The following is a 288,358-nucleotide window of genomic DNA, read 5'->3' on the forward strand; positions in this document are numbered from 1 at the left end:
ATAGTTCCTCTCACGTTTACTTAGGTATCTGCCCAGAAATGAAAACCCTTAATCAAGTCTATTTATGGAAGAACAAGGTGCAATAATCATCAACATATTTTGTAGCTCATATAAACTAGAAATGAATGCTTACTGCAGGCAAAAAAGGCACAAAAGGTTCTCTCTGTATGCAGCTGCAATAGTGCTGTTAACGACTTAATTTGAAACAACATTCTCATTACATTATATTTAATGTTTCTTTTATATAAGAAAAAAATACAAAATCTTTCCCCTTCATGATTAAATGTACGATATAATCATATGGCAATTTGCTGCCCACGGCATTTTGGGGCAAAGTTGGAAATTTTAGTCTTTATACCAAATAGGAAATAGTTTTCCTTGTTTTGTGAATGCTTAAAAGAATTATTCAAAATGATAACAAAATGAATTAACTTTGGCTCTGAGAGCTACTGGTAGTTTCAAATTATATAGTCTGGGCATGGTTATGAAAATTGCTTATTACGTAATTACGTGTCTACAATGATGGATATCTACATAAGAGAATACCAACATTCCAAACTAAAGACGTCTGTGAGCTGAACAACACTATGTAAAAATGTAGTCCGGGTTGTCAGCTATGTTACTCAATAAACTATTACCAATATTTAAAGAATATTTTCCCAATAAAGTAACTCTTTTAAAAATATCCTCTAAGAGATTCCCATTAATAAATCTTGCATCATGACAGAATTAATTTGTAAGCGCATTAATGTCAGAAATGTACAATATTCATTTTAGCAATGCATTTCAGCCCTTGAGATTATCTGTATAATCACTACTGAAAGAAATCTAATTTAGTTAATAAGTTGTCACTACCAAAATAAATTTAATAAATTTCACTAAAATATAATACTGTTAACAGTAAATATTGAATTCTAGTTCAAATACAAAAAGAGGCCACACTTATTTTTAAATAAATTCAGGCATATCTTATAGTCAATGCTTATGCTTTTTTTTTTTTTAATTAGTGGCCACTGAAAATACAACCAAAGTCATCCTGTTTTTCTGATGTCAAATGAAAAAGACAGCTCTTATGCCTCTGATTCAGTGAATTTTATCTGCACAGGTACTTTGGATCTTTCATTCAGACTATTATTGCTGTATCCCTGCTGTAATGTGAGGCAAAATAAGCTTGATTTTAAAACCCAAAGACCAATAATTAATATTAATACTGCACGAGATGCTTCCTAAAAGGACAAGCATTTCCTTCACAACATCATAATTAAAAAGAGGGTTCATTATCTAAGGAAATTTTCCAATAGAAATTCTTCAAAATTTAGGATAATTTTAATTTCAGGAATATATTGCTGCTGTAACTTCCATAAATATCCCAGTTCAAACTGGGGCAAGACATTGTAGTGTTGATACTTGCCCAACTTAGTTGGCCCAACAGTAAAATCTCTCTTTTCATTGTGATACTAGTATTATTACCGTTGTAACACAGGAAGGTATCTTGGGAAAAAGGAATTTTCAGAAAAACAACCCAAACTTAAATACTGACGAGTTACAATATCACTAGTTTGATTTCTCCCCAAAATTTTCTCTAAGGCTACCTACTCAAGATCCCTTTACAAACTCCAGATTGCAACAGATTCAATTTTGTAGTTCAAGGTTATACTTAAACTATCACATCTTAACGCTCCCTTTTATGGGGAATACACATTTTGGAAATGGAAATGCATCAGCAGTAGTTTGATGATTTCCTACTAAGTTAAAAATTGTTTTACCACAAGATATGTGAACTAAGTTAAATTCTCTAAGTTTCAGAATACTAACTAGAACAAAAAAAATTATTTTATCCCAACTAAACCAGAAAACAAAAACATATTTATAGTAGATTAAAGCAAACAACCAAAAAACAATAATCACCATAAAATCCAAAACACATACTAGAACAAAAAAAATTATTTTATCCCAACTAAACCAGAAAACAAAAACATATTTATAGTAGATTAAAGCAAACAACCAAAAAACAATAATCACCATAAAATCCAAAACACATACTAAAAATCTAGGATATATTTAGCCACCTACTGACCCACATCAGTGACTACTTGCCAGTTAGTTCTATTATTTTAGGGTGCTGTATTTCCAAACTCACCAGGAAAAGATTCTATTCAAAGAGAATGTAAAAATGTTTGTTGCACTTGTGGCTGATTTATTTTGGATGTTATTATCTAATCTACTATAAAGGATCATTTCACAGATACTAATTTTTGCAAGGCATAATTCTTTGCATCATATTTTTGGTACATATTTACTACTCCCTGATTGTCTTCAAATCACTAACATTAAAAAAATAAATGAACCATTAGAAATCCAGGTTCTTACCAGTGACTAAGACCCTCCTTAGGTTAGTGGCCTTGAGATGCTGAATCACTACAATGCACTTATTTCTTTGTGCCCAGATCCTATGAAGTCAGAAGAGCAGAGTACTCTGATACCACATGAAAGGGAAATCTGATGTCTTTACAATATATTGTGACTGACTATTGATATACAACTATAAAACAATTTATTGAGAGTTGTATATAAGCCAAAATTCTGAACAGAGTATCTTCTTGGGTAGTCTTCTTGAAGGCCTTGTCTCATGTTTTTACTAAAAAAATCTTTAAGAAAAAAGTTTCTTCCTTTTCTAGGAAGCCTTTTTACCATGCTATAAGGCTGGCAAGAAACCACACATGAGACCTGCTCTGACCGAATTGGTATTGTACTGCTTGAGTCACAGCCTTTATCTTTCCACCTCTTATTTAGTCTTGACCTAAATGAGACTTGGATGCATCAAGAAATCAAACCATCTTTTATAAAGGCGAGGGTTTTGCCACAACTAAATATATTCAAAGGAGATAACAAATGCTCTGAAAGAAAGAAAATACATAGTCCTTTCAAAATACCAACTAAAACATGGGCAACACTCATTGGAAATTTAAATGATTATATGTCTATTTAAAAAACATTTGCATTTCATAGTAATAACCTGTACTTCAGATGAATAACTAACCTCACCAAGTTCATATTCCCATGAAAAACTGTTGTTAATGTACTGTGCCTAATGAAAGGAATCTACCTTTAGATTTTGTTTTACACTAGTGTTAATTCAGATATAAAGAATATGTGTTGGCTTTATCTTAAAGTAGTTTCAAATTTAAAAGGGATATAAAACTGTTAAAATGTAAACGTTGAGATTTAGATAAATAAGTTACTATTCCAGAGTCACATTGTTAGTCTTTCTTTTACAGTCATGATCTGAAGTCTTAGAAGATCTGTGTTGGTTATATAATGCTTTGTTTACATTGATATACATCAAATATAAATTAAAAATTATAAATAGGGAACATTTTAAAATTAGTTCAAATTATGTTAAACTTCCCTGTAATACATCAATTAAAATGCTAGCAAAAAAGATCAGCACATCAAAATTTTACCCCTCTAAGGAAAATTTTACCGCTCTCAACTTCTCTGGAGAAACAGCTGACCTATCTATAGTACTACGTACTAAAACCAGCCCAAGCCCACAACCTCATCATCTCAGCACAGTGTCCAAAACAGAAATGGTTTTGCCTGCTCTACTACTATTAGAATACTGGTTTGCTGTTTAAACTCTTGGTTAGCCAGCCTTTGAAAGCCCCAAATTACAACACAAGCTTCTTATGAAAGAAGTATAAGAATAAGCAGTGTGTGCCTTTCTCAGAAACTTGGCTTTGACCCTAGAAACCCATATATTTTAATTTTGTGAACAAAGCACACATACATGCACACACAAACACACAACACTATAGCATTAACAGAAATTCTACCCCTTATCCGAAGGGCATTCTTCACAGCTTGGTCCTTTAATCAGTAGTTTGAGAACACAGATATTTTTTTCTTATAGACTTTATCATATTTTTCAAAGGTAATTTGCTTTTTTTTTTTTTTTGCCTGATAAGCCTTTTTAAAACCTCCTCATATTCATTTTTCCCTTCAATAAAACAAATTCACAGAAAAAACAACCTATGAGCAAGCCATATGTCACTTGCTACTTTCCATTATGGCTCCTACAGAGAAATACGAAGAACCGTCACACAGCAGCATTTAACACTAGGTCATTATTGCTGTGGGGCCTACACTCCATCACTGGGTCACGCAGTTGTCTCCCATGTCCTGAGCATAGCGGTCTGATATGGTAGTCCTTAACTCGTCAATGTCCTTCCGTAACTGGCACACCTCCGACAATTTTTTACTGAGTGTTTCTTGGCTATGATCATTCTCGGTCTCCTCAGCTGAACAGTTCATTGCTGTGTAAATAAACAAGAGAAGGTCTCACATTGTTTTGAACACAGATATTTATGATTTTCACCTTAATCATCATGGAAATATAATGCTACACTCTGAATACCAGCGAGGCTCAGGTTTAACTTATGTATCATTTAATATGAAATTGATCTTATTTGGTTCTTCTAAAGTTTTGCTAAAGTGAATTAAATTCATACAGTCATATGAACAAACTCAACATGTTTAATGTATAACAATATTCCAAAAGTACAAAAGACCAGCTCTAATGTCTCTATACAAGCTCTAGAGCGCTCAGTTTTTTCCATTTGACAAAATCTGAAAATCATTTGGGTAGTGAGAGATCTTAAATTTTTGATTGCAAAGTGGGTTTATTGGCATGAAAATACTAACTTTCACAATATATAGTATGTGTGTGTGTATATATATACAGAGAGGGTGTATGTGTGCATATAAACATATACAGAATGTGTATGTGTGTATATATACATATACAGAGAGGGTGTGTGTATATATATACAGAGAGTGTGTGTGTGTGTGTATGTATACATAGAGTCTGGGTGTGTATATAAATAGTGTATGTGTGTATACATACATATACAGAAAGTGTGTATGTGTGTATATATATACAGTGTACATGTGTATATATGCATATACAGAAAATATGTGTATATATATACTTATACAGTGTGCGTGTGTGTATATATACAGAGTGTATGTGTGTATATATACATATACAGAGAGTATGTGTGTATATAGTCTGTATGTGTGTATATATATATAGTGTGTATGGTGTATGTGTGTATATATACAGTGTTTGTGTGTATATATACAGAGAGTCTGTGTGTGTGTATATATAGTGTATGTATATATATACATATACAGAGTGTGTGTATATATATACACAGAGTGTCTGTGTTTATAGTGTATGTGTGTATATAGTCTGTATGTGCATATATATAGTGTGTATGTGTGTATATATACATATACAGAGTGTATGTGTGTATACATAGTGTGTATGTGTGTATATATACATATACAGAGTGTGTGTATACAGTGTGTATGTGTGTATATATAGAATGTGTGCATATATACATATACAGAGTGTGTGTATATATACATATAGAGTGCGTGTGTGTATATATACATATATAGTGTATGTGTGCATATATACATATACAGAGAGTATGTGTGTGTATATATATATACAGTGTATGTGTGTATATATATAGAGTCCGTGTGTATATATATAGTATGTGTGTATATATACAGATACAGAGTGTGTGTATATATAGTGTATGTGTGTGTATATATATATAGTGTATGTGTGTATATATATATAGAGTCCATATGTGTGTGTATATATATAGTATGTGTGTATATATACAGATACAGAGTGTGTGTATATATAGTGTATGTGTGTGTATATATATAGAGTGTATGTGTGTATATATATATATATATATATATAGTGTGTATGTGTGCATATATACATACACAGAGTGTGTGTATATATGTATATATACAGAGTGTGTATGTGTATATAATATACATATACAGAATGTGTATGTGTGTGTATAGTCTGTGTGTGTGTATATATATACAGAGTGTGTACATGTGTATATATACATATACAGAGTATGTGTGTATATATATAAAGTGTGTATGTGTGTACATATACACAGAGTGTGTATATATATATATAGTGTATGTGTATATATACATACACAGAGTGTGTGTGTGTATATATATACAGAGTGTGTATGTGTGTATATATACATACACAGAGAGTGTGTGTATATATACATATAGAGTGTGTACATGTATATATACATATACAGAGAGTATGTATGTGTATATATATAGTCTGTATGTGTATATATACATATACAGAGTGTGTGTGTATATATATATACATATACAGAGTGTATGTGTGTGTATATATATATACAGAGTGTATGTGTATATATACATATACAGAGAGTGTGTGTGTATATATAGAGTGTATGTGTGTATATATACATATACAGAGAGTGTGTGTGTGTGTATATATATATAGTGTGTGTATGTGTGTGTATATAGAGTGTATGTGTGTACATATACATAGTGTATATATACATATAGTGTGTATGTGTGTATAATGCATATACAGAGAGTGCGTATGTGTGTATATATACATATACAGAGTGTGTGTATATACATATACACATATATATGCAGAGAGACAGAGGGAGGTGGAGAAAGAGAACAAAGGGGATAGGGGAGAGAGAGAAAAAGGAATGGAGGGAAAAGGAGGGAGGGAAAAGAAGAGAAAGAGGAAAAAGAGAGGGTCAGAAAGAGAGGGAGAAATAAAGGGAGAGGGAGACAGAAGGGGAGAAGGAAAGAGAGTTGGAATCCTATAATCACAACTGAACCAGGCTGATAGCTAACTGCCCAATGGCTGAATAACTGAAGGTCCTGATGATTCACCTAGTTTTTAATTAATATTTACTGCAGTTCTTCTCTTGGGAAGCATATCACAACATAAAAGCAGGCAGAGCCAATGATTGTGAAATAAACCTTTGCTTATGTCTGGCCCTGATAGTTTATTGGAGGCATAAGAGTTAGATAATGTTATTTTAACAAACAGTAATTGAACACCTGTCATAATCCAGGGACTATGCCCGATGTTGAGGTCAGCAAATAATACATGGTGGCTGGTTCTCAATGCTTTACATACAATTTCATGAACAGATAAATGGGTGAGGTGTCGTAGGTGGCCCATCAATGCAGACAAGCTGCAGCGGCACAAAAGGAAGAGAACAACAACTGGGCCTAACGGGACGGGCAACGGTTACTCTTTCATTAGACAGGCCAAGGAAGCAGACTGAACAAATGTGTGAAGACTGGAAATAAAATAGTCTGATAGAGTTTGAGAAATCAGTACATAGCTCTAAAGTGGTACAGAATAAATTATCAGAAGGGAGAGTACCAAGAAATAAGGCTGCATAGGTAGGTAAGAACTACCTATCTCTATCACAGAGTAGGGTTCAATATTAGGAAATCAGATTCACGGTTTAGACGGATCACTCTGACAACAGTGTAAGATGGACTAGGAGAGGGGTGAACATAGTGATTCACAGATCAGTCCAGGTAAAGGGCTATGAAAAGAACTAAGATGACAGGCAATGGGGACATAATGGAAGGAATGAATGTTAAGCACAGTAGATGGGTGACAGAATGGATAGAGATTAATCACCGCCAATTTGGGTGAGGGTCAGGATTCGACATGGGTCTCTGACAAAGGACAAACAGGGCAGAGTGACAAAATCTGGGTTGAGTGACAGATGAATGGTGGTGCTACTCACCAAGAGAAGGAGGTTTAGGGAAGGAAGAAAAGTAGGTTCTATTTTGCATGTGGTGAGTCTGATGCCTATGAAACAGCCAGTTCTAACATAGAGGGGAATACAATCAGGAGCCCAGAACAGACATTGTAGGAAGGGTAAGAAGTCCATGTCTATTTGAGTGAAAGGGATAGCAGTAATAGAGAACAACAGAATGCAGAGAAGATCACATGATAAGGACAAGCAAAGGCCAGCAGCAAAAGGTTCCTGGGGATAATAATTAGTGGCAGAGAAGTCCACAGAAGACTGAAGCTAAGCAGTCATAAAGGCAGAGGTAAAACCTAGACAAGGACGTCATGGAAACCAGGTAGCAGAGAGTTTCAGAGGAGTGTGGGGCGAATAGACGGAGTCATGACATAAGGATTCAAAAGAATTCGTTCGTATTTAACCAATTAGCTGGTTGGTCAAATTTTCATGACGCCAAATATAAGGATTCTGGTGTTGAACTCTAAAGACCAAAAGGAATATACTTGGGAGGTAAAAGTGGTAAGATTCTTGATCTTCCTTTTATTCATATTAGGATAGCTCTATTACACTATTACAGGAAAAGTTAATACATGGGCTGGGTACGGTGGCTCATGCCTGTAATCCTAGCACTTGGGAGACCAAAGTGGGTGGATTGCCTGACCCCACAGGTTCAAGAGTAGCCTGAGCCAGAGCGAGACCTCATCTCTAAAAATATCTGGGCGTTGTGGTGGGTGCTTGTAATCCCAGCTACTGGGGAGGTTGAGGCAAGATGATCGCTTAAGCCCAGGAGTCTGAGGTTGCTGTGAGCTGTGACACCACAGCATTCTACCCAGGGTGACACAGTGAAACTCTGTCTCAAAAAAAAAGTTAAGAAATCCTAACTAGATAGTGAAATATAGAAGATTACAAAATAAGTGAAGGAATGAACAGCTCTGAGTGGAGAAAATACTCTGTGTGTGAGCTTTTGCTTCTTGCTCCCAATGAATCAGATTTAAAAAAAAAAAAAAAGATGGGGGCGGCACCTGTGGCTCAAGGAGTAGGGCGCCGGTCCCATATGCCGGAGGTGGTGGGTTCAAACCCAGCCCCGGCCAAAAACCAAAAAAAAAAAAAAAGATGGGATCTTGCTCTGTTGCTTATGCTGGAGTGGAGTGATAGGATCTTAGCCCACTGTCGCCTCAAACTTCTGGGCTGAGGCAAGCCTCCCAAGCAGTTGGGAATACAAGTGTGTACCACCTTGCTCAGATAATTTTCTTTTCATGTTTTTAGAGATAGTGTGTCACCATGTTGCCCAAGCTGGTCTTAAACTCCTAGCCTTAGGCAAACCTCTCACCTCAACTTCCCAAGTAGCTGGGATCATAAGAGTGAGCCACTGTGCCCATTAAGAGATTGTTTCTAAATCACCACCATCTTTATCTGGCAAAGTTCTCTTTTTCTTCCTCTAAGACCTGCACTGAACACCAGCTACTCTGGAGCCTTCACAGCTCTTCCCACGTACATTCAGTTGGATTTTTTCCTTTTGTGCTCCCACTGTCCTTTGTCTGCGTCTCAGTTACAACAGCCATCATGATTCTCCAATAATCTGGCAAATGGGTAGCCAGATTATTAGAGAAATGTGTTCAATTTATCTGTATTATCAGCACCTAACTCTGTGTCTGTGCCATAGAAGACATGTGATAAACATTTACAGATACATGCAAATGTTAAATATTTTTTACACATCCAAACTCATATATATGTACGCACATCTATGAAATAAAAAAAAAAAATCTGTTAATATTGTTGAGCACAGATAACAAGTTTCATGTAACCAGTAATATACTTGGATCAAGAGCATTTTCTGATTTGCAAAAATAATTATTATGGGGTGGCGCCTGTGGCTCAGTGGGTAGGACACTGGCCCCGTATACCAAGGGTGGTGGGTTCGAACCCAGCCCGGGCCAAACTGCAATAAAAAATAGCCAGGCATTGTGGTGGGGGCTTGTAGTCCCAGCTACTCTAGAGGCTGAGGCAAGAGAATCGCCTCAGCCAGTGGTTCTCAACCTTCCTAATACCATGACCCTTTAATACAGTTCCTGTGGGTTGTGAGCCACAGGTTGAGAACCGCTGGCCTAAGCCCAGGAGTTAGAGGTTGCTGTGAGCTATAACGCCATGGCCCTCTAGCGAGGGTGATAAAGTGAGACTCTGCCTCTAAAAATAGTAATAATAATAATAATAATAATTGTTACGATGCTAAATGGTGGAATCTTTGATAAAACTAGCAACAAAACCAGTCCCTTTTCTAGTCACATATTAACCATATTATTAGGCAGCTACTCAATATAAATGTTGGTTAATAAACACATGTGGGCCTACTCTATATTTCTCCTTATTGAAGTCCATTTCTTTTCTATTAAAAAGAGACCAACAAGTCCATATTATCTAACTTGGAACAATATGCAGCAAATATAGTTTGCTGCAAAAGTAGCACAGAAGAGAAGGGACACTAAGATATCACAGTGCACTCAAAATTACGTACTGAGGAAGATAGGACTGAGGCAGAGAGTGAGTAGGTGCCACACTGAAAAGTGCAAAACCAGCAGCATGCATGACAAGGGCAAGAGGTCTGCAGACCGTGAAGCCTGGGTCATGTGACAGCATTGGCACCAACATTAAGTTAAGAAACTGCCATAGGACGTACACTACTTTGGAAAGCAAGTATTTTCTTGCAAGTATTTTCCCCATGGACATATTGCTGGGTCACTAATCTATATAACCACCACATGAAAACAAACAGAAATATTGCTTTGGAAAAAATAGTCAGGAAGTCACAACTACCACTCTGGTCACTCATCTACAGATTTAGTCTAGGAAACATATCCAGGCATTCTGCCAAGTGGGAGTCCATATCAAGTCTGACCCTCCTCACTGCTGTAAGTATAATAAGGTCAGTTCTAGCAATGAAGTAATAACAGGTATGTGTAAACCCACAGATTGATGCAGAGATCTAAGGAAATCAGATAAAAATAAACACGAAGATAAATGTCAAGCCACAAAGTAAGTACAAGTCATCAGCCACTTACATCTGATTCCCAGTAATAATGAAAGATTAGGCTCCTTGCCCTGAGCACGCTGATTAAGAATACTACACAATGCTTTCAAGTCAAACAAACAATAGGACATTTCCTTGAACAGTTGATCAATCACAGCCAAATCAAACAGAGGCCGTTTGGAAAGAAGTGTCTGCTGCCTAGATGGGTCTGCTTCCTGGCCCTGATCCATTAAAGAGCATATCTCTTCTGTTTGTCTTTGGTTCTGAAATGGATAAAGAAAACAAAAATCAGGTTTTAGAACATACAGAAGGTATTCAGAGCCATACAGGTTAACATTTTCCCACAAGTCTATAACTAAAACAGGGGAGTCATATGCACATTAACCAAATTCAACTATATACATACAGTTGGGGGAAAAAAACAACATACAAAAATAATTTAAATAGTGGGAATGATTCCTCCATGCCATCTGATGCACTGAGGTAAACCCAAGAAAGGAAATATAAATCTAAACAGTTTCAGTTTCTAGGGCTTTCTCACATGAGCATCTTCACTATGTATGTATTTTTCTATAACGAGATTAATTCCAAGGATAAAAAAGAACTACAAAGAAACTTGAAACCTCATTCTGTAGTTTCATTATTAGTAACAATAGTAATTTAGTTACTTTGAAATTATTTCTTGTATACTGAGAAAAAAGCACACATATTATATTAATGTTGATAGAAACCAAATATTTCAGTATAAGAGACAAAGAATACAAGTATAAAATCAAAGAAGGAAAAAACTCCCAACAACTATGAATTATTAAATTTGACTTGTAAATATCAACATAACTCATGGTTTATTGCCCTCAGAAAAAGCTACTCTCACCTCACCTTCAGAACTGTTACCTCCTTATCCTGAAAATTGCTAATTAAAGGTAAGTTCAATTAGCTTTCCAATTGGAACTGAATTTTAGAATAACCAAATAGCCTGGGGTGATGAAGAAAAGATCTTTTATAGATGAATGCTAGATGATAAGTAAGAAAGGAATAATATAATTTTTAAAATTATCATTTTTCAATCACCTAATGATTTAGGCAATGATCATCAGTGAATGTTAAAGCCATCAAAGAGAAAAAGTGCTGGCAAACTGCATATTCACAGTGCCACCTAAGTGCCACCTACGGATTACCTACTGTTTGCAGGGGTATAACTTTACCAGGGAAAGAATCAGGCTGTTACCACTCCATCCTAGTGAGTTATTATTTGTGTGTTACTTATAGTGGAATAACCAAACATTATATAAATTCTGAGGATGTGAAAACACCTACAAAGTATTCACGCCAAAAAAAGGATCTGACTTGAATCTAATGATATTGTTAGCTCTAACTTGCAGCTTACAAGAAACATTGGGAGTAAAGAACAAGATAAATGACACCTTGAGAAAGTAATCCAATCTAGGTGTGACAACCCACAGGTGTATGAGACAAGAGATGCAGTTTCAAGTCCCTAACATGGAGGGAAAAAAAAGAACCTTAGATTTATAAGACATCAATGAAATATAACTTATGTCACTGGTTGAATGCTTGTTTCAATAGCTGCTATATAAAATATTTGGTAAAGCAGGGAAATCTGAATATAAACTAAGTATTATTGAATATCAGTAAATTATTACTTTTATTGGTTATGATAAAGGTATTATGATTATAAAGAAAAATGTCCTTAATTTTTGGAGCTGCATTCTTAAGTATTTAGGGGCAAAATGTCATGATGATAGTTTAAAAAAACCCAAAGATATGTATTTTTTCATACAATGTGTCCTTAAACACAAGCCAAGTACATCTCATATTTAAATGAGAAAGTATAGCCTGTTTCAATGGTGAAGTACCAACACTGCACCGACTTTAAGGATTTTCAAGGGCAATTTTGTTTATATTCAATTTATGCCTTATCTGCTCAGTTTAGAACCTAATATCTATACTGTGAAATATTTGACTGTGCTACAGTTAATCCTGTGAAATTGCATTATAGACATAAGAAAAATAAAGTTTTGTCTTTTTATTATAATATTGGTAATAAATCTAATGGATTTAATTAACTGACACATCAAAATCAAGTCGTCAATTGAAAAACGTTCGATTAATATGTACGAAATAAGTATTTGCTTAAACTTAAACATGTAGTGAATCATCCTTTCAAAGCAATTCAGATTTCTTCTACTCACTTCAAGCAATGCTTTCGTTAATCTCTGTAGGCTTCTTTCTTTCTTTTCCAGGTCCTCCATCATATTTTGAGCGGTCAATTTCTCTTTAGAAAGTTTCCCTTGCATAGACTAGAATTAAAAAAAATTAGAAAGGAAAGCATATTACACATAAAGGAAAATGTCAATCTGACATAAGTAACCAAGAGTGTTAGCTCTGAATACTTCTTGGAAGATGAAGTCTTCACGTTAAATCAACCTTAGTTATGGACTGGCTGACTCAAAAAAAAAAAAGAAAAGAAAGGGTAAAAAACAAAACATCTTTACCTAGAAACTTTTTAATCTGGACAAAACATGTCAAATACCAAGTTGTTATTTAATACTGTATTAAAAACAGTTCCTATTTTATTGATTTTTTTATACATTTTGGGAGTGTATTAACAACAGATGTATACCTTTGTTTTGCTTTTACATTTTTCTTATGGTTAATAAAGTGCACAAGATAAGATCATAATAACATTTCTACTTTCTATCATTTGAAACATAGCTAAGCTCCATTCTTTCAGTAGTACTCCAAGCTATGATTACAATGTTGAACTCAGGACAAAGGTCTACTATGAGATGTTGACAAGCTGATCTCCTTTCTACTTAATTAGAAAATTTCAAATTAGCCAGACATGACAGTATTTTAGAAAACCCTGAGTACACCAAAGAAGCACACAGGACATTTTAAGAATAATTGGGTCATTTCAGCTGATTAGTCTGCTTTTCAGCAATAAACATACACACAAAAACCTTGCCCATAAACTGGTAACCATTAGTGAATTATAGGTATTTCTATTAACTCTTGTCCTTCTGTTACACCACAAAAATAAATTCATGACCACTGGAGGGATATCATTTTTTTCAGGTCTGCATTTAGTTTTAGCTTTGAAAGTATTTCAGTATGCTGACCACCTAAATAGCAGTCCACGCGGAGGGTTTTTTCCTCACATGATCTCTGGATGGAATAAGAAGAGGATAAGGGTGTGGCATAAATATGCATAAATAAACATACATGGGCCGCACCCTTATCTTACCATGGGTTGAGATAAGACTCATAAATATAAAGCAGCTTTTTCAGTAGCAAATATTCAGACTTATTGGTTGTAAATTTTATTTGTCTGCTAATCCTCTGAAAAAATATCACATTTAATAACACAAAAGTTGTATACAAATGAATCAAACTCTTAACAACTATATTTCTTTCCAGGGAAAACTTCTTTTAAAGTCTACAAAAATGAATCTCACAGCACAAAGTCAATATGGGGCTCTCTAAAGAGACATTTTATGGGACATTTTATGGGACATTTTTGAACACAAATTCCTTTGTAATGTCATTAGATTGAATAAAAATCTATTTGCTGTGCAATAAATGGAGATTTATTTACCTAGCTAAAGATCTATACTTTATGGCCTGACAAGACCATTTGGCTGATAATTCTGGATTTAGGTTAATCCAGAATTAACCTAAATTTTCTTAAGATTTTTGACTGTTAGAATTATGGAAGAAAGGCGTCACTGATAAATTACTCTAAAATTCACATTTTTACAATGAAAACTGAACCTAAGAGAGGGGTTTTCACCATAAAATACAACTGAATATGAAATAATATATGACATATAACACAAGAGAATTAATATAATTCTAATATAATTCTTTAAAAGATTACAGTGTTTTATGTTTATACCTATTTGGAATTATGCTGGATGTAACTAATAATTATCTAGTAAACCTAATATGTTCTTATATAAGACTGAATTTATATCAGTGAAGAAACAGGCAATCTTCTCCATCAGAATAAACTGGAAATGTTTGGCCAGTAGTGCCTTTTACCATAAGAAGAAAATTCAGATTTGAGAAAAAAACCTTCAAACTTAACATGTCATATGTTTGTTAGGTTCAAGGACAGTTATCAAGAAGCTCTTTGACACTGATACGAGCTCACAGACAGACTTACTCTAAAAGGACCAAGAGCTCTACAATTTCTAGGATAATTCTAAGTATAAGCATCATAGTTCTCTGACATTATCTCACCTTAAACATTAATCACTTCTAAAACATTAATTACTTCTCTTTTAACTTGTATGAAAAAGTCTATGTGTAAGATTAAGGGGAAAAAAAGAAAGTTTCTACTAAGCTTATAAAAGTCTCATCAGATTCGGATTAAAACAAAATAGAACAAAACCTGACCATTAAGCTAGTCTCCAAAATGAAGCATAGTTCAGGCAATGTAACAATGCCATTTCTTATTTTAAATCATTTCAACCTTTAACATAAAGAAGTTTTGATAAGTAGTTCCTCTTTGGGATTTTATCTAAAATTCATATAAGCTTCGGAAATACGTATTAGCATTTATAAATGCAAATGCATAATGTATATTTTGCCATATTAATCAGTTAACACCAAATTACTAGTTATTTTCTACAAATATGATCTAGAAAACTTGATCAAAGTTTCAGTTTTCAATTTGTTTCAAGAATAGTACATGTTTTTTCACAAAGAATTTTACTAAGTATTTTTTTTAATACTAAATACTTAAAAACATAATCACTCAAACTGATAGTACTATATTACGCATAAATGAAATGCAACATATTCTTTTTAAAATAAGTGTTTGGCTCTAGTTATTATTGTTACAATAACAATCTGTTCATGATTTGCTAAACACATCAGAGATTACTAAAATTAAAAATTTGAATTAATTTTCAAATGCCTATATTTCCTAAATTACCAGTTCCATAATAATATATTTTAAAAATCTGCTAAGTTACTAATCTACAGGTTTTTATCATGATCATTTCTTAAGTTGAAAAGTGGTTTTAAGTACATTTATTATTTTCATGTAAATGTCTAGAAATACCCTATATACAAATAAGTCAAATAAAGGACACCCAGATGTGCCTTAGTTAACAAATCCCATACAATATACAAACCCAAGTTGAGAAAATATTCTGAAAGAAAAGTTATGTTAGCAGTTTCACTGCATATATACATATACACACATAAATATAAATGGGGTATTTCTTGCCACACAAGAGTTTCACATATACATTCTATTCTATAATCATTCATTTGGCAAAAGTTGCCACCAAACACTGTTCTGTGCATTGGTTGACAGATTTAGTGAACAAAATAGTCAAAACCCTTAGCTCTAGTAGAATTTTTACTAAGAATAGGCAAAGACCAAAGGAAATAAACAACATGTATAAACTACATAGTACCATATATTAGAATCTGACTAGAGCTACAGAGAACAAACAGACCATGGCAAGGGTCAGGAATTTGAAATCTCAAGTTGGGGAGAGCAAGTGCTCAACAAGGAGGCAGCAAAGGCTTCACGGAAGGGAGAGATTGTATCCCACAGAGAATACAGAGAAAGTGTTCCAGTCATTGCAAAGGTTCTGGGACAGATGGTTCCTCTGTTTGGGGAAAGGCCAGAGAGTCAGGGTGGCTGAGAATAGTAGGAAATATAAGAACTTTGATTTTCACTCTGGAAGAAATGAACTATTGAAGAATTATAAGCAGACACATATTATATAATCTGACTTTTGTTCAACAGGATCACTTGAAAATATATTGTGGGTAGTCAAGGGTGAAAGTAGGAAGAGATAATCTAGAGGAAAAAAGAAGATGGCGCAGACGCGGTGCAACAGAGGAGGTGGGTAAAGGGGCCAGATTCTAGATTTATTTCAAAGGTAACAGAAGTTTGCTGACGAAGCATAAATCCTATGTACTCAATTTTGGTATGAGGACAATTAATGACAATTATGGTTATGGGGGGGGGAAACAGAAAGAGGGAAGGAGGGAGGTGGGTGGGGCCTTGGTGTGTGTCACACTTTATGGGGGCAAGACATGATTGCAAGAGGGACTTTACCTAACAATTGCAATCAGTGTAACCTGGCTTATTGTACCCTCAATGAATCCCCAACAATAAAAAAAAAAAAAAAAAAAAGGTGAGATATGTGAGGAACTGAGGGTAAGTCTAAAATTTTTGGACTAAGCAAATGGAAAGGAATATTTACCATTAATGGGAAATCTGGAAGGTATATCCAATTTATTTTTTAGTGGTGTTGGGGATAGGACATTTACTTGGGGACAGATTGTGTCTGATAAAACAAGTGTGATATTGAGTAGACAATGGATACATAGTTGGGAGCTCAGGGAAGAATTTTGAGCTGAAGACAAAAATTAAGGAGTGATGAGCACAACGTATTTAAAGCCACAAGACTGGGTAAAAAAGATCAACAAGAGAGTAAATGTAAAGAATTCTAGGAACAAAACCAAATCTCTTTGGTGAAATATGATACAATATTATTAAAAATAATTTATGTCTTTAAAATAAACTTTATTACTACCCCTGTTTCCCTGAAAATAAGACATCCTCCGAAAATAAGACCTACTTACAGACGTCCCCTGAAAATAAGACCTAGCGCATCTTTGGGAGCACACCTTAAAATAAGACACTGTCTTATTTTCGGGGAAACAGGGTAATATCACAAATGAAACTTTATTCCTGATTATAAAATGGAAAAGTTTCTACTCAATAAAATATTGTCCAATTTGTATATACTAGTATATTAACCCGGCTATTATCTTTATTATAAGATGACTTACACAAGTCTTAAGTTTATTGTGCCTACTTAAATCAAATAATGAAACCTCAAAGCCAAGTTCTTCTGAGATTTTTGTTGACATTGTATTATACATATTTCAATTATCTAGAAAGAAAGCACAAAATCATTTTAAGTTTATTACTGAGAACAGTTGAACAGTCTCATACTAATTGTTATGATTCTATTAACACAGCACACTATTTTTGTAATAGCCTATGTAACTATATATAAAAGATAATAATGCTAGTATGAAAAGAAATAGCAATTAATAAGAAGCATACACAGTTAACAAGATATTGCCATCTAAGAAGCATTAAAAGAGGAACGCATTCTTTGAATGAAATTTAATAATATTTTCTCTCAATATATTTTAAAAAATACTTTAAAGAGTATGGAGTAATGGTAATGGCATGATTTTGGAGTCAGACAAAACAAGGTTCTGAGTCTAGAGCTTACGTGCTATGTAGCCATGAGTAAGTTATGACTGCACAGTTCCAAATTCATCATAATGAATTACCAACCTTGAAGGTACAGTAAAATTATTCAATGTGTATGCAGACAACAGGGTGTTTGCCTATTCACAAATTCCAGGAGTTGCGAGTAGTCGTGTTTGTGCTGAGATTCTTTACTCTCAGGTCATGGCTCACTGGATCAACCTGAGTGAACACTTGATCAAGTCTCAGGAATTGGGATCTAGAGTCTAAAAGTCTCCACAGGTGTTTGGAAATAAACTATATAAATGATAGTTCTGTAAGTCGTGTGGGGCATCCATATTCAGTCATGTAAATTAAAAAAGAGAGTAAGTCAGCCTGCTGAGAAAGAATGAAATGGTGCAATGGAAGAAGCAACAAGGCTCAATCCGTCAAGCCCAGCTTTCATTCCCTCTTAGCGCCCACAGAAATCTCTGCATTTCTATAACACAGTAGATTCTATTATTTTTGGTTAAGCTAAATTGAGTTGGTTCTGTTGCTTACAACCGAAAAGCTTAAATGACTTTTACCTGGCACACTAATTCCTTACTCCTTATATTAAATAATTTTAAAAGCACATTCCGAATTGAGCATAGTCAGTGAAATGCCTTATGGGCAAGGCATTTCTTTGTTTTGCTCACTGGTTATTCTTTAGATATGCTTGACTCATGGTAGAAACTTTAGTAAACAATTATTGAATTGAGATTAATATCCTTGAGAACATTAATACTGTTTAATCTTATGGACATGATTGGGAACCACCAATCTCAAAACTGTGACAATGTGTCTGACTCATAACGTCTCAAGAGAAGATGTTCCTACAGTCTCAGAAGATTCTATTCCATTTTTTAGCAAATCTCTTATAAAGCCTTCATCCAGCAGGTTTTCTCAGTAAAAAAAAAATATATATATATGAGAAAATGGATCAGAAGTCAAAACAATGTCTTATAAGTGGAACATATGTACATAAATGTCAATTGCTTTAATGTTTTCTCATTATTATGTAATATTTATTTATTACTTCTTTATTTCGTGATATATCTTATCATGAGGTTCTTCCTTCCTTGAGTTTAGTTTTTAAAATATTTACCCACGTAAAATTGCTTTCTAATGCACAAAAAACTAAAATTATCAGAAATGAATATAAAATTTGAAAAATCTACCAAATAATACCTTTTATTAAAAGAAAAGTAGCTTTTTAAAAATAAGCTTCCTTCCCTGTCTTTACACTTGTAAAGAGAACAATCTTTACTGTTCATGTAGATTTGTTGTATGCATGTTAAACATTCAGAAAAAATGTTTAAAAAGTGGACTTAACTTTTGAAAATCAGTTTTCAGGGCAGCGCCTGTGGCTCAAGGAGTAGGGCGCCGGTCCCATATGCTGGAGGTGGTGGGTTCAAACCCAGCCCCGGCCAAAAAAAAAAAAAAAAAAGAAAGAAAGAAAATCAGTTTTTATGTCAGGGTTGGAGAGGACATGCAAGCAGGAGGCACCTGACGAGAATCATGAAAGAATACTCTTAAGGCCTGCTTGTGCATTGAAAGGTCACAAAATCTGTATGGATATTCAAATATCTGTCATGTTTGTGATGTTTTTTAAAATATATCACTTCTGGGCCTCATTTCAAACCTGAGGAATCAGTATTTCTGGGGTGAAGTTTGAATTCTGTATTATTAATAAAACTTCCAGGCAATCCCTCCACAGAGTCTGGCCGTAGTGCTAGAGCCTTTGAGCAGTATTGGTATAATCTTTAGGGGGCTGATTGGACTACAGTGGGAACTACATGGAAAGGCTGAGGTTTAAATGAAAAACAAACATGTTTAGTTTCTGAGACACCTGGGTGTGTCAAACACACTTAAGCTGTTTTGGTAGATCTCACTTATAAACTAGAAAATAGATCAAAGCTGGAATGAAAGAACCCAGATAGATCGTTTTGTCCTTAACGTTGTGCTAATTTTTAGTACCAGTTTTACATATAATACTTATTTCAAGTGGACAATTCAATAGTTTTTAATATAACCACAGATCTGTGGTATCAAGACCACATTCCATTTTAAAACATTTTTGTCATCTCAAATAGAAGACTCATTCCTTTTACGTGCCACTCCCTTAAGCTCCATCAGCTTCCGGAGCTAAACAATACAAATCTACTACTTGTCTCTAGAGATTTGTCTATTCTGGACTTGTCATATAAACGTATATGTGGTCTTTGTGACTCTATGACCCCATCCAGTTAAGCCCCATTAATCGCCAGCAATCATTCTGTTGTTTTCATCAGAGTGCCCTGTGAATAAATTGCTTCATAGACTGACTCAATCATGCTCCTCCAGTTCATTAGAGATTAGTATTTGAGATTTCTTCTGACCCTAGGAATGCTCTTCCCATCCTGTTCCTCTCTGGGAAGGTAATCAGCCTACAGTTTAGCCTACCTCTAGCATTCACGGATCTCACAGTATCCTGCCAACTGCCTTCTACGACAACCTCCAAAGGTTTTGAGAGTCTCCTTAGGCTTGAACTTCTCCAAGCTCTGTTAAAAACGAAGTGGGTGGCTCAGTGCCTGTAGCTCAGCAGTTAGGATGCCCTCCACATACCCAGGGGCTGGCATGTTCAAACTTGGCCTGGGCCTGCTAAACAACAATGACAACTACAACAACAACAAAAATAGCCAGGAATTGTGGTGGGCACCTATAGGCCCAGCTACTTGGGAGGCTGAGGCAAGAAAATCACGTTAGCCCAAGAGTTTGAGGTTGCTGTGAGCTGTGATGCCATGGCACTCTACCAAGGGCGACATGGTAAGATTCTGTCTCAAAAAAAAAAAAGAAACGAAGTCAGTTCTTTATAGAGAGATATTTGGAGCTTCCTGTTCTATTGTTTATTTTCCCTCCAACTCTTTAAGTTAGGTCAGTGGGAATGGAGACAATGACAAGCTTCTGAGTGACACCCCTACCCCAGGAATGAAGGACTCAGTGGGGTGTGGGGCGGTTCTCCATCTCCTTGGCTAGCCTCTCCCAGCGGCGAACCTCTGTCTCTCACAAACCAGGGCAAGGGCAACCAGGGTTCCGGCCTTCTCAGTGGTGCAGCACTGAAGGTAAAGCCTCCATCCATCTCATGAGAGGAAGGAGGTGGAAAAGGAAGCCCCCACCTCTTGGCTGCACATGCATGAAACTTAGCCTGGTTGTAGGTTGGTAGGGGCAGTAGGAAAAATGCTGATGCTCTGTCCCTTCTGGGAGCTCATGAGAGAGGGGAGCCCTCTGTTATTGGCTATATTAGCAAAACTGATTTCATGAATATAAAGAAAAGGCAACATTTCTGAAGGATCAATGAGTAAACAAGGTATTTGTGCCAATAAAAATCATCTTAACAAGGGACCAAAATTATAGATAAGTCTGTATTTCTATATATAGCACTCAACTCAGTTTAAAAATTAGCGTATACTTTTACATGAAGTACTACTTTTTCTATATTAACAACAAATACAGTGCAACTAGTATAAGACTTATTTTTCCTCAAATTCTAAATCTGTTGATCAATAAACTTGCCAGTGACCTAAAGCAGATAAGTGATTTCTGATGCAGTGTGTTTTTTCACACAGCTTTGTTACTCTGAAACGATGCCTATTCTTATCGTCTATAAATTGGACATAAAATGTACATGGCATGAGATTTTGTTTTTCTTTTGATTAAATTTAAGTTAAAGGAATAATTTGCTTGTTCCCAAGGCAATGTAGTATTCCAAATCAGCCAAATAAATTTCAAACAAATCGGTCTTCTCAATAGTTTGCAGGAACATATAGAAGCAGCAAAACATGAAATACTAATAACTCTAAGTTATCTTTGTCTACTAAATACTTTAAAATGGAATAATATCCTAGCACTATGGAGGCACAAAGAATACTCAAACTGTACTAATAGCAGTGAAATTTTATAAATTTAATACTATAGTGATAGTCAAAATTTCTAATTTACGTGAAAAATAATTGGGAGGCTTTCTGCTATCCTTAATTATGTAGTACTTAGTGTTATTTTGGCTATGTTAAGGAATTTGAAGAAATTAAAAAATAGAGATACAGCATATGGGGAAAACAACATAATCCATATAGGTATATTAGCCACAGCCTTTATGTGAGCAGAGAAGGAAATATCTAAAAAGAATAAAGAATAGTACTTAAAAAGATAAAGAATTAGTACTTGAGGCTCGGCACCCGTGGCTCAGTGAGTAGGGTGCCGACCACATACACTGAAGCTGGGTTCGAGCCTGGCCCAGGCCTGCTAAACAACAATGACAACTGCAACCAAAAAACAGCCAGGCATTGTGGCAGGTGCCTGTGGTCCCAGGAACTTGGGAGGCTGAAGCAAAAGAATGGCTTAAGCCCAAGAGTTTGAGGTTGCTGTGAGCTGTGACGCCATAGCACTCTACCTAGAGCGGTATAGTGAGACAATCTTTTAAAAAAAAAAAAAAAAGTTAGTACTTGAAAGGAAATGCTCTATGAGGTATAGCAACTTGATAATATGCACATTAATTATGCCCGTTAATTGCAGAGCAAAGCAATAAGAATACTTTCCTAACCCGAAGTGTTCTTTTTAGGCTTTCCAATACGAGGGAAATAATTAAGTGTTCTTTACGGGGTGGGGTGGGGGGAACAGGCAAAATTTTCAGGTTTAAAGAGAAAATTATAGCCCCCAAATGACCTGAGTTTTAAAAAAAAGTAGTTAAGTAAAGAATTTTCTCATTCTGTGAATCATATTTATCTCCATCTATAATTCATCATTCAAATAACATCTTCAGGCTGGGTGTGGTGGCTCACGCCTATAATCCTAGCACTCTGGGAGGCTGAGACAGGTGGATTGCCCGAGCGCACAGGTTTGAGACCAGCTTGAGCCAGAGCAAGACCTCGTCTCTGAAAATAGCCAGGCGTTGTGGCAGGTGCCTGTAGTCCCAGCTACTTGGGAGGCTGAGGCAAGAGAATCGCTTGAGCCCAGGAGTTTGAGGTTGCTGTGAGCTACATTGCCACGGCACTCTACCGAAGGCAACAAAGTGAGACTATGTCTCAAAAAAAGCAAAAAACAGTATTTTGATAAATACAGCTAAATCAAACAGGTACCAATCTGTCTCTGTGGTCTATACCTGCAGATCTTTGGACGATTTAGGTCTATAGATCTAGAGACGCCAGAGATACTAAGATTAAAAAGAGAAAAAAAAGATAGCCATTGGTTCAAATGTTAAGACAACAAAATTAGAGAGTATACTGTCTGGGACCAAATATTTGAAAATAAACGCACCTCATTAATTTTATTTATTTATATTCTCTAAGTTGTTTCAGAAATAAAAGAATCATGTTTGCTTAAATATTTTAAGATTGAGGAACACAATGGTATAACTATATATATTCTTCTACATACTCATTTCTATATGGTCATGATATATTTGTGGGTGACTAAAGACTTGGTTAATGTGTTTACCAGTAAATTAATACACAGACACAAATGGGAAAGATGCATATTTCAACTAATAAAAATATATACTGAACACCTATATAGGCAGTTTCCAAGTTACAAACCTCCGACTTACGTACAACTTGCTTTTATGAATGGGGGGCTATTATAATCAGCCCCCAAGTTACAAACATCTGACTTGTGTAGGCCCTACACTTACAAACAGAGGTTATTACAGGTAATAGGTAAATGTTCCTCTTCCAACTTATATACAAATTCAATTTAAGAACAAACCTACAGAACCCAGGGATTGCCTGTAATGTGAGAGACAGTATGTGATAAAATCTTACTAATCTTATCAACAAAGTTTTAATGCCAAAGTTCATGCAATGGTTTTTCTTCTTAATTTAGATTAAAATAACTTTTATTAGATTTACTTCTTGTAAAATGCTACCAAGTACAATAGAAATTCCTTTCATTATGGTCTGTGATAGGAGGTCAGAGGACAGAAGGCAGAAGGAACCTAACAATCTTGGGAATCTAATGGCTTATTGGAATGACTGACGTTGTACCTGTAAGGAACATAAAATAAAGATTAAAAACTCAGTGAATCAATCCTTCAGGTTCATACATCTGTTGAATAAGACTGGTGTTTACTTAAATTGATAAATCACTTAATACAGCCAAAAACAATCAAAGCAGACTGTACCTAATTCTGACACACAAATCACTTACCATTTCTACTTCCATTTCAAGAAGTAATGTTAGAGGTAGGATGCATAAAACTAAAAATGTTTCAGCCATCACACTAAGAATAAAATATACCCCTTTGTGATCTGGTCCCAGACTACTTTCCACCATCACTCTCCCCTCTCTGCCTCCCAGTTCCTGCACTCTGGACTAAAGCAGACTTTTTGCAGGAGAGCATGCGCCAGGTGCATTTAGGGCACTTGTTGCTCCCTTCGCCTGGAATGCTATTCCCCTAAATATTTTCATTCAAAATTCTATTCAAATATTACCCCCTCATGACTACTCTATCAAATGCAGCACTCTCTGTCATTGTACTCTATCCCACTCAATTTTTTAACAGTATCTTTAATAGCATTTTTTTCATAACTCCTGGCATCATATTGGTTTTCCATTTTCTCTAACTCATTCTATTAGAAAAACCAGGGGCTTTTTTTGTTCACTGATGCATCCTCAGTGTCAAGTACAGTGCCTGGCACCTAGCCAGAGGCTCAGTAATTATCTGACAAATGAGTAGAAGAATGAAAAATCCATTTAATTCCCACATTTTGGAATTTGTTTTGTGTCAGGCATTCTACTAAGATCTAGTAGATGAGATACCACAGTTTCTACTCTTAAGAAAGTCAGTAGAAGGTAAAGACATTAAGTATAAAAACAAAGTGTTATAGTTTGATAGTACAGAAAGTAATATAAATATAGCTATTAGGAGGCAGAGTAAAGTTAATAGGGGTGTGGTCAACTCTTCCTAAGAGGTAGAGAAGATATTTCCAGGTGTTATAGTAAAGTTTTCTGCAGAATATTAAAAGCTGCAGTACCTGTCAGATGAGCATTCCAAGAACAATATAGGTATTTTTTTGGTAAAATGCAAGCCCTGAAATGCAATGAGGCACCACACACACATGCATATTAGCAGCACGTACCTGTCTGCATAAGCACGGCACATATGTCTTGAGGGCAGGGAGGTAAAAAGGAACTGTAACAGCACTTGTGGGAATGCCATGCTTAGAATTTAGGATTTACTCCCACAGACAATACGGCGGCACCACATTATTTCTACATTTGAGAAGAACCAGCTAAACAGCATTATAGAACCGAGCAATGGGGTGGGTGGAAGCATAATAAGAAGATAGAGAAAACAGGAGAAAAGAGAGTTGTAATAGGGATCTAAAGGTTAGGTAGCTATCAACCAGGATAAATCTGAAAGGACAGAGATATGCCTGCGGGATATCAATATTTAAGGGGTGGGGCAGAGAAAAACTGAAGAGAACTCAATGGATGGAAGGGATCTCATGATGAACAGAGTGGGGCTGTGGATAAGTTTCCAGATGAGAACTGTATAAAGATCCAACAATGTGGATTAAAACAGTCCGTTTTCTCTTTTTACTAGATCACTTAGGACCATAGTGGAGACAGGCTATATCCAACAAAAAAGAGAGGGAGAGGCGAGGGATAGAGAAGAGCAATTTTTAGCACTTTCTTTATAAAAACTAAAGAAGTAATATTGAAGAATTTTCAGCTTTACCTTAAGTGCTTTTATCTTTCATACAAATGTACATATGTTAATATTTTAGCTTATGTAAGCATTAAATCAGCAGATAGCTAACTTAAAATAAGTACAAAATATTCCGTACCTGAATTTCTAAAGTCATTCTGTCAATCTCCCCTTGTTGACTGTCTATTATCTGCAGCACAAGAAATAAATCAGTCTGAATCAAATAATTTTTCCATTGCTTTTTAAAAGTACCAACATTCCAAGAAAACAACAGTACAGAGAACTATAAATTCATTTATAAAAAGTTATTTGTTTAAACAAAAGGATTCACACCAAGTATCTTTATGATTTAGGTGGCACACATATAAACCTGTTCTTGGTAAAACTTTTCTCTATGCAATTTATAAGAATAACTTTGAGATAGACTTTGAATAAATTAGAAAGGAAAAAGATATCCTTTTGTTTTGCCTTTTATTTAAATTTAAATTATTTAAATTTTTTAAAATTGCTATTTTCACTCTAAATAAAAATTCAAAAATTTTATGAGCTATTAAATATTAACAAAAATATAAATCACATACACACATATCTACACACTATAGAATTCACATTTGTTATTGAAGGTATGAGAGGTATCTACTGACCTTACAAGCAGTCTCGTTTTGTTCTCTGAGATTATCATTTTCATTCTGAAGCTGTTTTGCATCTAATATGGGGAGGCGAATTCCATCTTCAAGACATCTTTCTACTTTTTGTTGCAAACTTTTCAAAAGACATAATCATATAAAGAAAATAAGCTCTGTGTGCTGATTTTGATAGAAGACTTCAACATAAATAATGTCCCTTTTTAGGGTCTATAATATTTTTTAATCAAGCAATAATCAAAAGCCACAGAGAGCATATAAATAAGTGTATCTATATTTTATACAATTAAGGAGGGTCCATAATGGCTAGAAGCTGATCATCTTTCAAAATGGCAAATTTGAAGCCAGAGTCCAGAGTGCTTAGGATGCAACATCCTTAAGCCCCAGTGAAGTTTTCCATAGGAGGACTTCAAATCTGAGCTCTGCAATCTCATTCTTTTCCTTCCCTTTCCCCAGAAAGCACAGTTCCTTGATTAAGATAATTGTATTATAGTAAGAAGCCTAAAAATATGGATACACATCTTTTGTCCATTATTCTAAGCTCAGCAAGTTTGCTGGTAAGAATAGCTGTTTCCAAAACAAGCTTAACTACATTCCTCATTCATTAATAAGAGCAACAATCTATTATGTTTATCACTTGACTGAACAATTTCTCATGCTATGCATGGAACAGAGTTGCATTTTATAAGAGGAAACAACAAAAGGAAGCTTTTCTGGCAGATTTTAAAAACAAAAGGACAAAGAGGCTTTAGGAAAGGAAGAAAGTATGTTGTGTTAAAAGGCAATGAACATATAGTTAACAATATTGACCAAACAAAACCAAAAGAACAGTAACAAGATGTAAGAATGGTTCTACTTTAGCTTGTAATCATACATAAAAGTTGTAGAGTACTGAAAGACTTATCAGAATACGGGTTTTGGTATTTTCATTATTTTTTGTCTTTCAAGTATTATGGCTATCCTATCACTTTTCCATCTTCCATTAAAACAGAAGAAATGCCAAATCTAGCGGTGGACAGAGAACTGACAGGCCTAGATGGTACAAATAAGGACCTCAGATGTGTTCATAAATGGCATCAGAGACATTTTTATGTTTACCAATGTACTGCACTGTTCTGTAATACACTATTTGTCATAAAAGTATTTGCTTTTTTAATCTACAGAGAATAATTTCTATTTAAGAAATAGTAATTATTTAGAAATAGAAATTATTTCAGTTTCAGAGTAAGTTTTTTTATCAATTCAGTGTCAAGATACTACCATGCATTTATAACATTTTAGGAGAAATAAAAAAACTAAAAATCATCTTTTGACTAAAAAGAAGAGCCAGCTATGAAGAGGGCAGAATGTACTCTGGCATGGCAAAATACTGAATAATTTTTCTGTCATGTATACATTTTCAGGTATGTAGTATGCTCACCTCAAAGAGTAGCAACTCTCTTGATAAACAGAGGTTACCTATATGGCATTTTTATGGATCCCACCCACTTATTTAAGTTTCATTTCTAATGGAATGCTTTTCTTACTATATTTATAAAAGTTAAATATTCCAATGAATCCCCAACAATAAAAAAAAAAAAAATTCACAGGATGGAAAACTATACAGAGAGTCCTCCAAAATAAATAAATAAACTAGTATAAAAAAAATTAAAAAAAAAAGTTAAATATTCATAAAGCAGGAAGCTTAGAAATATTACATAAAAACAGATAAATATAATTACATAATTCATAGTCACACATATTAATACATCTGAAGTTCTTTTGGAACTCATATTATAGTTCTATAATTCTATAGTTCTATATTCCAATATTACAGAATATTACAGTATAACCTCCATAGTTGACCACCTCCCCACATTAACCACCGCCCTGACTTGACCTAATTTTCATAGACCAGATATGCATCACATGTATCAGTATAGTAGGCCTACTTCCTTATGTTGACCACCTCTGTATGTTGATCAATTTGTTACATTCTCTTATAGAGGTCCTACTGCATATTATAAAGCTGAGAAAACTGAGATACCATCCCCACCCCTACCCAAAGTCAAGTGACACCATAGCTATGCAAGTATGAAAGAATTACAGAATTCTTCTATTTGAAATCAAGAGAAATTTTCTGGGATGATACCATCCCAGATAGTATCAAGATAAACTTTAAAAATGGAAAATGTTTTCTAAAATGCACTGCCCTAAATCTTTCAAAATCAAGATACTACCCCGTTTCCCCGGAAATAAGACAGTGTCTTATTTTAAGGTATGCTCCCAAAGATGCGCTAGGTCTTATTTTCAGGGGACGTCTTATCTTTCCTGTAAGTAGGTCTTATTTTCAGAGGATGTCTTATTTTCGGGGAAACAGGGTAGGTGTTCCCCAAAAATCTAATCAATGGAAAAGTCTAAAGAAAAGTCACATGGATATATATATGCATATGTAAAAGCACACAATGAAATAAAACAATATTCAGGTTATTTTTAGGTGTTACCAATTCTGTTCTAAAATAACACAGCTTAAGTTTATGATTATAATGCTCTGTAAGACACAACAGATACCTTGTCTCTAAAGATGAAGAAAAGGTTGTATGGTTGAGTTAGTGGAGATATGGAGACCATTTTCAAGTTATGAAAAGGGAAATTCAAGAGCAACAAGACAGAAAATAGGAGAAAAATAAAGAATAAAAAATGTATGATTTTTTTTTGGAGCTGATATCAACAACACTGCAGATAGAATTGTCCCAGAAATCAGACATTTTCTGCATTGAAATCCAAGGAAAATAAGTGGCATATTTAAGACCTTGAAAGTAGTAGTAAAGCAATCTTAATATGGAATTTTGATTTAAAAGCTAAGAATACATGTTGTTGTATAATTGATATAAGCATGAAATACATTTCTTATGTTTAGTTTTTTGTTGCTTTCTTGTCTTATTCTTCAGGATAGTTTTATCTGTTTATATAATAGTGATAATATTAAGGTTTTTTTTACAAAAGAGGAAATCCAAGTCAATGCATGTAAAATAATTTTCTAGGTTTTTTAGAAATCCATTTCTAAGCTTAAATACAGACACAACCGAATATAAAAAATGACATTCACTCTAATCCTAGAAGAGTCCCATGAGGCAAGACATGTGAGTAAATCTAGAAGGTCTGTGACAAAACTGCCATGCCTGTCACTCACACTTAGGTGAGCGGGAGCCAGCTCACTTCATACACCCCATTCAGAGTGCAATTCGAGTATGATGTTAGCCTGTTTTTATTACTTAGAACTTTTACTTATTTTGACAAAATCATCAAATAAAGGGTTTGTGTTAATGTTTTCAGTCTCCTTTTGTGTGTGTGTGTTTTTTCTGTTCTCATCTAAAATCTTTGGCAAAATGTTGGTATGTTGCTTTGAAATGTTAAATTACAACTGAGATGAGATAAACTGTTTCAATGAAATTACAGCTCTGATGGTTAATACAAAATCTGAAATGCCCCACAATTCAAAATTTTTTAGCATGGACATGATGTTTTAAAATAATGATATTAATCTGAAATAAAACAAAAAAAGAAATGATTGTTGGAGCATTTTGGATTGTCTGACTAGGGATGGTCAACAGGTAAGTATTCTGCAAATATTCCACAATACAAAAAAATATATAAAATATAGAACACTTCTCATAAGCATTTAAATATGGGATACTCAACCTATAATACATCTTTAAGGGAACAATAAAGTAATAATTATAAATGTATTTTAAGTAAAACACTCTATGAAAAACATGAGTAACTTTAAAATAACAAAAGGATTCTGAAAGTTTTCTTACCTCTGAACAGTAGTTACTAACTCTTTTTCTCTCTTTTTCTGGCATATTAACTGTGCCTCTTTATCTTGACATTGTTTTTTGATCTCTTCAAGCTTTTTTTCTGTAGTGATCAAAGTCTCTTGCAAATTCTTATTTTTTTCTTCTAGAACCTGCAACTAAGAAAAAATTTTTTTACAGTTTATAACACATGGAATATTAGACTTTACCTCTTTCATGTTTATGTGGATGGAGCCGGAACATATTCTTCTTAGCAAAGTATCTCAGGAATGGAAGAAAAAGTATCCAATGTACTCAGCTCTACTATGAAGCTAAATTATAGCTTTCACATGAAGACTATAACCCAACTATAGCACAAGACTATGGGGAAAGGGGAAAGGGCCAAGGAAGGGGAAGGGAGGGGGGAGGTTTTGGTGGAGGGAGGGTAATGGGTGGGGCCACATCTATGGTGCATCTTAGAATGGGTACAGGCGATTACACTAATGTACACAGTTATGATTTAACAATAAAAAAAAAAGAAATTGTTACTATGTTCTCAAGGATTAATAAACTTAGAGCTAAACATTGCACTATCTTCATTTTATCTAAAATACTTAAAACTATCTCTCTCCTTTGTGCAGAAGACAGGAGAATGGAACTATGACAAAGAGGATGGAGTTAGAAATTTCTAGAAAACAGAAAAGTTCATCTTATTTATTTCTTTAAAATTTATAATTTTGTTGTGTATATGCACATATAGCATAAAATTTACCATTTTAGTCATTTTCAAGTGTCTAGTTCAGTAATATTAAGTACATCCAAACTGTTGTGCAACTAATTTCCAGAATTCTTCATCTTGCATAATTGAAACTCTAAGACATTAAATAACTCCCCATCCACCTCTCCCTTCATCCCTTGGCAACCACCCTTCCATTTTCTGACTCTATGATTTGACTACTAGTACCTTATGTAAGTGGAATCAGAATAATTTTTCTTTTTGAGGCAGGCTTATTTCACTTAGCAAAATGTCCTCTAGCTTAATCCATATTGTAGCATGTGTCAGAATTTCCCTCCTTTTTAAGGCTGAATAATATTCCTTTGTATGTACATATCTTTTGTTTATCCATTCATTCATCTATGAACACTTAGACTATTTCCCTGTTTTGGTTATTGTGAGTAACACTGTTACAAATGTGAGAGCACAAACATCTGTTTGAGACCCTTAACAGCCATCCTTAGGGGTGCAAGGTGGTATGACCTCTTGCTTTTTAATCTATACTGCTCTATGTTACTGTTTATGTAACCTCCTCTGGTCCTGAAGTTACTTCCCAGCTAACAACTCTTGGTTTTACAACTTTAAGTTAATAAAGTATTATTCTGTACAATAAAGTATTATTCTGTACAATAAACAGAAATGTGTGTTGGTATGCAGAATTATGATACTCCATGGATCAGACTAACGATTCTAAATTAGGGGTGATTTTACCCTGAAAGGACATTTTTGGTTTGGGAGACTGTGAAAAAAGTAGCACTACTGGCATCTCGTTGGCAGAGGCCAGAAATGCTGGTGCAGACAGGTGCATTCCTTCAATGCACAGGGCAGACCCCTGAAACAAAAAATTATCTGTCCTCTAATGTCAGCCATGCTGAGGTTGAGAATCCCTGGATTAGAAAGACTTTGGGAAGAGACCAAAGAATACATTTAACATATTTATAAATAAGGTTTCAAGAGGTAGACTTCACCATAGTTAGCAGAAAGACTCTGGATGAGGTATTGAAAAAGAAAACTAGTCAGAAGAAAAGTAAAGAGTGAACAGGAATTTACAGATGAAGGTACAGGAAAGAATTTATGGAAAAAAAGTTAAGAAGAATGAAGAAATCAAGTATCTAGAAAGACAGTCAACAAGGTCTTGTTTATCCTTTGTAAATCCTAGAGAATATTGAAAAGCCAGAAGTAGGTTGCATGCTTGTGGTGGAGATTATCAGGCTCGTTTAGACACTATCTTCTATAGTATTAATAGAATGTTAAGCTAGAAAGTTACAGGAGATCATTGGGAAGGTAATTACATACTTTTTTGTTGTTGTTGTTTGTTTTGTTTTTGAGATAGAGTATCCCTTTGTCACCCTTGGTAGAGTGGCATGGCTTCCTAGCTCATAGCAACCTCAAACTCTTGGGCTAAAGTGATAATTTTACCTTAGCCTCCAGAGTAGCCGGGACTACAGGTGCCCTCCACACTGCCTGGCTATTTTTAGAGATGAGGTCTCACTCTGGCTCAAGCTGGTCTTGAACCTGTGAGCTCAGGCAATCCACCAGCCTCGGCCTCCCAGAGTGCTAGGATTACAGGTGTGAGCCACTGGAATTAAATATTAACTGACAAGAAGAAATATCTATTTATTCATGCTTAAAGTTTCTGATTAAAGTTAGGTCTTGAACTGGGCACAGTGAGTCTGGGGAGATAAGACTCCAGGCATCTCTGGCTGGTGGGATCTGCCTATAATCATGCCTTTGAGGATACAGGGAGTCAGCAAGGGACCTCTGGACCCCAAGAGGACAAAAACAGTGGAAAACTGGCAAGTGGTTGCGTGTGTTCGATCAACCTAATCCCGCCGGCAACCGTAAGTACAAGCAGCAGTGAGACTGCAAACCGGAAAGGCCTTACCTGTGAACTGTTTCGATGTTTTTGGACTTGACACTCAGTTGAACTGCCTTGGGGAGAGCTTGAGCAGGAGTGCAGAGAACTTTGGGCATTGTCTAGGGCCCCAGACTGAGCCACTGAGCTGGATGGAACTAATAGTGCTTGGCTGTGGGCCACAGGAAGCCATTGTGAGAGAACTGCCCGGGTAAGCTCTGCCCTTAGGGTCGCAGAGCAAGGATTGGGCGGGAGCTAGTAACCTAGTGACTGAGCAGCCTAAAGGCAGGGACTGAGCTGCCTTACAGCCTTAACCCTCAGGGGCAGAGTGAGACCGGTTTGGGCACACTGGTGCCTCGGGCTGTTGCCCTGGTGCCATGGTGTTACAGCTCATAGCAACCTCAAACTCCTGGGCTTGGCGCCACCCAGAACTCCATAAGAGCTGCACGGCGACCCTGACTGGTGACCTGTGCCGAGCCTCCGCATGCCCTGACCAGGAACTGCGGGAGCTGCGCAACCCTGTGTCCTCCCTCCTGTACCCTCCCTGCCTCCACACCGGCCTGCTCATCTGGCCAAGGACTCTGGTAGCTGCATGCCCTCCAGAGCCCTCTCTGCCTCTGCAAAGAGCCCTTCTCCTGGCCAGAGACTGCTGGAGGCTTGGGCTCTCTGTGCCAAAGTCACTGGGTGCCAGGCACTCCCAGAACAGTGAGCACCACATCCCACCCTGTTGCTGGATCCAGGTGTGTCACACTCCAGAGCTGCTTCCACAACAAGTACTTCCTGGCTGGCGCAGTACCGGAGGAACTACACAGGATCACTCCCTACAAAGATCCAGCAACAACAGAGTGATCCTGCTGGGGTCTAATCTTGGAGAGACACCTCCCCAACTCTAAGGACGGCCAGAGGCAATGGTGAAAAATAATCATGAGGCGAAATCAACAGAAAAACTCTGGCAATATGAATAATCAGAGTAGATCAACTCCCCCCAAGGATCAATGGGGAGACACAGCACAAGATCCCATGCACAAACAAATAGCTGAGATGTCAGAAATCGAATTCAGAATCTGGATAGCAAATAAGATTGAATTAGAATTCCAAGCAGTAACCCAAAAGATATCTCAAGAATTCAATGAATTCAAAGACCAGATGACCAAAGATTTTGACACATTAAGAAAAGAAGTTGCAGCCCTCAAAGATCTGAGAAACACAGTAGAATCCCTCAGTAACAGAATGGAGCAAGCAGAAGAAAGGATTTCTGACACTGAAGACAAAGCTTTCGAATGCTCCCAAACTCCCAAAGAGAAAGAGAAATGGAGGGCAAAAACAGATCACTGTCTCAGAGAGCTCTGGAATAATTCAAAGAAAACTAATATTTGTCTTATAGGGATCCCTGAAAGCGACAAAGTGACTTCACAAGGCACAGAGTCTCTTCTCCATGAGATTATGAAGGAGAACTTTCGACACATGCCAAGATGTCCTGAAATTCAGATAGCAGACAGTTTCAGAACTCCAGCACGATTCAACGTGAATAAGACATCTCCCAGATACATCATAATCAACATCACTAAAGTTAATATGAAGGAAAAAATTCTGAAAGCAGCCAGACGAAAGAAAACCATCACCTACAAGGGCAAGAATATTAGAATAACTGCAGATCTCTCAGCTGAAACCTTTCAAGCTAGAAGAGGATGGTCATCGATTTTTAATCTCCTAAAACAAAACAACTTTCAACCCAGGATCCTGTACCCAGCTAAACTGAATTTCATTTATTATGGAGAAATTAAATACTTCAATGACATTCACATATTGAAGAAATTTGCCAGAAATAAACCAGCTCTCCAGGATATTCTCAGACCTATCCTCCATAAAGACCAGCATAATCCTCCACCACAAAAGTAAACCCACCCAGAAAATTTTGATCAAATTCCAACTTCCACAGTCACAAAAGGATTAAAAATGTCCACTGGACTCTCGAAAGGCTTATCAATATTCTCAATTAATGTGAATGGTTTAATTGTCCTCTAAAGAGGCACAGGTTGGCTGACTGGATACAAAAACTCAAGCCAGATATCTGCTGCATACAAGAATCGCATCTTACATTAGAAGACAAACATAGACTCAAGGTGAAGGGATGGTCATCTATACTCCAGGCAAATGGAAAGCAGAAAAAAGCAGGCATTGTAATCCTATTCGCAGACGCAACAGGCTTTAAACTAACCAAAATAAGGAAGGATAAAGATGGACACTTCATATTTGTTAAAGGTAATACCCAATATGATGAGATTTCAATTATTAATATTTATGCACCCAACCAGAACGCACCTCAATTTTATAAGAGAAACTCTAACAGATATGAGCAACTTGATTTCCTCCAGTTCCATAGTAGTTGGAGATTTTAACACCCCTTTAGCAGTGCTGAATAGATCCTCCAAAAAGAAGCTAAGCGAAGAAATTTTAGATTTAAACTTAACCATTCAACATCGGGACTTAACAAGACATCTACAGAACATTTCATCCCCCCAAAACTGAATACACATTCTTCTCATCAGCCCACGGAACATACCCCAAGATCGACCACATCCTAGGTAACAAATCTAACCTCAGCAAATTTAAAAAAATAGAAATTATTCCTTGCATCTTCTCAGACCATCATGGAATAAAAGTTGAACTAAATAACAACAGGAACCTGCATACCCATACAAAAACATGGAAGCTAAACAACCTTATGCTGAAGGATACATGGGTTATAGACGAGACTAAGAAGGAAATCACCATATTTTTGGAACAAAACAACAATCAAGACACGAATTACCAGAACCTCTGGGATACTGCAAAGGCAGTCCTAAGAGGGAAATTTATAGCACTGCAAGCTTCCCTCAAGAAAACAGAAAGAGAGGAAGTTAATAACTTAATGGGACATCTCAAGCAACTGGACAAGGAAGAGCACTCCAACCCCAAACTCAGCAGAAGAAAAGAAATAATCAAAATCAGAGCAGAATTAAATGAAATTGAAAACAAAAGAATTATACAACAGAGAAATAAATCCAAAAGTTGGTTTCTTGAAAAGATTAATAAAATAGATAAACCTTTGGCCAACCTAACCAGGAAAGAAAGAGTATAATCTCTGATTTCATCCATCAGAAATGGTAACGATGAAATAACAGACCTTTAAGAAATTAAAAAAATCCTTCATGAATACTACAAGAAACTCTACTCTCAGAAATATGAAAATCTGAAAGAAATCGACCAATACCTGGAAGTACGCCACCTACCAAGACTTAGCCAGAATGAAATGGAAATGGTGAACAGGCCTACATCAAGATCTGAAATAGCATCAACTATACAAAATCTCCCTAAAAAGAAAAGCCCAGGACAGGATGGCTTTACGTCAGAATTCTACCAAACCTTTAAAAAGAACTAGTACCTACATTACTAAACCTCTTCCAAAATACAGAAAAAGAAGAAATATTACCCAACACATTCAACGAAGCAAACATCACCTTGATCCCCAAACCAGGGAAAGACCCAACAAGAAAAGAAAATTATAGACCAATATCACTAATGAATATTGATGCTAAAATACTCAATAAGATCCTAACAAACAGAATCCAACAACACATCAAAAAAATTATACACCACGACCAAGTGAGATTTATCCCAGGGTCTTAAGGCTGGTTCAATATACATAAATCTATAAATGTAATTCAGCACATAAACTAAAAAATAAGGACCATATGATTCTTTCAAATGATGCAGAAAAAGCTTTTGATAATATCCAGCATCCCTTCATGATCAGAACACATAAGAAAATTGGTATAGAAGGGACATTTCTTAAACTAATAGAGGCCATCTATAACAAACCCACAGCCGATATTGTATTGAATGGAGTTAAATTGAAATCATTTCCACTTAGATCAGGAACCAGGCAAGGTTGCCCATTGTCTCCACTGCTCTTTAACATTATAATGGAAGTTTTAGCCATTGCAATTAGGGAAGAAAAGGCAATCAAGGGTATATCAAGGGTATAGGGTCAGAAGAGATCAAACTTTCACTCTTCGCAGATATATATCGTATATTTGGAAAACACTAGGGATTCTACTACAAAACTTTTAGAAGTGATCAAGGAATACAGCAATGTCTCAGGCTACAAAATCAACACCCATAAATCTGTAGCCTTTATATATACCAACAACAAACAAGCCAAAAAAACAGTCAAGGACTCTATTCCTTTCACAGTAGTGCCAAAGAAGATGAAATATTTGGGAGTATACCTAACAAAGGACGTGAAAGGTCTCTACAAAGAGAACTATGAAACTTTAAGAAAAGAAATAGCTGAAGATGTTAACAGATGGAAAAACATACCATGCTCATGGCTGGGAAGAATCAACATTGTTAAAATGTCTATACTACCCAAAGCAATATATAATTTTAATGCGATTCCTATTAAAGCTCCATTGTCATATTTTAAGATCTGGAAAAAATAATACTTCGTTTTATATGGAATCAAAAAAACCTCGAATAGCTAAAACATTACTCAGCAATAAAAACACAGCAGGAGGAATCACACTACCAGTCCTGAGACTGTACTATAAAGTGATAATGATCAAAACAGCATGGTACTGGCACAAAAATAGAGAAGTAGATGTCTAGAACAGAATAGAGAACCAAGAGATGAATCCAGCTACCTACCGATATTTGATCTTTGATAATCCAATTAAAAACATCCAGAGGAGAAAAGATTCCCTATTTAACAAATGGTGCTGGGTGAACTGGCTGGCAACCTGTAGAAGATTGAAACTGGACCCACACCTTTCACCATTAACTAAGACAGACTTTCTGTACTACATGTTTAGATACATAAATATCATGGTGGTCAACCTTAATAAAGTGGAGACGTATTGGAAAAAAAAAAAAAGATTTAAACTTAAGACATAAAACTATAAAAATACTTGAAAAAAGTGCAGGGAAAACTCTTGAAGGAATCGGCCTAGGTGAATGTTTTATGAGGAGGACTCCCCAGGCAATTGAAGCAGTATCAAAAATATACTACTGGGACCTGATCAAACTAAAAAGCTTCTGCACAGCCAAGAACATAGTAAGTAAAGTAAGCAGACAGCCTCAGAATAGGAGAAAATATTTGCAGCTTATACCTCCAATAAAGGTCTAAGAACCAGAATCCACAGAGAACTCAAACATATTAGCAGAAAAAGAACACGTGATCCCATCTCAGGGCGGGCAAGGGACTTGAAGAGAAACTTCTCTACAAAAGACAGGCACATGATCTACAAACACATGAAAAAAAGCTCATTATCCTTAATCATCAGAGAAATGCAAATCAAAACTTCTTTGAGATATCACCTAACCCCAGTAAGAGTAGTCCACATAACAAAATCCCAAAACCAGAGATGTTGGCGTGGATGTGGAAGAAAGGGCACACTTCTACACTGCTGGTAGGAATACACACTGATACGTTCCCTGTGGAAGGACGTTTGGAGAATACTCTTAGAGACCTAAAAATAGACCTGCCATTTGATCCTATAATTCCTTTACTAGGTTTATACCCAGAAGACCAAAAATCACAATATGACAAAGACATCTGTACCAGAATGTTTACTGCAGCCCAATTCATAATTGCTAAGTTATGGAAGAAGCTCAAGTGCCCATCGACCCACGAATGGACTAGCAAATTGTGGTACATGTGTACCATGGAATATTATGCAGCCTTAAAGAAAGATGGAGACTTTACCTCTTTCATGTTTACATGGATGGAGCTGGAACATATTCTTCTTAGCAAAGTATCTCAGGAATGGAAGAAAATGTATCCAATGTACTCAGCCCTACTATGAAGCTAAATTATAGCTTTCACATGAAGGCTATAACCCAACTATAGCACAAGACTATGAGGAAAGGGTCAAGGAAGGGGAAGGGAGGGGGGAGGGTAGGATAGAGGAAGGGTAATGGGTGGGGCCACACCTATTGTGCATCTTAGAATGGGTACAGGCGAAACTTACTAAAGGCAGAATACAAATGTCTACATACAATAACTAAGAAATGCCATGAAGGCAAACGTTGAACAGTTTGATGAGAATATTTCAGATTGTATATGAAACCAGCACATTGTACCTCTTGATTGCACTAACGTACACAGCTATTATTTTACAATAAAAAAAATAAATAAATAAAGTTAGGTCCTGAAAACTTCAAACACATAGATTTAATTCAGAATTAGCCACACTTCTAAAGAGCCAACTTAAAATAACAAATTTTCATTTCATTTCACTTTATTTCATGTTACCTGTAGACTCTGATTCTGTACATCATCTAGAGTTGGAAGATCAGCCAGATACTTTTCCAAGGTCTCAATTCTTCTCTGCTTTTCTTTATTTTGTTCAGATTCCTTCTGGCATTTCTTTTTCAGGCTATTGATGTATCTATCTCTGGTTTTAAGCTAAAGAAAGCAATTATGAATCTTTAGTAGTTTTGTCTCATTAAACAAAATAAGAAAACCAACATTCCAATTACAGGCAACACTGAATTTACCAACACTTCCAGGTTATAGTGAGGACCACCAAATTTTCATTGTCATTAAAATTAAGAGTTTTGGAAGTATTTGTTAGCTTTTACCACTGATGGTATCCTAAAAATTGCAATCAGCTGTCAGGTAGTAATAATGCCGTTTTTCTTGCTTGTGCATATGCAAATTTGGTCAAAGTTGCCCATATCTTCATTTCAACATTGTTATGTACATGCTGAAACCATGGGTTAAGTTTAAATGACATTTAAAATTCTTCAAAAATGTTAACATTATAACTTGGTACTGAAAAAAGTTATTGGGTACCTATAAAGGCACAGAAACAAAGCTTCAGGGTATAATTTTGAAATCAGTGAAGCAGTATTCATCTCTGAAGGCATGACTCCAATAACTTATTTTTTGTATAGCTGTATTATCACTTTTCATTTCATATATTCATTTTGTCAATGACATTAGGATCTATTTACTACCTTGAATAAGGAATAACACTAAGAAGATAAACAAATCTTGTTGTATGTATTTATTGGGTCTTTCTTAGGATCAAAAGTGAGTATATTAGTGTTACAGTTTAACCCATGATCAGAAAGGAAAAACACACAGACCACTGGCAACTATACAATACAATTCTATTTTAAAATTGAAGGCCCAGAGATCTTTCGTTACTTAATGACAAGTAAGAGAGTCAAAGTTGAAATTTAAATCTAGAGAATCTGAATGAAAGCCAGTGTTCTTTCACTTTTTCCATACAACTCATTAGCGGGTTCTTGTATGTTTTCTAGCAACCATTTTCGCTTGGATTGCCTGCATCAACCAAGTCTGCTCTTTCTTTAGTAAGTGACTCTGTAAGTTATAAAAGTAAACAGGATTAACTAGCTTATTTTTACTAAACACTCTGTAATTCACACTCCATTATTTAACTGTTTTAAATGTGGCACAATGATGACCACAAAAAGCAGTGACTGGAATAGGTTGGCCATGCTGTCTGCATACAAAGATGTGCTAGTTTTCCTCACGTCTTTTGCTTGGCCAACTGTCTTCTTCAATGTCATGTCAACCTTGCTGCCCTTAATCACAAATTGCTGTCAACATTCTCTTCCTAGACACAATCACTGTTATTTGTTGAACACACATAATTATTCGGATTTGGTTTTTCAGTCCTGCTCCCTGATGAGAAAGTCTTTGTTTTTTTGTGTTTTTCTTTTCTTTCTTTCTTTTTTTTTTAAACTGTCAAGCTTTGTGTTCTTTCAGACTAACAGGGGTTACTAAACTCTAAACTGCACGAATTTCATTCAGGTAAATGAGGCATGACTGACAAATACTCACTATTCTATGTAACAAAGATTAAGTTTTCTTTTTCAAAGAGCTATGATGTGATACTGATACTACTCCCTCCTAGAAGGTAATTAGGTGGGCTGTGTTTCAGAATAAGTTTACAAAGTTATTTTTCTTTATTTTAAATATACTGATTAAAATAAAATAGGTTAGTGAGGAAATGTTTTCCTTTAATTTTTTTCATAATTCATTATTATTAGAACCAAAGTATGAAGTGTAGAGTTAAATTATCTTGAATTTTACTTTGGTCTTTTTTACTTCTCCCATTTTTTAAGTGAGGGTACTGTACATACTCACAGGGTCTTTGTGAAAATTAGTATTAAATGAGATAATGCACTTAATGTACATTAACACGTCTAGCTCATAAAAGAAAGAGCTCATCAAAGGGTAATTTCCACTATTATTATCACATTAAAAGTTTTTCTGTCATAGAATCAGTCTCACTCAGGAATAGAGAAGCTATGCCTCTTTTCCAAGAGTAACTCTGCCACTGGCATCTGTTATCAACTCTTCCCTACGTCTCTTAGAGGAAGACATGCATGCTCCACCATGTACCCACCCTGACATTTTTTATCTCTCTTTCTTTCTTTAATTGCTTTTTCCTTAGCCCTTTACGTAGGGCTATCTCACTGCTATTCCCCTCTATACACAAATTACTCGAAAGAATGTATTCATTTATTCAATATGTCAGGCACCATGGATGGTGCTCCATATGCCACAGTGACACACCAGACATAGTCCATGCCCTCAAAGAGCTTAAAAAGACATATGAAAAATAATTACAAATTGGGTTGAGCCTGGGAGGAAAAAAAAAGAATAAAATTTTATATATATATATGAAAAGAGGAAGGGGAAATATTGAGACTCAAAAAAATAAAAAAAATGAACAGGTGACTAGAAAGTGGGAGAAAAAGAAAGCCAAGTCATAGTAAGGGGAAAAGGCTACTTCCTGTAAAGATCTTGACACCAGAAACAAAGCCTGACCTATTTGAACAACTGTAAGCCAATATACCAAGATATATATAATTTATCAGAGGAAGACTGTCAGAGCCTAAACATACATAATTAGCCAATGACTTTCAGACCAGGGGAAGAATTTGATTCTTCTTTTAAAGACTCAGGGAATCATGGTGAGCGGCGCCTGTGGCTCAAAGGAGTAGGGCGCTGGCACCATATGCTGGAGGTGGCGGGTTCAAACCCAGCTCCAGCCAAAAACAGCAAAAAAAAAAAAAAAAAAAAAAAAAAAGACTCAGGGAATGGTGTCAACAAAATGGCAGAATAGGGAACCCCGGACTTTCCTTCCCCACACCAACATATTGATTAAATTTTTTTAAATGGGGAAAATTCCCTAGATAAGAAACACATAAATTAGTTGAAAGGCTTCTGTACCTTGGATTAACAAAAAATTCTAGCCACACTGAAACCAGTAGGGAAATGTGAGACTCTCACACTGTAATCGTATCCTTAGAACAGCATAATATGATCAGAAGGAAATCTGCTAGAAAAGGAAACAGTTGGATTGCATGTCTAACACCCCAACTTTCCTGGAGGCTGTTCAGACCTGATTTCTGTCTTGCTTGTCTTGGAACATTAACAGGACTATGATACTGCAGCTGTGATACATCAGTAAGATCAGATCTGTGAGATCAGGGATAGTGGTTTAGGCTGGCAGTTTCCATAGCCCATATCCCAAACTCAGCACAGAGCAAATGGGAGAGAAAAAAAACAAAACAAAACAAAAAAACCCAAAGAACTCCAGATCCAAGCTTCTCCCAGGAAACGGACAGAGTATCTAAAAATCCAGTTTTTCAGAAGGCTTCCCAAGGGACATGCTTTAATCTCATTTCTCTCAGAGTACTAATGGGAACTGGCATGCTTTTAAAGCCTGGGGATGTTAAGAACAAAGACAGTGAGTTAGATTAGCACAACAGTATGAAAAGCATCTATATCTTTGGCCAAACTGTTTAGTGATGTTCTTCTTCTGTACAAGGTCAGTCCATGAAGAGTAAGAGAGGTATCTGTTTTACCTGATACGCGGATACCAATTTAAAAGAGTGAGAGAAAACGAACAAGCAAGGAATTGTGTCCAAAACAAAGATACAAAATATATCTCCTGAAACCAAACCTAATGAACCCAAGATATACGATTTACCTAAATAAGAGAATTCAAAGTAACCAACATAAAGATGCTCAATGAAGTCAAAAGAACAGTAAATCTACAAAATAAAAATTACAACAAAGAGAAAATATTTTAAAATACCAAACAGAAACCTTGGAGCTGAAAGTTATAGTAAATGAACTAAATAATTCACTAGAGGCATATAGCAGCAAATTAGACCAAGCAGAAGAAGAGCTAAGCAAATTCAAAGACATGTCTTTTGAACTGATCCAGTTAAAGAAACAAAAAGAAAAAAAAATTGAGAAAGTAAAGAAAGCTTAAAGGACTTATGGAACACCATTAAGCAGGCCAATATACATATTATGTGATTTCCAGAAAAATAAGCAAGAAAGGGAAGAAAGCTTATTAAAAGAAATAATAGTCCCAAACTTTTCAAATCTGAGTAAGAATGGAAGACTCCTGGATCTGGAAGAATCCAAATCCACAAGGCCCAAATAAGATGAATCCAAAGACAACCACATTGAGAAACATCATCATCAAAGTCAAAGAGAAAGCATCAAAAGAAAAATGACTTGTGACATACAAAATAATTCTAAGGCGACTAACAGCAGATATCTTAGCAGGAAACTTGCAAAACAGTAGAAAGTGGGATGAAATATTCAAAGTGCTGAAAGAAATTAATTGGCAACTAAGAATCCTATGCCTAGCAAAAATGTCCTTACAAATGAAGGAGAAAAAGATTTTCCCAGATAAAAGCTAAGAGAATTAATTACCACATTGCCTTGCAAGAAATGTTAGAGAGAATTCTTCAATTTGAAATAAATAGATGCTAAACAGTAATACAAAAGTGAAAGAAAGTACCATCGTCCCATGGTAAGTGGAGAATTGTTTCCAGGACCCCTGTGTGAACCCAAATCCATGCAAACTCATGTCCCACAGTCAACACTGTAGAATCTGCACATAGCAAAAGGCCTTCCATATAAACAGATTTTGCATCCCGCAAACACTATTTTGTTGGAAAAAATCCACATGTAATTGGACTCAACAAAGCTAAATCCCATCTTACTCAAGAGTCAACTATATAAAACTTGCTAGTAAAGAAAAATATTCACCTAAATGCAGATTACTATAATGTTTTAACAGCAGTGGAGAAAAACCACTTTTAATCCTAATACTTAAGTTAAAAGACAGAATTATTAAAAATAACTATAAGTATAAAATCTTCCAATACAAACAATATAAAAGATATAAATTGTAATATCAGTAACACAAAACATGTGGGGGAAGAAGTATAAAATTTTTTTTATGTGACTGAAGTTATCATCTTAAAATAGGCTATTACAAATATATTTTTTGTAAGTCCCTTGTAAGCATAAAGAAAATACCTACACAAGATACATGAAGGAAACAAAAAGAATTAAGGCATGTCAATACCAAAATAATAGTAGTAGTAATAATAAAAACACAAGGGATAGAGCGTGACAGGAAAAGAGAGACAAAACTACGAGATGACAGAAAATGAACAAAAGAACAACACTAAGTTCTTACCTATGAATAATTACTTTAAATATAAATGGGTTAAGTTCCATAATCAAAAGATACAGAGTGGCTAAATGGATAAAAAACAAAGTGCTGGCCAGACGTGGTGGCACACGTCTGTAATTCTAGTACTCTGGGAGGCTGAAGTGGGTGGATTGCTTACGTTCATGATTGAGACCAGTCCGAGCAAAAAGTGAGACCCTGCCTCTACTGAAAACAGAAAAAGCAGAGGCAAGAGGATCACTTGAGCCCAAGAGTTGGAGATTACTGTGAGCTATGACATCACAGCACTCTACCTAGGGCAACAGCTTGAGACTGTCTCCAAAAATTAAAAAAAAAAAAAATGCAACTATATGCTGTCTAAAAAAGACAAAGTATTCTCTAAAGTATCTTTTAGATGGGACACACTTAGAATGAAAGTAAAAGGATGGGAAAAGTCATTCCATGCAAATAGTAGCCCAAAGAGAATGAAGTAGCTATACTTAACAGACAAAATAGACTTTAGCTAAAAATTGCTGCACGTACAGTTAAGGTTACTGTACAAAAATTATAGGGCCAATTCAACAGTAAGATATGCGTATAACAATTATAAATAGATATACACACTCACATTAAAACATCTAAACAAATAAAACAAACTTTGACAGATTTAACAGACAGCAATGCAATTATAGGACACTTCAATAACTCACTCTCAATAATGGAGACATAATCTAGATAAAAAATGAATAAGGAAACAGTAGAAATGAACAAATTAATAGATCAAATGGACCCAACAGCAGCAGAAGACTCATTCTTTTCAAATATACTCAGAACATCCTCCAGTACAGATCACATGACAGGTCACAAAACAAGTCTTAAAAAATTTAAGATGACTGAAATCATTCCAAGTATATTTTCTAATCACAATGGGATGAAACTAAAATTCAGTAATAGAAAGAAAATGAGAAAATTCATAAATATGTAGAAATTAAACAAATACTCTTAAACAATCATTAGGACAAAGAAGAAATCAAAAAATATCAAAAATACTTCCTGACAAACAAAAATGAAAGCATAGTATAGCAAAACTTACAGGATGCAGTAAAAGCAGTACTAAAGTTTATAGGATAAATGCCTACATTAAGAAAGATTTAAAATAAATAACCTACCTTTACACCTCAAGGAAATAGAAAAAAAATTAGCAAAGAAAGGAAATTATAATAAAGATCAGAACAAAAATAAATAAAATAGAGAATATAAAAATGGGGAAAAATTGACAAAACTAAGAGTTTCTTGAGATGTTAGAACTTAGAAGAAACAGATAATTCCTAGAATAATACAATATGCTAAGACTAAATCAAGAAGAAAGAGAATGCCTGAACAGACCAATTAGACACAAGATTAAAATAGTGATCAAAATATTCCCAAGAAAGTAAGTCCAGGACCAAATAGACTTTAAAAAAAATTTAATACCACTCCTTAAACTCTTCCAAAAAACAAAACAAAATAAACAAAAAAAAAAATGTACACATGCATAAGAAAAAGAAGTATGTCCAAATTCATTCTATGAGGCCAGAATAACCCTACTAGCAAAGCCAGATAAAGACACTACAAGAAAACAAAACTATAAGCTAATATCCTTGATGAACATAGATGTAAAAATACTCAACAAAATACTGGCAACACTCAATTCAAAAGTATATTAAAAGAACCACATCCCATGACTAAGTAGAATTTGTTCCAGGGATGTAAGGATGGTTCAACATATGCAAATTAATCAACATGACACACCACATTAACAGAATGAAGGTTTAATATGATGTGGTCATCTCAACAGATGCAGAAAAAGCCCCTGACAAAATTCAAGACCCTTTCATGATAAAAACTCTCCACAAATTAGGGACAGAACGAACTTAGTTCAACACAGAAAAGGTCATTAATTAATAAAGACCATAGCTAACATTATACTCAATGGTAGAAAACTGAAAGCTTTCCCTCTAAGATCTAGACCAAGGCAAGAAAGCCCACTCTGGCCTCTCCTATTAAACATAGTACGAGAAGTCCTAGCCAGAGAAATTAGGCAAGAGAAAGAAAATAAAAGCCATCCAAACTGGAAAGAAGTAAAACTGCCTCTGTTACAAATGACATGACCTATAAATCATTTATATCAATCTACATGTAGACAGGATTCAGAGAAAAACCCTAAAGACGCTGCAAAAAACTGCCAGAATAAAAACTCTCTTCAATGCATATCAAGTTTCAGTTATAGAAGATGAGTAAATGCTATAAATCTGCTGTATAACACCATGCCTATAGTTAACAATACTCTTTTGTACCCTTAAAACTTTGTTACAATGGTAGATCTTGTATTTAATGCTCTAATTACAATAAAAAGAAAGAAGACAAGGTGATTGCATTAATAGGTTCTAACTAAGTAAGGAGAGTGACTGTATCTTTGTTTTAAAAATTTAATCCTCTGGAGGCAGAGCAAGATGGCAGCCGAGTAACAGCTTCCTTGCATCTGGGCACCGTGAGTCTGGGGAGATAGGACTCCAGGCATCTCTGGCTGGTGGGATCTGCCTATCATCACCCCTGAGAGGACACAGGGAGTCAGCTAGAGACTTCTGGACCCCAAGAGGAGGACTAAAACAGTGGAAAACCGGCAAGTGGTCGCATGTGTTCAATCCGACTAAACCCGCCCGCAACTTCCACAGGCACGAGAACTTAAAGAGCAAGAGGAAGTGAAAGGAAAATTAGGGCAAGGAAACAGATAAAGAAATCACTCATGAGGAAGAATCAGCAGAAAACTCCAGGCAACATGAAGAACCAGTCCAGAACAACCCCGCCAAGGAACCATGAGGTAGCTACTGCAGAGGATTCCACCTATACAGAAATGTTAGGAATGACAGAAAGGGAATTTAGAATACACATGTTGAAAACAATGAAAGAAATGATGGAAACAATGAAGGAAACTGCTAATAAAGTGGAAATTAACCAAAAGGAAATTCAAAAACAGAATCAAATAAGAGATGAACGATATGAAGAATATAAAAAGGATATAGCAGAGCTGAAGGAAATGAAACAGTCAATCAGGGAACTTAAAGATGCAATGGAAAGTATCAGCAACAGGTTAGACCATGCAGAAGAAAGAATTTCAGAGGTAGAAGACAAAGTTCTTGAGATAACTCAGATAGTAAAAGAGGCAGAAAAGAAGAGAGAGAAAGCAGAACGTTCACTGTCAGAATTATGGGACTTTATGAAGCGTTCCAACATACGAGTTATAGGAATTCCAGAAGGGGAAGAAGAATGCCCCAGAGGAATGGAAGCCATACTAGAGAATATTATAAAAGAAAATTTCCCAAATATCACCAAAGATTCTGACACACTGCTTTCAGAGGGCTATCGGACCCCAGGTCGCCTCAACTCTAACCGAGCTTCTCCAAGACACATTGTGATGAACCTGTCCAAAGTCAAGACAAAAGAAAAGATTCTGCAAGCTGCCAGGAGTAAGCGCCAAGTTGACCTACAGGGGCAAATCCATCAGATTGACTGCAGACTTCTCTAATGAAACTTTCCAAGCAAGAAGACAATGGTCATCTACCTTTAATCTACTTAAACAGAACAATTTCCAGCCCAGAATTCTGTACCCTGCTAAGCTAAGCTTCAAAATTGACGGAGAAATCAAATCATTTACGGATATACAAACATTGAGGAAATTGGCCACACAAGACCAGCTCTACAGGAAATACTTCAACCTGTTCTGCACACTGACCACCACAATGGATCAGCAGCAAAGTAAGAACTCAGAAATTAAAGGACAGAACCTAACCTCCACACGGTTGCAAAAGATAAAACTAAGCAATGGACTTTCACAAAATAAGACGAATAGAATACTACCACACTTATCAATTATCTCAATAAATGTTAATGGCTTGAATTCCCCACTGAAGAGACATAGATTGGTTGACTGGATTAAAAAACACAAGCCATCCATTTGCTATCTGCAAGAAACACACCTGGCTTCAAAAGACAAATTAAACATCGAGTCAAGGGTTGGAAGACAATTTTTCAGGCAAATGGAATTCAGAAGAAAAGAGGAGTTGCAATCTTATTTTCACATACATGTGGATTTAAAGCAACTAAAGGCAAAAAAGACAAAGATGGTCACTTTATATTGGTCAAGGGAAAAATACAACAAGAAGACATTTCAATTCTAAATATCTATGCACCCAATTTAAATGCTCCCAGATTCTTGAAACAGACCTTACTCAGTCTGACCAATATGATATCTGACGATACCATCATAACAGTGGACCTTAACACTCCTCTTACAGAGCTGGACAGATCCTCTAAACAGAAATTAAACAAGGATATAAGAGATTTAAATGAGACCCTAGAACAACTGTGCTTGATAGACGCATATAAAACACTCCATCCCAAAGATAAAGAATATACATTCTTCTCATCACCCCATGGAACATTCTCAAAAATGGATCATATCCTGGGACACAAAACAAATATCAACAGAATCAAAAGAATTGAAATTTTACCTTGTATCTTCTCAGACCATAAGGCACTAAAGGTGGAACTCAACTCTAACAAAAATGCTCGACCCCACCCAAAGGCATGGAAATTAAACAATCTTCTGTTGAATAACAGATGGGTGCAGGAAGAAATAAAAGAGGAAATCATTAACTTCCTTGAGCATAACAACAATGAAGACACAAGCTACCAAAACCTGTGGGATACTGCAAAAGCAGTTTGGAGAGGAAAATTCATCGCTTTAGATGCCTACATTCGAAAAACAGAAAGAGAGCACATCAACAATCTCACAAGAGATCTTATGGAATTGGAAAAAGAAGAACAATCTAAGCCTAAACTCAGTAGAAGAAAAGAAATATCCAAAATCAAATCAGAGATCAATGAAATTGAAAACAAAAGAATCGTTCAGAAAATTAATGAAACAAGGAGTTGGTTTTTTGAAAAAATAAATAAAATAGATAAACCATTGGCCAGACTAACGAGGAATAGAAAAGTAAAATCTCTAGTAACCTCAATCAGAAAATATAAAGGGGAAATAACAACTGATCCCACAGAGATACAAGAGATCATCTCTGAATACTACCAGAAACTCTATGCCCAGAAATTTGACAATGTGAAAGAAATGGATCAATATTTGGAATCACACCCTCTCCCTAGACTCAGCCAGGAAGAAATAGAGCTCCTAAACAGACCAATTTCAAGCACTGAGATCAAAGAAACAATAAAAAAGCTTCCAACCAAAAAATGCCCTGGTCCAGATGGCTTCACTCCAGAATTCTATCAAACCTTCAAGGAAGAGCTTATTCCTGTACTGCAGAAATTATTCCAAAAAATTGAGGAAGAAGGACTCTTCCCCAACACATTCTATGAAGCAAACATCACCCTGATACCAAAACCAGGAAAAGACCCAAACAAAAAGGAGAATTTCAGACCAATCTCACTCATGAATATAGACGCAAAAATTCTCAACAAAATCCTAGCCAATAGATTACAGCTTATCATCAAAAAAGTCATTCATCATGATCAGGTAGGCTTCATCCCAGGGATGCAAGGCCGGTTTAACATACGCAAGTCTATAAACGTTATCCACCATATTAACAGAGGCAAAAATAAAGATCACATGATCCTCTCAATAGATGCAGAAAAAGCATTTGATAAAATCCAGCATCCTTTTCTAATTAGAACACTGAAGAGTATAGGCATAGGTGGCACATTTCTAAAACTGATTGAAGCTATCTATGACAAACCCACAGCCAATATTTTACTGAATGGAGTAAAACTGAAAGCTTTTCCTCTTAGAACTGGAACCAGACAAGGTTGTCCTCTGTCACCTTTACTATTCAACGTAGTGCTGGAAGTTCTAGCCAAACAATCAGGCAAGACAAGGAAATAAAGGGAATCCAAATGGGAGCAGAGGAGGGCAAACTCTCCCTCTTTGCTGATGACATGATCTTATACTTAGAGAACCCCAAAGACTCAACCACAAGACTCCTAGAAGTCATCAAAAAATACAGTAATGTTTCAGGATATAAAATCAATGTCCACAAGTCAGTAGCCTTTGTGTACACCAATAACAGTCAAGATGAGAAGCTAATTAAGGACACAACTCCCTTCACCATAGTTTCAAAGAAAATGAAATACCTAGGAATATACCGAACAAAGGAGGTGAAGGACCTCTATAAAGAAAACTATGAAATCCTCAGAAAGGAAATAGCAGAGGATATTAACAAATGGAAGAACATACCATGCTCATGGATGGGAAGAATCAACATTGTTAAAATGTCTATACTTCCCAAAGCAATCTACCTATTCAATGCCATTCCTATCAAAATACCAACATTGTACTTTCAAGATTTGGAAAAAATGATTCCGTGTTTGTATGGAACCGGAAAAAACCCCGTATAGCTAAGGCAGTTCTCTGTCACGAAAATAAAGCTGGGGGCATCAGCATACCAGATTTAGTCTGTACTGCAAAGCCATAGTGCTCAAGACAGCATGGTACTGGCACAAAAACAGAGACATAGACACTTGGAATCAAATTGAAAACCAAGAAATGAAACTAACATTTTATAACCACCTAATCTTTGATAAACCGAACAAGAACATACCTTGGGGGAAAGACTCCCTATTCAATAAATGGTATTGGGAGAACTGGATGTCTACATGTAAAAGACTGAAACTGGACTCACACCTTTCCCCACTCACAAAAATTGATTCAAGATGGATAAAGGACTTAAATTTAAGGCATGAAACAATAAAAATCCTCCAAGAGAGCATAGGAAAAACACTGGAAGATATTGGCCTGGGGAAAGACTTCATGAAGAAGGCTGCCATGGCAATTGCAACAGCAACAAAAATAAACAAATGGGACTTCATTAAACTGAAAAGCTTCTGTACAGCTAAGGAGACAATAACCAAAGCAAAGAGACAACCTACACAATGGGAAAGGATATTTGCATATTTTCAATCATACAAAAGCTTGATTACTAGGATCTATAAAGAACTCAAATTAGTCCACATGAAAAAAGCCAACAATCCCTTGTATCAATGGGCAAGAGAAATGAATAGAACTTTCTCTAAAGACGACAGACGAATGGCTAACAAACACATGAAAAAATGTTCATCATCTCTATATATTAGAGAAATGCAAATCAAAACAACCCTGAGGTATCATCTAACCCCAGTGAGAATGGCCCACATCACAAAATCTCAAAACTGCAGATGCTGGCGTGGATGTGGAGAGAAGGGAACACTTTTACACTGCTGGTGGGACTGCAAACTCCTACAACCTTTCTGGAAGGAAGTATGGAGAAACTTCAAAGCACTCAAGCTAGACCTCCCATTTGATCCTGCAATCCCATTACTGGGCATCTACCCAGAAGGAAAGAAATCCTTTTATCATAAGGACACTTGTACTAGACTGTTTATTGCAGCTCAATTTACAATCGCCAAAATGTGGAAACAGCCTAAATGCCCACCAACCCAGGAATGGATTAACAAGCTGTGGTATATGTATACCATGGAATACTATTCAGCCATTAAAAAAAAATGGAGACTTTACATCCTTCGTATTAACCTGGATGGATATGGAAGACATTATTCTTAGTAAAGCATCACAAGAATGGAGAAGCATGAATCCTATGTACTCAATTTTGATATGAGGACAATTAATGACAATTATGGTTATGGGGGGGGAAACAGAAAGAGGGAAGGAAGGAGGTGGGTGGGGCCTTGGTGTGTGTCAGACTTTATGGGGGCAAGACATGATTGCAAGAGGGACTTTACCTAACAATTGCAATCAGTGTAACCTGGCTTATTGTACCCTCAATGAATCCCCTTTTTTTTTTATTGAAGAGGTTATTACAAAAGGTGTGCTAAGTAATGATGACTTGAACCAAATATGTGATATTGGACAGGTTCCGTATGTGTGTGTGTGTGTGTGTGTGTATTTAAGAGGTAGGCTTGATTTAAGTTTCTGGTATGAATAAATGCATATAATAGAAATGAACAATGAAGACAATTTTGTTTGAGAAAAGTAGGGCATTCGGAAGACAAACTAAGAATTGTGTTTTGAACATGAAGTTTGAGGTACCTATGAGATCTTTGAGTATGAATGTCAAATAAATAGTAGGTACATAAATTGATTTTACTAACTGAAGACCAAGAGTAATAAAAGATGAAAAAAAATCTAGACAAAACATAAAAGTGTATTTTGAAATTTTTATTCCCTGGATCATAATTTTCATCACAATCTTTTATTCCTCCCACATGTATATGACCAACGAGTATGTAATTCCTTGTTCCCTGAGACTGTGCTATTGTATGAAGCCCCCAAAATAAAGAAAAGAAATAGGAAAGTACTTACAAACTGTCAAATTAACTAAGTTAAAAGACACAGCATGCTGAAATCATGTAAAATTCTTGCCAGTTTTTAGAAGATAAAAATTTCAACTCATGTGCATATATGTACACACACAAGGATGTCATGTTGTCTATTAATAGTGCCAAATCTGCCTGAAGAAATCATAGTCACCTGCTCCAAGACCACCTGAATCGAAGGCTCACTTTACAGAATAAGCTGGGTATATGAACATCAATAAAGAAGTCTAAAACTAGTTCTGCCACTAAGTAGCATCTCACAGATCTGTGCCTCTTCAATAAATTGGAGCTAGTACAAGTTTTACTTGATCTTTAATGATACTATAATGGAGTGAGATGAAGTGTGTCAAAATACTTTTAATAAAGGGGCATAAAGATCAATTTTTACATATACATGGGCACGTATGTATATGTGTGTTATGTATATGGTGTGTGCTACTTATTCTGAATCAGGGGCTTCAGATTAATAACCTGAAGTCACATCATCATGAAAGATAGACCAGCTTCATTTCATTTATTAACCTTTATGTACAACATGAGAAAAAGAATGGAGAACAGTTATTGGTATAGGCAAATGACTTTGTAACTCACTATTAGTTAGGAAGATATAATACATAGGAGTATTTTTGTCCCCCAAGGAAATTTTGGATTTTTGCAGATAGTGTAGTATTTCTTAAAAGTCCCTAAAAGTGGGCAGGTCCTGTGGCTCAAGGAGTAGGGTGCTGGCTCCACATACCAGAGGTGGTGGGTTCAAACCCAGCCCCAGCAAAAAAAAAAAAAAAAAAAAAAAAGTCCCTAAAAGCTTAACTACTTCTATGTGCGTGTAATATTAACTTGGTATGACTCCTGGCACAGTGTAAACCACAGACAAATAATATGCTGAAGAAATATTGTTGACTTAATGCAACTTTATTATTAATAAAAACACTCACCTTTTCCTCCAATTTCTTCTTCTCTTCAGTAAATTGGCTTATTTTTTGTTTGAGAAACTCATTGAGCTGTAAAACTTCTTTCTCAGTAGATGCAAGCTTTTGCTCAAGTTCTTCTTGCTGAGAATGAGATGCTGATTCCTCTGAAAATGGAGACTGGAGTGGGGTGTTCTCATATTGTGGCTATTGGAAAAGGACATAAAGAAGGTGCAACTTTAAAAGGTTACTAAACTTAAACAAATGGAAAGAAACTAGAAATGTGACACAGTACATGTACAAAAAGTACGTATCAGTTTTAGCACAAAAGCCCAGCTCTTCTGCTTCCTAATTAAGTACCATGATTAAAGCTAATTATTTACCATGGCTAAGCTTTGTTTTTCTCATCAATAAAATAGAACTACTAGAAACATTTTTCTAACTGAAGTATCATAAGAATGGAAAATTAAGCATGACAAGTACACTGAGTACTAAGTACTACTAAATTGGCAACTATATGATCACATTAGAGAACTCCACGAATCTAAGTAGGAGGGAAGGGAAAGGGTTGGGTAAATTCCCACCCCACAGGTACACTGCATGGGTGTACTGCATGCTTTCTGGATGAAAGACATAATTATAACTCAGACTTTAATCTTACAAAAGAAAATTATATAACCTAATTCTATGTACCCACATATTAATCTTAAATAAATAAATAAATCATAAATAATAAAGCCTACTTTGCAGGGCATTTTAAAGAATATAGTATAACTTTAAGGTTCCTAGCACACAGCAGAAGCTTAAGAGAGGCCGCTATTAAGGCTTAAAAGTATACCTAGAAATGTAAACAGTACATTACATACATTCATTATCAGCAGTGTAAGTTCTACCAAAATAAATTCCTTCACAGGTAACATTTCCAGCTAATATTAAATTCAATAAGCATTAATAGAATGCTTCCTAAGGTTCATAAAATCAGGGATTTTTTTTTGCATCTTAAAGTATTTTGTATTCCTATTGCCAAGAGAAATGTCTCCCACAAAATAGATGCTCAAAAAATAATGGTTCAATGAATAAACGTATTATTGCTTCTATGAGCAAGGTTTTGAAGAAAATTTTTTTTGAAGAGGAAGCTCTCCTTCTTCCCCTTCCCCTTGCAGGATTAAAATCTAGAGGGGAGTACAGGAAATATAAAAATTTCTTCAAACAAATACAGAACATGATAATGCTATATATGATATCAATAAAGTACTGCAGGGGGAAAAAGAAAAGATACTGTTTTTCCATTTTTTTTTCCAACAGATTATTTACTACATACATATGTTAGGCATTGTGCTAAGTGCTGGAGATTCTCATTTAATAAAACAAAATCCCACCTTAGATCTGGGAAGTGTCACATGAAGAAAGACAAAAAAAAAAAAAAGAACAAAAGAAAGAAAAGAATAGTAAAACTAAGTGCTGAGCTAGTTGTATGTGTAGTAGCTTTAGGACAGTGTTACAGAAGTGAACTTAAACTAAATCTTAAAGAACTGATACTTTTCCAGAAGGTGAGCATGCAATTCTATAATTACATAAATAGCCTTTATCACAAGCAAGGTGTTTCAAAGATGCAGACTCAGGCACTGCCCTATATGAACTCAAATTTAATCAGAGGCCACAGAGAATCCCCTAGACAAGTAAAGCATAGGAAACAATATAATACGGTAGCCAAATAAAAGCCAGCTTAAATATAAAGTATTAGAAGGGTGGAATAAATTAAGACATTCAAGAGAATTGAAGTGATGGCTTTTGAGATAAATTTTGAAAAATAGGAGGATTCTAACAAGAATGAAGAAAGGAAGAAATAAAGACAGTCTAAAAAGAACATTCAATAAATATAAAAGAGTATATGCAGGAAGTATTCATCTTTGCTTATGCAGAGAGTATCAGGGCAGTGAATCTACACATAAACCTTACATCCTTTACAAAAATTAATTCAAAATGGATCACAGACCTAAACGTAAAACACTTAACTATAAAACTCCTAAAAAATAACAGAATACAACCTAGATGACCTTAGCTATGGTGATGACTTTTTAGATATAACACCACCACCAGTAAAACTACTCTGCATACTATACTGGAACATGATACTACATGGTGGATACATGTCATAAACTTGTCAAAGCCCACAGAATGTACAATACCAGGAATCAACTCTAATATATACAATGGGCTTTCAGGGATAATTACGTATCAATATAAGTTCACTGATTGTAAGAAATGTACTCTTGAGATACGGGATGTTGACAGAGGGGAAGGATGTGGGTATATGGGCATGTGGGGGGTGTGAGAAATCTCTACACTTTCCACTCAATTTTACTATGAATTAAAACTACTTTAAAAATGTATATTAATTTTAAAAAGTTAACACAGGTGTTTCAACTATAACGCAACATACACATTTCTGGAAAACCACTGGAAAATCATGCACTGAAAGTAATAGGGAGGATTAGGGATAGTCCATTCAAACTGGTGCAACTACAAACTCGAGTACTAATGAAAAAAGGGGAAGATAACACAGACACCCTGGGCAGGCAGTCACAGCTGTTGATATTTACAAACCACAGACATACACAGGCATAACACTGGTATCATTTTAATTAGAGCGGCTCTGATGAGTATTGAAACGAAAAGAGGTAGAACTCCATAAGATGCCACACAAGTAGGCAGGAAGCAAGGTAACCTGCTGTGCAGTGAACTCCCTAAAGTAGGGAGTAAACCTCTCAAGGAAGGGTGCCCACGCGGAGGTGTTCTGTTACAATTTTCTTATAATGAAGCTTGACAGGGCTACTGCTGCCAATGCGGCAGGTGATGCTAAGATTTCTTCCTTGCTGGCCAAAGGTTCTAATTCTACTCACATTCTTCTTCTAACATCCTTTGCTCTTACAGGAAAAAAAAAGCAAAAGTAAAGTACATATGAACCAGCGAGACTGGAGAACTATACTGACCTCATTCTTCCATCGATCAGTGTATGTAAGCAAATTTACACCACAGAAATATGTTTTGTAGAAAGACAAGCTGCAGCTGAAGCTCTATGTGAAATTTAGCATATACAAAAAGTCTAAGGCCATAATGTTTCAATGTCTACATTTAATAACATATTTTCAACCTTTGTCTGCTTTCTGAGTTCAGTACACCTAATCCCTTTCTTCCCTTCATTTCTATTACCACTCCTCCATGCTCCTTCACAAGCTGTGCCTTCTGCCACCTTATAGAATACTGCTGCTCCCTGTCTTCAGTCCTGGATCCCATTTTCCTCTGATTACACTAACCCCCTCTAGAACACCGAAGCTTCAACATCCACACACTGAACACCTAAATTTCTTATCCCAGGCACCCAGAGCTGCATCATTCTTCACCTCAACCTCAAATTTACAATGTATAAGCTTAATTCATTATTTTTCCCCTCTATATCTATTCCTAATGCACTTTCTAGTGCAGTCATTGACACTATAAGCCAATCAATTGTCCCATCGATAGCTGAATGAAACTAGGCAATCATTCAACTTGTCACATTAAATAAGTCACTAAATATGGCCCTTAGTTGAACAGATGTTTAACAGCCTCTCTCCCGCTCATCCTGACCACAGTTTTAAAATTAAAGGTTTAAATAAAGATGTTTATTTTGGACCAGATAGCTTCCTGACTATTTTCCTGTCTCCAATACCACTTATCTTAAATCCAATCTCTATCATACTATTGGAGTAATCAAACTAGGATACTTTGGAAAGTGACAGAAGGTGCTATTAATAATTATTTTATAATAATTAGTTTGTACAGCAGGCACAACCTAAGGCAACCCTCAGCAAACTTGGAACAGATGGACCCCTTACCTCTCGTGGCCCCTTTTTACTTCTTCACCTACATCTTTCATGACTACCCTACTCCCATATTATGCTTTATCCATACAGAATAATTTGTAGTTTTCCAAATGCATTATTTTCCCTCATTCCTTTGGGCTCCTTCATAAGTTAAACCCTATGTCTCAGATGCTACTCATACCTCTTCACCTGACTAAACTCATTTAGCTCATCAGGTTCTCAAATTAGATATCCCTTCTTACAAGAAACCTAATCTTACCTTTGGAAGACTAATTTATGTGTTTGTAGTAAGGATTTCCAAAACACTTCATAACACAACAGCTTGGGCACCTCTAATATTCTGTAAATATCTGTTGTTTATCTGTGTTCCCCCTTAGACTACATATTTCTTGAGGGCAAAACTAACTTTATTCATATTTACATTACTAGATCTAATCCATAGTGAAGATAAATTGATTTTTAGAAAAACGGGTATTTTTAAGGAATTTTTAAGAAAATTGATATAGTCTCCCTCTGTAAACTTTAAGATCCATGATAGGCAGAAACTGTTCTTCATTTTTGTGGCCCCAGTATTTAACACACTAGATGTCTAATGTTTTGTTGAGCAGGCTCATTTGTAAAGGTGAGACTCAGTTATTAAATGTTCATCAGAACCAAGGACTTGGTGGTAGAAAAAAATGAGCTGAAAGAAAAAGTAGAAAAAATGATATAAATGTAGGGAAAAGGATAGAATGTACAGAAAACAAATGATGCATCAATGAAGCTTATCAATTTACCCAACATAACTTGGTTGGTCTTTCCAACGTACGCATGTACATAGTAAGAGAAGACCTCTTTCTTCACTTTACAAAATGAAAACAAGTCCTTCATGTTTTGTTTTTTTCTATGAAGACCTATTAACTATAGATGAACATTTTGTTATAATGTAAACAAACTACTCTTTGGTCCTACCAATTGTACCACTAAAACTATTTAGAAAGTTTTAGATTTTAGGATAAAGTCATGGTTCTTATAATCTACCCATGAGACCGAGTGATGTCTACCTCTAAGGTCACCTAAACTACCAGGTCAGTGCAAGTTTTTAAAAGGCAAATGAAAGTTCCTTCTCAAGAATATGCTTTCCATATATAAATTCATAAAATATTATTTTTATTTTACTAATTGACTTTATTTACTCTAAAATATACAGAATATTAAAAGCACAATTTTCTGTGTTATGGAATAGGAATGAACAAGTTATTGACCAGGAAAGTATGCATATACAAAATGCTGGGCATAAAAAATAAAGTTGTCCATAGAATCAAGGTAAAAAGTCCTTTGCTAAATAAATATTTTACAACTGTATCTGTTGTTTTTTTCTAACCTGACATTGCATCAGCTCTCTATCTATCTGCTGGTAAATGTTTATTTTATATTAATATATCTATCATACTCATGAAGTATTAGGATTTTCCTTATATTTCCTTTTATGAATTTCTCTTATCAAAATCAGAACTTCTCAATGATAATTGGTCACATAATTCAGAACTCTTCTAATATTTTTAATGCTTTTCCCATATCCTTTCAGATCTAGATCTTTTTATCTGCCCTTTCAGACTAACTTGGAGAGCCCTCTACTGGCCTATGCTGTGTCAAAAAACTTATACTTCATCATCCAGATAATCTATTTTTACATGCTTTCAGTAATACAGTAATAATTGTATAACAAAAGTAAAACTTTATTCAGAATGACAAAAATGTAAAGAGAAAATTAATGTTTCTACTAAAACAAAGTTATCAAAGAAAATTATACTATTTATATAGCATAGAAAACACAGTTTTAAGTAACTGTACACTATTAATCATGCCATCACATAACAGAAGTCGTGAGACCACATTATAACATATTTTGATACATTGGTAACTAAAGTAAGAAAGGCAAGTTGGAATCTCTGTTACATGCCTCTGTCTCAGGTAAATCTGACAGTTATTTGGTCTTCAATATTTTAAGACTTTAATATACCAATGCCTTTACTATTTATAAACATGTTTGAAGATATAAAAAAGGGGAAACATTCACTTAAAATAATATTTTTTAAAATCTAGGAATAAAGATCTTAATGAAGAAGACCAAAAAAAATTTATAAATGTAAGTATATACCACCGTGAAGGTATTAGGCCTCACTTCTTTTTATTTTGCAGTTTTTGGCCGGGGCTGGGTTTGAACCCGCCACCTTTGGCATACGGGGCTGGCACCCTACTCCTTTGAGCCCCAGGCGCTGCCCCAGGCCTCACTTCTAATGCCAATAAAAATGCTAATAGATTTTGTCTTTTGGAAATAAGCCAATTATAAAGTTTACATAGAAAAACAAATGAACAATTTTAAGAAAAACTCTTAGAAGAGTAATACTTAGGGAAAGTAGCTCTTCCAGTCATATAAATGTTATAAAGCCTCACAAACTCTGTGTCCTCCTTAGACTGTAATCTCCTTATAGGCAAACTAACCTCATTAACACTTCTTTTCCTAGGGCCTAGACACTATCATACCCATAGTGAACACAAATAAAAATTTAGAACAAAATAAAGATAATAGGTAACTTGTTTTCCTAAATAGTCTCTCCACCTGTTAGTTTTGAGATTGATGAAGGCAGGAACTATTTTTTACTTTTATGGCATCAGAATTTAGCACAGTTGATATCTAATTATCACTTTGTTAAATGGACTCATTTGTAAAGGTAAGACTCATTTATAAAATGCTCATTAGAATTAGAGAGATTCACTGCAGAAAAAATTACACAGAGGAAAAAGGAATAGCAAAATGAATAGAAAATATTACGATAAATTTGAAAAAAGTATATTCAAATCAAGTTACAGTTAAAAAACTAATTTATTTTACATATAAAGTGCTCTTAAAACAATGAGCAAAAACCTAAAACCTAACATAAAAAATGAGCAAAGTATAAGAAGAAAAGAAAATTCACAGAAAAAGAAAAGCAGTTTCTTTTAAAAGCAGTTCAACATCACTCTTAAGAGAAATATATGTTAAAACCATATGGAGCTAACTCTCCCTTGCTTTTTATGTAAACCTACTATAAAGGCACAAACCCCCAAATTTGATAACATATTGTTAGCAAGACTGGCTGGCCACTTCACAAGAGCAATAAAAACCACAAACTCATACAATACCTAGAAATTTCACTTCTGAGAATTTAGCTTGCAAAAATATTTACACATGAGCAAAATAATATTTATAAAAGGCAATGTTTCACGGTATCATTTATCATGACCTCAAACTGGAAACAACCTAAATTTTGATGCTTAGGGGATGAATTGAATAAACTGTGCTAACTTCACAAAATGGAAAATCATGTAGCTGTTAAAAAAAAAAAACAAAGCAAAGAAAAGAGCTGTTAAAAACTACGCAATGTCATGGAAGTAATCACTGTATTTTAGATAATTTTATGTAATACAAAGGAAAAGGCAAGGTTCCAGATAACATATATATTCTAATACTTTTTGTAATTGTAGAGGGATAAAATACATTTATATCTGCTAATGATATACCTCAGCTCCAGAAGATTACACTAGAAAGTGATCACAGTAATTGCTATGTGTAGAGTAGGTGTGAAATGGACAGATGGAACACAGTATCTTCTATCACACATCAATATGAACCAGGTTGGGTGGTGCCTATGGCTCAGTTGGTAAGGCACTGGCCCCATATACCGAGGGTGATGGGTTCAAACCCGGCCCCAGCCAAACTGTAACCAAAAAATAGCTGGGCGTTGTGGCGGGCACCTGTAGTCCCAGCTACTTGGGAGGCTGAGGCAAGAGAATCGCTTAAGCCCATGAGTTGGAGGTTGCTGTGAGCTGTGTGAGGCCACGGCACTCTACCGAGGGCCATAAAGTGAGACTCTGTCTCTACAAAAAAAAAAAAATATGAACCAGGTTAAATTTAAAAAATTAACTTAAAATACCCTAATATCACGAGGTAAGTACATTAGTAACACAAGATTTACACTAAAGCAACTACAAAATCTTCTGCAGTCTTACCTGCAAACTAGCCACGTAAGAATCATCACAATTTACATAGTGTCCTAACATGGCATGTTGTGCCCGTAATTCATTATCCCGTATCCTCTCATGTAGGTGGGTAATTTGTTGCTTCTGCCTAGAAGACATAAATTGAGGTCACATTATAAAAAAGATATTTTTCTAAAATGTAGTTTTATAATCAGAACCTTTTTAGTATTCTAATAATCTTATGAAAGAGTTTAAAAGTATTATCAATTTTAAAAATCACAAGAAATCATTATAAACCACAGTACCATGTGTGGAATTAGAGTAAAAGTTTATTTATTGTAGAATACTACCAGCATTCTACATAAGATAATATTTTGTAGAATACTTCTTTTAGATTCTAACAAAGTCATGCTTTGCTTTCTTTCTTCTTGTTATCTAACTTAATAAATGTTATATCCTTAGTCTAGAATGCCATTACCTTAAAAATAATTATTTTCATTCATAAAAATATTTATTTTCATTCATAAAAATTTCATTCATATCAATTGAAGCTTTTGAGAATCTCATTGTCAGGGGTGAAAGTGTAATAGTTTTATAAAGATCTTCTATCCCAATTGCTGTTCTAGGCCGGCATCTTCTCCTAAAACATGGTTTACATAAAAACATCCACAATGATAATGAACTAGCTCAGTGACAGGTGTCCATCTTTGGATAGCTCTGACATTTCATTTAATATATAATATAACCTCACGTTGGAACAGACATGTTGAAGTTCAAGTTATTCTTCAGCATCTCACAGCTTACTTTAAGAATGTTATTTAACTTGTATGAATATGTATCCTTATAAACTTTAAAACTGATATGTGCCAGGCATGATACTGAGTCCTTTGTATGCAGTATCTCTTATCTTCAAAAACTTAACAAGTCACATAATGAACTTATGAGAGAGTGAGCATAACCTTTTGAGAAATCATATAGTATGAATTAACAAACAGCTTTATGTTTTTTAAAATAACTAAATTTTGGATCATGCTAGGTTGTATGTTTCAGACTGTATCAACAACCTTTTTGTATCCAGAGTCATTTTTATTTTTAAAAAAATGGAGTATTCTTTAAGAAAATCCATATAGAAAACATTAAATAGGAAATAGCTAACTTAGGTGAGATTAGTCATATAATACTTCTCAAATAATTTAAAGCTTTACAAAAAAATAAAAACAAACAAAAAAAAAACCCCTTCCTATGTCAGCCAAGATGGAGTAGCAGGAACTGGTTTGGGCCTCTTGCCTGAAACAAATTTTTTTAAAGTCAAAATACAGAAAACAAAGATTCTCAAAATACTGGCAATCAGGCAATTATAAACAGTGATCTCTCAGAGACTGGTACTGTCCCAGCTTACTGCTGAGAGTGTTCAAGCCCCAGAACAAGACAGTGGTCACTCTGAGATAGAGCAAGAAAAATGACACAAGGCTAGGTAATCTGGAGAAACCTAGTTCATAGTGCTGAGTGACCACTGAGAATTCAGCTGAATACTATTAACACTAATTAATACATGAGGAAGCCAGTAAGGTATGTGTGGAGGGAGAGGGGCAACCAAATAGATCAGAGGCAACAGTGCTTGAGGCTTACACAGAGCCTGAGAAATACTGCCTATTCCCAATTCTCAACGTGAAAAACTTCATAATTCACAGAGCATCATCAGTTAGAAGCAATTCTTAACTTGGGCAATTTTAACCACAGGGGACGTTTAGCAACATCTGAAGGCATTTCTGATAATCACAACTGGGGCAGAATGCTACCAGCATCTGTGAGTAAAAACCAGGGATGCTAGCCAATGTCTGTAATGACCAGGATAGCCACCCACAACTAAGAATTATCTGCCCCCCCCCAAAAAAAAAATCAATAGTGCTGAGGCTAAGAAACTCTAAGTTTCTAAGATAGGCCTTGTCTCAGTAGTGGGGGAAAAATAACCCTGGACAAAACAGCTCTAGTGTCATCTAACAAAACTTAGAAATAAGAACAAAAATTGCTTCCCAGAAGAAAGCTCATGAATACAAAAATATGTGACATCCGAAACAAGTTAAAAGTCATAACGGCTAACATCAAATCAAAACAGTTATCAGGGGACGGCGCTCATAGCTCAGTGGGTAGGGCGCCAGCCACATACACTTAGGCTGGCAGATTCGAATCTAGCCCAGGCTAGCTAAAAACAACAATGACAACTACAACAACAACAACAACAAAAAATAGCCAGGTGTTGTGGCGGGCGCCTGTAGTTCCAGCTACTTGGGAAGCTGAGGCAAGAAAATCGCTTAAGCCCAAGAGTTGGAAGTTGCTGTGAGCTGTGATGCCAGAATGACAGCTTGAGACTCTGTCTCAAAATAAATAAATAAATAAATAAAAATACCCATTACCAGGAATACAAAAAGACAGGATAACACAAGCCAGGTTAAAAATAAAAACCAATCAATCAACTGGAACTCTGTCAGATCTGATATGAGTGATAGAATTAAGAGGTAAGGACACAAAGTCAGTTATTATTACTGGAATCATATGCTTAAAAAAAAATAAGGATGTTAAGCAGAGATATACAAGACAAATAATATACTGAATGGAGATTAAGGGTAGATTAGACATTACAGAAGAAAAGAAAAGTAAATTTGAAAACAAAGCAATATAAACTATCCAAAAAGAAAAATGCAGAGAAAACAAACAAATTAAAAAAGAAAAACAAAACTTAGAACATCAATGAGGTAAAAGACTCTCACATAAGAGGTCAAATATATGTATAATTGGAAATCCTAAAGGGGAGCTGCAGCAGGGGAAGGCAGAAAAATATTCATAAAAAAACAGGGTGGTGGTCAGAGCAATATGGAGGACCAGAAGGATCTTTCAGTTGAGGTCTTCTAGAATGTGGAAAAAAGAGAGAACCCAGCCATATCTGGCACAGGGACCTTACAAGTCATAGCTCAGGGAGCACAGCAAGGAGGTCGTAAGCTGGATACAGCATATAATCCAATGCAGTAGAAATCTGATGAATTAGGCAAGGGATTGCCACGGACTGGGATGGGCTGGCCACCCATAGAGACCGGGGACAGAAGGAAGCCTTTCCGGAGTTTTTGGTAGTTGTGGGAAGCTATGCACTGAGTGGAAAACTTGGAAGAGTGGGCAGACTTGAATAGTACACAGCATCAAAACTGGTGTAGTGAATTTGCCATAGGTTTGGTGCCTGGCAAGGCAGCCATACTGAGACAGTCTCAGTGGCCAGGGGGCTGCCATTGTGGGAAGGTCATGAGAAGGTCTTAGCAGGGGCCTAACATATGGCATGGGCATCTTAATTCTGTTTGCTGGGATCAGATCTCCACTCATGGGCTAGGCTAAGGGACTCCCACAATCCACAGGAACTAGAGTCAGGGGGCACTGTGAGACCTGCCCCTGAAGAATTCTTGTGAACTTTAAGATCCCAACCTGGCAGGATCTGAATGCTAAGGAAACAATCAGGTGAACACCAAAGGCAACTAAGTTTGGAATAAGGACCACAGAGGTTGCTGGCTGTGCTGTCTCCTAAAAAAATCCATAGCACCACCTGGTGTCCTAGCAACATATTGCACCATACTGTCATCGATAGCAAGGACTTCTGTTTAAAACAAAGGAGGCAATGAGAAGTAAAGGAGGACAAGGAGATGAACAAGATGAAAGCAAACACATGAGAAGGAAACAACAGAAAAATTTAGACAACATGAAAAAGAAAAAAGAGGAACCACAAGGCAGCTACTGCAGAAGACTCCACCTAAAGAATTAATGGACTTGACAGAAAGGGAATTTAAAATATGAATAAAGACAATAAAAGGAATGGACAGGAAAATGGAAAGACAGAATGAAAAGCAGGACAAGAGATATGTAGAATATAGAAAGGATATGGTGGAGCTTAAGGAAATGAAGGAGACAATCAGGGAATGTAAAGATGTGGTAGAAAGTATCAAAAATGGGTCAGACAATTGGAGAAGAAAAAACCTCAGAGCTAGAAGATAATGTTTTTAGTTAACCTAAGTAGTTAAAGAGGCAGAAAAGAAGAGAGAGAAAGGAGAACAGGAACTTAGAGAACTACAAGACTCCACGAAGTGTTCAAACATACAAATAACATGAATTCCAGAAGGGGAAGAAGATTGTTCCAAAGGAATGAAAGCCTCACTGATATTATGAAAGACTATCATAAAAGAAAACTTCCCAAGTTTTACTAAAGACCCTGACACACTCCTTTCAGATGGATATCAAACCCCAGGTCATCTCAACTCAAAGAGAGCCCCCCCCCCCCAAGACACATTGTAATGAACCTGTCCAAAGTCAAGAAGAAAGAAAAAATTCTGCAAGCAGCCAAGAGTAAGTGCCAACTGACCTACAATGGCAGCGCCATTAGGATGACAGCAGACATTTCTACTGAAACCTTTTAAGCCAGAAAAGCATGGGCATCCACCTTCAAAATCCTTTAACAAAACAATTTTCAGCCCAGAATTCTGTATCCTGCTAAAATAAGCTTCAAAATTGAGGGAGAAATCAAATCTTTTGAGGATGTACAAGCACTGAGGAAATGTGCCACAAGACCAGCTCTACAGGAAATACTTAGACCTATTCTCAACACTGACCATCACAATGGAACACTACCAAACTAAACACCCAGAAGCTAAAGGCTTAAAACTTAGGCTTCCACAATGGTGCAAAGCATAAAACTACACAACAGACTTTCACAAAATAAGATAAATAGAACTCCAGCACACTTCTCAATTCTCTCATAAATGACAATGGACTGAATTCATCACTGAAGAGGCACAGGCTGCCTGACTGGATAAAAAAGCACAAGCCATCGATATGCTGTCTCCAGGAGACATACCTAGCCTTGAAGGACAAATTAAGACTCAGAGTTAAGGGATGGAAAATGGCATTTCAAACAAATGGAAATCAGAAGAAAGGAGGGGTTACAATCTTATTTTCAGATACGAGCAGATTTAAAGTAACTAAAGTTAAAAAAAGCAAAGATGGACACTTTATACTGGTCAAAGGAACAATACAATAAGAAGACATTTCAATTTTAAATATTTATTAACCCAACTTAAACACTCCCAGATTTATAAAACAGACCTTGATGGGTCTCAGCAATATAATATCCCATAATGTCCTAATAGTTGGGAACTTTAACACCCCTTTGATTGATAAACTAGACAGATCCTCTAAACAGAAACTTAAAAAAGATACAAAGGACTCAAATGTGATCCTAGAACAAATGGCATTAACAGACATATACAGAACATACCATCCCAAAGCTAAGGAACATACTTTTCTCATCAGCCCATGAAATGTACTCCAAAATTGACCATGTTCTAGAATATAATCAAACCTCAGCAAAATTAAAATAGAAACTACACCTTGTATTTTCTCAGACCAAAAGGCAATAAAGGTGGAATTCAACTCTAACCAAATGTTCATCCCCACACAAAGACTTAGAAATTAAACAATCTTATGCTGAATGATAGTTGGGTTCAGGAAAACATTAAAGAGGAAATCGTTAAATTCCTCAAACATAACAACAATGAAGACACAAGTTAATAAAATCTATGGGATATAGCAAAAGCAGTCTTAAGAGGGAAATTTCACTTTTTCTCTATAAAGATCATAGAGATAAGTCAAATCACTGATTACGCGTTCTTTACTCATTGACCCTTTTTTTTCTTTTTGGGGGGGATTCAGTGAGGGTACAAGATGTGTCACACACAAAATGTTACAATAAAATATGCTAAGAGCTATATTTAAAGCATGCATAAAGGTAGGTTGTAGATGCAGAAGAAAAGGAACTGTAAAATTGTCTAAGAAATTGAAAAATATTTCATAGATGTACATTTAAAAAAAGAGAGAAAAATTTATTGCATTCAATGCCTACATTCGAAAAACAGAAAGGGAGCACATCAACAAACTCATGAACCATCTTATGGAATTTGAAAAAGAAGAACAATCTAATCCCAAACCCAGCACAAGAAAAGAACCAAAATTAAATCAGAGATTAATGAAATTGGAAACAAAAGAATCATTGAGGTAATTAACAAAAGGTTTTAGAAAAATAAATAAAATTGATAAACCTTTGGCCAAATTAAAGAGAAAACTAGATGAAATCTCTAATATCCTCAATCAGAAATGATAAAGGAGAAGTAACAGATACCCAGAGATACAATAGATCATTTCTGAGTACCACAAGAACTCTATGCCCAGAAATTTGACAATGTAGAGGAAATGGATCAATACCTGGAATCATACCCTCTCCCTAGCCTTAACCAAGAAGAAATAGATCTCTTGGGGCAGCACCTGTGGCTCAAAGGAGTAGGGCACTGGCCCCATATGCCAGAGGTGGTGCTCATGGCTGAGAAGAATCAACATTGTTAAAATGTCTATACTTCCCCAACCCATCTACAGATTCAATGCAATCCCCATTTAAATACCATCATCATACTTTCAAGATTTTGAAAAAATAATTCTTAATTTTGTATGGAATCAGAAGAAACTCTGTATAGCCAAGGCAATTCTTGGTAATAAAAATAAAGCCGGGGATATCACCGTACTAGACTTTCGGCTATACTACAAGGCCATAGTGATCACAACAGCATGGTATTGGCACAAAAATAGAGACACTGACATTTGGAACCAAATAGAAAAGCATGAGATAAAACTAACATCTTACAGCCACCTGATCTTTGATAAATCAAACAAGAACATACAATGGGGAAAAGAATCTCTATTCAATAAATGGTGCTGGGGAAACTGGATAACCACATGTAAAAGACTGAACTGGACCTGGACCTCGCAACACTTACAAAAGTTGATTCAAGATGGATAAAAGATTTAAACTTAAGGCATGAAACAAAAAAATCCTTGAAGTGTGGGGAAAACACTTGAAAATATTGACCTTGGGAAAGACTTTATGAAGAAGACTTCCATGGCAATCGCAACAACAAAAATAAACAAATAGGACTTAATGAAACTGAAAAGCTTCTGTATAGCTAAGGAAAACAACAACCAAAGCCAACAGACAACCTTCAGAATGAGAAAAGATATTAGCATATTATGAATCAGACAAAACCTTGATAATTAGAATCTATAGAACTCAAATTAATCAACAAAAAGACCCAACAATCCCATATATCACTGGGCAAGAGAGACGAATAGAACCTTCTCTAAAGAAGACAGACAAATGGCTAACAAACATATGAAAAAATATGCAAATCAAAACTACCCTGAGACATCACATAACACCAGTGAGAATGGCCCACATCACACAGTCTCAAAGTTGCAGATGCTGGGTGGTGCCTGTGGCTCAAAGGAGTAGGGCACTGGCCCCATATGCCGGAGGTGGTGGGTTCAAACCCAGCCCTGGCCAAAAACTGCAAAAAAAAAAAAAGTTATAGATGCTGGCATGGATGTGGAAAGAAGGGAACACTTTTACACTGCTGGTGGGACTGCAAACAATACAACCTTTTTGTAAGGAAGTATGGAGAATCCTCAAAGAACTCAAATTAGACCTCCCATTTGATCCTGAAATCTGATTACTAGGCATCTACCCAGAAGAAAAAAAATTCTTTTGTCATAAGGACATTTGCACTAGATTGTTTACTGCAGTTCAAATTACCATCACTAAAATGTGGAAATAGCCTAAATGCTCACCAACCCAAGAATGGATTAACAAGCTGGGGTATATGTATATTGTGGAATATTATCAGCCACTTAAACAGATGGAGATTTTACATCTTTAGTATTAACAAGGATGGAGGTAAAACACATTCTTATTAGTAAAGCATCACAAGAACAGAGAAGCAAGAATCCAATGTACTCTATTCTAATATGAAGGCAGTGGATGAGCTAATACAAGGGGAGGTGGCAGGGGAATGAGCAAATGGGGAGAGGAGTAGAGAGGAGGGTTGGGAGATCAGAGGGACTTTAACAAATGCAATTAGTGTAACCTAATTCTTTGTACCCTCAATGAATCCAAAACAATAAAAAAAAAAACAATACTAGGGCAGAAATTTTCAAATTTGAGAACTATATATCCACAGATTTGAGACGCCCAATGAACCTCAAGCACAAGTAACATGAGAAAAAAATTAAGCCAAGGTATGCCTTACTCAAATGGCTTATTTATAATCAGTGATAAAAGCTTAAAAGCAGCCAGAAGGGAAAAAAGATAAATCATTCAGGGAGACAAAGGTGAAGAGAACAGCAAATTTCTCATTTGAGAGCTACAAGCATAAAGACAATGAAGTACTTTAAAGTATTAAAAGTAAAAAGCTCCCAATCTAAAATTTCTCACACATGAAAATTTTCAGAAACAACACAAAATGGAAAAAAAAAACAAACCTGCCAACCTAGAATACTTAGCCCAAGAAACACATAAAAAAGAGGCAAAATAAGACATTTTACACAGACTTAAAAGCTGAAAAAATTCCATGACCTGCAGGTTTAAACTCTGCAAAATAATAAAAGGGTACCTTTATTATTGACATCAAATGAAAACCTGGATCTACACAAAAAGGAAGCCTACCAGAAATGATAACTACACGGGCAAATACAAAAGATATTTTTCTTATTACTTAAATCTCATCAAAAGATAATACACTGTGTAAAGCAAAAATAATGACGTATTTCAGAATATATAACCTTTGTAAATGTGACAAAATAGCTCAAAGGCTAGGAGAGGAAAAATGAAAGTATACTTTATAAGTTTCTTACATTTACTTAAATATTTTTATTACTTGAAGATAGACTGCGATACTTTAAAGAAACATATTATGAACTCTAATGCAATCATTATAATAACACAACTAAGAATTGTAGCTGATAAGCCAACAAAAGAGATAAAAGAAATTATATAAAAAAAAAATTGCTCCAAGAACAGATGGGACAATTAGAAAACAAACAGCAAGACGGCAGATTTAAACTCGACCATACCAATAAACACAAATTGTAAATGATCTAAATACTTTCAAATAAGATGCAGACAATATCAGAATAGATAAAGGCTAAGACCAAACTACACATAAGAAAACCATTCTAAACATAAGGTCACAAATAATAATAGATTAAAAAGAAAAAGAAAACTCATGATACAAAATAATAAAAAAAAACTAGACAGGCTATATTAATGTTAGTCAAACATATTTTTAGAGCAAAGAATAGGACCAGCAACAAAAAGTGAAATTTTGCAATAATAAAAGGGTGAATTCCTTCAGAAGTAATAACATTTTAGGGCCTACAAGCATTAAGTCTAGCTAAATGAAGCAAAAACTGCTACAACAAAGAGAAACATACAATCCACAATTACAAATGGATATTTCAACACCTAGGTTTCAATCACTGGTAGAATGTTCCATACAAAAGCAGCAAAACACACATTCTTGTCAAACTTACATGGAACATTATTAACATACCTAATATCCTGGCCATAAAATAAGCACTGACAAAATTAAAAGAATTTAAGTCATATTGAATGTCACAACCCACAGGTTGAGAACTGCTGATATAGAGTATGTTCCCTGACCACAATGAAATTAAAATAGAAATGAATAACAAAGATTTCTGGAAAGCCCCCATAATATTTGGAAACTATGTAGTATAATTCTAAATGACTTAGAAGTCAAAGAAGAAATCAAAACTAAAAGTATTTTGAACTGAATAAAGATGAAAATCAAATTAAAATTTGTCAGATATTATTAAAAGAAGAACTTAGGAAATTTATGGTATTAAATGCCTATACTAGAAAAGAAGAAAGCTCTTAAATAAATAAGAAAGCTCTTAAATAAATAGCCTTCATCTTATGAAATCAGAAAAAAGAACAAAAGAAACCCAAAGTAGAGCAGAAAAAATTATTAGACCATAGACACTTGGACTTCATTGTTCTCCACTAAGCTCCCAACATTTTGAAGAGAGTCTGGAACACACTATATCCTTAAAACTTGATACTTCCCTATTAGATAAATGAAGATTGTAGAAGATAGTTTTGATTTTAGAAAAAAGTTGCTTAAAAATATTAGCTGTTTCTAATACAAATTTCAAAGCAGAAATCATTGAAATAGAAAGCAAACAAACAAAAAAATAACAACAGATAAACAAAGGAATGAAACAAAAGCTGGTTCTTGAGCAGACTGACAAAATTGATAACCTCTAGTCAGACCAATCAGGGAAAAGAAGAAGACCTATCCATATCAGGAATAAGAGAAGTGACATCATTACAAATTACACAGATTTTAAAAGAATAAGAATGGAAGAAATTTCCAAAACCCAAAAAGGGCAACTACAAAAAACTTATAGCTAACAACATACCTAATGGTGAAACACTAAAGGCTTTCCCTGAATAAAAATCAGGAACAAGACAAGGAGAAGGCTGTCTATTCTCACCACTTCTTTCCCTGCACCAGATACAGGATCACTGCATTCTAGCTGGATTCGATATTTCCTTTGGTAACACAGTTGTTGCAGCAAATCCCTGAAGTGTGGGTGGCCCGGTAATCCCACTGTGGCCAGCACCTGAAATGGGATAGTCTTGTTGGGGACTGTGAATCTAATGCTAACTCTGGGTATTCAGTGTCAGAACTGAATTGCAGTCCACTGGAGCTGGGACTGAAACAAAACAGACTCAAAAACTAATTCTGTAATTGATTATATAGTACTGTAGGCTTAGGTATAAGCAACCAAAATAACTATCAGAAGTACATTTAAATGTTCAAACTACTGATAAATATAATCCAATCTCATTTCAACACCTGTGATGGAAAATAATTATGATTCCTTCATGATGAGGTGCATCTCAAAGTAAAACATTATGTGCTATAAATTTCCATGAGTAAAATCTCTTTATGTAATAATTATGACAAGTATGTGGACTTTGGAATACTTTTAATAATCATGATATGTACAGGAAAGCCTTCCTTCAAGTAATGTGATCATAAATCTTCACTCCTTTATCAAATAGGAAAACATCAAGAATACACTGCATGTCAGGCTTGCTTCAAAATGTCAGAAACATAGTGGAGAATAATAAAGTCCAATGTCCATGATCCAGTTCATATAACAGTAGATCTTCCTTTAATACTGCTAAATTTATGAGCAAAACCTTTTGAAATTTCAACTACTAAATGCATTTAACATTTGAATAAGAATTTTAAAGATAAAATATGTACTATTTTATGCCCTGCAAACAGAAAAAATTGGCAATAATTAGCATTAAGAAAAAAAGCCTCCTAAAACTATTTCCCAATTACTATGATACACATTTAATTATCCAAAAGGCATACATAAATGATGTAGAACCAATATACATCAAAGATAATATGAATAAGTAACAAAATTTTATTTCTCAGAATAATCAGGGGGGGCTATATCAAGCACAAATAAATTACTTTTTCAGACCATGAAGTACTCAAACATTCGAAAACTTTGGAATGTCCCACAAAATTCCCATAATTCTTAACTATAACTGTCATCATTTTCATAGTTTCTGTGGCTTCAGACCTAACATACTTAAAGGAAACTACTACTTTAAAGAAGTTTTCCAATTTGATAGTTCCTGAGTGTAAAGCACAAAGACATTCTCTTGTAGCTGTGCTGGTCCACTAGCATCACAGCGAATCTGCTCCAAATACAGAAAAGACAGAGAGGAGCTTCTAAATAATGAAATGACTCACTGAAGTGAAGAAGGAGGGTGACAGAAATCAGACATCCAAACCCGCAGTTCACACAGTAGTCCTTGAAAAGACTGGGAGCGGAAAACATGCGGCATCAGTATTTGCAAGGTTCTAGTTCTTAAAACTCTTAAGTAGAGGATATGAAGGTAATTGTTTCATTAATCTACATTTTTGTATGCCTAAAATATTTAGTAATTTAAAAAAATAGACTCACCGATCAATTACAATTTCTTTCTGCCTTAGAAGTCCTTCTTTTATTTTCAACATTGATTCCCACTTACTGAAATCCTGATAGCCAGAAGGTGAATAACTTTGACGAGACGATCCAGTCAAAACCTGCACAAACAAGTTTATACTATTAGTATACTAAAAGTATCCAAAGGAATATTTACATACTATCTAATATTTTCCCAATGATTTTCATTAAAAACTAGAGAAATCTCTACAACTTTTTAAAAGCTATCTGAAATTACACCTGTGAATACAAAATAACTTGAAGAATTCAAGGAAGTTCCAAAGTAAATGTACAAGTCTAACAAAGAATTGATGACAACAGAACATTTAACCTGGCTAATTGTAATCCTATATATATATAAGATGATATTCTCATTACCATGTTGAGTAGAAACTTTCTGGAAATAAAAGATTTATCACAGCCCAAGGAAGGAGTACAATAAAGGAATGTACCATAGCCTAACTGAACATTACCAGGAGGATTTCTACAAGACTTCAAATTGTTGTGTACCATATTATCATTTAATTACACTAAAATTTCAAAGTGACAAATGTTTTCACCAAATAGTAAATATATCCATAGAGAATATGATTATTTTAAACTGATAATTTTTTCAAAAACTGTGATATCCTCAAATTTCTACCACTAAAATAACAACAAACATGTTTTTTTTTTGTAGAGACAAGAGTCTCACTGTACCGCCCTCAGGTAGAGTGCCGTGGCGTCACACTGCTCATAACAACCTCTAACTCTTGGGCTTACACGATTCTCTTGCCTCAGCCTCCCGAGTAGCTGGGACTACAGGCGCCCGCCACAACGCCCAGCTATTTTTTTGTTGCAGTTTTGACCGGGGCTGGGTTTGAACCCGCCACCCTCGGCATATGGGGCCGGCGCCCTACTCACTGAGCCACAGGCGCCGCCCAACAAACATGTTTTTTTAATAGTAGTGTCATGGGTTCAATTGTGTCCTCTCAAAAAAAAGTTGATGTTCCAACTCCTAGTACATCAGAAAGGAATCTTCTCTGGAAATAGGGTCTTTGCAGATGCAGCCCTGTTAAGATGAGGTCCACAGGGTGAGCCCGAATCCAGCACGACTTGGGGTCCTTACAGAAATAGGAAAATCTGACCCCCCACACAGGAAGACCACATGAAAGGCACGAGAAAGGATGCCACATGAATATGAATGAAGAGATTGGGGTGATGCAGCTGCAAGCCAGTAAAGGTACAGGTTGCCAGTAAAACATCAGAAGCGAGGAGGCAGGCACGGGGCAGCTGCTCCTACACATCCCTCAGAAGGAACCCACTCTGCTGACACCTTGATTCCCAACCTTTAGCTTTCAGAACTGTGAGACTATAAGATTTTGTTATTCAAGTTGCCCAGTTTGTGGTATTTTGTTAAGACAGGTCTAGGAACCTGATCTCAAATGGAAATTAAGTTCCATGGCAAGCCAAAAGATGCTGTATGAACACCCCAAAGCGACAGTAGGATGATTCAAACGTACAGTAATACTTTTATCCTTTATTTTCCAAAGATGCTACTAACAAGGTCTACTTCTGAGTAAACTATTAAATACTAATTTTGTGACTATCAACCAGTCCTAAATTAACTCTTCAAATAACTTGTATGGATAACAGTATGGGGGAGTTCTCAAAGAACTAAAAATAGAACTAACATTCCATCCAGCAATTTCACTATTGGGAAAAGAAAAATGTGTAGTGTGTGTGTATATATACATAGTAGAACCTCTATAGTTGACAACCTCCCTACATTGACCTCCTCCTTAAGTTGACCTCATTTTCAGAGACCAGACATGCACCAAATGTAGGTATCAGTATAGCAGGCCTACTTCCTTACATCAACCACTTCCTTACATCAACTACATCAACCAGCTTGTTACAGTCCCTTGGGCAGTCAACTTATAGGGGTTCTACTGTGTTTATAAATACGTACACATGCACACACCTGCCCACACACACATATACACACCATGGAATACTACTCAGCCATAAAAAGGAGTAAAGTTGTATCAACATGGATGGAACTAAAGGAAAGTATCTTCATTGAAACAACTCAGAAATAGAAAGTCAAATGCCACATGTTCTCACTTATAAGTGAGAGCTAAATAACCTGTAGACATGGACATAGAAAGTGGAATAATAGACATTGGAGACTCAAAAGGGCAAGAAGAGGTGTGGGATGAAAAATTATCTAATATATATATATAAATTATCTAAATACATTAGAGTGATGGTTTACACAAAAAAATCAGACTTCACCATGATGCAATAAATCCATGTATCAAAACTGCACTTGTATCAAAACTGTCACTGCACTCCAACCTGAGCAACAGAGTGAGATCCTGTCGCAAATAAACAATAAATAAAACAAATTAAGGTGACTGCCAAGTATTATATTAGGATTGATTGTTTCATAAAGGAGATAGGATAAAATGAGTAGACTAAAGATAGAAATCAGTTGTTAACAAGTACATATCGTCTCAGATAAAAAGATATTTTGAGTGTAAATGACATATGGTGTTATAGTGGCAGGTTACCCAGAGCTTGCTCTTGCCTCTGAATTTCATTCTTTCCCTTGCCTAATATTCAACAAAGGCTAATTAAATCAGCCAGCATGCACCAGCCCAGATGTACGTTGTTACAATACTGAGGTATTTTCATTGTGGTTGGTGACTGATTGCTGTTCAGACCCTCTGACTGTCCTTTCCCCTGCCCAGGAAACTCCTCAGAATGCACCATGATCCAACAAAGAGCTACTTCCATGGGTCTGGGAGGGTGTTGAGGGGTGGCTGGCTAGAAACATTGGTTGCCAGACTGTCCCAAACAGAAGAAAAGGTTGCAGGTGAGAAGGCACAGTACAGGTGAAATGCTGAAGGAAAGATACCAGAATCTACCCTTACCAGAGATCCCACAGGAAGAAGGTGTGGAGCAGAATAAAAAAGGAATAAAATTTTGGTACACACTGACCCCTGAGGGATTTGGAGCCCAGCAGAAAGGGAAGGTGGGAGTATTTGCTTTTCCTCCCCTTAATCCCGTGGCAGTCTGTCAGCTCCCAACATGGTGAAGAACCCTTCCACAGTGACAAACTCAAGCACTGCTGCCATCCACTAACTGAGAGCCTCTTGGGAGCAGAGTTCCAGGCTGTGGCCCACATGGGGTCACTTCCCCTTGGCACAGACCTGCACTGTGACAGCAGATACCAACTGCCTGTGCACACATCAGGTGCCTCTGTCCAGCCAGGAAAGTCACAGTCCCTTAGTCTGCCTATCACTGGATCCCACCTGCACATTCCCCAGACCCTGATGGACTGTGACGACCGCAAAGGCAGAGGAAGACACAGGAGGAGCAGCAGTGTTCCCAGAGTTCTGACGCACAGGGCAGGATGATGTGAGGGGACTGGGAAGTACTGAAAATTATTTCTGGGACAGAGGAAGCCTCAACTCTTCTGTACCAGACAGCCCCTGGCTCCTCGTGGAAAGTTGCCTGTGCCCCTCCTCGTGGAGACGCCTGCCGCCATTCAGGGACTTCTTCCTCCTTCCCTTTCTCACCCAATGCTGCAGCAGCCGTGGCTGGAACCTCTAGCCACTGGTCCTTGCCAGTTCCACAGGGAATGATTAAGCCAGGACACTAAGAGTGGCTCCCACAGGTCTGACACAGCACTAACACACCCAGGCTGATTGTTTCTCCTTAGAAGCAGATAGGGTTCCACAGGAGACGATTAAGTCAGGAAGCACCTAATATGCCCTGGCTTCTATGGAACCTGGGGCTCATTCCTTTCCCTTTAAAAAGACTCAGCAAGTGCTTTTGTGTCCCCAAGGACAAACGCTATTATATCAACTGAGGGACAGCAGTTTTATCAGTCCTCTCCCAGGCTGTCTTTTCTGTGAGGAGCCTACCTTCCCTGGAGGCAAGTCCCTGACACAACCACACCTTCCATATGGCAGCACGTCAGCCACAGCCAGTCAGGCAGCCCCACACCCAGCAGGCCGGGCTGCCTCCACCACCTCTGGGTATCTGAGCCAGGGTGGGAGCTGGGAATCTAGGCTCTACTATGTCCCTGAAGGACAGAGATCACTAACATTGCTCAGGGAGGGAGGTGTGAGTGACTTGTGTGTCCCACGGTTGCCTGTCACTGCTAATCTTGTCAAGAGGAGCCCACCCCTCCTTTCACAGGCTCATTTGCCCTTAGCCTGCTAGCAAACTTCTGATGTAGGAGCACACTGCCTACCCCCACCACACACATACACACACACACACACACACACACACACTACCAAGCCAACACCTGAACCCAGGAAGGCATAAAAGCAAGTTTGCCAGCTCAGTCTCGGTCTGGTCCCCACAAAACTCAAGTATGTCATCCAGGGGCCTAGGAACTGGGGATTACCTAATCTATTCTACTGCCATTGCCATCCAGGGGCTTCGTAACTGGGGATTATCTAAACTACTCTACCACCATTGCCATTCAGGGGCCTCAGAACTGGGGATTACCTAACCTATTCTACCACCATTGGCATCCAGGGGCCTCGGAACTGGGGACTGCCTAACCTATTCTACCACCATCAGCACTTGAACACTCTTCCAGGAATCTGAGGTCCAAACGACCCAAACTGCTGGCAGTATCACAGTGGGAACCTACCTGCATGAGCCAGAGGCAGAGTAACCTCTTTGTCTCTACACTGAGCAGTGGAGTTTATTGCAGAGGAAAATAGGTGAACCACAAAACTATATATACATATTTTTTTTATTACAGTTCTTTTTTTTTTTTTTTTATTGTTGGGGATTCATTGAGGGTACAATAAGCCAGTTACACTGATTGCAATTGTTAGGTAAAGTCCCTCTTGCAATCATGTCTTGCCACAGTAAAGTGTGACACACACCAAGGCCCCACCCACCTCCCTCCTTCCCTCTTTCTGTTTCCCCCCCCATAACCATAATTGTCATTAATTGTCCTCATATCAAAATTGAGTACATAGGATTCATGCTTCTCCATTCTTGTGATGCTTTACTAAGAATAATGTCTTCCACGTCCATCCAGGTTAATACGAAGGATGTAAAGTCTCCATTTTTTTTAATAGCTGAATAGTATTCCATGGTATACATATACCACAGCTTGTTAATCCATTCCTGGGTTGGTGGGCATTTAGCCTGTTTCTACATTTTGGCGATTGTAAATTGAGCTGCAATAAACAGTCTAGTACAAGTGTCCTTATGATAAAAGGATTTCTTTTCTTCTGGGTAGATGCCCAGTAATGGGATTGCAGGATCGAATGGGAGGTCTAGGTTGAGTGCTTTGAGGTTTCTCCATACTTCCTTCCAGAAAGGTTGTACTAGTTTTGCAGTCCCACCAGCAGTGTAAAAGTATTCCCTTCTCTCCACATCCACGCCAGCATCTGCAGTTTTGAGATTTTGTGATGTGGGCCATTCTCACTGGGGTTAGATGATATCTCAGGGTTGTTTTGATTTGCATTTCTCTAATATATAGAGATGATGAACATTTTTTCATGTGTTTGTTAGCCATTCGTCTGTCGTCTTCAGAGAAAGTTCTATTCATGTCTCTTGCCCATTGATATATAGGATTGTTGGCTTTCTTCATGTGGATTAATTTGAGTTCTCTATAGATCCTAGTTATCAAGCTTTTGTCTGATTGAAAATATGCAAATATCCTTTCCCATTGTGTAGGTTGTCTCTTTGCTTTGGTTATTGTCTCCTTAGCTGTACAGAAGCTTTTCAGTTTAATGAAGTCCCATTTGTTTATTTTTGTTGTTGTTGCAATTGCCATGGCAGTCTTCTTCATGAAGTCTTTCCCCAGGCCAATATCTTCCAGTGTTTTTCCTATGCTTTCTTGGAGGATTTTTATTGTTTCATGCCTTAAGTTTAAGTCCTTTATCCATCTTGAAGCAATTTTTGTGAGTGGGGAAAGGTGTGAGTCCAGTTTCAGTCTTTTACATGTAGACATCCAGTTCTACCAACACCATTTATTGAATAGGGAGTCTTTCCCCCAAGGTATGTTCTTGTTTGGTTTATCAAAGATTAGGTGGTTGTAAAATGTTAGTTTCATTTCTTGGTTTTCAATTCGATTCCAAGTGTCTATGTCTCTGTTTTTGTGCCAGTACCATGCTGTCTTGAGCACTATGGCTTTGTAGTACAGACTAAAATCTGGTATGCTGATGCCCCCAGCTTTATTTTTGTTACAGAGAACTGCCTTAGCTATACGGGTTTTTTTCCGGTTCCATACAAAACGCAGAATCATTTTTTCCAAATCTTGAAAGTACGATGTTGGTATTTTGATAGGAATGGCATTGAATAGGTAGATTGCTTTGGGAAGTATAGACATTTTAACAATGTTGATTCTTCCCATCCATGAGCATGGTATGTTCTTCCATTTGTTAATATCCTCTGCTATTTCCTTTCTGAGGATTTCATAGTTTTCTTTATATAGGTCCTTCACCTCCTTCGTTAGGTATATTCCTAGGTATTTCATTTTCTCTGAGACTATGGTGAAGGGAGTTGTGTCCTTAATTAGCTTCTCATCTTGACTGTTATTGGTGTACACAAAGGCTACTGACTTGTGGACATTGATTTTATATCCTGAAACATTACTGTATTTTTTGATGACTTCTAGGAGTCTTGTGGTTGAGTCTTTGGGGTTCTCTAAGTATAAGATCATGTCGTCAGCAAAGAGGGAGAGTTTGACCTCCTCTGCTCCCATTTGGATTCCCTTTATTTCCTTGTCTTGCCTAATTGTATTGGCTAGAACTTCCAGCACTACGTTGAATAGTAAAGGTGACAGAGGACAACCTTGTCTGGTTCCAGTTCTAAGAGGAAAAGCTTTCAGTTTTACTCCATTCAGTAAAATGTTGGCTGTGGGTTTGTCATAGATAGCTTCAATCAGTTATAGAAATGTGCCACCCATGCCCATACTCTTCAGGGTTCTAATTAGAAAAGGATGCTGGATTTTATCAAATGCTTTTTCTGCATCTATTGAGAGGATCATGCGATCTTTATTTTTGCCTCTGTTAATATGATGGATAACGTTTACAGACTTGCGTATGTTAAACCAGCCTTGCATCCCTGGGATGAAGCCTACTTGATCATGATGAATGACTTTTTTGATGATAAGCTGTAATCTATTGGCTAGGATTTTGTTGAGAATTTTTGCATCTATGTTCATGAGTGAGATTGGTCTGAAATTCTCCTTTTTGTTTGGGTCTTTTCCTGGTTTTGGTATCAGGGTGATGTTTGCTTCATAGAATGTGTTGGGGAAGATTCCTTCTTTCTCAATTTTTTGGAATAATTTCTGCAGTACAGGAATAAGCTCTTCCTTGAAGGTTTGATAGAATTCTGCAGTGAAGCCATCTGGACCAGGGCATTTTTTGGTTGGAAGCTTTTTTATTGTTTCTTTGATCTCAGTGCTTGAAATTGGTCTGTTCAGGAGCTCTATTTCTTCCTGGCTGAGTCTAAGGAGAGGGTGTGATTCCAAATATTGATCCATTTCTTTCACGTTATCAAATTTCTGGGCATAGAGTTTCTGGTAGTATTCAGAGATGATCTCTTGTATCTCTGTGGGATCAGTTGTTATTTCCCCTTTATCATTTCGGATTGAGGTTACTAGAGATTTTACTTTTCTATTCCTCGTTAGTCTGGCCAATGGTTTATCTATTTTATTTATTTTTTCAAAAAACCAACTCCTTGTTTCATTAATTTTCTGAATGATTCTTTTGTTTTCAATTTCATTGATCTCTGATTTGATTTTGGATATTTCTTTTCTTCTACTGAGTTTAGGCTTAAATTGTTCTTCTTTTTCCAATTCCATAAGATCTCTTGTGAGATTGTTGATGCGCTCTCTTTCTGTTTTTTGAATGTAGGCATCTAAAGCGATGAATTTTCCTCTCCAAACTGCTTTTGCAGTATCCCACAGGTTTTGGTAGCTTGTGTCTTCATTGTTGTTATGCTCAAGGAAGTTAATGATTTCCTGTTTTATTTCTTCCTTCACCCATCTGTTATTCAACAGAAGATTGTTTAGTTTCCATGCCTTTGGGTGGGGTCGAGCATTTTTGTTAAGAGTTGAGTTCCACCTTTAGTGCCTTATGGTCTGAGAAGATACAAGGTAAAATTTCAATTCTTTTGATTCTGTTGATAATTGTTTTGTGTCCCATGATATGATCAATTTTGGAGAATGTTTCATGGGGTGATGAGAAGATGTATATTCTTTATCTTTGGGATGGAGTGTTCTATATGCGTCTATCAAGCACAGTTGTTCTAGGGTCTCATTTAAGTCTCTTATATCCCTGTTTAATTTCTGTTTAGAGGATCTGTCCAGCTCTGTAAGAGGAGTGTTAAGGTCCCCTGTTATTATAGTATTATCAGATATCATATCATAAGGTGATATCATATCACCTTATCAGATTGAGTAAGGTCTATTTCAAGCATCTGGGAGCATTTAAATTGGGTGCATAGATATTTAGAATTGAAATGTCTTCTTGTCGTATTTTTCCCTTGACCAATATAAAGTGACCATCTTTGTCTTTTTTGACTTTAGTTGCTTTAAATCCACATGTATCTGAAAATAAGATTGCAACTCCTCTTTTCTTCTGAATTCCATTTGCCTGAAAAATTGTCTTCCAACCCTTGACTCGGAGCTTTAATTTGTCTTTTGAAGCCAGGTGTGTTTCTTGCAGACAGCAAATGGATGGCTTGTGTTTTTTAATCCAGTCAACCAAGCTATGTCTCTTCAGTGGGGAATTCAAGCCATTAACATTTATTGAGATAATTGATAAGTGTGATAGTATTCTATTCGTATTATTTTGTGAGAGTCCATTGCTTAGTTTTATCTTTTGCATCAGTGTGGAGGTTTGGTTCTGTCCTCTAATTTCTGAGTTCTTACTTTGCTGCTGATCCATTGTGGTGGTCAGTGTGCAGAACAGGTTGAATTATTTCCTGTAGAGCTGGTCTTGTTGTGGCGAATTTTCTCAACGTTTGTATATCCGTAAATGATTTGATTTCTCCGTCAATTTTGAAGCTTAGCTTAGCAGGGTACAGAATTCTGGGCTGGAAATTGTTCTGTTTAAGTAGATTAAAGGTAGATGACCATTGTCTTCTTGCTTGGAAAGTTTCATTAGAGAAGTCTGCGGTCAATCTGATGGATTTGCCCCTGTAGGTCAACTGGCGCTTACTCCTGGCAGCTTGCAGAACCTTTTCTTTTGTCTTGACTTTGGACAGGTTCATCACAATGTGTCTTGGAGAAGCTCGGTTAGAGTTGAGGCGACCTGGGGTCCGATAGCCCTCTGAAAGCAATGTCTCAGAATTTTTGGTGATATTTGGGAAATTTTCTTTTATAATATTCTCTAGTATGGCTTCCATTCCTCTGGAGCATTCTTCTTCCCCTTCTGGAATTCCTATAACTCGTATGTTGGAACGCTTCATAAAGTCCCATAATTCTGACAGTGAACGTTCTGCTTTCTCTCTCTTCTTTTCTGCCTCTTTTACTATCTGAGTTATCTCAAGAACTTTGTCTTCTACCTCTGAAATTCTTTCTTCTGCATGGTCTAACTTGTTGCTGATACTTTCCATCGCGTCTTTAAGTTCCCTGATTGACTATTTCATTTCCTTCAGCTGTGCTATATCCTTTTTATATTCTTCATATCGTTCATCTCTTATTTGATTCTGTTTTTGGATTTCCTTTTGGTTATTTTCCACTTTATTAGCAGTTTCCTTCATAGTTTCCATCATTAATTCATTGTTTTCAACATGTGTATTCTAAATTCCCTTTCTGTCATTCCTAACATTTCTGTATAGGTGGAATCCTCTGCAGTAGCTACCTCATGGTCCCTTGGCGGGGTTGTTGTGGACTGGTTCTTCATGTTGCCTGGAGTTTTCTGCTGATTCTTCCTCATGGGTGATTTCTTTTATCTGTTTCCTTGCCCTAATTTTCTTTTCACTTCCTCTTGCTCTTTAAGTTCTTGTACATTTTAGAACCTGCGTTTCAACTCCACCACACAAAACAAATTCCTCCTGCACCAGAATGTCTTCTTTGAGTTTTGAGTTCATTTCTGTCCGCCTAGAAGGCGGCCGGCTTTCCCTCGCATGTACAGTTCTTAAAACAATGTTTTTTTCTTATCTTGTTTCTTTTGATCCTCCCAGTCCTGAGCTAGAAAGTTCAACTGAGGCTGGTCGTAATCCAAAGCAAAAGTGACTGGAAAGTGAAAATAAAACTGGAGCGGCACAGCCAGTGTGGACAGAGAGCAAAAGTCACCTGCAGTAGTTTCAGAGCAACAAAACTTTATTTAAGAACAAAGAGAATGTTTAGAGCACTTACAAAGAGTGTTGGAAGTGAGAAGAGAAAAGGTGACAGACCCACAAAACTATATTTTAAATTAAGAGAATAGGTTCCTGATGAGACAAAACCAGCATGGGATATCTGGCAATATGAAGAGCAGGCTCTTTTGATACCCTCAAAGGATCATACCAGTTTTCCAGAAATCAACTACAACCAAAATGAAATTTTTGAAATTTCAGATGTGGTATTTGAAATACAGATTACAAATAAGCTAAATGGGATTCAATAAGAATGCTGAAAACCAACAGAAAGAAACAACAACAACAAAAAAAATTAGGACCTGAATGAAAAATTCATTGAAGTGATAGTTAACATATTGACTTTCCTTGAGGCCAGAGTGTTTTTATTAGGTCAAGTGTTCAACTGGCATGTGATCCATATTTAACACATGGTAGTTTTGAGACAGGGGCCACAGGAAGCATATATAACTCACCTGTCTCTTCACCTCTCTTGAAGTAATAAAACATAGTGCCCCCAAGGAAAAAAAGCAAACCATAATCAGATAAATAACTTCTGTACATGTCTTTTTGAAATAGAAACATTGAGTAGAGCAGGGATTCAAAAGTCCAGTTCACTGTTTTTGCATGGTATGAAAACTATTAATAGAAATGACTTTAATATTTTTAAATAGTTGAAAACAATTGAAAGAAAAATATTTTATAATACATAAGGTTTTATTTTCGTCTGACTGCTTTTACAACAAAGTTGAATAGCTGCAAGACACTATACGTGTCCCTGTGTACAGACATATATTTAAGAGACTGTATATTTAAAACTAATTATTCAAAGAAAACTTTAAAATTATAAAGTAATGTATAGCATATCAATAAATCAAAATATTTAGATAAAATGGGCAATTTTCTAGGAAAACATCAATTACCAAAATTCACTTCTGAAATACATCATCTGAATAATCATAGGAAGGATGGGGATAGGGAAGAAATAAGTCTACCCTTAAAATGAAGTATTGATTTTATAGGTAGTTTCTTCCTAAATTTAGAGAAAAAAATAAAAAAAAATTTTGAGAAAGCACATCAGGTAGAACTTGAATTAAATAATGAAACATGTACCCTCAATGAATCCCCAACAACAACAACAAAAATAAATAAAATTGTGACACAGTATTATAGTACAAGTATAATACTGCCAGTGGCAATAGAATCAGCAAAAGTATATGGTAGATAAAATTGGGGGCATTATCCTTTAATTGACCAAGAAGCCAAGTGGCACTTCTTTTCATTAATACCCACTTATCGACCAAACAGTGTGGTCTCAACTACCTCTGTTAACTATAGATGATGGTACATATATTGCTATAATATGGGTAAGAGATTATCAAGAGTGATACCAAGTGAAACACTGGTAGCATTCTCCTGTATGGAGACCCCAGGAAGCATCTGATTCCCAGAGAAACCAGCTTGTGGAGATGAGGCTCCTTTCAAGGTATAATTAAACCTCAGGGTATAAGTTTTTCCATTTTTAGAGGTAGCATGTTTAAATATTACATACATCTCTAAGGCCTAGAAATAATGCAGTTAAGGGGAAAAGCATTTTCAGCAGAGGTTAACATGGTTGATCTAAATCCTAATCACTGCATATTTAACAGTACATAATCATTGTGTTTTAGAGTCCTGTACTGTGTATCATCTAAAGTCTATTTACTTCATTTTAATAATTTAAGAAAGTTCTTTGTATTTATAAAAATTTAAGAAAGTTATTTGTATTTAGCCAAGAAAAGTAGATTTTATGATTCTTTGAATTTTCTCTGTCTTATTGCTAACAGGAAGTCATTAAAATTATTTTTGCAAGTTAAAAAAAATAATGAAACATGTTATACAGTGACCATATTTAAAACATTGCATCTTATAGCAGATACAGAAATTTAAATTAAAACAATAACACTATTTCTTTTGTATCATTAAAATTAAACAACACACTTCTAAATAATACATCAGTTGAACTGAATGAAAATGAAAACATAAAAATTTGTGGGTACAGGTAAAGCTATAATAAGAGGAAAATTTATAGCACTAAGTAATTAAATTAGAAAAAGGGAATGGTGTCAATCCAAGCTCCCATCTTTAACAGCTAGAACATACATCCAAAACAAGCAAATGGAAGACAGTAAGGATAAAAACAGAAATCTATTGAGTTTAAAACAGAGAAAGAATAGAGAAAAATCAATGTGGAAAAAGAAGTTAGGTCGTTTAGATCAATAAAATGGACAAAGTACTAGCTAGACTCAAAGAAAAAGTGGAACATGCAAATTTTCAATGTCTGATTGAAACAGAGGAGATCACTATAGATTATAAGATATTAAAAGGATAATAATTACTAGAACAACCCTAGTTGTGTGTATTTATTTATACACATAAATTCTATAACCTGGAATGAAATGAACCAACTTCTCAAAAAATATATACTATCAAAACTCATCTAACAGATAATCTGAATAGTCCCATAACTTCTAGACCAGTGGTTCTCAACCTGTGGGTCATGACCCCTTTGTAACAATGAAAATACATTGCACATTAGGAAGGTTGAGAACCACTGTTCTGGACTAATTAGATTTGTAGTTAATAAAACAAATTCCAGTAAAGAAATCTCTAGGCTAAAATTGTTTTATGACAGAATTCTACCAAATGTTTAAAGAATTAAACAATGCTCCACAAAGTCAGAAAGTGAACAATCCCCAACTCATTTTATGAGATCAGCACTACTCCAATGCCAAAATCAGATAACGCAGTAGGAAAAAGGAAAACTACAGACATTTATACAAAAACCCTTTAAAAATCAAATCAAATCAAAACCAGGCATAGAGATAGAAATGGGATAATATGAAATGAGGTTTATTTCAGGAATGCAAGTTCACTTAGCATTTGAAAATCAATGTAATTCATCACACGAGTAGATTAATAAAAATTCTGCTAGGATAAGTGACTTTAGCAAGATTATACAATTCAAGATCAATGTTTTTGAAAAATGAATAGCTCTATCAACAAAAAATTGGTAATTAAAATTTTTAATATCATTTACATAAAAATTTAATTCTGAGGAATAAAAATTTGATAAATTATAAGATGTATACACAAAATTATTTAACATCACTAAGAAATCATAGAAAACCTTTTTACAAGGAGAGATGCTCTTCACTATTGTAAGATATCAATTAATTATAATCCGAATTGAAATCCCTGCAGTTTTTTTTTTTTTTTTTTTTTGAGACAGTTTCACTATGTCGTCCTTGGTAGAGTGCCATGGTGTCACAGCTCACAGCAACCTCAAACTCTTGGCTCAAGAGATTCTCTTGCCTCAACCTCCCAAGTAGCTGGGACTACAGGCGCCCACCATAATGCCTGGCTATTTTTTTTGTTGCAGATGTCATTGTTGTTTAGCTGGCCTGGGCAGGGTTCGAAACCGCCACCCTCGGTGTATGTGGCTGGTGCCATAACCATTGTGCTACAGGCGCTGAGCCCCAGCAGACAGTTTTTATTAAATAGAAATTGACAAGCCAATCCTAAAGTTCCTATGGAAATGTAAAAAACATATCCTGATTTCAAGATTTATTATACTACATTATGCTCATTACACTACAGTATTCATGATACTGTGGTATTGACGTGAGATAGATATACCAGTGGAACAGAATAAAGATGCATACTTCTAATAATGGATATATGGTCAACTGAGTTTCAGCAAGAGAGCAAAGATAATTAAATGGGGAATCGAATTTGATATTTACTTGAAAAGAAAAAACGTGTCTACAAAGAACTTATAGGCAATGTTTACTCAAAGATCCCAAACTGAAAACAACCATACATCCATTAACTCATAAATGGACAAACTGTGCTATGTTCACAAAATCCAATACTAATGACTTTTGAAAAAAGGAAAGAGACAAGAATCAGATCAGTGGTTGCCAGGGCTGGGGTAGAGAACTGACCACAAAGGGGCAAAAGGTAACTTTCTGGAATGACAGGAATGTTGTACACCACCACTGTTGTGGTGACATGACTATACAGTAGTCCCCTTTTATCCACACTTACGCTTTCCATAGTTTTAGTTTTACCCATTGCCAAAAATAGACAATTCATAAATTTTAAACTGCACATGATTCTGAGCAGCATGATAAATCCTATACCTCCCCAACTCTGTCACAGCCAGAATATAACCCATCCCTCAGTCAGCCATGTATAGCCAGCTGTCTTGGATATCGGACGGACTGTCTTAGTATCTCAGTGCTTGTGTTCCAGTAACCTTTACCTTAAGAACAGCCCAAAGGGCAAGAATAGCAATGTTTATATGTCGTTATAATTATTCTATTTTATTATTAGTTATTTCTAATTTCTTACTGGGCCTAATTTATAAGTTAAACTTTATCATGGTTTACATATAAACATTTCATATATATATATATATATATATATATGAAAAACAGTATATAGTTTCATATTATCTACAGTTTCAGGCATCCGCTGAGAGTCTTGGAATTTATCTCCCATGGATAAGCGGGAACTTCTGTATATAGTTATCAAAAACTCAAATTGTAACATTTTTTGTAAATTTAACCTTTAATATTTTTAAGGGTTAAATTCCACTATTTGTAAATCACACCTCAATGATCCTATTAAAAATGGGTGTATTTTGTTTGTAATTAACGTCAATAAAATTGATTTTTTGAAAAGTAATTCCAGGTAAATATTTACATACATCCCAGAATGCACTGTAAGTTCCTATCTCTTCACCACTTTGGTACTATCGCACACCTGCAAACAGTCATGAGGTAAGAGAAAATGCCTGATCAAGTAAATACCCTACACCAACAATGTAAGAACAGAGTTGATAACAACCTACAAGCTGGTTCTTACAAGCTGTCAATGCTCTATCAGAAGAAAGAAACATTCAATTAAGGCAGAGGACAATCTTGTTTCCAAATATGGAAAAAAGTATTTTGTATTCAAATAACTTTCCCATACATCCCATTTTTAGCAAGTTTTAGCCCAAGTAGTTAAAAAACAATTAAGAATTTCTAGTCAAGAAAATCATAACAAGCCATAACATAAATACCATCATGTGAGTTAAACATTGGCAGTAAAATACACATTTTGACCATATCCTAGAAAACACAGCTATTTGTTTTGATAGAAAAACATGAATCAAAATTCACATATTGATAAACAAGAAAATCACTGTTGTTATGCTGTTTTACTTAGAATTTGAAGTAATCATGTTTCTACTTGACTGTCCCAATTTAAGTAATCAAGAAGAACATGGTAATTTAGATTTAGGAATATATAATTTATATTTATAACTTATAAATTATAAAACTTTAAATATGACCATGAAATGTAAAAGGTAATTATAAAAGCTTGTGACTTCAAATGAATCTGAAGTAAAAAACAAAGTACGTCATCAAAGTAACATTTCCAAATCTGCAAAGGTGAAACAAAGGCATTGTACAAGTAAAAATGTTTTATTTATAGTTGGTAGGGAAGGGAATGCCTCCTTTAGATATTTTAATGAAACTACACAAGATACACTGGTTTTTGGAGGTTAGAGAAGAAAAAATAGCATTGTTTTAAGGCAAATTCCCCATAATTGAATATGAAAAGTGGGCATCTACTATAATCCCAAATACATGCTACTTCAATGAGACACAGATGCTATGAAAAGTTGCCAAAATATATCACTTAATGGCCAAACATGCTTCTAATAAAAGTTTACTATAGTGCAGCTGAAAATAGCTCAAAATTCTTTGGCCTGGATAAATAACTGTTAAATTTAGATAATCCAGTGCTACCACACTTAACTGGAATACAATCCCTGCAGTTCTTCAAATTTGTTATCTCTCCTTCATTTGCCTTTGTCCTTGAGCTCATTCATCACTCACAACATGTCAAATAACACAGCAAATCTTCCTCTGTTTCCTGAAATAGTCTATCTGAAGAGATACTCTACGAGTGCTTTTAGGTAAAACAATCAAGATATCTCCCCCAAACCTAAATAAATTCACAAAGCTCAACGGTGAAGATGAAAATAAACAACTGAATTTAAAGACCTTTGATTTACCAAGAGAAGAAAATAATATGAATTACAGTATAATTAAAAGAACTGTGCATTTAACCTAAGATCTATGTTTTAATTAAGCTCACATAATTATTTTAGAGTACATTACTGCATATTAATTTTCTCTAACAAGAAAAAAAACAAAATTATTTTAGTAACCCTTTCCATAGAGTGACCCATTATAAAATGAAGTCTGCATTTTGACCCTGGAAATTTAAATTATAGAGGGAATAAATCCTTCTAATACTATAGAAGGAATAGTATGTTTTTAATACTATTATTGCTTTAATTTGTTTTTATTACTAGCTCTATAATGCTTTCTTTGCCATCCTAACAACCTTGTTTTATAGAAATAACACTTACTTCTAGAGTAAAGAACCCGAGGGGGGGAAATGACAAAAAGGAACTGATAAGAACAACACGTCTATATTTTATATCTTCATATACATGCATGAAGATAAAGAGAACACTTAAATATTTGTGATTTCCACCATGCTAAACAACTAAATTACTATCCTTTTCTTTTAGAAGGAGGAATGTTTTTCCTCTCAAAAAAATCAACCTGCCTGGGCAGCGCCTCTGCTCAGTGGGTAGGGTGCATGTCACATACACCCAGGATGGCAGGTTCAAACTCAGCCCAGGCCAGGTAAACAACAACAACTGCAACAACAACAACAAAAATAGCCAGGCATTGTGGCGGGCCACCTGTAGTCCTAGCTGCTTGGGAGGCTGAGGCAAGAGAATCACTTAGGCCCAAGAGTTTGAGGTTGCTGTGAGCTGTGATGCCACAGCACTCTACTGAGGGCAACATAGTGAGACTCTGTCTGCAAAAAAAAAAAAATCAGCCTGGCTAATGTTTGGTTGCATTATCATGTTTTTTGCTTAAAAAAAAAAAAAATGCAAACAAAAGAGTCACACATGAAACATGAGCTCATTACAGTCATAAGGCAAAAGTGAAGGGGAGAAATAGTACATCCAAGATTGAGAAGTAAATCACTTTCTTTAAGCAAATCAATCAGAAAGTTAGATAAAACAAAAGGTCTTCAAATTAAACTTAATCATGAATTTTACTTATAACACAAACAACATGTAGCCTTTTCCAAACCTTTTGTTGCTATAATTAACTTTTTTAACTTAAGATACATGTATTAACAGTTAAGGCCAGATGTGGTGACTCACATCTGTAATCCTAGTTCTTTGGGAGGCCAAGACAGGAGGACTATATGAGGCCAGGAGTTCGAGACAAACCTAGGGAACACAGCAAGACTCTACAAAAAATTTTTTCAATTAAACACACATGCATAGACTTTAAAAAGAAATTTAAGGTATAACTGACAATTTATGAAATATGTAACTATGAAATGGAAATAGAAATTTATCAAAATGAAGTATTTAATAAAATGTAGCTCTATTTTGGATCTTGCCTAAGATTATAAATAACAAACGTAGAGACTACAGAATCAGCTTCTACTATAACACAACTATAGCACAACTCACATAGTTCACTTATTTTAAATATCGGATCACCAAGATATGTTTTGTTAATCACTTTACCATATTTTACTATCAGTGATAAAAGAAAAATATATACAATAGTTATGCACTGTATAACAATGTTTTGATCAACAATGGATGGCATATACAACTATGTCCCATAGGATAATATCATATTTTTACTGTGCCTATTCTCTGTTTGGACGTATTTGGATACAGAAATACTACTGCATTACAACTGCCTACACTATTCAGTACACTAGCATGCTGTACAGGTTTGTAACCTCAGAGAAAATTCTATACAGCCTACGTGTGTAGTAGACTATACCATCTAGTTTGTGTAAGTATGCTCTATGATGTTCGTACAACAACAAAATTGCCTAACAAGGGATTTCTCAGGATGTATCCCACTATCAAGTGATACAATGACTACAAATACATTCTGGGGCCAAAGTACTACCAACATTATTTAAACATTTATCAAAGAATTTTTCTAAAAGGATATAAAAGAAGCTATAAATGGTGGTTATCTTGAGGGGAGAAAAGAAGGGGGAGTAGGTTTTTACTTTATATCAGTTGGGGTTATCTGACTTTTCTTATCATCTACATGCTCCTTTTTTCTTTTCTATCAGTGCAGTTACACACAAATCATTAACATCCAAAAGTATTTCTAGCAGCACAGACAGGTACTATGGTTAGCACACTATAACAGTAATTAGCTCAGTGGCTCTTCTCCCAGTTTAGTCTGTACCATGATAAATTGATGAATAGTTTTACTATTTTGTATCCCCAATACTCAGCACAACACCTGACAATGTTTGTTAAAATGTTGATTGATGCCAAAATGTAGAAACAGCCTAAATGCCCACCAACTCAGGAATGGATTAACAAGCTGTAGTGTGCGTATACCCTGGAATACTACTCTGTTTCCCCGAAAATAAGACATCCTCCGAAAATAAGACCTACTTACAGGAAAGATAAGACATCCCCTGAAAATAAGACCTAGTGCATCTTTGGGAGCACACCTTAAAATAAGACACTGTCTTATTTTCGGGGAAACAGGGTATTCAACCTCTAAAAAAGATGGAGACGTTACATCTTAGTGTTAACCTAGATGAAGCTGAAGCACATTCTTCTTAGTAAAGCATCACAAGAATGGAGAAGCAAGAATCCAATGTACTCTATTCTAGTATGAAGGCAGTAAATGAGCTAATACCAGGGAGGGTAGGGGAATGAGCAAGTGGGGGGCGGGATGGAGGCCACAGTGTATGACACACATATGGGACACAATTAAAGAGGGACTTCAGCAAATGCAATCAGTGTAACCTAATTCTTTGTACCCTCAATGAATCCCAAACAATTAAAAAAAAAAAGAAAAAAATTTCTTATGTGTAGAAAAGGGAGGCTTCAATGAATCAATTTTGAATGCCATCTTGACCAAAAATTTCCCATCTTATATAACTGAAACATTGTATCTTTTAACTAATAGGAGGGTGATTTTCAGTAGACAGTTATAGCATAGGTAAGCTTTTGTCTTATTAAAAAGGAGGAAAGAAATAATGAATAACAGACTTCATCAAAAACATATACTTAAGCATGTTTGTTAAAAATTTGGGGTAACAATCAAAAGAGTAGAAAAATAATCTACAATCCCAGACCAACAGATGAAGGAAAGTAGGACTATATACAACTTTATTAATTTGATGAAGTTCAGAAAAAGAGAGAAAGACGAATGAGAAAAGTATGGAAAACAAAAGATACAAGATAAATTAGAAATAAGTTCAAATATATCAGCAGATGCAACATATGAAAATAAATTAATTTCACCTATTATAGACAGCAAAGACACATAAAAAACTAAAAAATTTAAATAATTTTTTAAAAATGCATATTGGCTTGAAAATTTGAAGGTTTCTACAGGTTACCCCCACACAAAATAATCTCTATTCCCATTTTCACAAACTCTCTATTTCCATTTTCATAGCAATGACATAAGTACTACACGGAAGTATCTATACTTTGAAAATTATAATTCAAAGGTCAATACACGAACTTAGATTTGAATAAAAATCAGGCTGTTTCAGGCCCTTGAGGTCTAGCCTCATTCCTGTTAGAAATGGGGCTAATCTGCATCTAGAGAAAGGGACTAATCTATATCATCAATTTAATTTTAACTTGCTATGTATAATATAGAGAAAAATTTGAAAGATAGTATTCCATGGCCATACTGCATTCTGTTTTAGAAATGTAAAATTTTAAGAGTACTTTTTGGTTCTCTAACATTCATTATACAGATTTATAATTATCTAAATATTGAACTTTGAGGTTTGTTTTTTTTTTTTAAGTTAGCTAAAGGGAAAAGTCAACATATTAATTCTGACATCAAAATCAGCTTTTCAGATAGCCATGGCCCCAGTTAAACAATAGCGTGTAAAAAAGAATATATTAATAGGATAGCCTACTAACTGACTCTGCCAAAGCATCCTCTTCATCCTAATGCTAGGGCTGGTTCTGGAGCCCACCCACCACCTTTAATCTGGAGATGGTTAAGGAGGAAGTGTAGCTTAACTGAAACATAGTATATCAAAACCACATACAACTCTCAGTAGGTTAAGTTGCTGGGAAAAAGTTACAATGTTTACATAGTAGAAAATTGAGCATATTAATCTTTTCCACGGAGACATTTTACATCGCTTGCTTTTTTTTTTTTTTTTTTTTTTGAGTTTTTGGCCAGGGCTGGGTTTGAACCCGCCACCTCTGGCATATGGGGCCGGCACCCTACCCTTTGAGCCACAATTCCACATATCAAATCCACTTACACCACCTCAAGAATGCATCTCTGCTGAAAAATCAAAGGTCAGTTACACTTTTATTCCACTAACTTAAAGAGGGCTAACTATGTAGCTGAAGGATAGAAGCTATTAGGTTTTAGATGTTCTCATCTGAGGCAATCAAAGACTTAATCTTAAATGTTAACATTATCAAAGTCTTTATATAAAAGCTCAGACGTAAATTAAGGTATGGCTACTTCCCCCATCCTTAGCACAGAGGCACGGTTCAAAAGTGTACCTTATCTAAACTGAAAGAGTGACTCCTGTATAATTGCAAGGATATCCCAGTCATGTCACTCTGGATGCTGTTTCAGAGTCAAAATTCTACCAAAAATATTCTATTCCTACTTCATTTTCTCAAAGTTTCTTTAATTATGAGAAAATGCAACCAACTAAATCTTGGAAATTTATTAAACTTCAAATACAAACTGAATTCATTTAAGAGCCCTAGCATCTTTGTATGAACTACCATATAGGTATAACATATTTATACAGCTAAGAGAAGGAGACAGCAAGATACTGGATTTATTTACACAGATTGTCATCACAGTGACCATCATATTTTTCATTGCTTATTAAATGGTAAAAATTATAAATTACCTAATATTTAATAAGATAATTCAATAAATTATAGTATTTTTACAGTAAAAATTGGTCATTAAAACTTAGAAATTTTAATATATAATCACAATAAAATGCCAAAACATTAAGTAAAAACTATCCTTCAATAAACATGTATTGTTTGGGGTTTTTTTAAAGGAGCTTTTTTAAAATTTAAGATGCATGAAGACAAGGACTTTGCTTTTTTTATTGCATCCCTACCTTACATAGTACCTGGCAAACATTAAACCAGCAGTCTGACTAAAAGAACGTATGAGCTGACTTCTGTGAAATTTGTTTAATTATTTTACAGAACTAGCTAAAATTGTTTTTTAAAATAACCATATTTTTCAAGCTAGTTTAATCAGAACATTTGAGCGTCAAAGAGACTTTATAATTAATTGTATCTGCCTTCAGTTTATTTATGAGAAAACTGGAGTACATTTATTTTCTGAAAATCATAAAGACATGAAAGAAAAAAAAAGATGAAAATGACAGTTCAAATTCAACTCCTCCTTAATATGCCATGACTAGCCTACAGCCACTTCACAAATGAGTATGTTACCATTAAACAAAATCATGGGAGCCTGCTGCTGTGGACAAGCTCCCGCGCTAGGCCTCAACAGAGGAGAAGGATGTCAGTCTTGTTGGGTCTACGGACAAGCTCCTATGCTAGGCCCCAACAGAGTGAGAAGGGTGTCAGTTCTGCTAGGTCTGTGGACGAGCTCCTGTGCTAGGCCCCAGCAGAGGAGAAGGGTGTCAGCCCTGCTGGGTCTGTGGACAAGCTCCTGCGCTAGACCCCAACAGAGGATAAGGGTGTCAGTCCTGCTGGGTCTGTGGACAAGCTCCCGCGCTAGGCCCCAACAGAGGAGAAGGTTGTCAGCCCCGCTGGGTCTGTGGACAAGCTCCTGCACTAGACCCCAACAGAGGATAAGGGTGTCAGCCCTGCTGGGTCTGTGGACAAGCTCCTGCGCTAGGCCCCAACAGAGAAGGGTGTCAGCCCTGCTGGGTCTGTGGACGAGCTCCTGCACTAGGCCCCAACAGAGAAGGGTGTCAGCCCTGCTGGGTCTGTAGAAAAGCTCCTGCGCTAGGCCCCAGTAGAGGAGAAGGGTGTCAGTCCTGCTGGTGTCAGTCCTGCTGGGTCAGTGGACCAGCTCCTGCGCTAGACCCCAACAGAGAAGGGTGTCAGCCCTGCTGGGTCTGTGGACAAGCTCCCGCACTAGGCCCCAACAGAGGAGAAGGTTGTCAGCCCCGCTGGGTCTGTGGATGAGCTCCTGCGCTAGACCACGACAGAGGAGAAGGGTGCCAGCCCCACTGGGTCTGTGGACGAGCTCCTGTGCTAGGCCCCGACAGAGGAGAAGGGTGTCAGCCCTGCTGGGTCTGTGGACGAGCTCCCCGCGCTAGACCCCAAGAGAGGAGAAGGGTGTCAGTCCTGTTAGGTGCCACATAGTTTCTCCAGGAACAGGAGATTCACAGCCAGTACTTAGAAGCCTGCCCCAGCCCCCCATCTTTACTCAAATTAGCATGATAAGGAAGCCTCTGTTTTAACCCTATAAGTAGCTTTGCTACCACCAATTTGCTTTTCGTCCTTTTTTTGGCCTTCTTCCACAGTTTTGCCAAGAAAGCCCACCTCCTCTGTTCAGCTCATGGTGCCTTTATATTTGTGCAGATAAGATGCTGCCTAATATTCAGGAGTCATAATATCAATAAAAGCCAATTAAGATCATTAAATTCAATTTGTTGAAACTGTGTTCTTTGACATTACACACATGCCAATGGTGAATAAATTAAGAGATTAACTGCAAGAAAAATCTCAACTTTTCAGGAGCAACCATTTAAGATAAATTTAAGAATGGTCATTGGACTTCATAGTGAAATGATAATGTATTTATAGTTTTTTAGCACAGGTTAAAATTAATCATGAGGGTTTTGTTGTTGTTGTAGTAGGCATCCTGTAGATTTTTGTTTTTAGAGTCCAATGGACAAAAAAAAAGAAAAAGAAATGAAGAAATGTAAATTTTTTTTCCCACAATCACTAGACCTACTGACTAAATTTGTTTTTTTAGAATTTCTTTCTATAGTCTTAGTGTTTCTAAAAAGTTTTAGGGTAGACAACTGGGGGACAAACTCTAGGCCCAAAATGATCTCCCAGGACAGGATCAGTGACAGGCTCAGAAACACCTGTAAAAAGTCTGTCTCCAACAACAAAGATAGTTGTTTATCATCCTGTCAGAAGAAAAGCAAATATATCCTAATCTTAGTCTAGAAAAAAATCTTTTCTCATCCCATACGAAGTACCTAATAAACTGTCCACCCTAACAACAAAGAAGTTAGTTTATCTAAATCTCTGAAAGTCTTTACTCGCACTTTTCTCTTCCTTCAGCTTATCCTTTTAAGAGACCACTTATAAAAACAAAATAATAATCTAAATATCCATTGACTCTAAAAATATTATAGTGAGCCCTCTAAAGGATAAGTACTGCATGGGGCTTAGAAAAAAATCAGTCTGTCCTCATGGAGTTTATGGGAAAGAAAATACACTTATAAAATACATGTAGAGAATGTACCCCTCTAATACCTGATTATCTGACTTTCTGCATTATAAGAGATGCTCACTCATTACTTATGTAATTAACTAAGAACTAATAAAACAGGGCTCCCTACCAATTTCTAAATAATGAAAGCATTTCGAAGGAACAAGAAGGGAAGAAAAAGATTTCAGATAGAAGAAATAAAACATAATGGCAGAGTCGTCAAACTGTTACAGTGGGAACAGATGACAATGACCAGATCTGGAAAGAGCTTTCGTGTAATCCGTAAAAGTATGAGTTTTAATCTTGAAGTAGAAATTAATACAATGAAAAGTTCTCGGCATATGAGTGACAATCAAATTTGTACTTGAGAAAGCCAACTTGGATAGCAAGGAGAAGACTGAGTAGGAAAGGATAAGAGCAAAAGATAGAAAAGGGGAGTTAATACAACCTCTTTCTAGAAAAGTTGAAAGGAGAGCTGATGAGACTATAAAGAACAAAGATTTATATTTGGTAATCTGCATTTGATTTCTTAATGTCTAGGAAATCAGGCAGAAGACTGATAAAAGGAGGCTCAAATTTTCATTTTGTATCAAAATAGTGCCACAGCAAAGGTTGGGAATGTAAGAGGCGTGAGGGCTGAGATGATGAATTTGCTGTGTGTGGCATTACGCTACAATTACTACACAACAATCATCAAACTGCAGTTCAATGGAACCCTCTTAACAATGGAGTAGCTACAGAAACTGAAGCAAGTGTCTAGAGACCCAAAGGATGGTTTTTGTTGCTGTTGAATTTATTTTATGGTGTTTTCTTATTTTGGCTTTGGTTCTGTCAGCTTCCTTTGTATAAAATATGCAGTTCTCTTAGAAGCCATGCTGTTTCTTAGCTATATGTGCTCGCTTGACTCTCAATTCTGAGCTTCCTGGTTCTGGTGTTATCTTCCACTCCTTCTGAACTTCCAAACAGTAAATGTTTCATTTCCATATTACTTGCATACTGATAGACAGCAAATTCCCTGAAGCCACATAGTATGCTATACACAGCATTCTATCACTTAGAATAGATTTCGTAGAATTTCCAAAAATTGTGCAAATCCCTAATTGGGATATTTAATAAGGAAAGAGATTCTGTCCAGAATTCAGACATTTATTTAAAAATATCTGGGGCTTAAGGTAACTGGAAAAAATCAACTCTAATACTCTTGGAAGTACTGGGTGTGTCACAAAAATTTACTCAAAACTTGTATCTTACTATATTATACATCTGTCTAAATATTAAAATACTTTAGTCACCATTTAAATTACTATATTATACATCTGTCTAAATATTAAAATACTTTAGTCACCCCTTAATTTATCAAAAAAAAAAAAAAAAAAAAAAACCTCTAGAAAATCTTTGCTCCCTGCCCATGCCTCTACAAATTGGAGTTTAAATACTCAATGTAAAAGATTATATACCTTATAATAGCCTTTAAATAAAGTTAGTAAGAAATAGTTTTGAGGAACACATTTTAAAATGTCACAAAACTTTATGAAAAGGGAAATATAAAGTTATGTGGAGGTTGAGCACAGCAGGTTATACTGCTGAAAAGTTTCCAAGGACATGAGCAGATGGAGATCAGTTTATTAAAGAACAAAGCAGACGTGTTTCAGGTATGGAAAAGTCTAATCTTCCTCTCATGCTGTGAAGAGGTACTAGCCCTTATTGTGTATTTTATATGAATTGTTTAGTTTTGTGTTTCATTTTTTTGTTTCATTTTTAATCTTGAAACATAGCTGTTGCAGATGTAGCTAATTTCATTCTCTAAGTAACTGTTAAATATGGATTTGAAGGTGAACAGTTTTGCACATTTTTTCAATTAGTATACTTTTATGTATAAAGAATATTTTTCTTTCTTACTACCCATTCATTCATTATTCCCTGTGATAGAAATGTATAGTAGCATTACTGAAATAGGATCAAGTCTTTCATATTAGTCTTATTTTTGTGATACAGGATATAAAAGACATTTTCTGATTATTTTGTATAGATAATGCTCATGTAGGTGGTTTGCCCTGAAATTGTTGTAAATTATAAGGAATAAAATATTGTCTTTATTAAAAAAAAAGTCACAAAACTATATAAAAAACAAAGCAAAGAAATAAATCCCAAATTCAGTCAAAACTAAAGAAATACTAAATTTCATTTAGATCTTAGTAAAAATAAGGATGTAATTGTTTTCCTATCAAAGTTCAAAGACCCTTGACCTCTACTTATAGATGGCAGGTTAAGAATCCATCAGGGAAAAGAGAAAATAAGTACTGACACCAAAGGGACATTGTGTTGCCGTATCCCTGAAAATCATTATACATAGTCGTGTCATTAAGCCCTCACAATACCACACCATAGATTAGGAAATTTAGGAAAGGTATTTGTATAAGGTCACATGATCAAAAATGGATTCAAACTATAGTGTGACTCCAAATAAGTTTCTGACAAAGCATCTCTAAAAATTTTTTCAATCTTTTATTGAGGTATTTTTTAGGAACACTCTACTGATTTTATTATAACTCACTAATGTTCTTATTAAACAACTTTCTATTTGACCAATAAGTTTAAAACTAAAATGCATCACTTCTGTTGTTCTATATGTAATAATCATTAGTAGCAGCAGCAGCTACTACCCCAAAGGAAAAGAGTGAAAATAGAAGCTCTCTATTCTTGTACAAATCTAACAGGTAAATTTTCTACTTTATTTTCCAAGTATGCCACAGTCGTTTGAATCTTTCTGAGGCATCTACATGCCTATGTATGCTTTTTCTTCCCCATATATGAAAGTTTTATTCCACATACATGAACTCTATAACTGTTCTTAACTATGTTTAGACTGTTCGTGAAAATTTCCTAAGACATTAAACAGACCTGTCATTTCAAGAGATTTCTGTGTTAACTATTTTCATATCACATGCATGTTAGGCAAGTATTAAAAAAAAAAAATCACAAAAGACAAAAACCTAAAAAAATGTTAAATATAAGTTGTTATCTGTTTTACTATTCTGCTTGATATACATGAAGTAGTGGGATACTAAGTAATTCATTTTACTGCATCTTTCTTAGGATGCCTAAAACATTTAAAATACAAGTGAGTGTAACTAAAAAAGTAAACCATAACTTTACAAATAATGGAATGTGAACTGTTCCTGCCCTATCCCAGAGTAAATTGGATTATAACTTTTTCGAAACTACAATGTCTATAGTTGTAGTCAAAAGATGAGCACGTTGAGACTGAGGGTTCTGCCAGAAACACAAGGTTTAACGTGGTATCCAGGAAATACCTGTTTGTACCAGAGCTCCGTAAGTGCTCTAAACCCACAACACCTATAACCACACCTGTGACTAGAACCAGTTATCTCTTTCATTCCCCACCAGGACAAACTGATAGGCAGGCAGTTTCCTGTACTTAGATACGAAACCAGTTTTAACACCCATCCCTGGGAAGCCACAATGTACCAAAAGTACTATGCAAAACATTTATAACTTGTATAAAAATTCCACATCCACATACTAGCCACCTCAAGATGAAAACACATAGCGCTAAATGTTAACTGGCTCTACTTCTCCAATATTTAACATAAAAACTACATGGATATACAGAAATTCAAACAGAAGTAACATAAACCTGTCATAAATTCTATTTGTGGGACAGCATGGATAACAAATGGTCTACTACGTAAATTTTAGAACAAGGCAAACAAAAGTTGGAAGGCCAGCTTTTTAAATAAACTTGTAAACATATGAGATAACTAGGGCTTATTTCCTTCCACATACTGTAAACTATAGCAGTTCCCTACATTATCCGACTAAGTATCATTAATTCTATTGTCTTAGAACAACAAGCTCTCAGAACAATGATCTATCCCCTAAACTTCATTTTCAAATGATTATGTAACAGGCAGACAAACTTAACATGGACATTCTGAAAACTGTAAGTATTCAATAATTCATCTATTTCCATCTTTAAAATGTATTAGTTAATAAATACTACTCTATGAAAAGCATGTCCAAATTATGATTTTTCCCTACAACAGGCCAATGTATCATAAATAATAACCAAACAGCTCCAGAACGGGAGCCTCCCTCAGTCTGTCCTTTATTTAGCAGCTGTGTTCTTCAACTGATAACTGTAAACTCTTTAGATTTCTAAGTTTCATATTGTCAGTTATCACTGGCAACTGATAATAAGAGATCCTCATTGTGTAAGGATTGAAAGAAAAATGGTTATAGAGCACTGAGCTAAATATCACACATTACTCATGCAATGTCCTGAACTCGGGTTTACTTTTAAGTTATAAATCTTCCCTTAGCAATGTTCACAGAAGGTCTTTGCTGAAATACTATTTTTTCAATTAGTTTTAGCTGACTCTTTAAATAACAGAAGATATGCTTGAGAGAAGGATTTTATCTTTCTTTGGAAGAAGCCAAGATCATCTCCATTTAAGGACACATAAACAGCTGCTGCTACACATTTTCATTACCCATTAGAAAGTGAACCGGGCCAAGTTCACTCTAATGTAAGCATTAAAAAAAATAGCTCCTCCACAATTAAAGAAATGGAATTATTTGGAGGTGTAGTGATCTACATAAATCTAACATATAAAACAAATTAGACAAACAGGAAACAAGAGAACGATGTCTGGCTTTTCAATAAATTGTTCCAGGAAATTCAAAATCTCATCCACTTACTAAAATTTCTTTTATATAATAATTTCCAGAAAAGCATCTCCTAGATTTAATAAAGTATATCCCTTTAGAAACACTATACAATTTAAATTTCAACAAAGGGGAACTCATATCAATAAGTTGATATAAGCCTCATTAACTAAGATGCAACTGATTAGGAATCTGTAATTATTATCTACAATTATTTCTTTTTTGCTAGAAAGTTGCCCTTCATACTGAGTCAGCTTATTAAAAATTTAGTAAGATTTCATTATAATTTAATGTAGCTTTCACATCTTAAATACTTAAATTTGTATATTATATTGCCATTTTTCTGAGGGTGATGTAAGTTTAAATACAGGAATTACTATGGACAAATGCATTGTTATTTGAATCACTGATAATTGAAGAAAACAAATAAATTAAATACATTTATTAATTCTTACTTAAAATAAAGCTGTTTTTTAAAAACCAATAGCAGTTATTAGCCTGGTTTTCTCAGACACACTCCCCCCCCCCCATACACAAATATATACATGAGGCACAAACAATATAAGATAAAAAATCTAAAATTTGATTCTGTGAAATGTTTGATTTCTGTCTTGCTAGAAACTACCATTAAGAAGCTGCAGTATTAAAGGAATAGTAGCAACACTCAAAGAAAGCAGTTTCCCTTAACTGGTATTATTATTTTGATTGAAATTCCAATTATAATTATTTTAGCTCTTCAAAATTGTCACAATAATATACAATTATTTCTAAGCCTGAAGATACATGGATCTTTGATGAAAGCTTTATACCACCCCAAATTTACTTATTTTTTCCCCTTATTTACCATATACTTTTTAAAATTATAAAAAAAAAATGAAACACAAAGTGTTAATGACCTTTCCATATCTAAAGTAAGATAAATGAAGTTATGAAGTTTGGTTGTGATCAGACTAAGACTATGGCTAGCCAATCGTAACATCAGAATTCCTGTGTGACATCATAAGACCTCCCTAAAACACTTTTTCTCCTCCATCTACTGCAACTGTTCCCATAAACCTGGTAACAAGAGCCAGAAAACTTCCCAGTTAAACGCCTAGACTGCATACAACAGATACTTTATATTGTGATGATCACAGCTGCCAAGGTAAGAAACACATTTCACTGATTTTGGTAACTATTATTTTATATAATTCAAACTTATGAAACTTTTTAAAGAGTTAAATATATTTTGTAAATTTCAGTTCAAAGTTAGTGAAATGTCTGATATGACAAAATGCTTAATTTCTGCATAAATGCTTATCCATCTAACGACTGTAAGAATGAGGCTTCTAACACTGAAATGCAAAAGGTCACATTCATCTTTCATCCTGGTTACTGGTTTTTCATTTTATTTTTCACTTTTATTTTGCCTTTCAAATGTGAATTTCTGCCTATTAAAAAAATCATTCAATTATGTTACCATATTTGGTGGTAGTGGACGTTTAATTTCTCTGTGCAAAAGACTGAAAATTTTGTTATTTATTACTCTGTTAAGAAAGAGTGCAGGAGGGGTTATTTACATATGGAATAATATGAATAGCCATGTGACAACATTGTGTACATTATCAGCATACCTATTGCATTATTATCACTGACTCTTTATGGTGGATATTAACAAAACAGAATTTAAGAATATATAATACAAGGTACTTTTAAAATGCTCTTGAGGATTCTTCCTCTTAATAAAATCTAGTCAACTTTTAACATTTCTAAAAATTCCACACTTTTAATAAATTGAGTTGCTTATATTAAATTCAGGATTATAAAGAAAAATGGAAATTTTAAAACACTTGTCACAAACACATAAAAATCTAACACTACAGAGTAATAATCTGACACTTTTTTAAAAAAAAAGTTACTTAGGCACAGAAACATTTCCAAATATCTCATTTAAGCAAATTCAATAAAATGAATGTTTATTCTGCCTATTAATGAATATACCTTGGCAAGTTATTATCCAATGTACTCAGTTTCCTCTCCCAAACTTAGAATAAAAAAAAGAAAAAAGAAAGAAAGGGGGAAAAAATATCCAGGAATAGAGATGTGGGCATAAATTTTCTGTCTTCTATGCAAATTCTACTATACATTTTATGTTACGATCCTCAATTTAATAAATGAAATGTTTCTTTAGTCTTAAATCTCTGTCAAGGTATCGAAAAAATTACATACATTTTATTTGCTTGTTTTAATTTTATTTATACATATACTAAAATTTATCTCTAACATTCTCAATTGCTATGACAAATGTTAACTCTACTGCTCACTATAAATAAGAACTTTGTAATTCCATAAGTAGCTTTCCTTAAGACATGTAAAAACATTTATAATTTGTATCTGCCACTAAGGCACCCTAATTGACTCTCAATGTCTTTATATTCACAAAATAATTTTTCCTTTTGATATGACACAAAAGTCATTCAGTATAGGTGTTTTATATGCACACTTCTGCATTTTTATTCAAATAGTATCCAATCACATTCTCACACTTCAAATGGAGAGTTCATGAGTTCTTTCTTGTATCTGACTTTCACCACATCGTATATTGCTCCAAAAAGTACACAACTTTGAGAAAGAGCAGAAATTCTGCCACTAAAGTTACCCTTAGCTAACTAGTATGTCCAGGTTAAAAGAAATTACATAGTTACAGAGACTAGTGTTCAAATTTCAAAAAAATGCCATAGTGCCAGACATTGTGTCCCATCTAGTTTATTTCTCTCTTAAAAAGATATTTCAATATTGGCTTTCTTTTTAAAGATATGGTATAAAACTAAGTGCTAAAAAAAAACGTGTTAGATGAAGTCAAATGGAAAAAATATTAAAGATGTTTAAATAATGAAACACTACATGTGAAAGGACAAAAGTACTTGCTTTTTACCAAGAGGCGTCACCTCACTTCCTGATACTCAGCGTCAAAACTATTTTAAGAATACTTTAGTAGACATAAGGAAAATAATTGCATCTGGTCTATATCAGTACATACTGCTTCTTAATCTCACTAGTTACTTAAAGATAGGAGAACATTTGCATAAATAAAATAGTTCCAGAAAAGAATAAAGTTTTAATGTCTTTAAAATGTATGATATAATGTACTAAATTATGTGATGCATTAATATTTTAATGAAAAAGTTAAATTTAAATTATAAATTGTATCTCTAAAGTAGATAGTGTATTTAATTCCAATCCTAGAAATGAGAAGAATAAACAAAAACTTAATTCTTTATTCTTGAAGAACAGTTTTCTAAATGTACTGGTATATACAAATATTTCCTGTGATTCTCTGAATTCTCTGTATGTTTGATAGTATATCTCTATTTCACAATTTAGGAAACAGATGCAAAAAAGTAAACTGCCCAAGGTCACAGACCTTGAAAATAGGAAAACCTTGACAACAATCTAGGTTTTATGACTCCTGAACACTACATGAACATCTTGTACACTGATCAACATGGCTTAAAAATAAATCAGGACATTGGCAAAACAAAATAAATTAAAAGTTTGCAAATACTTTACGTGGTAATCCAAAATGTGAATTTAGAGGATTTAAACATCTATTTTAATTTAAAACCATGTCATTTCACTTGAAGTTAATTTATGCATCAGGCACTATATCCTTAATAGCCTAAATGATATTCTACTGATCACTTCCAATACCAAGAATTTAAGAAAGTTATAGATATCCTTATTAAGCAATATCGTCTCAAAAGGCAAAACTAAAAGTAATCATGCAGACTTTATAAAATATCATTAGCAGTAAAGTTTCCTTTTATTTGTTTCACCATTAAAATACTCATGTCTTCTCTCCATTTAGCCTGTCACATAAAATCCAGGTTAATATCTCCTCAGAACTTTTCACAAAAACCACACTTTAGTACTTTATTCCAGTTCCAAGTAAATCTTTAGACTTCTTCAATTTCATTTCTAACCTCCCTTTTCTACTATTTAAATATCCAACCCCACTTGTTTTGAGGCCCTTGAATAGAGGAATCTTGCTAAGCATTACTCATGCTATGAAAACCACTGACTTCCACAACCTATGAATTAGCACAGTGTTGATCACACTGACAAAGGAGTAAATTTGAAGGTGGAAATCAAGGAAATAATCCTTCTAAATTACAGTGGCATAAATCAGATAAGATGCAGTCTCTTTGTACATTTCCAGAAACAGTGCACCAATGTTCTCACCCTACCTAATTTTGAAGCATGTATTAGCTATTTGCACATGAAAATGAAGTCTGGATATATTAACTCCACCTCAGTATACTCATAGTCAACTGAGGACATCTAGTGTTTTTTAAAAGGTACTCCATCTTTAGGGCTTTCAAACGAACAAAAAAATGACCAATTCATTGACATTAATGGGGATATGCTTATTAATAACACTAATATTTCCTTAAGACTTTACCAATACTCCCTCCCCTTTTAAGTGTGCTCCATATCTTAAAAAAAAAAAGAATCTGCATTCCCAATTCCTACAGGGTTAAAAGAGTATTTTAATTGCAAATAAATTTTAAAACATTGTTTCGATGTTTTAATATACCAAACTAATGAAAACAAACCTTACAGACAAAATAGCAACAGCAATTTTCAATCTGACTTCAGAGAAATAGTCTATGACATTGTTTAATGAATTCTGAACTTTAAAGCAAAGGAGACATTTCATTATGGGGTCAATTTAGAAGTGAGAATACATTGATTTTTATGTGTATACAATTCTTTCCATAACCAGGCAGAAGCAACGTGAAGATGCTTTCAAACAGCCAGTCTGGATCAACAAAGCTCTGGAATGTTGCTGCCAGAAAGTAACTCCAAATAGAACTTCCAAGTTTAGTATTAGGCAATCTCAAAAGGAAATGATTCTATCAGAGTGAACTTTTGTAACCCAACAGATTAACCATAAATCTAATAATGAACTGTCCTAATTGATAATAGGTACATACATAATCACTTCAGGTTTATCTGTGGTAATGGCAAGTTTTGGGGAAAAAGTAAAAGTCCTGTTTATTCAAACTGAATTTATAGAGAATCCTAATCTTCTGTCACACTGTCAGACTGTAGTCTTCAATGTTTATCACTTGAATTTACTAGCAAAATATTCCTATGTTCACCGAAAAAAAATTATAAACAAAAATAAAAGGAGGGAAGCAAAATTCTAAATTCCACAAATACTGGTAATGAATTTCAAGAATTTATGATTTCAGCAGAAGGAATACCCCCAAAATCTGAAGTTTGATAAGTTTTTCAAAGTACTAAGAGTACTTAAATTATAAGTAGGGATTGGTGTTCAGGATATACAATATCATTAAGCTATCAATTGTCCAGCAAGTCAAAAAACAGGCCACGGAAAGTTCTAAAGTCTTTTAGGGTTTCTTTGAATAAGAATGCACCTGGTTAACACGTTGCTGAAATAGGACTCAATGCAGACAAAGTCAGGGCTTCTGAAGGAGCTGATTTACAGTACTTTCAACCCAACACGTTGCCTACCATGGTACATGATGTTTTAAAATTGACTACAGTATTTCTCTTTCCTTCTTCCACCAAAAAACAGGATAACAATTTTGAAGTGGATTTTTTTTTTTTAATTTCCAATGTCACTTTTTTTGAGGAAAAGAGGACAACAAAGGCTTTATAAATTTCAAAAAGAATAGTAAGGGATTCTTTACTCTTTATTCTTTTCATCCATCTAAAAAATAGAGTAATCATGTATTCCACAGACAAACAAGACACTTTGTGTGTATTTTTCTGCTTCTTATCTGCAACTCAAGAAACAGGAATCTGCATTTCCTCAACCAAATACCTATCAAGCAACTTTCACATTTTCAATATTTTGATTCTGATTTTCAGTATTCTTATTTGATTTTTAAATTCATCTGTAAATGTATATTCCTCCTGTGCCAAAACAACCAATTTACACATATTGTCATCCTCATAATAAGGCAAAGAAGAGAAGTTAACTTCAGCCCCCATGGCTATTTAGGCCAGGTGCAAGTTCAGAACATCCCAACACAATATATTTCTGACTGGACTGAAAGAACACTAGGCTGGATGCAGTAGTTCCTGCCTGGAATTGTAGCACTTTGGGAGGCCAAGATGAGACAGTCACTTCAGGATAGGAGTCCCAAAACTGGCCAGAGTCATACAGGGAGACTTTGTCTCTACAAAAAATAGACAAATTAGCTGGGTGTGGTGGCACACACCTATAGTCCCAGCTACTCGAGAGCCTGAGGCCTTGAGTGTGAAGTTGCTGTCAACTATGCCGGCACTGCACTGTGCTCTACCCCAGGCAACAGAGTGACATTCCACTCTACCCTCAAAAAAAAAAAGCCCTTAAAAGATCAGATAACATGAAAATTAAATAAAATTAAACCTTTTATGTGTTCTCCATTAAATTTACTCTATTAAACAGCTTCACTATAAGAAATTTAAAGAAAAAAAGACTTGTAAATTCATAGAGTGGTTGTCAGTGCAGAGAAAAGGGTGGTGAACACCTGACAACCATGCAGTCAATTACAACGGAGTAAAGGCGGCTCACAGACGGCCATACAGAGCTTTTCAACTCTCAGCATGTGACAGTCAGTCCTATCTTCTATGCATGAAATGTAGCTTAATAATTATGATAGTAAGAAGCTTGGAAGTTCAAAATTAGGACTCACCACGTAGCAGATTATACCACTGTAAAATAAACCAAGCTCAATGTATTAAATGCATACTGCTAACATTTCAGCATGTAAACCAGATTTGTTTTCTATTTTAGCATAAAGCCATAAAGCAATAACAAATCACTTTAGGATTATATGTCTACATTTGACAAGAAACAAGACACTATCTTTGGTCGTCATGTTTACACTCTATTCGTTTCCAGGAACAAACTCTCCTTTTTCCTTTCACAGCTGTTGCAGTATTTATTATGAGATCATCTTTAAAGTATATTAATTATACTTGCAACAGTACAGAACTCATTTCTTTAGGGCATGCCTCTTTGTATTTCATGAATACCAAATATGCATTTGTACAAAGCCTAGTTCAGATTAATCAGGAGACCAGGAATTTAGGTGAATCCTATCAAACTGTCATTCAGTACTATTCATCCCACAGTACTACCTTTGATCATTAACAATTTTCTAAAATGTTTAGTCATAAACCTCCCTTATTCAACTTTGTTGGTCTATTCAAATGGTACCAATTATATCCTCAGTACTAGGATACAAAATGAATGCATGGTTTCCTTACTCATGATCTAGAAATCCAACTGGGGAGACAGACATGTGAATTGAAATTATACCACCATCTGATAGATATCCTGATATTAAGTAACATCAAAGCCCTACCAAAATCCAGGAGAGGTGATAACCAATTCTATCTTCCTAATTAACTAATGAAAGGTTTTATTGGCAGGGATATTTAAACTGAGCCTTCAGGATCAACTGAAGTTTGCCTGGCAGAGAATTGAAAGGTGGAGGCGGGTGGAGGGGGCATTCCAGGCAGAGAGAGAACAACATGTGCAAAGGACAAAATCATAAAAAGGGAATGGAGTATTTATGGAAAGGTGACATGTCCTGTGTGACTGAAGTAACATTCGTCAGCATCAGGGCAGAAGACAACTCCTACATATGCTTAGTGATGAACTCCTGGACAGCTCTCTTTTTCTGGTTTTATCGCAAAATGTTTAAAATTCAGACCTTTTAAGATCATTTAAGTCCTGAAACCTCTACAAAAATCTAAATTCAAATAGAAATTACCATTAGTGCTTATTCCTTTTTCTTTTTATTGTTGGGGATTCATTGAGGGTACAATAAGCCAGGTTACACTGATTGCAATTGTTAGGTAAAGTCCCTCTTGCAATCATGTCTTGCCCCCATAAAGTGTGACACACACCAAGGCCCCAGCTTATTCCTTTCCTAACTATTACATATCTTCATAAGAAGCAACTAGGCAAATACATAAAGGAATAAGAAAATCTTCCCCTAATTTTCTAATAGTTTAAATTGACTGGATCTAGAAGCAAATACACAGGATATACAAAAGCAATGGAAAAGATGTATGTTCTTGAACAAGAGAAAAACTATTTCTGTATTATTGTATCTGAAGAATTAAAATAAAAGTAATTAAATATACACCAGCCTAGCACTGCGGTTCATGCCTGTAATCTCAGCACTTTGGGAGGTGGAAGCAGAAGCTTGAGGTTACAGTGAGCTATGGTCATGCTACTGCACTCCAGCTTGGGCAATAGAGTGAGACACTATTGTCTCTTAATAAACACACATACACATATCAAGTTTAAGTGCCATTTGCTAAGTTAAGGAGTGTCAGATAAGTAACCATTAGCACCTGTTTGGATAATAAAGAATATAACTAGATAAATGTAAGTTGCTACCAATTCTTTAAGAAAATAAGGTTTGATTGGCTGTGTGAACTTACTGCAGGCCAATTATTAAGCAAGAAAACAGAGTCTCAAGACAAATTACAGATCAGTCTATTATATAATTCAAAATACAATCAAGCTAAATTGAACGAACTAAAACGACAGAATCTAAACACCATGACCACATGATTTCTTTGTCAAAGTAAACATAAAGCTCTAACTCAGTGATTTTCACCCACTGGGCATGGTGACAGGATCTTAGGTGTGCCACGAAAAATTTTAAAGATCATTAATTAAATTATTTTCAAAAGAAATTCTAAGCACGGTAAGTATATTCTTTTTTTACTCTTTTTTTAAAAATCTACATAATTTAAGTATGCCACAGAAGTTTAACTACAGGTTCAAGTGTGCCGTGAGATAAAAAAGGTTGAAAAACACTGCTCTCACTGGTCATGCCTGACGCATGTCTTCTCCTTTCCCATTCCTCTGCTCTCTTCAGCACTCTCCTGTCTCAGGAATGGGCTGACAGGTTGAGATAGGCTTCTAAGGTATAGAAAACGCTAGACAGAAGATGAAATTTGGCAGTTGGGATAAGGTAGCAATATCCTGATTAACAAATATCAACAAATGCTAACAGTTATTTTCTCTGGGCAGCTAAATTATGAGGTTTTATTCTATTTTTAATTTTTCTTATTTTAAAATTGATACAGAAGTGTATCGATTTAAAATGAAATATCCACAATTGTTAATAGCCATTATCTCTGGTCAGTTAAGATAGAGTTTATTTTTAATCTATATCTAATTTTTCCATAATGTTATATTTTTATTTTATTTTGTTTATTAATTATCTAAGCTTAGCCTCCACAGGCAGCAGTAGTGTGTAAAGCTCTGAACGAGGGCAAGATGAGAACCATTACTGTAAGTGCAGGTCATCTGTAAATAGAACACTGCCTGTGGTAGAGAGTGTGATAAGACATTACCATGCCTTCCAAGCATGGCAGTCTTCAACACTTACATCAAACCTTGTTTAAATGTTATTTAAAATAATATACTACGAAGCTATAAAGTCATAGTAAGGAAGAACAAACCATTTAAATTTATGTTTTTGGTAAAACACTTCTCATTTACCTTTTTTTATTTTGAACTAAAATTATAATCAGGGAATAATTTATTGTAGCCATTTCTTCTTCTACAAGATGGTTCTGGAGCTATTAATACATTAAATGTTTACACCCATTACATCTAGACAGCACAAACTTAAAGAAACTACATGGAAGAACTCTGCCCATACCATGAAATACTACTCAGCCATAAAAAGATGGAGACTTTACATCTTTTGTATTAATCTGGATGGAGCTGGAGAACATTCTAGTTAGTAAAGTATCACAAGAAAGGAAAAGCAAGTATCCAATGTACTCAATACTACTATGAAGCCAGTAGAGGAGTAAATACACACCTACACAAGAGAAAAACCAATTAAATCCAAGTCGGGGGGAAGCAGGGAGATTGATGTGCTCCCACCCAATAGGTACAACGTAAGGGTGCATGGCACGCCTTCCGGGTGAGGGGCACAACTACAACAGGGACTTTACCTAACAGATACAAACAATGTAACCCAATCATTTGTAACCTCATATTAATCTGAATTTAAAAAAAATAACTTTGCCCAAAATAAAGTATACCCTAAAACCAAATTCAGCAGGTCCTTAAATAACATCTTTCCTTCAACATCGTTTCATTACAGCACTATAGCTGCCTGTGTGGAGTTACCATGTTCTCCCCACATCTGCAGGGGTTTTCTCTGGGTGCTCCGGTTTCCTCCACATCACAAAGATATGCATGTTAGGTGTACTGGCGTGGTCAGTGTGGGGTGTGTGTGAGTGTGCCCTGAAATAGGATAGCAGCCTGTCCAGGGGTCGTTCCTGCCTGGCACCTGAGCTCCCAGGAAAGGCTCCAGCTGTCTGAGACCCTGGACCAGAATAAGTAGGTTGAGAAATTAGTAAGTGAATAAAAATTGTCAAAAAATTAGTAAAGTCTACAATAGTCATCAAATACAGAACAATAAATGAGACAGCATAAAAGCCCTTAGTGAGACAGCTGTCTTTCTTGTTTGCTTTTGACCTACATGGTGGTAGGAGGCACTCTTGACCATTTTCACTTTGCAAACATTTATTCCTTGATTTCACTGACCACCATATGACTGCCATTCATTCACTGAGTCACCAAAACTTGGGTAATTATCTTGTTTTTATTAATTTTTCTTAAAGGTATATAAAAGACCCATTTATTTTAATGTTTAATATTAAAAGTATTTGACCAGGCACAGTGGTTCATGGTTGTAATTCTAGCACTTTGGGATTCTAAGGAGGGAGTATTACTTGAGGCCAGGAGTTTGAGATCAGTCCAGGCAACATAGCAAGACCTTGTATCTAAAAGAAATTGTGAAAAACTAGCCAGGCATGGTAGTACCAATCTACAGTCCTAGCTACTAAGGAAGTTGAGGCAGAACAACTGCCTAAGCTGGGAGTCTGAGGCCACAGTGAACTACAACTGCCCCACCACTGTACTTGTAGCAGAGCAAGATCCAATCTCAAAAAATATACAGTGGAATCTCCATAGTTAACTACCTCCCTACACTGACCACCTCCTTCAGTTGACCTAATTTTCATAGACTGGACATGCACCTCATCAGTACAACAGGCCTACTTCCTTATGTTGACCACCTCCATATGTTGACCAGTTTCAGTCACTTGGGTGGTCAACTTCCAAAGGTTCTCTATATTTATAAGTATCTTGGGACTTTATTTGGAAGTTTGGTGACTTTTTATGGCCAAAATTATGCCTTAGGGACTTAATTCTCATTTATATCAATTAGCCTAGACCCAGGATAAAACTGGTTTCATTATACGTGGTTTTGTGCCTTAGTCACAATTTCTAAGAAGCTACCAACAACTTTAAATGATGACTTAACTGTAATACTTCTAGTCATTTTTGGAGAAGACGACAAAGACTGAAGTTACTACATCCCAAATACAAGACAGACAGTCACGGTGCCCCAGTAAAAAGGACAGAGAGGAGAGAGATACACGTAGAAACACACACGTGTGCACACACAGACTACAGAGACACTGGAGGTGACAAACATCGTAGTGCTGAGGAAGATGAATTAATGCAGAATTTCTCTGAATACCTGTTCAGACAATAAGTTCCACACACAATTCTAATCCATTTACTATTTTTACCTTCCAGGCCACCTAAAGGAAGGCCGTTATCTCACATTTGGCTGCCAGCTTTTTCTCTCCCTTTTGAACATTTAAAACTTCAGACTTCCTGCCTTCCTGGTGCCATGGAGAAAGTACAATACCTCACTCGCTCTGCTATAAGAAGAGCCTCAAACATTGAAATGCCTCAACAAGCCCGTCAGAACTTTCAGAACTTGTTCATCAACTTCTGCCTCATCTTGATCTGCCTGCTGCTCATCTGCATCATCGTGATGCTCCTCTGAGGCTCTGCCTCGGCCTCCAGGTCTGCGGTGACCAGCCCAGCTCCGCCGGTCAGCCTGCTAAGAGGGGAAACAACACTGCCTGACAGAACACTTCCACAGTAGAAGAGTTTCTTTGTGAAAAGGTCGAGATTAAGAGTAAAGCACATTGTTAGCAAATGTATTCATCTGCTGGATCTTGTAAACATAAAAAGGGCTTTATTTTCAAAAAATTCACTTTAAAATGACTAGAAGTATGTAAAATATAACTGTTGATTATTTCCTCGACATGATTTTATAAATTTCTACCCTAAGTCTTTTCTGAAGATGAAGTAGGAATTTATTCAGTTTCAAAACTGCACTGGTAACAAGTTCACGTCATATATAAAGCATTAGCTTCACTCTTTGGGGTAAACATAATCACTCTGTAAAAGCTTCTTCAATATTTAGTATTTTTCAAGACTTCAACAAGAATCAAAATAATAATTCAAATGAAGTGTCACTATTCAAAATAGCACACTGACTCCTTATACACTGCCTTTAGTATTACTATACAAATCCGTTGTAGTAACTCTGTATCAGAACCTACACTCGAAAATAGAAATTGTATTCTTTTTCTGTATCATAATAACATTTTAAAAGTTTTGGAGAATCAGATAGGAAAAAGGGTCATATTCTTGCATAAATAAAAGATCTCTCAGGCAATGTTTTCAAAGAAGTATAGAACTCTAAAACATGTAAGTAAACCATAAATCTGTTCTCTCTAGGACATTATGATAAACAGATGAGAACTGGTGGTTAATGCGTTATCTGACAGCATGATCAGCCATAATTACTAATATACTAAAAGAATAGTGTAGTCTTCATTTAACGTACCGCCCTGGATTATCTGAGGTAGCGTACCTAACTTGCCATACTGTATTTTTGGAACCATGAAATCTTAAAAAAAACTTCATATAATTTTATAGGTTGTCTTCTATTCCAACCTTATACTCAATGCAGGCAAGGAAAAGAATAAAAGATTTCCACTGACAGAAAAATACGCTATTTTAAGTGTTAAAAATAATTAAAATGTGAATTCTCTCGGCAAATATTATCTCTTAGGTTTTAAAATGAACTTATCTTATTATTTATATAGCTGACACTTCAACAACATGGGGGTTGGGGATATTGACAATTTTGATTCCCCCCCAAATTAATGACTAATTAATTGTTGACCAGCAGCCTTACCAATAACATACACAGTCAATTAACACAAATTGTGGATGTTATATGTATTAGCCACTGTATTCCTACAATAAAAGTAAACTAGAGAAAGGAAAATGTTACTAAGAAGATCATAAGGAAAAGGACGTATATTTACTGTTCATTAAGTGGAAGTGGATCATCATAAAGGTCTGCATTCTCACTGTCCTCACAATGTGTAAGCTGAGGAGGAGGTAGATGAGGGGATGGTCTTGCTAACTCAGGGAGGACAGAGGAAGAAAGAAATACACATAGAAGTAAACCCTAACAGTTCACACCTGTTGTTCAAGGGTCAACTGTAATAAGATACAGCCATTTTTCTTCCAACATTATAAATCTAACAATGATAATCTATAATTACTTTTTTGATGAATACATGAATGATGAATTCCCTCTCATCATTTTAAAACATCTTCTAACAACTTGTAAAACAATGGAAGTAAAAATGAGTGCTAGAAAATAAATTCACTACATTTTGGTAATTTAAGTCAACTCAAGTTTAAATTAAAAATCTAAAATAGTTTACACCTATACTGCATAATCTAACAATTTAAACCTCAGTTTGAGACATGTAACTAATATCACAATTATTAAAGGACGTAGGGGTATCCAACTTGTGGTCCACAAGCCACGTGAGGACTTTTTTGCTCATCTGTGATATCACAAAATTTATGCACAGAGCTTTTTTTTATTGTTCAGTAGCTTTTGCTAGTGTTTATATATTTAATGTATGGCCCAAGACAACTCTTCATTTTCTAATGTGGTGCAGAGAAGACAAAAGGTTGGACAGCCCTGGTAGAGAATGTGTCATTAACCATATCTACTAAAATATGATTACTAAAAGAATAAAACATGGTCTACATTGAACTCAGTTTCTAACACAAGCATTTACTAAGTGAAGGAGACATTGATTTTAAATTTTTAATCCCTGAGAGGTACTAGAAATGGGGAGATTGAAGGGCTTTGGTTCATAAATAGCTAAACAACAGAAGCACAGAATTTCTTAAGTGAAGCTTTACCTACAAGTTGGAGATCCCTAATAACCAGAAAGTTTTTAAAAAACAAATGATGCACTCACCCCATTGGTCTCAGTAAATTAACCAAGGCAAAAAGTATTCTAGTTCTATAAATCTCAAAAACAAATGCCAATTTTGAATTCGTAAGTCCTAGTCTTTTCATTACACTGTCCTTTCATACACTGTTCATTACAACTCTTCAAACTGTCAACTATGATGTTGTGGGCTTTTCCACAGAAAAACAGAAACATAGATTTTTTTTTTTTCTTTACTGTGTCCTTGATAGAAATTGAAACCTTATACTGTGAGGATTACAGAATACTGTAACTCAGATTATTATACAGAACAAAAACCTATTCTTTAAATGAAACTTATTTATTCTGTTTATCATGATATTCAAGGAATAAGATAAAAAAAAACAATATATTTTAAGATTTTTAAATACTAAATGTTCACATACTTTCTATTATGGAAAGAATTCTAATCTTAGTTTACGGAGTACTACAAAACAATTTTTAAATGTTGCCTTTTATATTTTAATTGGTTAAAAGTGTGTATTTGTTTAATACAAATAATCAGAATTTTATCTACGTTAAAATGAATGTCTTAAACTCAATGACATTTCTCTATAATATACTCATGATTGACACTGACAGTAAAAAATTATAAATAGCTTTGATTTTGTAGGTTTTTTGGTGACTTTTCCCAAATAAAATAAAATTAGGATTTCCTAGTCCAGACACAAGAGGGCAGACCTATATAAAATAGTGATTTTGTTACTGCCCAGAAATTATCCTTTGATTATTTTTGAGTTTTATGGCAAAGTGGGAATATAATACATTTTTGAAAAAGATCTATTCTTCCACTAAGTAACAGCACACTTTAAAATGTCTAGAAACTATATGCTAATATCATATAGAAAAGCTGACAGATGGAAAAAGTCAAACGCATTACTGATTTTATTTAAACATGCATATAAAAATCATTCATATGCTTTATATACTTTTTAACTACCTAATGAATATGTCATACTCTATCTAAGGGAGAGTGTCAGTACCTATATCTTTGACAGTTATCTCAAATAGTAAAAAATTAAAGGCAACACAGATGACAAAAATAAGAAAAAATACAAATATTAAAACTTTCTTTTCAGAGATGTAATATAATACATAAAACATGCCCAAGGTAGAAGTAAAATTTTCATTCTTACTTCATGTTAGGCAAAAAGCAAGTCATTTAATTCTAAGCAATTTTGTCAATTTCTTATTTATATAAGAGGAAAATATTTAGTAAAATACATTGAAATCATTAGGGGCCATTCCTTGATTACTTTTATAATTCAAATAAGCACAAAATTTCATCTTTCATTCTTTAATGACTGTAACCCAAAGTTTAGAAACATTCTAAGGAACATAAAAGTAAAAAGGATAAACAAGTTTGTCAATAAAGACCACTACTTCACTATTGTCTGCAAAATCCACTGTGGGCTTATAGGTCTCCACTGAATACTGTTGTTAAGTGTAGAAGTAGGCATCCTCCTTCCTTTCCAATGCCTCCAATAAAGGGAATGCAAGGGAGACATGGAAAGGGAAGTGTTCTTCCCAAAGAGAAGAAAATACTTTGTTTTTCTCTTCTGTCCTAATCAGAAAGCTGGGGGCGTGGGGTGGGGACTGGGATGGGGGTGGAGGTATCATAGATTATAGAGGAAAGAACCAAAGACTAGTGGTAGACGTTGCACATGGAATCCTACATCCTAAACCAGCTGAGGGCATAAATCACAAAGTAAAGTGCTTCAGTGTACTACAGCACCAGCACTCCAGATGAGAACAGCAGGAAACCATGGAAATCTACGAACATCACACACACACATGCCACTATGTGGCTGGCTCAATATAAATAGTCTAGAGTGAGTCTTGAGTAGAACAAATTTTCATGTTACAAATTCACTTTGGGGAGGAAGAGGAAAGGACGTTATAAGGATCAAATGAGATAAACCATTCTAAAAGCTACTAAGTTCTATATAAATCTATGGTGTTATTAGATCATGACATTCAGCCAAATTCCTTTTGTTTAAATTGTAAAAAAGTTTTTTTTCTTTCACGGTTTGAGTACAGCAGTTGTATGTGAAAAATAACAATTTATCAGATGAGCTGATCCACATTAAGGTTCTTCCATTCACACAAATCAGACTAACAGGAAGTCAAGTTTTCAAAAAGACTTTTAATAACTTAAAATGGAGTACTTAGTGGCTCCAAGGAGAAGGAATTTAAGAATCTTTTCCTGTGCTAGTCCAAGAAGGAAATTGGAAGGGAAGCAGTCATTTAATGATTACAACTGAAGTGCCTAGTTTTCTGCAGCTGGTTTTGTCAAAATTTAAAAGTATAAAGAGACCATTCCAAATATGGTAAGCAATAAGTAAGGCTTTCCAGGATACACACAAATTTTGTCTGTTACTAGCCTTCTCCTTTTACCATGCACTAGGAAGATTTAAAAATAAAACTTCCTCTACAATGTATTTCCATGCACCCCAATCCACTCTGTTGTGCTTTAAGGTGAGGAAAAATCTGTTAAAAGCAAAGGTCCATCAAAGCAAAATGAAAGGAGGGAATTAATACTTATTCCCTTAAATTTGACCAATTTTTTTAGTCATCTTTCTCTCTCTCACACATGTGCTTCACCTTGAAATTGTATACTTAGCCCCCTGGACAGCTCTAATTCTACATAAAGATGCTACCTAAAGAAACATCTTGATCCCTGTAACCCTCTAAATCACGGGCATTTGGAAAGTAAAATATGAGCATTTGAAAAATTGGGTTCCCTATCTTTCAATCACTTGAGTTGATAAATCACAAATAAATCTGTAATCCAACCACAATGATCATCTGTTTTGGCTGTGTGGTCTAAAAATACATAATCAAGATTATAAGAACTGCATCCAAAGTAAATAAAGAAGGCACAGGGATATGTTAAGGATTTCTCCTATGAATATAGCACATTTGTTGGGTGTATGTTTTGAGACTCAGATTTGTGAGGTTGCTGGGTAAGTAATTTCCTTATCCTTTCATAGATTATATTCCTTTAGTCTTTATTATATCTTCATTAATAGTAGTAATGAACAGTAATTTAAGACTTCTTCCTATAGGGAAATGCTATAATTTTTTATGAAATTAATTTATTATCAAATTCTTAGAGTAAAAATGACAGGATTTGTGTCAGAAAAATTGGTTTTCTCATTCAAATAAGCTTTACAAAATTATCTTGGAATAGAAACATTTCTAGATTAAGAAATTCACATACATACACATTATTCCCCCTAGACCAGTGGTTCTCAACCTTCCTAATACTGCAACCCTTCAATGTAGTTCCTGTGGGTCAAGACCCACAAGTTGAGAACCACTGCCCTAGACCCATCAGGAGTTATATAGGATTTTTCTTTATATATGGTATCATCATAAAATGCTTTCCTTAAACAAAAATTTTTTAGTTTTTTGTTTTTGAGACAGAGTTTCACTTTGTCACCCATGTAGAGTGATGTGCTGTCACAGCTGACAGCAACCTCAAACTCTTGGGCTCAAGCAATTCTCTTGCCTCAGCCTCCCAAGGAGCTGGGACAACAGGCGCCCGCCACAATGCCTGGCTATTTTTAGAGACGGGGTCTCCCTCTCGCTTAGGCTGGTCTCCAACCCTGAGCTCAGACAATCCACCCACCTTGGCCTCCCAGAGTACTAGGATTACAGGTGTGAGCCACTTCACCCGGCCTCCTTAAAAAATCTTGATACCCAGTTCGATATTTTAAATAAGCACATCTAATTTATAAATATTTTCGATACATTTTCAATGATTATGAAAACTTTACAAATGACTATAGTTCCCGCTTCTCATTTTATAGATTAGGAAATCAAGGCCAAGAAAAAGTAACAGGTAAAGAATCATCCAGGTTCTAAATCTTATAGAACCAGAAACAAAATCCATGACTTCATACCCCTTTGGTTTTGTTTACAAGTTTCTTTAGATATGGTTTTCTCTGTTTACTTTTATACCCATTTAGCAAATGAAAAGGAAAGACTAAATTATATACAAAGTTTTAAGTTTTTCGTGTTAATTAAATTAGTCTCAAATGCTTTGTAAATTTTGTTCATCACACAACTTGCAGGGGAAAGGAAAAGCAAAGCCATCTGTGGCTGTGGACACGGTCATTTGCTTACTTGCAAGTGTGCTGCTGTACTCCTGACATCCACAGGAGGGAAGCAAAGATTAGATTTTAAGCCTTACCTGCGTTGGTGCTTCAGTTCCTTGTCGAAACTCTTCGATTTGTTGTTGTTGCCAAGGAGTTAAACTGTAAGAATCTTCTGTAGTTCTACCTTCCAAAGGGTTTGTCCGCAACTGTTCCGTAAGCCACATCTGAGTCCTTACAGAGGGCTGAATGGGAACTCCATCTACTGCCTGTTGACCAAGCATTAAGTATTTTGGAGATTCAAAACCCTCTGAGTTCCTCACAATGGGCTTGCTTTCAGGTAAGGCACTATATGTCATATCTAAGGCCTGTCTCCTAAGAGTAGAGGAAGAGGCTCTGAAGTCCTCTTTGCTGCAGCTCTCAAATTTGTACTTGCAGTCCAGAGTTGATGACCCCTTCTTATTTATTTCCTTGTCCTCTAACTTAAGCATCTCCATACTATCATGTAAGCAGCTAGGCCCAACTGTCCTTAGCTGTGATATTAAAGCCTTGCCCCTCCCTGTCTTTTCCAAACCATTGCTTGACTCCTCTGAGTGTGCAGGGCCACCCTGGCTGCAGTTATCGGGGGTAATGAGTTTGGATAAAGATGACCATTTCCGAAGGGGCCGGAAGTCCTTCATGTCCAGTGATGAGTCCTGCTCCCCTCTACTGTGGCTCCCCAGTGACTGCAGGAGGTTTGTACTCCATGTTGAGCCATGTGATGCCAAGGATTCCCTATGTTTAGAAATTGAAGCGCTGGAATTAGATGGCATCACATGAGCAGTAGGAAGAGTAATCAATGATCGACTAGGCTTAAAAGATAATGTGCCACTTGAAGTTGAATGATCTGTAAAGAGAAAAGATCACCAAATTAGTTATAATTAACAGACAATAGAGAATGAGGCAAAATGCAACTCAAGTTTTTCAGAGGTAATTCCTCAAAATGGGGAAATTATTATTAATCCTTTAAGTGTACCTTTAAAAAGTCTAATCATCTGGAAGGCCGAGGCGGGTGGATTGCCCTGAGCTCACAGTTCGAGATCAGCCTGAGCCAGAAAATAGCCAGGCGTAGTGGCAAGTGCCTGTCGTCCCAGCTACTCAGGAGCTGAGACAAGAGAATCACTTGAGCCCAAGAGTTTGAGGTTGTGAGCTGTGATATTACAGCACTCTACCGAGGATAACAAAGTAAAACTCCGTCTCAAAAAAAAAAGTTAAATACATTTTCGAATATTATTTTCTAAATATGAATACATAATAAAATATATGCCCTTTTATCATATGTATTTACAGATAAATACAGTAAATGATTAGAAAACAGTTTTATATTTACCCAATTTACTCAAAGTATTATGCCTTTAAAAGAAAAAAATCGAAATCCCTCTGAGAGGTCTTTCTCATCACTTTTCGGCCTTTTGGCTAAGATCAAGTGTAGAGAGGTCTTTCTCACATGCCAGCAGTTAAGTCTCAGAAATAACTCTGATCAGAAAATGACACTTTTCATTCTTCCCTGAAATTTGGAAATCTGTGCCAAACCTGAATATTTTAGCACCTCCATAAACTCGATTCAAATTAGAAATATTAGTAAAGGAACTCCTGCAGTAATGGTAAATAATCAGAAACCATAGGCAAGAACAAGCTTCAACCAGCTTGTCAGATATCTCTGCCATCTTACATGAACTTTAGCTAATTATGATATCACTCACATTGTGGTTTTAAAATTTCTTCCCCTTTGAAATCACCATGACAGCAACCATGTCATGGTTGTTCCCAGACAACCATATAAAGTAAGAAAATGGAACAAATGATTTAAGAAAAACCCAAATATTTAGTAAAAAACAAGCCCTTGACCTTGAATATGCCTCCCCTCAGTAATAAGACTACCAAAGACCTAAAAACGCTTCCTCCCAGGGTAGCTGCTCTCTTTTGAGCCTGCCCACTCTCCTCTCTGAGAGTGTACTTTCACTTTCAACAAAAAAGCTCTTCCTTGTTTGGCTTGTATGGCAGGTCCTGAAATTCTTTTCCCATGAACACCAAGAATTTGGAAAAAGCTCCACTAGGAAGCTGGTAACATCTTTGTGACCAGCCAGCCAGGAGACATCACATAAGGCGGACTGTCGTATCATACTTTGAGGTAAGCACATTCCAGTGTCTCACTGCTTCCCCGTTTTCCCTCTGAGTTATGGGTGCATAACCTCCCTCCATTTGGCTGACCACGGCTGCCCCTGACCAAGGTGGCTAAGTGTCTCTCCTCAGGCCACGTGAATTCAAACTGTCACCAGAAACTGGGTAACCACAGCTTAGAGAACTGGCAGAGGATTTCCCCATGCCACACAGAAGCCTAAATGATCACTAAGTCATGGAAATTCCAGACCTAGCCTCTGCTGCTAGACCTCATTCTTACTTCTCTGTACTGCTTCCCCAGATTTGGAAGAAAGATGATTGTGACTTAATATGCCACCTTGCAAGGCTGGGATGCGCTTACACTGTTTGCCTGTATAATGTTAGCTAATAACCACACTTGCTATGTTTGTGCTAGGTTTTTGTGGAAGGTTTATAAGGATAGACAGGGTGACCCAGGGAAAGGGAACTTGGATTATGATCTTGCTTGATCAGACATTTGGTTGAATTCTATAGAGTAGAGGTACTTTGGCATAAAAGAACTCCTATGGAGGTTAGCTGCACATTTGTAAGAACAAAACTGGATGACATCAAATTTTACACGAAGATAGAAAGAAGAGCCTTTAAGATTCCCTTTAACCACCTTGTCTGAGCTAAAAATGCTCCATCAGATGTGAGAAGATAATGAAATTATGAGAAGTCTTGGAACCTAATGCCAGTGCTGGAGCAATGCATCTTAGCATGGGATCACTAATAACTGGACAAAGCCCATACTCAAGCCGTTGGACAATTTCTGACCCCGGCCCCCCCAGGTTCACAGATGTGGAAGTCTCCTCGCCAAGGCCATGACTTCCAGGGTGGGGAGGAGGGTCCAGGAACACATGCCATCATAGACACCTTCAAAACAAGGAATAGGCAGGGGAGAGAATGGGGAGGCCTGTAGCTTCCCCTAGCCTGTGAGCTCCCTAGGGCGCTATTATTACCCCTACCAGCCTCCAGGTGACTATTATGACCCCTTTTTATCCCTTTCTTTCAGGTCTTGTCCTGAGAACCAGAGAAGTCTCCCTTCAACCGTTTCCTCCAAAATTGGGCTTCCTTTAAATAAGATAGGAAAAAAAGGGAAAAACTCTTATTCCTATGTAACACTGCCTGGCTCCAATGTAAGCTGAATGACAGGGAGGTCTGACCAGTCAATAGGAATATAAACTATATAATACTATCCTCCAATTAGACCTCTTCTGCAAATGACAGAAGAAATGGCCCCAAATCCCTTATTTTCAGCATTTATGGCCTTACAAGAAAACCCAGAGGCACGAGGAACTTACACCCTAGTACAATACCATGTATATAAAACTGGATGATCCTAGATCTCTTATCTAAACCTTGAATTTTTTAAACCCCAGTTTAGAAAACTCTGAAGCTCCCACCAAACCTCCTAATCCTTAAGGGAATTCCAGCCTCTGCCCCTGAACCAGCACTCTACCCACCAATACATCCTCAACCCAGCCTTAAACCTGGCCCTAGACCCCTTTGTCCTTTACAGGAGTTAGCCACTGGTTAACCACAGGCAAGGGGTTAATGAGAGCTAACGTTAATCACAAGAACACACATTGCTTTTTCTACAGAAGACCTTAAACAGTGCCAGACAAGACTTAGCCGGTTTTCTAACGACTAAGCAAAGTTTACTGAGTTTCAGAGCCCAGTTCTCTTTTGATCTCACAAGGAGAGGCCTTAGTATAATTCACTGCTGCATCCCAAAAGAGAAAATGCACACTTGGGCCCAGGTGCAAGTTTTTGCGGAGGACTTAAATGCTGCCCAACCTCTCCAATACCCTGTGGCAAGGACAGCCGTCCCCTTTCAGGATCCCAAATGAAACTACCAGTGGGGCTGGGGCCAACAGGGAGTAAAACTTAAGAAATCTCATTCTCTTGGGCGGCGCCTGTGGCTCAACGGGTAGGGCGCCGGTCCCATATGCCGGAGGTGGCGGGTTCAAGCCCAGCCCCGGCCAAAAAAAAAAAAAAAAAAAAAAAAGAAATCTCATTCTCATGTGTCTCATAGAAGGGATGAAACGGTACATCATTAAGCCAGAGAGGTGATACAGAGCCCTGATGAAAATCCAGCCCTTTCGGGGAGCTGATCAGCTCATGCCATTCATAAATATACTAGTATTGACGAAAATAGACCTGATAACCCCTGAGAGAGGGGTAATGGTAGGGTCTCATTTCATCAGTCCGTCATCCCCAGAGATTAGAAGGTTAACTTCAATAATTGGCCCTGGGGCCCCCCCATTCTCACAACACTTGCCAGATGTTGCTTTTAGTGTGTTCAACAATCAAGATAAAAGTGAACAAGAGAGTGAAACAGCAAGATGGGAGGCGAGAGCAGAGACAAGACAATCTTTTAGCGCCTGTCATGGGCAGGCCCTCGCCACCCCAGGGCCCCCAAACCACCCTAGAAGCACGTATTTAGAAACGAGACAGCAATTTGAACGGGGGGGGGGGGTGGTTTGGAGGTGAGTGGCGAAAGGCAACTTTCACAACTTCTTTTATATCTCCCCATACTATTTGGCTATTATACCAGAACACGTTTGTGTCCTTGGATGTTTTTTAAAAATCAAATAACAAAAGATATGTAGATAAAAATCATAAGAACATTCGGATCAGAGTGAACCAAGCAGACTAATTCAAAACATAGTATTCTAGTTGGTCTTTACATAAAATATATTCATTAGGAGATAAAAAGGGAAAGACACCACAAGTGTAAGAATATGAGCAAAAGTATTACAGTGAATATTTATCACAGTCTGGTTGGCTATGAGCTTCTAAAGAATCTTTATTTAGGAAAATTTTTACACTATTGAGTCCAACCTTCCAAAATAAATTTTATGCCTCAATTCCCAACATACCTGCAACAATGACATAGACATTCAGAAGACTGGCACAAGATTTCGGTTGGAAGTGGGCCACATGAGAAAGTAGGCTCTGTGAGGAGCTACCGTCTTTTGGCTGGTACAGCAACAGCACAGACATCTTCCACAATGGCGGTACCACAGGAGGCCCCACAGTGGCTGCAGAATCAAATTCCTAGCTCAGAAGTGGCACTAGTTAGGCAGGTTGGTGGGCAAAAAAGTAATAGTCCCCAGATGTGACTTGAGGCATAATTGTCTAGAAGCTTAACCTTAAGCCTGGTTCTCCGGCCCTCCGCAAAATTCTGTGAAGTTCCAAATATCTTTAGGTTTAGGATCTGCTCAATCAGCCAGTCAGATTCCTCTGCTGATTAAGAACATTCAGTGATCCAAGTATGAAGCTACAAGAATATGGCTCCAAAAGAAGAAAAACAAATATTCCATTTGTCCACAGTATGGCGGTAACGGCCAAGAATAGCTGCTCAAGATACTTGAAGATAAATGGGAAGCAGAGTATAAATCTTCACATAAACTACTAAGGAAAGAGCCTGGCCTTCATTTAGCACAAAATGTGATATCACTGACTTTCCAAACAAAGGAATGAGTAGCAGGATCAAAGCTGTACTTAAGATGATAATTTCAGTCCCAGCATAGTGGCTCACACCTATAATCCTAGCACTCTGAGAGGCCAAGGTGGGTGGATTGCCTGAGCTCAAAGGTTCGAGACCAGCCTAAGCAAGAGTGAGACCTCCCACCCCCACCTTCTCTAAAAATAGCCAAGTGTTGTGGCAGGTGCCTATAGTCCCAGCTACTCAGGAGGCTGAGGCAAGAGGATTGCTTGAGCCCAAGGACTGCTGTGAGCTATGGCACCATGGAACTCTACTGAGGGTGACAAAGTGAGACTCTACCTCAAATTAAAAAAGAAAAAAAATGATTATTTCAGTAGCAGAGTTAAAGCAAAACAATTGGCAACCAGAATTATTAAGAGACTATAACAATAATCATAGAACAAGAAAATACAGAGGAATATGCTAGTGAGGATGGTTCCAAACAGAAATAGAACAAACGTCCCCAAAAGTTTATGAAATATTTGTATGGATATATTATAGAATTACATATATATTTGCATTAATATTTCTAAAGGAATATTTGAGTTAAAATTATCATAACTCCTAAAAAATCTTTATATTTCTAAAAAGTAAAAACAAGCTTTATATCAAATTTGAAATTTTCAATTATTTACATTTAAAAATTACAGGTAAACCAGGCAAAGGGGAAGAGAAGGGGGAAGGGGAGGAGGGGGAAGGGAGAGGGACAGGAGAACACTGCAAGTAACAATACCAAAGAAGGTTAAATGTAACAGTTTTGAAATCAGCCTTTATAAATTTAAATCCTGGATCTACCACTTAAGATTGTCACGTGTGCTCAAACAAGTTATTTAATCTTGCATCAGACTGTAGACAGCAACACTGAGAATTAAATAATACATATTAAGTACTCAGAAGTAGTCCTGGCACAAAGACAAATGTTATTATGTCACCAAAAAAGATAAAAGTAAATATTATTTTCAATATAACAGACAAAAGGCTAAATATCCATAAAGAGCTTCAAGAAATCAATAAAAAACCTAGCAACCCAATTTTTTTATGTTCTAATAGATTTTATTTTTTTGGGGGGGGGACACAATTATAAGAGGGACTTTACCTAACAAATGCAATCAATGTAACCTGGTTCAAAAAACTAGCAACCCAATTTTAAAACAGAAAAAAAAAAAAAATCTATAAGCAAATCACCAAACAAGAAATGCAACTAGAAAATACATGTTAAAAAAACAAAGATGCTGGGCAGTGCCTGTGGCTCAAAGGAGTAGAAGCACCAGCCCCATATACCGTAAGTGGCAGGTTCAAACCCAGCCCCAGCCAAAAACTGCAAAAAAAAATGCTCACCCTCACTAGTAGTAAAATTTCATTCCCTATCATACTCATAAAATTATGAAAGGCTGTACCATACTATGATGACAGGAACAAAAACTGTTTTAGTCTTTGGAAGAAGAAAGGAAATCTGTACGTATCAATATTTAAAATATGAATACATGTATGTGAATATATATGTAAATACATATATTAAGAAAAATAATATGTGCAAAGGAAAAGTCTGCAAGAATACACCCAACTTAATAAACAAAGGGAACCTCTGCATAATGGAAAAAGAGCAAAATGAGAAAGATGCTTTTACTAATGTCTTATTTTAATTCCTTTTCAAGGAACATAAATTCTCTAAAGATATTATATGACCTCAAAGAATTTGAAATATTACAGTAGGATCTCTGTAAGTTGATTACCTCAACATATGGAGGTGTCAACATAAGGAGCTCAGCCTACCGTACTGAAACATCCTTGTTGTATATGTCTGGCTTATGAAAATGAGGTCAACTTAATGAGGAGGTCAGTGTAGGGAGGTAGTTAACTATGGAGGTTCTATTGTATTTCAAATAGAAAATACTGTTACTAAAATCTGAATAATATACAGTTTACTATCTCAGTTCCCATGTCACAGCTGAAACCTCTAAGACCACATTTCAGTCTTGGCTGCTACTTATATTTGATAATGTGCTACTTTTCTGTCTGCTTTCACTAACTCAATATTTCCCAAATGCAGAGAAAATAAGTAATTAGTGATATAAAACCAATTCTACACTACATTAGTGTTTATTCCTGTAAACTAAAAATATTTCTATTTGATATACACTGTTCATAAGAATATTACATTGAACAACATTTATCATTTACGCCTAATAGTTTCTTATTAAAACTCCTCAGCCTGGGAGCAATAGTTCATGCCTGTAAATCTCAGCACTTTGGGTGGCCAAGGTGGGAGGATAGTTTGAGGCCAGGCTAGACAACATAGCAAGACTTTGTCTCTTACAATATGTGTGTGTGTGTGTGTGTATTTTTTAATTATCTGAGCATTACAGTACAGGCCTGTAGTCCCAACCACTTAGGAGACAAAGGCAGGAGTATCACTTGAGCCCAGGAGTTCAGGGCTCATTGCAGTGATTTACAATCACAGCACTGCACCAGTCTGGGTGACAGAGCAAGACCTTTATCTTTTAGGGGAAAAAAAAAAATACTTTCAAACCTTATCATACCAAAAAGTTGGCTAGAATCTGGTACCCTTTTCCAGATTCTGAAACAGTAGATAGACTAAGGACATTAAATACCACTTTTAAATAAGTGATTTTGCTGTTCCATTCACTGTAACATCATTCCGTCTGGGTCTGAGTCCAGTTCTGAAGCCTTCAAGCTTCAATATCTCAAGTTCAACCAGGACCAGTATCTGCGTGCTCGTGTAAAATCTGATTTACTATGACATTCAGAACTCATTACTGTCAAAACGAAGTACCAAAGCTTAGTCTACTCACACACATGTGCACATACATACACATGAATAACTGACCAAGGAACTAAATATTTGACAGTAAGAGTGTCTGAAATAAAAGACCAATATATCTTCAACAAGTGAGTAGAGAAAATGTTAAATTTAATAATTCTTACACTTTAAAAATGTTATTTTGCCCTAAGGAAACAGTTAATTGAAGGTAGATAAAATGCAATTCCTAATATGCTTTATTAAGCTACCTAATTGTAGCCACAAATCCCAAATGAAGGTTATTATGACAGCATATAGCCCACATGTAGGTTACAACAGTGAAATCTGAAATTAGCACAGGATAGACATTTTAAAAACCAGAAAACAAGGTTTATACCATTCATAGGGGGCATAGAACAGCCAATGGTTTCTGATAGGTTTAAACTTCTAAGGGCAGAATGTAAGAGAAGGACATCTCTATCACCTGATAATGCAAGTGAATTATATCTAAGACAAAAGATTTCTGAATTCTAAACAAAATCCCAATTTTCTGTTTCACTGGCATGTTATTCTTATCTGGCAATAGGTAAATGAATACATGGATTCTATCTTCTCTTCTATATAGGGAAAGTCTCTTTTTCTCTTTCCACTCTATCCTTCTGACAGTAAAAAGGAATTAAATGTAAAAAAAAAAAAGATGACACCCTTTAGTACTCTAGATCTATACTGTAACAATAAATCACAAGTGTTTATACTTTAAAAAAAGTAATCAGGAGACTTTTATTGAAATATTGAAACATTCTGGTTTAAAAAATAATATCTTTTTTAAAAAATATATAACATTTTAATATGCTGACCAGTCAATAGGAAATATAATTAAACATTTATTATTTTAAATAAAAATGTTATATTAACCCTAACCTCAAAGACAATAATTAAGTCTTATATTATACATGGCAAATTTTTTTCTTTTCCTGGTAATACCATGATATCATATGAAATATACACAAATATTTTATGCCACATATAACCTTTCCTTTTTTTTAAATTACAAATAAACACTTCTAAGTATTCTCTATATTTTTAAGTAAATATTTTTAAATATTCTAAAGCACACATGAGTAGGAAAGGAACTATTATTATATACAGTAATTCCACAATAATTCAACTAAGGCATTTCCTTAGGAGTATTTTATGTACAAAGCACTGTGCTAGGTAGAAAAGACAATACAAAGATATTACTCACAATATAGGCCTTCCCTCAAGGTTTACAATTCTACTGTTATATAGCTGCCAAGCTGGACAAAACTATTAAATACCAGAAAATGAGAAGAACTGAGCCACCGAGAAAGGCAGACTATTCATAAAACAATATCACTATCTGAGAATGACAGCCAGTAATGGAATCCAGAACACGGTTGACCAATTATCTGCAAAGGGTTAAGCATAAGTAACTGACATCCAAAAACTATTATTTCAGGAAAACTATCTTTCGAGATTAAGAGCAAAATATATTTTTAGCTAAGCAAAATCAAAGTTTACCCCCAGACTCACTAAAAACAACTGCTTTAAATTTCTTTCAGGATAAAGAATAGTGAGTTCTGAGTTTCCAAAAGGAAGGATGGGGGGGATATGAATTATAGATTAAATGTAAAATAAATAACAATTGCATAAAAGAATAAAAATAACATCTAATTTGTGGGCAAAAAATAGAAAGATAAAACCAAAATATCAGCCAATTATGACACGTAATTGAAAACAGAGGTAAGTTCTAAGGTCCTGAGAGGAGAACAAAGATTCTGCTTACCATTGTAAATAGTCGGCTGAGGGGGATATATTATAATTTCTATAGTAACATCTAAAAGAATGCATAGAGATAATATAACTAAATAACCACAGGCAAAAGAATAAAGTTGCATATATCATCCATGAATCACAGGTCTAAATATAACAGTTAAAATTATAAAGAATTCTCTTAGAAGAAACCATATGTTTAAATCTTCAAGACCAATGTTAGCTAATAGTTTCTTAGATACAAAGCAAAAGCCCAAACACAAAAGAATATAAAGATAAATTGGACCTCATCAAAATTTAAAATATTTTTGCTGCAAATAATACCCTCAGGACAAGAAAAGACAACGCACAGAATTAGGAGAAATTTTTTTCAAATCATGATGTGATAGACACTTTTATATAGATTATATGAAGAACTCTTTATTTAATAAACTCAATAATGAATTCTTACAAATGGCAGACTAGAAAGAGTCTGTACACTGTGCTCTCAAGCAGAGCATAAAAAGTTGCCAAGTAGATGTTCACCTATGGTTGGATTATATTAAAAAGAGCATTGTGAATTATCAAAGACTCTAAGGGAAACACCCAAAGTGAAAAAGAGGAAAGCTGGGAGAACCTGAAGGACCTGAAGGTACCTGGAGGAAAGCACCCACAAATGGGGAAAGGGTCAGAGGAGAGAGCTCCCCACTTTCCCTATAGATGCTGCCACTTGAATGGCAAGGGGGCCACCACTGCGGCAGCATCCACCACTACAACCTGCAGCAGGCTGCCAGACTGATTGGAGTTGTTTGAGACTATGCAGGAGCACTGTACCAGAGAGCAAACATGCCAAGATCCCTCAAGCTTCTGATTCTGGTTCACTATAACTGACACCATTCTGAGCTCTCAGCCGCAGAGTGCCTAGTCAACACAGGGGTTGGCTCCACTGCAGCCACCTCCCTTGGCACCTGCCAGGTTGGGGAGGGAATGGACAGGACATGTGCTCTCTCTTGCCCCATGATGACTGAGTGCCCCCTTTTCCTCATCCCCACACTGGAAGATCCCAGGAGAACAGGTGCCCACAGCCCCCAGTATCCACCAATGGTAGCATCGGGTAGCACCACCACTGCTGCCACCTGAGTGGCACCATAGCAGCTGCCACTACCCTTCCTGGGAAGAGAGAAAGCAACAGCCAGGGCAACTTTCCTTCAGTGATGCTCACCCTCTGCAAGCTGCCATGACAAGGCAGCAGCTCTGCCAAGGATGTGCTAGTGCAACTCTGGTTGCCCCACCCTGTGGTGCCCCACCTGGCTGCCATGAGCTCACCTACCATGTGCCAGCCAGCTCCCATCACCTGGTGCCTTACAGGCTGCCCCAGCCTCGCCCATCTCACACCACCTACATTCCACCACCATGGCCCCACTCCTTCAGCTTCCTCCCTCTCTATACCATCACTACATCTGGACCTCCTGGGAGCCAATGCCCATAGCCTTACACCATGGGCACCACTAAATACCCTTACCCCGGCACCACTGCCACCACAGCTGCCAGGAAAAGAAAACTCCTACACTACCTGCCTCTGTGGAGAAGGCACACCCACCTGCTGCCAAATGTCCAATGGTAGCCTGGAGACCACCCACCACTTAGCATGACAGTCCCAGCAGTGGCTTGGACTGTGACAACCACAGGGGAATGGGTCAACACTGGAAAACAGCTGCATTACAGGATCTCAGTGCATCCACTTGACTTCTGCAGAGTCAGTCTGGAGGTGGACATAAGTGTATAATCCAGGAACCTTCCTTTCTTTTCGCTAAGTAGGAGAGCTCCCAGCAGAGAAGAACAGGTACATCACAAATTTATTTGTCCTGAGATGAGAGGAGAGGTCCCAGATGAGCAGGAACCAGTATAAGAAGTCTGGTAACATGAAAAATAAGCTGTTTCGGGTGGCACCTGTGGCTCAGTGGGTAGGGCGCCGGCCTCATATACTGAGGGTGGTGGGTTCAAACCTGGCCCCGGCCAAACTGCAACAAAAAAAAAATAGCTGGGCATTGTAGCAGGCACCTGTAGTCCCAGATACTCAGGAGGCTGAGGCAAGAGAATCACCTAAGCCCAGGAGTTGGAGGTTGCTGTGAACTGTGTGACGCCACAGCACTCTACCGAGGGTGATAAAATGAGGGAGGGAAGGTGAAAAAAACAAAAACAAAAACAAAAACAAGCTGTTTCAACAATCCCAAAGGATCACAAATAAGTTGCCACCAATGGACCCCAACTTAAAGGAAACTGTTGAAATGTCAGATGTGGAATTCAGAATATGAATGGCTAATAAGATGAATAGGATAGATCAAAAAGTTGAAAACCAACACAGAGAAATGAAAAAAATAATTCAGGGCATGAATAAAAAAATATTAAAAAGGTAACACAATACATATAGCAGAACTTAAAGAAAGACATCTGCAGAGAATTTCAAAATACAGCAGAAAGCTTTAACAATGGACTACACACCAAGGAGAAGAAACAATTTCAGAGCTTGAAGATAAAAATTTTAAATTAATCAGTCAAAAATGTAGAAAAAAGAATTAAAAAAAATCCCTCAGAGAATTATGGGACTAGGTAAAATAAGCTACTATAAAAATTATAGGTACCCCTGAAGGGAAGAAAAAGCAAAAAGCAGAATAATTGAAAAAAACTTCCCTGGTATTGTCAGAGATATAGATATTTATAGTAATCAAAGACCTGGAAGATTCATAACAACAGTATGTCGCCAAGACACAGTTATCAGTCTGACCAAAGTCTAAATGACAGAGAAAATCCTACAAGCTACAAGATGAAAGCAACAACTAAAGCACAAAGGAAAACCTACAAATGAACAATAGACTTCTCACCAGAGACTTTTCAAGCCAGAGAGACCTGGATACAATTTTTAGTCTTCTTAAACAGAATAACTGCAAGCCTAGAATTCTGTACCTTGTAAAACTAAGTTTCATAAACAAAGGAGAAATAGTCTTTCCCAGACATAGAAACACTAAGGGAATTTGTAACCATTCAATCTGCCATATAGGAAATGTGTAAAAGGGGAACAGAACACTTGATACCCACCAGTGTAAAAACACCCAAAGGGAAAGCTCAGAGATCTTATTAAAAAGTTACATGGGGGTGGGGTGGGAGTGTGTGAGCAACAAGGTATGATTCAACATGGTAATATGGTAAACCAGATATGATTCACATATCAATAATAACATTGAATATAAACAGTTTTAATGCTGTTTTTAAAAAAATATAGATTAGCTGAATGGATGAAAAAACACAACTAAAGTATACAATATCTCCAAGAAACCCGTCTAACTCACAAGGACTCTCATAGACTCAAGGTAAACAGATAGAAAAAAATATTCCACACAAATGGAAATCAAAAGCAAGCAGGAGTAGCTCTTTTCATATCAGACAAAACAAACTTTAAATCAACAATGTTTATAAAAGACAAAGATAGTCATTATATAATGATAAAGGAAGCAATTTAGCAAAAAAAATTTAACAATCCTAAATATATATATGCACCTAACATAGGAGCTCCACATCCATAAAACAAATTCTACTAGACCTTAGCAAAGAAATAAAAAACAGCATCAAATACCCTAGGACTTCAACATACCACCAACAGAACTAGACATATCATTGAGATAGTAAATCAAAAGAGAGATAGTGGACTTAAACGGGACTCTAGAACAAATGAACCTGACAGACATTTATAGAATATTCTACCAAAAAACTACAGAATATACATTCTTCTCATCAGGAACTAGGGCATCTTCTAAAATAGATCATATGTTATGCCACAAAAGTCTCAGAAAATTCAGAAAAATAAAAAGCAAGTATCTTCTCAGACCACAGTGCAATGAAACTAGAAATCAATTCCAAGACAAATGCTCAAATCTACACAAAGTCATGAAAACCAAACAACTTGCTATTGAATGATCCTTAGGTCAATGACAAAATTAAGATGGAAATCAAAAGATTTTTTGAACTGAACACAAACTTCCAAAAATCTATAGGATACAACATAAGCAGTGCTAAGGAGGAAATTCATAGCCTTAAATGCTTACATAGAAAAGACAAAATGATCACTAATTAACAACCTAATGCACACCTCAAGGAGCTAGAAAAACAACAAACCAAACCTAAAGCTAGCAAAACAAAAGAAATAAAGTTCAGAGAAGAACTAAATAAAACAATGCCAAGGATGAACAAAACAAAAAGTTGGTTCCTTAAAAAGATGAACAAAATCAAAAGACCATTAGCTAGATTAACCAAGAAAAGAAGAAAAAGGGTTCAAATAAACTCAATCAGAAATGAAAAAGGAGATATTACAATTGATACCACAGAAATACCAAATATCACCCATGCGTACTAGGAAAACTTTTATGCATACAAACTAGAAAGCCTAGAAGAGATGGATAAAATTTTGGAAACACACAACCTCCCACTCCTGAATCAGAAAGGTAAAGAACTCCTGAAAAGACCAATAATGAGTAGTAAGATTGAAACAATATTAAAAAATATCCCCTCGGTGCCCACAGTTCAGTGGTTAGGGCGCCAGTCACATACACTGGGGCTGGTGGATTCATACCCAGCCCGGGCCTGCTAAATAACAATGACAACTACAACAAAAAAATAGCTGGGCGTTGTGGTGGGTGCTTGTAGTCCCAGCTACTTGTCTACTTGGGAGGCTGAGGCAAGAGAATCACTTAAGCCCAAGAGCTTGAGGTTGCTGTGAGCTGTAATGCCACCACACTCTACCAAGGGCAACACAGTGAGACTCTATCTCAAAAAAAAAAAAAAAAAAAAATCCCAACAAAAAGAAAAAGCACCAGACCAAATAGATTTATAGCCAAATTCTACCAAACCTAAAAAGAAGAACTGACATCTGTTCTACTAAAACTGTTCCATAACATTAAGAAGGGAATCCTCCCTAATTCATTCCACAGAGCCAATACCTCCTTGATATCAAAACCAGGAAAGGACACACAGCAGCAGCCACAAAACTACAGACCAATATCCCTTACAAACACAGATCCTAAAATCCTTAACAAAATATAGCAAACAAAATTCAACAGCACATTAAAAAAAAATTGCCATGATCAAATGGGCAAGAATGATTAAAACACATGCAAATCAATAGATGTGATTCACCACAGAAACAAAAGCAAAACACAGACCAAATTATCATCAATGGATACAGAAAAAGCACTTGGTAAAATCCAGCACCACTTCTTGATAAAAACCCTTAACAAACTAGGTATAGAAGGGACATAGCTGATAATAATAAGAGCCATATGTAACAATCTCACATCCAACATCATACTGAATGGGGAAAAGTTGAAAGCGTTCCCCCATAAAAACTGAAACAAGACAAGGGTGCTCTCTGTAACCACTTCTATTAACACACTGCTGGAAGTCCTAGCCAGAGCAATCAGGCAAGAGAAAAGAAAAATAAAGGGAATCCAAATCAGGAAACTCTCCCGGTTTGCCAGTGACATGATCTTGTATCTAGAAAACCTGGACGAGTCCCCAAAAAGACTCCATGAATTGATAAATTCAGCGAAGTCTCAAGTACAAAAATCAAAGTATACAAATCAGTAGCATTTCTATGTATAACTCAGAGAAATGAGAGTCAAATGAAGAACTCAGTAGCATTTACAATTGCTGCAAAGAAAATAAAATACCAAACAACATACTTATCTAAGGAAGTGAAAGATCTCTACACGGAAAACTACAACACAGTGATGAAAGAAATCGCAGGTGACACAAACAAGTAGAAAAATATCCTACATTCATGAAGAATCAACATGACTAATATGTCCACTCTGCACAAAGTGATTTACAGATTCAGTGTAATTCCTATCAAAATACCAATGTCATTTCTCACAGATCTGGAAAAAATAATACTAAACTTCCTATGAAACAACAACAACAACAAAAATCCCAAATAGCCAAAGCAATCTTAAGCAAAAAGAACAAATCTGGAAGCATTACATTACCTGACTTCAAATTATATACTACAAGAACTATGGTAACCAAAACAGTATGGTACTGGTATAAAGGGAGATGTACACACCAATGGAACAGAATGGAGAACCCCAGAAATAAAACCACATAGCTAAGATAAAGTGATTTTTGACAAAACAGACAAAAACATACACTGGGGATAGGACATTCTATTCAATAAATGGTGCTAGAGAAATTGGACAGCCACATGCAAAAGAATGAAACAAGATCTACATCTCTCACAAGTTACAAAAAATTAATTCAAGACAGATTAAAGACTTACATATAAGATCTGACACCATAACAATTCTAGAAGAAAACTTAGAAAAAACCCTTCTGGACATTGGCCTATGCAAGAAGTTTATGACTAAGAAACCAAAACCAAATACAGCAAAAACAAAAATAAATGAGAATTAAACATAAAAGTTTCTGCACAATAAGGGAAATAATCAACAAACAGACAACCTACAGAATGGGAGAAAATATTTGCAAATACACATCCAACAAAGGACTAACATCCAGAAATCTAGAAAGAACTCAAATAAATAGAGGAAAAACAATCTCATTTATTGATCCTCTATCCACCTATATTGTTTGGAGAGATGAGGAGTCAATTAATCCCCTTCCCTAAACCCACAGCTGTGTGACTAAAGAGCTTTCTAAGGTCAGAGATCCATGGTTCTTCATATTCTCTAAAACCAACTCAGGTCAGCTCAGCTTGGTCAAGGTATGGCATTTATACTCTATCATGCCAAGATGCAAAATTATAGAAAGCAAAAATGACTCAGTGATAAACACTGAAAATAAAATTTAAGTCCATAAAGACACAAAAATATAACTCCAACAAACAATTTCAATTTCTGCAATCCTACAGAGCTATGATGATATAACCAGGTTTAAGAATTCTATTTTAAGTAATATAAATTAACAAGAGAATTAAGTAAGCAATATAAATTAACAGGAGAATTAAGTAGAGATAAGGAGCAAAGCAAAATAATTATTTGACTTATAAAAGAATATAAATCATAACTATTTTGAATACTATCTTTATTTGATTTCACAAGCAAAACAAAAAGTGTTCATTGCATAACCTTTGACCTACTACCATATGCAATGAAAAAGTAAGGTCCAAGGTCTAAACACAGAGCTCAAAACAGAATCCTGGTGTCCTGTTTCTCAGTCTAGTGTTACCTATAATACCACACACTACACCTCACAGGGCTTCTTTCCTTCTGGTTCTCCCTTCCAAGTAGAAGTATCTAGCACAGCAAGGTTAAAGAGGGCCTGGAGTTTGACAGACTTAGAGAATGCCATCCCTATTACTTCCATAGCTATACAGTCCCACATACGTTAACACTCTCTAAGTCTTATTATTTATCATTAAAAAGAGACAATTGTATTTTACCTCAGTATTCATGATTTAAAAATTAAGGTAATACACAATAAATAAAATATAAAACCTTATAGATAGATATTTTTATTAATTTTCAGTCTAACAGACCAACTAATCCACTGTGATATCTGGAAGTCACGTTATTAGTGTAAGTTATTAGTAGATTCCCAAAAGTTTCATTGTTGGTAAGTTGCAAAAACACAGTATTATTCACCAATGAATTGACTACTAATAAAATAAGCAGAAAAGGCTAGAGAATGGCCTAAATCTCATTTACCTTATCTATAAAATGGGTATAAAACTGTGTTCAATATACAATTTTTTAATTAAGTGAAACAATTAAGCAACCTCTTATTCTGATGCCTTGTATAAAATAAATGCTCAAGAAATGTTAAGAGAGAGCTCTCTATTTGCTTAAAATATTACCAAAGGTGTGGGTGTAAGCAAAGAAGTAACAGCTTAAATAAGATTGTCATGTGTTATAAGTATATTACATTTGGTTCAAACATCTCTAGTTAACTTATCTTTGACAAAAATGCCGAGAACATACAGTGGCGAAAGGACAGTCTTGTTGCTTCAAAAACTGTATCCACATTCAGAAGAATGAAAATAGACCCTTATCTCTCACCATATACAAAAATCAAATCACAATGGATTAAAGACTTACATCTAAGACCTGAAACTATGAGATTACTAGAAGAAAACACTGGGGGAAACACTTCAGGACATCAGACTTGGCAAGGACTTCTTGAGTAACAACCCCCAAAGCACAGGCAACCAAAGCAAAATTGGACAAATGGAATCACATCAACCCAAAAAGCTTCTGTACAGCAAAGGACACAATCAACAAAGGGAAGAGACAACCCACAGAATGGGAGGAAATATTTATGCACTACCCATCTGATAAGGGATTAATCTGGTATTGTATACAGATAGGTTCACTTCATCTTCTTTCTACTTTGTAATATGTTTGAAATTTTACATAAAAAAGAAAAAGTTAAGAATAAGAACAAGAAGATATTTTATATTAAGATGAGATGTTTTAAAGAAACATTCAGCAAACTACTAAAACCTAATCACTGTAATAAAATATGAAGCAAAGTGGGGGAGTAGGAAATTTTTATGTTCTCCAAGAACAGTGGTTGCCTAGAGTTGAAGAAATAGGGCAGAGGGATGATGGCTTAGGGGAGTGTGGTTTCCTTCTGGGGCAGTGAAAATGTACTAAAATCAGTAGTGGTGATAGATGTACAACTCTGATTATCTAAAAGCTACTGAATTGTACTGTACAATTTAAAAGGGTAAATGGTCTTGGCATGAATTACATCTTAATAAAGCTGATTAAAAATTTAAAAATGTATAGTTTTCATCTCCGCAATATCTCCTGAATCATTTAATTTTCTCTTTCTCCTATCTCTTTTTATGAACATTTCACCCTTAGCTCCTACTGCAACAGAAAGCAGTCTCCTGGCCTCCAGTTCTGCTTTCTTGCAATCCATCCTCAACACATCACCCACAACATTCTTATACTGCCCAGCATTGATCACACTATTCTCTCAACCTAGACTACTCTCCTCCCAGAGCCCTTTTGCCCTGCTAGTTCTACTGAACTTTTGGGGCATCAGCTTAAACACAGTTCTGCTGGGGAGAGGGGGGTCTTCTCCTAATCCACAGGACTTAGGTATGTCCCTCTGTTGTCCATCCCTAACACTCCATGTATTCCATTCATCAGAGTGCTCATATTTCATATAGTAATTATTTACTGTCTTCTCCACCTGACTTTATTTATACAATACTTAGGGAAAACGTCATTTTAATTCTTAACCCCTAGCACAATACCTACCCTGTTTCCCCGAAAATAAGACAGTGTCTTATTTTAAGGTGTGCTCCTAAAGATGCGCTAGGTCTTATTTTCAGGGGACGTCTTATCTTTCCTGTAAGTAGGTCTTATTTTTGGAGGATGTCTTATTTTTGGGGAAACAGGGTGACACACAGTAAACACTTAACAAATATTGGTTAAATGAATAAATGAACAAGTCCTTATCTTACAAGGCCTTATTTTTTCCATAGATGAAGACAATGCATCTAATGATAATTTAAATTTCTTCCTTTCTGATACACAGCAGGTACCAAAAAAAGTATACTGTGGCTCAGTGAGTAGGGCGCTGGCCCCATATGCCAAGGGTGGCGGGTTCAAACCCAGCCCCGGCCAAACTGCAACAAAAAAAAAAAAAGAAAGAAAAAAACTGTATTAAAATTGTCATATTTAATATACACTCATAACAAAAGATGAATATAAGTCACATTTGAGCAACTCTTATAACTGCAAAAGTCAAATGTGTTCATTATAATTTTAATACAGTTTTTCCTTTCTTAAAATGGTTCACATTTTTGGTCACCCTCCAAATATCTACAAGATAATCTCCAAATTCATAGTATTCAACACCACTACTATTTTTTAGTAAAAGCAACTAAGAAATGATTAAATGAAAGTTCATTTTATTGATTCCTATTTAAAATAAGTGAAGTTAATTAGATAAGAAAATTATCTCCAATACAAACTAGCAGTTGGGAATTAAAAGTTTGATGAGAATATTTCAGAATGTATATGAAACCAGCTCATTGTACCCCTTGATTGCACTAATGTACACAGCTATGATTTAACAATTAAAAAAAAAAAAGAAAGAAAAAAATTTAACTCTTATCTATACCTTTTTTTGCAGTTTTTGGCTGGGGCTGAGTTTGAACCTGCCACCTCTGGCATATGGGGCCTGTGCCCTCACTCCTTTGAGCAACAGGCACTGCCCTATACATTTTTTCTTTTCTTTTTTTTTTTTTTTTTTTTTGTAAAAAACTTAACTCTTATCTGTACTTTTTTTTTCTATGATTGAATAAATTAGCCCAAAACAGACTGCTAAAAGCTACATTTAAGAACTCAGATTTTTTTTTGTTTTGTTTTTGAGACAGAGTCTCAAGCTGTTGCCCTGGGTAGAGTGCTATGGCATCACAGCTCACAGCAACCCCAAACTCTTGGGCTCAAGTGATTCTCTTGCCTCTGCAACAACAAAAAAATAGCCCGACGTTGTGGAAGAACTCAGATCTTTCAAGATGATAAATGAACTACCTGAAAGCCTGCCGATCAGGAGCCATGCGATGCAGGAGAGGAAGACTACCCTGAGGGAAGTTAGAGCTCCCAGCCTAAGCAAACAGTTAAGTTCTTTTTTGCCTCAAGGTCTTATCTTCTCAGTTTCCCCTTGCTGTTCCCTCAGTCACTCAACTCTAGCACCACACCTAGAATATGTTCTATATGAGTGCAGCATACTTCAAAAACTCCTTCTCAAACTTATTTCCATGGCAACAATAGCTACTTACGTGGCCTTCACTTTAGAAAACCTAGGGGGGACAGAATTGTTTCTTCCAGCAATACTGAGTGATTGTTGCATATTCAGGAATTTAAATAAATTCTATATCCTACAAAAAAAAAAAAAAAAAAGAAAGAAAACCTAGGGGGGGAAATGGCCATTAGGCGGTGTAGCTTATGTTACTAGTAGTCTTATAGACACATCTCTCTCATGTCATAGATCTATTTCCTACCAACTTGGAATTTGACACGCCATGAATAAATACCACAGCTAATATTAGTGTCTCACTTTCTTGATAAATGTAAATAATCTCACGCCCTTATTTAGCAATATTTGAAATCTCACTATACCATGGCTAAAAGCAAATCACTCAATAGTAATTATGGAATTTTTTGCAATAGAGTCCTTCTTTGCTGAAATTCTGACATAATCCCTTCTCCATTTTGATTTCCTTGAAATTCTAGCGTTCAAATCACAGTAAATATTCAATAAATATTCATTAAGTGAACAAATGAATGAACCTCTAAAAGCTTCAGGATAGAAAGATAGGAGAGGCACCACAAGTCATTTATAAAACGGAATATTTATAATTCATAGAACACTTATATTCTGCACTTAGTTTACCTGATGTACACCTATATTAATGAACTGAGAGAACATTACATTCGAAGATACAAATTATTTTTCAGATGATTCACAGAATATTGTATTTTTCAGTGGCCCAAGAGTATCACCTGGAACATCAGTTATAATCAAACAACATAGCGCTAAACGGCAGGAGGACGGGGAGTCTGACTGGACAGTACCATCTAGTTTGTTTAATGTTTGATGACTTACTTCACAGGTATACTGTTTTATTAAGGTAATGTGCCATGAGACTTAAATAAAAATTATTACATATACTTTGAGCTGTACCTCAAAATTAAATTTATATTTACTATATAGGGATATCTATTCAACCATACTGCCTTGAAGACATAAATGGTTACTAAGGTAAATCAGAACCTAAAATTTAGCTTTACAGGTTAAATATTTCAATTATATAACATAGGAAAGTTGAGCCAAACTCTAGAAGTCTGTAGCAAGAGGGGCTCTCTTCTCATAAACATTCAATTTCCAACCAAAGTTTGTATGTGAAATATTTGCACAGTCATACTCTTCTAGCTGCATTAACTCACTCACTTTCGTGGGTACTGGTCAAGCAGTAAACTATATGCTGAGACTCGCAATGTGGAGTCCCCTCATCCAGTCGAGTGTCTCTTCTTCCCTCCTAATTAAGACTGAGGACCTATACCTTAAACCTGACAAAAGAATTCCAGCAAGGATTACTGACATTATTTCTTTCTCTCATTCCCCACCTGAGCAATCAATCTTTGGAATTTGAGAAATTTGACACTAAAAAAATCTTCCTTAACCAGAATCTTTCCACCCTACCATACACACCTTAACTTTCTCTTTGCCAAAGGAGAAACCCATTGCAGTGAAGCTCAAAGCAATGTCAAAATTCTAAAAGGCAAGTTCTCACTGTACTCCCAGAAGACTGACAATAGAATATAATTTGTCACAAACATAAGGCTATTGATAAAAGTTTCAACTGTATATTAAAAATTAAGTGGGCTCACAGGAGCTACTTATAATAATACATATACTCATAAAATCTTTGAAAGTAACCCCTTAACAGATTATAAACTGTTTATAACAGTGCTATTCAACTGAAATACAATTGAAAGCATATTATGTAATTTTAAATTTTGAAATAACCACAATAAAAACTAAAAAGAATCACATAAAACTGATTTTAATAATGTATTTTATTTAACCCACTATATCCAAAATATTATATCATGTAATCAATATTTAAAAATTATTAACATTCTTCTGTATACTTATTCAAAATCCTGGGTGCATTTTACACTTCACAATACATTTCAATTTGAACCAGGCACAATTCAAGTGCTCAGCAGCTACATGTTGCTACTGGCTACCATAGAGAGCATAGCTCTGTACTACTTTTTTCTATACAACCACCTCAAATATCACTAGAAAAGAACTGACAGTGGTTGTATATACACTGTATCAAGTATGTAGTAAGTATGTAAATTATAGTAAGAGTTATTTGTTAATAGTCAATTCCAATATAGTGTATAAATCATATAATTATTTAATATGTATTTTGAGTTTTTTATAATAATCAGTCTCTTAAGAATTCAAATGCATTCACGTATTTTACCAAAAATTGTTGCAACAAAACAAAATAATGAAGCACTTCATGGTATGCCTCAGAAATCAAAAAGAAATGCTTCCTCTAAGTCAAATATTAACGGTTATAAATCTGAAGGCAGCTAACTAAAATATTCTATAGATACACTCTAAAACAAACTCAAATTATATTTGGTAACTCTCATACAAATGTCATGTGTCATATTTAGAAATTAGTATAATTGGCTCGGCCCCCCCTAGCACAGTGGTTACTACGCCAGCCACATACACGGAAGGTAACAGGTTCAAACCCAGCCCAGCCCAGCTAAACAACAACTGCGTCACAAATATAGCAGGGCATTGTGGCCAGGGCCTATAGTCCCAGCTACTCGGGAAGCTGAGACAAAAGAATAACTTAAGCCCAAGAGTTTGAAGTTGCTGTGAGCTGTGACGCCAGGGCACTCTACCAAGGCGATATAGTGAGACTCTGTATCAAAAAAAAAAAAAAAGAAATCAGTATAATTATATGCCATGGTATTTGTCAGGTCAGGGTTATAAAGGATATAATATTTTTTCAGGTAATTTTGTAATGTCTGGAATTTAACAAGCGTGGATTTGTTTAATTTCATAAAGAAGAAAAAAATACAAACTTATAATTAATGAATGACTAAAACAATTTATATAATCAAAGACCAAAGCATGTAAAACACAACATCTGACACTGATGTGACATCATTTCATACATGGCATGTCTTAAAGCTGATACTATATTATAATTACCAACCTATTTGTTATGTTCTAATGCAGGATATTCTTAATATTTAGCTATCTTCCACAACAGTTATTTCTCTAAATCCTTTATTTTAAACAGACATCCCATGAAGTAAACCCAAGAATGGAGAACAAAGTTTATAAATTAGAAAACTCAGGACTGGGTGATCACACTTAACAAAATAAAGAGAATAAAGAGTAAAAGAATAGCTCCCATAAAGTAGAAATCACAAAAATGTCAGAAAAATGTAAGTTCAGGAAGGAAAACATAAATTAGTTGGAATCAAGTGTTATATCAGCAAACACAGTAGTCTTTCCTTCTAAATAAATAGTCTTCATCATGTCTATTAAACTATTTCCTATATTCAGGTAATATGTAATACAAATTCATTTTTTTAAATAGGAGTACCCTCTTCAGACAATAATACAATCAATATCATTCACTACTAGCACCAATCACTCAAACCACAATTCTGATTCATTTTCCACAGAAGTCTCAAATTTGTTATGTATTGTCAGTCTTCCAGAGTCTTACTACTCCATCTTATTTTTACCCATAATTCCTTATCCTTTCCTAGAACTCTCCATTTGCCGTTAGTCTTCAAACTCTTACATTGCTTTATCCATACAGAATAGCCTCTAAATAACTTTCTCTACTATGATCAAGCCTCAGGTTTAGAATTGGAAATACAGAACACATTATTATAATATTCTGTGTTCTGTACTGTGTAACATACCAGCACAATTGCTCACTGTTTCAAGTATTAAAAAACTCACTGAAAAAAGAATAAGTCTAGCTTGAAGGTAATGGCAAGAAATACTAAAAAAAAAAAAAAACTGTTATCAGCTCAACTCAAAAGAAAAAGAAGAAATCATACTTATCTCTAAAATATTACAAAAACTTGCATTTAATACTTGAATTATGTAGTAAGACAAGTAGTGATATTTGCTGCTGCTAGTTTTAAATCAAAGAATAAAAAGAAAAGGCAGTTTTCTAAATAGCAATAGAAATGGTAAATAATTATAAAATAATAACGCAACAGGCCCAAATAATTTTTGGACTACTATCGTCATCTTCTCAATGAGATATTTTCAGTTCTTCTAGTCATTATCATGAAAAAGGCAACATCCCAGTGAGGCCTACACTGGAGACAGAGAGAGAGATTTATTGTTTTTTGTTTTAAAGTTCCCCTTAACACACAGACAAAAGGAAGTTGCCACTTGGACCAAGATTAACATTCTACTGAGTAAATGACTATAACAAGATTATTAATACTGAGTTTTTAAACCAAAATTTCAAAAAGCTAAAGAATTTTTCTCTGGATTTCAAGCAAATTTTCGAGAAGCCATTATACAGGAACAAAGCTTTACAAGAGTGTGATTTTCTTAAAGCAAATAGAAAATCCATTCTGCAAGTGTTAAACCCTCGGACATTTTATCTTTCGCACATCATTCTTTCCTTAAAAAAACTGATTCTGGGCGGGGGGGGGGGAATTCTGGGAAGATGGCCGACTGGTAGCAACCCTCAGCAGAGGCTCTTGACCACAGGGAAAAAAACTAGACAGAATCGGACTCCATGAAGCCAAAGGTGAGGAGCTGAGTCAAGAAAGAGGTTTGGCAAGCTGTAACTCCAAGGAGAAGCATTCAAGAAAACAAATTACAGGTACAAAGCCTAGAGGATGGGAGACCGTTTCCTGAAGCGGGAGACCTGCAGTGGGCTTTCTGCAAGCAAGCAGGGAACAAAAGACCTCTCATTTTAGCTCATTGGAGAGATCTACTAAACACCAAATCTCTTTCTCCGGGGAGGTCTCACTTATGAACCTAGACACCACCCTGCCAGGCATAAAATTAAACAGATATTTTTCCCCGTAATTCCAAACTCCCAGTCCACCCTTTCCCCTGTCACATGGTTGTCTGAACATTCTGCAGAGCACAGAATGTTTGGTCTTCTCCTGAGAGATCTGGGCATAGTGTGGACCACCGACCATCAGGATGGAATCTGTGACTAGTGGGGAATTAAGACGGTGTGGCAAGAAAGTGACATTCGGCAGGAGGAGGAGCAATGCCCTGGTTATGACTTTGCCCAGCCAGTGATAGTGCTGATTCTGGTTCGGGCTGTGTCTGGCAGGAGGGGGTAAAGACCCCTGGCTCTGACAGCACCCACAGCTCTGACAGCACCCACAGTGGTTGCCCCTGTGGACTGAGTTCAGCAGGCAGGGCTAGTGCCCAGCCCCAGCTGGGCTGGTAAGCAGAGGCTTACCAGGTGTGGACCAAGACCTGAGGGCAAGGGCGTGGTTCCCTAATTCCAACAAAACCCTTGAGCAGAGGTTAGCTGAGCGTGGACCAAGACCTGAGGGCAAGGGCATGGTTCCTTGACTCCAACAGAGCCAGTAAGCCTCCGAGAGTACACTGAGACCTGCAGGCAGGCCATGGTCCCCTGACTCCAGCTGGGCCAGGGAGCAGAAGCGTTGCCAGGTGTGGACTAAGACTGGCGGGCAGGGGTGTGGTTCCAGGCTCCAACTGGGCCTGTGAACAGAGAAGCAGATGACAGTGTGGACTGAGTCTGGCGAGTGGGGGCATGGATCCTTGGCTCCAGTTGTGCTGTTGGAGACCCCTATATCCCTCTTTGTTGAGCAGGGTTTGCACTGCCTGAGATAATTTAATTGGAACTTGTGTCTGGGGCTGTCCACCTGGGGACACTGAGGTTGACCTTCGAAGTTCTGTAACGGAAAAGAACTGAAGGGTGGGAGGTGGGTGCCGCAGCTATCTGTATCTCTTCACAGCCGAGATATAAACCTAATATCATGGATTCCTAGGATAGGGTACAGGTTGGCTGATACCAAAACAAAGCTAACTTGTGCTATCTCACCAAGTAGGTCCTCAGAGTCTCCAGCCAAAACTCTGAAAGGGGCCTTTGTAAGGTTGTAGGAGATAAGCCACGATTACAAAGCCTAGCACTTTGGTAAGGGGGTGATTATCTCTACTACCCGAAAACCCCAATTTAATCACCCCAAGGTATGACAAAGGAGATACAACTGAGGATGCCATGCATAAACAAATAGCTGAAATGTCAGAAATCGAATTCAGAATATGGATGGCAAATAAGATGAATAGAATGGTAGAAAAGTTAGAAATTCAAAGAGTAATTCTAAAATTGTCTCAAGAAATTAATTAATTCAAAGACAAAGTCACCAAAGATATGGACATAATGAGAAAAGAGCAGAGCTCAAGAAAACAAAAAAGTTAGTTGAGGAGCTCTGAAATACAGTAGAATCCCTCAGTAATAGAGTTGACTAGGCAGAAGAAAGCATCTTCCTGAAACTGAAGACAACCCTTTTGAATGTTCCCACACCTAAAAGAGGCCGACAAATGAAGAGCAAAACTGATCATTCCCTGAGAGAGTTGTGGGATCACTCCAAAAGATCAAATATTCGTCTTATAGGAATTCCCAAAGGAGAAGAGGATGGTCCTAAAAGTACAGATGCTCTACTCCAAGAGATTATGGAGGAGAATTTCCCAAGCATTACAAGAGATAGAGAACTTCAGATAGTAGAGAGTTGCAGAACCCCAGCAAGACTCAATCCAAATATAGCATCTCTTAGACACATTGTGATTAACTTTGCAAAAGTTAAGACAAAGCAGAAAATTCTGCAAGCAGCCAGAAGTAAGAAAAACATCACCTACAAAAGGAGAAATATCAGAATGACTGCAGACCTCTAACCTGAAACATTTCAAGCCAGAAGAGGATGGTCATTGAACTTCAATCTCCTAAAACAAAACAACTTTCAGCCCAGGATCCTGTACCCAGCTAAACTGAGTTTCATTTGTGATAAAGAAACCAAATACTTTAATGACATAAACATGTTAAAGAAATTTTCCATAACTAAACAAGCTCTCCAGGATATTCTCAGACCCATCCTCCACAATGACCAGCACAATGCTCTACCACCAAAGTAAACTCACTCAGAAATTTTTGAACAAAACCCAACTTCCACAGTGGTGGAAGGATTAAAAGTGTCCACTGGATATGCAAAAAACATGACACCTAAAACACAACCAGGCTTATCAGTTCTCTCAATTAATGTGAAGGGTTTAAACTGTCCTCTAAAGAGGCACAGGCTGGATGACTGGATACATAAACTCAGACCAGATATCTGCTGCATACCAGAGTCTCATCTTACCTTAAAGGATAAAAATAGACTCAGGGTAAAGGGATGGACTTCCATAATACAGGCAAATGGAAACCAGAAAAAAGCAGGGGTTGCAATTGTGGTTGCAGATACAACTGGCTTTAAACCCACAAAGATAAAGAAAGATAAGGATGGTCACTACACATTTGTCCAGGGAAACAGTCAACATGAAGAGATTTCAATAACTAACATTTATGCACCCAACCAGAATCCTCTTCACTTTATAAAGCAAACTCTAAAGGACATGAACGACTTAATATCTTCCTGCACTATAATAGTTGGAGATTTTAACACCCCTTTGATAGTTTTGAATAGATCCTCCAAGAAGAAACTAAACAAAGAAATATTAGACTTAAACCTGATCCTAGAACAAATGGACCTAACAGACCTCTACAGAACAGTTCATCCTAATAAAACTAAATATACATTCTTCTCATCAGCCCACAAGTCATCCTCCAAAATTGATCATATCCTAGGGCACAAGTCTAACCTCAGCAAATTTAAAAGAATAGAAATTATTCCCTGTATCTTCTTGGACCACCATGGAATAAAAGATGAACTCAACGGCAACAGGAATCTTCATACTCAAAGTCATAGATACTAAATAATCTTAGGCTGAGTGATAGCTGGGTCAAAGACAAGATTAACAAGGAAATCACCAAATTTTTGGAACAAAATGATAATGAAGACACAAATTATCAAAACTTGTGGGATACTGCAAAGGCAGTCCTAAGAGGTAAATTTATAGCATTGGAAGTCTTCATTAAAAAATACAAAGGGAGGAAGCCAACAACTTAATGGATCATCTCAAGCAACTGAAAAAGGAAGAACATTCCTGGGTGGCGCCTGTGGCTCAAGGAGCAGGGCGCCGGTCCCATATGCTGGAGGTGGCGGGTTCAAACCCAGCCCCGGCCAAAAAAAGAAAAAAAAGGAGGAACATTCCAACCTCAAACCCAGCAGAAGAAAAGAAATAACCAAAATTAGGGCAAAATTAAATGAAATTGAAAACCAAAGAATCATTCTGAAGATCAATGAAACGAAAAGTTGGTGTTTTGAAAAGATTAATAAAATTGACAAATCTTTGGCCAACCGAACCAGAAACAGAAAAGTAAAAGGAATCAACATTGTTAAAATGTCCTTACTACCCAAAGCAATCTACAGATTTAATGCAATCCCTATTAAAGCACTATTGTCATACTTTAAAGAGCTTGAAAAAACAGTGCTTTGTCATCAGATCCCCCAAAATTGTACGTTATATGTTTTTCAATTTTTATAGCCTTTCTAATGATTTTTTAATTGACAAATAAATTCATATTCACAGAATACATCATGATGTTTCAATACATATAATGAATAGTGATCAGATCAGGGAAATTAGTGTATTTATCACTTCAACCATTTATCATTTTATTTTTTTGTGTTGAGTATGGTCAATATCTTCCTTCTAGCTAAACAAAACTATATCTTATTGTTAACTACAGCCATCCTACAGTTGTACCAAATGCTAGGATTTATTTCTGCTATCCAGCTATAATTTTGTATCCTTTCACAAATCTCTGAATGTCCTTCCCACCGTTACTCTTCCTGGCCAAATCAAATGTTTATTAAGGAGAATATTCTAACCTAAGAATATAAAATCAATCTCATGTCTCCTAATATTATTTTTAAAAGAAATAATTGGCTCTTTACTCAATTTCCCATTTACTTTTTATAGTTTAAGGTAAGAACCTAATACTCCTTTTGGGCTTAACCTTTCCTTACTGCTTTGAAATGTTGCTGTCTTAATACGATATATAAAGTTTCCACATATGCGTGTGTTTTTTAAAAAGTACTTATTAGGTTGATATGTTTTCTAGAGAAATGCAATATTAATATAAACATATATGTGTTTTGTTTTGTTTTAGGGGCTTTTTTTTCTTTTGCAGAGTAGGAGGAGTTGCATCATATGCTGGAATAGAAATTCTAGACTTTTGTTTTATTTTCTGACTTGTTGTTTGGCCCTTATATTATAAATTGGTGGGAAAACTTTTATTCACAACATAGGAAAAAAAAGAAAATAGCCCCCGCACACACACATAAGCCTGCTTTGCTTTGAAATGCCATGGAGGTCAAACCATGCTAGGTCCATCTCAATGGTTGACTCTCATTGGAGGATAAAGGATAAAAGAGGCCCAGGTGATGTGGATTAGGTCATATGAATCATTTCCCTATAAAAAGCATTTTAAGAAATCCAATACACAGAAGTAAAAAGGAAATCAAATTAGAAAATATATATAGGATGATAAGTTTTATTTAAAGCCTTGTGTATGTGAATAAATGAATAGCAAAAGGTCTAGAATACACAACACATTAATAACACTGGTGACTGGTAAGCTCGGAAAACAAAACAAGAATTAGAGAAGGAAATAAAATAAAGGGAAATTTTTTTCTATATATAATTCTATATAGACTAAAATTATTCAAAACAACTTTATATAGATTCAATTTTTTCAAACTATTTAATGTTTGAAATACAAATGATGCCCCACCTCTTTCACCATTAAAAAATATGTTTAATAAAGCTTTTAAGATTATGTTCATCTTTACACTCTTTTAAATGTGCATTTATTACATTTATAAATCAGGATGAAGTATAAGAAATAAATAATTGTAGTTGACATTAAGGAAAAGATTTACAATCTCTTTTTAGATCTTGTTCCTCTTCATTTCTTCATTTACACCTGTATGTCAAGATCACTGCATGGAGGGCAGAGAGGTATATTCTGGTGCTCTCAATAACCAGTGAAATGAGAAAAAAGTAGTAAGGTAGAAATTCACAACAATGAACAACATAGGACCATCAGTGAAAGATTACAACAAAACTGACAGAGAAAACAAAAAGTGTTAAATATAAAAGCAGAACAGAATACACAGTGTAAATTCCAATTTGGGCAATGTTGCACAGAGAGTTCATCTGTCTGAGGGAGCATCAAAGAGGCTCTAACATCAGGAATAACAGGCATAAAACTTGGACTGAATGAGAGAAACATGTGGATAAAAACAGGAACTTTAACTGAGAGTCTGTATATCAATTGTTTTCATTCAGCAAAACTGATCATCCAGTACATACCAATTCCTATTCTACAACATAAACAATAAACATGCCCCAAATAAAGGAGTGGATACACAATTGTAAGGGTGGCAGTAGAAGTATCACTGTTTTAGATAAGCCAGTTGGGGAACCTTCTCAAGGAGGGGAATTTTGAGAAAACAGACACATGAAAAAAGAGGAGCAAGGCAGAAAACAACAATCACTCTTAAGTAATGGTGATAATGCAAAAAATTATGCTAAGCTATTTAAAAGTCATGTTATTAAATCCTCACAATGTACAGGAGTTATCTCCAATTTACAGATGAAAAATTGAGTCTTAAGGAAGTAAGAAATCATTAAAGGTTGAATAGATAATTTAATGATTAACAGGTTTTAAATGAAGCTAAAGCTCTTCACCATATTAATAATAGTAATTTCATCTTCTGGGAACCTCTCCCACACCAAAAAAAGCCAAGTGGGGAGCCAAGACTTCCAATCTTGTCAGGCTGTAATAGAGCACCCCAAGAGTCCCAACATAGTAGTATCAAAGGCCAAGTAGGGAGAGTTTTTACCCTGTCTATAAATATAGAGGCACCCTTCTTTCTACAATTAGATGATATCAGAGGATGCCTCTTTTTTTTGTTTGTTTGAGACAGAGTCTTAAGCTGTTGCCCTGGGAAGAGTGCCGTGGTATTAAAGCTCATAGCAACCTCCAACTCTTGGGCTCAAGCAATCCTCTTGCCTCAATTTTTCTTTTTACTTTTTTTTTTTTTTTTTTTTTTAGTAGAGGCAGGGGGTTTGCTTTTTGCTCAGGCTGGTCTCAAACTCCTGAGCTCAAGCACCTGCCTCAGCCTCCCAGAGTGCTGGGATTACAGGCGTGAACCACTGTGCTCAGCCCAGAGAATGCCTATTACAGTCTGAGGACTTTTACCATCATCAGCTAACAATGAGGCAATTCACACTGTGGTGTCAGTGGGACACCTTGTTACTCAACAGTAAAGAGATGCCCTACCCTACCACTTGGATATCAACTAAGGCCACGTGAGGAATTTGGACTTCTAACTCCACATTCCAATAATAAGGAGATGATGCCCCACCTCTTTCAACATTAAAAACTATGTTTAATAAAGCCAGCTAACAGAAAAGGTTTATACAAATGAAATAAATTCTACTCATAATAATTTTATATTTACTTATATTATTAAATTCAATTTATGCTTATAGAACATGTGATAAATATTAAAACACAAATATTTCTTATATAATAAATTATATCCAGAGTCTTACAAAAATATTACAATGTCTAAGTTTCAATCAAAAATCCTTTGTTATACAAAGAAGGAAGTTCTGAAACTGAATGAAATAATCAGTAGATGCCAATACCAAGATGATAGAGATGTTAAGAATTCTCTCACAAAGATATTAAAGGACTCATAAAAATATTTCGGTGAACAATTACAAATACATGTGAAATAAATTACTAAAATAGAAAATATAGGCCAAAGAAAATTTTAAAAGGTCCCAGCAAAAAAACAGAAGATATAAAAAAAGAATCAAAATTAAAGTTTTATAACTAAAATATATAATAGAATAAAAACCCCAGTGACTGGGCTCAACAGTAAAATGGAGTAGACAAAAGAAGAATATCAGTGAAAGTGCAACTATGTTACAAACTTATTGTCTCTTTGTGAATATTAACCATTAAAAAAACAAACAAAAGTATTATCTCCAATATCAGTACCTGCTAATATGTCCATTATCATTCAATAAATATTGATAATAAAAAAAAATCAGTGAAAGAATAATCTACATTATCAAGTGTGAACAGCAAACAAAAAAAAATTAGGGCGGGTGGGAAGAAAAAAGTGACAGGGACCTCAAGGACAATAATGAAAGATCTACCATCAGAATCCTGGAAGAAAAGAGGCTGAGGCTAAAAAACTACTCAAGGACTAAAAACATGCAAACTTACGGAATCAAGAGGCTGTACAAATTTCCCAAAAAAAAATAAACCCAAAGAAATCTACCCACAAGCATGTAATTAAATTTCTGAAAACTTAAGAGAAAGAAAAAATCCTGAAAACAACCAGAGAAAAATGATACATTACCTACAAGGAGAAAAACAATTCAAATGACAGCAGACTTGTGATCAGAAATCATAGAGGACAGAAACAGGTAGAACAATACTTTTCAAGTGCTGTTAGAAAAGAATTGTCAAACTAGCATTGTATACTCAATGAAATTATCCTTAAAAGAATTGAGTCAGAAGAAATGAAGACATTCTCAGATGAAAGACGAAAAGAATCTGTCATTAGCAGATCTATCCTAAAAGAAGCACTAAAGGAAGACCTCTAAACTGAAAGGAAACAATAAAAGAAGAAATCTTAGAACATAAGGAAGCAAAAATACAGGAAACAAAATTATAAATAAATAAAACAGGTTTTCCTTCTTTTCCTGTGTTTCCTAAATTACTTTTAACAGTTGAAGCAAAATTATAACACTGCTAAATGCGGTTACAAATGTACACAGAGGAAATATTTGAAATTATTTTATTATAAATAGGGGAGGGTAAAGGGACATAAAAATGAGGTAATGTTTCTATACTCCAACTCAAACTAGTAAAATAACACCAGTAAACTGTACTACATGTGTATAGACCATGTACCTAGAGCGATCTACATAGAAATACCTAGAGCAGCCACTAGAAGAGCTATACAAAGATAGACACTCAAAAACACAGATGAATCCAAACAATTCTAAAAATGTTCAGCTGACCCACAAGAAGGCAATAAATGAAAACCTTAACAAAGAGAACTAACAGAAAGACTAAGTATTAACATATAAATCATTATACATAATTTTAAATGGTCTAAATACACCAATTATTAGAAGACAGAAATTGGCAGTGCAGTGCTAGATTAAAAATCATAACCCAACTAATGTTACAAGTGACTTCAAATAATGATATAGATAGGTCATGTAAAAGGATGAAAAACATACCACATAAACATTAATCAAAGAAAATCAGGAGAGTTATATTAATTAAACAACACACTTATAAATAATCCTGAAATACAAAGAGGAAGTCTTAGGGTAAATTGAGAAAATACACTGAACTGAACTGTAATGAAAATACAATATCAAAATCTGTGGAATATAGCTAAAGCAGTCCTGAGAGGAAAATTTATAGCACTTAAAAGGATATTTTAAAAGAGGAAACGTCTGAAATCAAAAATCTAATCTCTCATCTTAAAAGCCTAGAAAAAGAAAAGCAAAATACAAAGCAAGCAGAAAAAAGGGACATAATAAAGAGCAGAAAACACTGACCTTGGAAACAAAAAGTAAAAGAGAATATTAATGAAACAAAAAGATGGTTCTTCGAAAAGATCAGTGAAATGATCTTAGATTAATTTAAAAAAAAAGACAATGACAAATTACCAATAACTAAAAGGAAACAAGGGATACATGTATTACCACAAAGCATGCAAACAAATAATGAGAATTCCATGAACTCCACACATATAAATTTGACAAAAGAAGGGAAAACTTCTCAATTCATTGTATAAAGCTAATATTAACGACAATATCAAAACAATAAACTACCAAACAGGGCAAAAGTAAAAACCAAACTTTAGGCCAATATTCCTGTGAATAGACGAAAGAAATCCTTAATAATTTGACAAAATGCAATACCCATTCATCATAAAAACCTTCATAAAACTAGGAACAGAGAAGGACCTCCTCATTAATAAATGGTATCTACAAAGGAAATCTACAGCTAACAGATGTACTGCCATTACTTATCAGAAACATGACAAAGACATCCATTCCTACTACTCACATTCAACATTTCCTTCGTTGTTTTAGAACTGCAATAAGAAAAAGAAATAAAGGGAACGCAAATAAGAAAGAAAAATCCTCCATATTTACAGATGATATAACTGTCTACACTGAAAATTTCACAGAATCTACTTAAAACTCTTAGAACTACTGAGTGAGTTCAATAAGGAAACAAAATCCAAGACAGACAAACCAAAATGGTATTTCTATATTGTAATTTATTTCTAAATGTATTTCCATGTATTCTATGTCTATAACCCATCAACAACAACATTAAGAACACAGTATCATTTACAACTACTATTAAAAAATAAAATCCTTAGGTATAAATCTAACAAATTATGTTTAAGACATTTATGTTAAAAACTATGTAGCTCTGTGAATAAAATCAAAGATCTAAATAAAAGATACACCATGTTCATATACTAGAAAACTCAACAAAGTAACTCAACATTGAAATCCTATCAAATTCCCAGCAAAATTTTTTGTGTTATTTTTTGTAAAAGATTATTTCGAACCTTATATAGAAAGGCAAAAGAACTAGAAGAATTAAAAAAACAAATTTGACCCAAAAAAATACAGTAGGAATAATCACTCTACCCAATGATTAGAAAAAAAAAAAATGAACCTCAATCTATATCTCACACTGGGCAATAAGGATTAACTCCGAATGTCTGAGCTTTTGACACCTATATATTCTAAGAAAGATTTCGGGCTTGGCCAGCTCCTAGCAGGTAACCTCTCAATCCTTAGAATGTCCGCCCTAATAAGACTATCTTTGTGTAGCTGGGAATCTTAAGCTACTCTATGTAGTCTATGCTAATAGTATGATTTACGAGGCAGCCTTGGATCAATTGGTATCAGCTCAACTTCTGGAGAGCTGGAGACTAAGGTCATCCCCATGGACAGTCAACCACACCTACAGAACCACCTACAAGAAAAATCCAGCAGGAGGGAGCATGATGGTGGCCGAGAAACAGCTTCCTTGCATCTGGGCACCGTGAGTCTGGGGAGATAGGACTCCAGGCTTCTATGGCTGGTGGGATCTGCCTATCATCACTCCTATGAGGATACAGGTAGTCAGCGAGAGACTTCTGGACCCCAAGAGGAGGACTAAAACAGTGGAAAACCGGCAAGTGGTCGCATGTGTTCAATCCGTCTAAACCCGCCCACAACTGTAAGTTCAGTAGCAGTGAGACTGCAAACCAGAAAGGCCTTACCTGTGAACTGTTTTGGTGTCCTTGGACTTGGCACTGAGTTGAACTGCCTTGGGGAGGGCCTGAGCGGGAGTGCGGAGAACATTGGCTGTTGTCTAGGGCCCCAGTCTGAGCCGCTGAGCCAGACGGAGCTAATAGTGTTTGGCGGTGGGTCACACCGAACCATTGTCAGTGATCTGCCCCAGCAAGCTCCGCCCACAGGGCCGCAGAGCTAGAAACGGGTGGGAGCTGGTAACCCAGCAACCAAGAAGCCTAAGGGTGGGGTCTGAGCCGCCTTGCAGCCCTAACCCTCAGGGGCAGAGTGAGACTGGTTTTGGCACACTGGGTAAGTGGATAGCCACTTCGGCAGTGATTCCAGTGAGAAAGCTGGGGAAGCTTCTGCTCAGCAAGTTTACAAGTTCAAAGTGCCTTTTAAGTGGGCTGAAGAGAGATTTAGGGTGTCTACCTGCTGGGGTTTGAGAAATCAGCAGCCTCCAGTCGTATCAGAACTGTGATTAACATCTCATACCCCAGAAGACCACGTGTTGCCCACATAATATTCAATAACATATACAAACTGCTTTATTTAAGGTTGTGTATTTTTTTTCTTTTTTTTTGTTTGGTTGCGTTTTTTTGTTTATTTTGACATTGTTGATGATCTTTTGTATTTAATTTCAATCTTTTCCATACAAATCCCTTTTTCTTTCTCAATTTTTCAAGTCTAATTATAATTTCCCATTGCTGCCTTTTTTAATAACTACAACTTCATTTTTGCTAGTGTTTCTACCGCTATCATTTGGTTTTTCACCCAATTTTATCCCCGTAAAGTTTTCTGTTTGCTTGTTTTGGTTTGATTTATAACATTATTGTCTTTCCTCTCTACTTGGTGGAGGTGGGGTGTGTCTGATCAGGTTAGCAAAGAGCTGCTGACCTCAAGGGAACAACCCAACTGGGCACCCCCAGAAGGTCGGGTTTTTTAAGGTTGTGTCAAAGTACCCTACTGTACACGTATATTGCCCTGTCTCCCTCTTTCTGTGCCTCTCTTCTTTTTGTCAATATTCCTTATACCCACCCCGTCTCCTTTCGCTATCTTTCTTTTTTTTCTTATCACTCAGTCCTCCTTTCTTTCATCCCTTTTTTGCTCTTCAACCTTCTCACCCTTCTGGTCCTATAACCCTTAGTCCACAGGCACAAGAACTTAAAGAGCAAGAGGAAGTGAAAGGAAAATTAGGGCAAGGAAACAGATAAAAGAAATCACTCATGAGGAAGAATCAGCAGAACACTCCAGGCAACATGAAGAACCAGTCTAGAACAACCCCACCAGGGGACCATGAGGTAGCTACTGCAGATGGTTCCACCTGTAAAGAAATGTTAGGAATGACAGAGAGGGAATTTTGAATACACATGTTGAAAACAATGAAAGAAATGATGGAAACAATGAAGGAAACTGCTAATAAAGTGGAAAATAACCAAAAGGAAATCCAAAAACAGAATCAAATAAGAGATGAACGATATAAAAAATATAAAAAGGATATAGCAGAGCTCAAGGAACTGAAACAATCAATTAGGGAACTTAAAGATGCAATGGAAAGTATCAGCAACAGGTTAGACCATGCAGAAGAAAGAATTTCAGAGGTAGAAGACAAAGTTCTTGAGATAACTCAGACAGTAAAAGAGGCAGAAAAGAAGAGAGAGAAAGCAGAACGTTCACTGTCAGAATTATGGGACTTTATGAAGCGTTCCAACATACGAGTTATAGGAATTCCAGAAGGGGAAGAAGAATGCCCCAGAGGAATGGAAGCCATACTAGAGAATATTATAAAAGAAAATTTCCCAAACATCACCAAAGATTCTGACACACTGCTTTCAGAGGGATATCGGACCCCAGGTCGCCTCAACTCTAACCGAGCTTCTCCAAGACACATTGTGATGAACCTGTCCAAAGTCAAGACAAAAGAAAAGATTCTGCAAGCTGCCAGAAGTAAGCGCCAGTTGACCTACAGGGGCAAATCCATCAGAGTGACCTCAGACTTCTCTAATGAAAATTTCCAAGCAAGAAGACAATGGTCATCTACCTTTAATCTACTTAAACAGAACAATTTTCAGCCCAGAATTCTGTACCCTGCTAAGCTAAGCTTAAAAATTGACGGAGAAATCAAATCATTTACAGATATACAAACATTGAGGAAATTCGCCACAACAAGACCAGCTCTACAGGAAATAATTCAACCTGTTCTGCACACTGACCATCACAATGGATCAGCAGCAAAGTAAGAACTCAGAAATCAAAGGACAGAACCTAACCTCCACACCAATGCAAAAGATAAAACTAAGCAATGGACTCTCACCAAATAAGACGAATAGAATACTACCACACTTATCAATTATCTCAATAAATGTTAATGGCTTGAATTCCCCACTGAAGAGACATAGGTTGGCTGACTGGATTAAAAAACACAAGCCATCCATTTGCTGTCTGCAAGAAACACACCTGGCTTCAAAAGACAAATTAAAGCTCCGAGTCAAGGGTTGGAAGACAATTTTTCAGGCAAATGGAATTCAGAAGAAAAGAGGAGTTGCAAACTTATTTTCTGATACATGTGGATTTAAAGCAACTAAAGGCAAAAAAGACAAAGATGGTCACTTTATATTGGTCAAGGGAAAACTACAACAAGAAGACATTTCAATTCTAAATATTTATGCACCCAATTTAAATGCTCCCAGATTCTTGAAGCAGACCTTACTCAGTCTGAGCAATATGATATCTGATAATACCATCATAACAGGGGACTTTAACACACCTCTTACAGAGCTGGACAGATCCTCTAAACAGAAATTAAACAAAGATATAAGAGATTTAAATGAGACCTTAGACAAACTATGCTTGATAGACGCATACAGAACACTCCACCCCAAAGACAAAGAATATACATTCTTCTCATCACCCCATGGAACATTCTCCAAAATTGATCATATCCTGGGACACAAAACAAATATCAACAGAATCAAAAGAATTGAAATTTTACCTTGTATCTTCTCAGACCATAAGGCACTAAAGGTGGAACTCAACTCTAACAAAAATGCTCGACCCCACCCAAAGGCATGGAAATTAAACAATCTTCTGTTGAATAACAGATGGGTGAAGGAAGAAATAAAACAGGAAATCATTAACTTCCTTGAGCATAACAACAATGAAGACACAAGCTACCAAAACCTGTGGGATACTGCAAAAGCAGTTTGGAGAGGAAAATTCATCGCTTTAGATGCCTACATTCGAAAAACAGAAAGAGAGCACATCAACAATCTCACAAGAGATCTTATGGAATTGGAAAAAGAAGAACAATCTAAGCCTAAACTCAGTAGAAGAAAAGAAATATCCAAAATCAAATCAGAGATCAATGAAATTGAAAACAAAAGAATCATTCAGAAAATTAATGAAACAAGGAGTTGGTTTTTTGAAAAACTAAATAAAATAGATAAACCATTGGCCAGACTAACGAGGAATAGAAAAGTAAAATCTCTAGTAACCTCAATCAGAAACGATAAAGGGGAAATAACAACTGATCCCACAGAGATACAAGAGATCATCTCTGAATACTACCAGAAACTCTATGCCCAGAAATTTGACAATGTGAAGGAAATGGATCAATATTTGGAATCACATCCTCTCCCTAGACTTAGCCAGGAAGAAATAGACCTCCTGAACAGACCAATTTCAAGCACTGAGATCAAAGAAACAATAGAAAAGCTTCCAACTAAAAAATGCCCTGGTCCAGATGGCTTACTCCAGAATTCTATCAAACCTTCAAGGAAGAGCTTATTCCTGTACTGCAGAAATTATTCCAAAAAATTGAGGAAGAAGGAATCTTCCCCAACACATTCTATGAAGCAAACATCACCCTGATACCAAAACCAGGTAAAGACCCAAAGAAAAAGGAGAATTTCAGACCAATCTCACTCATGAATATAGATGGAAAAATTCTCAACAAAATCCTAGCCAATAGATTGCAGCTTATCATCAAAAAAGTCATTCATCATGATCAAGTAGGCTTCATCCCAGGGATACAAGGCTGGTTTAACATACGCAAGTCGATAAACGTTATCCACCATATTAACAGAGGCAAAAATAAAGATCCTCTCAATGGATGCAGAAAAAGCATTTGATAAAATCCAGCATCCTTTTCTAATTAGAACACTGAAGAGTATAGGCATAGGTGGCACATTTCTAAAACTGATTGAAGCTATCTATGACAAACCCACAGCCAATATTTTACTGAATGGAGTAAAACTCAAAGCTTTTCCTCTTAGAACTGGAACCAGACAAGGTTGTCCTCTGTCACCTTTACTATTCAACATAGTGCTGGAAGTTCTAGCCAATACAATTAGGCAAGACAAGGAAATAAAGGGAATCCAAATGGGAGCAGAGGAGGTCAAACTCTCCCTCTTTGCTGATCACATGATCTTATACTTAGAAAACCCCAAAGACTCAACCACAAGACTCCTAGAAGTCATCAAAAAATACAGTAATGTTTCAGGATATAAAGTCAATGTCCACAAGTCAGTAGCCTTTGTATACACCAATAACAGTCAAGATGAGAAGCTAATTAAGGACACAACTCCCTTCACCATAGTTTCAAAGAAAATGAAATACCTAGGAATATACCTAACGAAGGAGGTGAAGGACCTCTATAAAGAAAACTATGAAATCCTTAGAAAGGAAATAGCAGAGGATATTAACAAATGGAAGAACATACCATGCTCATGGATGGGAAGAATCAACATTGTTAAAATGTCTATACTTCCCAAAGCAATCTACCTATTCAATGCCATTCCTATCAAAGTACCTACATCGTACTTTCAAGATTTGGAAAAAATGATTCTGCGTTTTCTATGGAACCGGAAAAAACCCCGTATAGCTAAGGCAGTTCTTAGTAATAAAAATAAAGCAGGGGGCATCAGCATACCAGATTTCAGTCTGTACTACAAAGCCATAGTGCTCAAGACAGCATGGTACTGGCACAAAAACAGAGACATAGACACTTGGAATCGAATTGAACACCAAGAAATAAAACTAACATCTTACAACCACCTAATCTTCGATAAACTAAACAAGAACTTACCTTGGGGGAGAGACTCCCTATTCAATAAATGGTATTGGGAGAACTGGATGTCTACATGTAAAAGACTGAAACTGAACCCACACCTTTCCCCACTCACAAAAATTGATTCAAGATGGATAAAGGACTTAAATTTAAGGCATGAAACAATAAAAATCCTCAAAGAAAGCATAGGAAAAACACTGGAAGATATTGGCCTGGGGGAAGACTTCATGAAGAAGACTGCCATGGCAATTGCAACAACAAAAAAAATAAACAAATGGGACTTCATTAAACTGAAAAGCTTCTGTACAGCTAAGGAGACAATAACCAAAGCAAAGAGACAACCTACACAATGGGAAAGGATATTTGCATATTTTTAATCAGACAAAAGCTTGATAACTAGGATGTATAGAGAACTCAAATTAATCCACATGAAAAAAGCCAACAATCCCATATATCAATGGGCAAGAGACATGAATAGAACTTTCTCTAAAGACGACAGACAAATGGCTAACAAACACATGCAAAAATGTTCATCATCTCTATATATTAGAGAAATGTAAATCAAAACAACCCTGAAATATCATCTAACCCCAGTGAGAATGGCCCACATCACAAAATCTCAAAACTGCAGATGCTGGCGTGGATGTGGAGAGAAGGGAACTCTTACACGGTTGGTGGGACTGCAAACTAGTACAACCTTTCTGGAAGGAAGTATGGAGAAACCTCAAAGCACTCAAGCTAGACCTCCCATTTGATCCTGCAATCCCATTACTGGGCATCTACCCCGAAGGAAAAAAATCCTTTTATCATAAGGACACTTGTACTAGACTGTTTATTGCAGCTCAATTTACAATCGCCAAAATGTGGAAACAGCCTAAATGCCCACCAACCCAGGAATGGATTAATAAGCTGTGGTATATGTATACCATGGAATAGTATTCAGCCATTAACAAAAATGGAGACTTTACATCCTTCGTATTAACCTGGATGGATGTGGAAGACATTATTCTTAGTAAAGCATCACAAGAATGGAGAAGCATGAATCCTATGTACTCAATCTTGATACGAGGACAATTAATAACAATTAAGGTTACGGGGGGGGAAGCAGAAAGAGGGATGGAGGGAGGGGGGTCGGGCCTTAGTGTGTGTCACACTTTATGGGGGCAAGACATGATTGCAAGAGGGACTTTACCTAACAATTGCAATCAGTGTAACTGGCTTATTGTACCCTCAATGAATCCCCAACAATAAAAAAAAAAAAAAAGAATGAATTGAAAAAAAAATAAAATAAAATAAAATAAAATAAAAAAAAGAAAAATCCAGGCACCAAGGCTTGGATCAGCTTGCTTAGTTAGTTACCAATACTCCACTCATACATCATTGCTGGAAAAATAAGATGCTGTCCACACAACTCCATAGTGAGAAGACAACTCTAAGTTTGGGACTGGTGTCTACTACACCCTGTCCTTTATTTCTTTTTCCATCCTTGACTTAAATCTGCATCCTTTCACCATAACAATCACAACCATAAGTATAAAACTTTTCTAAGTTCTATGATTCCTTCCAGAAAATCACTGAATCTTAGAGATACCCCAAAACACACACATATAAAAAAATTCACTCAAAATGGATCATGGACACAAATAAAAAACATAAAATGATAAGAACATTCAGAAAAATTAGAGAAAATCTTCGAGATTTAGAAATTTCTTAAATTTGTCCACAAAAGAACTATCAAGAAAGGGAAAAACTTGTAAACTAAACTTCAAATTTAAAACCTTGTTCTTTGCAAAAGATGTTGATGAAGCGATAAAAAGAAATATATACAGAAGGAGAAAGTATCTGCAAACAACATACCCAACAAAACATTAGTATCTATATAAAGAGCAGTCAAAACTAAACACTAAAAAAGGAAAAAATACAATCAGAATATGGACAAAAGACATGAAGAGACATGTCAATGAAGAGAATAGACAGATGGAAAATAGGCACCTGAAAAGATATTCAACCTTATTACTAGGTAAGCCCAGGACAGCATTTCAGAAGTTTGGAAGGTACTACTCCATCCTAACAAATAAAAATCTGAACAAAGTGAAAACCAAGAATTCTTTTTATATCACGAAAGAGAAGTAAAGTCAGAGTGCAAACAGCCCCCAAAATAAGAGAGAACAACAGGCAAATACATAGGATAACTTGCTGGAGCAGAAACCCAGAAGCTACAGGCAAAATACATAACATAACTTGCTGGAGCAGAAACCCAGAAGCTACAGGCAAATACGGAGGATAACTTGCTGGAACAGAAACCTCTAGTGGGAACCAAGACCCAGGAAAAACAATTGCAACTGATGAATTGTTGGAGGCTAGATATAAACAATTGTGTCGTTAAAAATTACACTGGGACCCAGTCGGGGAGGGACCACAACACTTCTGAGAGTTTTACTTCCAAGAGTTTTTTACCTGGTCCCCACAGAGAAAAATCTCCTGCTGGTTCTAGCAGGGGAAAGGGAAAGGGAAATACGTAAAATATAGTATTCAGTTCTGCTCAACAGGGTCTACCAGAAGCTGTTTAAGCAGAGCCCAACCTGGTGTGTTTTATATCAGAACCCAACTTACCTGGAGGAAGAGAAATAGCTAACTCCAGCCAACAATTCCACATTGTGAAAGGGAAATACCCAAGTAACGTTCCAAAGTGCCTTTCAGATAGCAGAAGGGAAATTCCCAACTCCAGCCTCCTGTAACCAATCTGTCCCACTCAAGTTGGTGGAAACAGAAAAAACTGAGAATCATTTCTGAAGTTACAGCCCAGGGGCACAGCTCAATAAAACACTGGAGACCAGAAGAGCTGTGCCGTGACCTGCAATCGGCGACCACCCAAACCTCCGTAAGAGCTGTGCTGCGAACGGCAACACGCGATCAGCGCCCACCAGGACCAGTAAGACCTGCGCCAGCTGGGCCTCCGCAGGCCCTGACCAGGAACTCTGGGAGCCACGCAAACCTGCATCCTCCCTCCTGTACCATCCCTGCCTCCACACCACCCTGCTCGTCTGGCCAGTGACTCTGATAGCCACGTGCCCTCTGCATGGAGCCCTTCTCTTGGCCAGAGACTGCTGGAACCTAGGGTCCTCTGCGCCTAAGTCGGGGCACCAGGCACTCCCAGAACCGTGTACACCATCCCCCTCCCTATTGCTGGACCCGGGAGTGTCACACTCCAGACCTGATCCCACAACCAGAACTCCCACGCTGGAGCATCCCCAGAAGAGCTACGCAGGGTCACTTCCTACAAAGATCCAGCAACAATAGAGGAATCCCGCCGGGTCTAATCTTGGAGAGACACCTCCCCAACTCTGAGGACACCCAGAGGCAACGGTGAAAAACAATCATGAGGCGAAATCAAGGGAAAAACTCCAGCAATACGAATAATCAGAGTAGATCAACTCCCCCAAGGATCAATGGGGCAAACACAGCACAAGATCCCATGCACAAATACCTGAGATGTCAGAAATCGAATTCAGAATCTGGATAGCAAATAAGATGGAATTAGAATTCCAGGCAGTAACCCAAAAGATGTCTCAAGAAGTCAACAAATTCAAAGACCAAATGACCAAAGATTTTGACACATTGAGACAATAAGTTGCAGCCCTCAAAGATCTGAAAAACACAGTAGAATCTCTCAGTAACAGAATGGAGCAAGCGGAAGAAAGGATTTCCAACACTGAAGAAAAGCTTTCTAAGGCTCCCAAACTCTCAAAGAGGAAGAGAACTGGAGGACAAAAACAGATCACTCCCTCAGATAGCTCTGGGCTAATTCAAAGAAACCCAATATTCGTCTTATAGGGATCACCAAAAGCAATGAAATGGCTTCACAAGGCACAGAGTCTCTTCTCCATGAGATTATGAAGGAGAACTTTCCAGACATGCCAAGAGATTCTGAAATTCAGATAGCACTTTCAGAACTCCAGCACAACTCAACCCAAATAAGACATCCCCAGGCACATCATAATCAATTTCACTAAAGTTAATATGAAGGAGAAAATTCTGAAAGCAGCCAGATGAAAGAAAACCATCTACAAGGGGAAGAATATTAGAAAAACTGCAGATCTCTCTGCTGAAACCTTTCAAGCTAGAAGAGGATGGTCACGGACTTTTAATCTCCTAAAACAAAATAACTTTCAACCCAGGATCCTGTTTCCACCTAAACTGAGTTTCATTTATGATGGAGAAATTAAACTTTAATGACATTCACATACCGAAGAAATTGGCCACAACTAAACCAGCTCTCCAGGATATTCTCAGACCTATCCTCCATAAAGACCAGCATAATCCTCCACCACAACAGTAAACCCACCCAGAAAATTTTGATCAAATTCCAACATCCACACTCGCAAAAGGATTAAAAATGTCCACCGGACTCTGGAAAGGCTTATCCATATTCTCAAGTAATGTGAATGGTTTAAATTGTCCTCTTAAGAGGCACAGGTTGGCTGACTGGATACAAAAACTCAAGCCAGATATCTGCTGAATACAAGAATCGCATCTTACATTAAAAGACAAATAGAGACTCAACATAAAGGGATGGCCATCTACAATCCAGGCAAATGGAAAGCAGAAAGAAACAGGCATTGCAATCCTATTCGCAGATGCAACAGGCTTTAAACCAAGCAAAATAAGGAAGGATAGGATGGAAACTTCATATCTGTTAAAGGTAATAACTCAATATGATAAGATTTCAATTATTAATATTTATGCATCCAACAAGAATGCACCTCAATTTATAAGAGAAACTCTAACAGACATGAGCAACTTGATTTCCTCCAGTTCCATAGTACTTGGAGATTTTAACACTCTTTAGCAGTGCTGGATAGATCCTCCAAAAAGAAGCTAAGCAAAGAAATCTTAGACTTAAACTTAACCCTTCAACATCTGGACTTAACAGACATCTACAGAACATTTCATCCCCCAAAAACTGAATACACATTCAGCCCACAGAACATACTCTAAAATCGACCACATCCTAGGCCACAAATCTAACCTCAGCAAATTAAAAAAAATAGAAATTATTCCTTGCATCTTCTCAGACCATCATGGAATAAAAGTTGAACTCAATAACAGGAATCTGCATACCCATCCAAAAACATGGAAGCTAAACAATCTTATGCTGAAGGATAGATGGGTTATAGACGAGATTAAGAAGGAACTCACCAAATTTTTGGAACAAAACAACAATCAAGACATGAATTATCAGAACCTCTGGGATACTGCAAAGGCAGTCCTAAGAGGGAAATTTATAGCACTGCAAGCCTTCCTCAAGAAAACGGAAAGAGAGGAAGTTAATAACTTGATGATGGAACATCTCCAGCAACTGGAGAAGGAAGAACATTCCAACCCAAAACCCAGCAGAAGAAAAGAAATAACCAAAATCAGAGCAGAATTGAATGAAATTGAAAACAAAAGAATTATTCAACAGATCAATAAAACCAAAAGTTGGTTTTTTGAAAAGATCAATAATATAGATAAACCTTTGGCCAACCTAATCAGGATAAAAAGAGTAAAATCTCTAATTTCATCAATCAGAAATGGTAAAGATAAAATAACAATGGAACCCTCAGAAATTCAAAAAATCCTTAACGAAAATTACAAGAAACTTTACTCTCAGAATTATGAAAATCTGAAAGAAATCAACCAATACCAGAAAGTACGACACCTACCAAGACTTAGAACAAAGTGGAAATGTTGAACAGGCCTATATCAAGTTCTGAAATAGCATCAACTATACAAAATCTCCCTAAAAAGAAAAGCCCAGGACCAGATGGCTTTATGTCAGAATTCTACCAAACCTTTAAAGAAGAACTAGTACCTATATTACTAAACCTCTTCCAAAACATAAAAAAAGAAGGAATGCTACCCAACACATTCTAAGAAGCAAACATCACCTTGATCCCCAAACCAGGGAAAGACCCAACAAGAAAAGAAAATTATAGATCAATATCACTAATGAATATTGATGCTAAAATACTCAATAAGACCCTAATAAACAGAATTCAACAACACATCAAAAAAATTATACACCAGGACCAAGTGGGATTTATCCCAGGGTCCCAAGACTGGTTCAATATACGTAAATCTATAAATGTAATGCAGCACATAAACAAACTAAAAAATAAGGACCATATGATTCTCTCAATTGATGCAGGAAAAGCTTTAGACAATATCCAGCATCCCTTCATGATCAGAACACTTAAGAAAATTGGTATAGAAGGGACATTTCTTAAACTAATAGAGGCCATCTACAGCAAACCCACGGCCAATATCGTACTGAATGGAGTTAAATTGAAATCATTTCCACTTAGATCAGGAACCAGGCAAGGTTGCCCATTGTCTCCATTGCTCTTTAACATTGTAATGGAAGTTTTAGCCATTGCAATTAGGGAAGAAAAGGTGATCAAGGGTATCCATGTAAGGTCAGAAGAGATCAAACTTTCACTCTTCACAGATGACATGATCGTATATCTGGAAAACACTAGGGATTCTACTACAAAACTTTTAGAAGTGATCAAGGAATACAGCAATGTCTCAGGCTACAAAATCAACACCCATAAATCTGTAGCCTTTATATATACCAACAATAAACAAGCCGAAAAAACAGTCAAGGACTATCCCTTTTATAGTAGTGCCAAAGAAAATGAAATATTTGGGCGTATACCTAACAAAGGACGTGAAAGATCTCTACAAAGAAAACTATGAAACTTTAAGAAAAGAAATAGCTGAAGATGTTAACAGATGGAAAAACATACCATGCTCATGGCTGGGAAGAATCAACATTGTTAAAATGTCTATACTACCCAAAGCAATATATAATTTTAATGCAATTCCTATTAAAGCTCCATTGTCATATTTTAAAGATCTGGAAAAATAATACTTCGTTTTATATGGAATCAGAAAAAACCTCAAATAGCCAAAACATTACTCAGTAATAAAAACAAAGCAGGAGGAATCACACTACCAGACCTGAGACTGTACTATAAATTGATAGTGATCAAAAGAGCATGGTACTGGCACAAAAACAGAGAAGTAGATGTCTGGAACAGAATAGAGAACCAACAGATGAATACAGTTACTTATCATTATCTGATCTTTGACAAGCCAATTAAAAACATTCAGTGGGTTAAAGATTCCCTATTTAACAAATGGTGCTGAGTGAACTGGCTGGCAATGTGTAAAAGACTGAAACTGGATCCACACCTTTCACCATTAACTAAGATACACTCTCACTGCATAAAAGATTTAAACTTAAGACATGAAACTATAAAAATACTTGAAGAAAGTGCAGGGAAAACTCTTGAAGGAATCAGCCTGGGTGAATACTTTATGAGGAGCACTCCCCAGACAATTGAAGCAGTATCAAAAATACACTACTGGGACCTGATCAAACTAAAAAGCTTCTGCACAGCCAAGAACATAGTAAGTAAAGCAAGCAGACAGCCCTCAGAATGGGAGAAAATATTTGCAGGTTATACCTCCGATAAAGGTCTAGTAACCAGAATCCACAGAGAACTGAAACGTATTAGCCAGAAAAGAACAAGTGATCTCATCTCAGGGTGGGCAAAGGACTTGAAGAGAAACTTCTCTAAAGAAGACAGACGCACGATCTACAAACACATGAAAAAAAGCTCATCATCCTTAATCATCAGAGAAATGCAAATCAAAACTACTTTGACATATCACCTAACCCCAGTAAGAGTAGCCCACATAACAAATTCCCAAAACCAGTGATGTTGGCGTGGATGTGGAGAAAGGGGCACACTTCTACACTGCTGGTGGGATTGCACAGTAATACGTTCCTTCTGGAAAGATGTTTGGAGAATACTTAGAAATCTAAAAATAGACATGCCATTCAATCCTATAATTCCTTTACTAGGTATATACCCAGAAGACCAAAGGTCACAATATAACAAACACATCTGTACCAGAATGTTTATTGCAGCCCAATTCATAATTGCTAAGTCATGGAAGAAGCTCAAGTGCCCATCGACCCACAAATGGACTAGCAAATTGTGGTACATGTATACCATGAAATATGCAGCCTTAAAGAAAGATGGAGACTTTATCACTTTTTGATTACATGGATGGAGCTGTAACATACTCTTCTTAGCAAAGTATCTCAAGAATGTAAGATAAAGTATCCAATGTACTCATCCCTACTATGAAGCTAACTTATAGCTTTCATATGAAGGCTATAACCCAACTATAGCACAAGAATATGAGGATAGGGCCAAGAGAGAGGAAGGGAGGGGGGAGGTTAGGATGGAGGGAGGGTAATGGGTGGGGCCACACCTACGGTGCATCTTAGAATGGGTACAGGCAAAACCTACTAAATGCAGAATACAAATGTCTATATACAATAACTAAGAAAATGCCATGAAGGCTACGTTGAAAGTTTGATGAGAATATTTCAGATTGTATATGAAACCAGCACATTGTAACCCCCTGATTGCACAAATGTACACAGCTATGATGTAACAATAAAAAAGCATATATTATTGCATAAAAAGTAAAAAACCACTGGAGGCCAAATCACAGGACTATAGAACATTTCCCCTGCTCCCGCACACGACCACTACATTACTGAAGGACTATTCAGCATAGTTTCTTTTACCTGGTACACCACAACCTTTCAAAAAATTACAAGACATACTTATAATTAAAAGACAAAAAATATTCTTTGAAAAATCAGAGCAAGTTTCAGAACGAGACCCAGATATGGCAGATATATTGGAATTATCAGATCAGGAATTTAAAACAACTATGATTATATACTTAAAGGTTGTAAAGGGAAAAGTAGACAGCATGAAAGAACAGATGGATAATGTAAGACAGATAAAAATTCTATGAAAGAATAAAAATTCTAAGAAAGAACCAAAAAGAAATGCTGGAGACCAAAAACATTCTTACAGAAATGAAAGGAGCCTTTGCTTGGCTCCTTAGTAGACTGGACCCAGCTGAGAAATCTCTGAACTTGAAGACACGTCAACAACTCTTAAAATGAAAGCCAAAGAGAAAAAAAAGACAGGTAAAAATGAAACAGAATACCCAAAACTGTGGGATAAAAGGCATACCTTCCACCCTTCACAAAAATTAACTCAAAATAGATCACAGGCCTAAATAAAACACAGAACTATAAAACTTCTAGAAAATAGCATAATAGAAAATCTAGATGACATTGGCTATGATGGTGACTGTTTAGACATAACTCCAAAGACACAATTCATGGAAGAAACTTTGTTAAAATTTAAGACTTCTACTCTATGAAAAACAACATCAACAGAATGAGAAGAGGAGCCACAGGCTAAGGGAAATACAGTTGACCCTCCTAACCACAGATTCAACCAACCACAGATCAAAAATATATGGACAAAAATTAAAAAGTAAAAAAAAATAATAATAATCAATAAAAATGTTTTTAAAAAATACAGTATAACACATATTTATATAGCATTTGCACTGTATTTGGTATTATGAGTAACCTAGAGATGATTTAAAGTATACAAAAGGATATATACCGATTATATGAAAATACTACCCCATTTTACACAAGAGACTTGAGTTTCCTTGGATTTTGGTATCAAATACTGAGGGATGGCTATCCAAAAGAGACAAAGAACTCTTAAAACTCAATAGTAAGAAAACAACCCAACTAAACACAGGACAAAGAGCTTAAGAAACCTCACCAAAGAAGATATACAGATGGCAAATTTGCATCATAGAAATGCAAATTATAATAACAAAATATCATTACACCACTATTAAAATAGAAAAATCCAGAACATTGACAATACCAAATGTTTAGTAGAATGCGGAGCAACAGAACTCTCATTCATTTCTGGTGTAAATGTGAAATGGTACAGCCACTTTGGAAGGCAGTTTCTTACAAAACTACACATATTCTTACCTTATGACCCATAAATTGTGCTTGTTGTTGTTTACCCAAAGGAGTTGAAAATTTATGTCTACACAAAGCCTGCACATGGATGCTTACAACAGCTTTACTCGTAACTGTCCAAACTTGGAAGCAACCAAGGATGCCGTTCAGTAGGTGAACTGATAAACTGTGGTAAATTTTGACAATGGAATATTATTCAGGGCTAAAAACAAATGAGTCAGCAAGTCAAGAAAAGCCCTGGAGGAACCTTAAAGGCCAATTACTAAGTGAATGAAGTCAATCTGAAAAAGCAACATAATGTATAGTTCTAACTATATGATATTCTGGAAAAGGCAAAATTATAAAGACAGTGGTTGCTGGGTGGGGGGAGAAAGGAATGAATAGGCAGAGTACAGAAGATTCTTAAGGGGGTGAAACTATTCTGTATGATACACAATGATAGATACGTGTCATTATAAATTTGTTCAAACTTATATACAACACTAAGAGTGAATCCTAATGTAATCTATGGGTGCTGGATGACACTAACACGCCCATGTAGGTTCATCAACAAATGTTCTGCACTGGTAAGAAATGATACTGGGGGAGGCTGTACATCTGTAGGGACACCAGGATATGGGAAATTTCTACACCTTCCAAGGAATATTTTTGCTGCTCTTAAAAAAAAAAAAATTATATATATATATCTTTAAAGTATCATCACTACTGCAAGGAGGTATCACTATACTACCAGAATAGCTAAAATTCTAAAAACACAAAATGTTATCAAGGACAAAAGGAAAACTGGATCACTTATATATACATGGCTGATAGAAATGGTACAGGCACTCTGGAAAACAGTGTAATCGTTTAAAACTTAAATATGCAATTACGTTACACAACTCAGCAACTGCACCCCTGGAAAAGTGAAGACATATGTTCACATCGAAACCTGTACACACATTTATTCACAACACTCAACAAATGGAAATAACCCAAATGTTTTTCAATGGGTGAATAGCTAAACAAAGCATGGTGTCTCCAATACCACTACTGTTGACTAATACCCATCAATAAAGAGGGAAGAACTGTTGATACAACACAACAACCTGGATGAATCTCCAGAGGTAAAAGGCAATTCCAGAAGATTGAGTACTGTATCCATTTATATAGAATTCTTGAAATAACAAAATCCTAGATATGGAGAATAGTGGTTTCCAAGTGTTAAGGAAGTGGGGCCAAGGGTAGAAAAGTGAGAGTGGGCAACATGATTTATATCAATGTCAATATCCTGGTTGTGATTGTATACTACAGTTAGTTTTGCAAGATAACTATGGGGGGAAATGGATAAAGCGTCTCTGATAAATTAAATGATAAAATCTCTAGGGCGGCGCCTGTGGCTCAGTCGGTAGGGCGCCGGCCCCATATACCGAGGGTGGCGGGTTCAAGCCCGGCCCCGGCCAAACTGCAACCAAAAAATAGCTGGGCGTTGTGGCGGGCGCCTGTAGTCCCAGCTACTCGGGAGGCCGGGGCAGGAGTATCGCTTGAGCCCAGGAGTTGGAGGTTGCTGTGAGCTGTGTGAGGCCATGGCGCTCTGCCGAGGGCCATAAAGTGAGACTCTATCTCTACAAAAAAAAAAATAAATAAATAAAATCTCTATATCACTTCTTGAAACTGCATATGAATCTATAATTATCTCAATATAAAAAGTTTAGTTTAAAAAAGGAAGGGAAAACTATAATATGACCAAAGGGAAAATTTTACTAGATACAAAGCAATATTGAACATTATTAAATATTCAAATACTACTTTATAATTTTTATATCACAACCATTCTCTGAAGATTTATATTTAAACACTAAGAATTTTAGCTCACCTTCCACACTGTCAGAACAGGAAGTTCCAATGCCGGTGTCTCCACTGTCAGAAGCTATACTATGTCTCCTGATATGGTTATTTCGATGGTTAGATGGAATAGTTGTGGCCTGCCACAATGATTCATTAGCAGGTAACCATGCTGATGAATAATCTGGGCCTACAAAGGAAAATGTGTAACAGTTAACATGTGTGTAATAACTGAGTAGGCAGAAGATTTTTTTCCCTTGTGAAAAATACACACAGCATACAAAAGGTTATTTTCTGCCCAAAATAATTGAAAAGGATCAACAAGATTCACCAAATAAACATGTATCACATGCAGATCAATTAAATGCTTCCTCAGGCTAAAGACCTGTTTTCTACTTCTGAGTATTGAACTTTTAAATACATGTTATTGTCTTATTCAAAATATTAAATCTACCTGTTATCTTCAAATTATAGTACTTTTCTCTGGAATAACTAATAGGCAGGCATTTATGATTACACATATAGGCATTAGTTGAGAATTGGGAGTTCCAAGAAAATCTAATTCAATCAAATTTCATGACAATATAAATATGGGGTATGACCATGGAAGATCAAAATAATCAACTTTTCTACTATATTATAATCACTTAAAATGAAAAATCATTTCACATCACTTTAAATTTGTGTTATTTCTTTAGCTTTTGATAAATGTTTAACAGTATAGCATTTTCCTACTCTTAGCTTGATTTGCTCTTTTGAGTTACAATAAATATATTTTTTGCTAACTTAACGGTTTTCGATGTTCATTCAATGTTTATTTTTCACTTATCTTGCCCATTTTTACTTAATTTTTACTTAATTTTCATTTGCCTTTTTCTGTTTTACCCATCCCTTTAGTTAACTTCTTTATTTTATTGTCAATGCCACTCAAAGGATATCCATAGACCAGTGCCAGTCTGAACTATGTGTTACAATTTAGGTATAGAAATGAAGAATAAGAACCTGTGTTTGAAAATTGTTATAGTACTGTAATTGGAAAGAACAATTTCAAATCTGTTGAATTTAATATAAAACTATAAAAGAACAAATGCCTAATACTGTGATTTTCAAATTGGGACACGTAAACATACTCATGAAAGTTAAGTTCTCTACATGACTTTTAGCCTTTCACGTCAAGGACAATTCTCTCAAAATTAAGAAGCACATTACAGATTATCTGAATAGCTACCTTAAAAATTATTTCCACACAATTTTAATGCTCCCATATCTGTATGGCTACCTTAAAAAAGATTTATCACATAATTCCAATGCCCTCCATTTATGTTTGCAGTTGCAGTTGCTTCTAAGAGCAAATGACATCATCTGGCACTTAACCATGATTTGAAACAAGATAGCTTTACAGAATTATCAAGTGACACCCTACTGAAATTGGTATGCGACAAATGCCTTCTGACAGTTTAAACATAGGATCACAAAACAATAAACATGTACATAAAATTATACCTTTCTACCACACTTTTTGGAATATTCATTTTCTATGTTAATATTAAAATCAAAACACATACTACACATGATCTTAGCCAAAAGGCTGAGAATAAAATTAAAACACATAAACAAAAACAGACCTGCAGCTACTTCTGTCATAGTAATCCCAACATTAATGATTCAGTTTAATAAAACATGCCACATACATATTATTTTTAAAATTTAAATATAATTTATAAATTAAATTTGGGTTTATAGATAACATGAGAGATATAAGTAGCCTTAAAAAGCCACATACGTACGTTTGAACTAAGACCCCAAAATTGAAAATTATTAGCTGAAAAGGCACTTCTACCAGCTTTGAGGTCCAGAATAGTCACTTAAATACTTTGTAGATTCTAGACCTCTCTCAGAATGGTACTTCTTTTAATTCATGCGATTAAACAGTCTTACATTAAAGAACTAGATGAAGGTATTGTGTCACCATCTGTTCTAACTCTGACCCATAGTATATAAGCTATACCAAAATGTTTTCTTTAACCGGGTAATATCCCATCTAAATGAACTGAAAGTCCTATTTACACAATCCTCAAAAAGAGCAACCACTCCACTACTTTCTCTCACAAGCGCAAACCTATTAGATAAAGAAATACTTTTTTTAGGAATACTCAACAGTAGCATAAATAGGCTGGAGTACATATGAATGGAAAATAATAAAAGGTCTCCAATCTCACCAATAATGAAAGACATGAAAAAAAGTCTTTGCATTTTTTACATTACCAGCAAATGTTTTTTACATTACTTGGCAAATATTTGAAGTATCAGCATCAACAAAGTGAAGGTAATGTTCACATTTTTTGTGGCCTTATAAATGGATAAAACCATTCTAAATTGCAATCTGGGAAGCTATTCAAATTTCAACACAGACATGACTTCCTGCTAGGAATTTACCCTAAAGAAATGTTAGGTAAATACAAATATATGTAATCACAAGGATAAAGGACATTCCTAACAGCATTGCTTAAAATAAAATAAATAAATGCTTAAAAACAAAATATGTATGTAAATTTGTTGAAAATGTTTTAAGTGCTAAAAATTATTTTACCAACCTAGTTAACATGAAAAGACATCCAAGATATGTCTGTGAATCACTTTTCATTGCTGTACACACATGTACAAGGTCTGACAAGATCACAAACTTGCCACTCACACTTATGTTGACCACACTGTACAAACAGCCCAGTAAAGGTTTCATAACCTTGATATATCAGTGTCTCATAGTTGTGTTGGTAGGAACATGTAGCAGTGTCTTGCTATATACTGTTCGATGTTGCTGTTGTGTATTTTTGTATGCCATCATGAGAATGTTAGAGCTTGAATTAGAGCAATGAACAAACATTCATAAATTTCTTACTAAACTTAGAAAGAGTATAAGTGAAATCAGGGACACATTAGTCCAAATTTATGGGGATAATGCCATGAAGAAAATGGCAACACACAAATGGATTAAACTTTTTTTCTGAGTGGAGAGAAAGTGTCACTGGTAAAGAGAGGTCAGAGCAGCCAGTAACGAACACACCTGACCAAGACATTGCAAAAATGTATTGAATTGTGCATTGAAATGGTCGGCTGACTGTGAGAAACATAGCAGACCAAGTATATATTGATTGATAGAGAAGCAGTTGGGAAAATCTTAACTTAAAGTCGTGGCATGAGAAAGGTGTGTACAAAAATGGTCGCAAAGGAGCTCAATAATAAACAAAAAGCAAAAAGCTCACAAGGCACTGCCTGTGAGGGAATTTAAGCCAGTAAACAACTAACTGTATTGGAACACCCTTCCTACTCACTTCAACTGACCCCTAATGACTTTTTTCTTTACCCAAAGTTAAAGGAACATTGAAAAGGAGACATTTTGATGACATTCAGGACACCAGGGGTAAAACAACAACAGTTCTGACAGCCATTCCAGAAAAAGAGTTCCAAAACTTCTTTGAAGGGTAGACTAGGCCTGGCATCAGAGCATAGGTTCCCAAGGAGAGCACTTCGAAGGTGACCATCATTCAGCAATGAGGTGTGTAGCACTTTTTCTAGGATGACTTCATGAACTTAACTGTACAGTATAATTCCACAGCTGGAAAAGTTTGTACATTCACAGACATGGAAAAAAAACTTTCAGGGAACTCTGTATGTTAATATTGACTATAAGGTTTTACTAAAAAAACAAACACATTAAAGGAACATTTACTCCATCACTGACAATGATAATTATTATTTATTCTGTCAGTGTATGGAAGAAAACACTAAAAATGACATATACTGATTTTCAGATTATATCAACACTTGATTCTAAATTTAGGAACCAGCCACAGACCAAAATATATAAATTCAATAGATTCCCAGTAACAATTTGTACAAAGAAAAGCATTCAAGTAAAAACCCGTTTTTAGTAAATGTAACTATATTAAGCAATATAAAGTAATGCTACATTTTAGCCCACAACACACCTTCACCCCATTTCCTGTTAACAAATCTTCTCCAAGGAAACCATTTATATATTAAAGGGACATCACACCTACACCCGCACACACATAACCAGTAATGAGGAAAAAAATCCACTATATATATATACTAATGTTATGATGTTTTTACTAGGAGCTAGAAAATTTTTTGATAATTCGTTTTAATGTAAATAACTACTGCCAAGAAGAATGGCTCAACAAAATTATTTTCTGTAAAGGGACAGACTAAATATTTTCATCTCTGCAGGCCATTTTTTCATCTCAACTACCTAACTCGGCCACTATAGAGCAAGTCAGCTGTAGACAACAGGAGTGCAGCTACGTTACCATAGAACTTTACAAAAAACAGGTGACAAATCACATTTGACCTGTGGGTAACAGTTTGCAAACCTCTGATCTTGAGAAAAAGTTCATTTCCAGACAGCATGGTACTTCACTCTTCTGGATAAAAATACTACATACATTTGACAGTTCTCTGACAGTTCATGAGAACATTACTGAGGTTTTTCAAAGATTATGACAACAAATGTCAAAAGCATTTTGAATTTCTTTTTTCAGAACAGAATGGCCTCAGTTAGTCTGTATGATATCGAACTCTTGGGCAATGTCAAGTATCAACTCGACTCAACAATGAGATGTCCATATATGTGATCAAACATTCTGTGACAATGTTTGTAGGTGAGATTTTAACATTTAACTTGGTAGACTGGATCAAGTTTGGGTGGGTGTCATCCAATCACGTAACGTCCTGAATGGAACAAAAAAGTTAACCATTCCCTGAGTAAGAAAGAATTATTCTCACCTAACACTGACACCCTTTAAACTAAAACTGGCTTTTTCCTACCTTCAGACTTGATAAATGGGAAATTCACAAATAACCTCAGATTTCATATTTTCTAGGAATTCTCTGAACTCTTGTTTCATATGTAAACCCTTAGAACAAACCCACCATATCAAACTGAAGCTACTGATCATGTATCAGTCATCATTCTACGCAATAATAATACTCAGTGAGGGCAAAGGCCACATGTCCCAGCTCTTACCCTGGGCTGCAGGCAGCATATGGTAAAAATTCAAATAAAGAATGTATGTAACAACTGGAAGGAAATACGTAACAAAATACTGCTAGTTTTCTCTACATGGTAGGATTATGGTGATTTCTTTATGCTTTTATTTTCTGTTTATTACAGTTTACTTTGATAATCAGAAACAAAGTATATTTGTATATTTTTTAAAATGCTTAACCTCTGTCAGTAATAAACTAAATAATTTACTTATCATTTAAACACCCCTTAATTTCTTAGGATGTAGTTTCTCCTGGAATGGTAACCCAAATGTAGAATAAAATGATACAATTCTATCACATAATCAAAGCACTATGACATCAAAAATGTTCAGAAGTACAAAACTGTACATTAACATACACAAAATAATCTTATCATAAACCTATATGTAAAAATTACTTTAATTCAAAATAATCTTGGAATAGACTGGTTCTTGTCTTAGGTGATACAGCTTCAAGTCTGTTTCAGTAATACTGCAATTAACTTAGCTCATTAGAAGAATACTGAAGCTTTTTAAAGCTGGAGGAGGTTCCACTAGGGAAGCATAGCAGCTCATATTCCTTGACAAAGGACCACTGTGGTCCTCCTCTTTCCAGGAAGGTATCCTCATTTCAAGACCTCTAGAGCAGTGGTTCTCAACCTTCCTAATGCGGCGGCCCTTTAATACAGTTCCTGTGGGTCATGACCCACAGGTTGAGAACCACTGCTCTAGAGAAAGGAAGCAAGTATCACATCACATACCATGACAAATCATTGCATCAATCAATGGGGAAAGAGATGGTCCATCCAGAACAACATCTCTTATCCTTTTAATCAGTAAAATGTTCTAATTTTCCCAAGAGGGTATCACTATGATCCTATTTATGCTTAGCTTTTTCCTAAAGAAAAAAAAAAAAAAAACAATTCTCCCAAGTTTCCCAAAATGACAGAAACATAATAAAATGATAGACTTACCTGTCTAAATTAATCTCCTCCAACCTGAACTCATTTGTCTTAACCTTTAAATATAACCACTTCTTTAAAAAGAACCAATATATTTTACATGCCTCAAACACTGAAGATGATTAACCAATGTCATGAAAAATAACATTCTAGTCTTCTAATATAGATCTAATAAATTCATAGTCTGAGAAGAATGACATGTCTTGTCTCCTGGTAAGTCAATCCAGAATCACAATGCAGCAAAAAATAGATGGGGAATATGTTTACCAGGTAATTTAATAAGAGAAATTTTCTCACAGAACAGTTACAAGACTATGCCACTGAAATGAGAATACTCAATTTCTAGATCTCTGACAATAACGTCTTACTTAACAGGTCCCATCATATTAAAGCAACTGCATGACTGTAACACTGTTCTCTCTAAATAAAAGACAAAAGCATTGCTGTAAAAACAAAAACAACGTTCCCACCACACTCTATGTTGGAACTTCTCTTTGGAAAGCAGTGTGACATGTTACATTTTTTCAATAGCAATTTTAACTCCTTTAAATAGAATACTGAACATCCAGGATAACTTATAAAAAGTTATAAGAATTTCTCACAGTGGAAAATGAGCATGAAATGAAGAAGCAAACTATGTTATGTCTGAAGCTTTTCTTATTGGAAGCAACAATGTACACAGATCAAGTCTTCTACAATATATAAATAAATCTGTAACTACACTTAGAATATCAACTAATCTACTTATTGAATATTTAATGGCCAATGCTAAGCCAGAGAAAAAGTAAAAATAACAATATCGACAAAGCAGATTTATACTTTTACATAACTAGCTAAATACAATCATGAATACAAATCTTTTTCAAAACACAAATTATCTATCACCCCTTCAGTCTGAAAATCAACTTAGAGACCAACTTTTTAAAAAAAGAACAAACCAAGATAGGAAATATCTAAGTGTATTTACTCTTACATCATGTAAGTTACCCATATTTCAAATTTTAACATCTCTGAAATATTAACAAGTACAAAGTATTTTTTGCAGGAAGAGCCTATTCTCATTCTGGAGTAGCTCCACTCAAGCCGGTCTCTAGCTTACTGTCAGAATTATCATAGAATCAAGTATGTTTATGTCATTCTCCTGCTTACATGAGTCTGTGGGGTAAAACTCAAACTCATTAAGTTTGGCAAAGTTCTTCGCCAATTGTCAGCCTCACTTTCTAACTTCCGCCTCTAGCTCCCTTGCAAACACACTTACCTAATCACTTCCTCCAAACAGATCCAGCTCTTTCAGACTTCAGGCTGTTTCCCTTTTGTACCTTCTTTCAGAGTCCCAGTTCAGACTTAATTTGCTTTGTCTTTCCTGATTCTTCCAGGTGGCATTAAATTAACTACTATTTTGTTCACTCCCAATAAATTATCCAAAATTCCATCACAGTGTTTGCTAAATTATATTAACCCAGATGTACAAGACCTTCTTCGCCCTCAAACTAGAACAGTGAAAAACAAAATTTAGTTTTTAGTGTCCAGCACCTAGCACACAGCTGCACACTGAGGCAGGATCTCAATAAATAGTCATTATAACCACTGGGTACCCAATAAATGTTCATAGAATAAAATTAGAATTTTGGATGCCTTACAATTAGAGCTACAAAAATATCCTTCCCTTTAGAAGGATTAAAATAAGGATTTTGTTTAGTGGTTGTTGTCTGTTTATTTTAAAATCCAGGATATTTTAAAACTATCCCTTGAGTCAGTCTGCATTTATGTATCTATTTTAAGATTAGTAACGTATTTATCAAAGAAGCTTTTAAAATTTTTTTGAATGATTTGAAGAGCTACGACCAAAATTCAAAAAATATATAAGAAAACAGCCTTAAATAGGTCAAAAAGACACACAAAAGTCACAAAAAATGACAAATTAAACTATAGAAAAATCATCATATTAATAGTCACTAAAAAGGATAAAACAAAGAAAATCTTATACTACAATAGGGAATATCTAGCTAAGATGGCAGAAACATATATTGAGATACTTAATTTCACTCCTTTTTTTTTTAATCCCAGCTTTATTACTTACTAGTTGTGTGATGTTGGGTTAATAATTTAAATAATCTATGCCTCAGTTTTCTTGGGAAATAGTTATATGTACTTAGTACATATATATTACATGTGTACACATGTACATTTAAATACATATAACAATTGTAGGTACTTATGAGTTATTTATCTCTCTAAAAAATACAGATACAGATAGCTAGATATATCTTAGAATGATACTTTTTGTTTTTTTTGTTAAGAGACAGGGTCTTCCTCTGTCTCCAAGGCTGGACTGCAGCAGCACTATCACAGTTCCCTGTAGCCTCAAACTCCTGGCCCCAAGCAATCCTCCCACCTTGGCCTCCCAAAGGGCTGGTATTACAGATGTGAACCGCTGCGCCTGGCCAGAATGACTGTAAGTTTTAGGTAGTATTATTTAGTCTTTTGACACAATGAGACTTTCTTCTGTCTCTAATCACAAAGATGAATTCACATATAATCAGTGATACCTTTTGACTCACTTGATGAGGACTAGGAATTGGTCTTGGGGAAAAATCTTCATCTTCAATACCAGAATCATAATCACTTATTGGTGTTTTTCCAGGAGTTGACTTTTGGGAAGCCCCTTCATAATATTGGGTGGCTTTCATCCAATCAATCATTTGAAAGCTTTAAAAGAGAAAGACTGACTTCCCTGGAGAGGGAATTCTGCCAGAAAACTCACATAATTTCATTCTAATCCTTCACTCTACTTTAGTACTATTTACCTCTAAGGTAAATGACTTTAATAATCTTTGTTTCTTTTATTATAAAATTAACAGTACAGCTTAATGGAAAAGGATATGACTGTGAATCCAGGGTACCCAAGTCAAGTTTATACTATCTCTTACTAATAGTGAGACTTCAAAGTAAGTCATTTAACTTCTCTGTCCCTCAGTTTTTTCACACGTACGGAATAAGAAGTTACAGGTAGTACCTATGCTGTAGGGTTGTAATAAATAAATATGAAAAAAAAATTTTTAAGTGCCAGGTTTATAATTAAGATCTCAGTATATGTTATTCATATTTTTATTAAGGTACATGCAAGAGATATCTTCCAGAAGCATAACTAAAAACAACTAAAAAGAGAATGGAAGACTAGCATGAAAGAAAAATTAAGGAGCTTACCTTCCTTTGAAACCATACTGTACTAAGCATATATATGTATATATATAAGTTTAATTATTAGAGAAGAAAAAATTCATCTGACAAATACCACATAATAATCCTTCTGTTCCTCATAAGATACAGTACCTTACTCTCCTACAAGTTTTTAACCTTGTTCTTTCCCTTTCCAGGTCAATCAAGGACAACTACACTATCATCAGTTTCTCCACCTAATATTTATTTCTTGTTAGCATGTTTACAATTACTCAAACACACACACAATAACCATTTGTCAGATACCTGCCGCTTTTTTAACATCTATATTCAGGAGATTAGGCATACAGAAACTTTCCACCTTTATCATCTCCAAAGTAGATGCCTTCATGCCAGGGAGTATATGAGTAAATCCATTGGATAACTACAGAAGAAATGTTAGAGGTTCCATTTATATTTAGAATCATCTCTAGGGGAAAGTAATGCATTAAGTTTTATTAGTATTTAACCTACAGATTAATATTGGTGCCCTTATTTGGGTTATCAGGGCATCATGTAAGATATCTTACATATATGTGAGATAAACTGAAGAAACGGGAAGAGGGTCTCTTTTTTTTTTTTCTTTTTAAAACAACAGTCAAAAGGGAGGAGGTTCTATACAGAGGGGATGACAGTGCCATTCTTCATTCATTTGATTTCTTTGTACTGCAATACATCCACAGTTTGTGCCTGATTAAACAGATTTACATTATCACATGTAGTTTTATCTAAACTATCCCTCACAAAATGGATCAGTGGCTTAAAAATATTATTGCAAAGAAACCTGAAATTGAAAAGCCTGAAGATAATACTGAAAATATAAGTACAAACAAGAAAGTACCTAAGCTATGCCTCCCATGTACACTCCTCATCATTCCTTCTGCAAGAGAAAAAAAAAAAAATGACAAGCAAATCGCTATGACAGCAATACATGTCACTTAGCATTTCAGTTTGAAAAATACCTCTTTACCCTTAAGGGTAAAGAGGATGCTCCACAAATGAACCTCCCAATATGGAGAGGGCATATTGAGAGGTAATGTGACTTACATATCTGCCAACTTTAAAGGGTTGAAAAATAATTGTAACATGTATCATTTTTGTATACCACTAACAAAAGGGTGCCAATTAACACCATGAATTATAAGATGATGAATCCACATACCAGAAATACTAAAGCATTTTTAAAGGCACATCTTAAAATGGATAAACTATGATAAATATTGCCTACATATAATAGAAATATTGGGTGAAACTTTTACTATTAGGCATGTCTACAACATAAACAGTCCATTACTGCTCTATAGTATCAAAAACATTTGCTAAAATCCTAACCTTTTCATGAAGGTTTGGTCATAATGTATCAAGAAAAACAGTCAAACAGTAGCAAAAAGGGGAGAGGCTTGCAGAGGCTGTGATCCTCTAATCCTAAAAGAGATCCAAAGATCAACTCAAATATTAAATGTGAGGTTAAACAGAGATAAAATTGTAGTTCATAAGAAAGTAAGAACCAAGAATAAAATAAAACAAGGTTCTAAGACTGAGAATTAAAGTCAACTAGTCATTGAAGATAATGGTTCCACTCAGTTAAAATAAGGTTAGCAGCATCAAGTTAGTAAGTGTATTTATTCACATAAACACTAGCTGGTCAAAAAAATATCAACATTTAAATCTAGCTTAATTTAAGCTAATTAGCTTTCTTGCGCCAAAAATTTAAATCAAACCTATAAGTAAACATCGGTACCTAGTAAGTGTTGCTTTCTAAACAGAAAAGCTGTCATAGATGTGGAAAGGGGAGACATTGATCAAAGGGCACAAAGTTACAGTTATACTAGAGGAATGACCTATTATACTGCATGGTGACAACAGTTAATAATAATATAATTTCAAAACTGCTAAAACAATAGATTTTTAACAGTCTATCTCCAAAAAATTAAGTAGGTAAGGTGATAGATGTTAATTAGTTTAACTTAATCTTTCCACAATGTATATACATAGATCAAAACATCACACTGCACGCCAGTGGTTATCAACCTTCCTAATGCCACAACCCTTTATTACAGTTCCAGATGTTGTAGTGATCTCCAACCATAAAATGATTTTCATTGCTACTTCATAACTGTAATTTTGTTACTGTTATGAATAGTAATGTAAATATCTGATGTGCAGGAGACCTCCCAAAGTGGTCACGACCCAGAGGTTGAGAACCGCTGCCATACACGGTAAGTATACACATTATTTGTCAATTAAAAACAAAAAGCCTAAAAAGAAATCTTGAAGTTCACTCTTTAACCACTGCAACTAATTTTTAAAACATGACCACAAAATGTATTAGAATAGATTCTTCAGATATAATTCTGAATCTTCCTTATTTTCAATTCTTCTACAACGAGGACCATGAACTAGATCAGTTCAGGCTGTGGCTAAACTTATGTCAATTAAGAGCAAAGATCACATGGATAAAAAAAGGAGTTCACATTTCACAGAAAAAGTATGAATTATTACAAATAAATATTCACAAGCCTCCTGCAACAGGGCATGGTGAGTCTGGGGAGATAAGACTCCAGGCATCTCTGGCTGGAGGGATCTGCCTACAATCATCGCTTTGAAGATACAGGGAGTCCGCAAGGGACTTCTGGACCCCAACAGGAGGACAAAAACAGTGGAAAACTAGCAAGTGGTTGCGTGTGTCCGATCAACCTAATCCCGCCGGCAGCCGTATGTACAAGCAGCAGTGAGACTGCAAACCAGAAAGGCCTTACCTGTGAACTGTTTCGGTGTTTTTGTACTTGGCACTCAGTTTAACTGCCTTTGGGGAGAGCTTGAGCAGGAGTACGGAGAACGTTGGGCATTGTCTAGGGCCCCAGACTGAGCCACTGAGCCGGTTGGAGCTAACAGTGCTCGGCTGTAGGCCGCAGGAGCCATTATGAGAGAACTGCCCCGGCAAGCTCTGCCCTCAGGTTCGCAGAGCAAGGATTCGGCAGGAGCTAGTAACCTAGTGACTGAGCAGGCTAAAGGTGGGCACTGAGCTGCCTTACACCCTTAACCATCAGGGGCATTGTGAGACAGGTTTTGGCACACTGGAGCCTCCGGCTGTTGCCCTGGGTAGAGTGCTGTGGCATCACAGCTCATAGTAACCTCAAACTCCTGGGCTTGGCACCACCCGGACCTCCATAAGAGATGCACCATGACCCGCGACCCACGACCCGCGCCTGCTGGGCCTCTGCATGCCCTGACCAGGAACTGCGGGAGCCGCAAAACTCTGCATCCTCCCTCCTGTACCCTCCCTGCCTCCACACCACCCGCTTGTCTGGCTAGGAACTCTGGTAGCCGCGTGCCCTCTGGAGCCCTCCCTCCCTCTGCGCAGAGCCCTTCTCCTGGCCAGAGACTGCTGGAGCCTTGGGCTCTCTGTGCAAGTGACTGGGCACCAGGCACTCCCAGAACCTTGCGCACCACCTCCAGCCCTGTTGCTGGATCCCAGTGTGTCACACTCTGCAGCTGCTTCCACAACCAGAACTCCCTGGCTGGGGCAGCCCCAGAGGAACTACACAGGGCCACTCCCTACAAAGATCCAACAACAATAAAGTGATCCCGCTGTGGACTAATCTTGGAGAAACACCTTCCCAACTCTAAGGATGGCCAGAGGCAACGGGGCAAAACAATCATGAGGTGAAATCAACAGAAAAACTCTGGCAATATGAATAGTCAGAGTAGAGCAACTCCCCAAAGGATCAATGGGGCAGACACAGCACAAAGTCCCATGTACAAACAAATAGCTGAGATGTCCGAAATCGAATTTAGAATCTGGATAGCAAATAAGATCCAATTAGAATTCCAAGCAGTAACATAAAAGATATCTCAAGAATTCAACGCATTCAAAGACCAAATAACCAAAGATTCTGACACACTGAGACAAGAAGTTGCATCCCTCAAAGATCTGAGAAACACAGTAGAATCCCTCAGTAACAGAATGGAGCAAGCAGAAGAAAGGATTTCTGACATTGAAGACAAAGCTTTTGAACACTCAGAAACTCTCAAAGAGGAAGAGAAATGGAGGGCAAAAACAGATCACTCTCTCAGAGAGCTCTGGGATAATTCAAAGAAAACCAATATTCCTCCTACAGGGATCCTCAAAAGCGATGAAGTGCCTTCACAAGGCACAGAGTCTCTTCTCCATGAGATTATGAAGAAGAACTTTCCAGACATGCCAAAAGATTCTGAAATTCAGATAGCAGTTTCAGAACTCCAGCACAACTCAACCCAAAGACATCCCCCACACACATCATAATCAATTTCACTAAAGTTAATATGAAGGAGAAAATTCTGAAAGCAGCCAGACGAAAGAAAACCATCACCTACAAGGGGAAGAATATTAGAATAACTGCAGATCTCTCTGCTGAAACCTTTCAAGCTAGAAGACGATGGTCATCGCCCTTTAATCTCCTAAAACAAGATTAACTTTCAACCCAGGATCCTGTACCCAGCTAAACTGACTTTCATGTATGACGGAGAAATTAAATACTTTAATGACATTCACATGTTGAAGAAATTTGCCATAACTAAACCAGCTCTCCAGGATATTCTCAGACCTATCCTCCGTAAATACCAGCGTAATCCTGGTAAAAGTAAAACCACAAAAGTAAACCCACCCAGAAAATTTTGATCAAATTCCAACTTCCACAGTCGCCAAAAGATTAAAAATGTCCACCGCACTCTGGAAAGGCTTATCAATATTCCCAATTAACGTGAATGGTTTAAACTGTCCTCTAAAGAGGCACAGGTTGGCTGACTGGATACAAAAACTCAAGCCAGATATCTGCTGCATACAAGAATCGCATCTTACATTAAAAGACAATTTAGATTCAAACTGAAGGGATGGTCATCTATACTCCAGGCAAATGGAAAGCAGAAATAAGCAGGCATTGCAATCCTATTTGCAGACGCAATAGGCTTTAAACCAACCGAAATAGGGAAGGATAAGGATGGACACTTCATATTTGTTAAAGGTAATACTCAATATGATGAGACTTCAATTATTAATATTTACGCACCCAACAAGAATGCACCTCAATTTATAAGAGAAACTCAAACAGACATGAGCAACTTGATTTCCTCTAGTTCCATAGTAGTTGGAGATTTTAACAACCCTTTAGCAGTGCTGGATAGATCCTCCAAAAAGAAACTAAGCAAAGAAATTTTAGATTTAAAATTAACTATTCAACATCTGGACTTAACAAACATCTACAGAACATTTCATCCCAAAAAATCTGAATACACATTTTTCTCATCAGCCCATGGAACATACTCCAAAATCGACCACATCCTAGGCCACAAATCTAACCTCAGAAAATTAAAAAAAAAAAGAAAGAAAGAAATTATTCCTTGCATCTTCTCAGACCATCATGGAATAAAAGTTGAACTCAATAACAGGAACCTGCATACCCATACAAAAACATGGAAGCTAAACAACCTTATTCTGAAGGATAGATGGGTTATAGACGAGATTAAGAAGAAAATCACCAAATTTTTGGAAAACAACAATCAAGACACACATTATCAGAACCTCTGGGATACTATAAAAGCAGCCCTAAGAGGAAAATTTATAGCAGTGCAAAAAGCCTTCCTCAAGAAAACGGAAAGAGTGGAAGTTAATAACTTAATGGGACATCTCCAGCAACTGGAGAAGGAAGAACACTCCAACCCCAAACCCAGCAGAAGAAAAGAAATAACCAAAATCAGAGCAGAATTGAATGAAATTGAAAACAAAAGAATTATACAACTGATCAATAAAACCAAAAATTGGCTTTTTGAAAAAAATCAATAAAATAGATAAACCTTTGGCCAACCTAACCAGGAAAGAGTAAAATCTCTAATTTCATCAATCAGAAATGGTAACGATGAAATAACTACAGACCCCTCAGAAATTCAAAAAATCCTTAACGAATACTACAAGAAACTCTACTCTCAGAAATATGAAAATCTAAAAGAAATCGACCAATACCTGGAAGTACGCCACCTACGAGCCAAGTCAGAATGAAGTAAAAATGTTGAATAGGCCTATATCAGGTTCTGAAATAGCATCAACTATAAAAAATCTCCCTAAAAAAAAAAAGCCCAGGACCAGATGGCTTTACGTCAGAATTCTACCAAACCTTTAAGAAGAACTAGTACCTATACTACTAAACCTCTTCCAAAATATAGAAAAAGAAGGAACACTACCCAACACATTCTATGAAGCAAACATCACCTTGATCCCCAAACCAGGGAAAGACCCAACAAGAAAATTATAGACCAATATAACTAATGAATATTGATGCTAAAATACTCAATAAGATCCTAACAAACAGAATCCAACAACACATCAAAAAAATTATACACCATGACCAAGTGGGATTTATCCCAGGGTCTCAAGGCTGCTTCAATATACATAAATCTATAAATGTAATTCAGCACATAAACAAACTAAAAAATAAGGACCATATGACTATTTCAATTGATGCAGAAAAAGCTTTTGATAATATCCAGCATCCCTTCATGATCAGAACACTTAAGAAAATTGGTATAGAAGGGACATTTCTTAAACTAATAGAGGCCATCTACAGCAAACCCACAGCCAATATCGTATTGAATGGAGTTACATTGAAATCATTTCCACTCAGATCAGGAACCAGGCAAGGTTGCCCATTGTCTCCATTGCTCTTTAACATTGTAATGGAAGTTTTTGCCGTTGCGATTAGGGAAGAAAAGGCGATCAAGGGTATCCACATAGGGTCAGAAGAGATCAAACTTTCACACTTCGCAGATCGTATATCTGGAAAACACTAGGGATTCTACAACAAAACTTTTAGAAGTGATCAAGGAATACAGCAATGTCCTAGGCTACAAAATCAACACCCATAAATCTGTAGCCTTTATATATACCAACAATAAACAAGCCGAAAAAAGTGTCAAGGACTCTATTCCTTTCACAATAGTGCTAAAGAAGATGAAATATTTGGGAATATACCTAACAAAGGATGTGAAAGATCTCTACAAAGAGAACTATGAAACTTTAAGAAAAGAAATAGCTGGAGATGTTAACAAATGGAAAAACATACCATGCTCATGGCTGGGAAGAATCAATGTTTTTAAAATGTCTATACTACCCAAAGCAATATATAATTTTAATGCAATTCCTATTAAAGCTCCATTGTCATATTTTAGAGATCTGGAAAAAATAATACTTCGTTTTATATGGAATCAGAAAAAACCTCAAATAGCCAAAACATTACTCAGCAATAAAAACAAAGCAGGAGGAATCAGGCTACCAGACATGAGACTGTACTATAAATCCATAGTGATCAAAACAGAATGGTACTGGCACAAAAATAGAGAAGTAGATGTCTGGAACAGATTAGAGAACCAAGAGATGAATCCAGCTACCTACCATTATTTGATCTTTGACAAGCCAATTAAAAATATTAGTGGGGAAAAGATTCCCTATTTAACAAATAGTGCTGGGTGAACTGGCTGGCAACCTGTAGAAGATTGAAACTGGGCCCACACCTTTCACCATTAACTAAGATAGACTCTCACTGGATAAAAGATTTAAACTTAAGACATGAAACTATAAAAATACTACTAGAGAGTGCAGGGATAACTCTTGAAGGAAACAGCCTGGGTGAATATTTTATGAGGAAGACTCCCCAGACAATTGAAGCAGTATCAAAAATACACTACTGGGACCTGATCAAACTAAAAAGCTTCTGCACAGCCAAGAACATAGTAAGTAAAGGAAGCAGACAGGCCTCAGAATGGGAGAAAATATTTGCAGGTTATACCTCCAATAAAGGTTTAATAACTAGAATCCACAGAGAACTCAAACGTATTAGCAAGAAAAGAATACGTGATCCCATCTCAGGGTGGGCAAGGGACTAGAAGAGAAACTTCTCTAAAGAAAATAGACACATGATCCACAAACACATGAAAAAAAGCTCATCATCCTTAATCATCAGAAAAATGCAAATCAAAACTACTTTGACATATCACCTAACCCCAGTAAGAGTAGCCCACATAACAAAATCCCAAAACCAGAGATGTTGGCGTGGATGTGGAGTAAAGGGCACACTTCTACACTGCTGGCGGGAATGCACACTGCTGGTGGGAATACGTTCCTTCTAGAAGGATGTTTGGAGAATACTTAGAGACCTAAAAATAGACCTGCCATTCGATCCTTTAATTTCTTTACTAGGTTTATACCCAGAAGACCAAAAATCACAATATAACAAAGACATCTGTACCAGAATGTTTATTGCAGCCCAATTCATAATTGCTAAATCATGGAAGAAGCCCAAGTGCCCATCAACCACAAATGGACTAGCAAATTGTGGTACATGTATACCATGGAATATTATGCAGCCTTAAAGAAAGATGGAGACTTTACCTCTTTCACGTTTACATGGATGGAGCTGGAACATATCCTTCTTAGCAAAGTATCTCAAGAATGGAAGAAAAAGTATCCAATGTAATGAGCCCTACTATGAAGCTAAATTATAGCTTTCACATGAAGGCTATAACACAACTATAGCACAAGACTATGGGGAAAGGGCCAAGGAAGGGGAAGGGAGGGGGGAGGTTAGAATGGAGGGAGGGTAATGGGTGGGGCCACACCTACAGTGCATCTTAGAATGGGTACAGGCAAAACTTACTAAATGCAGAATACAAATGTCTACATACAATAACTAAGAAAATGCCATGAAGGCTATGTTGAACAGTTTGATGAGAATATTTCAGATTGTATGTGAAACCAGCACATTGTACCCCTTGATTGCACTAATGTACACTGCTATGATTTAACAATAAAAAAAATTCACCAAGTATTTCTTATATAAAAGAAGGAACTAAAGAAGGCGAAGGTAGCAACCAACATTGATAAGATTATCTTCCCATTCTATGAAAAAAATTGACATGCTTACTATGTGGACAAGCCAGAGAACACTATCTCTGGGTTACATGCTACACTGTATTCAGAAAAGCATCTCGGCAGCCATTCAGAATGATAGCCACATGTTTAATATAGCTTCTCTTAAGTGTTACTTCCTGATTAGAAATTGGAAAATGAGGTAGAGTTAAAAACTGAAAAGAAGTTGTTATAAGACCACTACAAAAGGGAGGGAGTATACCATGTAGTATTTCAGCGGGGATACTTTCAACTTAGACTGTAACTATTTCATATTATCACCTAATAGAGAAAATATTCTCCATGGTATAGCAAATTATGCCCAAATTAAGAAAGATTATCAGCACTCAAAAGAAAATAGACACCTTGACAAAATAAATTTTCCTAAATAAGGAAACTGTTAGGCATAGTGAACACTACTTTTTTCTATGTAGTCATTGAATTCCAACAGAAGCACAGCAGGCTAATTATTCCCAAAAACTCTTCCATTTTTCTGATACTAGACAACATAAGAACCATACATAATACATTTAAGTTTTCTTAGTAAAGCATCACAAGAATGGAGAAGCATGAATCCTATGTACTCAATCTTGATATGAGGACAATTAATGACAATTAAGGTTATGGGGGGGAAGCAGAAAGAGGGATGGAGGGAGGGGGGTGGGGCCTTAGTGTGTGTCACACTTTATGGGGGCAAGACATGATTGCAAGAGGGACTTTACCTAACAATTGTAATCAGTGTAACTGGCTTATTGTACCCTCAATGAATCCCCAACAATATAAAAAAATAAAATAAAATAAAATAAAATGTCCATTATTTTTCAAAAAAAAAAAAAACAAAATTAAAACAAAATTTTGGTCTTAAAATATCTCAAAATAAAGTTTTGAAACATTTTATAAATAACTGGAATGTTTGTTCCCCATTTGAAATCACTTAATTTCTATGCAAACTTTTCAGTACCTTTTTCCTAAAATGATAAAGAATGTTCAGTATTCATGAGAAATCTCCAGAAAAGCTTCATAAATATCATGGCAAGCCCATATCTACATGATTTCTTATGGCTAATAGGCACATGACCTCTGTCTCTACAAAAGCAAGGCACCAACTGATGGAAAACTTCCAACTACATGAAACATAGTCCAAATCTTTCATCCCATTCTCCCATTCCTCTTTCAAAGAAATGTGTAACTAAAACCTGTAGTTCATTTCATAACTCTGAACTTTAATACTATTAATAAAAATTATTTTAAAAAGTAGTATCAGGCTCAGCGCCCTTAGCTCAGTGAGAAGGGTACCGGCCACATACACCGAGGCTGGCAGGTTCGAATTGCAACCAAAAAATAGCCAGGCGTTGTGGGGGCGGGCGGGGGGGGGGCACCTGTAGTCCCAGCTACTTGGGAGACTGAGGCAAGAGAATCACTTAAGCCTAAGAGTTGGAGGTTGCTATGAGCTGTGACGCTATGGCACTCTACCAAGGACGATATAGTGAAACTCTGTCTTAAAAAAAAAAAAAAAGAAAAAGTAGTATCAATAAAGTAATCAAGTTTTCCTTACTATATATCAACTATGTAAAGAAGGGCAGGTTCACTCTCTTTAACTAATATCCTATCAACCACTTGAACTAATTTAGCCCTACCCTAGTGAAGTTATAATTTATCACAGGAGGGGAAAAGCAAAAGTAGAGGCAAAGCCAGGTGCAGTCCCTCTTGTAGTCTCAACTACTAGGGAGGCTGAGGAAGGACTGCTTGAGGCCAGGAGTAAAGATCAGCCTGGACAACATAAGGAGAACTTGCCTCTAAAAAAGTTTTTTTTAATTAGACAGGTATAGTGGCTGGTGCCTATAGTCCCAGTTACTCAGGAAACTGAGGTGGGAGGTTCACTTGAGCCCAGGAGTTTAAGACCAGCCTGGGTGACAGAACAAGACCTTGTCTCCAAAAAAAAAAAAAAAAGCAGAGTTACTATTCCAAATTAAGATTCTCAGACAAGAGGGAGGTTAACAAGAGCAAGAAATAAAACTAGATACAGATACAGTACTCAGGTCTGATCCCTGATTGACTTTCCCATCTGACGGGAAGAGAACACCATTAACACCAGTTCAGATGCCCTGGGCAGAGAAAACTGGTCAAGACTCCACCACCGTCTGATATAAACATTCAGTCCTGGGCAAACCCAGGACACTTCCCCTAATTTTAAAACTGAAAGTGGCAGACACCCAGACAGTTGGTCATCCTAGCTTGAGAACTGGTAAAGGGAATGCAAACATTTATTAAACCCCTACATATCAATCTTTGTGTGATGAAACAAGATTACTGGGTGAAATAATCTCTAATTTCCACGAACCTTAAATTTTAAAATCTCCCCGTGAAACCCAGTGACACTGGCCTATTTTCTTCTCAGTATCTTACATGCCTCTTGGAAGCATCAGACTTTGGTAATCACCCTGCCTTCAGCCTCCTCTCTTCTGAAACACCGCATTCTCCTGGATTCACTCCTACCTCCCTGGCTGCTCCTCCACAGTCTCTGGATGGCTCACCTTCTTCTGCCTGAACAGATAAATGTTAGTGTCTCAGGGCTTGGCCCTCTGCTGTCTTATCTATAATCATCTCTCCATGTGATCCATCCAGCTCCAGCTCCATGACCTTTTAGACACCATTTATACCCAGGCAACTCTCAAATTCTTCTCTCTCTCCACCCCAATGGTCTCCTCACAGCTGTAGGCTTATAAACCCAACTTCTTACTCAATATTTCACCTGAACCTCTCAAAAGGATCACAAACCTCAGACAGGGGAAACAGAACTCTTGATTCCACTTATCTTCCTTACGCTCTTCCCCTACCTCACCCTACTCACCTTCCCTATCTCAGGAAATAGCACCACTATCCATTATAATTACTGAAGCCAAAACCAAGAAGTCTTCTTTGACTCCTCTTTCCCTCATTTGGAACCTCCAAGCTGTAAGTAAATCTCATCAGCTTTATTCCTTATGTATATTCCAATTCCATCCTCTTCTCTCTAAATCTAATCGAACTGCTCTAATCCAAGCCATCATCTCTTACCCTATAACTGCTTCCTTACTGCTATTCTTGCCCCTATCCCTCCACAATATCTTCCCCCACAGAACAGCCAAGAGTGACTGTAAACACCAAGAGTAAAATGTCTGTTCCTGATCCCCAGTACACAGAAGAGGTTCTGCCTCCTATTTGGCATTTGGTGCGCTACTGTGTGAAATGGTCATCTCTCCTGCTCTTTTACAGCTGAGCTTTCTCTCACATGCAGAACAGAATCCAAACTCCTTACATTTCCCAAAATTATCAGGTATTCCTCGTTTCACATTTTTGCTCACTAAGCTCTTCCAAAATTCTTCAAACTCCCCAAACTCATTTCCACCCTAAAGATTTTGCTGTTTCTTTTCCCTCTACCTGAACACTTCTCCCTTTATGCCTGGCTCCTTCACATCCTTAAAGTCTTAGAGCAATGTCACCTCCTCAGAGAAGCCTTCCCTGACCAACCTACCCAAAGTAACTTGCCCATCCTCTGCTACCTCAAGTTTTCTTTTCTTTGTGGTATTTAATACTAGCTGGATTATCTCTTTAACTGTTTACATATTGATTGTATCCTCTCCACTAAAATGTAAGCTCCCTTAGAACAGCAACTTCATCTTTCTTGTTCAATGACCTATCCCTAGAACCTAGTACAATTCCTTGCACACAGTATTTATTGAAAGAATAATTTAAATACTATGCTAAGTAACAATTTTTTAATAAAAAAAAACAGGAAGTAAAATTTTGGTATAAAAAGCAATTTGATATTCTTTTTATGTTAATTATACCCATTCTTAAAACAAGCAACCTTACGTAATAAATTGCTCTTTTTAGAATACCATTTTGCCAGTATAAAATACGAAAATCTTTATAGTATTAATAATAATTAATATGATGTTGCCATGTTAAAAATTACATGGATGATCATATTCTTCATATTTTCACACAAAATTTGTGGGAACTACTTAAGCTATAAGTCATGAAAATACTAGAGACTTTTAACGCTTCATGATCTTCTCAGAGTACACATACACACATTATCCAGTCAGAAAAATCATCTTTTTGTTCATAACATACATAAATATTCACAACATGAGATTATCATGAGATTATCAACTCACTATTTATTGCTTGGCCTCAGATTAATTTACCAGCTTCATTCAAGCCAAGAAGTGATTGAATTCCAATTATTAATCAAGTTCATTTCACAAAAGTCATTATTAAAGTTGAGATTCACCCCTCAACCCCCAATGTCTATTATGAAAGAACATGTCCAGTTGAGGTTGCCATAGTACTCCGTGTCCATCTAATTCAGAACTACAGCAGAAAACATTTGTTGTAATTATGTCAGTTATTACCACTATTATTATGACATCACTAAACACTAAACACTATGGCAATGCTTCAGCTAAGAACAGATGTAAAGCGCAAAGCAATGAACAAATGAAAATTTTTTAGCTCAAATGTTTCCTATAACATTTTCATTGTAGCACACTTTAAAAGTATAATACTCTACCTCAAAATGTTTTAAGGGTTGACCGTTTTTAAAATATTATTTATAAAATGGAACAGACTCAGTATAACTGGGAATTAGTAAGTACTCAAAATATCACTTTATCATTCTAGATTTCAAAAGCCTAAGGGAAATATATCCACCCTTCACCCAACTTGGAAACTAATAGACATTTTGAATAATGTAATCTCAAATGCACTCAACCAAAGCCATAAAATACATACCACTACTTGTCCTATTTAGAATTAGCCTACTATCCACACCTGCCAATACAAAAGAGAGGGGAGATTTTATTTGACTTTTGTATGGAAATATGAGGAAATATTTATTTTATTTTTGGCTTATAACGCAATTATACAGGAAAGCTGAAAAACTATAGGTAAATCCAAACATTAAATCCCCAAGCAAAGGCCAAAGGTCCAATAGTTTTCAAACAACACTTAACTATTATTTTTTTTACCATCATTTCCTTAAGAAGAAAGTTCTAATTTTTTAGAAAGCTGGTTCTATGCCGTCTTTGGTTTTCCCTTTAATCTAGACACATATTTGTATAAAAAAACCAACCAACCAGTTTCAGGACACTGACATATTGAGATAAACTCATTTTAATACTAGAAATGAATTACTTATCCCTGCCCTCAAATTGGCCCTCAGGGACCAAAAGATTGCTGATAAATTCAATCAGAACACTGGTTTCCTTTGTTTCAGACAAGTCATAAAACTGCCCAAAGAAATATTGGACAATATTCCAAAGATACAAAATTTCTTCGAATTCTCAGATGGGAAAAAGATCCCTACATGAATCAACACAGAGGTCAAAATCTTGACCTCCACAATCTGTTCATTTGCTAAAGAAACCACACCTTTGCCTACCGTATAACATTTAAAAACTTCACATTATTTAAAATAACTGTAGACATTTATATATGTTCAAGAAAACAATAAAGAAACACAATTATTACATATTCTTGGCATATAAGTGAAATTATTTTATTGGAAAAGCACCCTGATTTGCCAATGGTTTTATCATAGTCAAAGCTGAGATAAAATACTTGCTTCTGTAAAGATACACTGTCCAACTCCCTTAAACTTGGTTTGAGGATATAAATTATCTGCTTCCACTATATTCTGTACCATCGCAAATATCCAGAGGCTGTGATATAATACATCAAAGTCCTTCAGTCACTTAACTTTAAACAATAATTTGTTTTCTTCTTCATAGAAAACAAGAAAAAATGGATACATCACTTCCAGTCGCTTCCAGTTATACATGCCTCCAAACAAGCTACTACTATCACAAGTAAATTTTAAGAGGTTTGGATTACTAAGACATTACAGATGGCTACTGACATGTACAGATAAATTGAAACCACTTCCTGCAGCCCCTAAGGATACTGAAATATCACTTAAGTTACTTAGATGGTGAGATTTGCCAACATTCTGGTAAGCTCAGAAACCACTTAACTATTGCCTCCTTCATAGGAAAAGAGTACACAATTTAGAAAAAAAAAATTTTCTACTTTTTTGATTAAATTCTTCTCTACATTAAATTCAATTATTTCTAAAAGTGATGCAGGGCTAAACTTCAGTACATGATTTCAAACCAACTCTGGATTTTAAAAAATGTATATGTGTCTGTTTTTAAAAACCAAATCACAAATACCTAAACCATCATGCAATTGAATTATTTGAACTTGCAACAGCAATCTGGGTTAATGCCAGATTTTTTTTAATAGCAGAAAATACTACCATCAAAAGACCCCTTCCAAATGTTGCTTCTGCCTTTTTGTTTTGTAAATGATAGCTTTGAAAACGTACACAAGAATGTGTAAGTTAACTACACAAGTCCAGCACACTTTGTGGAGCAAGGTTACAAGGTTACAGGAGCCCATGGTAGGGAAATGTGGGGGTATATGTATATGGCACTTTTTCCGGTTAATAGGCCTATATATCTCTCAGCAACTCAATTAAGATTAAATTGTCACGGACAATCCAAGCCTTATTTTTTACCCCAAATTAGGATAACTACATAACTTCTGATCAATGCATGCATGAAATGGCTGTCCTACACGAACGTCCCCCGGCACACAAGGAACACAGCAAACCCCTAATTTTCCTTGAAGGGGCCAGAGAAAAGCAAACGGATTAACACACCCAAGGCTCAAAGGTCCATTGGCTCCCGCAGGACGTGCCCTCCCCTTACGCTGCAGGGGGCTGCGGGGCGGCGACCAGGTTCCACTGAGGGGCTGAAGTTCCCTCCGGGCTCAATTACAGTGACCCCATCACCAGCAGCTTCCTACCGCCCCAGAACGCGCCCTAAAGTAGCGGCTGCGGGTGCCGGCACAGCAGACCTAGGCCCGCGCCCCACAGAGGGCGGGCGGGCACTGAACCGCTGTCCCTCTGATCCGCCGCAGCACAGTCGCAGCGACCTTCCTGCCTGCGTGCACGCGAACGGCAGGCATGCCTCGTTATCACGCCAGGCATACACCCTACAAGGGACAAGGAGGAGGAGGACAAGAAGAGGACAACAAAGCCGAAGCCGAGGGGGCCCAGGCGAGCTGAACAGCCGCGGGCATTGGGGCTGCGGCCGGGACGTTGAGCGGCGGCTAAGCCGGTGCAGCGGGATGCGGACGGACGCGCTGGGGTCGCGGCCCGCCAGATGTCAGGCTGCCGGGAGGAAAGGGGGCGCGCGGCGGCGGCGAGGCAGCCAGGGGAAGGCAGGCCTGAGGAGGGAGGGGAGAGGCGGCGGGGTCCCGAGACAGCGCGTTCTGCCGCGACCCCTCCATCCCAGCCCGAGAGCTGTCCCGTTCCTTACCGGCCGGGAAGCTGCGGGCTCCACCGGGGCTGTCCCGGCCGCCGGCCTCCGGGGCCAGGAAGCGCCCCCACATCGCCGACCAGAGGGCTGAGTGGGCCGGGGGCGCCCGACTCCCCAAGTCGGTCCTCCCTTGCCTTCGCCTCGGGCTTCTTCGGCGGCGGAAACTTGGTGTGCGGAGCCTGGGCCTCGGCGGCACCGGCAGGAGGAAAGGCGGGCGGGTGGGCAGGCTGGTTAACGGCTGCTCAGCGACCGGACGAGAGCGCAGGATCTAGATTCGCCGCAAAGGCGGCGGCTGCCATGGCCAAGCCGGCTGGGCTAAGGCCCCAGCCGGGGAAGCGGCGGCTAGGCGGTGACGGCAGCTCGAATCCCGGCTGAGCACAGGCTCTTCAAAAGCTCTAGAGGCGAAGTTGCAGCGGCGGGTTCTCTCCGCCGGCAGAGCCCGAGCCCAGCTGGGGCCGAGGGGCGGGGCTGGGGCTGCCGGGGGCGGGGCCTCAGGCGCTTACTTAAGACGTTCGCGGCGCCGCCAGGCGGGGGTGCGGCTGGGCGGGCGGATAGGCTGCCTTTTTTCTGCTAGTCTTCCCTGGCGGCGAACCGGCAGTCGGGCCCTTGGCTGCCTCTCAACCCCTTTAACCCTGAGAGTGAGAAGAGGGCGGGGCCCAGGGCTGGATCCTGTCCCCCTCCCTTGGGTAATCGCTGACAGCCTCCGAGCATCTCTCTTACTCAGACACTGGAAAGCTCCCGCCGTGGCACCGCTGCCAACCCAGCAGGGACTGAGGGCCTCCGGGTCTCTCTCTTAAAATCATCATCATGCATTACTCAAACAGCGTTTATTGATAACCGTTGGGTATAGGAAAGAGGTTTTCCTTAACTAATATAATGGGGCGGGGGGAGTACAACAGGCACCAAAATACAGGGTGGCAATTAAGTTCGTGTGCAATTTACGCAGGAAAAGATGAAAAAGGTCCGGTGCTAATTAGGACTCAGTAAAGTAGTCGCCCGGCGTCAAAATGGCACCAAAGTACCTAATGGAAGAGTCTTGTTCCTGGCCGCCTAACCTTCTTGTTGTTCCTCCTGGTCAGTGTCCAGCCTTCGCCTGAACCCCTAGTGCAGGAGCAGATACCCTGAGGAAGAACAAAGGCGCAGGATCCTTTTATTTTTAAATCTTACTTCTCATTGGCAATATGATGATCCTTCCAACCTTTAGTTAACAAAACAGTTTGTTTAATAAATAATGGTTTTGCACTGCAGTAGGAGTCAGGCTCTGCCCTAGACAGGTCAGACAGAGGTAAACCAGAAAGCGAGTCCCTGACCTAGATAGGCTTTCAGTCTAGTTAATGCTTTTTCTTCTTCAGGTGGTTTGCTAACAAAGGCCTCGTATTTGTAATTTTTTTCCTTAAAGACATTATAATTGAGAAATACGTACTGCTTAAAAACATTCAGGAGTTAAATTACATTTACGTGTTTATGCTATCACATATCTGTGCTGTAATTTATCTGATTGTAGTTTTACATTAGTCTCCCTCTGATAGAGTTCCAATTATTTCTCCAAATCATGAGATACTAGCTAAGGAGCAACTGTTTGGCTTTTTTTTTTTTCTTTTGTTTTTTAGGAGCAACTGTTTTGATGATAAAAAGTGACAGAAACATGAAAAAAGTGATTAATTCCTTTCTATGATTTAAATATGCATTATCTTAATATGGCACTTGAGTAGGATAGATTTTTTAAAACTTTAAAAAAAATAAATAAAAAGTTGGGCGGCGCCTGTGGCTCAGTCGGTAGGGCGCCGGCCCCATATACCGAGGGTGACGGGTTCAAACCCAGCCCCGGCCAAACTGCAACCAAAAAAAATAGCTGGGCGTTGTGGCGGGCGCCTGTAGTCCCAGCTACTCGGGAGGCTGAGGCAAGAGAATCACTTAAGCCCAGGAGTTGGAGGTTGTTGTGAGCTGTGTGAGGCCACGGCACTCTACCGAGGGCCATAAAGTGAGACTCTGTCTCTACAAAAAAAAAATAATAATAAAAAAAATAAGTTATCAGAAACTGTTTATATCAAAGTATCATTTTTTCATGATTTATAGTTACCATAGTCTCATTTTAGGTTCAGCATTTATAAATACCAAACTTTTTGATACAGTTCTAAGAAATTTATGAAATATTACAGAAATATCTTGGTCCTTTAAAATACACTTATTTCAAAACTGTCAACTTCCACTCAATTCTAAACACTTATTATTTCAAAACTGTCAGTTTTCACCCAATCTTTACAGAAAATCATTTACTCAGATTTTCTATGTGTTGATACCAACGTGAAGAGCATGCCACCACACACACAAAAAGTACATGTGAAGCTGAGGCTGCGTAAAAATATTTACCTGTTACACAGTAAAAATAAGAACATGTTGCTCTTTTGGCAGTTGGCACCAAAGGTAAAATCTTTGTGTTCCTACTAATTAAACTTAGAGGGCTAATGCAATTAAAGTAATTAAAATGCTGAGAATAATATGTAGATAAAGTAATCTGTAACTATCCATTTCTTTTAATCACTGCATGAATTCTGAGTATACACCAAACTGATCAACCCCCAATGTCCAGATACAATGGATGATGTATAATGGGATGATATATCCCATATTCATGATTCTCAGAATGATTAAAATTTATCATAACAAGATCGAGAACCTAAAGACTACGACCTAGCCATTACTAAACCTGATGTTGTAAACTGACATGTTTTTATTTTGTTGTGATAGTACATTAAGACCATAAGGGGAATCTTACAAGCCAAGACAATTATAATTGAACCTCAATAAACCTCAATCTTGTTAATTGTTCTGCTGAGCAGAGATAATACAAGAAAGTAATGAAAATAGTGACTGTGTATTATCATGTGGGTGGATATGTAAATATACATATGAGTTGCTTCGATGAAATTTAGATATTTAATGCTTTGAGAGGAGACATTTAAAAAAATATAAATTAGGTCACAAAGAGGAAAATAGTACTAAAATATATTTAATACCAGACTATATTAAATTCTTCATTGAAAATGTTGCATTTCAGGCCAGGCTCTGTGGTTCACCCCTGTAATCTCAGCACTCTGGGAGGTCAAGGCAGGAGGATCACATGAGGTTAAGAGTTCAAGACCAGCTTGAGCAAAATTGAGACCCCGTCTCTACTAAAAATAGAAAATCATCTATGTTTGTTGGTGTGCATCTGTAGTCCCAGCTACAGTGGAGAAGCTGAGGCAGGATTGCTTTAGCCCAGGAATTTGATGTTGCTGTGAGCTAGCCTAGGTGACAGAGTGAGACTCTGTCATAAGAAAAAAAAAGGTATTATTTTAAATGAAAAACAAATAATTGCGTTCATGATTCTGAAATTTGGATATAAATCTCTGGACTGATTAAGTGGCACTATTTTACATGTATTTTTTGTGATGCAAATGTATTAGATTGTGCAGACATCAACCAGAGAACTAAAGAGGGATATAACAATAGAGAAAAGTGATATTTCAAAATTAGAAGAAAAACTCATGTACAATATGGAGAAGTCTCAAGAGGCCTTTATAAAAATATGAAATAATAAAAAACGTGCAATATGTAGGGAGATTAAACTAACCAATAATGATTGAAATAGTTCCTAAAGAATGATTGTCACTAGACAGAAAAAGATTTATGGATGAATTCTAAAAAATTCTAAGCACTAGAAAATTCTGGTGTGTCAAGGCTATATCAAAGACTGTGATATACAACTTCTTCCAGATTACAAAAATAAGTTATCAGGTTTTTGACAGGTTGTTATAATACCAAAAATAATTTAGAACAAAGAAATAATAAAATTAAGAACACTCTCTTTTGAAGATAGATTGAAAATCTTAATTAGATTCCTAACAGGTATAATTCAATTATATAACAGTGAATTATATAGTTCCTTTACCCATCTGTCCCTCAATTCCCTCATCTGTAATTTGGGGATTAGTAACTACTTCATAGGACTGCTATGGGGGATAAATGAGTTATTATTTGTAAAATACTTAGAACAGCACGTGAGTGTACCTATATTTTGACACAGACATACAGTCTAGAAATGGAACTCTGTAATATCTCACCAAGATAAAATAACATTCATTGGTATAAGCCAGATCATTTGTAGATGATGATTTATCTATATGTAGCAGAATAAAGTATTGATTGATACATTTTCCTGACCTCTTGAAGTTACTAATCAGTCCAGGAATTATGGTGAAATTGTACATGCTTGAGAAGTTTTTACCAAATTCTTTAGGGCCAAACATTCATTCTAGGCTATGGCTACCTACATAAAGGAAGGAAAATTAAGAAGAGGTGGCTGGGAGATGGACCAAGAGGGCAAACTCATCTCAAGTCCCTGATTCCTGAGAGGTACAGAAAATGACAAATCCCACCTATACCTTTGGCTGCAGAGTTAGGTTACAATGGCCAGTGAGAATGTAGGTAAGAAATGGACCACTGAAGCAGTCCTTGAAATAGCAGAGTGGGAGAGATGGAATTCAGCCAAGAGAATTTCTTAGGACTAGCGTCTTTGTCGGTAGAACTTACTGTGGTCACCACCTGGTCATATTGAGCCTATGAAAAAAAGTAAGGTCATTTACAGGGAAAGGGGTGCAGCAACCTTGACAGTGTACAGGGAGATAATTCTTCCTCGCCTGACTTCCTTTTGAGACACGGGAAAGATGAAAATGTGGAGTTCAGGAAAGCATATGACATCTTCACTACACACAAACTCACCTACACAGCCTCCTCTCCAACCTGCACAAGTGGAGGACTATTGAAATAGTCCACTGGACTGAAAATGAAAATGTCCAAAATGCTATGGAATTGGATTGAGATGTACTCAGTGGAAAGGAGGGAGGTTCAGTAGAGTACAGTTGGCAGCAGTTGTTGAGGGGGAAAACCTCTGTGTATATACTTCCAATGATTTAAGTCTTCTCACTAAACCAGTTACATATTTTAAGTGATCCTCAAAACAATTGGTCATGAACAATCAGTATGAGGTCCATTTCAGAGATTGGGGGAAAAAGGCTCAGAAAAGTTAGGTAAGGCCGGGTAGCAAGTAAAGAGCTAGAATTCAAATCTGATCCATATGACTACAAAACCCACGCTTTTTCCACCATGCTCTTGAATATGTTCTAAAATAAAAAATTACAAGATTTTTCTTCAGGTGCTATGTGAGTAGAAATTAACTGATTATAGGATTTCTGTATAGTGTTTTGGGTTCAGCTAAGATCTGAAACCATATGACATTAATCTATGGTGCTGCATAATTTTCTTTAGCTGCAGCTAGGAGTTTGAGTGTAGGAATAAAGAAGGCAGATAGAAAAACAGGATTTTCCAATGTCAGCACTTAGGAAAAGGGGACAAAGAATTTAAAGATACTCTCTGGAGAATAAATGAAGCAATATGGAACTGGATCTAACTCTAGAAATCAGTGAAATGAAGAGAGAGCTGAAATGTTGAGAGTTTGAGTGACTAAAGGAATGGAATTTTTACAATCAAAGAGCAAAGCAAGGGAGTAAAACATTGTGAAGATTTACATTAGGGTAAGTACAATGTTGACGTTTAAGATTTCAGAGGTGTTGCTACAGAGGAATTAATCTGTGAGGCAACATGGGAGGTGCATCCCTCTGATCTTCAAGACATACCCTGATGTTCAGCCATGAAGTACACATTTGGGTTACCAGCCACAGTGCACGTCAGAAAAGATCTCAACCTATGGAGACCTTGAGAGCAAAGACTGATTACAAGGGCTGTGTATTGGAAAGAATGGCCAGGCCTCAGTACCTCTGACAAGCTTAGTCACTAGCTGGGGATATCCAGAAATCCAAGACATCCAGCTATTAGTGCCTGCAGGATCTGCCTCAGCTTTTATTTTTATTTTATTTTATATATGTATAATAGATATATATACTTGGGGGATGCATGGCATAACTTAATACATTCATATAATCTGTAAAGATCAAACCAGTGTACTTAGGATATCCATCACCTTAAATATTTGTTTATATGCTAGAACTTATATTATTCTCTTCTAGCTATTTTGAAATATACAATAGATTATGAACTATAATCACCCTCCTCCATGCTTTTCCTGGATATCTCCAGCCAATGACGGAGCTCATCAGGGGTACTGGGGCCTGGCCATTCTTTCCTCCAATACAGAGCCTCCTAACCATCAGTCTTTGCCCTCCAGTGCTCCACTGGATGGACCTTTCCAACCCTGCTTCCAAGAAACCTCTTACACTCCTAACTCCATTTGAGCATGTTTCCCAGGGAACCCAACTGACACAATCTGTGAGGAAGATAAAGATAGAAGAGAGTTGGGTTTGGGTCTATTTGTTTCAAGTGGAAAAATGGCAGTTCTATAAAGCCTGATTATGTTTCCAAGAGAGGACAGCCTACAAAGGAGCAGACGCCAGGAAGGCCGCATACAGCAACACGGACTGAGACCGTACAAAATATTGATAGATAAGTGCCTTATATTTTGAACAGCAGAGTAAGGCAGGATTGAGGAAAATGACAGGTGTAAGTGGACTCAGAATACTGCTTGGGCACGTGAAACTCCTGAGGAAAAGGTCCCCAAGGCTCCTGACTGAGCTGGGCCTGGCAACTGCTGCCCCAATTAGAAAAGTTTGCCACTATTCAAAGTACTTCAAGAGCAAATTGCAAACTTGTGAAACTTATTGAGGTCAAGGGGATTTTAATTAGTTAATTAAGAATAATTAATTGGTTACAACTTCACTACTCAAATAATTTTAAATCGTTAAGATAGTTTTCATAGCAACTTCCTTTTAGGTAGAAGAAGAGAATCCAATTCAATACACTCTATTAACATGGGTAGTTTTCTTTCCAAAGAATTTTCAGCAGATTGCTTACACAGTGGAAGAATGTAGGGATTTCTGGAACTGTAAATAGAGTTAACATCAATAAAACAATCCCTAGGAATCTGAGCTAATTTCACCGGAGGTCTGGAATTTTAACAAGTATTACAATATATTCAGTAAGCCAAACACAAACCTAGCTACAATCTTCAGGTTTATGGGGCAACTAATTTTTTTACTGTGGGATTTTTGTTCTGGTTGTGGAAATAATACATATAAAAACAGAATGATAATACGTGAAATATTCAGTGTTATCCATCTGGCAATTATTTGTTGAGTACCTAAGTAGGGCAAAAAACTTTAAACTAGAGACAAGTGTGAAAGATTGGCCACTTCACTATAAGCCTTCATAGCTTTTTCATTTTCTAGTGTGTAACACATATATACAGAGCTGTGAGGTGAGGTAGGTTTGTTTTAAAATACCTCTCAGAAAAGAGTGACTTTGTACTGCAGTCTTTTCAGTTGCTCCTATTATGGGTCACTCTTTTAATTACTTTATTTTGACCAACAATATACTGATTGTAGAAGTCACTTAACCTAACACAAATTCAATCTGTATCTAGAATGTGTGTTTTAAAAAACAAACATTTAAAAGATCACATTAAAATGGAAAACAATAGTTATGACATTATGATTATAAGCATTTTAAATATGAAAATGGGGAAATGCACCATATCTAAATCAGTGTATTAAAAAATGTTGTAAGTAAATTAATAAATATTATGTGTAAATTGACATTTAACTGTTTTACTTATATTTCAAAAATTTAACATACCAGGTTGTTCCAAATACATTTTTGTTTGGGGGGGGTTTTAAATTATTTTTTTATATATACATGTGTTTATTAGATTTCCACTTTTTGCCTTCACAGAATTAAAAAGGCTTAAAATTTAATAACAGTAACAATGTTTAAGATGAGGACTAGAAACAAAAACCTCGTAAAGCACAAACGAAGATAAATACATTCAGAAAACAAATCAGACAATTGCTGCATTGAAATATTAAGCAATGATAATAATGCAAAGAAAATAAAATTCACATTGTCAAATAAGAGTGTGTCTATTATAGAATGCTTTGACTCTAAGTTCAGTATGGAGTCATCAGTTAACTTCTTCTCATTATTTTTTTTCCCAAAGTCTCAAAAAATAGACAACTAATATTAATAAATAAAAGATAATTTCAAAAAACAGATCATGTCTAATCTTATAGGCAATAGAAAAAGAAGAAATACTTCAAAATCATTCTACTTAATCTGGATATACCTGATATTAAAATTGGAGGAAATAATATTATTATAAAGGGGAAATTGTTACGATATCGCATCCTCATTTATAAGTGAAATATGTTTGTAATTTCCCATGTTTGTAATTTCCAAATACACTTTTGAAAAGTGTTTTAGAAAAAATTTGGATTGCCTTATTTTAATATATCTAGACTAAATTAATATTAATTAAAATTGGTGGTTTTTTTCCTCCACTTTGAGGCATAGGTAATGTAATTTCTTCAATATTGCTAATTTGTAATGTTACATTTGGGAAATATGTTTTTAACATAGTACCTAAAACTGAATTCAGAAAAGATAACATCTTACAGCCTTTTTTTTAAAACAAGCAAGTCAGTCTAAAAGTTTTTTGAAACCTCATGGAATAACCAAGCTATACTTTCCTTATAGCAATTAAGACTAGTATTTTTTAGTGTTCTACACATTTTGAATCATCAATTACTGAACTGCAAAATTGAAAACACAAAGAGCCAAAAGAATATCAAATATATTCATTATCATAAGTGTTCACAGAGAATATGGGATGAATTAACAATGAACAAAGCATCTAAAATTAATTCACACTCCTCATTTATATACTGTGGTTAATGACAAGATAAATTACAAAAGATATATATATGATACATATGAATCTACAACATTTCCTTAACTGAGACGTTACGCAAACTTCACTTAGTCTTTAAATTAACTAATTAGGTCCTTTTTTTTTTTTTTGTCCATTACAGATAATCGCCTAATGAAGTTATGGAGCAAACTTTAGCCTTAGTAAAATCAGGCAAGTTATATATACACTGTGAAAAATAGCAGAAGAATAACTGTTTTCAGCTGAGTCCAAAAGACAGTGTGGCTTGTATTTATTTTCATAATCTTAAAAAAAGTATACAGTTTGATAAGGACACTCATTAAAGTGACACTAGAAAGGAATAGGATTTGAGATTGGGAGCACATCATCGGCACTGCAAAGAATGGAGTGAAAAGACAACATCAAGAAAATTCACCCCCACAGTTGTCCGAGTGCTGCTGCCTTCCTTGCTCACTCTTGAAGGTCAGTCTGATTCTGGCCCAGCCCCAAGATCTAAGTTTCAGATCATGGCAGGCTTAAGAGAACAGTGCAGACTGGAACATCTAATCCCACCCTGGCTCGCCCTAAAATGGCCCCTGAATTTGTTCAGCTCCTGAGCCTGCTGCAGTCCTAACTGCCTGAAACTATTTTCCAGAAAATTAGAGGATAGAAGAGCAATGCCACGTTTGCTTCAGTTTTGATTTCATGTGTTAGCACATAAATTTTTTAGAATTTTCATCTTCCCACTTACCAACTTTTAGAACAGATGGCCTAAAATGTCTTAGAGGAAATGAGTTGTAGTCAGCAGATAAGAGTGTGCATCTCTGTTTCTATAGCAGGGTTAGCTATCACATACCCACAAGTACCTACCTGCTACACGTGAAGCTGGCACTGCAGTTTTCTGTTGCCTTTTCATCCAGGAGGTTACAATCAATTTCCCTACAATGGTTTGGTATACGTGTGGGCATTTGCCTGCAAGCACAAGGCTTTCTGCTGAGGTGACAGCCAACCTCCCTGCAGAAGGTGTCAGCTACAGGAGACCTTGAGTAAGAGCTATAGTGAAGCTCATATTCCTTGATCCCTTTTCAGATCCTGGCAAAAGGCCAGACCCAGAGTATTGCGACACTGAGTAAGTAGCTGGGTGAATTGGCAGATTGCCAGGTAAAAAGCCACACTGTCATTTATAAGGCAATTATTTGTATAGATTCCTTTCTGCCACCTACCTGAAATCCTTTGGTATTGGTATCTGAGGGGAAAAGAGCCAGATTACTCTCCTATTGAAATAAAACCAAACCACGCACTGGATTTGGGTTTGTGAGATCTATACGGCATGTGTTTTCAAAGCACCTCATAATTATTTTGGTAAATACCATACACATGAGCATGTGTCCCTATTCACTGCTGCTGCTTAAAATGCTCCCTGCTTCTCCAGCTGCACCCTTGGGATCCCTCATTCCACCCTGGCTTGGGGACATGGTAATGTTGTCTGTATTTGCCTCATTAACTCCCACTTTGGGTTCTTTGAATCTTGTTTTCTTAAGTATAATAAGGAAAAATGTCACTTGATGTAAGAGGTGTCAGGATATTCAAAGACAAAATAAATGATAAACTGAGTAAAATATAGTTACCATGTAATATCATCTTGAACTTTTCTCGTAGGGCAAGGTGTAGTGGCTCATGCCTGTAATCCTTTGGGGAGGATTTCTTGAGGCCAGGAGTTCAAGACAAACCTGGGCAACAGAGACCTCATCTCTACAAAAGAAAAAAAAAAAAAAAAGACTTCTTATAATTTAAAACTTGAATGAACAAAACTAGTATGTATAGATGTATCCTATTAATGCCTGAAGAGTAGATTATAATCTATATGCAGAGTATTTTTTTCTTGTGCCTTGAAAAAACAATTAAAAATAAGATATTATGAAATGTGGCATATAATGTTAATCCTGCTCCAGTTAACTATTCATAAATACCCGGAATCATTATTGGGTTACTGACTTAAAATGTTTAGGATTAATACATGGATGACCTGAAGTTTGTATGCAGAGATTGGTTAAGATCTTTATTTTGCCCTACTAAAAAATAAAAAAAAGGAATACCAACTCTATGTGATCCTAAATCTCTAATAATGTTAACATAACATACTTATATTATTAATGACAACCTTATCTTTTGAGTATAAGAGTATATTTAGTTTTATAGAATAATAAAATCTTTTTTATATAGCATAATCAGAAAAACTAGAGAAGGAAGACAATCACAAGTAAAAGAGAAGTTGGAATCTATCTAGAATGGCTATCAAAGAACAGTACTAAGTTGACCTCAAAGACAAATGATACTGTGTTGTGGAATGACTTGCTAAGTTTAGAGTTGATGGAACTAAAGCAAATAAGTGCCAGAGTGCCAGCACCAGAGACTCAAGTTTGGACACAGCTCTGCTCCCTACTGACTTAGAGTTGGCATCAAATGGGATCACTGCAGTGCTGTCTCATAAAGCCGTCACGTTGGAAAAGTTCTTCACAAAGTTTACATAGAACAACAGGCAAATAATTCACGAGGGAAATTAGAGTAATAATAAAATATATTGTTGAGTGCTGTGTGCTGTGCCAAGAGTTTCACATGCAGTGTTCTATTTAATCTTCATAACAATGTGATAAAGAGTAGGAATTATTATTATTTCCATTTCATAAATGAGGCAACTGAGGTCCAGAGAGACCAAGGAAACATGGTTAGCAAATGGCAGAGCAGGAATTCAAGAACAGTTCTACCTGACTCTACAACCTGAGCATTTTACTATTAGCTGTGATGTTTAAAAAATTCAGTTTTGTTAATAACTAAAGATTTAAGAATTAAAATATGTGGAAATGGAAATGATTAAGAAAGGATTCACATCAAATTTCAGTTGTCTCTATAGAAGAAAGGAGGAAGGAGTAGAGGGGATTTGGGAAACAGGTACACAGGACTTCAGTTATAGATGCAGTATTTTATTTTCATGAAATGAATGAAAATATGGAAATGCATTAAAGTTTGATAAATCACGATCATGGGGTTGTATTTTTTCTTCATACTTTTATGTGTATTTAAAATATTTTACAATAAAAAAGAAAGGAACTAAATTCATCCTATTTTATCTATATAAAGAATGATGAAGGAAATAATTCTGGTGACTGGAGAAACTGATATTTTCACATTTTTTTAATTGATTTGATTACAACTTTTGTAAAGTAGTTTGGCAATATATGCCATAAAAATAATTACATGTTTGGTTCAGTAATTTTCCTATCGGGACACTATTCTAAAGAAAAAAAATTGAAATATACGTACATGTACACACAGAAACACACACACTGAAAAAACCTATATGCATGAAAATGTTAACTGCATTGTTGTTTATAATGGTGGAATATAATAATCTAAAATTTTAGCAATAGAGACATAATATTGATCAGCTTTTAAAGAAATATATATATATATATATATTTTTTTTTTTTTTTTTTTTTTTTTTGGCCGGGGCTGGGTTTGAACCCGCCACCTTCGGCATATGGGACCGGCGCTCTACCCCTTTGAGCCACAGGTGCCGCCCATTAAAGAAATATTTTTAAAAATATATTTATAAAGAGTATTTAGCAATTTGAGTAATGACTATGATATAACATTAATTGGAAAATGTTAGGATATGAAATTGCATATCCACTAGAATTAAAACAATGAAAAAATGAGCATAGAAAAAACTTTAGAAACACCCTAAAGTAACGAGTACAGAATTTGTGTGAAAACAATGAGATTATGAATATTTATTTCCTCTCTCTCTTCCAGATTTTTGGCAATATTAATCTGCCATTGTTTTTGTAATGTAAAATTACAGTTGTCCTTCAGCATCCAAGGATAATTGGTGCCAGGACCCATTGGGACACCAAAATTCAGGGATACTCAAGTCCCGTATTTAAAACAGCATAGTATTTACATATAACCTACGCAGATCCTCCCCCATATTTTAAAATCGATCATCTCTAGATTACTTATAACACCTAATACAATGTAAATGCTACATAATTAATTGTTATACTCTATTATTTTTTAATTGTTTGGGGGTTTTTTCTGAGTATTTTCTCTCAGCAGCAATTGGTTGAACTTGCAGTTGGTTGAATCTGCAGATGTGGAATCTGCGGATAGGAAGGGCTGACTATATTACACAGCACAAACCCAGCTTTGGAAACAGATACCTTTGAAAATAAACTAGAATTCAAGGAAGAAGATGAGTTCAGATAAGGTTGTAGAAACAGTAATCCGTACAGGAGCTCCATCAGGCTGGGTTCTTCAGCAATGCTTCCCAAAGGAGGGGCGGCCATCGTGGGCTTTAATGAGACAGAGCAGGGTGAGACAGGCTAGCAGAGGAGCTGGAAAGGGGGCGTACAAAGTAGAGCCACCAGGGATAGTGTCAGGAAACAGCCCTATGTGTTACACAACATTTTACTCTCAGGGGTTTTTTTTTGTTTGTTTGTTTGTTTTTGGACAGAGTCTCACTATATTGCCCTCATAGAGTGCTGTGATGTCATAACTCACAGCAACCTCAAACTCTTGGGCTTAAGTGATTCTCTTTTTTTTTTTTTATTGTTAAATCATAGCTGTGTACATTAGTGCAACCAAGGAGTACAATGTGCTGGTTTCATATACAATCTGAAATATTCTCATCAAACTGTTCAACGTAGCCTTCATGGCATTTTCTTAGTTATTGTATGTAGACATTTGTATTCTGCATTTAGTAAGTTTTGCCTGTACTCATTCTAAGATGAGTACTCATTCTAAGTGTGGTGGCACCCACTATCCTCCCTGCACTCTAACCTCCCCCCTCCCTTCCCCTTCCTTGGCCCTTTCTCCATATTCTTCTGCTATAGTTGAGTTATAGCCTTCATGTGAAAGCTATAAATCAGCTTCATAGTAGGGCTGAGTACATTGGATACTTTTTCTTCCATTCCTGAGATACTTTGCTAAGAATAATGTGTTCCAGCTCCATCTATGTAAACATGAAAGAGGTAAAGTCTCCATCTTTCTTTAAGGCTGCATAATATTCCATGGTATACATGTACCACAATTTGCTAGTCCATTCGTGGGTCAATGGGCACTTGGGCTTCTTCCATAACTTAGCAATTGTGAATTGGGCTGCAATAAACATTCTGGTACAGATGTCTTTCTTATATTGTGATTTTTCGTCTTCTGCATATAATATAAACCTAGTAAAGGAATTATAGAATCAAATGGCAGGTCTACTTTTAGGTCCCTAAGTGTTCTACAAACATCCTTCCAGAAGGAACGTATTAGTGTGCATTCCCACCAGCAGTGTAGAAGTGTGCCCTTTCGTCCACATCCATGCCAACATATCTGGTTTGGGGATTTTGTTATGTGGGCTACTCTTACTGGGGTTAGGCGATATCTCGAAGTAGTTTTGATTTGCATTTCTCTGATGATTAAGGATGATGAGATTTTTTTCATGTGTTTGTAGATCGTGCGTCTGTTTTACTTAGAGAAGTTTCTCTTCAAGTCCCTTGCCCACCCTGAGGTGGGATCACGTGTTCTTTTCTTGATAATACGTTTGAGTTCTCTGTGGATTCTGGTTATTAGACCTTTATCGGAGGTATAACCTGCAAATATTTTCTCACATTCTGAGGGCTGTCTTCTTGCTTTACTTACTATGTTCTTGGCTGTGCAGAAGCTTTTAAGTTTGATCAGGTCCCAGTAATGTATTTTTGATACTGCTTCAATTGACTGGGGAGTCCTCCTTATAAAATATTCACCCAGGCCAATACCTTCAAGAGTTTTCCCTGCACTCTCTTCAAGTATTTTTATAGTTTCATATCTTAAGTTTAAATCTTTTATCCAGTGAGAGTCTATCTTAGTTAATGGTGAAAGGTGTGTGTCCAGTTTCAGTCTTTTACAGATCACCAGCCAGTTCACCCAGCACCATTTGTTAAATAGAGAATCTTTTCCCCACTGAATATTTTTAATTGGCTTGTCAAAGATTAGGTAATGGTAAGTAACCGGATTCATCTCTTGGTTCTCTATTCTGTTCCAGACATCTACTTCTCTGTTTTTGTGCCAGTACCATGCTCTTTTGATCACTATTGATTTATGGTACAGTCTCAGGTCTGGTAGCATGATTCCTCCTGCTTTGATTTTATTACTGAGTAATGTTTTGGCTATTCGAGATTTCTTCTGATTCCATATAAAATGAAGTATTATTTTTTCCAGATCTTTAAAATATGACTATGGAACTTTAATAGGAATTGCATTAAAATTATATATTGCTTTGGGTAGTATAGACATTTTAACAATGTTGATTCTTCCCAGCCATCAGCATGGTACATTTTTCCATTTGTTAACATCTTCAGCTATTTATTTTCTTAAAGTCTCATAGTTTTCTTTGTAGAGATCTTTCATGTCCTTCATTAGGTATACTCCCAAATATTTCATCTTCTTTGGCACTACTGTGAAAGGAATAGAGTCCTTGATGTTTTTTCGCTTGTTTATTGTTGGTATATATAAAGGCTACAGATTTATGGGTGTTGATTTTGTAGCCTGAGACATTGCTGTATTCCTTGATCACTTCTAAAAGTTTTGTAGTAGAATCCCTAGTGTTTCCCAGATATACGATCATGTCATCTGTGAAGAGTGAAAGTTTGATCTCTTCTGACCCTATGTGGATAACCTTGATCGCCAATTTCTTCCCTAATTGCAATGGCTAGAACTTCCATTACAATGATAAAGAGGAATGGAGACAATGGGCAACCCTGCCTGGTTCCTGATCTAAGTGGAAATGATTTCAGTTTAACTCCATTCAATACGATAATGCCTGTGGGTTTGCCATAGATGGCCTCTATTAGTTTAAGAAATGTCTCTTCTACACCAATTTTCTTAAGTGTTCTGATCATGAAGGGATGCTGGATATTGTCAAAAGCTTTTTCTGCATCAATTGAGAGAATCATATGGTCTTTATTTTTTAGTTTGTTTATGTGCTGCATTACATTTATAGATTTACGTATATTGAACCAGCTTGAGACCCTGGAATAAATCCCACATGGTCATGGTGTATAATTTTTTTGATGTATTGTTGGATTCTGTTTTTTAGGATCTTATTGATTATTTTTGCGTCAATATTCATTAGTGATATTGGTCTATAATTTTCTTTTCTTGTTGGGTCTTTCTCTGCTTTGGGGATCAAGGTGATGTTTGCTTCATAGAATGTGTTGGGTAATATTCCTTCTTTTTCTATATTTTGGAAGAGGTTTTGTAATATAGGTACTAGTTCTTCTTTAAAGGTTTGGTAGAATTCTGATGTAAAGCCATCTGGTCCTGGGATTTTCCTTTTAGGGAGATTTTGTATAGTTGATAGTATTTCAGAACTTGATATAGGCCTGTTCAACATTTCCACTTCATTCTGACTAAGTCTTGATAGGTGGTGTGCTTCCAGGTATTGGGCGATTTCTTTCAGATTTTCATATTTCTAAGAGTAGACTTTATTGTAGTATGTGTTAAGGATTTTTTGAATTTCTGAGGGGTCTATTGTTATTTCATCGTTACCTTTTCTGATTGATGAAATTAGAGATTTTACTCTTTTTTTCTTGGTTAGGTTGGCCAAAGGTTTATCTATTTTATTGATATTTTCAAAAAAAAATTTTTAGATTTATTGATCTGTTGTATAATTCTTTTGTTTTCAATTTCATTTAATTCTGCTCTGATTTTGGTTATTAATTTTCTTCTGCTGGGTTTGGAGTTGGAAACTCCAGTTGCTTGAGATGTCCCATTAAGTTATTAATTTCCTCTCTTTCCGTTTTCTTGAGGAAGGCGTGCAGTGCTATAAATTTCCCTCTTAGGACTGCTTTTGCGGTATCCCAGAGGTTCTGATAATTTGTGTCTTCATTGTTGTTTTGTTCCAAAAATTTAGTGATTTCCTTCTTAATCTCATCTATAATCCATCTATCCTTCAGCATAAGGTTGTTTAGCTTCCATGTTTTTGTATGGGTATGCAGGTTCCTGTTGTTATTGAGTTCAACTTTTATTCCATGATGGTCTGAGAAGATGCAAGGAATGATTTCTTTTTTTTTTAATTTTCTGAGGTTAGATTTGTGGCCTAGGATGTGGTCGATTTTGGAGTATGTTCCATGGACTGATGAGAAGAATATGTATTCAGTTTTGTTGGGATAAAATGTTCTGTAGATGTCTGTTATGTCCAGATGTTGAATGGTTAAGTTTAAATCTAAAATTTCTCTGCTTAGTTTCTTTTTGGAGGATCTATCCAGCACTGCTAAAGGGGTGTTAAAATCTCCAACTACTATGGAACTGGAGGAAATCAAGTTGCTCATGTCTGTTTGAGTTTCTCTTGGAAATTTAGGTGCATTCTAGTTGGGTGCATACATATTAATAATTGAAATCTCATCATAATGAGTATTACCTTTAACAAATATGATATGTCCATCCTTATACTTGCTTATTTTGGTTGGCTTAAAGCCTATTGCGTCTGCGAATAAGATTGCAATGCCTGCTTTTTTCTGCTTTCCATTTGCCTGGAGTATAGATGACCATCCCTTCACCTTGAGTCTATGTTTGTCTCTTAACGTAAGATGTGAGTCTTGTATGCAGCAGATATCTGGCTTGAGTTTTTGTATCCAGTCAGCCAACCTGTGCCTCTTTAGAGGACAATTTAAACCATTCACTTAATTGAGACTATTGATAAGCCTTTTGAGAGTCCAGTGGACATTTTTAATCCTTTGGCGACTGTGGAAGTTGAAATTTGATCAAAATTTCCTGTGTGGGTTTACTATTGTGGTGGAGGGTTATGCTGGTCTTTATGAAGGATAGGTCTGAGAATATCTTGGAGAGCTGGGTTAGTTATGGCAAATTTCTTCAACTTGTGAATGTCTTTAAAGTACTTAATTTCTCCATCATAAATGAAACTCAGTTTAGCTGGGTACAGAATCCTGGGTTGAATGTTATTTTGTTTTAGGAGATTAAAAGGCGATGACCATCAACTTGCTTGAAATGTTTCATCAGAGAGATCTGCAGTTATTCTAATATTCTTCCCCTTGTACGGGATGGTTTTCTTTCATCTGGCTGCTTTCAGAATTTTCTCCTTCATGTTAACTTTAGTGAAATTGACTATGATGTATCTGGGCAATGTCTTATTTGGGTTAAGTTGTGCTGGACTTCTGAAACTGTCTGCTATCTGAATTTCAGAATCTCTTGGCATGTCTGAAAAGTTCTCTGTCATAATCTCATGGAGAAGAGACTCTGTGTCTCGTGAAGCCACTTCATCTCTTTCGGGGATCCTTATAAGACGAATATTGGTTTTCTTAGAATTATCCCAGAGCTCTCTGAGAGAGTGATCTGTTTTTGCCCTCCATTTCTCTTCCTCTTTGAGAGTTTGGGAGCATTCGAAAGCTTTGTCTTCAATGTCAGAAATCCTTTCTTCTGCTTGTTCCATTCTGTTACTGAGAGGTTCTACTGTGTTTTTCAGATCTTTGAGGGATGCAACTTCTTGTCTCAATGTGTCAAAATCTTTGGTCATTTGGTCTTTGAATGCATTGAATTCTTGAGATATCTGAAGATATCAAGATATCTTTTGGTTTACTGCTTGGAATTCTAATTCAATCTTATTTGCTATCCAGATTCTGAATTTGATTTCTGACATCTCAGCTATTTGTTTGTGCATGGTATCTTGTGCTGTGTCTGCCCCATTGATCCTTGGGGGAGTTGATCTACTCTGACTATTCATATTGTCAGAGTTTTTCTGTTGATTTCGCCTCACGATTGTTTTTCCCCATTGACTCTGGCCATCCTCATAGTTGGGGAGGTGTCTCTCAAATATTAGACCCCAGCGGGATCACTCTATTGTTACTGGATCTTTGTAGGGAGTGTAGCTCCTTTGGGGCTGCCCCCGCCAGGGAGTTCTGCTTGTGGGAGCAACTCTGGAGTGTGACACACCTGGATCCAGCAACAGGGCAGGGGGTGGTGCACACTGTTCCTGGAGTGCCTGGTGCCCAGTGACTTTGGCATAGAGAGCCCAAGGCTCCAGTAGTCTCTGGCCAGGAGAAGGGCTCCATGCAGAGGTAGGGAGGGCTCCAGAGGGCACACGGCCACTGGCCAGATGAGCAGGCCGGTGTGGAGGCAGGGAGGGTACAGGAGGGAGGACCTGGGGTTGCACGGCTCCTGCAGTTCCTGGTCAGGGCGTGCAGAGGCCCGGCGGGTGCTGGTCGCGGGTCCAGGGTTGTGGTGCAGCTCTAACCGAGGCCTGGAAGGGCGCCGATAGCAGTTGGGATGCAGTTCTTATGGAGGTCTGGGCAGCGCAGCTCTTACAGAGGTCCAGGCAGGAGCCGATTGCAGTCGCAGCACAGCTCTTATGGAGGTCCCGGCAGGCAGTTCTTACTGAGGTCCGGGAGGCATCAGGTCAATGTTTCTTGACACAGCCACAGGTCATCACTGCTGCCTCCACTGACAGAGAACGGCTGCAGTCTCCGCACAACCGAACTTACTCTCAGTTTTTATCTTCTGTTTTTTGTTTTTGTTTTTTTTCCAAAAGATATGGTGACTTAAAGGCTTTCACAGTTGAATTAATTCCACAGAACAACTGGCTGCAGATTCACAGCAACATAATTATGAGTTGTGCTTCTGGATCCAAATCTTTCATCTAAAAATAAGCGCAATGACTGCATCTTGGGAAAACAAAACCATTACCTATTCTTGTGCTGCAGCTATCTTGGTAGTCGCTTACTGGAAAAGGAATCATGGGTAAAGTAACTGCATGTTTTTAGAATACTGCTTGTCACTTTTACCTTAAATGAGTTGATTAATGAAATAATTTAAAATTTTAAAACTTTCAGTCTCCAGGCATTCTCTCAGGCACGAATATGACTTGGAAAGAAAGTCCTTTACCATCACACAAGCCTGCCTGTGCTCAACGAGGGGCACAGCCCTAACACACCCATCTTTCCTTCAGAGAATGTGCTATCTCCTTATACAGAAAGGAAAGCAGCCAGAGCAGAGCTGTGGGAAGTAAAGGGGGGCTGTTAGGTAAGTTTCAGCCATAGGGAAGGTGAATGGCAACCTGTATGCTCCACTGCTCCTACATACACCAGCTGCTCTTTACCCAGCTTCTTGGGTTAGATAAAATATTTGCTGAATAATATATGAATCAACAGGGTGAATGATGACAGTTACCATTTACCAAATGATGATGCTGTTAGGAGCTGACATCCATTGACTTTGGATGTCTAATTGTCATAAGAATCCTGCTGAGTCTATAACTCCAATGTCAGGGTACTCAGGTTGTTCAACTATCTCAAGCTTTTCTATCCTTTCAGAAGAGTGTGAAAGTGCTCAGTTGCCATCTCACACACTGGTGAGAAATCTGTTCCTCCCCACATCTCCAGGTTTCTCTTCCTTGCCACACATTCTGTTTTCCTAAGCAAGCCAAGTCCTCCTCTCCTATACAACTCCCTTGAGTTGCCTTTATCTTTTGCTCTATTGCCTCACCTAATACTTAACACATCACTCTGATTTCTTCACTCCTCACAGTATCACCCACATATGATTGCTTGGGTAAGCATCTGTCTAACTTTTGGTAAAAAGGTAAGGAATGTTCCACTCTGGTGCCAAATAACAACTTAATATTGGATTTCAAGATGATTTCCTAAAAATAAAGCCCCAGATTCTTGCCTATTTCACTGGACTTCTTTCCTTCACAGGGTTGGGGCTTTCATCTTAAGCTCTGGGATGCTAAAAATTCTTATTTTATTATGCAATGCAATTTAATTCTCTGCCTGGGACTTCCTCCTTCATATCCAAAGTGGGCCCATAAAGATGTTTTTTTAAGCTTAAAAGTCCTAGGAATCAGAAAGCTATAGTCTGTTTTAGTTTTAAACAGCATCCCCCACACACACATGTTATTATCCACATTTTACACAAGATGAAACAAGTTTAGTGGACTTAAATGATTGCCCAATAAAAGGGCCAGAGCTTGAATTAAAAGCCTGGATTTCCTATCTCAAAACTTATGCTTATTCAACTATACCAGAATGAATACAAGATAATCATTACTTATCGAATATTTACAACATGACAGGGTCTGTTCAAACAGCTTATAGGGCATTAACTCATTAAAGCTTCACATCATCTAATATCCACTTTATAGATTCTTGCCCAGAGTCACATAGCTAACCAGTAAAAAGGTGAGGATTAGAGGTCAGGTAGTACAGTCCTCCACCAGCCTCAAGCTATAGCTTCCTGCAATTCTTGCAGTGGCTGGGAGTGAGAGCAACTACCGGATGCCAGTTCTGTCTGTACGCTATAAACAAACACACATGGTTTGGAAACTCAAAATTTTCCAAAATCCCTGAGAGTATAGAGACACTGTTAGGGTTTGAAGGGATAGACAAGATTGCTCAGTGACAGACTGAACTGTAAACTCCGTAACAACTGCCTTAAAAAGTAAGCCCTGAACAAATGAAGAGGACTCCTTCAGATCCAAGTTTAGTCCAGAGTGGTTCCAAACCCTGTGGGAAGCTTACAGTCCAGATCATGCTGTGATGGGACTCATTTATCAGCTAGTTATATTGGATGATATTTGAATCTATAGAGAATTGTATTTTAAATCAGTATGTGGAAGACATGTCTAAGAATTACTGTTTTGAGGAAAGAGAAATGGTTTCCTCTCCAGTGGTAGTAAACCCTCTGACGTGGGATGTGGACAAGCAGAGTCTGGGCGACTACCTGGTTGGGATTCTATAAAGAGCATTCAAACATCTGGTGACCTGAAACGTTATCATGAGAGTTCATGATCCATATCCTGAACACTCAGAGAAAAGTCATGTCAATACGAGTGTGGAGATCTGCACAAAAGGATAAAATTATGGTCAGTGATTCTTCCAATACTGGTCTATGGGCCATGGTGTTGAGATTCCAGATTTCCTACCACTTTAAAGAGAAAAATCACTAGTATGAAGAAGGGCATTAAATTGAGTCCCCATTGCTTGGTGGAACTATTCCTTGAGAATACAGAAGTTGCTCTGATATGGAGGTATGCTCTAAGTTTTGATTTCCCGAGTGGATACGACCATCAGGGAAAGATGTTCCATGTAGATGACAACTAGCAATATTTGGACAGGAACGTAACTCACTTTAAATTAGTAAATGGACATCTTATGTAGAGCTGGATCTTAAACATCATCTAAATCAGTGGTTCTCAAGCTGTTCTTCTGGGGCCTCATATGCAAACAATGAACATTTTAAACTGCACTTGGGGTATCTGATTTATATATCGAAATTTTGAAGTTCAATTTCATTTAGGGGGAAAAAGAACTCCATGGTAAAAAGTCAGAACTTCTGAGATTTGCCCCATTTCTCTATTCACAAAGGAGTAAGGTCCAGAAAGGCTAAAAGATTCACCAAAATGGCAGAGGTAAATCTTAAATCTAGATCATCACTCCTGGCCCCATGTACTGTGCAAACCTTCCCCTTCCGATCTATAACCTGCTGTGAGTCTGGAGAGCAGGATAGTCACTTGGGCAGTTTAGCTCTTGGTGAACTAGACCCGTCCAGCATTGCAACAGCTGAGAATTAGACTCCAAAGAGGGACAATTCTGCAAAAATACCAACTTTCCAGCCACCATTTATTGTTTATGTGATTGCTACATAATCTAGTATGTGCCTAACAATCTGCTGAGCTGGGCTGAGCAAGTATCTTCCCAGGCTCATCCTTCATTTTGTAAAAGGTGTAACAGTCTTAAGGATATTGAGTTCCTTGAAGAAATATATTAGTAAATAATGACAACTGGGCGGCGCCTGTGACTCAAGGAGTAGGGTGCCGGTCCCATATGCCGGAGGTGGCGGGTTCAAACCCAGCCCCGGCCAAAAAAAAAAAAATAATGACAACAAACAATTCATTCTTCTCACTTGTAGAAAGACCAGGCTGTGACTATTATGTTATATACTGTTTGAGCCAACTACAAAGATCATGCAGTGCCTATGTAGACAGAAAAGCAATGATGTCATTAAATAAGATAGCTCCCCAAATTGGCAGGCATAAATGATGAAAGGTAAAGTTTAGATGTGAACCTCTGCAGAGCTTTAAAATTATTATAGGGAGACCCACAGTCCCATGAGGTATGTTTATCTATACCCTGAATATGGAGGCTTCCATTGATATGCACACTCAGTCTTCAAATGAATATAGATGCTCTTTAATTTAACAAAGTATAACTTTAATTAGAAGCATTACTGAAGCTGAGTGTGGTGGTGTGTGCTTATAGTCCCAGCTACTGAGGAGATGGGGGTGGGAAGATTGTTTGAGTCTAGAAGTTGAAGTCCAGGCAGGGCAACATAGGGAGACCGCTCTCAAAAAAAAAAAAAAAAAATTAATGAATTCATAATAATATATTTAGCCCGTATGTATTTTTTATGGTAAAAATGGAATCAGAGTTGAAAATTTAGGGACCATCTAACTGAGGTTAAAATAAAGGGAGCAGGGCAGTGCCTGTAGCTAAGTGTATAGGGCACTGGCCCCATATACTGAGGGTGGCGGGTTCAAACCCAGCCCCAGCCAAATTGCAACAACAACAACAAAAAAATAGCCAGGTGTTGTGGTGGCCACCTGCTAGTCACAGCTACTTGGGAGACTGAGGCAAGAGAATCACCTAAGCCCAGGAGTTGGAGGTTGCTGTGAGCTGTGTGATGCCACAGCACTCTCCTGAGGGTGATAAAGTGAGACTCTGTCTTTACCAAAAAACAAAAATAAAAAAATAAAGGGGGCAGAACAATATTAAGATAGGAGATAATTATTTTAAAACATATTTTCTATCTTTTCCTGTCTTTCTGTGTTCAAGTTGTATATCTGAATTATTGCTCTTTTTTTTTTTCATGTTGAATGGCTGTTTCTTATCTAGCCGTGTTTATCATGTGTGGCCAGATCATTGATTCTCAGAAAAACTACTCTGTAGTCTAGCCCTACATTCCTCCAAGATAATATCATCTGCAGGAGTCAAGTTTCTTGCCAGGAGGGCTGATATACAGAAATAAACAAACTGGAAGTAAAACCCATGACATGTTAAAGAAACTTTCAAACTTGGACAGGCCATTAACAAATAATGCTACTTTAACTATTAAGTGTCTCTAAAAAAAAATAGAACATCTAGTCAAACTGACCTGCAGAATCAGAACAGTAAACAGAACACAAAAGGGCTGCAAGCAATACCATCTAGGAACACAGGAGTAACAGACAGGCTTCGTGTCTGCCAGGGACCCCAGGAGAAGCAGCTGTTCCCTTCTCTCAAACTGTCCTCTGGTGCATGTCAATTTGTTACCAGCTCAAATCTGCTTTTGAGGAGTAAGCCAAACACATAGCCACTGGTGATTTACCTTAGAGAGGGCATTAGGGAAACTTCAAAAACAAGCATCAACTTGAAAAAGCCCTATTTTATATCTTTCCTCAGTCTCTGGCAATCTTCCCTTCTCCTTCCACTTACTCAGCCCTCACCCTCCCTTCCATCTGATTCTTTGTTAGATGGAACACAGACACAATGGAAAGCAACTGGAAAACAAACCTAACATTTCCTTCTGGAAATATTACCTATTTTTAAATAACAACTCAGAGTCTATAAATATTTTCATTAGAAATCCACGCTCCCCACACACACCACAGTCACATGAAAAGCCAGTTTCTCCAAGTCAGAACCTAAAATTTAAGGTTTCCCCTCGATGTACTACTAAAACTCTTCATGTCCAGTATGAATCTAGGCTTTTACCTCTGGAGATTGAAAGACAGGGTCTTAGTCATATGTTTATCTCTTGAACTAAATTCATATACTTCCATGTAGAGTTGGGGTTTGGGAGTAGACTACAGACAGGAAAGTTCCTGTTATCCGTGTTTGGTTCAATGCGGTAGAGCTTTGAATTGATTATATGATCTTTGGCAAGTCCCATGATCTCTCTGGACCCCAGATAACTAATTTGTGAAACGAAAAGGTCATACGAGAGAAGCCCCAACTTTGTATCATTCTCAGCATTACTAAATGGGAAACGAAGAGTAAAGGGAAACAGAAAATCAAATTATGGATGCAGTAATTGGATTATTCCCAATTCCTCACTGTCTCTCTGCTAAAGAATTATACAGCATTAGTTAACTGACTTGGCAGGACCTTACACCACGGTAAGCAGAATCTGTAGTATTTTCCCACCTACTTTATATGGGCTTGACCGTGTGACTTGATTTGGCCAAGTGAAGCGAGCAGATGTGACACAAGTAGAGGCCGGAGAGGTGGCTTCACGTCTTTTGCTCCTGTCATCTACTGCCTCGCTGCTGGTTTAAGAACAAGGAAAGAAGATGTGGAACTGACCAAAACCTTGAATAAGAAACATAAACATCTGCCATTTTAAGCCTATAAAATTTGTGGTTAGTTGTGATACAGCACAATTGCAGCAAAAATCTGAGATAGAATAAACCTCTTGCTCTTTTACCTTTTCTCATACCTTGTGTTCAACAATGTTCCCACTGACCTGAAAATTTTTATGACGGCTACTGAGCTGCATTGATACCATCTAGCATCTTAGGTTGACCATGGAAATGTTCTTCTCATAAGTACCATCAGTAGAACTATTTTTGGTGCTGAGAATACCGCACAACTAAAAGTTATTGTACTGAAATCTTCTCTGTGCAAAACGGTGTGTTTTTAGCCTATATTGAGAAATGAGTTACATGAAATTGTGCTGTGTTGGCTGGAAGGATGATGGTTACTATCACAGAGTAGCTTTTATGGCAGTTTTAGGGAGAAATTTCTCTCTGGTTTCAGTAAGTAGAGAAATTATGTTTGTCCCAAGCAATTACTTGCTTTGAATCTTCTGGACACTCGATTTATAACTGGTTATGAGCCCTTTGGAAATTGCTTAGAAAGGTCAGAGTTAAATATGTGGCCGTCCCCAAGCGAGTACATGTAGGTGATGTTGCAGCTTGCATTTTGTTTATCAACTTACCTCCTAGTTTCATTTTATTTTATTTTATTTTCTCTTTTCCTAATTATTTATATTCTTATTACATTAAATATTAAATATTGTTATATCACATACATGTACACTTATGCCATCCCCCAAATCCTTTTAGAAACAGAGTTCAGAATATACAAAACACTACAGTTAACAAATAAAATGTTAATCTTAATTATTAGTCCCATGAGATAAACGTACACTTTCATCACTGATCCCTCAACTCTTTTGTTGTTAAAACTTACTGAGGATCTATTATTTCTTTAGTCTGAATTATCTCCATGTAGGCATTGTGCATAAAGCACTGATACCTATGTACCATTTCAAATTCCACATCAAAATAAATTTAAGGACAAAAAAAAATCCTTCTTTAAGCTGCTTGAAATAAGGAGGAAGGTTTTTTCTTTACTAAGAACTAGAAATATTGTTCTTTTAATTATTCAAGACAACTTTTCCTTCAGTAAATTTGCTGAATACATTTTATGTGCTTAGATGATGTCAGTTGCTATGGACAATAAAAAAAATGATTAAAATACTTACATATCTTAAAGCTCCTAGGTGTGCATTATGTGCATCTATATTACCAAGACTCGCTTACCTAGGTGTAACTGAGGTTCATTACAAGAATGAAGAAAGGGGAGGCAGTATGAAAGAACTAGGGACGGCCAGCAGAAGCATAATCTGGCCTCCCCATTCCAGTGTAGTACTTAAGATACTGTAATCCCCCTGTTTTCTAGCATCCATGGGGATTGGTAGATTCCACTTAAATGTAATTTCTGGTTGCTTGAGAGTTACTATTAAATATTGGCCTAACTAATTCTATACTCCATACTATACCATACCATACCATACCATACTATAAACTCTGTATTGATTTGATAATAATATTGAAATACACTAATTAAAACCAAATTAAGGGCCAGGCATGGTGGCTCATGCCTGTAATTCTAGCACTCTGGGAGGCCAATGCAGGTGGATTGACTGAGCTTAGGAGTTAAAGATTAGCCTGAGCTAGAGTAAGACCTCATCTCTAAAAATGGCTGGCCATGGTGGCAGGAACCTGTAGTCATAGCTACTCAGGAGGCTGAGGCAAGAGGATCATTTGAGTCTTACGTTTGAGGTTACCATGAGCTATGATGCCACAGCACTCTACCAAGCATGATAAAGTAAGACTCTGTCTCCACACACACACACACACAAAAAAAACAAATAAAGACAAACTTCACTTACTATAACACAGTTTTGCTGTATTATAAAATAGCTTTGTAAATGCAATGTACAATTTTAGTTAAATTGTAGTAAGTACAGGCTTGGTGCCTATAGCTCAGTGGCTAGGGCATCAGACACATACACGGGAGCTGGAGGGTTCAAACCCAGCCTGGGCCTGCCAAACAACAATGACAACTACAGCCAAAAAGTAGCCAGGCATTGTGGTGGGCACCTGTAGACCCAACTACTTGGGAGGCTGAGGCAAGAGAATTGGTTAAGTCCAAGAGTTTGAGGTTGCTGTGAGCTGTGATGCCATGCACTCTACAAAGGGTGACATAGTGAGACTCTGTCTCAAAAAAAAAAAAAAAAAGGTAGTAAGTACAATTTTCAACTTCACAACCATACTTTTCAGCTCCAAGTAACACACATCAATAATTAAAACTTTGACAGAGAGGGTGGTGCCTGTGGTTCAGGGAGTAGCACGCCGGCCCCATATACCAAGGGTGGCGGGTTCAAACCCAGCCCCGGCTGAACTGCAACCAAAAAATAGCTGGGCATTGTGGCGGGTGCCTGTAGTCCCAGCTGCTTGGGAGGCTGAGGCAGGAGAATCACGGAAGCCCAAGAGCTGGAGGTTGCTGTGAGTCCTGTGACATCATGGCACTCTAGCCAAAGGTGGTAAAGTGAGACTCTGTCTCTACAAAAAAATAAATAAATAAAAAAATAAAAAAAACTTTGACAGAGAACACAGAGAAGCCGTGGAAGTGCTGCACAACGGCCTAGCACATCAGGTTTAAACTCTGATTTTTTCTTTTTTCTTTTTTTTTTTTTGGCCAATTTGGAGGACGATTGTTTGAGTTCTGGATAATGGGGAGTTTACTGTACATCAAAGAATCAGTCACTCAAGTTGGAGAGCTGGGACAGGACAAGTATAGGAAAGACCAGCATAAACACAAAACAGGAGTTCAGGATGAAGAAAACAGAAACCTGAACTAACTGGGCTCACTGGATGGAAATTAAAAATAATAAGTAATGAAAAGAGCCAAATCAGAAGCTGAAAGAAGGGCTCCAATTCAAGATATTGATTTAGTTTGCATGTTTTAACTGCCAATGACTGTCCAAAGGAATATGAAAATAGGGAAAAATATCAGTTGCCACTTGCTGTGAACTTAGAATATTTCTATTCGAGTATTCTGTTTGGAGGCAAATGTGAGATATAAGGCAGTCAGCGAGAGGCAAATCCTACCAGCATCTATGGAAAGGTCATTAAAGCTAGAGTCCACTCAGAGTAATAGCCCATGGCCTCCCAGCTCGCCCTTCACACACATGGCATTACTAAATAGAGTCTCAGAAACCCAGGAAAAATTCTTTGACACATGCTGAAGTCGCTGGCTCTACCAACTCTGTCTGATACTCTTTGGCTAGTCCCACAGACACGTAGAATCCCAATTTGTTAAATTAACTATGGTAAAGCTTGAACTTCTCTCTTCTCCCATTGTCTGAAATTAACTGTGAACTCCAAACATGGATCTGACCACAATCATAAACAAAACAAACGATGAACCTCTTCCAAATTAAAATACTCAGATTTAATCTATAAAAAGCGACTAACTAAAGGAATAAATTTAAACAATCTAACCCATGAAATGGGTAATAATAAAAACAAAAAACAAAAAAAATTTAGAAAAATCTCCAAATGCCAAATACTGGAGAGATCCCGAGTTATGAACAAGTTTCAAAAGAACATTACACCATATGCACACCATATGCAAAATTTAACACAAAATGGATCACAGACCTAATTACAAGAGCAAAAATATAAAGCTCTTAAAAGAAAATATGGGCATAAACATTTTTGACCTTGGACTAGGCAGAAGTTCTGTAGATCTGATACCAGAAGCACAAGTAATAAAAAAATAGATAAATCAGACTTCATAAAAATTAAAAACTTTTGAGAAAAATTAAACACTTGAGAAAGTGAAGAGACAATATTTTCTTTCATTCTGTGAGAGAAATGGGTTATATGAAATTGTGCTGTGTTGGTACAATTCCCTCATTCTGTGAGAGAAAATATTTTCAAATCATATAACTGATAAAGGATTTGTATCCAGGACTTTTACAACTCCGTAACAAAAACACAGTCCTATTTTTAAATGATCTGAATAAACATTGCTCCAAAGAAGATAGACACATGGCCAATGAGCATATTAAAAGATACTCAACATTATCGGTCATTAAGAAAATGCAAATTTAAGGGTGGTGCCTGTGGCTCAAAGGAGTAGGGTGCCAGACCCATATGCCAGAGGTGGCAGGTTCAAACCCAGCCCTGGCCAAAAACTGCAAAAAAAAAAAAAAAATTTAAACCATAATCAACTACCACTTTACATGTGGCTATAATAAAAAAAAGCAAACAATAAGTATTGTCAATAATATGGAGAAATTGGGACCCTCATACGTTGCTAGTGAGACTGTGAAATGGCACAGTCACTTTGGAAAAACAATTTGGCAGTTCCTCAGAAAGTTAAACATAGAGTTACTCTATGACCCAACAATTCTACTCTTAGATATTTACCCAAGAGAAATGAAAAGATGTTTACACAGTAACCTACATGTGAATGTTCTTAGCAACATCATTCATAATAACCAAAATTATGATAATAACTTAGATGTCCATCAATTCATGAATAGAAAAACAAAATGTTAAACACAAACAGAGGGATATACTATTTGATGATAAAAAACGAAAGTGCTACAGATACAAGCTACAACATGGATGAACTTGGAAAGCATTATACTCAGTGAAAAAAGCCAGACACAAAAGATCACATATTTTATGATTCTGCATATGTATGAAGTCTCACATATTATACATAAGCAAATCCACAGAAACTGTAGGTTAGTAATTGCCAGGAGCTGAGAGCAGGGGAAATAGGGAGTGATTGCTAATAACTATGGGATTTCCTTTAGGATGATGACAATATTCTGAAAATGGATAATGATCATGGTTACACAGCCCCAAAGTCCTAAAAACCACTGTATCATGTACTTTAAGAGAGTAAATTTACCCCATTGCAATTGCAAGCAACAACAAAAATAAATAAATGGGATCTAATCAAGTTAAAAAGTGTCTGCACAGCTAAGGACACAATCAACAAAGCAAAGAGACAACCTTCAGAAGGGGAGAAGGTATTTGCATGCTACAAATCCAACAAATGGCTAACAAACAGAATCTACAAAGAACGCAAGCAAATCAACATGAAAAGATCCAACAACCCCATCAAAAACCAGGCAAGAGACATGAACAGAATCTTTTCTCATGAGGACAGATGAGTGGCTGATAAACACATGAAAAAAATGCTCATCATCCCTGATCATCAGAGAAATGCAAACCAAAACCACTTTGAGTTATCTCCTAACCTCAGTGAGAATGGCCCACGTTACAATGTCCCAAAGCAACAGATGCTGATGTGGGCGTAGAGAGAAGAAAACATTCGTGTACTGTTTGTGGGACTGCAAACTAGTACAGCCTCTGTGGGAAGAAGTATGGAGATTCCTCAAAGAGCTAAAAGTTGACCTATCATTTGATCCTGCAATCCTATTGCTATCCTGTTTCCCCGAAAATAAGACATTGTCTTATTTTAAGGTGTGCTCCCAAAGATGCACTAGGTCTTATTTTCAGGGGATGTCTGATCTTTCCTGTGAGTAGGTCTTATTTTCGGAGGATGTCTTATTTTCGGGGAAAGAGGGTAGGTATCTACCCAAAAGAAAAAAAAAGGCATTTTACCATAAGAACATTCACACTAAATGCTACAGCCACACAATTCATAATCTCAAAGATGTGAAAACAACCCAAATACTCTTCAACACATGGATGTATATTACACTGTGGAATGCTTTCCAGACTTAAAATAGATGGAGATTTTATATCTTTTGTAATAAGCTGGACAGATGTGGAGAACATTCTCCTAAGAGAAGTATCGCAAGAATGGAAAAGAAGCATCACATGTACTCAGCACTTAATTGAAACTAGTAGACTACATGTTCACAGGAGAGAAAAAAATCAATTAAATTCAAGTAAGGGGGTTAGGGATAAAGGGCTGGGTACATTTCCACCCATTGGGTATATTGCAGGTATATGGCATATTTCCTGGGGGAAGTACCTAACTACAACTCAGACTTCGACCTTAAAAAAGCAAATCATCTACCTAACTCTATGTATCCTCATTTAAATGTGAAAATAAATAAATAAATAGGGGGATTTTGTGGCATGTTAATTTTATCTCAATAAAGCTATTATTTAAAAATAACATTACATTTTAAAATGCAAACAATTTGACACTAGGAAAGATTAAAATGAGAATAGGATTGCCATTCTTTTAAAAAAAAAGAATGAAATGAAAGCAGTAAAGAGCACATTTAGAAAATGCCGAAAATCGAAGCAAGGAATTTGAAAACCACCTCAAAAAACACTGCAGAACTCAGAAGAAAATGATAAAATAATGAATGAGACGATAGAAAAGGTAACATAAAAAGAACAGATTGAAGACATCCAACAAAGGATTTCCAAATTATTATTGAATAATAATCAAATATGTATGTTTTAATTTCCTTTATTCTTCTAAGACTGAGCCAAGTTAAGATCCAGAGACCCAAGTGAACAGAATTGAAGTAGAACCTCTGTAAGCTGACTATTCAAGGGGCTGTCACTAACTGGTCAACATACAAAGGTAATCAACGTAAGGAACAAGGACTGCTATACTGATGTGTACAAGTGGGGTCTAGTCTAAGAAACTTAACCAGTTTTGATGTAAGCATTCCAAATTGTATATAAGATCAACACATTGCACCCCATAAATGCATTAATGTACACAGCTATGATTTAATTTAAAAAATGTAATAAGAAAAAGAAAATCAGGTCATCTTACGGAGGTGGCCAACTGTGGAGGTTCTACCATATTTCTTATTTTATTATTAATAAGAAAAATTTTAGTTAGCTTAAAACTTAAAATTTTTAGTTGACAAAAAGTGTGTATTTTACGGAATATAATGTGATGTTTTGATCTATGTATACATTGTGGAATCAAGGTAATTAACATACCCATCACCTTACCTACTTATTTTTTGTGTGTGTGGTGACAACATTTAAAATCTTTTAGCAATTTTGAAATATGTGGGTCACTACAGAAGTTTTGAGATAGACTGTGTTATGGTCCATTATTTCACTTCTAAGAAACACAGCTGACAGCGTCCTTTCTGATTTACCAGTGGTAGTTCCACCTTGCTTGGCTTACCGATGTTGTGGGGAAACCTTCATTTATTCCCATCTGCACATATTTTACACTTCTTGATTTTTGCCTGCCTTAAAACATTTGTAATGACCCATGTGTACATTTTATTAAGTATAGTCACCATGCTGTACAATAGATCACTAAAACTTATTCCTCCTAAGTGAAACTTTATACCCTTTGACCAACATCTGTCCTTTCCCCATGCCCACCTCCCCACCCACAACCTCTGATAAATGCTATTCTACTCTATGCTTCTGTGTGTTTGACTTTTTTATAAGTGAATTCATGCAATATTTGTCTTTCTGTGCTTGGCTTATTTCACTTAATATGATGTCCCCCAGGTTTATCTATGTTATGACTAATGACAGAATTCCTTTCCCTTTAAAGGCTGTATAGTATTCTATTGTACACACATACCATATTCTCTTTATTTGTTCACCCATTGACAAACACGTAGGTTGCTTGCATATCTTAGCTATCGTGAATAATGCTGCTATGAACATAAAAATGCAGATATCTCTTTGACAAAAGATTTCTACTCCTTTGGAGATATACCCAGGAAGCAGGTTGCTAGGTCATAAGGGTCATTGCTGGGTCATTTTTAGTTTTTTCAGGGACTTCTATACTGTTTTCCATAATGTCTATACTAAATTACATTTACATTAGCAGTGTACTAGGGTTCTCCTTTCTCCACATCCTCAACAACACCTGTTATCTTTCTTCTTTTTTATAATGGCCATTCTGCCAGGGGTAAGGTGCTATCTCATTGAGATTTTACTTTGCATTTCCCTGAGGATTAGAGATGTTGATCATTTTTAAATATAACTGTCAGCCATTTGTGTCTTCTTTTGAGAAATGTCTGTTAGATTCAAATGTGTTGCTTGGAAAACTTTGGTGTCTACTCCAAGTTGTATTACAGTAAAACATTAAGCCATGATCCTATAAATCTGGGTACTCACTCTAATACAAGGAATGCGGCTTTGGCCAAATCATTTGGCTTCTTTGAGCTCAAGTTCCTTCTCTGATTAAAAAAAAAAAAGCTTGAAGTAGATGATTTTAATTCAGTTGCCTTAAGCATAACATATAGGCCAAAGCAGAGGTAGAAGGAAAAATAAGAAAGCTAGACAGGGAAGATAATAATTTTCTCTTTCTCTAACAGAACCACAATATTGGGGATGGGCTGAGGAGGGGACAGGAATGGGGGGAGGGGAATGTACAAGCAATCCTGACACTGTCCATAGTACTGAAGAGGCATTGTTTCATCTGAATGCCAGTGGGGGCAATTAGAAATTGCTTTGTTTGTGGCAGGCGCCTGTTGTCCCAGCTACTCGGGAGGCTGAGGCAAGAGAATTGCTTAAGCCCAGGAGTTGGAGGTTGCTGTGAGCTGTGTGAGGCCAGGGCACTCTACCGAGGGCCATAAAGTGAGACTCTGTCTCTACAAAAAAAAAAAAAAAAAAAAAAGAAATTGCTTTGTTAAGCAATATGGAGATCTGACCATTTTAGAGCAGAATACTGCCACTCTGAGCTCAATCACTTCTGGGTATTTAACTACCACATCTATCCTGATGGTTCCAACACCTGTATCTCTGGCATTGACCTTCCTCCTGATCTCTCAATGTGTATTTTCAACCATTTGCCAAGCATCACCTGTATTTTCCTGTACTGAATTACTCCAAATGTAACAAGTCCTAAAGTGAATTTGCTATATTCCTTGATGATCCTGCTTCTCCTCCTACATTTTAGCATGATTGGTGATACCAAAATTCACTTTTTTTTCCAAGGCAATGGCATAGGAGACTTAGGTGATTTTACCATGCCCACTGCCTATAATTAATCACCAAATTCTGCCAGTGGGCCCATAAATACATCTAACATTCTTTTCTTTCTCTTCATCCCACTGTCACTTGCTTTATTTACATTTTAAACATGTCTTTCCTGGACTATTATAACACCCTTCTAATTAATCTCCCTGTCTCAAATATTGTACACTTCCAATTTACACTTAGGATCAAGTTATTTCCCTGCTAATATCCTTCTGTGGCTCTAGTTGATTATAGCAGAAAATCCAGGTTACTTAGAACGGCACCCAAGGACACTTCATAATCTGTACAGGGAAGTAAATTCTGAAACAGGACACTTATTAGGGAGTTTCCTGTAGTTCAACCCCTGTGGAGGGATGGAGAAAGAGACAGGTTTAGGCAGAGCGAGAAGTTAAGCTGTGATCTAGCCCCAACAAAGGTCTATCATTCCCCCACGTGGTGTCTGGAGCTGGAATGGTCATTTGGAATTGCTCCAAGTTGGATCAAGTAGGCCAGGGCTTTATACAACACATTGGTCAAGCATTGGATGCAAGATGTCTCTGGAAGGAAGCAAGACCTTGGGTAATGCTACAATTTCAGGGTTGCCTTCGGGCAGCACTCCCAGAAGTTGAGAAAACAAGTACTTCATAACCAAAGGTAGATCTGGGTAGCACATCAACAAATCCACTAGTCTGCCTCCACACATCTTCCTCTGTAGCTTTTCTTTATTCTTCATTAGACTGTGAACTCTGTGTAGCAAATGCTGTAACTACGTAAATCATTGTTTATCCTGAATGCTTGCAACACAGCAAGTCAATAAACAAAACAGATGAATTAAATGAATGAATGTGTATTATCTTCTCCCATTCTTAACTCTTGGATGTTCAGTCAAACTAAACTACATGTAGTTCCTCGAATTTTTTAAGCCTCTCTTTGAACTCTTGCTTTAGGTTTGCTCTTCCTTTGGTTCAAAACGCCTTTGTCTGACTTAATCACCAGCTGAATGTCTACATTTTTATTAACAGGGATCTCAATTGTCACCATTGGAAAACTTTTTTTAGGCACAGGCACAATCTTCATTTTCCGTGTTTCCAGAGAACTCATTCTGTACCAACTATCACACTACTATGTATTTTTTTCTAATTTACACATCTGATCCCTTTAAGGGGATATGAGACTTTAAGCTCCATTCATTTCTGTTTCCTTAGCATGTAAAGGGGCTTAGAACACAGTAAAGAAAGAACAAATGAATAAACTATATATATATATATATATATATATATATATATATATATATATATATATATATACATGATTAAAGTTAGGCTCTACAAATATTAACCAGGACGTAATGTGCAGAATGGATTAAAAAAGAAGGTAGTTATGTGGGAGAAAATTATTAGGTTCAACAAAAGGCATGTGCTATGGACATTGAATTAGCCGTAATTTCTTATTCCTGAAATTAGTTTTTTTCATGTGCAACATGAAGAGCAGAATGATAACATTAGCACGGTTTTGACTTTGCCAAATTTGTCTTACATCATGTCCCACTTCTTATCTGATAGGGTAAGTGTGGCAAAAGCAAATGCCTTCAGGGGCCAGGAAGATTATCTACATAAACCCATGGGGCACTACTGAGTTCATCTGAGGGGCATTCAGTTTCAATTTTTAAGTCATTTGGTTACCAAACCCAACCAGGTTTGGGCCTGAAGTGGCCTGCAGGCCAGCAGCACGTCTCTCCTCCACATTTTGAAATCACATTTTCTGAACTACAGTGGAACTGGGCATGGGGGGGTTGGGGGGGAGATATGGATGACATTTTCATGCCTGTAAAGAAACAAGATGTTTCTATATTTTCAATAAGAAGTAAAATTCATTCTGAAATGGCTGCCAGGAAATCAGATCCAAAATGTCACTGGCATCCAAAACAAAAGAATCTTTTTTATCATTAAGTTTTTTTTACACAGTTTATCTTCTTCTTTTTAAGAAAACATGTAAGGCTGGGCACAGTGGCTCACGCCTGTAATCCTAGCTCTCTGGGAGGCCGAGGCAGGTGCCAGAACTCACAGGTTCAAGACCAGCCTGAGCCAGAGAGAGACCTCATCTCTAAAATTAGCTGGGCGTTGTGGTGGGTGCCTATAGTCCCAGCTACTCAGTAGGCTGAAGCAAGAGCATTACTTGAGCCCAGGAGTTTGAGGTTGCTGAGAACTATGATGCCATAGCACTCTGCAGGGAGCGACAAAGTGAGACTCTGTCTAAAAAAAAATAACAAAAAAAAACCACCAACAACAAAAGACATGTAAACTCATTGAGTAAATATTTAGAAAATACAAAGAAAGAAAAAGTTTTTTTTAAAAAAACTCTCCAAATTCTACCACCAGTGAGTGACCTTCACTTTGTGTATCAGACACGAGTTGGGATTGCAGAACTGGCATGCATCTCAGAGCTAGGTAGCATGGAAGTGGAAAAATAATTTATTTCTAAACATTTGGTTTTATGTAAGAACTTACAAACCAACAGAGCTAATAAAGATATCCTGAGATGACCCGAAAATGCCTAAGACCAGATGACCACGGCACAGGGCATTTACTGCTACATTGCTATTTTTGAAATGGAGCTTGGTTCTGAATCCACAACAGAACTATTGTGCATATGACATTTGCTTTGAGAAATGAACACTGGATTGACAGTAAACAAGAGCTTTTGAGTCCAGGCTATAAAGAACTTTCTCTTGGTTGCCAGCTTCTTACCAACATAGAAACGTACAATTTTGACCTTAAAAACATTGAATGTGGTCCTTAAAATTAAAAGATGTAGATTGATATAATTTTAAAAAAAAACATTACAATAAACAGAACACGGTAAGGAACTGTGTTATGTTTATATTTAGAGTATTCTCTAACACATCTATAGAATCATAAAAGAGAAAAGTTGAGAGGCAAGGAATGAGATCAGAATACTAACTATTAGGGATATGGAATGAAAAATAAACCCAACATGTTCATTATTAATAGTAAGCAGACTTACTGTTAATATTTTCAAGAAGACTTAATAGATTTCAAAATATGTAAAGTTGTTCTACTTTTTCTCCTCAGTTTTTAAAATTTTTAAAAATAGTATTTTATACTTCCCTTGAGACTTTCTTATAATGCCATGGGTATATTTGAGGATAGAGTTTTAAGAATATCTCAGATGAGGGGTTAGACAAATTGAATCCAGTATAAATATCTTTGGAACCTAGATCTATTTTATTTTGATTACTACTTTGCCATAATTATTTCTAATCATAATATTTCTTACTTACAGGTCACCTCATATTCAGATCATTTTTTACATGTAATTAGAAATATAAAACTTGTATTGCATGTAAGTATTACCATACTGTTTTTTTTCTTTTTGAACTCTCTTTAGCCATTCTGTTTTAACATGCTTTCACCTACATTAATATTCATTTCAAAATTATTAATCTTAAAAAGACAATCGAGGAAAAATAAACTGTGATGTCTCTAAGGTTTTAGATACTCAAAAAACAAGCAGCTGTTCTTTCAAGCTAAATACTATAAACTGATTTTATTAAGCAAGGTCTTACATTTCATAGTTGCAGCAGTTTATAAATACATGTTTACTAAGTTATTGATTCCTTTTATTCATCAGTTATTTTTTGGTACTTTAAATGTGCTAGGGTTATACTAGATGCTGGAATTCAGAAACACAGGTTCTCCGTGGGTGAGATGTGGGCTTCATCTCCAGGGGTGCCCAGTTTAATTCCATAAAGAATTTTTAAAGAAGTAGTGCTTTGCCATGGATTAAGAAAACAAGTGATTTGGCGCACAGCTTGCACAGGAAACATCAACATCTCCTCGCTGCTAAAGTTGTTCATATTTCCTTGGTTTGTGCTTCATGTGGAGAAAACTGAAGCTTCGAATAATACTACACCTGAAAGCTTCAAACTGAAAAAGTCCTCCCACCCTTGAAACGTGCACATGCACACACACACACTTTCAGCTTAGTCTCTACATTTTTTGCTCTTGAATATCAAATCTTAGTACTAAAATGTTATTTTTAGAGTTCACAGTACCAGTATAGAAATGTGTCTAGAGCTTGGATCTGGAAGTATATACCTTTCTCAAAGTTCCCAAGAGGTAATAATAACCACAAGGATACAGAATAATGCCAAACTGGGAGATAATAGCCTGAATTTGGAAGAGTACATGTTTTTATCAGGCATTAACAATTAAAGAAGTTGCGAGTAATTCCTGGGGATCTCCAAGGAACAACTGATCCTAAATCACAAAGATGTGTATTTTTCTGAAGATTCCAGACAAGGTAACTTTGAGGGTTCTTATACTACGATTATAAAAATCTGATAACTGCATTTTAATATAGTACATTATACATTATACATAAGATGACAGCAATTTTATTAGATAGCTCTCTTTTGGAAAGACTTCCAAACCAAAGTTTGGGGCAGAAGTTAATCCTTTTATCCAAAGCTGGTAGAGTTTACTCCTTTTAATTTTCATATGGCAGGATATAAACCATAAACATTTTTATATGAAAACTTAACCTTTTTGCTTCTTGTTGACTACATTGCAAGGCGTCGTTTGCCCCCATCCTCCTTCTCCTCTCCCAACTCCAGCAGTAGTGACGGAATCCGTGCAGCATCCCTGGAGCATTTGCAGTGTGGTTTCCCACAGGCCAACATCCAACCATAGATTCCAGTATTTTTTCTTACCAAAATCATAAGTGACACCTGAATGTAGTATGTCTACTATAGCTACCTAGTTTTGTAAAGGATATAGTTAATTGAAGAGCAGGAGTTGAAAACATGATCAAGGCTGTGAGCTGGTGCCTCACACCTGTGATCCTAACCACTCTGGGAGGCCAAGACAGGAAGTCAGAAGTTCAAGACCAGCCTGAGCAAAGTGTAATTGAAAGAAAATATTACCATGAGAATGTGACCACCTCTCACTCCCTACCATAGGAATGTGACCTTTTGTAACTGTTCCAGAAGATAGCTCCCCGAGCTAAAGCGAATGTTTATTGTTAAAGACAAATATTTGACTGTTGATCTTATCTTAAGACAGTTGAATAATGAACCAGAGTTCTTCTTATCTGGTTAGAGCTCCAGCTATGTCTACTCCCTCTTACTTTATGGTTAGAGCCCCTGCCATGTCTGCTATTCCCGCCTACTTTGTAGTTTTTGCCTTTATAAGCTTGTAAAAACTGCTGTGCGGGGCTTGACTCCTCGGCTTCTAAAAGAGTTGTGGGTCAAGCCCCGGCATGCAGGAATAAAAATCCTCTTGCGTTTTTGCATCAAGCGACGTCTCTTGCGGTTGATTGGGGTGGTCAGAGCTCCGGGCAGAGTGGGGGGTTCTGCCCCAAGTCTTTCATAATCCCATCACCATGAAGAAAAAAAAAATAGAAAAATTAGCGGCACGTGGTGGCCAAGTCCCAACTACTCTGGTGCTGAGGCAGAAGGATCACTTAAGCTTAGCAGTTGGAGGTGGCAGTGAGCTAGCTGAGGCCATGGCACTCTAGCCCAGATGACAGAGTGAGACTCAGGCTCAAAAACAAACAAACAATCATGATCAACTCTATAAAGCCCTGAGATTACTTAGCTGTTTCTTGCAAACTTTGGGGTGAGGGTTAAGAAGCATTTGTTGGATCATGGTTTGCTCTCCTCAGGGAAGGATCTTTGCAAGGACTGGGCCTTTCTTCAGGGAGCCTAAATGCAGGACCCAGAGTCACCCATTTTGCCAAAGTCCCTGTTTCCTTGCCAAACTGACTTACCCTTTGAAAATCTATGTGGAAAATAAATGTGCCATTTTTCAATAATAGTATTTTCTGTTTGTTTGGTTTTCCCAATGGTTTCATATCTCTACTAAACATCCATTTCAAAGAATTTACCCAGGAAGTAGAGACCAAAGCTGAAAACAAACTCACGCCCTTTTTTCTGGCAGCCTGTTTTTAAAAATAGCAATTCAAAATCATAACATTGAGCAAAACCCTTTCCGATGAGATACTCTCCCCCAGGTTACGTTAGAAAATTCCACCCAACATTTACATGGAGTTTTTGCTGTATACAATCTTAGCTTTTACTATTGTGGCTTAACAAGTATATTAAAGCTTAAAGATATTTTGAAGCTGCAAAGAAATCTCATAAATTATGAGTGACCTGCAGGAAATAAAAGCCCAGCATTGTTTCTTCTTACTCTGCTCCTGATAACGCTGAATGGTTTCTTTTACACCCTTGAACTTTGGCATGTCTGGGTACATCCATCTCCCTTAAAACAACACATAATATAATAGTAACCCATAATTTCCTGATCTCACATAACAAGGCATTATCCTCTGTAGTCCTGGTTGTTTCCGCTAAACTGAATTTTAAAGAAATTTAGAATCTCATTCTCTTACATTTTTGTAACCAAGAAAGGCACTCTGATAACAGACTATTAATATGCTAATTATTCCCAGCATTATATATGAAAGGAAGACGAAAAAAGTGAAGAACCTGTCATCCACTCTACCAAAAGTGAAGCTTAGTTTTTGCTTATTTATATCTATAATTGTCGTTTTGCTTTTAAGAATGTGATAGAAAGAAATTGCAATAAAACAAGATAAGAGGTTGGCCAATGGAAAAAGACATAAAGGTACATAAAAGACATTTAGTAATGGTAATAAATAAACAAAAAGAAACTCTTGCCATTTCTTTTCTTTTTTTTTTTTTTTTTAAGGTAGATTTCTTTAGATAAGTGGTTAATCCAGATGGCTGCAAACTGGTAGACATTATAAAAGAGTTTGGCCAGGTGCAGTGGCTCTTACCTGTAATCCCAGCACTCTGGTAGGCTGAGGCAGGTGGATTATTTGAGCTCAGGAGTTCAAGACCAGTCTAAGCAGGGGTGAGACCCTGTCTCTACTAAAAATAGAAAAATTAGCTGGGTGTTGTTGTGGGCACCTGTAGTCCCACTACTGGAGAGGCTGAAGCAGGAAGATCACTTAAGCCCAAGAGTTTGAGGTTGTTGTGAGCTAGGCTGATGCCATGGCACTCTAGTTTGGCCTAACAGAGGGAGAGTTTGCCTCAAAAAAAAAAAAAATGTTTAATTAATACATACATGGAAAACAGAATTTGGCCTTCTTTTTAAAATTCTATACTTTATCTCTAGAATATCTGAGAAGTCAGATCATGCTATGACTTTAGTTTGTGAATTTCTAAACCAATTGACCACAGGTCAACTACTGGCAAACCATGGGCCAGATTTGCCCTGAATATACATTTATTTAATATGGCAGATGCTTTGGAACCCCAACTCCACTTTTTTTGCCCACTTCTGTTTCAGCTGCAGCTGCAGTGGAGAATTCCTTGAAAGCCTAGGTTGACATCCTATTGATAGGATCACACCTCAAGCAGGTAGAGGATTTTTAGTATGCTTTCTGCCTTGGGCCTCTTGTATGTCCCAGAGCCATTGGGCATACCTGTGGTCTGCTTCAGGGCCATATTTATGTTCCCAGGGCAAGGTTAGCCATCAGCCTGTGTGGGAGCCTTCCTTCAAATGGAAAATTCTGGAAGACATTTCCACTTCCCAGATGTCCCAGCCAAACTGATACCCTGTCTCACTCTCCCTGCTCCCTTACATCTGTTTTCTGGGCTTTCCCCACACCGCATAACCTGCACCCAGGTCTTTGTCTCAACCTCTGCTTTTGGGAAAAGCCACATTAGGTCTATGAGTTACAGTTCTTTAAATTGTAAATTAATTGTCCCATTTTAAGCTCAAAATATTTCAAGTTAAATTCTGAATTTCAACTTCTTTCTATAGTATGTTGCATGGAACTTCCTGTGCAATACTTTTTGTGGTTCCTATTTGGTAAGGAAAATTATAGTTCATACGGACATTAGCTTGTTTTCAAAGCTTCAACTTCTTATTTGTTAATAGGTCATTTTGAGGGTTCTATGACTAAAATGGTCTCAAAACTTCTAGTCCATTAGGAATGAGAAGAGACAGGGAGCTCTTTCTAGTACAGAATGCAGCAGGATAATAATTGTAAGGAGGTCTCAGCTTTGTTAGATTTCCTGTGTAATGGGAAATCAAGAGATTAATGACTACAATGCTGAAACAAACAAACAATTAGTGCTTATGACCATGATCTTCTCTTCTTTACTAAACCAAATCATCCTTATAGCTTCTAGGCCAGTGTTTTTCAACCTTTTTTATCTCATGGCACACTTGAACCTATAGATAAACTTCCATGCACCCTTATGTTGATCAAAACAAAGTAAAAATATAAACTTACTGTGCTTTGAACTTCTTTTGAAAATAACTAATGATCTTTAAAAATTTTCACAGCACGCCTAAGATCCTCTCAAAGCATAGCAGTGTGCCCCAGCCCACAGTTGAAAATGGCTGCTCTAGGCTAAGACAATTTTAATGGGACCATCAAAAAAAACAAATCAAGGGTGGCGCCTGTGGCTAAAGGAGTAGGGTGCCAGTCCCATATGCCGGAGGTGGCGGGTTCAAACCCAGCCCCGGCCAAAAAAAACAAAACCACAAAAAAAAAAAAAAAAAAAAATCAATCACTTTGTTTTCGTTTTGAAGTTGCATGAATACAATTCATTAATTCAAGCATTTAGTAATAAAAAGAGATGAATTACTATAGAAACACAGTCCTCTTATCTGTGTACACCATATTTTGCTTAAAAGAATATACCCTTTATCTTTCTACCTTCAGTGTAGTCAGTTATTTGTAGTTCTTATCCTAGGTAAAGTTTTATACCCTGATCTTGCCTTCCTGATGAGCTTGATTCACTTAAAAGCAACTCTTTATACCTGAAGCATCCTAGTGTTTAATCTTATTTGGGGAGTAGACTTGCCTAATACTTTAGAGATCTTTTTTTTACACCTTTGGTGATACAATGCCTCAGATTGCTTAGGATTGAACCAAGGTTATAATTTGTAGTTCCTAATTATTCTGTGTCTGACTCATAGACCATATCAAATTTATTATATCTACCTGTAACTTTTATACTCTCCTTCCCTTTTATACCTATGTCTTCATAATGAGTATTAAGAATACCATATTTAGCCCAGATCTATTACTTTTTTGCATGACCTGGAGCTTTTCCTTAAAGGAAATACCTCTCTGTTCCCCAGCGGGACTGTCAATCCCAAGGCTCTGCACTCTCACTCATGGGAGTGAGAACATCTTTCAGGATGGACATTTTCAGCACTCCACCCATCAGTTGGTTCAAAGATTAATTCAGGGGACTATGCTGAGCCAATTACAGTTATCTTCTATAATTTTACTAAAAACCATTAGGAAAGAGGTTGCATCTTTTTCTTTTCATTGGGATTGCTATAGTTTAATGTAAATCCAAAGCTGGTGGTGGCTATTTGAGCCATTCCAAAATAAAGGGAATTTCCCTTGAAAATGGAAAGAAAAACAGAAAACTCAATGGAAAGAAAAACAAAGTATAAAAATGAAAAGAAATAGGGAGGGACAGTTTAAAAGAGAGAGACTGAAACAGAAAAAGAGACAGAAAGGGAACCAAAAGTCTCTCAAATGGCAAAAGACAGATGACATCATTTGAACCTCTGTGCTCAGCCTTGCCTGAAGAAAACAAGATCTCTCTTTTCAGTTATCTTAGCCAAAGAATTATATATTTTTCTAAATCAAGTTTGAGATAAATTTTTGTCAGTTGCACTTGAAAGCCGCCTAACACTTGAGAAGTCTACTGTGGATAGGACTGATTGGGTCAGGCTATGCCTCTCTACATATCTTTTTTCCCTTTATAACCTTTGTGCTTATTACCAGAACTATAAGCTGGAGAAGAAGGAAGCCCTCAGGCTTCCTACTCTTGGTGCTTATTGCCATTTTGTTATGTTCTAAACTTCAGTGACACTTAACTTGAACATCAAATCTGTCTCAGTTGAGCTAAATGGTGCACAAGAAAGAGCCACATGCCCATATTTGGGACATAGCGGGGCATTAATCTTTGCCCTCCAATGCCAGCCAATGATATAATCATTGAAATAATCCCTAAGGAGAGTATTTAGAACCAGAAATTGAGACTATAAAGTCAACCTCCCCTACCAAGAGTAAAATGCTCCACCATTGATTACACTGAAGTCAGTAAGTTTTATTTCACTAAGGAAGCCATGAATTTATTGCACCAATTATACAAAAGCATAAAATTAGACATCTGAAGCAAAGAAAAATGTTAACCTCCCAAATAGGAAAAGAACGACGCACAAATTCTTTTACTCTAACAGATCTATTAGGACTTTCCACCACATTTTCAGACTCAGGGTACAGATGGCAGTGAGCTAAGCCAGCACAGAGGTGAGGAGGTAAAGGGCAGAAACACCAATAGAAAAGGGGATCAGGGGGTGGGCACAGTGTCTCACACCTGTAATCCTAGAACTCTGAGAGGCTGAGACAGACAGATTGCCTGAGCTCACAGGCTTGAGACCAGCCTGAGCCAGAGTGAGACCCTGCCTCTAAAAATAAAGTAAAAAAAAATAGCCCGGCATTAAGGTGGGCACCTGTAGTCCCAGCTACTTAGTAGGCTGAGGCAAGAGGATCGCTTGAGCCCAGGAGTTTCAGGTTGCTGTGAGCTATGACACTACGGCACTCTACCAAGGGTGACAAAGTGAGACTCTGTCTCAAAAAGAAAAGAAAAGTGGGGGTCAGGGATTTTCGCTGGCAGTCAGAAAGAGAAATCATTAGAAATCAAGTTCCACCAAAGCTAGAGTTTTGCTTCTTTGGGGTGCTCAAGCATCCTCAATACCTAGAAGCACGCCCAGCACATAGTATGCCAAAATGTGAGGTTGGTGCTATTTAAATTCTTCTTACCTCAGATTAGGATTGGGCCTAAAAAATCAGCATGAACAGATTCAGAAGCTGGGATTCATGTGACATCAACAGTTGAGAGAAAATGGAAGAAAAACAGAGACCTCTGACCAAACTTATTGGAAAATTAGTTGAAATAACATTCAGTTCATGAACAACAACAGTCCAATGATAAATTTAAAAAAATCCTCTGGAGCAGTAATAAGTACAGCAAGGGCTAATGCCACACCCATTATGGAAGACTTTGCTTTTATTTTCCATTTCCAAACCTCATATTTAGTTCTCAGCAAGTCAATTATTAATAAGTTTTTTTAAAAAATCTTCCATGCTTTCAAAGAGAACTGTTTTCCTCCTTAATTATTTATACCAGCTGGAGATTGACCCAGACAATACAATTGGTAAGTGGATGAACATTTGTCTTTCCTAACTTTTAATATCATCAAAAAGTAAAACTTACAAAGAAACACTCAATTCTGTAAACAATGTTAGTGCTACAAAAATAAATTGTTTTTCTTTTGGAACAATATCTTATAAGTCAATGCAGAAGATCAACGCGAGCCAGGGAACCTCATTGCAAGCAATAGGAATGGATTTTGCTCCATACGGGCTGAAAGGAATTTACTGAAAGGATATTGGGGACTGTCTAGGACAAAAAATAAGCTCAGAGGTCATGCAGTCAGAGATTCAATCAAAATCATAAAAAACAAAAACTGGTCTTGGGTCAACACTGCTGCTGCTGCCACTTAGTGTCAGATAGCACAGTTTGCATAGTTGACACTGCTGGCATTGTATATGTAGGTCACTGCGAACATTTTGAGACAGACTGTGTATGGTCCACGATTTCACTTCCAAGAAACAGTCTACAGCATTCTTTCCAGTTCATCCGTGCAAGTTTCAACTTGCTGGGCTTATCCGTGTCTCTGGGAGGGCTTCGTTTGTTTCTATCCTCATGAATTTTACATTTCTTAGTTTTCATGTATTTCAAAACTTTTGTAATGTCTCACATATTAGATACTATTGTAGATGTGGCTAACAAAGCTATTCTAGGAAACTAGACACAATTGTTACAATCACCACCAATAAAAGTGCTCCCTTGCTCTTCTTACTTGAAAATTAGCTCCCAATTCAAAGTTGATGGTTTGAATCCAGAGCATATACTCATATAATAAGGAGGACTGCAGAGCAAGTGTCTAGCATTTTTGGCTTCTGGAATATGGTCTTCTACCAGCAAGACTCATATGGAGGTGAGGAATTCTCCAAATAGAAGGAATAAAAACAACAGTGACCACTACATTCCACACCTTTGACTGCCCAGTTACATAAACTATCTTCTATGTTTACATTTACTTATGTGTCTGCCTAATATTATGCATATAAACCCTAAAGAGCAAAAGTATACTTAACTGCTCCCCAAAGAGAAACCAAAATGCGATCAGTTACTGCATTCAGCTTCAAGTCCAAAATCTTTGGGTAATGATTTTTATTCACCTTCTAGAGTGCATCAGAGTCCCATCTTGATATAAACTACAAATTATATTTTTCGAATTCACTATTGACACTCAATATGAAGTATTGGAGAAGAAGAAGAACTAAAAGGAAAATCAGTTAAGTAATAAATTTGTATCATATTTTTACTAATTTAAGATACATTTTTCCCCCACAATTTACCATGCTAAAATCAATAAAGAGCATCTTATAATTGCTGTCAACTGAGTGGCACTTAGGAAGCAAATGTCATTGTCTTAGTAGTACATTAACTGATTTTTAAAAAATATTTTCCTTTCAATATATCCAAAAAGGTGATTTGTGATGGTTATCCATGTCTAAAACACCTAAAACAGCTATTTCAAGAGGTATAAAATAAAAATTTGAAGTGAAAAGCAGCCATAACATAACAGTTCAGTGGATAGTTTTTCTTCTAGCAAGGTCGCACAGGAGTAAACTTGTAGAGTGAAATACTGTACATGACACAGAAAAACAAGTGGAGGCAGATATTACAATATACATTTCTGCAATTAATTACAAATTGGCAGTTACTAGATAGTGACAGATTCCTTACTTTAACACCCATTCCACTCTCACTTTGCTTCCTGTCAACACTTCACTTGGTCAGTATTCTTTCCCTGGTAGAATGACCCTACCTTAATCACTGAGGGATCACAGCCCAATAGGCAGTCCTGCCTATGTAAAATTGTTGCAGCCTTTCATTAAATCTTTATTGTGGACATGACAGTGTGGAAGGTGCCCCAAGAGACCCCTTTGCTCCATCTGTACTCTCTCCTGCTCCTGATCTTTGGAAGCAGCCCCATCTACTCTTGATAGATAAGGCCAGTCATATAAGCCAGCAACACATATCACTTTTTCCTGTCCATCAAGTGATAGAAAGGGTACAAGAGGGCCAAATGACAGTCTAGCTTCTTGTTCAATGAAGCACTGATTATCCCTAGGTGGAAGCATTCTTCCCTTTAAGGTACTAAAACCTCTAAGCTACCCAAATTCAGAGTTATGAATTATTTGAAGTAGCAATGAGGGGGCCAATTACTACTTCACAACTTGGTTTCTGGGGTATACTGAGGCTATGGGGGCAGAAAGAGCAACTTTCTGGTTGATATTTCAAAGCAGTGGTTCTCAAACTTTAATGTCCATTAGAATTTTCTAGAGGGTACTGTTTAAACATTGACTGTTGTACCCATTTCAACTTTCTAATTCAGTAGTTCTAGGGTAAAGCCAGATAATTTGCATTTCTAACAGATACCCACACGATGCTGATGTTGCTGGTCTTGGATCAACCACCTGACTGGTTCTAAGAATATATCACATTCTATGGGATAGTACCCTAATTTTGCAATTTGTCTCATAGCTGTTTATTTATAGTTATCGGTCTATTAACTACATTAATAGACATGTGGTAAGCCAGAAGCTCTACTGCTTATCCCTCTCACAAATGGGTTTTTAGATTAGAATAATGTGTGCAAGATACCATGATGATGCATGAGTAGGGTGCCTTTATAATTTGGTGTCTGACCTAGAATACTCTTGAGGGTAACAAAGGCAATCAATCATGCCAGGACATGGTAGCAGTAAGCTGGGGCTGACTTGGGCAAATCAGTATGATCACCTTTTATATGAGGTATTTAACACAGCCGAGTGGTTGTACTAGAAATTATTAGACAGGAATGTTAGGAAAAGAAAATCTACAACAGGTACCCTGTACGGTAAGGATAAATTCCTGTTTTTTCTATGATAATAGACAGCCAATAAATTGACCAGCCACCCTGTGGCTAGTTGGCCTCCTGGGGTGCAATGTCATATCTGAGGTTCAGGATTTATTGCTGTTCCCAGCAAGTTGGGCACTCAGCAGTTAACAGCACTAGTGATGGAAAGTCCATGTTGTTGAGTCTGTACTCTGCATCCAAGTTGTTGCTTACCCATTGAGTAAGCCCTGGAATGGATGGGGAGGAGATGGACTCTCATGTGCAGGGTGGGAAATCGTGCCCCCCTGCTCATTAAGCCTCCTCCACAGGGGGGCTTTCTGTTGAGTATTATCAGTTATTTTTGACTGTCGGAAAATAAAAACCTTTGAAATTTGGTTTAAGCAATCATGTATTACTTCATGTATTAAGAAGTTCAAAGACAGGGTAGCTCTAGAGTTGGTTAATTAGATGGCTCAAAAATATTATCAAGGATACAGGTTCTTTCCACGTTTGTGCCTTGTCATTCTGAGCATATTACCTTAGCTTCTTTTATGGTTGTAAGAAGGTCACAGCTGTTGCAAGCAGCACACCTTCACACATTAGCATCCAGAGACAGAAGAAGGAACTACCTCTTATTTTCATTTTAAGAGGGAAAGAAATTCACAGAACTAACCCCATAGCAGACTTCTTTCAATGTCTCATTGATCAAAATGGGACCACATGGCCCTTTCTAAGCCAGCCATTAATAAGAGGAATAGAATCACTATGCCTATATTCATTGATCCACCTGCTGGGATAGAATTGTAGTCAGCCTTCTCTTGAGCATAAGTCACATGGAGGAGCTTGGATACCTGTACAAAACTGAAATTTTGCTCACGAGAAAGGGGAACGGCTATTGGATTGATAGCCAATGTAGTGACATTAATAAAGAACCTGAAAGTCTTCACACTATGGCACCATTTTGAGACCCACCCCCACTCTTCTTCCCCACAGTCACCACTCCTCTGGTCTTTTTCTTTCTACTTCTGTGACAATCTGACCACACTGTTACTGCCACTTCTGTGACAATCTGACCACACTGTAACTTTACTGTTAAAAGCAAAGATTGCATACCATTCTAAGTTCCACCTATTGAAAGAATTTTCCTTCTCCACTTTCATTTTGGTGGGACGGAGCGGCAGGCACTAAAACAATTTACATAGTAAGCTTACTTTTTTATAAAGCAGTTTACTCTGCAAAGCTGTATGTACACTATGCTAGATTTTTCTTTTTCTTTTTCCTTTTCTTTTCCCTCCTCTCCTCTCTCCTCTCCTCTCCTTTCCTTTTCTTTGAGATAGGGGTCTCACGCTGTCTCTCAGGCTAGCTAAATTACAGTGGTGTGATCATAGCTCATTGTAACTTTGAACTCCTGGGCTCAAGCAATCCTCCTGCCTTAGCCTCCTAGGACTACAGGCAGGTGCCAGCATACCCAGCTAAGATTCTTCTTTTTCATCAATTAACTGAGAATAGAGAATTATTCATGAAGTTGTGCTGGTGACTGAGGAGTGGCAATGTGGCATGAGGAGGAATATGAGGAAGGTGAGCCACTAGCATGTGACACTTGAGCTCTCAGAACCAGCTCAGATACACTCATTTGTATTTTATTTCTACTTGGCTGTGTCTAACTCCACAGCTGGGTAGATCAGATAACATTCAGTTCATGGCAGGCAACTTGTATTCCATGGTTACCTGGTTTCTATCAGGGGCAAGTAGCAAGCCAAGTACTGTTCCTTCAAAGAAGAATGGCTACTCACTGAATACAGCATAGCTTTGCTCCAAAACCCTGATGTTTCTGCTGTGAACCTCTTTAGTATTCAGTCTTTCTGCAGACTCATTTGACATCAGAGCACCACTGGTCCCTGTGGGTGTTCAGGGCCACATGGCCAGAGCCTGGGCCAGCTAGAGAGCCGTCCTCTGGGCCCCACTCAGAGCTGATGGCAAATGGACAAGAACCACCAAGGTACCTTTGGAGAAGCTAGGCCTTGCTCTTACCAAAGCCCCTGGTAGAGAAAATGTTTCCTGTGCATTTCTTCTTCCTTCTAGAAGGAGACAGTTAGGAAACAGGTGAGTGCTTCACATGTGATAATTTATTCCAATATTTTTTTATCTCATAAACTTTGGAGTCCTTCCCCTACACTTTAACAAGAAAATTCTAGCATCTCAGGTTCATTTAGAATGAACTACTAAAGAGCACAGCTCAAGAGAGCCAATAATTTAAACAACCTGCAACTGCTTTAGACAGCATATTAAGTCCAGAATCTCCAATAAGTGTATTTCTATTGATAAATTCTATCTGATCTAGAGTGGTGTTCTTTCTCCCTCAGTCTGGTCCTCTCAAAATCCATTTTTGCACACAGATCCCCCATACTTTGCCAGAGTAACTTAGCAGTCTTTCGATTCCTATGGTGAACATATTTTCTGTTTCTGGATTTGGCTTTGCAATTGCTCTTCTGAGGTATATGAGATCTGAATCTGGTCACAGGTCTGGAGATCTCAAGGGACAGTGGAGTGAGGCGTGAGGAGAATTGACTCGTCTTATAAAATCATTCCCTAGACCAGCGGTTCTCAATCTGTGGGTCACAACCCACAGGAACTGTATTAAAGGGCATTAGGAAGGTTGAGAACCACTGTCCTAGACCCTCTCAGGTGAGAGTATTGAGGACTGCTCAGACTTGACAAGAGCAGCTACATCAGACAGGAAAAACCATTCAGACTAAAAGTAGCAAAACCTGTATGAAACTGGCCTGAAGAGTCAGCATGTTTATCATATCAGTTCTAAGAATTCTGACAGCAAGATGGGCATCAGCCGTGGTACATGCAGGTTCTGGTCCCAATTCTCTTTAATTCTCTTGTTCTGTCCTCTGTGTGAAGCTCTGTCCTCAGGTGGCACCCTTCATGGTTGTTAAGGTGGCCACCAGAGCATGATACTTCCTTATTTGCGTGTAGAAGGAGAGAGGCAATCTGTCCCAGAATCATGGAATACAAGCCCTCCCATTCAGAGTAAATCGCCATCTCTGCAACAGTCACCATGGAAATGGCATGCACAGGACAGCTTCAAAACTGGGTTCCTGAACCAATCACTAGCAAAGGAGAAGAAGTTAACAAAATGGGGCAATCTAATAAGATTTACTTCTGTGGCTGGGCACAGTGGCTTATGCCTATAATACCAGCATTTTCAGAGGCCCAGGCAGGGGAATCAGCTGAGGCTAGGAGTTTAAGACCATTCTGGGCATAACAAGACCCTGTCTCTACAAAAAATAATTTAAAATAACAGTTTAAATAATTAAAATATGTATTTTTAATTTTAAAAATTAAATTAAAAAATATATAATATATTTTATAGCCCCGTAATGAGGATAGATTGACTAGCTGAATAAAACTGGAGTTTCCATGAGAAAGAAGAAAGGGATATGTCCCTATGGTGCAACATCTATGAAGGCTAAAAAATATTTTCTCTCACCTAGTAGGCAGAGATTAACCATAATGTAGCATTTTAAGGCTAATGCTCAACCTTGGAAATAAATGCATTATTTTTCCTATATTTACTCTCCTCTCCATAGATAGTTCTGTTTTGGCATAATAGGGCTTTTACTTTTTTTTATTAAATCATAAACACATAGATCGTGTATACATTAATGCATTTATGGGATACAATGTACTGATTTCATATAGAATTAGGAATGTTTACATCACACTGGTTAATATATACCTCACCTCATTTACTAATTATTGTGTTCAGACATTTATACTCTATACTTAATAGATCCGACACGTACCCTTGCATTATGTATCATAGGTGTGATCCCACTGGCTTTTAATTTCTAGTAGAAATTCTAGATCTTTCTGGGCAGGGCACAGTGGCTCATGCCTATAATCACAGCATTTTGGGAGGCTGAGGCAGAAGGATCCCTTGAAGGCCAGGAGTTTCAAACCAGCCTGATCAACATAGTGAGACCGTATCCCTACAAAAAATAGAAAAATTAGCCGCGTGTCATGGTGCACACCTGTAGTCCCAACTACTTGGGGGGCTAAGACAGAAGAATCGCTTCAGCCCAGGAGTTTGAGGCTGCTGTGAGCTATGGCCAGGCCACTATATTCTAGCCTGAGTGATAGAGTAAGACTCTGTCAAAAAAGAAGGAAAGAAGGAAGGAAGGAAGGAAGGAAGGAAGGAAGGAAGGAAGGAAGGAAGGAAGGAAGGAAGGAAGGAAGGAAATTAATTCCTTATTTTATAATTTGCTATTTATACTAATGGATATGTGTTTGTCAAATGACTACCTCTTATTTATCCAAACTTTAAAAATTTTAATGTGATTTCAGTTACAAAGTAGTTTAAAGGAAATAGAAGTAGTGTGTTTTTTCTTTGAGTATACCTTCTGATAAATCTACATGTTCTAAAACAAATTAACATTTTGCATTATTAACACTTTTGAAGAGGGGTGAATTGAAATGGCCAACAATTTTTTGACAACTCCTTTCAAAGAGATGAAGTTCATTTTTCAGCCCCTAAATTCCAGCTGGCCTTGTAACTAGCTTTGACAAATAGAATGCTACAGAAGTGACGATGTGTGACTTTTAAATGAGACCTTAAGAGAACTTAGCAACATTGGCTCTTGTCTTCTTTGGAATCCCAACACTATGCGAAGAAGCTTCAGCTCATCTGCTGGAGTGTTAACCCCAGCCAACTACCAACTGACTGTGATTGCAAGTAAGCCCAGTTGACACCATCTGGAGCAGAGATGATTTGTCCCAGCTGATCCCAGAACAAATTGCTGACCCAAGAATTATAAGCAAATAAGTGATAGTTTTAAGCTGCTATGTTTTGATGTAGTTCTTATGCAGCACTAGATAACTGATATACCAAGCCTTCCATAACTTTTAATGTGTTTTCATGTCCTGTTCTTCTACTGTCATTTTCATAGGATTTGGGGAAGGAGAAGATGAGAAAGTGTGTTGTTATCCAACCATACTTAATTAGAAACCAAATATTACAGAGAAAAGTTTTTTTAAAGAGGAATAACTTAAAAATTCTGGCCTATTTTATATGTAGAAAAACAGAAATAACATATAGATTTGTGTGGGAATGGCAATATAAATATGTAACTCATGCATCCCTGTAAAAGATGATGTGGTGACATCCCAGAGAAAGGACTGGGAAAATGCTATTCCTTTCCTGTTTACTTCAAATGCCTACTGAGCCCTCCTACACACTGTTGTCTTATGCCTTAGGGTGGGTACTTTTGGCTGAGGGTTGGGTGGGAAAGTGACAGTGAAGATGAGGAGAGAAAACTTCCATTAATAAATAAAATCCTTAACTAATTAAATACAATTTAAAAAATAGCTAACTTTATCTTCACCTCATCATCCTTAATATTATATATGTGTACATATGTAGTCTAATGACCCATGTATCATTAGATAATACACGTATATACTTATGAGTAAAACTGTTCCCACGTTGAGAAAATGCTCAAAATTTTTTTTATTCATGCAATGTGAATGATTAAAAAATATGAAGGAAAGGCCAGGAAGCAGGGCTGCCCTTTCAAAAGACAAATAGAGAACCGTACCTGTTAATGTCATCTACATAAACACACATGTAACCACCGTGGTGACAAAGGCACTTGGGAAAACAGTCAAGGCGTATTTATCCATAAACATTTATTGACCCACTCTGTGCTAGACCCTGTAATAAGCGCTTTGGAGGAATCAAAGATAGAATTACAAGATATCCTGCTTAATCTAAAGTATGTCCAGTTCTCCTGGGTGTTCCCTTTAGGAGTAGGCCTGATGTAGTGGTCTAAAAATCTAAGTTATTTTAGGGCCAGGCCACGGGCTCATACCTATCATAAAATGTTATAAAAATATGCCTGGAGCTCCCCGGCCTCCTGGAGCTGTTTTCCGAGTGATCTAATCAGACTTGTGTGACTTGGGGCTTGTTGTGAGTGCCTTGCCTCAGGTCCCCCCTGGTGTGACCTCACAGGCAGAAAGAGCCTTGTTTTAACCCAAGTGTTCATGACCCACCATTTGCCTGGTCACTTCCACTGCAGATGTTTTCTCACCTTTCTGGCTGTTTTCACCTTTTTTTCAGTTACTTTCTCCCCAATTATTTTTATTCATGGTCTTCTGGTACACCTACCAAGTCCATGTTCATGCTTTTTCCCTGTTTTATTTTTCATCCTCCTCCTTGCCTTCTCTCATCACATCTGCTTTCCTCCCTTTCAGTTTTCCCCATTCATTTACTCCCTGCTGTCCTATTTTCCTTTGTTCAATTCAGAACATCCGGAAGCTTCCCTGTTGCTAAGTAACCACATCACCCACACACACCCTTTCCCACTCTCAGCTTGTTTCTTCTTCTATGTTAAAAAACCCACGGGGCCAAATAGTGTCTAAAAGAAAATGAAGGGTGCTGCCTTCTTCTCTCCCTACAGCAGGGATGCTCACCCTTCCATGCCCTGGCTCCTCACCTCATATTTTGACTTCCTGTTTTATTGATAATTGGCCCCAGGCTATAAGAGAACACTAAAAAAGCACAAAACATCCCTCTGAGTTTATACAATTCATGAAAGGGAAAAAGATGTAATTTCTTCTGAAGAAACAAAAGAAAAAGTATTTAAAGTTTAACAACAAGACTCATTCAAGGGTGTTTGCCTTGATCCCTGAATCAAATCCAGCTCTCCCTAGTGAGAGGTTTTCTTTAGGGACCAAGTTAGCCACCATGCTAACCTGTGTCCTGACCTGTGTCTGGCTGAGCTGAGAAAGCTGCTAGTGGTGTGTTGAGTGTGGTTTGCACAAAATGAAGGATAAAACAATACAAGAAATCATTATGTGGTTTTCCAAATCTTGGTCCTTTTCCAGGCATCAATCTGACATGACATTTGTGCAAAGGCATATTTGGAGGTGTGTTAGCCCTTCTCACAACATGTTTGTAAGGGATTCCAAGTCTGCTGGCACATTTTAATTTTAGTGTAATGAGAATGGTAACGCCATATGTCCAAACACGAGGGCAGGGTAACAGAGATACTGAGATATTGAAAAAAAATCTTTTCACCCTTGCAATACCATAAATAATTTCCCTCCCTGGTGTGAATTCTTTCTAGGGCCTTATGCATTTATGCCATGCCTGGGAGGCCTTCCCTGCTAAGCCCACCCCCGCATGGTTGCTCTCAGCTTTTTGTCCACAGTTAGCACTGTGCTAATTGGGTAGCTCTGGGGCTGCTTTGTTAGTTCTGTCACAGCCCTTCATGTAGGTGGGTGTCCCAGCTTCTGGAGACCTGCTCTCTACAGGGACTCAGATCCAGCATGTAATGAATGCTCAATAAATGGCCTTAAATTTAGTCATAGAATATAGACACTCTGATAAGAGATTATTTTTAGTTAATTCCCTATGGAGGAGGAGAACAGTAGTTTCTTTCATATTAAAGTCCAAGGTCATCAATCAAAGTGCCAGAAGTGAAGCTTACATATTTTTGTCACTATCCTGAAATGCAGATTGAGCATTTCAGTAGAAAGAAATTTCAAGAGCTTTATTTGTCAGGACCTGTTGATATTCTGAAAGTGGAAACCCAACAACACTAATACCACTGTATAGTATCCTAAGAATATCTGACCAGAGCCAGATTTGGCAAGCTACTGCAATTTTCCTTCTAGAATTGAGCCTCTTTGAGTTGACAGATCTTCTGAAAGGTTCAGAATGTTTTTTTTTTTCTTTTTTTTTTTTTTTGTAGAGACAGAGTCTCACTTTATGGCCCTTGGTAGAGTGCCCTGGCCTCACACAGCTCACAGCAACCTCCAACTCCTGGGCTTAAGCGATTCTCTTGCCTCAGCCTCCCGAGTAACTGGGACTACAGGCGCCCGCCACAACGCCCGGCTATTTTTTTTGTTGTTGCAGTTTGGCCGGGGCCGGGTTTGAACCCGCCACCCTCGGTATATGGGGCCGGTGCCCTACCGACTGAGCCACAGGCGCCGCCCAAGTTCAGAATGTTTTAATGTAATTTCAGTTTTTATCTTAGGGTAATCTCAACTAATGAAACATGTATTAGAACCTCCTGGCATTTTTACTTCATGTACTGTTTACTTTAAAAAAAAAACTGGAAATGATACACAATTTTCACTATTCTTCGGCATTCACTTCTCTTTTATCTCTCTTCTCCCCAACTTGAGGTATCAGTTGACACAACCACATCACATTAACTTCTTTTCCTCACACTTTCAGACATTTAATTCCTTTTTCCTCTTTCATCCTCCTCATCAATGTGGTCTATAGTATCAAGAGTCAGTCCCTCTTGTCATTGAAAACTGTGGCACCCTTCCCACAAAACAGACTTTCTCTCTACCCTAAAAGTTTGCATGGTGATATAGGTGACATATCCACTCCTTTGGAGGCCTGTCTATTTTCTTAATCCCTCTATCTGTTCAGCCTCCTACAGCCTCAGCCACACCCTCAACCTCATCACCTAGGACTGCTTCACCTCTGAGGCTTTTAGGTGGAAATTTTTTCTCTCCAATCATAATGCCTCCCTCCGCCAGCTGTCACTTAGCTACTTCTCATAAGCTCCATCAACCTTGTATTCCTTCCCTATTAGTCTCCTTCTCTGTTCTCTCCTCTATCCACTAAGTTTTCATGATTCATCCCTCTGACCACTCTCTCTAGGATATCTATTCCCTTGCCCCTCATTGGACTGGCAAATCTCCAGCCTTGAAAGAGTTCAACTTCATGTTTTCGCTGTCTGCACCCCGGCTACTGATGGAGGTCTCCTGGACAGAGAATGCAATTCCGCTGTGGGGGCTGTTCCAACTCAGTGGTACCAAGCACTGGTCCCTCCAGGCTGCCGCTCATCTGCTTTTTATAAAGCATCATTCATTCATTCATTCACTCCCTCGCCCCTCCAAATATTTATTGAATCCCTACTCTAGTAGCATGCTGGGTCCTGGGAGAGAGCTGTGAGTGAGACAGAAAAGGTCTGAGTCCCCAGATAGCTGATGGTCTAGCCTGAAAAACTGAAACAGAAAGAGTTCCAGAGATAGGAATTATTTGGAGGCAAATGTTAGAGAAGAGTGGTGGATGGATGAAATATTTACTATGGTGAATGAGAGAGAGGATGGCTAGGGAAACAGAAGAAGGTCGCTGGGCAGCCTGGAGAACCAGTGCTTAGTGGCACAGCTGGAATGGCACCATGGCAGACTTGTATCCTCTCTCCAGAGACCTCCACAGCCTGGGTGCAGCCTTCAGGGTGGAGGTTTACCAGCTGATGAGGGTCAGTGAATTGGAATACTAGAGAGAAACACTATAGACTAAAAATAATATTTTACCTTGAAAAGTATTAATGGATATGTAATGACTTCTGATAATTATTTCTTTTCTAAAGAGATACTAGACATACAACTACTATCATATATTTTTTGAGAAAATTATTCAACAATTAAGAGAACCCTCATACTCCAAAATGGTATAATCTATTTATATATTGTTCTGAGATATATAAAATATTAATTTTAAACAATATCTTATTTTTCTTTTTTAACATTACGTAAGTAAAAAGTTAAAAGTATTCTCATGTTTTATAAACTAAAAATACAAGTACTAGGAATAAAAGTGAACTCTCCCAACATCCTCCCTTCCCCCTCTCCCTACACTGAAGCCCTGTTAAGAGCTTGATGTATACCCATACAACTCTCATTTCTAGGAGTTTACATGCATAAAAATGTTTGTAGGCACATGCATACACATCTAAATTGTGGAGACTAAGTCATTAAATTGTCTTTTTGAGAGGAGGAGAAAACAAACATTAGAAAGGCATGTCTTCCTTTACACAGGAATAAACTTCATTGCCTATGAAGTTAATCACTCTGACCAAACTTAAGTTTTAAATGCAGCTGTTAAGAAAGCTAAATGGTATAGAATATTCATGATCCAGGGAAGAAAACAAAGAATTTACTGACTCATCAGATGAAAGGAAGGAAGATATCAAGTATAAACAAATTTTGTTATATGCTTTTCTAATTAAAACATAACTATGTACATTAATGTATTTATGGAGTACAATGTGCTGATTTATATATAATTTGGAATGCTTATGTCAAACTGGTTAACACAGGCTTCGCCTCACTTACTTAATTGTTGTGTTAAGACATTTATACTCTACTCTTAAAAGATTTGACATGTACCCTTGCATTATGCACAATAGGTGAAGTCCCACCAATGACCCTCGCTCCCCTCCCCTCATCCTCCTCTTCCTGTTATATGCTTTTGTCACAAATTGTATTGAAAGTTAGGAAATAAGACAGAGAGGATCTGTGAAAGTAGATAAGGATTCCATTAAATGTCATCACTACAACCACAACATTTACTTATCTGAAGTACAAACTGTCCTTGGCTATGGATATCAGGGTTTGTGAAACATGTTTTAAATAATACATAAAGTTCACCCGCCCAGCAGCTTAGGCCTGTAATCCTACCACTTTGGGAGCCTGAGGCAGGAGGATCGCTTGAGGCTGTGAGTTTGCGACCAGCCTGAGCAAAAGTGAGACCCCCATCTCTGAAAGATATAGAAAAATTAGCTGGGCATGGTGGCATATGCCTGAAGTCCCAGTTACTCAGAAGGCTGAGGCAGGAGGACCACTTAAGCCCAGGTGTTTGAGAGTGCTGTGAGCTATGACGATGCCACTGCATTCTAGCCTGAACAAAGGAGTAAGACTCTGTCTCAAAATAATAATAATAATAATATAGAAAGTCATAACATATGGCTAAATAAGGCATAATTAGATAATTAATTGTTAACCAAAACTAATTGAACCCACAGGGAGCTAACTCACTGGATTTTATTTCTTGTTTTCTTTGTTTCCCACCTGAAACAAAAGTCATTTATTTCTTAACATTATTAAAATTCAGTGTATCTTTTTAGAATTTGATCTAGCTTTAAAAATTTTGTCTGCTTCTTACAGCACATCAAATAATAGTTTATGATAGTTTCTAAGATTAGAGACAAATAGAAAGTCAGTTCTTTCCATGACATCATGTATGTATACATGGTTTGGGGTAAGACTATGTAATATATACCCTACAACTTGCTTTTTTCATTTAACGATATCCTGTACATACAGATTTACCTCATTCTTTTTAACTCTTCATTCTATTCTATACTAAGGAAGCACCATAATTTAGTAAAAAATTTTCTTTTTATTAAACTTCATTTTTTATTATTATAAAGAATGCTCTAATGGGATGCTTATGCATTTATTTTCATTTACATATCTAAGTATTTCTATAGGATACACATCTAGAATTCAAAGTTTTAAGTAAAAGGGTTTTATCCTTTTGGTTGGGATATATATTTAAATAAATGCAAACGTTTTGTGTTAAAACGGGCAATGTACGTAAAATGTTAATTTACAGAACAGCAAATGCAAACCAAGAAATACATATAAAAATATTCAAGCTCATTCATTACCAGGAAAATAAAAATTAAACAATGAGACACTTTATAGCTATGAAACTGGCAAAAATTTAGAAGACTAATTAATTACTGGTGGAAATATGGAAGAAAGAATGGCTTTAGTCTATTCTGGAAAGCAATCTGGCAATAACTATTAAAGTTTTAAAATTTATATAGGCTTTAACCAACAAACCTACTAACTCTAAGAATTTGATCCTGTAAAAACAGAAAGGTGCCTTTTGGGGGAGACGCAGCTGCTTCAATTCAACAACACGAAGGAAAAGAGGGGGAGGCACCCGATACATGTTCTCTAGGCCTTTTAAGAAACACGAAGTTGTTCCTTTGACCACATACATGCACATCTATAAGAAAGGTGACATTGTAGACATCAAGGCAATGGGTCTTACTCAAAAAGGCCCCACAAATGTCTCCATGGCAAAATTGGCAGAATCTACAGTGTTACCCAGCACACTGTTGTCATTATTATAAACAAGCAAGTTAAGTGCAAGGTACTTGCCAAGAAGATTAATGTTCATCTTGCGCATATTAAGCACTCTAAGAGCCGAGATAGCTTCCTGAAATGTGTGAAGGAAAATGATAAGAAAAAATAAAGAAGCCAAAGAGAAAGGTGCCTGGGTTCAACTGAAGCTCCAGCCTGCTCCATCCAGAGAAGCCCACTTAGAGAGAAGGAATGGGAAGGAGCCTGAGCGCTGAAACCTACTCCCTATGAATTCATGGTATAATAGGTGTACAGCATAACACACAGGAAAACCAAGAGAACCAGTTAAGCGGAAGCATCTAGTGCTGGAACCTATTCCCCATGAATTCATGGCATAATAGGCGCACGGCATAGCACCCAAGAGAACCAGTTGAAAGGGTGCCAGAACCTATTTCCTATCAGTTCATGGCATAATAGGCATAGCGAGCTTTCTGACAGCCAGTGGAAAGGAGCCTGAGCTGCTGGAACCTGTTCCTTATAAATTCATAGCAAAAATGCGTATAAAAAAATTAAAAGCTACTCTAAAACAATAGAAGAACAAAAGTTTAAAATATATAAACAAAAACGTCTCTGGCAATGTTCATTTCTTCTTACAAATATTTATTAACTTTTGGTGATCACTTCAGAGAAGAACAAGGCACAGGCTCTGCCCTCAACTTAACTAACAGCTATCAGGAGTCACGTGGGTGCACAAGCAATTGGAGTTAGTGACAGATACAAGGAAGGCAATCTGGCCTGGGAGGGAGGGCTTGCTGAAACACAAACTTGCATGACTATAAAATACAGCATGTTTCCAAGGCCTTGGAGTAAGTCATATGGTCCAGGACAGCTGAACAGAGTAAAGATACTTGCATGTGGGGAAAATATAATTCATAAGTATGTCATGAAACCATGAAACAAACCTGTGTTAATAAAAGTTGCAGAGTACTCTAATTTTTCTAATGGCAGTGGAGACAGAATATAAGCTGCACAATGAAAAAAAGGATTTACTTTGTGGAATAGAATCCAGAGTCTATTATTAAATAGCACCCAAAATGCTGCTCTGCTCATATACCTGGTATATTCTTGAATATTCTGTTAAATCAATAAAGTAAGACATGGGAAAAGCATATAAGAAAGTTTAGTTCTAGCAACTTGGATTCAGTCAACAATCAAGACATTTCCCTGAATAGATTTGTTCCTTCTTTTCTTCTTCCATCTTCCCTTCCTTCTCTTTCTCTTTCCCTTTCTTCCCCCTTCCTTCTTTTCTTTCTATTCCTTTCCCTGATTATTTTTCAGGAGAAAGAAAGACGCCAAATTGGCATTCTCAATCCTGTTAACCTCGCTTTGACCCTGTTATTTCACCATTTAATGATGAGGCAAAACTATCAGCTCTTCAATCATAAACTTTAAATGCCAAAAACAGTGCTGTGCAATTTAAAAAATACGGATGTTATATATGAAAAGAATGTCTGGCCTTAAAAATAAACAAAACACACATTCCCTTCTGGTAATGTATGCTGACCCTAATTCTGTGCATAGCAGATCTCAGGAAGGGTTGCGAGGTCATGGAAAAACAGGAGCAGCACATTGAAAAGGACATACATGTTCTTCCTAACTACTGTCATTTAAGGAGAAAACATTAGCATGGGTTCTCATCACAAAATAATGAGAACTTCCCAGAGCCTAAGAACCGCCTGGCAAAGCTCCCATATCAACAACAACACAACTGCACAGCAACCTACATTTGCCCATTTCCTCACTCATTACTGTTTGTCCCGAGAAAACACCCCTACCTTACACAGCTACTTGTGGTCTGCTGTGTAAAGTATGTCAAACAGGAGTCGCATCTCTAGGCCAGACTGGGGAGCGCCACGTGCTGGCATTTCCCAGTGTATGTGCTCCCCAGGCGGCTTCCTGGAGCGCGGCCTCTTCCCCACAGAGCAGCCAGCGCGCCTCTCCCCGCCCCCACTTCCTCTCACAAAGACAACACGGAACATCAATTAGCCAGTGAGCGCGTGTGAGCTCCCAACTGGCCAAGTGCCCTTCAGGTCCAGTGATCTGTTTCATGAATAGTAGGGAAAGAGTTTCCAGCTTGTTTTCTGCATTCTCAGGACTACATGGAGTTCACAGTAAAAGCAGAGTAACAGTCACTTCTAAAACAAAGAAAATCCACTCTAAATGCTGCTTTGCAAGGGCCATTTGCCATCTGCTTCCTTCCCACTGGCCCTGCTGCTGATGGGGAATTCAGCAATGGTGCCATCATCCCCTCCACACTGAAGTACTTTCCTCTGTTCCAGGGGCTGTTTCTTTGACCTTTCCCATCTACCTCTAAGCAAGATGTACACAATGTTATATATAAAAGAAAACTAGCAAATGACTCACCATGGCAAAAATAAATCAGAATTCAGTTTGTCATCATCTCTGAGAGAGAGGAAAAAAAGTAAAATGCTCCACAACTAGAGAAAAAACTCACTTTTTCAAACCTCCTTCAAGGTCTGTCTTCAAATGCCAGGCAGGAAATGGGTATGTGGGGGTTAAGTTAAGCTCAAGTACACTCAAGTGGCAAGAGCGTGATCCAGCCCGGTCATACATATTCATTAGCGGCAACCTGAGCTCCCGTGTCAAACCGCAGTGTGACTGTGTTTCCTGCACACTCTGCACCCCACACTGCCAGGAAACACTAACCCTGAAGAGGCCTGGTGCCTCGCGTTTTCACGCCGTTCATTGACGACTTAGCTCACGCATTGTCTGGATTTTCTCCATAGGCTTCATGACAGCTCCAGAAGTATCCATCTGTCATGATGCAGCTCAAGAGCCATCACTGTACAAGTGTAAATGTCAAAGCTTTGGCTACTAAGAAGCAAAAAGGAATGTGGTCGTTTATTTTCAATAAAGCCTGGGTCTTTATTACTGACACTCCAATGGAAAAAGAGGTCAGTATATTAGACGTCGGAAGATAATTGCACTCTATACACTGCTTCCCTTCTGAACAGACTTTCTGGAACAAGACACCCAGTTACCTTCAGCTGTCAGGAAATGTAAACCACGGGCCTTGTTTCAATGGGCTGTGGATTGGCATTGGTGGTATGGTAGTGAGCATAGCTGCCTTTCAACAGAATTTGGGGAGGAATGTTCTGGGTTTTTCATTCATTCACTAAACAAATATTTATTGAGTGCTGTTCTGTGCCAAGTACTGTTCGTGGCTCTTGTAAAACCACAGAGAACAAAGCCAACACTTCAAGTCCCTGCAGCACGAAGCCTGGGACCAGCTGAGGGCTTCATATTTCCATGTTCCTCTGGGAGAAAGGACACCTTTCCATGTGCCTGTCAAGGAAGGGCCTGGACCTTTTTGTTCAATTTCTTTCAAATGCCCTTGTCATCAAGGTCTCTCTGTGAATGAGGAAGTGGTATGTGTGCCCTAAGTGCTGTTAGAAGGAGAGAGAGAGAGAGAAAGGAAGAAAGCAACATTGAAACACAGAATGAACTGACAGGGAGGTTATTCCTGTGGCTCAGTCCGTAGGGCACCGGCCCCATATACCGAGGGTGGCGAGTTCAAACCTGGCCCCGGCCAAACTGCAACCAAAAAATAGCTGGGCGTTGTGGCGGGCGCCTGTAGTCCCAGCTACTCGGGAGACTGAGGCAAGAGAATCCCTTAAGCCCAGGAGTTGGAGGTTGCTGTGAGCTGTGTGAGGCCACGGCACTCTACCAAGGGCCATAAAGTGAGACTCTGTCTCTACAAAAAAAAAAAATAAATAAAAACAAAAAGGGATAGATTCACTTTTTTGACCTAAGAAAGCCACAAAGACACGAGTAGTGGGAAACACAAAAGAACCCTAGTACAGATGGAAACACCAATTTATCCAGTTAGGAAGACACAAAATATTAACTCTCCCAATTTAATCTATCTATCTATCTATCTATATATATATATATATATTTTTTTTTTTTTTTTTAAATAGAGTCTCACTCTGTTGCCCAGGCTAGAGTGCCATGGTGCCAGCCTAGCTCACAGCAACTCAAACTCCTGGATTCAAGCAATCTTCCCACCTCAGCCTCCCAGAGTACTAGGATTACAGGCATAAGCTACTGCACCTGGCCTATAATTTTTTTATCCTAAAGTAATTTCATAATGGTGTTTTGAACTAGATAAGCTGATTCTAAAGCATAAAGAAAAATGTAATGAAAGAGGAACTAGCCCTCCCAGACTGAAATACAAATCTTCAATAACTAAAAGCATGGTACTAACCTCTGAACGACAAAACAATGGAGCTGAATTAAGTGGCCAGAAATAGTTCCCAACTCACTTGGGAATTCAGTATCTGATCCACACGGCACGTAGGCCAGCGGTCTATTGACCTCACCAGCATTGCTACCTTGTGGCTTTGACTTCTTCTCACTAGAAGGCTTGATGCTAACTGGAGGCTCTTGGCTTAGGAGTGAGAAAGAGAACTGGGCTCCGATGGAGGGTACACTGCACAGGCTTGCTCTATTAACCCTTGAACACCATAACTTACTATGTTGAGCTCTGGTTTCATTGCCTATAACATGAGGATAATAAAAGTATCACAAGTAATCATTGTGAGGACAAAAATAAGTTGATATATATGAATCTGCCTCACAAATAGCAAGTACTCAAAAAAATAAACATACCCTCATTGAATGACCCAACAGGCGCCTTCACTCCAGGATAATGGTGTCACAACTCGTCTGCAAACAGAATTAGCTTCCTAGACATCTCAAATCTTTTTTTGCCATACTACCTGTAAATAAGATTTAGAAAAAAAGGGATTATTTTTAAGCTCAGATTTAGAATGGATGATTTCCTTACAGAGAAAACCCTTTATTAATGAGATCACATTGAGCGGGTGGATGAAATCCAGCAGATACGTTTCAGTTACATAGCACAGGAAAGACCTTCTGACTTCAGTGTTTAAAGGAATGTTAACTTTTTAAAGACAAACCAGGACTGAACGTGGGACTGTCAGAACTCTGCCTTTTCTGTGGTATGGTGTCTAAAAAGAGACCTGTCTCTTGTGCAAAAGAAGCTCGAATGAAGAGGGTAGAAATACAAAACAAAATTGCATGTAAATTTTAAATTTCCACCTTTGGTTCTATTGTATAATCCATTGCCTAAACAATCAAAGGATGTTGAAGGAAGTGTGGAAATAAAAACATGGAAACTACATATGATCTTGGAAAACTTCATGACAAAAGAAAATTGTGGGCTGAAAAACCCTGCTTTAAATTTGTCAGGTAAGGGATGAAAGGAAAGCTTGCTGGCAGCCAGGACAGTTTGAATGAGGAAGGAGCTAGAGGCAAGAGACCACTAGAGCTATTCCCATTGTCCAGATACAATGCTTAGGTCCCATCTGTCCTGCAGCCATGAGAATAGAGTACACGGCTTTGAGAAGCCTGCAGAGCGAGTGATCATGGAATTGACCATTTTCTAGACAAAGTGATAGAAGGGAAAGGTTTAATAAGCTCGGAAACACAGCAGGCTGATGAGAGAATAGAGCCATTGACAACAAAGGGACTGTTATAGCTGGTAAGCATTTATAAGAACGAGGACAAAAAGTAAAGCTGAGTTTGGCTACCTTCAGCTGTAGGTGGAAACCAACCAATGTATGACCCCCATTTCATCAGAAATGGAGTAAAGACCTTAACATAATAAATTCAGAACTCTCAGGAAAAGAAATTGTGCTGAAAGTTTTGCCCATTTATCAGGCCCTAAAAACATTTATGAAGGTCATGCTTATCAGTGACCTACATCTTTTGTAGGAAAATGTTTGCTACAGATAGCAGTAAGATCTTTCTTTTCACCCCCACCTTGGAAATACCAGAGGAGCACATTTTTGACAATTTTGCTAACAAGGGTAAACATTTCATGCAGTATCATCAGCTCCACCATCTGCCTTGCTCCAAAGTTCTCCAGCTTGCTAAATTAATGAATTTCCTTTAAGTCATCATTTTGGTACTTTCTTAGATACAAGTCATTGAAAATGTGAGATATTACTAGATCACCATGTGGACTTCCAGATGTACATCAGAGATGGGACCACAGCTGGTTGTGATGTGAATATAGGGTATAAATGTACATAATCACTATATATGTTACAATAAGGGAAGGGAAGGGGAGGGGAGGGGAGGGAAGGGAAGGGAAGAGAAGGAAAGGGAAAACAAGCATTACCCACCTCTTGTGGTACATAAAGAGTGCCAGCTTTAGAGTCAGACAGACCTGGGTCTGAATCCTGTTATATGAACTACACCAGGTTACTTAACCTTGCAAGACTCAGTTTGAATATGTGTAAAATGGATATAACAATACTCATCTTATAATGTTGTTATGAGGGTAAAATAAGATAATATTTATAAATAACTAGCACATTAACCAAATACAACAATTAATTAATTTAATTGGTTTCTAGTTTAGGACTATAAATAAATAAGTAAATAGGAACTAGCACAGTGCCTAACACACAGTGAGTGTTCACAATGGTAGGTAGTAATTATAATATTAGTAATAATAATTGCTTTACTTTAAAGGGTATGATCACGGCAGTGGGTAGGACACTACAGAGTTAGTAATAACTAACTGCTAGCTTAGTCAGTGAACTAACTGCTAGCTCATACCTAGCTAGTTTGACCTGAAATGGAATTTCTAGATGTCCTGACATAAATAGCACAAGCAAGTAAGAATCTAAGTAATCAAAAGTCATCAGGTATTAGGCTTTTCAATAAATACTTTTAAAAGAATATCTACACTTTTAGTAGGGAGACCTTGACAGCTAAATGAAGCTATTCTTCTTCTGCCAGGATCCTGGAATCTTCTTCTGTAGAACAGTCATTGTCTTATTTTAAGAACCTCTAGGGAAACGAATTCCACAACTTCCTATAATAACCTACTTTGGTGTTTAGTAACTGACCCTCTTAGTAAATCATCAGAGATAATCTGAATCCTTCATGCCCTACTTTAAGGCCAGTCATCTCACATTTAATTCAGATTGTATTGATACCTTTATCGGTATCGAACCAAACTACAGCTAGAAAGGTAGACACATGTGTTAACACAGAATTCAGTATGAGCCTACACTCCTGAAAATCTACTGTGCCAAGTTAACAGGCAGGAGAGTGTGATATTGTTAATGCTATCAGAGTTAACATGCAGGAGAGTGTGATATTGTTAATGCTATCAGAGTTAACATGCAGGAGAGTGTGATATTGTAACGCGGTTACGGAGTTAACATGCAGGAGTGTGTGATATTGTAACGCGGTTACGGAGTTAACATGCAGGAGTGTGTGATATTGTAACGCGGTTACGGAGTTAACATGCAGGAGTGTGTGATATTGTAACGCGGTTACGGAGTTAACATGCAGGGAGTGTGATACTGTTAATGCACTTATGGAGTTAACATACAGGAGAGTGGCATTGTTATTTTATTTTATTTATTTATTTATTTTTATTAAACCATAGCTGTGTACATTAGTATGATCATGGGGCACCATACACTTGGTTCATAGATCGTTTGACACATTTTCATCACATTAGTTAACATAGCTTTTGTAGTATTTTCTAATGAGAGTGGCATTGTTAATGTAATCAGAGATACATTAGCAGGTTTTGCTTAAAGACACAGCCCATGTTCATCTTTGACAATTGTCATACACTGACTAGTGTGACATGAATCAGAAATGAACACTTAAAAAGCCAGTAAGATGAAAGGAACTGTCATCTAAGCTGTTTTCTGCTCCACGGGCCAAGCTGCCTCCCCCAGATTTGGCTTCAGGGCATTGGTTATTCTCTCCAGAAGGTCCCACTTCCTGGCCTACTTTCTGGGATGTTTGGCTTTTCATGTACTGTCTGGGATTAACAAACAAAAACAGTGAATACCCTGAGGCCAACACTAAGGTACAGGCAGGTGACTTTCCTTTTTTATCATGTGTCAGAGAAGCACCATCCAGGGCCAGTGCCTTGCTCAGGAGATTTGAGCAGTAGCGCTAAATAGAGACTTGCCTGCCCAGTTATCCACTGCCAAACCATGCCTGCTGCCCAGGGCTCTGCAGTCTTCCCACACAAACTAGGTAGGAGTTCCTCTGGTGTGTTCTTGGAAACACGGACCCTTCGGTACTTCCCCTACCCAAAGAAAAAGTGGTCAAAAAACACTCAAACCACATGGGGTACGGAGGTGGATTGACCGTGAGCTGAACAGGTATAAGATTTATGCCTGTGAGTCCCATTCCAAACCCTGTACCTACTGTGTTCGTGATCTTGTATTCTCTGCGCCTCAGTTCTCTGGACCACCCTGATACCCACTTTCTTCTGCTGTGTAATGAGATAAATAATACTTTGCTCCCACCTAATGTTCCTTTTCTTAGAAGAGCCACAAAAAAATGCCCAGGACCCTCAAAATCTGGATCCCACCCCTGACTCAGAGAGATTCATAATGCCTGTTTGTTTACAAAGTTCACCAAGTCCTAAAGTGAAGATCTCTGCATAATTGTATGTAGTATAACGTTTCCTCCTAAGTGGGAGCAGGATGACACTCGCTCTTACCCAATGAGCAGCTTGTCCCTTCAGAGGGAGACGACAGGTAAAGAGGTCATAGAAGTCCTCATGTTACCCGCACCACCGTCCTCCCTCCAGCCACTCTCACCCCTGACCAGGCCAGCACACCTCTCCCTCCACCCGCTGCCTCTCTGGATCTTCTCTTAAGGACATTTCACTTGGCAGCTGAGCAGGACTCGGAGTCCCCATTTCAATTCCCTAGACAGCCTTTGGAAGTGGTGTCTTTTCCAGAGCTTTTATGTCAGCTCCTTGTCATTCTCAATTAGAGTCTGCTGGGCATTGTCTGAGCTTCCAGGCAGGACTAGGTGCTTTAGGACATGAAGAGAAAAAAATGAAAAAGAAAATAGGACCGGTAAGCTGACATTGTATTTATAAAGGGGGAACACAACATGGACATGAATGTAATCCTCAACCAGGTATTTGTAAGCATTTGCATGGAGTGAATTGATAATAGCATGTCTCTTACTTAGCATTAAAATTTCAGGAGAAGAAAGGAGATGGGGTGTAGTAGCTCACATCTGTAATCCTAGCACTTTGGGAGGCTGACGTGGGAGGATCACTGGAGGCCAAGAGTTTGAGTCCAGCCCGAGAAACACAGCAAGACTCCTATGTCTATGAAAAACAGAAAAATTAGTTGGCCCTGGTGGCATGTGCCTGTAGTCCCAGCTACTTGGGAGGCTGAGGCAGGAGGATTAGTTGAATCTAGAAGTTTGAGGTTGCTGTGAGCTATAATGATGGCATTATAACTCATAATGTAGCCCAGGTAATAAGAGATACTTCAGGAACGAGAGGAAAGGAGAGGAGAGGAGAGAAAGAAAAAAAGAAAGAAAGAAAAGGAAAGAAACCGGAAGCTCCACTTTTACTTTGGGAGGAGAGGGCCACCTTCATCTATCCACCATGCCTGTTCTGGAACCCTGATGAGAGGAGAGAAACCTGCTCTCAGGCTTCCCTGATTTCCCACCAAATGTAACCTACCCCCCCTGCCTCCAAAGGGGAGGGACTTGGCAGTAGGTGGGGCGTGGAGGCCTGAGATGGGCAGGACTAGTGCCACTTCCCTGTGTGATCCACACAGATCTTTCTTCTGGTTAAGTTTGCTTTTGAAGAGCAGAGGTCCCTACAGGGGTGGAAAAAGCCTTCTGGGAGGCGTAAGGGCCTCCAGAGTCACAGCCCTGTTAGGTACTGATACTACAATTTCCTGGACTCCTCCAAGGCCCAGTTTATTCCCCTGTGTAACAGTATTCATGATACTCGGTGTGCACTTAATAGTGCCCAATAGCTGTCACACCTGTTGAGTTGATAGCTGGGGCCCAAGCACATGGGGTGCTTAGCAAGCATTAACCACAAACTGCTGTGGGGCTGTGCAGGGCCATTCTCTCCACCCACTACTCAGACCTCCCCATCCAGCACCCGGACCTCCCATGCTGCTTTCACTGTACGGGGCACGTGGACACCCAGAGATTCCAGCAAGCCGTGAACGTCCAGCCGGGACACCCCGTGGTCCTGCCCACAGCGCCTGCAATGACATGGAGTAGACAGAGGTTCCACTCAGAGTGTACAAGAAGAAGAAACGCCGATACTTGCTAAAGTAATTTATGTACTCAATACAATCCTTATCAAAATTCTAAAGACATTTTTCACTGAAGTAGAAAAGAAGTCCTAAGATTTGAATGAAACTACGAAAGACCCTCAATAGCCAAAGTAATCTTGAGCAAAAAAACAAAGCTGTAGACATCAACAACCTGTTCTCAAAATTTCCTGCAAAGAAACAGCAATCAAGACAGCATGGAACTGATACAAAAAACAGGCAACAGTCAACAGAGTAGGAAAAGGAGGAAAGAAATAAACCCAAATATTTAAGGTCAATTGATTTTAACATTTCCACCCAATGAGAAATTTTTTATGATTCTTAAAACACAAGTGACTAAAGCAAAAATGGACAAGTGGAATGACATAAAACTAAAAAATTTCTGCACAAAAAGGGAAACAACAGAATGAAAAGACAATTTAGACAAGGATAAAATATTTGGAAACCATTTATCTGAGAAGGGGATTATGTTCTAAATGTATAAGGGACTCAAACAAATCAACAGCAAGAGAACAAATAACCTCTGAAAAAATGGGCAAAGGAACTGAGTAGAGATTTCTCCAAAGAAGGTATACAAATGGTCAACAGGTTACAATGTTGATTCTTCCAATCCATGAACCAGGGACATCTTTCCATTTATTTATATATTCTTTAACTTCATTCATCAATGTTTTATAGTTTTCAGCATGGAGACCTTTAAACTTCTTGGTTACATTTTTCTCCCACATATAAGAAAATGCGGTGAAGGCATGATGAAAATATTTCAAATGGTATGTAAGACCAGCACATTGTACCCCATGATTGCATTAATGTACACAGCTATTATTTAATAAAAAAAAAAAAAATGGGAAGAGCAATAAGCTGTTTGCTTCTGAAAAGAAAATAAATAAATAAAAGGGAAGAAAAAAAAAAAAGAAGAAGAAGAAGAAGGAATGCCGAGCGCAGGGCTGTTTTGGTTTGGGGCTTAAATTTTCTCACCTTTGTTCTTACACTCAGGAAAGTGTCTGAGTCCAGGCTTATCTTCCTGGTGATTTTTTTGAGCCAACTATTTTTGTTCTTGTCTAAAAAGACTAATGTTCTTAATTTCACTTCATTTACTCTTTTCCCCCCCGAAATCCCATTTCTCCCTCTTCTGATCTCTTTTCTGTACACTCCCAGCCTTTCTTCTTCTTCAGTCTCCTAAAGTCCTTTTGAAAGCTTCTGCACAGATAAGGGGATCGACCTTTCTCAATACTGGTTGGGGGAAACCTCTCCCTGCACATATCTGTGCTACTTGGGGGGCTCTCCTGCTGCCTCTCCTGCTGCTACTCAGGGGCCTCTCCTGCTGCTACTTGGGGGCGCCTCTCCTGCTGCTACTCAGGGGGCCTCTCCTGCTGCTACTCAGGGGCCTCTCCTGCTGCTACTCAGGGGCCTCTCCTGCTACTACTCAGGGGGCCTCTCCTGCTGCTACTCAAGGGGGCTCTCCTGCTGCTACTCAGGGGCCTCTCCTGCTGCTACTCAGGGGGCCTCTCCTGCTGCTACCCAGGGGGGCTCTCCTGCTGCTACTTGGAGGCCTCTCCTGCTGCAACTCAGGGGGGCTCTCCTGCTGCTACTCGGGGGCCTCTCCTGCTGCTACTCGGGGGCCTCTCCTGCTGCTACTCGGGGGCCTCTCCTGCTGCAACTCAGGGGGGCTCTCCTGCTGCTACTCGGGGGCCTGTCCTGCTGCTACTTAGGGGGGCTCTCCTGCTGCTACTCAGGGGCCTCTCCTGCTGCTACTCAGCGGGGCTCTCCTGCTGCTACTCAGGGGGCCTTTCCTGCTGCTACTCAGGGGGGCTCTCCAGCTGCTACTCGGGGGTCTCTCCTGCTGCAACTCAGGGGGGCTTTCCTGCTGCTACACAGGGGGGCTCTCCTGCTGCTACTCGGGGGCCTCTCCTGCTGCTACTTAGGGGGCCTCTCCTGCTGCTACTTTGAAAGCCCCTGACTTAGAAACACTGTCCATCTCCTCTGGGACATTTTTGAAACATACATTATCTGAATCTAATAAGAATCCAGTCCCTGCCCCAAAAGATGAAATTTAAGTATTTCTGGAGTGAACTGATAGACAAGGAGAAAAGAACAACAGGTCTCTAAAGTATATCACGGAGCCATCTTGGGGTTCAGGAAATGGGGATGATTGCTCTGATTCTTTGAACTTCCCTGGTTCTTCTTATTATGATGCCCTAACATTTTCTTCCTACTTTCCTCTTCTCCTCCCACTCCTGCCCTGCAAAGTGTTCTAAGGAAGGATTTGTGGTAGGCAGAGAGATGGCCTCCCAAATATGTCCATGTCCTAGTTCCCCAAAACTGTGAATTTATTTGAGATGTTAATGATAAGACAATATTAAGGTTGCAGATAGAACTAAGGTTGTCGGTTAGCTAACGGGGAGAGAATCCTGGGTTATCTGATTAGGGCGAATATAACCAGCCACAAGAGTCTTATAAGAAAGAGGGAGGCAAGAGAGTCAGAGTCAACGTGATGCTGTGTAAGACTCCACCGGCCATTGCTGGCTTTGAAGACGTGTGAGGGGCCACAAGCTGAGGAATGCAGGCACCCTCTGGAAGCTGGAAAAGCTGAGAAAACAGACTCTCCCTTAGAGCCTCAGAAAGGACAACCAGCCTGCCAGCACCTTGATTTTGTCTCAGTGAGACCCATGTCAGACTTGTCAGACTCTGACCTCCAGAACTGTAAGACAATAAATCTGTGCTATTTTAAGCCACTAAGTTTGTGGTAATAGGTTAATAGTAGCAACAGGAAACGAAAATAGATGTGTTCTCAGTATTTCTGAGTCCAGAGGAATTTCTATTTACAATGTCTGATTTCTTCTTCCAAGCCTGGTTCATCATGCTGTCCTCAGTCTGGGAAAGGAAGAATGGGCACTTGCCTTCTTAAACAGCCGTGCAGCCTGAGACCTGCCCAGCCACTGAGACCCCGGAGCTCTCTTAGTGCTGGAGAGTGGGGTGGGTGACATGATGCTGAGGAAAGATCCTCAAAGATCACAAAACTGTAATCCACCTGCATATGGTCATTGTGTCTGACTTTTTTTTAAGGATGAAGGCAGTCACTGTGCCTTAAGGCCTAGGCTGGCTAAGCTGGAGGCCCCAACAGCCACTTCCAGGAGTGGCTGTGAGGAGGCTTTTGTTGAGCACAATGGTGAGAGCTGTGCTGAGCTCCTCCCAGGTGGGACTGGGCCTTCTCATTCTCCCTTATCCCCTTCAAAGTTGATTCTGTGTCAGGACCACCATTGCCTGGACAAGTGGTTTTGAGAAAATAACCTCAGTTCCCCGGATCTCGCTTCCTCCTCAGTAAAATGCCAGCACTACCGAGTTCAAGTGCTCTGACTACAGCACACACAGTGAGCATGTCCCCAGAGCTCCTGAGGACTGCGTGAGGGTATCTGTTCGGGTTTGTAGACTTTCTTCCTCCCTCTGGTGCAGCCCAGGGCATTTTCTGCACTCTCCCATCTGGGTCTGAGGTGGCTACCACATATAATCATAACATATTTCATATACAGAACGCTGACTTTGATTCAGATCTCCTCACCAGGGTCCACAGCATTCTCTGTACTCAGCATCCTTCTCTCTGTGGGGCCAGGTAGGAGCCCACAGCATTCATTACACTAGAGAAATACCAGGAATGGATGTTTTGCTAAGATTTTTCCTTCTAGCCCAGAGCACAGAGTGCTTCCACCTCAAAATAGCCTTTATGTTGTGGGCTTATACATTCTGACATGTTCTGTGGTCTTTCGGATGCTAGATTCTTTACCAACAGTCTGCTTAAATTTGAAAAGCTGTGTACAATACAAACAGCCCCCAAAGCTCAACATCTCTAGAATGGATGACTCAACTTTATCACGGTTCATGGTTGGTTAGTTGGTAAGCCCGTGGTCCTCATGGCCTGAAGCCATGCCCTGTTCAGCCTGTAGCCAATCCTGACTTTATGCAGGAAGGGTACAATCTTTAGCCCTGCATTCTAAGAGTCAGGGTCAGTCACCCAGGCTGGACTATCTCTGGATTCTGAGTCACTTGAGGCTCAGAGCTCTGCCATGATCTTGCCAGTCTCCCATCTGGGGATGACTACTCTAATCACAAACTGCTAACAACCTGACCCAGTATCTTCTACCTGTTCACATCCTCGTTGAATCACAGAATGTCACCACCTGCCAGAATTCAGTAGTGAACCACCCCAATGCCCCCTTCTGACCTATGACATGGCCCTGCCCGGATAACTGCATTTGCTCTTGGAAACTGTTTCCTGGTGCCTATTTCACTAGTCCCTCCAAGGCTGCCTGTCCCCCTGTAGTCAACTGGCTTTTGCCTGGCCATAGCCCAAGATATGTCAACAATTGGTAGATCAACACTTTAGGAGCCAGAAAATCTTATTAGAATGAAATGTTAATTAAGACAGGAACTCTTGGAATGTAGTAAGAAGCAGGGTCCTCAAGGTTCGGCTGGTGGAGAATGTGTAAGTATCACGTTAGGAAATTACTCTCTGAGTAAAATACAAAATGACATGCCTCAAACTGAAGAGAAAATAATTGACTACCAATTTTATAAAGCCTGATGGCTTTTAAGTTGTTTGTATTTTTAAAATTATTTTTAATTGTGTGAAACATAACATAAAATGTACTATCTTAACGATTTTTAAGTGTCTAATTCAGTGCCATTAACTACATGCATTCACATTGTCGTACAACCATCACCACCATCCATCTCCAGATCTCTTTTTATCTTGCGAAACCAAAACTCTGTACCTACTAAAGAATAAATCCCCATTTTTCCCCTTTCCCCAACCCCTGGCAGTCACCTTTATATCTCCTGTCTCTATGAATCTGACTCTACATACCTCATATAAGTGGGATCATAAAGTATTTGTACTTTCATAATTGGTATATTTCACTTAAATGTCCTTAAGGCTCATCCATGTCATAGCGTGTGTAGGAATTTCTTTCCTTTTTAAGGTTAAATAATTTTTCATCATATGTATATACCACATTTTGTTTACCCAGTCCTCTGTCAATGAACACTTGGGCTGCTTCCACCTTTGGATATTATAAATAATGTTGCTGTGCACTTGGATATACAAATCACTGTTTCAGTTCCCACTTTCAATTATTTTGAGCACATATCCAGAAGTAGCATTGCTGGGTCATACGGTTTTTGAGGAACTGCCATGCCATTTTCCACAGCAATGGCACCATTATACATTCCCACCAAAAGTACACAAGGGTTCCAACTTCTCCATATCCTCTTCACAGCTTGTTATTTTCATTTTTTTCTTTTATAATAGCCATCTTAATGGGTGTGCTTTTTTTTTTTTTTTACAAATCATCTGTTATGTTCATCTGTAATCTTCTGAAAAATCTATTCACAAGTGAAGATCTTGACATTCTGTCCCCCTACAGATGAGTATTATTCAAGTTATGTGATATCACCTCTTTGTCCGCAACAATTTAGTCTTTCAGTACTTTTAACAACAAAGTTTTCCATCCACCTACATCTAGAGTTTAGGGAGAGCCTCATCAATAGAGATTAGGTTAAAAAAAAAAATGAATTGACATTTTCAATATGAGCATTTGATTTTATTTATCTTAATGGTTTTACTTATACATAAGTACCTCAAATTTATTCCTATTTTGTCTTCCTTCAGCATCCCAGAGAATTTACTTTTATGATATATCCCATAGGGATGCAAAAAAGAAAATACCCAAACATTTTTAAGGTTGGATGAGAGTTTCAAAGGAATAACTAAGCCCTTAGAAATGTGAGAAAGATCATAATTACTTGCAATAGTCATTACTCAAGTTATCCCACTCAAATTAACTAACATTTCAAGGAATAAAGACATATTAAGAAGAAAATTATCAGTGAAACATTTAAATTATTGTATTGTGACTGGGTTGCAGTAGTGCATGCCTATAATCTGCACTCTGGGAGGCTGAGGCTGTGGATTGCCTGAGCTCACTGGTTCAAGACCAGCCTGAACTAGAGAGAGAGTCCATCTCTAAAATAGCCAGGTGTCGTGGCAGGCACCTGTAGTCCCAGCTACTCAGGAGGCTGAGGCAAGAGAATCGCTTGAGCCCAAGAGTCTGTCAGTTATCATGCCACAGTACTCTATCAGGACCAAAAAAGTGAGGCTCTGTCTCAAAAAACAAAATAAAACAAAACAAAAAAACAAATAAATTATTGTAGTGCATATATAACATAATCTAGTAAGAATATAGTGATCCAAAAATTTCATGTAATTTATTTCAACTATTAATTTAGACCTCCATATTAATTCCATACTATCCAAACAATTTTTTTTTAAAACCCTGGGACTGCAGTTTTAAAAAAATCATCCTTAACTCCATAGAAGTTAAATAAATTATATTCATGAAGTGATTTTTGGCATTCTTTTATTCCTAATACATTTTTGATTTCATGTAAACAAACTCTATTCCTGTAGCAAATCATTTGTATAACCTTGAAAGGCTACTATGGTAACATTTCCATATTTTCATAAGAACAATTGGACCCAAATCTAATTTATAATTGTATCTTGAAAACTATGACAATCTTATTGGGGCTATTTTTTCAAGATTACTTAATCCTAGCAATTTGCATAATAGCCCAAGACTGCAGGACTTAAGAGAGAAGGAGGATCAAGGTCAATGATTCCATTGCTCATCCCCAAAGTGAACTGTCAGAGCCTCTTCCTCACTCGGCTGACTTGACAGTTAGCCACACTTCTCATCCTCGGCTCTCTCTCCACAGTTGCTCTATTTTCACTCTTCCTCGCAGTCCCAGATCTGGGATTTCTCCTTTCCCCTGACCTTGATCAACCTCTATCATTTCTCCAATTACAGTGCATATCTTCAAGATTGATTCCATATCCCTGTTCTCACTTTTCTGAGTGCTATCAAGAGAGAAGATCATTGGTGTATGTCACACAGAGATCACTGTCTTCTGCTGACACTGAACATCTCTTCAGAAGGCAAAGTCATGTTCAGAATAAAGATAGGAAGACAGGAAGCCATGTGAAGATCACATACAGAAGGGAGGGAAAGGCTGAATTTATTCCATTGAGTCTGATTGGCAGAGGCCGAGATAAAATTAATTATAACCCTGCAGTGAAGTGGTCATATGAAGCTTGAGAGCAAAGAAAGTACAAGTCCCACTCCCTACCCTACTGTCACACCTCCTTATGTGATTTTCTAGTTCTCCTGTCAATCCCCTTTCCTTTTATACTTATCATCCTTAATCCTCTCTTTCTCTCATAGCTGAATATGCCCATGCTAGAAATAATCTTTAGAATAATACACTTCTCAGCACTTCTGCGTGTTGAGAGATATCTTGCCTGGACTATTGTGATTAGCTCCAAACTAGTCTCTTTGCTTCTCCATCCATTTTTTTCTTTTTTATTCTCAACACAACAGCCAGGATCTATCTTTCTTTTCCTTCTTTTTCTTTCTTTCTTTCTTTCTTTCTTTCTTTCTTTCTTTCTTTCTTTCTTTCTTTTTCTTTCTTTCTTTCTTTCTTTCTTTCTTTCTTTCTTCTCTCTCTCTCTCTCTCTCTCTCTCTCTCTCTCTCTTTCTCTTTCTTTCTTTCTTTCTTTCTTTCTTTCTTTCTTTCTTTCTTTCTTTCTTTCTTTCTTTCTTTCTTATCTCACTTTTGTCACCTCAGGTAGAGTGCAGTGGCATCATCACAGCTCACTATAACCTCAAATTCCTGTGTTCAGGTGATCCTTCTGCCTCAGCCTCCCGAGTAGCTGTGACATGCAGTAGCAGCCAAGTAGCATGCAGTATGATGCTATAGAGATAAAGTCTCACTCTTGCTCAGGATGGTCTTGAATTCCTGGCTTCAACTGCCCTCCTAGAGGGTTGGGATTACAGATGTAAGCCACTGTGCCTGGCCTCAGGATGATCTTTTTAAAATAGACATCCCATAATGTCACTGCTTTGCCCAAATAGTCCATTCATCACTCACAAGAATAAAACCCCAAGTCCTCATGGAGGTTCTAAGACCTAACATTTTCTGTCCTCTGATGCCTTTCTGATTCATCTGCTACTACTCCACTCCAGCATCACTCACCTTCTTGCTATTCCTTGAACGTCCCTTATAAATGCCTTTGTTAAGCTTTTACAGGCACTGTTTCCTCTACTTAGAAAAGTGCTTCCCTAGATACCCACACAGATTGTTGTCTGAATTAGCTAAGCTACTGGAACAAAATGTAGTGGCTTCACTGAAGAACAGAATTTCATTTCTCTCTAATGTAAAAATGCAGAGATGGCAGGTCAGCTATGCTATTTTCAATGTGGTCTTCAAGATTGCTCCAATTGTTACCATCCCCAGTTAGTAGGAAAAAGGCAAATGCCTCTAAGGAGATGACCTAGAAATTGCATACATCAGTTTTGCTCCCATCCAATTGGCTCATGTTAGTCTGAGGCACATGCAGCTGCAAGGAAAGCTGGGAAAGGGAGTCAGGAGCTGTCATGCTCTTGCTTATAAAACCTCTGAAGGTTCAATCAGCGAAAGCAACAGGAGGATAAAGGATGTCGGAGGGGAGTTAGCAGTCTCTGTTGTACCCCTTCCCTAACTCATGCCTCTGCTTAAATATACCCTAATCTGAAAAACCACCCCTGTTCATCTTCTGAAAATATCCTCTCACTGTAACTCTCTATCCTTTTTATCCTTGTTCCTTCTTAGCAAGTATCATCAGCTGATAAAGTACAGTTCTATTTGTTCACTCACTGCTTCCCCTCACCAGAATGTGAATCCCAAATGCCCAAGAGCAGGGATTTTGCTTTGTTAACTGCTGTAGCACCACTGCCTGGAGTAGTTCCTGGAACATGGTAGACATTTTAAAAATATCTCTTAAATAAATGAATATACATGTGTTGAATCACATTGGGGTTCAATAAGTATGTAATGCAGTATGTTAGAGATGAGATTTTAATTTATTCTTAAGAGCAGGAGCAACACCCACTAAAGCTTTCTGTCTTCAAGAAACAGCAGGAATCTTTAAGGACAGTCCAGTTTAACCCCCAAATTTCCTAACACCCTTCTTTAACTTGGTAAAGGCAAAGTCTCATGAAATACACCCTCAGTTCTTATTGCTGTACGAAATGTTTAGCAATTCAAGCTTCACTGTCAGTTCAAAGATGTTATTTTTTGAAGTTATTTGTGAGTCTTGATTCCAAACGTGTCCCCATGGGAGGTTGTGCCACTGGAGCCACAGTGGGAGGGAAGACACCTGCCACTCCTTCACCTGAAGCTTCACTTAAAGCTGAGGAAGAGCCCAAGGAGAAGGCTGGCCTAGACCAGGGCTTTCTGGATTTCACACTTGATGTCCCACACAAGGTGATATTTAAGATTATGAAATGTGTGACTGACCAGTTAAGTGCCTCATCTATGCCACGGAGGAAGCTTAACCAAATGTGGATGCTAAGCCTTCCTAAAGGAAATGCCAGCCATCCTAATGTGGGGGTGAGTTGTCCTAGGACAGCGGTTCTCAACCTGTGGGTTGTGACCCCTTTTTAACAAATGAAAATACATCGCAACATTAGGAAGATTGAGAACCACTGTTCTAGGATGAAGGAGGAACAGAACTTCTCTTCCTGAAACTGGACTGTAAGGTCAGTAGAGCACTGGGCATGGTCTTTGGAGAGGGGTGATCCAGCCCATCCATGGAAACCTGATGGAAGTTTCCTTTAAGACTTGGGACTTGGGGCATGACCCTTAGAAGCTCTCTTCTGGCAGGAGTGCCTGTTATTCTTAATGCTGGATGTCTTCACTGGGCTGTGAGGGCTAAAGGGAGTAAACAGAGTCCCTGCTCGGAGCACCAGGAGAAGCTGAATGCAGGTTGGACTGGAGTACTTGTGGGGCTGCAGGAGGCCTGGGTTCAACAGACAGCACATCTCCCTTTGATGCCCAGAAACCACTGAGAGTTGAACCTAGTGGGAAAATTGTCTTCCCGTGACCCATGAGAGGAGAATTTCATTGTAATTAGAATACTAAAGAGAGAACATTCTTGTTTTTAAGTCACAACCTGGTGAGATCTAAGGATCTGTCAATCACATCTAATTGGGAATATTGAAAGAAGGAGGTGTAGCTCTTGTTTATGACATCCCAATGTTTTCTAATTATCCCAAGCAGCATCACAGCTGTCCTAAACATTTCTCAGAAAAAAAGAAAAAAACATTCTGAAAGCTAGTGTCATCCTGTACCTTTTAGGAGAAAGGAGACTGGTAGCAAGCTAGAGCATACAACTTGACCCATCAAAAATAAATGAACCTTCCTTGGATACGGCTTTCATGGTTTTAACTCTTTTGTGTCAAAACAGTCAATGGCTCCCTGCCCTTCTAATAGAAAGCTGATATCTGCTGCTTGATTTTCCCTTTGCAAAGAAACAGTGCCTAATCCCTGACCTCATTCCTACTCCCCTTCTAGGCTGGCCCCCCACACTGCCGGGGTATACCAAACTCCTCGCCTGTAACCCACCTGTTTGCGTAGCCCCTGCTTTTGCTCAGTCCTTTATATCACCTAGAACTGCAGGCTGAGCAATTCATCCCTGATTTTGCTACTGTCTTGAATCGTGTGTTAGATGTTTTATATCGATAGTCATGTGCTGCATAATCGAAGAGTGTATGTGGGAATATTTAAGGGAAGAGTCATATCTTGATGTGTCTGTATTACTACTAATTATGATTTTATAAGTTAAAAAAATTATTAATAATTAATAATTGAATATTGGTTTTAAACTTATAAAATCATTATTATTAGTAATGCAACTATATCAAGATATGACTCTTCCTGGCTCGGCTCCCATAGGTAAGTGGTTAGGGCACCAGCCACATACATCAAGGCTGGCAGGTTAGAACCCGGGCGGGCCTGCTAAACAACAATGACAACTGCCACAAAAAAATAGCCGGGCATTGTGGTGGGTGCCTGTAGTCCACTTGGGAGGCTGAGGCAAGAGAATCACTTAAACCCAAGAATTTCAGGTTGTTGTGAGCTGTAATACCATGGCACTCTACTGAGGGTGACATAATAAAACTCTGTCTCAAAAAATAAATAAATAAAATAAAAATAAAAAGATATGACTCTGCCCTTAAGTATTCCCACATGCACTCTTCACAGAATGACATTCTGGTCAATGACAGACTGCATATGCTAAGGTGGTCCCATGAGATTATAATACCATATTTTCACGATAAAATCCTGTGTTTGGATATGATTAGATACACAAACCCTTACCATTGTGTTGCAGACATCTGCAGTATTCCATACAGTAATATGTTGTACAGGTTTGTAACACAGGAACATGGGCTGTACTTGCCTTGGTGTGCCGTGGGCTGTGCCATCGAGATCACCCAACAAACGCATCACTCAGAATGTATCGCCATCATTAAGTGATGCACGATCTACTGGTTTGTATTCTTCCGTCAGATGGCAAGACCCTCCAGGGGAGGGGAGAGGGGCAGGGCTTCTTATTCTTTCATGTTTTGTACTGTACCTCACACCATTCCTCCGGGCTCAATTAATACATTTTTTTAAATGCTTAAAGAATAGACTGAAAATCTATTTGAAATGAGTTGCAGACCTGATGCAGACTAATACACAAAGTGTCCTTCTTCCCCAGTCCCTTGAAGAGTTGGTATTATTTCCTAATGTCACTGTAGAAAATTCCCACAAACGTAGCAGCCTAGAGCAACAGAAATTTATTCCCTCATAGCGTGAGTGGCCAGAAATCCGAAATCCATCTCAATGGGCTGATATAAAGATATCTGGGGCCATACTCCACCAGAGATTGGGGCTGGGGTGGAGAATCATTCCCTGCCTCTTCCAGAGACTGGTGGCTGTCGGCGTCCCTTGGCTTCGGGCTGCATGTCTCCAGTCTCTGCCTCGCTGACCTTACTGTCTCCTCCTCAGTGTATCAAATCCCCCTCTGCCTCTCTCGTAAGGATACTTGTGATTACATTTAGGGCCCTTGTGGATAATCTGGGATAATCTCCCATATCAAAATCCTTTACTTAATTACATCTGCAACAACTTTTGTTCCATTTAAGGTAACATTTACAGGTTCCAAAGATTGGGACCTGATATCTTTCAGGCCATTATTTAGTTATACAAGTTATAATTTAAATAATATTCTTAAAATTTGGCTAAATAAATACAATACCAGTGGAAAAAGACAATGTTGAACTAGAAGTAAAGAAATGCAGTTCCCAAGTGAAGGCCAATCTACACACACACATGCCCACCCTCATACAAACTTGTGCATCAGCAAAAGTATTTCCTATTGCATCTTCAATTTCACTATGACCAAGGTCTTATTTATTTAAAAAAAATAAAAGAGTTAAAACACATATGGCGGAAGGGCTCAACTACAACTTGGACTTTACCTAACAAATGCAAATAATGTAACCTAATTATTTCTACACTCATATTTATCTGAAATTAAAAAAAAAAAAACCCACGTATGTCTGAGCATTCAATTGAGACTGCCAAAATGACAAAAAGAAAAGTTAGGCTCCATGTAAAGAGAAATACGTATTTTGAATCCTTATGCAATAAAAAGTAGTTTTTAAGGTTAACATGGATTAAAGAATTGTTTGGACAAGTAGCCTTGATGAGTGATAAGACATAATTGAATTTGCAAATGTTCCTATTAAATTATGATCTCACCATACTACTTCCTTCTAAATCACAGGAGGATCAAGAAACAATGAAGATATAATTGTAATACCCAATGTTCAAATAACAATTTATAGTTTACAAAGCTTTTGACGTACCTATTGCCATTTGATTCTCACCACAGTTTGGTGAAATGGGCAGGGTGGATATTATTACTTCCAGTTTTCAGATGAACAAATAGATTCAGGGAGGGTCAATTACTTGGTCAAGAAAAGCTAGCAAAAAATTGTCAGACTTAATAGTAATGAGTTTAATTGTTAATTGAGAAATTTGTAAATTGAGAGAGAGAGTTAGTTCTTGGCTGATAAGCTGTTTGTCCTACTGGAGCCCTGGCAACTACCCACTCTATCAATCTGCCTCCTCCATATTTGTCTGGGCCCACCCATAAACTGGCCCCAGATCCAATCCAAATCTGGGGGATATTCCTAACATATAAAAATACTGGCAGCAAAACCAACAATCTGGTCCTTATTTTTGTTCTGTAGCTTAGCCTAATGAGCATATCTTAGAACCCAACTTTTAGTCAATCAAACAGTATTATTAATCCCAAAATATGTTTAAAGCATTATTATCTCAAGTACTGTGGGGAGCCTCAGAAAAGCATCCATCATCCACTCATACATCTATCCATCCATCCATTCATCCATCCATCCATCCATCCATCCATCCATTAATATTTAAACTGATCATCTATTACCACCAGACACTGGAATAAAACATGAACAAAATATGGTTGCTACTATTAAATCACTGACAACCCAGTAAGGAGAAGAGACATATTAACAAATCAGTAAAATAACATGAGTGCGTCCCAACACTGAAGTTATTTGCAGAGTATTCTTGGGGACAAAAGAGCATTTCTGGAAGTACAATTGAAATGCCTTTTAAAAACATATGAAGTCAGCAGTGGGGAGCATAAAAATAAGTAATTCAAAGTCAAATCTGTTGTAACTTTAAATTACTTTGCGTTTTATAAGAATGTGATTATAGGACTATGCCTGAGTCATGTGACAGGCAGCTGTAACCTAGGCAACCTCATTCCTCTGATTATAGATTACTTTTTCTTTATGTACATTGATGTGTAAAATGTTGTAAAAGACTAAAGGGTGCCAGAGAAGACCCCTTCCCTCTTTAACATTGGCCTTCATTATAGATTAACTTCCATCTTATTTCTCTTACACAAAGACCTCATGACTAAGATGAAATGTTAAATATACTTTTTTTAATTGGAAAAGCAAAAGAAAACAGTTGTGATTCATAAACCAGCCTTGCATGAAAAAGTTTATAATCCTGTAAAATTTCTTTGTTGTCTATCTATATAAACAAGACCTTAACTTTTCAACTTCAGAGCATGGACCCCATTCCTTGGAGTCTGTGTTACCTGAATGGCCATTCTCAGCTTTGCGCTTGAATAAACCTCTTTAAACTGGTTTCTGATCCTTTCAATTATTTCAAGTTGACAGGAGGAAGAGTAAGGTAGGGGGAGCAGAAGACACAGAAATGAAGGCTCAGAGCCAAGATACAGCACAGTGTGTGTTAGCTTTGCTTCCGTAATGTCAGGATCAAGATCTCTAAACCCTAGAATCCTATCATTCGACTGCAAGCTCTCAGGTGAGTGCCACAGCCATAGGACATACTCTGAGCAAGGGCCAGGGGCTGCTATAGCAGTATTTTAGACTGATGAGCTGTGTAGGATCATGCATTTGAGTTTGTAGGCCTTCTTTAAGTAGAGGGAAGGGAAGGAAGGGTCTGGTTTCAGGGCAGAATATGAGTCCCAGGGTGAGTCGGAGATTCAACAGCATCAACAACCCAAAAGAAGAATCCAAGATTGCAAGAGGATTCAGAAGAATCCTTTAGGATAAAGTAAGAATTTTTAATGTCCCAAATTTTTACCCTCTGTCCAGCACTTCAGTTGGTCTTGGACCCTTATCAGAGTTTCTGTCCTCTTCCTGGAGGGATGAGGCTGTAGATGGGGGACAATATGACCCCTAGTGCTTAGAGTGTAACACTAATTGATCTGGAAGGTTCAAGTTTGGAAGGGCAGGACCTGACTGTATTTACAGAGCCTAAAATGGAAATCAGAGTGTAGTAAGGGAGGGAAGTAGGAGTGAAATCAAGGGCTTTATCTGCTGTTTTAAGTAGTCTAGCATACATAATGCTGCCTGCAAGAAAATAGAACAGGAGCCATATATATGCTTTCATACTTTGTAATTGCCACATTTAAAAAAGGAGCAAATTACCAAAAAGGTAAAATTAATTTTAATAATAGATCTTAATTAAACTCCATATATCAAAATTTTATCCTTTCCATATGTAATGTTTGTTAAATATTTTTTATAATTAATGATATATTTTACACACCTTTTTTTGTATGAAGTATTCAAAATCCACTGAGAATTATACTACAATTCATCTCAATTCTGACTGGCCACAGTGTTCAATAATCACATTCAGTTAGTGGCTACCCTGTTAGATAATAAAGATCTAGAAATTCTCCTAATGTGCATGGAGTCATAGAAAGGTTTTAAACGTGGCAGTGGCAAGATCGGATCTGTATTCCAGCACACCACCATGGTGGATTTAAGGAAGGTAGACTTAAAGGAGAAAGGACTGGAGCTAGGGAGACAAAGTAGGAGATAGTGACACAAAAACAGGTGTGGCCGGGCACGGTGGATCACACCTGTATTCCAAGCACTCTAGGAGGCCAACACGGGTGAATGGCCTGAGCTCAAGAGTTCCAGACCAGCCTGAGAAAGAGTGAGACCTTGTCTCTACTAAAATAGAAAAACTAGCCAGAGGTTATGGCAGGTGCCTGTAGTCCCAGCTACTCAGGAGGCTGAGGCAGGGATATCGCCTGATCCCCTTAGTTTGAGGTTGGTGTGAGCTGTGTACTCTACCCAGGGTGACAGAGTGAGACTCAGTCTCACGAAGGAAAAAAAACAAAAAAACTCCCAGATGATCTAGGTTTTTAGACCTTGGCATCTAGGATGCCCAGGGTCTGATTTGGGGGTAGGAGGGTGATGGTATGTGTAAGAGCTAAGTATTAGTTAGGATCTTGTCAGAAAAAGAGAGACTACCCTAGGTCTTTCAAAGAGCGGAGATTAATTTGGTAAATTAATTATCTAGCAGTGAAACAGACACAGGCCCAAAGAGAGGGCAATAAGGCAAAGAGAGCAATGGCAGGAAGGCCTTGCCATCTCCCACCTAGAAGGACAAAAAGAAGAGGCAGAGGCATCAGAGCCGAAGCTGGGCCACCTGCTGGGAGCTAGAACCTTGGCGGGGCTGACCAGCAGGAGCAGGGAAGAATTGTCCTGGGGAAGATGCCGGCAGAGGCAGAGTAAGGGAGGGAGAAATTCACAGGTGCCCTGGCTCCTCGGGGCATTTCCTTCCCACCGCATCTTCCAGTTTTCTAGTAGTGCCTCCATTGCCAAACCTACTAGAAAGGAGTCGACAAGAAAAATGGACTTGCTCGCAATGCAGAGGGAATGAATCTGAAGGCAAACAGGCAAGCAGCAAGGATAAGGAGCCAATTTTTTTAAACTTTCACAAGGCAAACTGGAATAAATTGAAGACTGATGATAAGAGAAAAAAATAGTCAAATGTGACTTTTTCCAGACATCGCCTTCTAATTAATGATTGGCCCATCAATCCCTGCCTTGCTTGGAGTCCTTTTACAAGAAGACTCATAGTCAATCCTGTGTGAAGAGCTTTCAGAAGGAGATCTGCCTCCCAGATGACCAGATACAAGACATGTCCAGCTCCCAGCAGAGGCTCATACTGGATGTGCTACCACTAAATTTGGTGACAGGGTGGATAGGGGTGGCACAGACAAGAGTGAGGAGCGGATCGTGGGGGTAGACGGAGGGTTCAGTGTTAGAGACGATGAATGGAGGCCCCAGGACACCAGGAACAATGGTCAGCGATACAAAGGTCACTACAAATGTTTTGAGACAGACTGTGTTATGGTTCATTATTTCACTTCCAAGAAATATAGTCGACATTGGCTTCCTTTCTGATTCACAGGTGCAAGTTCAACTTGCTAGGCTGATTGATGCTGCTGGGAGAGCCTCATTTGTTCTCCTCTAAGCTGCGCTCAGCCAGTGTCAGCTATTGGGCTGGAAAGAGAGCACTTTGGTGCAATGATTTACTATGATCTTAGAAGTGGGTTAAACAAGTATCAAAGCCTTGAGCATTTGCAACAGACTTTCAAACCCTTACTCCTTCCCACAGGACGATTTTGTGGTGTTTTAAGAATTTAGAAGAGGCCAAACTTTACTAAAAGATGAGGAGAGGGGTGGGCATCCCGCGACCACAGTGACTAAGGAAAACAATGGTTTTTGAAAACAATCACACGACATTTAAGGACACTGAAGTGGCACTACAGATTGGCTCACCAGCAGTGTCCAAATCCTGCACAATTATCTTCGAGTCTGGAAAGTTTCATCCCATAAGCACCTCATTCTCTGACAGAGGATCTAGAGCAGGGGTCCTCAAACTGCGGCCTGCGAGCCACATGTGGCGGTGTGATTGTATTTATTCCCATTTTATTTTTTTACTTCAAAATAAGATATGTGCAGTGTGCATAGGAATTTGTTCATAGTTTGTTTTTTTTTAAACTATAGTCCGGCCCTCCAACGGTCTGACGGACAGTGAATTGGCCCCCTGTTTAAAAGTTTGAGGACGCCTGAACTAGAGCACATCCGTATTGAATGATGTGAAGAAATGCCACTCAGACTCACCGGAGGCAAGTCTAGGGGCATTTCTGGTGACAAAACCTGGATTTACCACTTTGATCCAGAGTCCACAGTGTGGATTTTTCCTGATGAAAATCCACCAACAAAACTGAATTGGCCCTGAAGTGTTAGAAAATGGTGGCAATCTTCTCCCAAAGCAGTCACGTTGCAACTGTTCCTCTGGAGGAAAAAAGGACGTCACTGCTCAGTAGTACACAATGGTACTCCTACAACAATTTTTTGGGAAGCTTCAAGAATGATGGCCAAGGACAGGACTCAGAAGGACCAGACACAAGATATGTCCAACTCCCAGGCCCAAGAATGATGGCCAAGATGTACAGACTATCTTCGACGAGGCGTCTGCCCACACACCATTCAGTTCCTGGAGGACACAGAAGTGACCTGGCCCCATGTGATTATTTCCTGTTCCTTACAGTACAAAACTCCATGTAGGGAAGATTCTCCATCCCTGAAGAAGCTGTTCAAGACTGGGAAAGTGAGCTGACAGCCCTTGAAGAAAATGAATGGAAAGAGTGTTTCAAAAATGGCTTATAAGAATGCAAAATGGTGTAGAAGGTCATGGTGATTATTCTGAGGATGTACAGTCATGAAAATGATTTTATGTTTCTTAGTTTTTGTGTTTTCAGAACTTTCAGAGTGTCCCTTGTATTTGGCTATTTGAGCTGAAATTCAGCAAAGAGGTCATGGCTAAATAGATAATTTGGGAGTCCTCATCATATAAGAGTAGCTAAAATGTAAAGTTAATGCAATTACTGAGAGAGCACATAAAATGAGATGAGATGTGAACAAAGATGAAGCCCTGGGAATAGCAGAACATGAGAGGAAGAGCCAGGAGGATGCCACACCACTGAAGCTGAGCAGTGGACTTTGGAGGGAGTCTTGGAAAAGAACTCAGGAGTTTATTCCTTCAACTAATACTGTGAATGCAGCAGTAAGCAAAACCGTTACTGAACCAAAGCGGTCCAGATTGACAAAAAATGAATAGGGTGCCTGGGATTGCAAATTCAAATGATTTTGGTGAACAAGGAGAGCAGTTCCCACAGTGATGAGCTCAGGAGACAGATCTGAATGCTGAGCAAACGGGAGGTGAAGGAGTAGGGAGGGAGGGTGGAAATGACTCTTTTGAGAAGTTGTACGAAAGGGAAGGCGCAATGGGGTACTTGATAGAGGCAGCCCAAGTTCAAATGAATGTTTATTTGTGCTCTCCCTTGTATGTATGGACTCGCTGCTGGGGAAAGGGCCAGGAACGGTGAGGAAGCTGAAGATTGGGAGAGGACACTCGAGGGAGCCAGGCTCTGACACAGACAGGAAGAGGCTTGTAAATTAAGAAAAGCATAATGAGTCTACATTTAGAAGCAGACTTTTCTTCTTGTGTTCTTTTTTCTAATGACCACTAAAATAGCATCCAAATTTAAAACAAACCTAAGGGTGGGATGTATGCTTCACTCAGGGCTGTAAGGGGGAAAGAAAGAAGCTTATTGTCCTTCACTCACTTTGCACTCTGCACCGGTCTTGCCCCATTCTATCTTAGTAGCTAGAACAAGACCCAGAAAGGTCTCCCCAGCCCCCTAGGGCTTGGCTTGCCACGGTTCTTCACCTAACCAGGCCCACACCGCCCAGGCCCCAAAGTGCTCGCGATTCTAGGAGCCACTGGTCCTGCCCCCCAGTGTGTACCTGAGCATGTAGGTGAACCAGGCCAGTGTCCAGACACCGCTGAGTGTAGAAGGGGAGACATCTTCATGGGTTTCCAAACCGGGCTGCTCACAGGGCTGTGTCAGACACAAG

General features: G+C 37.2%; 2 protein-coding genes across 3 annotated transcripts; one reads left to right on the forward strand and one right to left on the reverse strand.

Moving 5' to 3' along the window:
• Window positions 1-4,031: 4,031 nt before the first annotated feature.
• On the reverse strand, window positions 4,032-199,343 carry CEP85L (centrosomal protein 85 like). 2 transcript variants are annotated; one of them, XM_053592057.1, is made up of 13 exons: window positions 198,918-199,343; window positions 173,415-173,573; window positions 120,354-121,141; window positions 73,350-73,471; window positions 61,449-61,566; window positions 53,578-53,757; window positions 39,016-39,168; window positions 30,115-30,269; window positions 26,315-26,432; window positions 25,810-25,860; window positions 12,900-13,007; window positions 10,721-10,952; window positions 4,032-4,316 (listed from the first exon to the last, which is right to left on the reverse strand). In XM_053592057.1, exons 1-13 carry the CDS (start codon window positions 198,988-198,990, stop codon window positions 4,153-4,155), a joined length of 2,421 nt encoding a protein of 806 aa, XP_053448032.1. In that variant the 5' UTR covers window positions 198,991-199,343; the 3' UTR covers window positions 4,032-4,152. The 2 variants fall into 2 exon arrangements, with proteins under 2 accessions (XP_053448032.1, XP_053448033.1); XM_053592058.1 differs by lacking the exons at window positions 173,415-173,573; window positions 198,918-199,343 and adding an exon at window positions 155,326-155,343.
• Window positions 102,956-117,745, forward strand: PLN (phospholamban). Its single transcript, XM_053592059.1, has 2 exons — window positions 102,956-103,085; window positions 113,589-117,745. The coding sequence occupies exon 2, from the start codon at window positions 113,686-113,688 to the stop codon at window positions 113,842-113,844; it is 159 nt and encodes a 52-aa protein (XP_053448034.1). The 5' UTR covers window positions 102,956-103,085; window positions 113,589-113,685; the 3' UTR covers window positions 113,845-117,745.
• Window positions 199,344-288,358: the final 89,015 nt, after the last annotated feature.

This window comes from Nycticebus coucang, chromosome 5, assembly GCF_027406575.1.
Source record: "Nycticebus coucang isolate mNycCou1 chromosome 5, mNycCou1.pri, whole genome shotgun sequence".
Lineage (NCBI taxonomy): Eukaryota > Metazoa > Chordata > Mammalia > Primates > Lorisidae > Nycticebus > Nycticebus coucang.

What these genes read in the sequence shown, in the direction of transcription:
- CEP85L (XM_053592057.1), bottom strand. Translation starts at nt 198,990, where the DNA reads ATGTGGGGGCGCTTCCTGGCCCCGGAGGCCGGCGGCCGGGACAGCCCC. An exon ending in TTAGTAACTACTGTTCAGAG is followed by an intron (nt 26,433 to 30,114) that starts GTAAGAAAACTT and finishes TCTTTTGAAAAG; the next exon opens with TTTGCAACAAAAAGTAGAAA. An exon ending in ATTATTACTGGGAATCAGAT is followed by an intron (nt 4,317 to 10,720) that starts GTAAGTGGCTGA and finishes TTATTTACACAG; the next exon opens with CAATGAACTGTTCAGCTGAG.
- PLN (XM_053592059.1), top strand. Translation starts at nt 113,686, where the DNA reads ATGGAGAAAGTACAATACCTCACTCGCTCTGCTATAAGAAGAGCCTCA.